General features: G+C 48.5%; 1 protein-coding gene across 1 annotated transcript; it reads left to right on the top strand.

The window, feature by feature from the left end:
* The first annotated feature begins 3,800 nt into the window (after window positions 1–3,800).
* LOC138567367 (transforming protein RhoA-like) lies at window positions 3,801–235,392 on the top strand. Its single transcript, XM_069645506.1, has 5 exons — window positions 3,801–3,932; window positions 51,468–51,623; window positions 111,424–111,544; window positions 169,821–169,951; window positions 234,020–235,392. The coding sequence occupies exons 2-5, from the start codon at window positions 51,468–51,470 to the stop codon at window positions 234,191–234,193; spliced, it is 582 nt and encodes a 193-aa protein (XP_069501607.1). The 5' UTR covers window positions 3,801–3,932; the 3' UTR covers window positions 234,194–235,392.
* Window positions 235,393–288,358: the final 52,966 nt, after the last annotated feature.

Consider the following 288,358-nt stretch of genomic DNA (forward strand, 5'->3'; position numbering starts at 1 on the left):
CTGGGGGACATGTGTGGGGGCCTGCTGGCAGGTGCCCCTGACTGCTGGGGGGTGGGGGTGCTGGGGGACATGTGTGGGGGCCTGCTGGCAGGTGCCCTGCACTGCTGGGGGTGGGGGTGCTGGTGGACATGTGTGGGACATATGTGGGGGCCTGCTGGCAGGTGCCCCTGACTGCTGGGGGTGGGGGTGCTGGGGGACATGTGTGGGGGCCTGCTGGCAGGTGCCCCTGACTGCTGGGGGGTGGGGGTGCTGGTGGACATGTGTGGGACATGTGTGGGGGCCTGCTGGCAGGTGCCCCTGACTGCTGGGGGGTGGGGGTACAGGGGGACATGTGTGGGGGCCTGCTGGCAGGTACCCCTGACTGCTGGGGGGTGAGGGTGCAGGGGGACATGTGTGGGGGCCTGCTGGCAGGTGCCCCTGACTGCTGGGGGGTAGAGGTGCAGGGGGACATGTGTGGGACATGTATGGGGGCCTGCTGGCAGGTGCCCCTGACTGCTGGGGGGTGGGGGTGCAGAGGGACATGATTGGGACATGTGTGGGGGACTGCTGGCAGATGCCCCTGACTGCTGGGGGCTGGGGGTGCAGGGGGACATGAGTGGGGGCCTGCTGGCAGGTGCCCCTGACTGCTGGGGGGCGGGGGTGCAGAGGGACATGTGTGGGACATGTGTGGGGGACTGCTGGCAGGTGCCCCTGACTGCTGTGGGGTGGGGGTGCAGGGGGACATGTGTGGGACATGAGTGGGGGCCTGCTGGTAGGTGCCCCTCACTGCTGGGGGGTGGGGGTGCTGGGAGACACGAGTTGGTGATCATATTGCAACGTGAAATGTGGCTTGGCTGGTGGGCATGCCCATGGTGGATGGGCTGCCTGCGGGACATGACCAGGGGTGCATGGTAGTCTCCTGTGGAGTGGGCTGCCTGCAGGGGCCGTGGAGGGGGTAGAGGGGACACCTCGGAGGACCCACACTTCCAATTCACGTGTAGGACTCCCCGTGTACCCCCGAAATACGCGTTCCCCGCTCTGACAGCAAAATTGCGTGTGAAACTTCATGCGCAGCCCAGTAATTTACGTATCCAGCCCAATCGCGTGTGAAACTTCCCTTGCACCCCTGAAATACACGTACCCAGGCCAATCGCGTGTGAAACTTCCCGCGCACCCCTGAAATACACGTACCCAGCCCAATTGCATGTGAAACTTCCTGCGCAGCCCCGAAATACACGTACCCAGGCCAATTGCGTGTGAAACTTCCCGCGCACCCCTGAAATACACGTACCCAGGCCAATCGCGTGTGACACTTCCCGCGCACCTCTGAAATACACGTACCCAGCCCAATCGCGTGTGAAACTTCCCGGGCACCCCTGAAATACACGTACCCAGGCCAATTACGTGTGAAACTTAGAGCCTAGAGGATCACGGCCCAGACACCCGCCACGAGAGGAGTTTGCCTATCTACCGGACAACCAAATACCCTGGTACAGGAACATACGGATGTGCCCATCTACCTGCCCAACAGCCCGCCCTGTCCATGCCGACACCTGCGGCACGGACCAACTCGACTAAACCTACACGTCGTTAGAGATGCCATGACGACTTAGCCAACGGTCAGCACACCTGTGCAAATATACACACCGGACACTCCCGCACCAATCTACACAAAGAATATACTCAGTGCTATGACGTAGGCGACAGATATACTCACGGACGTACATCTTTATTATTTTCCACATAGGCTTTCAAAATGCAGAAACGCAAGACGCATCATGAACTTATATAAAAAAGGCTTGCTCACGCTTCTTCTAAAGAGCCATGTACCATAATGAAGAATATAACGGGGACACGATACTGAGGACAAAGCAATATGATACCGTAACCTAAAGCGCTCTGCATCAAACGGTCCCACCTATGTACCAGGCCCAAGTAGGCCGCAGGCAAAAGCTTCCATGAACATTGAATGAGCAAGAACTGGGTTGCTGACCCTGCAAAATGAGCCCGGCGAAAGCACACCGCCAAGGGCACGATGTTGCAATCTCAAACGCTGCAAGCCAACGCCAAGGACACACCTGGAAGATAAACCAGGCACACAGTAGGAAAAACAATATTAATTGTGTTGAATTTTGCCTCAAACACGGTCCCACCTCACGTGACAAAGTCAAACCTGACAAGATGCCAAGCCCAGGAGGAAGGAGACGCCTGAATCCCACGTTTCGAGACACAGGCCGATACAATTAAAAGACTCATTTGGACATCTGCAGCAGTGGGAGTATTCGACCTCCCAACATATGAATAAATCCTCACATTGTTTACACCTACCCATATTAAAACATTGTTGCAAATGACAGGTGCACCGCGAGCTGGGAACAGCGATAGTCCCAGACTGGGAGGCTCGCGAGCGGACCAATTAGAACTTGGGGTTCTTATCACTGACGCCATTCACATTGACCAATCCTCAGAGGTCTTCATGTAACAATGTTCATGTATCAAATTTAAGGGACAGCCCAGGTATACCACCTGACTAACTCTCAGCCAATAACACCGTTCTCTATATGTGCGCTATACTAACCCTACCACTCGAGTAACCAATCCAGAGTGGAGATAGGTTTTTGCTAAAACTTTCCAAGTGACGCAAGTAGCGCGTCATACTAAGGTGAAAAGGGCCTGCGAGCCCCACGATTGTGTGTGTGTCAGGACGGACGCGTACGCTCCTTGACCCATCCCTGCCGTTTTGTCTAATAAACAGCAGAGTCACCTTGCTTCTTGCGTGTGTCTCATACTCTATCTCTTTTGGGATATACGGGAGGAGTTGGGGCCTCCCTGCCCGGAGGTCTGCGGACGGCCCGGCCGACCCCGGCAGAATTTCCCCCTGACAGTGTATTTCAGGGGTGCGCCGGACGTTTCACACGCGATTGGCCTGGGTACGTGGATTTCAGGGGTGAAACTTCACACGCACCCCAGTAATACACGTTCCCCGCTTGGCGTTTGCTGTTTGGCAGCCCTGTAAACTGGTCCAGGGTTAACGCAGCCCTTTGCGCTGAATTGGGAAATTTTGATTGCTTTTCCTTGCGCGAGGGCGTTGAGGGCGTAACTGGCGCTGCTGCAGGGTCGCTGCGGCACTCTGCGCCACGGCTGGTTTTGGAGGCTAAAATCCATGAATACGCTGTGCACGGAAATCGATTTTAGCGCACGCGGCTGGCGCAGACATTCGCACGCGCACACTGTGCGCCAGCTGCGTGCGCCACTTTTGTGCGAAATTCTATGAATTACCCCCTTAGTTGTATAGTTCTTGGGAGAGTTAAAACAAAATGTGAACTAGGCTTCTATGATTAAGAGGAAATAACTGAAAAGTAATCACTATGGTGAGGAAGTCAAGTGTATAATTAGGGGTATTGAAGAGTACTAGTAAGTAATTCAGGCGTTATATCATTCAATAAATGCTGCCACGTTCAAAGTTTGTCAAGCAGGAAGGCAGACTAAGGTATTGCTAGAATTCTTCGACTTCTGCAGTTGCTGTAGTTAAATTGCCAGATCTAATCTTAGTTTTACACCACGCCCGAAACGTCACCAAGAGTGGCTTGGCTACAGTTAGCTACTTAAAACTGTGGCCCCACCCCTCGTTACGTGTGCAAATGGCTACTTACTTATGACCGTCGATTGGTTAGCTTCTCCTGCTCGTTAAACTCTCAAACCCCGCCTTCCACCCATTTCCTGAGTGGAATATCCGCGGTAGTGCCTCTCCCCTTTCCGGAACTCCACCTAGCTCTACAAGAGGTTGTTAATTGGCGAGCTAGGTTGTCAATATGTACTAGCAGCTTTGTAATTGGTCATTCTTAAAGGAAGTGGGTGGGTTCTGAACGACGCTGCGTCGTCGCAAAGAAGGGCGGGTGGATTCTGTCGGGAAAGGGAGAAAAGAATCAAGAAGGAAATCACCGACTGAAACGGTAATACCCTTACAAATTACGTGTTTTTGGCGCATCTCTTCCAGCATGCGGTCAGGCACGCTGCTGGAAGGAACAAGCGGAATAATCCCTCAATACTTTTGTGTTGGAGGGAGGTGTATTCCTCCGCCCCGGTCCTGGAGTCACTCACGCTCATTGCGGAGGACTTTATCTCCTTTTCTGAAGAGGAGGGGGTCGTGGCTATTCTTTCTAAACGTTAACAGATTTGTAAATGTGTATTTTCTTTTTAGCGGTGAGCGCGTTACCCAACCCCACCAATGTCCGTGTTTTCGGCGCGCACCCCGCCTAAGCGCATGTCAAATGTTTTCTATTGGTTGAAAGAGTAAGCGTGTGCGCGCGTCTCGCCGTGAACGCGCTGCAAGGTTCTCTTAAACTGTTGATGCGCGAGTCAAATTATAAAATCCTTCAGATTCATTTGCACTGGGACGCGCCCGATTTTGAGGGTGCTGGGGTGTGAGCGGATTTACCACACCCACCCTTCATGTTGTTGCTCTCGTATCATCAGTATACCCATTTTCTGTCAAGGAACTGGTGATACTGCCGTTTCTGTTTTTTAAACCACGTATATGAACCTATACGAACAAATGTGCTCTTCGGGGCATGTGCGTTCCACTGACAAGTATGTAAAACGACCATTGCCTTCTGCCACGCACGTCGATGTTAAAACTTTAAATCTCTAAAATTCGGCATATGTTGTAAGCTACACCACCTTAACTATGAAGCCCTCCCACGTTGCGCCGATCATAAGCATACTTATAAGGGTAATGATATAACTAGTAGCCTCCTCAGTGACTTCACTGGTGACTACCGGTTATGTTGAAACGTTCTCATGCTGTACTGTCAGACAGACATATGGAGCATGTTCCCAAAGATGCAATATTATACACCCTTTCATTCTTTTCAAGCATGCGTCTTTAAATGTCCAAAAATATTTTGCCAACACTGTAAATATTAGAAATTAGTAAATGCACCGTAAAAAAGATTTTTATATATAAATACTGAAAGATTACAACTTTCTAGTATCCTGCTTACTCCCTGTCTTAACCAAATAAAACACATGCCTACCTCTACCGCAGCAGAAACTACAACCACCACAAAATGCCCACATTCGGCAACACCCAGCTAAACACAGCAGGAAACTCAACCAATTACACACACATCATTCCTCACAAACTCGTACAACAGACACCACCTAACCCTTACCAACTAAAAACATACCTAGCACAGTGACTTGTTTCTGAACTGAAACCAACCGTACATCCAAGCTTTGTGGCACTTTACTTATTTGTCCCACTAACAAAACCCCTCTTCCTTTTCAGAACAGTCAGAGAGCCAGGACATCATGAAAAGGGCAGGGGTGCCAGTATAAATCACAATAACATAGTGTATTTGTATTTGTTTTATTTATATATTGAATCGTGAACCTCATTGAGTTCCTAGAAATCCCACAACCAGAAGCGTTTCCAGCTAAGGCTGGAGTATTAGCAAGAGCCCATTCTCTTAGGCCTCACAAAGGTCACGGGTCAGTCTTCAAAAAGACCTGCTCGCAGGCCACAAAGCTTTCTGGGCAATCTCCATTTCGTCACTCCTTTGAATAGGAAGATGGATGCGCTATCGGGGATTTCATTTCACCAAAATGCCTGGGGTAGTGGATGTGACATCACATGTCCCTTGACCTCAATGCAATCCCAGGAAGTGATGTCATTTGACCCCACTCTGAAGTGACATCACGAGAAGCGATGGAACACAACCTTTCACCCCTTGACAAAACAGGAAGTGGCATCACATAGCATTGTTCTTAAACACACTGCAAAAAATATGGTTACAATATCACTGTGATATACATTTCATACAAGAATGGGTCACCATATGTATCGTTCATATCAGTGTTTATAGTCCTAGATTACCAAATTACTGTGAATGCAAGCAGATGTCCAAAGCCAAATGATAATTGTGTTATTGTATAGCACTTATGCTTAAGTGCTTTATTTAGAACAAATATACATGCACTATCACTCAACGTGTGTTGGTAATCCTTCATGGACCTCAGAAGGTTTAAAGGCTGGGTTGGGGTGTTTAATTAAGAGCAAACTAAATCAGTGACCCACCCCCTGAAGTGTGCCTGAAATAAACCTCCAATGAGTCTAGAAATTATTGTATAGAATTCCCGAAAGAATAATTATTTGTTATTCCTAATTCTTTGCTATTTTAGCGTCACTGCGAGGCCTGAACGAGAAAGCTAGCCACTCCAGAAACAAAGAGCCACATGACGCTGGCCACAGCCCACAAGCTTACATTTAAAAAACCAAGGCATAAATTAGTTTTCAAAAATGGAATAGCAGAGTTTGCTCATTAAAAAATGTTCGATTAGCAAACCGACCCATTTGATTAGCAATTCTTTACTTATATTGTTAATGTCACCAGAAGATTTTTGTACCCAAGACATGAAATTGGCAGTAACGCAGCCGTTTTGCATACCGCTGAAATAGTGTGAGGAGTGAGGCCTTGCAAATTCTTTAAACTTCAGCTAGACCTGCAGGTTGGGTAACTTAGTTTACTTATTCAACCTAAGAGAAATGCACTCGACCCATAGCAACGGAGGACGACAACATTTAAAATGCGAGTTCTGTAAAATGGTGCATGTCACTATAAACCCACTTTGTTTGGCGCATTGCTGCCACCCAGAATCCAGCCATGCACAGTGAACTTGTTTGTCATTTACTGCAAATAAAATAAGTGTTAAATAAAAGTTTTTAAACATGTCTGGTAAATGCTGCTTTCCCTTCATAAAATCTACTCGACTGCGCAAGTGGGCGAAAAGACTTTGTGAGCCATAGATGAGTGTCTGTAAAATGTAAAAGGTTAGCTGCGTCAATGGACACAAATAAATGGATATGATAAAAAAGGCTTTGAGAACAGTTTGGCCAGTTGACTCCTGCAGGTGGTAATGTGGTGATATATAATACAGCCTAACTAAAGTGTTTGGTATGGAACTTTTGATCACTACTTTGCGTAAGCATCTAGTTTGCTTTGTGTATTCATCATGTACAAGGAAATAAAGACTAAGCACAGTGGATTGCTTATCAGACAGGGAACTTGGCAAACTAGGTGGAATATTGTAGTTTGTGGTCATCTCTTTCAGGGTACCTGGTATAAAGCAACAGGGTGATAACATAGAATGCCAAAGAGTATGGGTTTGCTCGAGTTGCGCACCAGTTGCAAGATGTATGCAACCTGCAGGTTACAGAACTAGGTTTGCCATCAAAAGTATCTGATCATGTGATAATTTACAGTTTCAAAAGTAGTCCCTTGTCAATATGGTGCATCTTCCCCAACAAAATGAAATATAGTTGGCCCTATGAAATTTAGATAAACTAACCTAAACTTTACTGTAAAGTGTGAGATGATGCAGTGTTTAACAGTAGGGGTACTGTAATTATGCATTATGTTACATTTTAGGAATGGAATTGCGTGACTTCAGTTTTATTAAAAAAAAAGTTGCCTTTGCTAGAACGGATACAGAAAGCATAATAAAAGTATCACCTCGATTACTTTTGGTTTGCAATTTGAAAAATAAATAAATGCTTCCCTAGCACTCCCACACATGCCTTTGAGAGTAGAGGAGATGATTACTCCTGCACTTTCTCTCGATTAGCGCTTGAAGTGAACAGAGAAAAGAGGGTAAAGAGAGCACTGAAGGAATGCAGGGTGAGCTGTGCTTTCATTGAAGAGGGCAACCTAAATAGCTAACTCTGCTACACAAGTGTCCATTTGATTAGCAAACCTACTGCATAGCAAATTGCTATGCGACACTGCTTATTTTATGGCATGAAAAACATATCTATATATTTTATAGTCTTTTTTTTTTGTGGTAGCAAGGGAGACCTCAGGGGTTGCAACAATTCCCCCCCCCCCCCCCTAATGACGTCCCTGTGCGCTATGGGCTTCTTTCCTCCACTTCCTCCTTCTTACCACTTGCCCTCAGTTGTTGGTGGTGGTGGCAGCAGCAACGTTTTATTTTTTATTCAAGACCACTTTGTTCAGCTTCAGCTGCATCACATGTCCTAATCAAGGAAGACCAGGCCCTAGAGTCTACAGGGGGCGGGGGGGGAAGGATCTCCAATTCTGACACGTGTAAGCCAATGCCAAGGCTATTTTATCTGCAGCAAACCAGAAGCAATAGAAAGAGCTGTCTCAATTCTAGCAGTTTATACCAGTTGGTCGACTCTTACAGTTTGACTGTCGGCCTTGTAGCACAAGATTTGCTATAGGCTCAAGCTCCCTTTGTGGACACCTCATCGATGGGCATTGCAATGGCTGCTTGTGTACCACAAGGTATGGCTCCATGCCTCAGAATTCACAAAAGAGGTCCAAGACAAAGTATTCCCTATACTACGCCCACCCCTGTTCCCCAACGTTCAGCATTAATCTATTTTGTCATGCGACTGTTGAGGGATTTCGTGCCTTGCAGGAACCAAGTCCGGTAGGCGGAGAGATAATCCAGCAAGTTTTTTTTTTTGTTCTTTCGCCCTTCTTCCACAGGTCTCTCCTGCGCCCACCTCAAGTGATAAATCTTCCAAGTGATGGTTGGTCCCATAGTGCTCCGGTGGGAAGGGGAATGAAAGGAGGCAGAGGGCTGTTATACCATGTCAAGATTTGGGGGGACCATCATGTGACTCTGGTTCTGTCTTTTGTGAACAAAGGATTTCATCTCCCTCTTCCCACTGTTATACAGCAGATGGCCACCCCCTCTAAGTAATGCTTTCTACTCTCTCTTTACTTTGCCAAAAGCAAACCAGGAGAGCCTGCACACCTTTTAGGATTTCAATCTGCAATTGCCCCTAGTGAAATTAAAGATTATCACACCTGCGTGAATCTGGACTGCTGTTCATCAGGTAGACTGGATCAGCCGAGTGAATCTGAAGGATGCCTACCTCCACATTCCAATTTGGTCAGTCCATTGAAGGTTTTTGTGGTACTCTTTGGGGAACACGCCTTTCTAGTACAATGTTTTGTCTTTTGGCCTGAACTCTGTCCCATAGGTGTTCATAAAGATGATGGTGGTTGTAGCGGCCTTCCTCTGGCTCCAGGATGCCCATATGTGCCCTTAATCCGATGATTGGCTTGGGAGGTCTCATTGCCGGCGGCTACCAGACACACAGCTCAACATTTTTCTAGATCTGCATTGTCTGGGCCTGTTTGTAACCGAGTGGCGTGTGCTTTAGCAGTTCCTCAGGAACTAATCTTCATAAACTTCTGCTGGATTACGTCTTGGATCAGAGTATTCCCAACTCCATTGGGAGCGGTCATCCTGGATAGATGTTCCTTAGACCCCACTGTGACTCGTGAGCGCCTGGTGGTTCCCGGGACTGGGGCTTTTATGGCTTCATGTGTCCTGGTGGGTGCCCCTTGCCAGGCTGAAAATGCGCCAGACTCCTCTAGCACTGAGGCAGGCCTGGTCCCAAGCTTCGTATCCCCCCTCTCAAGTAGAGCCGGCCTTGGAGGAAGTGCGTCAGAAACTTTTATGGTTGTCCAATCTGAAAAATCTTTCTGGGAATGACTTTTACAGGAACTGCTTATCCAGGCTACCATAAGACTCTTCACTGCTGGGTTGGTGCACAGCAGTGAGGTACTTTCCTAGTTTACGATTTGTGCTCCTCCCAAGAGAGGAACACACACAACATCTTACAAGTAGCTGTCATAGTCTTATCTGTGAAAGCTTTTCAGCCAATTATCTGGAAAAAGATGGTGCTGATGCATGCAGACAATGCAGCATTAGTCTTCTATAATAACAAACTGGGCACCACAGTCATGGCAACCCAGATTGCGATAGGCGGAGATTTGGTAATAGGCCATTCACAGAGAAATTGGGTTTCAAGTGATTATCGACTGGGGATGGAAAACTGCTGTAGTTTCCGGAGTCTGCTGGTGACGGCCAGCCATGAGTGGCAATTGAACAGGGAAGTAGATCCTGAACATAAAATGCTCCGACTTTGCTTCAAGGTAAGGTGAGGGAGTCTGCTCCTTAATGGTTTATTTGGGTTTTTTGTGCCTTTGTCTTTTCTCTGATCTACCGGGAGCTTGACAGATTACTCCCTAATTTTCTTAGCACCTTGGTGGCCAGCAATGTTTTGGTTCTCAAGCCATATGAATCGTTTTTGACCTTCCTCCCAAAGCTGGCTCCCAGATCTCCTGAAACCTGTTACCCCAGGAGGAGAGTCAGATCCAACATCCATCCCTGTGATAGCTGATCTTTACTGGTGGTTCCAGAAGTCGAATCCTTAGGGCACATAAGCATCTCAGAGGAAAATATGCCTGTAATTCAGGCGGCCAGGAAACCCTTTACACTTTCCAAGTACAAGAGCAAATGGTTATGGTTCTGCCATTGGAGCCTGGGCCGAATCCTGTGAAGAATCCTGTGTCAACCTCTCCCTTATCAGCCTAGGTACGCAAATAGCCTCCTGCAGAATGTACCTGGCGGCATACTTTAATTCAGACACTCATCTTTTTCTAATGCTATGGTCCAGTTTCACTTCTGGCCATGCATCTGTACTCTCCAGTTAAGGTTCCTCACACCAAGTGGGACCTGAATGTAGTCCTGACAGCAATTTGTCATTGGCCATTTGATCCCAATGGCTATGACGATATCGATTTAATTTCTTGATATCGAGTTTGTTTCATGGAAGTTGATGTTACCGATTGCCATTACCTCAGTGAGATCCAGGCTTTGTATGCAGAGTTTTTCCCTGTGACGAGGTGGTTCTACGTACACCCCCTCCATTTCTGCCAAAAGTGATATCTGAATTGAAAATTAACCAGGCGAGATTCTCACCAGTGTTTTCCCCTAATCTGTCCTTGGAAGCGGAAATAGTTCTCCACTGCTAGTTGTCAAGAAGGAGAGCTTTTAACATTTTATTTGGACAGGACAAAAAAGTTCTGGGAATTCTCTCAGCTCTTTGTGACCTTCAGGAATGTTGGAGGCACTCTGCTTCTAAAGCCATCATCTTCAAGTAGGTTGTCGTGTGTCCTTGAAGTATGCGCTGCTTAGGGATTGCTGCAACCAAAGGGACACCATGCACATTTGGTGAGAGCTAAGGTACCCTTGGTCGCTTTTTAAAAGCATGTTACTGAAACCACTTCAAATAGACTGGAAATGGGATGATCTACCTCATTGAGCTTGGGCGCTTGGGATGCTACGAAACCTCCATATGCTGCCCTGGCCTTCCCATTCCCAAAACCTGCTTAGTTTTCAGTCAGGCATGCACCTCTGCGGCTGGAAAAGGGTTGAAGGGTGAAGCACGAGACTGGTATGGGAAGGCAGGGCAAAAGTCACACATGCGCCGGCCCTCGTAAAAATGGCAGAACCAACATTGTTTGGCGCTTAAAAAACACTCTAGTCCTATCCAATAGGACAGAACAGGGTTCGACATTGCCAGGAGCTGGGAGCTATTTAGCTCCTGGTTATAGCCAAGGGGAGCCTGGTTAGCTTGAGACAAACCGCTACTTGGATCTCCCGTGGCAAGTGGTCCCCTACAAACCTAGCTATGTGATATTAACTTTGTATGTTTGGGATTTTATCTAAAGGACGATAAAGAATATGCTTTAGGGGCATTTGGAGCATATTGGATAGCATGAAATGGACACAAAGGTGAAGTTAGATTTAGTTAGTTTAGTTGATTAATCATTTTTTGTTATTGATGAAAGTTCCTGTCTACCTTGTATTATTTATGGTCAGGTTGGCTTCTGACTGTGTTGAATCAAGGGTGAGAGTATAGTACAGTAAATGATACCACAAAGTAATTTGAATTTTGAAAGTTTAGGTGTTTCTAATTACTGAATTGACCAGTGTGGACTGTGCTCTCCACGCTTGGGGGCATGGCCATTGTATACTGGCTTTAAAATATTAGGGTTTATACCCATATTAGAGTGCAACTCTGGGTTATCGGCTGGCGACGGCCGATGCATGTGAGGCTACAAAAAGGCCAGGATGTCATATTTGCAGGCTGCACAGTTGAAGTGACAAATGTGGGATGCCGGCGACGAACATGTGGAACCCTCGGAACATAGAGACTCAAAAAAAAAAGAGGTATATTTGTGTAGTAAACACGAGGAGATGTAAGTTTACAATTTAGAAACGTTGGCCCAAATAGATTTAAAGTGAAACAAATAAGCAAAACAAACATCCACATCCTAATTAAAGATCTGAAAATCTGCACTTTCTCTTCCTTATAGGGTGAGCCGAGAACCATGGAGGACACAGCATTACATATATATTTTTGTCTCGTGTTTCACCATGCCCCAAAACACCACAAACATACCCCACCCGAAAACAAAGAAAAATACTATCTGTTATTGGAAAGACATTTTTGAAATGCTGCATCACCTCTCAGAACCACAGGTAGAAAGCATGGTTTTAGGATCCCAGATTGTATTGAGTAGCATGTCAGCAGGGTGCTAATTTATGCAATCGCTCCTTTTGTGTTTCAGTGCTTGATAGCAACCAAGAGGCGTAAGATGGGCAGGCCCAAAAGAAACATATGAAACTATACGTAGACACATCCCAGTCACCCCTCAGTGATTGCACGCTATACTTTTGGGATAGTCTTAGTTACTTGGGCCCTGCCCAACAAGCGACAGCTATGAATGCACACAAATACATTGAACATTGTATTTTCTGATCATGTATTCCTCATGGTTTACACACATCTTCTTTAGACAACAAAGAAGATAATGCATTTAAGAATGGATATACATATAAAGTGTTTTTAATTTACACATGTTTTTCTTGTGTACATAAGTTTATTTATTAAAAAGACCACTATTCAGTATTTGGACTAATATTTTAAATCTACTATTCGGTACAACCCTACAAGGAAAGCGGGGTGTTGGAGCCGAGCACCCAACTGTTGCCGGTTCAGCTATTTTGCTACACTCTGAGAAGAGATTACAAAAGGACGAATATCGGAACTGCAGAGAGGTGAACCCCGACAGGACACCTCCCTGACACTGATGTGAGGCTGAAGGGGGATGGGATGCTGATGTCCCCTTTATGTAGACCATGCAAAGGATGCCATGAGGAAGGCTATGGAGCCCGAAGGCTGAATGCTTGACATAAGTGCCAATGATCTGGCTGCGACCGTCCAGGAATCCACTCCACTCCGCTCTATCTGTTGGAGCACACCCTGGCCCTCAAGGAAGTTTGGGAGTATGTGCGGTCAATCGTACCAGCAGCATTGTGACGTAATGGAAATCTGCCCCCTCAGGGTTAGAGCCTGGACATTCCTTGAAAAGGATTCACTTCTCAGAGGTGGTTTGGGGAATTTGCCTTCTCCCCAATGTGTCTAAGATTGGTCATTGCTGGTTCTATCTTGGAGAAGAAGAGGCATGAGAGAAGGCAGCAGGAGAAGGATAATTCGTTAGAATGGGACATATAGGAGCTCCCACCAGCTCAACCTTAACACTGGACCAAGCCTTTTAAACACTGCACACCAGCCCATGTGTCGTGTTTTAGGCCGGCCTCCACATATCTGTGGTCTCAAACAGCTTATTCCAGGAAAAAAGACACGTGCGAGTCAGGCCCACAAAATCCAGCCTACTGCCATTCCCGTGACTCGCTTTGTGAAAGTGCAACAGCGCTGACATCCTCTCCAGCGGTGTGCAGCAGCTGGGTCCTCAATGTTGATACCGGGTGATGCACCCTGGTGAATATCTCTAGATCGGATACAGGGCGTGAATATCTCTAGATTGGATACAGGACAATGTACCCGCGAATATACATTTTGCCTGGATTTATCACATTTGGAAAATAAGCCTTGAAAAAGAGCATCGCTCGAAATGCGTGTCGGCTGGCCTTGAAACCAAACTTCAACAAGCATTAAATGCCATTTTCTTGTATATGGGCGTAGTGTGATTGTGTCTTTGTAATTACATTGTCTCAATGTTGTTGCCACCGTTGATCGTAGCACTCTGAGCTCAAGATTACTTTTCTTAAATTCAAGGTTATACAGTTCTGAAAAATCCTCAGGGCTCCCTTCCGCAAGTTTCAGGCAACACAATTCAAACACAAAAGGATCTTGAGGCTCCATGCTCAAGACAACAAATGTAGCTCCTCAAGTCTCAGGGTTCCCTTCCCCAAGTCTTTTATCTCGTTATCACAAACAGGTGGGGCCACTTTGCTATTGCCTCTAGTTCCTTGGCCCATAAAGTTGAATTCCGTTATTCATGTATTTGTAAAGTTCTGTTAATTCAATCTTCGCATTCAGCATGCAGTAATTTTGCTTAATTCTAAAGTTCCCTTCACTTCGGGATTCAACAAGCGTTAGTTTTGCTTAATGGTTACGTTTTTATTCAATTCAGTATTCAATAGGTATTGTTTTGACTAAAATTCTGTTTTATTCAGTCCACTGTTTAATATGTTTGTTTCACTTTAATTCAAATGCCCAGCGCTCCGAGACCTCCGAAAGCATTCTTCTTAAGACTTGCAGCCGCTCTGATACAAAGTTGTCCTTGCGCTGCAACATTCAACAATGGATTCGACTTTACACCAGAGACCTTTGAAAACTTTCTCTCCTGAGACACGCGACCACTCCGATAAAAAGTATTCTGTAACCATGGCAATGTTCAATCATTCGTCTACCGGGTTTCTCATCTGGCAGAAACTCGCCAGTCTCGGCAATAGCTCACTCAGCAGCGCGTAACACACAAACTCTGGTTTCGAATGTCAGCGCCCAACTCCTTTACTTTTATAGATTTATATTGCGCAGGCCATGGACCTGTAGGTTTAAGGGCGCAACAGGACACAAAAAGGAAAAAAAAACTCTGCATGCATGGACAGATTACAGAGGAGTAGTAAAGCAGAGGCTGACTTCCTTAAGAAAAAGTGTCTCTGGTATTCTTTTGAAGACCTCAATTGATTCAATGCTTCTTAACTCCAGAGCGCTAGGGGAAGCAGCATGAAAGGCTCCCTTTGAGGCCTTCGCGGTCCTACACCTGGGAATTATCAGAAGATCCTGATGGCTGGATCCAAGTGATCTTCCATGTGTTTTGTTAGACAAGATACGCAAGCATTTTTCCCTGCCTACATTTCGGAGTTATTACCAGTAGTCGAAAAAGGATTCTTGACTCTTGCTGCTGACACATGGTCTCTCAGAGAGAGACCCATATCCACTCTTACAGCTCTGTTCTTGGTAACCTGCAGCCTATTGCAAATAGATTTGATATCCACGAGTAGGCTGGAGCAATAGTCAATTTTAGCTCCCACAATCGCTCTAGCAATTGTCTCTGCGTTTGCTTGAGAGATGAGGGGTCTCTGGTGGGCCAACAATTTCATGTAGTAGCCACAAGTCGATACCAGGCTACACACATGAGACTTCATGCTGAGATGCTGGTCAAAGATGACCCCCAGTGTTTTAAGTTTCTTAAGAGGGGTTAATTTAGCGGCTACTATATGAAAACATTCATATGCTGGTCCCAATTTCTTTATCGTATTGGGCGAGCCTACAACCAACCGCTCTCTTTTTTTCCTTATTCAACTTAAGTCTATTGTGGACCATCCAGGTCTCAATCAAGGCATACATTTTATTAATCTGTGCCTCATCTAAGTCGTCATGGAGGATGACCCACTGCGTATCGTCGGCATCATTTGTAAATCTCACCCCCTGATGTGCTAACATGGCAAATAGAGAAACTATAAAGATGTTTTATAAACAAGGCAAAGTACAAGAGCCCTGTGGTACCCCGAAATATCTCGATGGGCATAGCTTCTGCTTCTCTAAAGAATACTCTGCTTTCCCGATTGCAAAGAAAGGATGAGATCCATTGGGCTGCTATTGGTGAGAAATTTGCGACCTCCCCCTACCTGGTGACCATGATGTGGTCCACTAGGTCGAAGGCTGCCGAAAGATCCAACATCATCAGCAGATGGGCTTCATTTTTATCCATGAGGTCCAGAAGCCTAGATTTTAATTCTAGCAGAGCTGTCTCTGTTCCAAATCCTACCTTGAAATCTGATTGCTGGTCATTCAGAATAGGAAATTTTTTCATATGCTCGGCAATTTGCCTATAAGCTACTTGGTCCAAAATGTTCTAAAGAAAAGGGGTATTTAACACATGGGCATGTTTTATTATTAGCTGCAGATGGGTCATTTTTACATTTAGTGGCTTTCAGCTGTTCGATAATAGAAGCCAATTCTGCTATTGAGATGGCCGTGAAAATAAATAGAGGAATGGACGGGCACCTACTAAAAGCCCATACAGGGTTTCCAGATTCTGTTCCAAGTAGATTATTTTTTTTTTCTTTTGGCAATATCAGCCCTAATATTCTTTAAAGGATAGTTCCGGGACTTTTTTTTTATTGTCCCTACTGTTCGGCCATGTGTTTTTAAGCATAAATCGGTAGATCGTAGAAAACTTTCCTATGGACCTTACCCGACTTTTCGTCCATTAACGCACTCGAAATCAGCCGCCATTTTCTGATAATCCTATCATTTCCCCCCATCGACCTGGCTCACCTGCGTTTGCGGCACTAAATCAAATCCCCCGCCCCTGAAACAGACTTTATCAAAACATTCATATTCCCCGCCTCTATCCGTGACGTGACTGTGCTGCGTAGGCAAACGCGCCCAGGCGTCTTCTACGCGACTCCACACAGAACCCGGAAATCAACACAGATCAGCTCACAACACAGCGCGCCACAATTGGGAATATGAAACTGTACTTTTAAATCAAACCGCAAGATTGTAAATTTGGTAAAGTACATTTATTTGACATCAAATGTTTAGAGAATATTCAGCGATTTGCATTTTTATTTGCTCACGTTCCAAAAAGTTCGTTTTGAGGCACGCGATGTTCCTTTGCTGTACACAGGGTCTTAGATCATCTCACAATACAGCGCCACAATTCGGAATATGAAACTGTGGTTTAAAAGCAAACCGCAAGATTGTACATTTGGCAAAGTACATTTATTTGACATCAAATGTTTAGAGAATATTCAGCGATTTGCATTTTTCTTTGCTCTCGATCCAAAATAGTTCGTCTTGAGGCAAGCGATGTTCGTGTGCAGTACACAGGGTGTTGGTTTACGATAAAATAAGCTCTTCGGTCGCACTGATAATCACATGGCTGTTCCAACAACGAGGCACTAGGCCACCACAACGGTCTGTATGTTGCATCTAGCCGTTAGTACCGCGTAAGGGCATACTTGTACTTGGCGATCGTCCCATAAAATGGTCAGGGTGGTAACGTTGTTCACGCGGAGAAGCAACTTGCGGTTGAAAAAGCCATCCGTCGGTGTCTGGTACTCGTGACACATACAATAATGAAGGATGTACCTGTTTTAAAAACATAAAAAATGAAATTAGTCTCACCATCAGATCTTTATTAAAATTATTCATTTTATATATTAGGTCGGGAAATTATTTCATAGCTAGGACAGTGCAACTGGGTATTATACGTCAAGGGGGGGCTGTAGGATACTGAGACAGTCCCCCAGTGCAGGGGTTGACAGGGAGGCAGTGCAGGTGGAGAGTGGAAGGGCCCAGGACCGAGGTCGCAGACAGTGGACCAGTTGTAGCAGGGGAGAGGGAGAGAGAAAGCAGAAGCAAAGAGGAAGGTTTTGAGGTGCTTCCGTAAAAGGAGATGGTTCTCCTCAAGATAGTGCGCGGTACAAAACAATATGCCACATAGAACGAACAAGTACAACTTAACCCGTCTTTAAAGCTACTGTATAGTAATTAAATTGCGGTATAAACTCATCTAAAGAGTTACTTACATTATATTTGCGTTTTCCATTGTGTCTGTGCGTAGGGCAGCCCCGAAATACCACTCCTTCTATGCCGACGTTATTTCTTCTAATGAACAAACATTAAATGGCTTTCGTTTCTGAAATTATATTCATTATCGTTTCTTACGTTATTGCCCCACACCCCCAAAAAGAAGTCTTTCGGGATGGTCCCGGCCTGTCAAGGTCAAATAACAATAGAACCTTATACTGAGTCGTGGGCCATTCCGGCACCCGAGAAAAAATCAAAGCAGCTGACCTTCACTTTGAACGAGCACACATTCCTAGTTAGCTACATTCAGTGTAAGGCCATCTCACAGGACTCACAGAGCAATCACTTTTATTTACACAATACATAGCTAAACATATTCAATGGGCCTGCGACATGAGGAGACTCGAGAGAACAGACCATCAAATTACAATCATTTAAACCGTGATGTGTATTTCTCAATGAGCTCTTCTTTAGGTGGACATGGAACAGAGGCAATGTTGGATGGCAATGCAGTTGTCCCCTGCACAGGTTCGTTCACAACTCCATGTATGTGCCTATCTAGGACATCAACAATAAGTCTCTCAATAAAGTCATATTGCATATGCTCAAACACTGGTTTGATAACCCATTCTTTACTTCTTTTAGTGAAGGCCTTATTGTAGCGAAGCGTCCCTAAAGTTCCGGTCGTCCTACTTTGTTGACGGCCAACATTATGGTTATGTGTCAAGTCCGATTTATCATGCCCTCCATGCCAAAATGCAATCGTTTTGGCCTGTACTTTAGGCACATATTGTGGAACACCTCCAAATCTCCTGTGTGGCAGAATTCCGTGAGTCCCCTCAAATCTCTTGTTATAGTTTTATCAAATACAATCTTTTCAATGGCTTTGTGAGTGGGTGATGAAGGAATCAACCACTTCTTCTTCCGTGCCTCCTCTGTGGACAAATGGCCATGTTCACAATTGTGGAAATGTTGGTTTGTGGTCCAGCAGTGAACGTTGCTACAGTGTAGCATTACTGACCGCCATTTTTCCAGTAGAATTTCCAACGACCCTCCACATGTTTTTGAGCTCCACCAAAGATGGTTGCTGATTGACTTGGACCACTGTGAAATACCTTGCATATCTTTTTTTTTACCTGCAGCTGACATTTTTTTATTGATTGTTTTTGCAAGATGCCAAACGTCAAATTGGTGATTTATATTTTTGTACTCTTCTCTCATTGTTTTGGCAATTGAAACGTGTCTGTCCGTGGCTATCAGGTCGATCACCATTCCCCGCGATTGTAGTTCTTGCAATGATGCTACAAAGCCAACTTTCTCCATGGCCACTGAGGATGTACTTTGTGACACCTGCACGACCACCGAACTCACAATTTTCTTACTTTCCATGTTCTGAAAGTGGTAGGTGCAGTACTTGGCTGAAAATCCTGGGCTGTCGCACTGTCCATCACCGGCTAGCCTGAACCGTTTGCCTGCGAATGTACTATCAATAGACATTTTTTCCATTCTCCAAGCTTCGCTAATGGCTGGAAATAGATAATCGGTTTGGTATTTGTAGAACTGAGTTTTCGCAATGAAATGGATTCCCACAAACTGAAAGAAAGACTCTAACTTTTTAAAACTTGAACCACTAAAAAGTGCAGCCGCTGCACAAAGTAGATTGCCTGCTGGCAGTTGCCCCAGCATGGGTTGTGCAGACCATGAGAAAGGATGATATTTTGTACAGGTGGCATGTATTTTAAGGTTAGTGCCTCGAATTGCACGAGTCACATTAATCAATGGCTCCCCACATACTTCCCCACCAACCGAATGCCCACATTTCATCCGAATAATAATATCAATCAAACAACTATCGAATACAATGAATTTGGCCTCTTTCCTTATACTGTCACTCTGCATCCCAGCTGGTTCGGCCTGTAACGTTGAGGACATGTCACTCACATGAAAGGTAGAATCTCTGATATCGTCTTCCGCTATGTTCAGTGATATTGATGGTGTTTCATTGTCGTCCACTTCATTCTCTTCCATTGCAACATCTGTTCCTTCTCCGGCGATGGGTGAATAAAACAATTTCTTCAACTTTCTCGCGGTCTTAGTTTTTGCGGGTGTGGATTCTGTAAATTGATCTCCGACTGCATCCGAACTACCAGGAGGACATTCACTATCAATGGCTGGTGGTGGTATAGCTCCGTTGTCAATCACTTCATATTCTTTCCATTGGCACGATGCATCTCCAGTCTCAAGTCCCTGCCAAAAGGTTTGACAAGCAACATCTCTTGTTCGCTTCACTGTCTGTGTAGATCTAGTTCGTACACCCACTCGCAACTAGAGGACAGATTGGAAAAGGGATGTTCAGTTTAAACACAACTTAACAGTATTGAACTATTAACAGTGAAAAACAACATAATATAGTGACCAGGACACTAACCTTCTTTTGCTTTCTTTTCTTTGAAACTTTCTTGCCTCGAACTTCAACATCAGGACGCTGTTGCTCCGACTCGTGTGTGCATGTCTCCACTTCCTCTTGCGCTGCAACGACTATATTTTCATGATAAGCACATCCATCACGCACTGACGCTCCATCGACTCCCTGAAACATAGAACTTCCATTAGTATGTATAATAATATTGAAAACACAAAATGTACTTGGGGACCAATACCCACGTACATCTCAATAGCAAAACACGAATGAACGCTTTGTGTAGAACATTCAAACGACAATTATTCACGCATTGTTGATCTAGTTAGATGGAACTGTCAAGATCCATACCTCGGGCTCCTCATAGACTTCCATTGATGATATTATTGAAGATGATGCTTCAGTAACTCCCTGAAACACAGTAATTGCATTAGTATGGTTTTCTATTTTGTTAAAAAGAACATAAACTTTGTGCAGGCGTCAACGGCTCATCTAAATAGACCTGCACAAATGATCAGTTGTCTAAAATAAATAATGGATATGTAAATATGATTCGATTTGCTCGATCGTTGGAAGTGTCACCACCCAGAGATCTGCATCAACTACTAGGGGTGACGTTCTTGTAGAAGAAGCTCCGTCATCTCCCTGAAACATAGTACTTGCGTTAATAAAGAAGGAAGTATAGCGGATGTAATCACGTCATATGATTTCGCTTGATCGAACTTTCAGTATCCATACCTCGAAATGCATAAGAACATCAAGGGACGATGTAACTGCGGTGCACACTTCTGCAAGCTGTTGCGCCGACCCGTAACTGCATGCTCCCCCTTCTTCTTGGACTAATGCTCCATCGACTCCCTGAAACATAGGACTTTCATTAGTAATGAACACAATATTGAAAAAAGAAGACACATAGGAGGGCGACGACAGAAGGACATATCAATGGCTAAAAACGAAAGAAACATTGTGTGTAACAATCACGCTACAAGAATGCAAGATCTGATGATCTCCATCGATGGAACTGTCCGGAAACGTACCTCGAGCATCTGAGTGACATCAACGGTTGTCGTCAATACGTTGGACTCCTCAGCATCTCCCTGAAAGACAGTACTTGCATTATTTTGGATAACAATAATTATAACTGAAAACAAAGACTAGAGGACGAGTACAAGGGTGTACCATTAGGTAAAATAATCACACGATAAATTAAAACTATTTATTTACATGCCCAAAACAAGTCAGTGGCAGAATAGCTAAGTAAGATTACCCGATAGGCGCTTGAAGTGGCTGATGACTGCAATAACGACACGGATGGAGAATCTTCCGCCTTCATATTGAGTGGATACATAAATGGGGAAATTATTGTTAGCTAATGCTACACACTACCGCAAGGCCGAGAGATAAATACGTAAACTTGACTCACCAGTGGAGGGATGTGGACGAATAGAGTGGGAATAGCGGTTGAGAGCAATTTTCGCCTCGCTCGCGGTGTGTTCTTCTTTATTAGCAATGATGTGGAGTACATGTCTGAGCTAAAGTGCCTGCTGCAGATGCGGTATCGATCACCCCTCTTGTCCGCAAAGACTTCTAGGACTCTACTTTCAAGCTCAGACGGTGGATATCCGCAATATCGGACCCATTCTCTTATCTAATCTATTGTCTTAGGGAAAACATGCATTATAGTACCTTCAGATTTATTATGGGTCTTCGAAGGGCAACCGCCAATGGAACAGGCAGGCATTGTGGAAAGTTCTGAAAAGTAAAGATCAACAATTCTCTATGAATACCAATGTGTTAAAAAATGAAATGACACATAAAAGGTTCAATGCAAGGTTTGTTTTGGTTCTTGGAACTATACACGTTATTCACATGCGGATAAGTATTTGAATAACTTAAAAAAAATAGAAAGATAATTTGACTAAACTCAGAACATGTGACTAGTTCCTTGCATGTACTGTCTTGAACGAAAAGAAATTGGACGCAAAATGATTATGGTACATGGCCTTACCTTGACGAACAAACAGTTAGATGCAGGGATCCGAGTAGTTTCTTGTCGTAGAACAGGGAGCAGTTCACAGGTTTGCAAACTGACGAGTTTCCTCGAAGTGGTCACGGAAGTTCACAGAGACGAAGAGCAGATAACCAGCACCTTCACGGGTTGACTAGCAAAGCGCAAAGAAGTTCTCATTAGAAATATGAAGTGGGTTATAAAGAATTCGAAACAGGGGTGTGTTTGTGAATGAATGACGTGTATATGTCGTGGCATTATGTGGATTGCAGGGGGCCGTCCAGCGTGAGGGGGGATGCTTGGCAGGAGACACGGGGTCTGGAGGTATACATGGGAACAACAACCCATGCTCTATAGACCACTTTGAAGTGTACATGGTCTTTGGCACCTCTTGGCCTTTATCGCTCCTTGACAGCTCCACTTGCCAGCACAAGTACCCCGGTGCGAACTGCCTTTGATAGGGCGGGGGGGGGGGGGTGGATTGGGGCGGTGGTCGTGCAAACAAGACTCGTTTGCCGCAGGGCCTCACCAAGGAGAGGCCATCTAACTGCATGTAAGAGGCAGGCTGCAGGATCTAGTACATGGAAGGCAGGGGGGTGAGTTTATAAATACCTCACCCTCCCAGGAGAATATATGGGTGCAGTTCACCCTGGAGACCCTGGATGCCTAGGCAGTTAGTCAGCAGCAGGCTGGCCTGTGGTGGCAAGGCGGCACGGGCCAGAGGGGGTCATCTCTGTACCCAGTGCCCAAAAGGATGATTTATTATGATCAACCATATTGATTATTTACCTATAACCATGTTTTGTATCAATAAAATCCAACGGCCTTTTATTGCCAACGCTTGAACAAAGTGGTGTGGTAAGTATTTTTGGGGGAGGAGGCAAGGCCGGGAGGCTTGATGCCAACCCGCAAAATAACATATGTATGTCTGCTGCATATGGGTTCAACGGTTATGTGGATTGAAGGTGGGCGGCCAGCGTGAGGGAGGATGCTGGCCGGAGACATGTGGTGTGACAAGATAAGGCACAGGAAGACTATTCAATGGAGACACACTAGATTCATTTAAAAAATCAAAACAACCATTGTTAAAATATGTTGGGTTTTATTTTAGATCTTAATTTCAATTGAACATAAATAATAAACTTTACGCATTGTAAAGTTCCGGTTGCAGCACATCCAGGGAAAATCCGCAGTATTGTCCACTGTCGCTGGGGAAATGTTGTCTAATGGCAAGTACCGCACAGGCAGGTATTACTCTCCGAACGCGGTGTCGGAGCCTCCCGTGAAGCCACCAAGTGAAGCAACGATAGGCCACCAGCCTGTACCACCTGTGAAAAAGAAAGATGCAAACTGTATTAAAATGACAAAACTTTCTTATCAATGTCGGTTCAGGTAAAAAAATGTCATTCTGCTTTGAAAAAAATTCTATCTAGAAAATGCACAATATGGAACCAATTTACATGCGTTCGAATGATATGTAGATGTAATTTTATATGTGGGAGACGACCATGAAATAGAAGTGGCATCACTGACATCACAACCAGAGTATACTTACTCGTTACTCGGATTACGCAGACGAACAGTGCCGCGAAGTTCGTGCATAAGCACCATCATCATCCTCAACACGGTCCGTGAGAGGCAGGCTTCCCTGAACTCTGACAGCTCGGTGATGCATTGCGGACTTGGCTCGCCTTCCGAAATGTAGGCCAAGCACCCGGAATTTTCACGGCAGCAGCAGTTCTCCTCAGTTGGCATTAGCTCGCACCGATTGCACGTGCACCAGGTGGAGACACCGTCCATGCGACATGGTCCAGGCTCTTCATCCGTTGACTGGTCCTCCCAACTGCCGTCCGAATCCCCATCGTTTTCGCGTGCTTGCCTTTCCAGTAGTTCCTCCTCGGTGTACTCGGGCTCGTACATATACGGCATTATTGTAGCCATTGTGTGGTGAAGAAAGTAAAATAATTTACAGAGATGGTACAGGTGTTCACAAGGCCTAGAAGCGGCGAAGGTAGCTGACCAGAGCACAGAAACGAGTCACAGAATACTCAAAGTAACACAGAGAGAGTAATGGAATCGAAAATCTACTGCTGTGTTGTGAAACGGTGTGTTTATACTTATTGAGGAAAGAGGTGTCCTGCCATTTCCATGGCGACACTTCATTAGCTGAGGCGCAGCGATTGTTGACACGAAACGTGCTTTGGCGTTGGGAAATGGGTGGTACGCGTCTGCTGATGTCAGGCTCAGGGGCGGGGGAATTTGATTTAGTGCCGCAAACGCAGGTGAGCCAGGTTGATGGGGGGAAATGATAGGATTATCAGAAAATGGCGGCTGATTTCGAGTGTGTTAATGGACGAAAAGTCGGTTAAGGTCCATAGGAAAGTTTTCTACGATCTACCGATTTATGCTTAAAAACACATGGCCGAACCGTAGGGACAATAAAAAAAAAAGTCCCGGAACTATCCTTTAACTTGTCCTGCATGGCATTCTGAACCTCTTTGTACCAGGCAACATCCCTTACTACCAGTCCTGGGTCAGTGTGATTCGTAGATTCTTGTTCTTTAAGGATTTTAAAGAGTTCCCTGGTATCTGATTGAGCATTCTCAAATTCTTCTGTTAAAGACGTTTTATTTGGCCTCAATTATCGCTACTCTATAGTTTTTTGCAGCAACCTTATAGGCTGCCAAAGCTGACTGGGTCGAGTGTAATTTCCAATCATAAAAGAGTTTGAGAGTTGATGTTTTTAATATCTTCAGCTACGGGGAGAACCGTGGATTTGTTTTTGCCTTCCTTAAGCATTTTCCTCTTTTGTGGTGCTAACGTATTCGCCACTATATCCAAATTAGGAAGGATAGACCTTGACAACTCCTGCCCCTTAGGCACTGATATGTCTGCTCATTGACACCGGGGAACGAGCACTTCTGATGAAATGGCCAACGTCTCCACACGGTTCCCATTTCTGCTTTCAGTCCGCCCCATCGAGCCCCAGCTCCCACGCCACGCTTTATATGACCACTTCTCCTTGCAGTCCCCAGCGTCCCGGTGTGCTGCACACAATGGACCGTCCCACGGTCGTTCCCTTCAGAGGCTCGTCTCTATTCCAACAAGGTTCTGTGTTGACACAGGCCTCCCTGCTGCTGCTCTGTTTTCCCTGCTCCTTTTTATACACCTGGAATCCCTGCTCCTTTTATACACCTGCAATCCCTAACAAGCATGACCTTCACAACACATTGTGGGCATCTTCTTCGTCCCAGTACCAAAGTGGGGAAATGGTATAGTGTTCATTACTCTCAGCTGCCTCTCCTCGTCTCAGTACTGTCAAGTGTCACAAGCGGGGAAATGAGGGGAGCTGACTTAAAATAACCCATAAAGGTTGGGGCAGGGTTGCTCGTCCATGAGGAAATGGGGGTACCATGTCTCGCCCATCTTAACCTGAATTCTTTTCTCTTTTCTTTCTGGTGCGTCTGGACCAGTGAAATATTCCCTCATTTTCTATGCCGGTGGGACTTTGGTAACAATATCCCATAACTGCCCCTGGACTAGAGCACTCTTCCTGGACAGGAAATGCTGAATACTGTGTCTCACCTGAGAACATTTTATTCCCAAGAACCCTCCACCCAGGTGATCCTCCCTTGCTTCTCCACCCCCAGGGTCCGGGTCCAAAAGCGATGGCCTTTCCCTGGCCACCTGCTCAGAGGACATAAGGGAAGTAGAGGCAAGAAGACCCTCTGTGTTCTCACACCTTGCCTAGATATTTATCCCTGAATGCCACTTGAGTCCTCATATGGAGAAAGTATAGGATGAGGAGGAAGTTTGCCACCTGGGTTTACACCCACTTTCCCATGACTTAATAGTTGCATGTCTTTTCTCCTGTAAGGTCTTGAATGATCACTATCTCTGAGGATCTGGCCCTAAGCATTTTTTCCTGTCTTCCTCTTGAAGGAAGAATTCAATCTGTGGAGGAATGCATAGCATGCCTCCTCCACTCTCTTGTGAAGTCCAGTTGTGCTAGGTACAAGAACACTGAGTACTTGCTACAGTGCTGCCCTTATTTACATACAACGCTATGCTGTGAGACAGCAAGCGTCGAGTCTAACTTCGCTTTTTGGTGCACACGTACCTGTGACACTTCTTGCAGCTCCTAACTCCACGAGGGCCTTACTGATATCCTATTGTGATCATTTGTACATGGTTATTTTGTTATTTGCACTTCTGTATTCCGTACAGAATGATGCTCCCTGTGTTCTGTTTGGAATTTTTTGAACCAAGTGGGAGAATGTAGAATGTTAAGGGAAAGCTATATAGTTGGAATTAGTAGCTGAGCAGGCTGGTGGTGCTGCAGCCTTTCCTACATTTAATCTTAAGATTATTGCATCACAGCATATCTGTGTTTTCCCTTTTAAACGTGGAACGAGCGCCTAAATACCTGGCTGGAGTGGACGGCTGGGCTGAGAACTATGTGTGCAGTTCCGGACTGTGTCTGTGCGTTTTACAGTCCAGGCAACAAAGCTGCTGCAGGTCGTTGTGGAGCAGATGCAAAGAGCAATCTGCTGGTGATCCAGGCATACTGGCAGGACTGTGTGCTCTTGGTCCCAGGTGGGGTTCCCCTCTATCTTTTTCAGAGCAGCTGCGAGGAGGGTGGAGTGTGCGCGGTGCATGCCCCGTAAAACGTCGCTGCCCTATCTCTGTGATATGTCTGTTGGGTTGCTAGGCAACCAATGTACACACTAAATCTGGAGCCCCTACGACGAGGAAGCGGGCAAATTGTGAACTAATAAAGAGGCCCGCTCGCACAAGGAGTGACTGCCGGGAGAACACTGATTAGGGTGAGAAGCAGCTTGAAGGGCATCTGAGACTGAATTTTTATTTTTTCCCCCTCCATGTACGACATATACTGGCTATATCCGAGGCTGCTCCGGATAGACTTTAAGAAACTACACCATGGGCAAAAGAATGACTTCTTCTGTGGCCTATAGTACCTGCATTGCCAATAATAGCACTCTTGTTTGCCAGCTTCAATGATGTCCAGCGGGGTCTGGTACAGGACGGAATTCAGAATGTTCCTGAACCAACTACATCGCAACTATTTTTGGTCGTGCAGGAGGGACGCAAGTTGCGCAGAATGACCTAAAGAACACGCTTAACACTGCAGAGATGGCTGGCAGAGTATTAGCAGGGGGACTCTTTTAAAACGCTGTGCTTGGCTAAACAACTCTGGGTTTAAACTTGACACGCAAGCCTCACTTAATAAGCCCATTGAAGAGCCCGCTCTCTTTGGAAAACCGGTGGAAGACGCTCTTGAGACGGCAAAGAAAGAGCATGAGACACTAAAATCTCTCAACAAATTTTCGGCAGGCTGTATGTGAAACATGGGGTCTTTAATATCTGCTGCTTCTTTTGTGTGTAATCGTTCTCTCAAACTGCTCAGGGTTCCTACGGTACAAGTGTATTACCCTGGTGCTCTAGAGAAGGAGCGTCTTAACACGTATCGAGCCTCTCAAAAGCAGGAGTTTCGGCTTAGCAAGGGGAAGTGGTAGGAATGCAGCCACCAGTGGCTCCCCTGTCGGCGAATGATTCTTTGGTTCAGGTCCCTTCCCAGGCCTCTACAGTAGGAGGTTGGATGACGTGCTTCACCCATGCATGGGTGTTGAAGCCTGTAGAGGAAGTTTAATGCTTCAATTTTCTTCAAACACCTCTATCGCCCACCAAAGAACACATGACTGTCTCGAGACCATCTCCTCATCCTTCAAGCAGAAGCTAGGCCCTGCTGCAAAAGGGAGCAATGGAACTCTTACCGGGTCATTGGGTGAACAAGGGTATCTATTCAATATACTTCCTTGTACCCCAAAAAATGATTTGATTATGCACCCTGTATTAGACGTGCATCCTGCAAACAAGTATGTCAAGCGTCAGAGGTTCAGGGTGACAACTTTGCAGGAAGCAATTCCCCTGCTGAAGCCCAGGGATTACACTGCACCTTGAATACGAAAGATGCATACTTTCATATTTCAATGTTGCCAGCGCACAGGAGTACCAAGGTTCAAGATGGAGAACACGATCACTTCAAAGTACGCCCCTTCGGCATTGCCTCCGCCTGAGGGATTTCACCAAGGTACTAGCAGTGGTGCCAACCCTCCTGCGCAGGCAGTCCGTTCCGGTGTACCCTTATCCAGACGAGTGGCTTATAACTATAGACGCACATCAACCGTGTATGGAGAGCATCCAAAGGACTATAACCTATAGCGTGGTACGGAGTTGGTCATGATTTCGGTCCTGGATGATCTGGTGTGTCTTCAGGACCGCACGGAGGTCAGGGTGCTGATTTCGCTCGACCTCTCTGCGGCCTTTAATACTATTGACCACTGTATTTTACTGAAGGTCCTGGAGAGGGCAGGAATCTCTGGAGCACCTTTGGCCTGATTACATCCTTTCATTCGGAGCACACGCAGACAGTGTTGCTATTTCCTTTTCAATCTTCGGCCAGGGTCTTGTGTGGGGCCCCACAAGGTTCTTCCCTGCCCCTGCTGCTTTTTAATTTGTATCTGCGCCCTCTGGCAGATTTAATTCAGGGTAAGGTTTTATACCTATGCCGATGAAGCACAGCTTCTTCTTCGGCTGGATTCCCAAGAAAGTTGATTCCCCCGTCTCAATTGAGGAACGGCCTTCTAGCATTTGGGGAGTGGGTGGCCAAAAATTGGCTTGCATGAAATGGTGCAAAGACATTATGGTGACTGGTGCTTTTGAATTGTAAGCATCCTGGACTGCCGACTGGCCAGTTTCACTGGGCCCTCTCCCGGTCCCTGCTAATTTCGTTAGAAGTTTAGGAATTAAGGTCCAGGCCTCCATTTCCTAACATTACATAGGCCTATTTTATTCAGCTAGGTTTCTCCATCAACGAGAAGAAATCAAGTCTTGTCCCTTGCCAAGTGAAATCATTTCTGGGGCCCTAATTCGAACAGAAGGGCTTGTCTTCTGCTCCAATGAGGGTCCAAAATATGTTTTTGCAGATCCCCCAGTTTGTAGCTGGTTGTCCGATAGAAAGCCATGAGGCTATTGGGAACAAAGGCATCCTGCATTTTCCTGGTTCCACATGCCGTCGGCGCATGCGTCCTTTGCAAGAGTGGCTTCCGAGCCATTGGTGTTAGGCAATCGGTCAGTGGTAGGATCTAGTGGTTGTCTCGAAAGCCCTTGTTCTGTCACTGCAGTAGTGGACGAAGGACAACCTTCTGAAGCGAAAATCGTTCACCACCCCCGCAGTTGAGGCCGCTCTCAACACATACGCATCCCTGTCATGGTTGAGGGCTCACCTTCTACACCAAACGGCATGGTCACAATCGGCATCGAACAAAAATCAACCTGTTAGAGCTAGTAGCAGTATTTAAAGCCCTGAAAGCCTTTCAGACACAACTGCAATGGACAACCATTCTAGCGCTTACAGACACCATGTCTGTCCACTGTCATAGAGCATTTGGAAATGGGCACTCAAACACATGTTCCCCCTGTCATTGCACTTTCCAGGGGAACACAATCTTCTTGCAGATGTGCTCAGCAGAGACGTTCACCTACACGTCAAACACAAGTGGTGCTTGCACAAATGCATTTTGCACAACTTCTTTGCAGAACGGGGACATCAACCTCTTTGCAACACTGGAGAACGCACAATGCCCAGACTACGCCTCCAGGTGTCCCCCCAAAAGATGTCCAAGGTGAACGGTCTCTGAATCAATTGGTAAAGGATATTTGCTTAACTCCCTCCCCCTGCACCCCCCCCCCTAACTACTCTCTTCAACAGGGTAATTTTCTAGATGCACCAGGAACCAAGTTACACTAATAGTGATCGCACCCATATGGGCTCGTCGGCAGTGGTTCTCCCATCTCATGAGAACTTTGCTTTGCCCTCCGGTGAAGCTACCTTGCCCCCCTACAACATGCTATCCCAAGATCAGGGAACACTGCACCCTTACTCTCAACAGCAGTATTGCTCCTGATATCATAGAGTTTGGGCATCTCCAAATGCCTCAAAGGTGTATGGCCTTTCTTAGAGAGGCATTGAAACCTAATACTATGCACTGTCATTCCAGTAAGTGGAAACCCCTTGTCATTTGGTGCCGTATTCTTAACAACCCAATTGACTGTTCGCCACACTCCCAGTCCTTTATCTAATTCACCTCTTAGAAGCAGGACTGGTTTTTAACTCCTTGAAGGTCCACCTTGCTGCACTCTGCTTATATCACCCCTCAAAGCAACATTTCCTGGTGAAAGGTCCCACGAATCAGAGCTTTTGTGGAAGGGGTCAAAAGACTTCACCCACCTATTTCTAATCCAACTCCTGGGTGGGACTTTGGTGTTGTCCTTACTAAGTTAATGGGTTCTACTTTGAGCCAATGCACAAAGCTAGTCTTTAGCTCTCGCCTATAAAACTGGTTTTCTGGTGGCCATTACTTCCATTAGGAGAGTAAGTGAACTGCATGCTCTCTCAGTTCAAGACCCATTTGTTACTATTCATAAGGACAAAGTGGTTGTGTGCACATCTACTCGATTTACACCTCAATTTTCAAATTTTCATCTAAACCAGTCCAATGAACTTCCAACTTTCTTTCAGAATCCCACTAACTCAGCTGAAAGAAGGCTCCATACACTAGATGTTAGACGAGCCGTGATGTATTGTCTTAATAAGACGAAGTCGCTCCGAAAGAAAGATCAATTCTTTGCCTCTGTTGCCGCTTGTAGAGAAGGGGACACTGTCTCAATCCCTAGATGGATAGTTAAATGCATCCAGATGTGTTACTCTCTGGCTAAGCGAGCTTAACCTTTTACGCCTACAGCACATTCTCCTCGAGGCCCAGGAGCTACTATAGCTTTCATTGCAAGTGTTCATCTATATTCTATTTGCAAAGCAGCTACCTGTTCACACTTTTACACAACGTTACTACTTAGACACAGTCTAATACTGATTATTAGGTGGGTCAGGCGGTGTTAAGACATCTCTTCGCTGCTGTTCCTTCTCACATCCAACCATTATGTCTTGGTACTGCTCGCTAGTCTATGCACAGCATGTGATTCTAAGCAGATTTACAAGCATCAGAAACATTATTCTTCCCCGAGCCCTTGTCCTCCTTGTTGAGCTGTTTTATACACAATGCAGTGTGTTCAACTTATTTGGCAATTTCTATGGCCCAGTCCACGTTCAGGTATCGCTCTTTCCTTAACTCTTCTCAAACCTGGTCGTTATTGCGCTTAATCATGAGCTGATCCCTGAGGTGGTGCTCCTGACAGTGCCAAAATTGACACTTAGTTGCCAAAGCCCTCAGCAAAGTGACGGCTCACTCGTCTCCCCTTTCTCTGGTGGCAAAATATCTGGCCAAGATTTTGTTCACCTTCACCTTAAAATGCTTGTCTAATTTGCCAATACTAACTTCAAAGCTGTACCAAACCACCTGGCTGTGGAGGGTACCGGCAAACTCTTGTATATGCACATAATGTGAACTAAGCAGTTGCAAGCACCAGAAATACGGTTACAGGCAGTAATGTATGTCATTTAGAGGGAAGACTATAGCAAATCAAAGTAGAGGGCTTAAAGGTGGCGATTTCAGGAGCAAGGACAAAGGGAAAGTGAAGGGTATCATGGTGAAGAGGGAGATTTGGGATCCGAGTGGATGGGGTCAAAGGCAGAGTGATGGGCAACAAAAAAATATGTTCTAGGTGTGCAAGTCTACAGCACTTCAAGTGTATGTTGTATGTTCAGTGCAGGTTGTGTGGCAGGAGAGGCCACTTGACCATGTGTTGCAGGCTGACTTCAAGTAGAGTTGGAAGTGTACAAGAGAATGATTGAGGATGAAGATTCTGACTCAGTTTTGCATGAGGTGCTTGGGATTATTCAGGTGTTGAATGCAGTAATGGGAACCAGGATAAATAAACCCAGGTCGTTGGTAGGAGTGAAATGGAGTTGGAATTTTGATGTTGATTGACAGTGGTGCCGTTACACGCTCAAGTTAGAACATTGTATACTGGAGGAAGCTAATGTTAAGGCCAATGCATATGGAGAAAATCCCATGTAAATAATAATTGGAGAAATGCAAAGTTTCAAGGTAGAAGTACAGTGAGCAGGGTATTTGTTAAAGTGTTGGTGGAAATTTGTTGTCGGGCTGAGTTGGAGATGTAGCGACACTCAAGGAACAAGTTAGGGCATGGGAAAGAAGTAGCTGTTTGGGAAGTGTGGAGGAGCACAAGCTTCAGGAAAGGGTACTGTCTTTTGCAGGTGTTGTTGTGCGGTATGATGACCTATGTTCCTAGATACCAGATGTTTTAAGAGAAAGAAGCTTGGAGCAAGAGGCATTGGCAGTGGTTTGGACGATCATGAAGTTTAAGGTCTATCTCTATGGCAGGTAATTTGTGTTGAAAACTGATCACAAGCCACTGGTGGCGATATTCAATAAGGGAGGCTTTGATGGTGTGGTGTTAAGTGTCGGGCGGAGAAACACAGTTGCAGATGGTTTGTCTAGGAATGCAGTTGTGGATGATGCTATTGGAGGAGATGTGAGTTTAGGAGATGACATCGAATGACTTTTTTAGTGTGGAAAGTTGTCTCGAGGAAGAGGAGTGGATTAAGGCGTGTGTACAGGATGAGCTATACCAAAAGGTCAAGAAACAAGTCAAAGGGAAATGGTGCGAGAATGTTGAGGACAATGTCCAATTTTGCTTTGGACATCATCAAGAAATGTACGAGGGTCAAGGATGAGCTGAGTATGTGTGTAGAGGTGAAAGGTTGTTGGTCACAGAAGGAATAAGGCAAGTGGTAGTGATGTTGGGTCATGAAGGATGCATGGGGATATCCAGGACTACATCTGTGAGCAGTACAGATGTTTGGTGGAAAGAGATGGATGCATTAATCGAGGAACAAGTGAGTGATTGTGGAGTATACAAAGATAGTGATAAGGTGTTGGAAACTAGAGTTCCTCCTATGGAAGTGCCACGAGCAACGGGGATTCCATGGAAAGCCATTGCTGTTGATCTTCTGGGTCCATTGAATTTAGCAGGGCTGCGTGATAATTGTGATTGTTGTCGAGGATCTTCTGTCTGGGTGGCCAGAAGTGGGAATTCTTAGAGAAGTCTGCAAACATAATACACTTTCTAGAAGGTGTGTTTTGGTGGGAAGGATTTCCCTCAAAGATTGAGTGACAGTGGGCCTCAATTCAAGTCTAGTGAATTTCAGAATTGGTCAACAAAAATTCCAAGCCTTCATGCGCCCTTCTTAACATAAACACAAGCACCAGTTAGATGATTGATTTGAATATGTATATTCTCACTGGTCAATATATCAGTTACTGTGTCTTTTTAGAACTCAAAGAACATGGCTAACAAAACGTATTCACAAAAAATAATTGTAAACACAAAATAGCTCTGTGTTGGTCAAACTCAGAAAACACAGACACCAGTCGATGAAAGTACAAGAAAAACTCTTTGCTCCTGGTAGCTGACACGTGTTTCGCTTAATCCCCACTTGCAATCTTATGTGGATTAGTGAGCTTCTTCTTGGCTAACTGAATTCTAACTGAATTCTTTCTTATCTTCAATCTTTATACAAAATGTTGCAAAGGCTTGCATTAGTAACCCATTGTCTGACACGTTATAAACAGTAGCATTTGTTGTGTTGTTTGATAGGAATTTTGTTTTTGTTCTAGATTTAGGGAATCAGCATAACTTTCTGGTTGAACCAAGTTCGTTGAATCAACTAATGGGGAAAATTATTTAGAATAATTGGTGAGTGTTGGAGAGAGACTTTCCCTTTTAGGATGGGAATTTGTTTATATATCCCATGACCCTGGTACGGCATGTGGACCGTAAACCAAAGGATGTTTGTAATAGTGCTCAACACGTTTTTGAAAAAAATTTTTTAATGGAGATTAGTGGCCATGGAAAACTCTTAATTAGGAGAAGAGGTCACAACAAATGCTAGTGTTTAAAATGGGCCATTGGACAATGGGATACTAATGCAAGCCTTTGCAATATTTTGTAAACCGATTGAAGATAATGATAAAGAATTCAGTTAGCCAAGAAAAAGCTCACTTGTCCCCACAAGATTGCAAGTGTGGATTAAGTGAAACACGTTTCGGCTACCAGAAGCAAAGCGTTTTTATTGTTCATTCACCGACTGGTGTTTGTGTTTTGAGTTTGACTAACACAGAGCTATTTTGTGTTTTACAATTATAGTTTGTGAATAGGTTTTGTTTGCTATGTTCTTTGAGTTCTAAAAAGACCCAGTAACTGTGCTGTATTGACCATTGAGAATATACGTACGTATTCATCAATCACCTAACTGCTTTTTGTGTTTTAGAAGAGCGAATTAAGGTTTCGGATTTTTGTTGACCTTTTCAGGTTGACTTACCCAAACCACTGTAGCTCTGAAAAACTAATTTGTAATATCCTTTGCAAACTAAAGATCTCAAATTAAACTAAGAGATTCCAAGATGGCTGCCTTAGGGAGAGCACTGTGAAAGACGCTCTCCCGAACCCCACAAGCAGAAAAGCTATCCGTGTGATTCTCTCCCCGGGCACGGATGCTGCAATCTCTAAAGTGGAGGAGAAAAAGTGCAGCCCGAGGCGGCTGGCAAGCGGAAAGTGCAAGGCGGGCGAGGGATTGAGGGACAGCATGCTGTGAATGGAGCCGTAGCTGCGCCAGCCCAAAGCCCCTGGAAGCGGATAACGGCAAGTGCTGCAAGCGAAGGCAGAAGGGACTCCCTAGCAGAGGTCACCAGAACTTAATTGCTCGACCCCTGAAGAAGAGGTGCTGCGGTGCGCCCTGACCTGGTCCGTGAGGTGCTTTGACCTGGTATCCCTGCGGAGGAGCAACGTGGAGCCCCACCGAGAAGACGAGTGAGGGAGAGGCGGGGGACTCCGGAGGTGAGCCCTAGCGAGGAGAGGTTGCCAGCGATTGAGGGAGCGGTGAGTGAATCCCAGCGGTGTAGGAGAGGGAAGAGGAGCCGTTCTGTCGCTCGGAAGCCCAGCTGAGCAGAAGCAGGAGGCCCCGGGAGACTAAGGCGGGGCAGGGCCGGGACAACGGGAGGAGCCCAGACTGCATTCCGAGGTGAGTCAGGCCCATGCCCTCCAAAGCCCCCAACTCCCCCCCACCAACTCCCCTCAAACCTCCTCAAGCACACACAGAGTTCCTGGAACACAGCCCGGGGAGGAGAGCACACCGGGACTTGGAGGGGAAGAATAAAGCAGCAGACCTGGGCCCAAGGGTCAAGTGCCCACAACGAATTAGGAAGGGGGAAGAACCAGGTACCCCAGAGGTAGTAGGTTGAAGAGCAAAGGGAAGGAAGCCCTCCGTCCCATTAAAATCGAAGCAAATCCCCTTCTTGAAGACCAGAGAGAAGCGGAGGGTGTGGGGGGGACAAAGCACCCTCAGGACATGGGGGCGGAACGGGAATAAGCAAGTCGCCACGGACAGCAAAGGGAAAGGATTTTGCCCAAAATAATACAGATCTGTAACAAAGCAAAGGATGAAACTGAGGAGGTTGTCGAAGAGCAAAGGGAAAGACCCTCAAATAGCAGTAAAGGGGACAAAAAAGGCACAGGAGGGCCCCATTCAAAAGATTTGGAGAAAGGACACCGATTCCCGAGGCGGAAGGGACCATGAAAGGCCAGGAAAACAAGACCACACAAGGAGAGGAAATACCTGACCAGGCAATAACGCAAGAAATCCTCAGAAGATATTTCCAAGATTTTGGAGATAAAATCACAGGCACGGTGGAGACACAGCTGGATAAGATCAGGGAAGACTGGGATTCGGCTCTCTGCGAGGTGAAAGGAGATATTAGCAAACTGGAAGAAAGGGCAGATACGAACGAGATGGCACTGCAGGAACTGGCGGGTGACTCGAGAAAAACTGAGGATCTAGTTGAAAATCTGGCAGCAGCCACCCACAACTTGGAGCTTCAGACCAAAGACCTGGAAAACCGGTCAAGAAGGTTGAACGTGTGAAAAAAAAGTCCTGTCAGAAGAGGTTAAAGATGAAGATCTTAAGGCGGCGGTCCGGCGAATATTTGCAAACTTATTAGAGTTGGAAGATAATGTCCTTATACTGGACAGGGTGCAGAGGGTATGTCAGCTGAGGAAAGAACCAGGGGCAATGCCCAGAGATACCCTGGCAGCCCTCCATGAATATGGACAGAAGGAGGCGATCCTCCAAGCAGCTAGGAGAACGAAATAATTAAAATATAACGGAGCAGAAATCCAGTTCTTCTAGGACCTATCCACATAACACTACTCAAGAGGAGGAGAATGGGCACGGTAGTGAGATTCCTCAACGAAAACGGCATTAGGTATTGCTGGACCTTTCCTTTCGGCATGGTGTCCGAGTGGGAAGGCAAACACTGCATCACAACCTGCAACGAAGGAGCGGGAATCCTAGGGATACAGACTGAGGAGGAAGAGGCAGGTTGCAGCGAAATAGGAGCACGGGGCCCGGGTACAAAGAAGTTGTGGGAATGGACTAAGATGAAAAGCAAAAGCACTAAGAGTGGCCCGAGGGGTCCGGCACCGACATAGGAAGACCAGGATGGCTCCAGATTTAAACTGATCAGAACAGCCCGTGAAGGGCAAGTGCTATTGACTGAAAAGTTTGGGGGTAGAGGAAAGAGGGTATTGGGATCCAAATCTGGGCTTGGGTGAGCCCGCAGTTCGCAAGACTGGGGGACGGAAAGCACTCGATACCCGAGATGGCGCATCAGGAGCGGCTAGAGGCAGATTGAGCCCACCCAGTGGAGTGGTGTAGGTGGACAAGGAGGGGGTGGAGAAGTGGGGAGGGAAAGGGGTGGGGGGAGAGGATCCATCCAGGCCATAGAGGTGTGTAAAAGCAGACTTAAGATGGGTACTGGGAATGGCGAGGGCTTGCAATATGACCATGTCACTAAATGTTAGAGGGCTTCATTCCCCCATAAAAGGATTTTTGCAGATGGGAATAAAACAGACCTCCTGACACTACAGGAAACATATATACAAGCGAAGGAAGCACATAAGACTACACTCCAGGGCTATAACCAAATATACCAATCAAACGAGGGTAAGAAGAAAGGCAGGGTAATGCTGGCCATAAGATCCTCCCTCTGTCTCATGCCAACAGAATGTGAGAAAGATTCAACCGGTAGATATCTGGCGGCAAGACTACAGTTAGGTGGTGAGAGGTACACTATATATGCACCGAACACTGGGCAAGACAAATGTATTCAACAACAGAAATTATACAAGATGGATGGCAAAGGGCAGGAGATTTCAATATGGCCTGGGAGCCGGGGGCAGCTGGGAGCTCGGGTAGAGTGGGGACCTAAGGGTAGACCCTCAAAAGAACTAAAAGGAAAAATTGATAAGCTGGCGCTGGCAGATGCTTGGAGGGACAAGAAGGGGGAAGCGAAGGGCTACACATTTTTCTCCCATGTTCATAGAGCCTCTTCGAGGAATGACTACATGTGGATTTCCAGAAGCTTATTAGGCAGGGTAGCAGACATAGGGGTAGGGGCTATAGCACTATCCGATCACGCACCAATCACGATTACAATAAAGAGAGGGGCCAACTCACAGGGGCTGTGGAAGTGGAAATTCCCTTCATATATATTTAAAGAGGGCCTAATCACGGAAGAAAGACTATTGAAGAATTTGTTCAAATAAACAAGCTGGGAGACGAGCCAACATTCGAGATGGGACACATTCAAGGCCACAATTAGAGGAAAGATCATAGCAGCTAAAACTAGGAGGGACGGGGAAAGGAGACAGTTGGAGAGAGAGCTAGAATGCAAACTAAATTATGTCTAAGATGGGGTTGGTGCCAGTGGGGAGACTCAGAGAGAATATAGGGCCGTAAGGGGTCAATTGAAGGTATTGCAAACGAGGGAAGCAGAATGGGCATTGCTACACCTTAACCAAAAATACTACATAAAAGCCAACGAGGCTGATAGATTGCTAGCCCGGCTAGCAAAAGACGACAGGACCATAATAAAGATTAAACTAGGTAAAGGGGGTTGGGGAGTAGCCAAGCGGAGATGACTATTTGGAAAAATTGCATCTCCCGTCTTTACCAAACCAAGAAAGGCTAGACCTAGAACAGGATATAACGATCGAGGAGGTCTGCAGGGCAATGAACTCTCTGCCCAATAACAAAGCACCAGGGCCGGACGGCTATACGGCTGATTTCTCCACCTTTTTCAGGGAAGAATTGGCTCCCCATAGAGTACTGCTATTTAATGAATTTGGGGACAGAGGGAAAATTACTCCATCAACGGAAGAAGCCAAGGTAGTCCTTCTCCCGAAACCAGGCAAAGACCCAGTAAGCTGCAAATGCTGTAGGCTGATAGCGCTAATAAATATAGATGCAAAAATGTACACAAAGATATTGGCAACAAGGATAGAAGCCCACCTTCCGAAACTCATTGACGAGATCAATCAGGATTTATACATGGAAGACAGACCGGGAACCACACTGGAAGAGTGGTACACTTAGTAGAAAAGGTGAACATTCTTGCCCTAGGCAGAGAGAAAGTGTTTGATATGGTGGAATGGCAGTTCATGTTCACCAGAGAAAATAAACGGGCACTCGATTTCTTTGTTGTTAACGGGGGTCCTGGTTCTGGAAAGCAAAATCAATATAGGAAAAAGGAGAGGAACCAGACTGCCCCACCTTTTAAACGCTCAAGGGGTAGAACCTATTGGCAGCGAGAGATTATTCAAACTAGCTAATGAGGATCACACTTGTAATCATACAGGTTAAGACATGATATGTAAACCCTTGTCTGAATGGCTGACAACAGTGACCTGCTGTCCTGTTTTAACATTGTTTTTTTAATTAAACTTTGTTTTACCTGTATGATTAAAAGTGTGATCCTCATTAGCTAGTTTGAATAATCTCTAGCTGCCAATAGGTTCTCCCCCTTGAGCGTTTAAAGGGTGGGGCAGTCTGGTTCCTCTCCTTTTTCCTAGTTCATGTTCACCACCATGAGGAAAATGGGATTCGGGAATAGAATGATAGGTATGATAAAGGCCAACTATTCTAACTCAAGCCTCATGTTGTGGATAAACGGTCAGCTTTCGGGACAGGTGAAAGTAACTAGAGATAAGAAACAAGGCTGCCCCCTCTCCCCTCTGCTGTACGCAATACACCTGGAACCACTCCTAGCTACAATACGGGCCTCTGCGGACATTGCAGGCATTCCATTCGGTCGCCACCCCCATAAAGTATCTGCTTTTTGCAGATGCTGTGTTGTTAACCATTACGGACCCTGAAAAGACCGTTTGGGCCATAGAAAGGGAGCTGGGGAAGTTTAGAGTAATAGCTGCGTTAACAGCCAATAAGTTGGAGGCCCTGAAATTAACAATTCCAAAGGAAGAGGAACGGGAGCTTAAAGATAGGTTCCGGTACAGCTGGGCGAAAAGGGGGATAAAATACCTAGGGATTAACATCACCAAGGACATGGAGTCATTCTATGCAAACGGCAATCATTCCCTACTAGCTGATATAAGGCAATTACTACAAGACTGGGGCCCACTGAGGATGTCATGGATGGGAAGGGTGAATGTAATGAAAATGGTTATTGTCACAAAAATCCTGTACTACTACACTGCGTTCCCGAAGTTCCTAAATCCTTTTTTGGAGTAATTCAAAAGTTTATCGGAAAATGTATTTGGAACAACAAAAAACCTAGAGTGGCAAGAAGACTAATGTAAACGCCAAGAAATAGGGGAGAGATGGGGAACCGGATACGTGAGCATAATACTTAGCCACCCAAATCAGGGTAACTAGAGATTGGATGAAGGATGATGGGGACAAAGTGTGGAGACAGATGTTAATGTTAAAGGACATTTGTACCGCACACTATCACCACCGTAGTGGTCCCTTGGTGCTCTGGCGGCTCTGAAAAGGGAGAGGGGGGTTGAGTTAGTGGGAGGAAGCAGGAAAAATGCAAGAGAGCAGTGATGTGCTGTTGGCGGCCTCAGCCAGGTGGGTCCGTTGGCTAGGCCTGGGGTGTTTGCAGCCGGTAGTCGTTGTGTACTGTTGTGCAAGGCTATGTGTGTTTTTGTTTTGTTGTTGCAATGAAGTGAAGTTTGTGCGGTTTGTTGTGCTGTAGGTTTTGGTTGTGTTTGGTTTGGAGTTTGAGAGGTGTATGCAGGAAGGGAAGTTGTTAGTAGGGTTGATTAGTTTGCATCTCTATTCTGAATTGAAGCGCTTGGCTTGCGTAGTCTCCCCTGTTGCGGCTCTGTCCTGATCTGGGTCTGACTGGCCTACAGGTTCCTTACTCCTCTGGCCCCCACCTCTAACATGCTCTCTCATGGCTCCCCTTATCCTCCATTTAGACTCTAGTGGCCAGTGCATCTGCTAATGACAACTTCTCAGGTAGTGGGGGATTGTCAATGTCTTGATAATTCCACACCAACGTGGTACCTGTCGGTAATTAAATTACGGTGCGGGAGAAAGAGTTGGTGGGATTGTCTGCGTTAGTTGACTCAGTCTCCGTGTGTGCCGCCTGTGTTCCCGTCTATCCGATGTCACCCGTCCAGCTGCCGTGATCAGAAATGAGGACAACCAACACTAGGTGTAGCTACCAATGTGCCATTTAACTCACTTTTACAACTCCACTCCTCCGCCCCCTATAGAAAACTGCTGAGATCCACCATACAGGTCCAATAGCGAATTACCAATTGAGTTTAATAGGACGGCTCAGAGGAAAGGATTAACATAACATACTATGTGTATTTGTAGAGTGTACCCAGCTCCCCCACACACACTGAAGTATTTTGGTGCCCTAGACAGAAGGTAACAGATTTTCATTGTTACAAAACTCAGAGGCTCATTCTGTCAATCTTGGATGGATGAAGGGCTGGGTGGACCTGCAGGATTCAAACTAGTGACTATGAGATCACACAACCATGGATCCTGCCAGAGAATGCACTAGTCCACTGAGCCACAGACCTGGATGCTAAACCTGGATCTGGACACCAGTTTCAGGAAGAGGCAGGTATGGAGACAAGACAGGAGAGAAGGAGACATGAAGGGTACAGGAACGCAGGGTGGGAGACCGGCTATCTCAGAAGCATAGGACAACCTGTGCAAACAAAAACTACAGCAGTTATTTACCTTTTATTGCCTGTGCTTCTTACGTTCTGCAGAGTAGGATGATGCAATATTGTGTTTAGATCTCCTTCCTCGAGAGAGGCAATAGCGGCGGACACCTGGAAACAGTACTGTGGAAACCGAAGGGGGATAGGCCCCCTCACTCCACCACCTCGGGCAAGTTCAGATTCAGGACGGCTGTCTACTTACATGGGGTGCTCTGTTATAGTAGCTTAACCACATCCAAGGCAGAGGCTGCAGCAGCTTTAGCCCTGTGGCACAGCAAGGGGTTCAACAGGAAGCCGAGGGCAAGCTGGGTAAGGTTCCACCGAAGGGAACAGTCTGGGGGAACAGAAAAACAGGATAATGAGGGAAGCACAGGCCTTTTGTACCCCAGGGAGGAGTTGAAAAAGAAGTGACAACTGGCTTGCAAAGGCAGCTGCCTTCTCATGAGTAACGACTGGAATGAGGAAGAGGGGACTTTGAAGCAATGCAGCTTTTGCCGTGAATGATTTCCTACTGAGTGACGCTTCACAGGCTCCACTTGTTTCAGCAGCATGTTTTTTGTAATTTACAGCGAGGCATGTTTTAACGAGTGGCCCATAGCCCTGCAGCTGTGTGACTTAACTGGGAAAAACATTTAAATTTCAGGCGACCTGCCAGCAACAAAGTTACGTGTACCCCTAATTTTTGCATATACCGAGAACACGCCATTTCATACTTGCCATGTGCCCATTCTCGCTGGCCATTGGCCAGTAGTGAGTGCAGATTTTGAGGTCTGGAGTAAGAGTAATCACAAATTATTAATTTACCTCATTTCGTTCAAGGTAAGATCGACTTTGGCTTCAGAAGAGTGAAAGAATATCCCCTGCACAATGTTATTCGCGTTTATAGTTAATCGGCGTTTGAGTTTCTTTTCATCGGTTATTTTTTCTGCCTCTGAATTTACACCGAGCAGATCAAAATTCACACGTTCTAGAGAGGGTGGCACCCTGAGGTCTATGAACCACAGTGACAGCTGACCAGTCTAGATGATCTGCACGTTTTGGTAGGGATTCCTCAGGCAGTGGACTGTACGGATTTTTCACTCTTAACAAAACATCTGAAGTTGCAATTGCTGTAGGCCAAGAAACTGTTTAAGGCTTCCATAAAGTTGGTTGCGGCTTGTTTTTTGTGATCATGGCAGAGTTTGATTTGTCTTTGCTTGAATGCTTCTACAACTTCATTGTTTTGTCTCCAAGTTGTCTTGTGATCTAATGATACACATGCATGCTGTAGCACCACTGCTCACATGGCTCTTGTGATTTGGTGCTGTTATGCCTGTCATCAGTGTGAGACATGTTTTAAAAATGAAACCTCAAAACTTCTTTGCTTTTACTGAAGATACCTCTGAACCTAGTCCCGTATTTAGGGTTTATTTTGGTTAATATCACTATAGATCATTTGTGAGATTCGGGGAAATGTATATTGTTGAGATGAAGATTAATTGGTATTGTGGCAAGAAAGTGAAAATAATTAGTTGGTTCAGTTAGTTCATTTCTTGACTGGCAAGTCAAATGTGACCAATTGCAACTATACCAGGTCAGTGGCTCAAACATTCGGAGGGAAACCTAAGAACAAGCCCCTGCTCCCCCTCCCCCAACACTTGAGTGATAATCGATCATGAACAAAACAATGTGTCCATTCAATTGTTGGAAGAAAAGAAAAATCCATTTGTATAAAACCAATATTTAGAAACGCAAGTAATTTTTATTGCATGGTATGTGTAGATTGTTGCACCTTAGTTTTATCTTTGTTGTGCAATTGCTTATGGAAAACTGAGTGAGGTACCATGCACTTAGTTGGTTTGCTGCGAGATCGAAATTAAGTGACCTGATTTTTGGACAAGAATGGTGGCTGAAGCGTCACCGATCCCAGAAAAAAGTTGGTCTAATTTTATTGGTTGCACCAAAGAGCCTTAGCTGACTTCTTGTCAGTCTGGAGGGGGGATGAAGATCTGGCCGGTCTTCGCGAGCTTCCACTCTGACAATAGGTGACACTGGAACTCCGAGTGTTGTGAGGGGTCGGAAATGTAAGGCGGACAACTTTAGGATGATTTTTCATTATTTAAATTATACATTTTACCAAAGCCTCACTATCTCTACTCAGGCAAGGATTTCCTTGCCTGTCAAAACTAAAGGGAAACACTCTGGCCCTCACACTATCAAATACATTAAGAAATATATGGCAATTCATAGTAACATTAACAAGGATTTTCAGTCTCTCTTGGCAATCTGGGTGAACTCCCCTTCCCCAGTGGTCAAGGTAATTTGGTTCAATGTTCAACAAAAGAAAAAGAAAACTGGAAAATCCACATTCTGTGATATAGTCTTAGGTCATTTCTTAGCTCCTTGCTCCCTCAATGTTAAAAGTTATGTTAACCGAAGTTCCAACAACAGAAAAGCTTTTCTTCTTGGTGAAAAGACTTGCCACTTCCTCAGTTGGCGTCAAAGTTATTCCCAGCCACAATGCTTTGCCCCAAATTCCAGTTGTCCAAGAAGAAATGCCACAGTTCAAACGAAATGCACTAAGTAAATGTTAATGAAACCCAGTTCTTGGCTAAAGCTTAATATGTCTCTCTTTAAAAGATTAGGAGTCACAGTAGTTATCTTTGTCAGGGGGATTCACAGCACTTCTACTTCCACTTCAACATCTACAAAGGTTCACCATGAGAACCTACTTCTTTGCCTCATAGTATTTCGCCTTCGTTTGTGCTATTGAAGTCTCAAATCTACTGACCACCAAATACACCACCATAGCTTCCATACTTTGGAACTTTTGGTTATGACAAGATTCACTTTCAGATTCTTCAACCCCTTCAAGTAGACAAGGCACTCTTCCTCTGAACCTTCCTTTTCAGAGGGGCAGCCTCTTGCCTTTCTTGTCGGTCTGCAACCACCACCAACCTGTAATTGTGTTTATGACACACGTCTCTCTTCTTCATAGTATATTTGGCAATGTAGGTCGTATCAACTTCAAAGAAAGTAGCAAGTTTCCTTTCTCCAACCTTGCTTTTATCCTTCTGCCTACTGTTAGCCAGAATAATTACCCTGAAGCTGTGTGGCCACTGTCTTGAGTTCAGGTAATGCTTGCACACTTATATCTTAGGCAATGCTGAGATTCGGTTTGTTAGAAGTTGCTCGCAGATCCTGCAGGCTCACGGTTCCTGAAGCGACTGTCGGACTGATAAGAAGGAGGAAGAAAGACTGCAGGGTTCTGCACTGCCCAGGGGAGAAACCAGCAGCAGAGCAAAGCAACAAATAAAAGGTGCGCTCCGTAAAACCCAAACGGGGTCCGTTCCTCCTAGCTATCCGGTTCACTGCAGCGATGTACAGCAAATTCGACCAGTGGAGGGAGGCCTTGCTTGGTGTTTGGCGAACTTGTTGGTCCCACCAGCTCAAGGGAAGAAGATTCCTTGCAGATCTTCTGTCGTCGGTAGGTTCAGTAGTTGCAGCAGTCCTCTTCCTTCAGCTTCTCTTCGGTTCTCTCGATCCAGTGGTGACTCTGCCTTCCAAGTGCCAGAGACCTGCTTTTTATGTAGTTTTCCCCCATTCACACAGCCTGGCTGTCAATCACACAGCAGGGTGGCTGTCCTGGCAGGACAGTCACCTAGCCAATCAACAAGAGTGTGACTTGGATCTCCAAGTGTGCAGGGGGCCTAAAACCCCTCACTCACATCCTGTTTACCTAGACTGTCAGGCGTCTAAGGAGGGCTTCTGGGCAGAACCCCGCCAAAGGACGGTGTACAAAGGAACCAAACCTGGTTTGGCGCGCAGAGTAAAACACGAGAAAGACCTTTACAAAAAGAAATGGCGAATAAACCCAGCCGGAACCACATCAAATTAAATGGGGTCCAGCAGATAAGTTTGAGGCTACTAACATAGCCTAAAACGGTACCAAGGTTATTTTCATAGACCGCGGTAGGAAAAATATGGTAGATACCACTGCCACCAGCCAAGTCTTAAAGGAAGGGGAACGAAATAATGTTCCATGACAAACAGACAAAAAGGATAACTATTAACCCTTTCCAGTACTCTATGGAAGATAGTTTGTACTGGGTCTGTGAATTTAAAAAGACTAATAAAGTCAATGGCAACTTTACATGTTCTGGGAAACAGTAGTCAGTCCCAGAAAATGGAGTTTAAAGTGGGAAGTCTGAAAAAGACAACCATGTGTCACTGCACTAAAGGTGCTGTGTGCCACACAGTAAAAAGATGATGCCTATGGAGTAGGTGAGGCTCCACAGTCTATGAACACAAAAATGTAAAACACAGCAAAACCAGGTGAAAAAAATAAATCCTAGAAATCCTGCAAAGCTGCTGAGGGACTCGGTAGGTAAGGGAAGTTAGCCATTTTGGAGAATTCTCCCCAACAAACACCATTTCCTCCCTCTGCGTTTCTTAAAAAGTGATAGAAATTGCTGCTTGAGCATATTTTGTGGATTAAAATTAATTGCTAAATTAAACCACTATAGAGTCCTAATTGACACATATAATAGGATAGTACTGTTTGTAATAGAGCACCGAACACCCTAAAGTACTTCCCTGACATCAAAGAAAAATCTTCCTGCACAGTACCTGAAGTCAAATGCATGCCACAAGGTTCCTGTACTGCCCCCACGCTCTATAATCTTTTTACCAAGCCACTATTTGATAAACTAGACGCGCTGGGGATCACTTACACAAACTACGCCGACTACACGCAGGTTCTCCTCCCCCTGATAGGAAATTATCACCAAGACGCCTCTACCCTACAGCAAATCTACTCTACCATACAAGCATGGATGGCTACTAACGGCCTCTTCTTGAACGGGGACAAGACCGAAATCCTCATTCTAGGACAGAAATCCACCCTCTCCAACCTCAACCCACTGTACATCAATTTCAACATAGACAATTGTATCATCCCAGTCCTATCTTCAGTCAAAGCACTGGGGGTTCACATAGACGCAACACTATCCATGGACAAACAAGTCAGCGCCATAGTCTCGGCCTCAGCACTGAGTACTAAACTCATTAACGCAATAAAACCATTCCTAACCAAGGATAGCTGCCTCTCCATCGCCCGAGCAACTATAGGAGCCAAACTAGACTATTGTAATGCGCTCCTAGCCGGCACCTCCCAAAAAAACTTATCTAGGCTCCAAACAACCCAAAACAATGCTCTCAGAGCAGCCCTCAGCATACCAAAAAGAGAACACATCGCACAAGCCAGAATGGCAGCTCATTGGCTCCCAATCAAAGACCGTATCTCCTTCAAAATTCTCACAACCACCCATAAATGCATCAACCTCACAGCTCCCTCTTATTTATCTGACACGATAGGTAGATATCAATCCACAAGACCAAGAAGAGCACAATACACGAACCAACTAGCAATACCTCGCATCAACAGAACCAAAGCAGGAGGCATAGGCTTCCCCTTCCTCGCACCTAAACTCTGGAATTCCCTACCTACTGACCTCAGAGCTGATACATCTCTTTTCTCCTTCCAAAAAAAGCTCAAAACTGCCCTATTCAACTAAACCCGTTTTCATGTGCTCCTGCTGCTCTTGCATATCTGTAAAAAAAAAAAAGTATATCTCGCCCAATGTAACCTTACGGACATGAACTGTATGTAACTAAGTATAAGCAACACTGTAACTAGCGCCACGATGCCTTCGGTCTGATGTGTGCTCAACAAATGCGAATAAATAAATAAATGCTAAGAGTTGGGTAGAGCACTAGAATGTGCAGATCACTGTGCTGATCATTGTAAGTTAGGAGATCCTGCTGCCGGTGAGGGGTTCTTAAGACGGTGTTCTTGGGTCTTGGCGAGGTTTAGAGTGGGTTTGGGTAAGAACCAAGTCAACCTGGTGCTTGCTCAGATCTTCTTGTTGACTTTGTAATTTAGATTGGACTCTAAATGAAAAATCTCCTCACTTCATGTTTAGGGTGATTTATTTATACACTTAAGCCGACACTTGTTTGAACCCAACATGGGTCTTTTTCAAGGCCTTGATAAGAATACAAGGTAAGGTGTAGGTTTGTAGAAATAAACACCCGAGTGGGGGGGTACCAATGTGATTTGGATAGAGGTGAAGTGTTCAGGGTGTGAGGGTTGGTGATCGTTTGACATTTTGTATATAGGTACACCGTTTTGATGCATGAGACTCATTTAGGCATGTTGATTGTATTGCATTGGTGGTTGCGATTGTGGTGACAATAAGTGAACAAAATGTACATCCGATGAGATGGATGAGACAATGCATGACATTTCAAGTTGTTACGGTGTAATAGATGTAGGCATGATTTAAAACATAGTTCTAGAAGTGGGGGCAAAAATGCACAAGCCAAATGAAGGGTAGCACCAAGGAAACGGAAGAAAAAAAGTTATGTTAGTAAAGTGGGGTATGAGGACACGGTCTGGCTGGGCCAGTGGAGTTTTGTGTGGTGCAGGTATGTTACCTTACCTTTTGTGGCGAGCACATAGATATAAGGTGGTGGCGAGCTCAGCGTGGGGCCCTGGTTGGTTAACCTGTGGGGTAAAAAGTACAGGTCATTTATGTAGGTGTTAAGCCAGTAAGAACCAGGCTGTCAAGCACAGATGCCGTTCTCTGCGTGGTGAATATTTGATTGGGGGTGTGCCAGGGAGCTATTGAGGTAAGATGTGGTGCTTATGAGCGTGTGCTGGGAGGGCACCAGGCGGGACTTTGGCAGAGAGTCAGGACACAGGTGCTCAGAGAGCATGGTCAGGAGTTGCCGTGGGCAATTATAGGGAGCGGTCGAGGTTGGTGTAGCAGTGTTGCAGCAGTTGCTGCAATGTCTGCATATGTATTCTGGATACAGTGAGTATACCGTGCGTGCCCAGGCGACGGTGATGGCTGTTGGGGCCAACGAGTGGGGCCACCACATGGGCGAGGGATGGTGGGGGTTGCCCGGGGATGTGATTGGTGGGCGGTGAGTAATGGGGAGCCTGTATCTGTAAAAGTAAATTAACCACATGCCTATTTCTCCGTACATGACAAGAGTGAGGCATAGTGGGCGAGTACCTTGAAAAAATGTCAGTGCGTTAAGTAAGAGGCAGTGACATGCCTGAGTATTGGGCAGACTGTGGGAGGCATGGTAGAGGCAGGCTGATCCCTGTGTTAATGCTATAGTCAATAGTCTGGCCAGAAAAATGAAGAAATAAAAAGGCCTGCTGGCACAAATCCTGCAGTATGAGGGAATTGTTGGATATAGATGCTCCGGGAGGGCAGCTGAGCAGGTGATCCTGGGCACACACTTACCTGAAAGGCCAGTAGGGCCTCTGCATAAAGACGGGCAGTTACTGCAATCTTTTGATGATGGATGCCATCTTTGAATGCAGTAAAAATAGTGGGAGAGCTTTCACGCGAGTAGTCCTGATGCGTGCTCACTTCTGATTGGTTCATGGTCTACCCTATGGGGATGGGCCCCCTTGAGACAGCGTAGTGCTGTGTAATGGAAATGATGATGCATTGTGGTCGTGGCAGTACAGTTGACCGAATTGTAGGTTGGCTGTATGAACCCCAATATCTGTCAGTAATGGGAATCTAAGGCGGGGGAACGTTCTATTTTGGAGGTTTGTGTGGAGTGCAGGTGTGCGCATGGGCCAACCATCAAGGAAGAAGTCGGGCCGGAGTTAGGATCTGTAGAGGGAGCTGTGGTTGTGACCTGAGTAGGTGGCGGGACCGACTGGATTCGTGTTTGCAAGCCATGGTGGTGGAGGCCAATGGGGGTGGGGGGGGGGAATTAACCTGTATGCAGATGGGGGAGAAGCGGGGTGCGGAGGAATCTCTGTCTGCACTGAGGAGTGCGAGGGTGGCATGTGAGGAAGCTGGCCGGTACAGATAGTCCATAGTGGGAAGCCTCCAAGGGGGTGGGTGTTAACGTTTTCCATGAGTGGGACGGGGGGGATTAGCGGAAAGGGAGTCAATATGTAAGAGTGGAAAGAAACCAGCATTATTCACAAGAACACCAGAAGTTCATGGTCGGTATTAAGACCCATACTGACACATTTGCATATTAATCTTGCTTCACGTTGTCTTGGTCATCTCCTCCTCTTATCACATTTCACTGATTCGAGTCTGATGAATTGGATGCCACTTGTTTTGTCCGGCTGGTCGTTCTCTTGCTAGCTTGCAGCCAGTGGCTATCTTGCGCCCTGGGAGCTTATGAGGTTGATGTTCCCTGATTCTTGTGCGTAGTGCCCTGATAGTACTCCCAATGTACATTAGCTTGCAAACACAGATGATACATAGACCACACATTTTCATTTACAGCTCAATGCGGTGACGATCTGTTTCATAGAAGATGACTGATTTTGCAGTCTGTGTGGGCACATTGGAGCCAGTGCCGCATTTGTAGAAGGCAGAAGCTTGCGAGGCAGTGAGCCAGTTTTGGCTTGTTGGCTGTATTGATACCATGAATGATGGGCTGAGTATTGTTCTTAGAGTAGGAGGATTTATTCTTACGAGTAGGTGCTTTAATGAAGAAAATGGTAGTATGTCTGAGATACATTTGTGGATGTCTTCGTCAATAGATACTAGGTGTCTGTGTTGGATTAGGATTCTCTGCAACTTGTAGCTGTCTTGGCTGAACTGGGTTACATATCTGATTTCACATGCATGCTAGACTGCTGTGACAATGTCACTAGCCGGACCTTGTGTGGAGTTGATGGGGACCCCTCACAGCATGGTGTGGTAGGTCTACCAAGGTGGAAACCAGTCATTCCTCCCCAAGTGCATGTATGTACGTAGGCAGTACCACTGATGATTCTAATTTCCGGTCGATGCATTCATCAGCTTTTCCGGCAGATCACTTGTGACATGGCAACCCATTAGAACTTCCAGACAGCTCCAAACCTACCAGAGCGAGAGATAGTTGTGATGCAGAGCAGCAGTGACAATACACTGTGACAAGGGACACTACGCACAACAGGCCGACACCAACAGACACTGTCAGAGCAGCTGCAGCAAGGCTCTCGGACACATATTTTAACAAACCTGTTGTGGAATGCCTCCCGGACATGGACATGAGACAATCAAAAACTATGGTTCAGCTGCTGCGTGGGCACTGGAAACGAACGGGAACATAATTCAATGTGGGCCGCCATTGACATTGTGCAGTAGACGGGCGAGGAAAAAAGGTTCAGGACATTTTTATGTATTCTGATGTCTGTAACACATCCCAGGTGGGAAAGATGAGTCAAGATTGGCCAGGGGAACTAGTCGGAGGATAAAGCTAGGAACAAGGTGGTGTAGGTTGTTAAGGTGAGGTCTAAGGAGGAAGTGGGTGCAGACCAAGGAGTACTGTGGAGAGGGGAGTAGTAGTAGTAGTGTTGAAGAGGGCAGTAGTGTGGAGAGGGCAGTAGTAGAGTATTAAAGACGCGAGTACTAGGGGGTTGTAGTGTTGGGAGAGCAGCAGGGGAAAGACATCTGAGGTTGGAGGCAGGTGGTAGCAAGAGGGAGGTGAGGGAGACACCTGCATCAGCGGGACGAGGAGGAAGGCTCTGGACGGGAAGCAGGGGGTCCCTTTCAAGAAAATGAATTTAAAATCCCTTGAGCTGTTTTTGGAAGTATGTGTGTTATTGAGGCTATCTGTGACAACTGTTGCTTTACTAATGCCAGTAATCTGTTTGGTGAGTTTGGCGGATGCTCAGGCCAAGTTGAAAACATGAGAATCCAGCTAAGTCCTGCTCTTTATGGAAGTCCTTTGTCTCGAAAGGTGAGGATGGGACTCTACATATGTCGGCAGAATTTGTGATATAAGTGCTTTAATCTGTTTAGGTCAAATGTTTTCACTAATCAAGAATCCTTCCAAGGACTAGGATTACAAAAGTCACCAAGGTCAGCACGTTTGTCTCCTTGTAATGTTATCCTACAGCAATGCTAGTGACAAACTGCAAAGTCTACTAATTACACTGAGAATGTGTAAATTCTGGACGTTGAAGAAGCGCAGTCAGAGAAAGCCATTGTGTACTTTATTTCTTTAGAGCATTGTTAGTGGGATTCCCTGCTAATAACACTAGAGTTCAGTTCATGTTTATGTAGTAACAAACTTTAATCCTAAACTTTCTTCCCCAAAAACATGGACTTTGAGTCCATTAATGACTTTGTGTACCTTTTTTAAATTTATTTATTTATTATTCTTTTTTTTTCTTCACATCTTCCTTTCATCCTCAGATGGCTGCTATACGCAAGAAATTGGTGATCGTTGGAGATGGGGCCTGTGGCAAGACCTGTCTGCTAATTGTTTTCAGCAAAGACCAGTTTCCGGAAGTCTATGTCCCCACCGTCTTTGAGAATTACGTAGCAGATATTGAGGTGGACAGTAAACAGGTGAGCAAGATCTTTGTTTCCTTCTGTGAGTCTTCTGTGCCATCAATGGTCCACAGAGCCAAAAGTTCTCTGAAAAATGAAGGGGGTTGGGGGTGTCTCAAGCTGCATGTAAGGCTTTAGTACCTGCTGCTTTAAGCACTTTTTATCTTGACCAGCTCTAATTGTAAGGACCATCAAAGTCCCAAATATGAATGTGCCCCAAGATGCCATCTCTTCCTCAGGGACAGTGCTAAATCATGTGCCCAGTTTCTCTTCTGTATGAGTAAACTCATGTAGCTGGCTATGAAAAGCCTGCTAGTTGTTAGCCGCCTTTAATCCATTACTAGTTATCCCTGTGCAAAGTCCAGGTTACCGTCCTGATTGAATGACCGGCAAAATGTTTGAATTAATACAACTTTGACTGTGGATTGGCACTTGATCTTGCACAGATTCCCCATGCAAGAAGAGCAGATTTTGGTATCCTGGATGAACCGAAAACTGTGAGGAAGGTGTATTGGAACCAGCCACTCTTCCACAACCCTCAGGACTTGGAATCAAAAGTCCAACTGCCATAGTAAGGCCACGAAGGTCATCAACACTCTGTGGTCCAGCCCTCAACGGAGTCTCAGTCCTTGGGCCCTCTGTAAGCATTTCTTGACCTAGTCACTGCTAGCTGGGGTGAAGAGGCATTCGCAAGAGAATCAAAATCGCATTGGTTAACTGACCCAAGATCCTTCAGCTGGCCCATGTTGAACTCTTTTCACCTTGTCATTGTCCCCACAACTGCTGAACTTCAATGAAACCCTTTACCACCCGAAATGCACCATATTCAGTGTAGTGTACCCCCCATCTCCTCCTTTGCCTCAAATAACCTGCAGGTGATCCTGATTCCACAGAAGCCAAGTTAAGTGCTTTTAGAACGGAAATCCTGTTGTTTCACAGTGCATCCCGGTTTGATAGAAAATCCACTTTTTACCCCATGTTTTAGCCCCCTTTACTGTGGGGGTTGGATTTGCTTCTCCCAGCCAGGCTTAATCCAAAGACAAGTTTCATATGCTCTGCTCTTATGCTCTGCTCTAACAGTGGTTATGACTCCTAATGCAGGAGTACCTCACAGGTACCCCATAGTTTCCCAGAGAGAGTACCCTTTGTTAGTCACGTGGCTAGGTTGGTGATAGCTTTTTCTCCTGTGTAAAATGGTTTCATATGTTGGAATCCATTGGGTTCCTTTTTGACCCCTTCCTCTGTTTTCAAATTGGAGGTTGTCTTTGTCTGCCTCGAAGATCTGAGGGGGGTGACATGACTAGCCCTTGTCCCGCTTTGAGTATGGAAGAGGAGGTAATTGTCCTGTAACCAGATCTAACTGGCATGTATTGATGCCCGTCTTTGGCATTGTGGATTCTCTCCTTACTGTGTGCATGGGTGGCTTGGAAGAATGGCTTGCATTGACGGACTACCCTGCTTTTTGAATAATGCTTTGTGTACGATTGGGTGATTGTGTTCATTTACTGCATCTTGAGGGGGATAAAAGCAGACCTCCTCCTTGCCCACTCGCCTTGTCAACAGCTGGATCACCAAGGCCTTCTGCTAGAAGAAGGACCAATCTCTGCACCAGCATCCTTCGGTACTCTGAATAATAACAGGCAGCAAAGCACTGCTTCTCCAGGATTACAAGAGGGACCCTACAGTGGGGGCTCCTTTCCCCTGATCCGGTGTGGACAATTGAATTGCAGCTTCAGCTCCAAGGCCTCTTCTCCCTGAAGTGCCTGACCATGCTGGCATCACGTTCACCCATGGACATCACAGAATCACACTGGTTCTTTTTCACCTGGGAAGCTCTAGAAGCATTTGTTGCCTATATTCCTGCTATCACACTGCCAAACGCGCCCTCCTGACTCCTCATCTGTAGCTGTCGCAAGCAAATCACAAATAAACGTTTTTCCCTTGAGTCTCCTTTTCATGACCCTAGCGTCAGGATCTGAATCTCATGCCTGAAGACTTGTGAACCCTGCATCACTGGCAACAGCCTGCTCTCCTTTCCGCTCCCTTGGGCCCGCCCCCTGTTCTGGGAAGACTGGATTCAGAATAATCTCTCTTGTGGGTCTCAACTGCACCGGTGGTTAGTCGTTCGATCATTCAGTAGTTGCTGAACAAACTTGCAAATCATCTGCCTGCTGCCAAACCTCTTTTTCAGTCACAGGGTATTGCTTCACTGATCCTCTGGCACTGCTGGCAGGTGTCTTCTTCATCCCGGGACCCTTTCATTTCCAGTGACTTTTCAGGGCTTCCTTCCAGCTTAACTCCAGCAAGTGCTCCTAGGGGCACTTTCACCCAAAGGTAACTTGCCAAAAACTGTCTCTATTCACGCTACTGGGCTTTGTCTCTACTTGAAATGTCCAGCCTAGATAGCTTACATATTTGTTACTGCATTTTCCTTTCTAGGTGGTACTTTATTGACTAAAGAACCCTTTCTTAAAACTTACAGGAGGCTTTTGTTTTGTAAAGTTACTTCACTTGCTTTCGTCTTTACTCTTTCTTACACAAAGATTATATTTTTGTAAAAATAATGTATGCACCATCTCATTTGGTATTAATGAAAAGTGTATACTGTACCTGTGGACCACACCACTTAATCTCAGAGAGTTAGGCCTGGGTTACTATGTCGCGATTACCACTTGGTCATTCTGATGAGCTTGTGGAAATTCCTAGTAGTACCAGAGTCAGGAAGCTATACCCGAGGATCCTGACCAAAGGGCCTTAGGGAAAGTCTCTTTTAACAGTCCTTTGACCTTTTTCTGTCTCCCTGACCCCTCATGGTTTATCAGCCTTTCTCCAGGCAGCACTGCCCCGGCCACAGAACTGTCCTGTGACGGAACAGGCAGCCCAACCAGAAAGCAGGACTGGTGAGAAGTGATGGGATCTGGATGGGATTCCACCAGCGGAGGAGGAGCCGGGATTCCACCAGCTCATGAGGACCCAGGAGCAAGGACAAAGAAACCAGGGTCCACAGCATGGTCACACCAGGTCCTCCCTGATTGGGAGGTGTGGGGATGAAATCCTTGTGTTTTTTCCCATTGACTTTAATGGGCCACCCAGCATATCTGTAATTTGTTTAGGAACCTAACTGATGTTTGGGGTGAGGCCTTTGAGCCTCATTCACGTGCTCCACTCATTCCGGTTGGAGTGAATTGGGTAGTCCTTCAGGCTCCCAGCACAGGGAAAGCTCGCCCGTTTCTTTTTCCAGTTTTTATTTATTTTTTTGCTCTGCGACACAAGCAGACTTAAGTGGAGTTGGTGCAGGGATAATTGCCCCTTTTTCGTTTTTCTGTAAGCAACGTTTTAGTTACTTTTGTGATGGGCATAGAACAGGCTGGTGGCAGTGAATCTATTACTCTTATTACCTGTTCCCCTTCCTCCCTACTAAGGTGGTAATCGATTAGAGATTGGAGCATTTTCTGGCGCATAGCAAATATCTCTACAATCTGATAGGTCGTGTATCCATGCCCCTTCAGGTGCTGTCCCCAGCCACTCTCCACCACTCCTTTTGCCCATACTTCTACGCCCGTCCCCTTTCCTCCATACGTGTGGGACATTCCATCCTTTGGGACGGAACCACAGCACTTTTGTAAAATAAAAGCATCAAAAATGAGTTTTGTCTTTTTAAAAAGTTTTTACGGAGGGTACTGCATGTGGCCGTAACTCCGGCCTCCTGAGCTCTGCCCTGCGCATCGTCCTTCAGTCCTTTTCTCCGCGCGGTCGTGGCTGGACGCACTAGCATCACCGGGAATTATTTTCTTGTATCCCCTTTGTCCTCCCTCCTGCTCCGGTTCCACGGTCCTAGTCCTCCGTCTATGCCGGAGCGTCTGGGATTCCTGTCCTGTCCTGTTCTGTCGTTTCGTGAGGGCGGACCCCCCCCCCCCTCGTTTTTCTTAGGAGTGTTTAGGCCCGGAACATCGCTGTCACTTGTGCTTTTATTGCGATTCCCTCTCTGTCCGGCCACTCCAGCATAGTCTTCTTCGGTGGGAGGAGGTGTTTCAGTTCTTCTGTGGCTCTGGATACTGGGGTTTGCCCTGAGGTCTGTTTCTGGAGCTTTCCATACCGAGTCACGGCTCAGTTCTCCTCAGGTGTCGACAAAATGGCGGCTTAACGCCAGTAGTCCATGGTGGCCATTTTGGATACCTCTCCTACACCAACGCTCACTACGGCTGGTGCTGGGAGCTTCCCTTTTGGGGCTGAGCAGTTTTTTCCACGCCATGTGGACAACCAGAACCTGTTCTGCCCTGATGTATGTGGACCCAGCCGGTGGTGGACCTTCCTGGCAACCATCTTCATTGCGTTCATGGGGGTATGCCCCTCAAGAGTGGCCTCTACCAACTCCAGCGCCTAGACCTTCGTCGAGGATGTGTGTTTTTTTTTCGGAAAGTTCGGACGCTCATGCAATCTGATCCCATGAGGGCATACTTTATGGGCCTTTTTAGGGAAATGTATTCTGGTACTTCTGTACCGCCTTCGGCCCCGGCTGATCCTACGCATGTCCCGGTGGTGCCTCCTCCACCACCTCTACCTGCCGGGCCGCCTCCACCACCTGAGGCCCCTAAGGTCTGGGACAAAACCCATATCGGGCTGCATCTCAACAAGAGGATTGATGCTCGATACACGCTTCACGACTCGGAAGATAAAGCCTTGTCTGCTTGTCCGCTCCCATCATCAACGGTGGTGGCTGCAGTCCCCCTCCAGTCCAAGCCGGCCTCTGCATCCTCCACTGCAGCGGCCCAAATCCTCTCCAAAGAGGATTAGCTCCTTGACGCCATTGGTAAAGTCTTTTCCAATGCAGTGCTCCAACTTGATAAAGCTAACACCGAGCTCATCCTGGCAGCAGCCAATCTTGGACTGTGGAAGGAGCTAACCGATTTCCAGGAATGTATTCCTGCGGATAGGCTAGACTACTTGCAGGTCGGACGCAAAAAGTGTTGGCACAGGATCTACTGGAGGCTGCGGCTCGCCACGTAGATACCTCCGCTCAAGCCCTTCTGGTCGGGGTTGACGTTTCCCGCCAAGCGTGGCTCCATGCAACGAAGTTCTCAAAGGAAGTGCAGGACAAAGTGCTGGACCTTCCTTTTGATGGGTAAGGAGTTGTTCCATCCCTCCACAGAGGAGGAACTCACAAAAACCAAGGCGAGTACTCAAACCACCAGATCTTTATTGGTCCCGGCGAAAGCTCCAGCTAAGGCCCCTTATACACAGAGGTCCTTCTCTACGTTCAGGGGGTTTCAGGATCGTCGTGCCCACCGATCTGAAGCTCTGGTTGGTGTGGCGGGCCCTGCCGAAAGCAACAACGGCAAGGTGGTTGGTTTTTCTCTCGGCCATCAGCCTCCTCTCCAGGGACAGGTAGTCTCCCTGCCGACAAATCATCCAAATTATATTTTTTGTCAGTCGCACAAGACTCCGGTGGGAGGACGAATCTCTTCTCATTTGGAGGCGTGGCAGACCATCATCAAAGACCGGTGGATTTTGTCCATCGCTCGGGTGGGCTTCTGCTTGCCCCTCCCTCTTACCCCACCCTTCAACCCTCCCTTCCAGCAGACTGGGTCGCCCTCCCTCAGGGCCGAGGTACAGAAACTTCTAGACCTCTGCGAGGTAGAGCCTGTCCCCACCCCCCCCCCCTTTCAGGGAGCATGGGGAGGGCTTTTACTCCCGTCTGTTCAGTGCCCAAACCCAACCAGGCTGGCCTGCGCACTATCCTCTATCTTTCCCAGTTAAATCTTTCTCTTCCCCAAGAGAAATTCAAGATGATCACATCTTGCCAAATAAAGTCCTCTCTTCGGAAGGGCGACTGGCTCAGCGTAGTGGAACTTCAGGACGCATACATGCGCATTCTGATATGGAGCCCGCATTGGAAATATCTGCGGTTCTTCCTGGGAGAGGAACACTTCCAGTTCTGTGTGCTCCCTTTTGGTCTCCGCTCGGCGCCGCCTGTCTTTACAAAGATGTAGTTGGTCATCGCAGCTTTCCTCAGACTGCAGGGGATGGTTGTATATCCATATTTAGACGATTGCCTCCTGCGCAGTCCTTGCCCACAGACTCCCTTGACCAATCTTCAGTCCCTCCTTCAGCTCCTTTTCCATCTTGGGCTGTTGGTGAACTGGCGGAAATCGTCCATGACTGTCTCAAGACCTGATTTTGCTGGTTTTCAGTTGGAATACAGTCAGTACCAAGATGTTCCTAATGGTGGGCAGGATTGTAGACCTACCAACCACGTGTCAGCTCTTCCTCCAGTCCTCGCACATGACGGCCTGGTGGTTCCAAAGACTTCTAGGCCTTATGGCCTCTTGCGTGCTAGCTCTGCCTCTAGCACGTCTGAAGATGAGGCGTACTCAACTGGCTCTTCGGAGCTGTTGGTCTCAGGCTTTTGACATTATTCCAAGATAATCCCAGTTCCATCCTGCATGACGGCGAATCTGCAATGATGGTCCTCGACCAACAACCCCTCAGTGGGGGCCTCCTTCCAGGAGCCCTGCCCACAAGTGACGGTCACAACTGACTCCTCTCTTCTGGGGTGGGGAGCGACGATGGGTCACCTCGAAGTATTCGACCTATGGACGCTTCAGGATAGACAGTTCCATATCAATTATCTGGAGCTCTTGGCTGTTTTCCTCGCGCTCAGTTTTTCAACCGTCTATCACCGATAAGGTAGTGCGTATTCGCACAGACAATTTTGTGGCCATGTTTTACATCAACAAGCAGGGTGGCACCAAGTCACCACTCCTTGTGGACCTAGCCATACAAATTTGGGACTGGGCCATCCAGCACAAAGTGCAAAAGCTCAATGTGACTGGAGACTCACTCAGCTGCCAGTCGGCAGCCAGTTACTAGTGGGAATTGAACAGCGATGTTCTCTCCAACATTTTTCGCCAATGAGGCACTCCAGAAGTGGACCGCAACTAAGAGACATATTACTGTAGCAGCGCCTCGATGCCCCCAAGCTGTGTGAGCGCTTTAAAAATGCAACAAAAAAAATATATACCTATTTGCGACATTTACAAACGGGAAACGTCCTCTTTATGCATCCAGGGACGGCCTTGCAGCGTCCTCCTTGGGAGAGGCCCTCGTGAAAAAAACAATTGGCAATTTTTTTTCCCCAACTCCCTATGTAAAATTGTGAGCAAATCAAGCTCAAAGAAAGCACATGGGGGCATCCATTTTGTGAAATGGATGCCCGCCGCTGTGCTCGCTTTGGCTTTTGCGGCACTAATGAAGGAAAAGCCTGCCAGCTGTAGTAAACAAAAGCTACCACTGGGTGGCTTTTCCTTCATTGGTGCTGTACGTGGAGGACGGGGACCGGAGACTACAGGCAGAAAAGCTGAAGCTGCATCTCGGTAAGTGCTATTTTTTAAATAAAAATAAACACTAGCTGCGTTTTATTTTCTAGTTTTACGGGCTGGAGGAGCCCGGAAAACATAGAAATAAAACCACAGCTTTAAAAACGTTGTATTTATGTTTGCGGTAGCTTTTGAAGCGACCGCAAACATAAATACGTTATCTCCCCCCCTGCCAAAAAAAAGCCTATTTATTTATTTCTCCAGCATGGGGTCTGGCATGGATTCACATGCTCATGAATATTCCCCGTCGTCAGGCTGGGAATCCTCGGTAAAGAAAAAACCAGTATCAGTTTCGTTTCTGATCTGTCTTTCGTAGTAATAACCAATCACTGGTCTCTGCGTCATACTGACCACAGCCAATGACTGCCCACTACCTAAGCACCGCCTCTGGCAGCCATCTTCAGATTTTTACCGCACGTTCATGTGTTGGGATCCTCGTGCTATTGCTCTCGAGCGTTAGTGCTATTTTTTCGCGCTTTTTACAAAAAACTTCGATTCTTTCGGTCAAAAGAGCCTCAAGCTCCACCGATCCTACATCCGATCAACGGGGACCCGTGTCGGATTCATCTGTGCCCCTCAAGGGTGAAGATTTCGTCGAGCTACACTTCGGAGGACTCCAGAAGCTTCTCAGGCCCTGTCTCGGAGATGGCCCAGGAGAAGGGAAGCTCGACGCCCGGAAAGCTGTTCAGGGTCTGCCCTGGATGCCAGCTGCAGAACGTCTTCAAGGAGGACGAACACTCTTTCTGCCTTTACTGCCTTCATGAGGACAAGACGCACGTGGAGAAGGACTGTGCGTTTTGCGGCAACATGTCGGAACGGACCATGAAGGACCGCCATCAACGTCTCGCCAACTGGCTGGAGGGTAAGAGCCCGTCTGGCGAGAAGAAGAAGAAATCCGAGCGGTCTTCTAAGACCTTTGAGGGCGCCCCGGCGACGGGGGCCCAACATAAGGCCAAGCACCGCGAGTCCGCTGGCACCGGGAGCGCCGAACGGTCGGGCTCTGCGGGCGCCAGGCAGGGCGTACCCTCCCCGGCACCATCAACCACGAGCCAACGCTCTGGGTCGGGTAAGAGGAAGGCCGAGCACCCGGCGAAGCTCCTGGAGAGGCCCCGGTCGAGCTCTAAGGCAGAGGAGGAGCGTGGCAGTGCCCCCTCCCTCAAGGATAAGGCGGTGAGCGCACCTAAGGTGGTGAAGGCCTTGATCCATCCGGCCAAGCCCTCTATCGAAACGGTCGCGGCGGCCCTGGCTCAGCCTGTGGTGGCTGCACCAGTGGTGGCGACCTCAGGGCCCAGAATCTCCCTGCCTCCTCGGAGGGAGTCTTCCTTTGTGCCCATCGATAGGACCCCCGTGAAACCCTCCGTGGGGAAGAAGAAGGGGGGGCAGGGCGTCGTCGTAGAGTCGGCCTCAACCTCAGAAGAGGAACTGATCGAGGTCTTAAGCCACGGCCTAGGCGTGGAAGAAGGCCAGCCCGTCGGAATGGACCCCGACGCAGGTGACGACGACGACATCGTCGAGGATACCGACGGGGCCCCTGTTCGCCCGTCGGATTCCCCTCTGCCAGCGCCGCAAGACAACTCGGCGGCCATTTTGTTGGCCATACAGTCCTTATGCTCCGAGATAAGGACGAGGCTACCGTTACCGACGGAGGAACCTCTCCCGTCGGGGGATCCAGAACCGGGACCTTCTGGTGTTCCCCCTACCAAGAAAAGAAGGATCCATCCACCACCTCCTTTTCAACCGTCGCGCCCCTTCCAGCCCTCCTCCCCGTCCACCCGAGGGGATGATACGGGGACTGACACGGCAGCGACGGGTACGGACGACGAGGCATACGACGAGGATTTTCCGTCGTCGCCTCCCACCAGGGCCTCTCCGCCCGACGAGATCGGATCTTTCCACTCCATGATCTCCAGGGCTTCCGAGCTTTTCCAACTCTGCCCTGAGGAGAAGAAAAAGGAAGGCTTCCTTTATCAGCGGCGCGAGGCCAAGAGGAAGACGGTCCTCGCAGTGCCTCTGTTGGACGACATTTGGGATGAGGGCCTTTCCCTCCTCAAGAACCCTTCCACGACGCCAGCTAGAAGAGACCGGTACGAGAAAAAGTACCGGGTCCCGGACACGGCCCCCCTATGCCTCCGGGCGCAGCCTACCCCGGACTCCGTCGTCTCCGCGGCAGCCAGGAAGAAAGCGGGGGGGGGTGCGGCCTCCACATCGACTTCCCCGCCGGACGGCGAGGGAAAGAAATTGGATACTATGGGGCGTAGAGTCATCTCGTTGGCAGCGACGACGATTAAAGCGGCCAACGCCTTGGCTATCGTGGCCCGCTACGACAGGGAGCTCTGGTACAAGATGGCTCCCCTGCTGGATTTTCTGCCGGACGACAAGAGGGCGGAGGCCCTTGAGATCCTGCAGGAAGGTGAGGTGGCCTCGGACCACGCCATCACCGTGGCGACGGACATCGCCGACACTGGATTCCGCCAGCTGGGCAACGGTGTTTGCCTTCGACGTCGTGGATGGCTCAAAGCTACGGACTTCCGGCAGGACGTCCAGACCAGAGTCCTGGACATGCCCTTCGACGGGAACAACCTGTTTGGGAAGACAGTGGACGATTCCCTTCAGGCCATCAAGGCGGATACTGAGACGGCCCGGGCCCTTGGAGTCCTGCAACGACGGACGCCCTTTCGGAGCGGCGGAGGCAAGGGCGCCTCCAAAGGTTCCGGCGGCGGTTTCGCTTCCTACCGTCAAGCGGCCCGCTCGTCGTCGCAAGAGGCCTACAGAGGACGAGGCAAGTCTAGCGGACCCCGCCGTCGTCGCCAAGGAGGTCAAGGCGGCAAGGCCGCGTCCAAGCAGGATTGAACCGGCCTTGGGGTCGGGCCCCCACCGAAGCACCCCGGTGGGAGGCCGGCTGGCGAGCTTCGTCAGCGTGTGGGAGTCCATCTCCACTGACCGTTGGGTGCTGGACGCCCTGGCCCGGGGCCACGCGCTCGAGTTTCAAAGAAGGTGCCCGCGCGTCCCCCCCGTGGCCAGGAAAGAACTTCACGTCCCTCAACTTCTCCTGGAGGTAAAGGCGATGCTCAGAAAGGGCGCCATCGAACTCGTCCCAAAGAGGCTTCGGGGCTCCGGAGTCTACTCGAGATACTTCCTCGTGAAGAAGAAGACGGGAGGATGGCGCCCCATCCTGGACCTGCGACGTCTGAACAAGTTCAAAGCCCTTCCCTTCGGACTACGGTCGGCACCCAGGGTATTCACCAAGTGCCTTGCACCGGTGGCGGCGCAGCTGCGCCGCGAGGGGATCCACGTCTACCCCTACCTGGACGACTGGCTCATCCGCGCCAAGACGAGGGAGCTCGCGGTGGTCCACACGGCAAGGACCGTCCAACTCCTCACGGACCTGGGATTCTCCGTGAACTACGCCAAATCCCACCTGGTGCCCGCGCAAGTCGCACTGTTTCTGGGAGCGAGGCTCGACACAGTGTCCCTTCTGGCCTCCCCGTCGGAGGAGAGGACCAGGACCATCTTGGGCAAGGTGCAACGGATGTTGGTGGCCGACGCGGCCAAAGTGAGGTCCATCAAGTCCCTCCTCGGGATGATGTCTTCCTGCATCTACCTCATTCCCATGTGCAGGCTCCGGATGCGCCCGTTGCAAGAATTCCTGGATGCGCGCTGGATCCAGACGACGGGCAGCTTCGAGGAAAGGATCAAGCTCGACAAGAGTTTCCGACGAGCGATACGGTGGTGGGGCACCCGCGCGCATCTGACGGCGGGCATGGACTTCCAGACCCCAGCCCACCAGGAGACTGTGACCACGGATGCCTCCCTGGAAGGGTGGGGAGCGCACACCGAAAATCTGCACGCAAGGGGACTCTGGCTCCCGACGGAGAAGTCCCTACATATCAACGTCCTGGAGCTCCGTGCAGTGTTTTGGGCCCTCAGGTCCTTCCTTCCGTCCCTCAAGGGCAAGGTGGTGAGGATCTTCACCGACAACACCACCACCATGTTTTACATCAGGAAACAGGGCGGAACCAGGTCCCCAGCGCTGTCCAAGGAGGCGCAGGACCTGTGGCATTGGGCCGTCGCCCAAGGGATTTTTCTGGTGCCGTTTCATCTGGCAGGGATAAAAAACACCATCGCCGACTCACTCAGCAGGGAGCTGCGCTCGTGCCACGAGTGGGAACTACGGCAGGATCTGGTGGATCGCCTCTTCCGACGGTGGGGCACACCCCAGATCGACCTGTTCGCGACGGCGACGAACACCAAGTGCCGGAGGTTCGCCAGCAGGTTTCCCCAGACGAGGAGCATGGGCGATGCTTTCTCGTTCCCCTGGGAGGGCCTGTTCCTCTACGCGTTCCCTCCCTTGCCTCTGCTAATCCGGCTCGTCAACCAGCTCAAGAGGTCACGGTGCAGGATGATCCTCGTCGCACCTGCGTGGCCGAGGCAGATATGGTTCCCGGACCTTCTGGACTTGTCAGCGTCCCCGCCGATCAAGCTGCCGGCGGACGCGGATCTACTCTCCAGGGAAGGAGGCGCCATCCTCCACCACGACCCGAAGTCGCTGAACTTGCAGGCCTGGCTCCTGCAGCACTAGAGTTTGGAGGATACGACATACCGGCCGATTGCAGAGAGGTTCTTGCAAAGGCCAGGGCGTCCTCGACTCTTAAATGCTACGGACACAAATGGAAGAGGTTCTCTGTCTGGTGCCACGCACAGAAGATTAACCCTCTATGGATTACGGCTCCCCAAGTACTGCCGTACCTGCTGACGCTGGCCAAAGCTGGTCTGGCACATGCGTCCATCAAGATTCATCTTGCTGCGATCTCCCGATACACCAGAACCACGGGCCGGACGTCCTTGTGGTCTCATCGTCTGGTGAAAGAGTTCATGAAGGGACTGTTCAGATCGTTCCCGCCGGTGAAGGCTCCGGCCCCGGCGTGGGAGCTCAACGTGGTGCTGACCAAGCTCATGGGACCTCCGTTCGAGCCTCTGCACTCGGCCCCGTTGAAGTTTCTATCGTGGAAAACAGCTTTTCTTGTGGCCATCACCTCCGCACGACGAGTGGGAGAGATCCAGGCCCTTTCCTGCAAGGCCCCGTACTTGACTTTCCACGACACGAGGGTAGTGCTCAGGACGCACCCCTCCTTCATGCCCACGGTACCGTCGGACTTCCATCTCAACGAACCCTTGGTGTTACCTGTGTTCTTCCCGTCGCCTTCGTCGCCGGCTGAGAGGACTTTGCACTCGCTGGATGTAGCTAGAGCGCTGAAGTTCTACGTGGACCGCACGAAGGGTTTTCGGAAGACGTCACAACTCTTTGTGAACTTTGGACCTGTCAATCAGGGGAAAGCTCTCTCGAAGGCTTCCATCTCCAGATGGCTCTCCGGCTGTATCATGTGCTGTCACCGGTTGGCAAACCGACCGCTGCCTGGCCGTCCGAGAGCCCATTCCACCAGAGCGATCGCAGCTACCACGGCGTTCCTATCTGGTGTGCCCCTGCTGGACATATGCAGGGCTGCTACGTGGAGGTCGACGCACACCTTCACGAAATTCTACTGCGTCGACCGGGATTCCAGGGAGGAGTCCAGGGTCGGCCAAGCAGTGCTGCGCAACCTGTTCGCCTGAGGTGAGCCTGGTGAGGAGGTAAGATGCTTAATGTTGAGTTGATGTGATGCTTAATGTTGAGCCTTTGCCACCTCCCGTGGTTGTGCATGTGTGTACTGCTATGTATTCTTTATTCATGAGCATGTGAATCCATGCCAGACCCCATGCTGGAGAAGGAACAAGTTACTTACCTGTAACTGTTGTTCTCCAGCATGGGTCTGGCATGGATTCACATGCGAACCCTCCCGCCTACCCCTCTGCGGCTCTTCACTTGGTCATACTGCCACTTCACGTGCTTCCAAATCTGAAGATGGCTGCCAGAGGCGGTGCTTAGGTAGAGGGCAGTCATTGGCTGTGGTCAGTATGACGCAGAGACCAGTGATTGGTTATTACTACGAAAGACAGATCAGAAACGAAACTGATACTGGTTTTTTCTTTACCGAGGATTCCCAGCCTGACGACGGGGAATATTCATGAGCATGTGAATCCATGCCAGACCCATGCTGGAGAACAACAGTTACAGGTAAGTAACTTGTTCCTTATTTTTTTTTTTAATATTGCCTATCTATTTTTTAAATAAAACATTTTGGGCGAACCATTCCTTAAGAAGTGCATCAAATTGCACTGTCCTCTTCATAGCTCCTTGGTGGCCAGCCAGATTCTAGTTTTTGGAACTTAAGCATCTGTCGATTCTTCCCCCGATGAGATTGTCGCTGATTTCCCGACCTCCTTCAGCAGAGCGATCACCAGCTGTGGCACCCCTCCCCACAATTGTTCAGCTTGGTGGCCTGGTGCCTGAATTCAGATCTTTAGTGCAGTTCAATCTGTCAGAGGACAATATGTGCATTATCCAAGCGGCCAGAAAACCTTCTACGAAGGCTCAATATAGGAGCAAATGACTCAGTTTTTGCAACTGGTGCTTAGCTAAACCGCTCGACCCGAGGCAGCCTACGGTTGACACTGTTGTATCATTTGTGTCTCGCCTTCAGGCATTCATGTTTTGTCTTGTAGAACTTGATTCTCTGCCATTGCGGCCTACCTGTCCACGGACAGCTGTTTTTCATTGACTTCGGTCAATAAAAGACACTTTGCAGGTAGTCTTCCTCTTCTCGCCGGTGCGCACCCCTCATCCCAAATGGTATTTGAATGTGGTCCTCACTGCGTTATGCCATAAGCCACTTGAACCCATGGCCACTACTGATCTTAAATACTTTTCCTGGAAGGTCGCTTTTCTGATCGCAGGAACATCAGCGAGTAAGTGAGCTCCATGCGCTTTCCGTGGAACATCCATTCCTCAATTTCCATAAGGATAAGGTTGTGCTTCGCACTCATCCTTCCCTCTTGCCTAAGGTGGTTACCGATTTTCATTTGAACCAATCGATCTCCTTGCCTGGTTTTTTTCATACATCGGATTCGAATGCCGAGAGAGTCTTACACAACGTAGACGTCAGGCGAGCCCTAAAGTTTTATCTTGATAGAACGAGAACTCAGAGGCTCCTCACAACTGTCACATTCGGAGACCCGAAGGGGAAACCGGTATCCAAAGCAACTATCTTCTGATGGATTGCCTCATGTATTTCAGAAGCCTATGCCATTCAAGGCTTTCAACCCCCGAAAGGCATCCATGCTCCTCTTGTACGTGGCAGTGGCTGCTGTTGCCTTCCAAAAGTATGTCCCTTGGGAGTCCATCGCCAAGGCGGCTACGTGGGCTTCCCCATCAGCTTTTTGTAAGCATTACTGCTTAGACCGGATCTCCAGGGCTGCTGTTAAGAACTATTCCAGTAAAAGGGTTTTCCGTCCACCCATACTTCCGGTAGTGTGTGCTTGAGAATCTCCCACAAGTATGGAGGAATGGGGACGGGACGTAGGAGTATAACAAAGTTACTCACCGTAGTGACTACCTTACTCCTAGTCCATAGTCCCCTTTCCTCCATACGCCCGCCCACCATCCCCTCTAAAAAGTATCCTCTATTATTGATTAAATGGTCTTGGACCTTGTGATAGAAAAGAACTGAAGGGCGATGCGTGGGGAGGAGCTCAGGAGGGTGGGGTTACCGTCATGTGTGGTACTCTGCGTAAAAATAAAAGGGCAAAAACACATTTTTGATGCTTTTTTACAAAAGTGCTCCGGTCCTGTCTCGAAGGACGGTATGCCCCACAAGTATGGAGGAAAGGGGACTAAAGACTAGGAATAAGGTAGTCACTACTGTGAGTAACAGCGTTGGTGCTGCAAGTTGGGTAAGATTTTCATATTTATGATAAATCTTCATGACCTGTGTCAACCCCATAACATTTTGCTTGGACATGTTCATTATTTTACCTTGTCCCTAGGTGGGTGGGAATCTTTTTCCTCTTTCGCCTAGTTTACATTTTTTTTTTTTTTTATGGGGGACCTTTTTATGTCCCTCCATAGTGTATGATTGGAGTTCGTACAGACTGTAGTGTAATATGGCAGCACACTGCATTTTAAATGCAGTGGCTTTCCTCAAAATTTTTCTTATTATTTATTAGGTGAACTACTGTTCACAAGAAGTGGGATTCACATCCCCTTTACATTGATTTAAGTGAGCCAGCACACCCACCTTATGTGGAGCCCTGGGGATACAACGTATCCCCTTTCTTACTTGCCTCGTATCATTTTTGTTACAATTGCAAGTTTACTTGCATGGCTGGTGGCAGTGGTTTTACCTTAGTGACTTTTTAGTCTTATTACTCGCAGGCTGTTAAATCAGCCTCGCTAATGCACCGAAGGGCTCCATTCTGCTAGAATGGTGGGCTCCTTTTTTCACCATTTCTAGTTTGTTTGTTGTTTGAGGTCTCCCCCCTGCCATTCTAGGCAGGAACGACTTCGGTTGAAGTTTTGTCTTCTGCAGGAATCCTTTGTATTTTCTGCCAAGGCTCTAGAGTGTCTGAGAAGGCAGGAAGCAAGGGAGGAGTCCACACTCTGCAGCCCTTCGTCTTTCACCTGCCTGAAAGGAACCAAGTCCCACTGGGGCAAGTGCTTGGCTCCGGTGGCAGCTTACCTCCGCAGGAAGGGGTACCTGTTTATCCGTACCTGGACGACTGGTTGGTCAGCGGGGGCGACTCGTCAGGGGGCGTCTGAGTCTCTCCATGTGGCTATGCTCCTCTATCAGCTTCTGGACTTTGGAATCAACTTCGCCAAATCTTGTCTGACGCCCTCCAGGGACTTGGTCTTTCTGGGGGCCCATTTTCATACACAGCTCAATCTGGTGAAGTCCTCTTTTTGAAAGGATAGAGAAGCTGTTGTCCATGGCGGGTTCCTTTCTGCCGGAAACATCGATCACGGTCTGAGTATACATGTCTCATCTCTGCACCATGGCGTCCTGCATCCCACTTGCTAGGCAAAGTTTACATGCAGACCTTCTGGGACCACTACACACAACTATGACTACAGGTATAAGTCAGTACCACACAGCTTCTGGTAGCAAGCTGAGCAGCCACGTTTATCTGGAGAGGGAATGTGAGTTGCAATGATGTTACACAGAGCACTACAATCACAAGTATTCAAATAGACTCTTATACTCAAGGTTTCTTGGTAAAACACTTATTAATTTATTACACAATCAGTTAGAAAACATTCACTAAAAAGGAGGCAATCAATATCACAATATAGTACAGTGCTTCACATTATCTGGTTCTGTGACATTTAAACTAAGTTGAAGGAAGAGCAAAATGGCATTCAGAGCATTTGAAGTAGGAGCAAAAAGGCATAAGTTAATAAAATGAATAGTAGTTATTCTGGTTCGAATAGTTTGAGTTCACCAGAGAAGTTGGTCCAATGCAATAAGTAGGCCAAAGTCAATGGGCTAGGGTCTCGGTATCAGTAAAAACGGTTCTGGTAGTTAAACGGAAAAGTCTTTGCCACGGTTCCCAGAAGTAGTTCATAGACGAAAATTTTATATGTCGGGTCACAAGCTGACCAGGCTTATAAGTTGCCAAAGTTTCGCTCATCTTTTGCAGTGAGAGGTAAGTTCTCTCGGTCGGGTTTTCACAGTACCTTATGTTGAAGAAAAAGATGCAGCTGAAGACTTCTGTTCCTGGCAGTTCCTGCAGATCTCGCTGTTCTTGAGCCTCAATCGTGGGTACAAGAGGGAGGAAGTCGGGGGACTCCTGCACTGCACGGGGACTGGTCACAAAGCTGGCAAACTGGAAAATCTTCGATTCCAGTAGCTGTCATCAAGCACACAAACTAGTGTCCTTCTCCCTGGCTATTCGGTTTCCTGCAGCACTCTGAGGAAAACACAACCAGCTCCGAGAATGGTATCCAGGTGGCTTACGAGTTTATTGGTCCCACCAACTCAAAGGGAGAAGTCGTCCTTGAAGGGCTTCTCTGTCGAGATGAACTTGGCAATTCGGACCTGAAGCAGGGCTTCACCTGGCAAACCAACGGTCGAGGAGTTGCAGCAGCCGTCCTCTTCCAGCTCGTCTTCGTTTCTTTCGTTCCAGTGGTTGACTCTGCCTTCCAAGTCAAGAGACTCGCCTTTTAAACAGTTTTCCACTCTACTTTCTCTGGGAAACAGTAGTTTATCCCAGAGAAGGTATTTAAACCTTGGGACAGCCTGAAAGGCTTTCCTGTCGCACTGCACTGAGGGTGCTGCGTGACACAAATGAACAGATGATGCCTATGGAGTTGTCTAAAACTCCATAATCAAAAAGAAACCAACACAGAAAACAGTTAGAATTAAAAAGTACAAAGTCCTAAAGTCCAGCAAAAGAGCTGAGGGTCTCTAAGGTAGAGAGGAATTGGAACATTTTGAGAATTCTCCCTTTCACCACTCATCCCGAATTGTCAGCTGTTCATGCGGCCAGTGCAGGAGTTTCTCTCTTCAAGATGGTCACAGGTCCTCGGTTCCTGGTCCGACATTGTTCTCATATCCTGGGCGCTGGCGGACTCCCTGCTGTGGTGGACTCACTCCGACAACAAAGTTAGGGGTGTTAGGAAAGATCTCATAATTGTAGGTAATTTTCCTTCCATGTGGCAACCCCCAAACATTTTACCTTTTGTTTTACACCCTGATCTAGACTTTGCCGGAGAAGCGCAGCCTTCCGCCGCACTCTTCTGGGCTTTCGCTCCATTCTTACGGGGAAACTGACATGCCCTTAAGACAGTCAGTACCGGGAGACTTCGTTTCCCTTAGTCCTTTCCTCATGTTGCAGCTTTTGAGCAACATGAAACCAGAGTGCACTGTAACTTACATTACCGCGCTCTTGGGTCTCTAGTCATTCCAATGGCCCTAGAAACTGTCGCTGGATTTATCATGAAATGTGCCGGTGTGTCACAGACGGGACTGGTGGCAGCTATCGTTTCTTTGTGTTTTGAACCCCTTTTTGCCATGTTAACCGCGCTTCCCGCGTTTGGCCCAAATGGGTGGCCTGGCCTCCAAAATGGCCATGCCACGAGGTTCTTTGTCCTGTCCGCTGACCGTCTTGCCCCTTCACCTTCCCCCAGGTCGAGCCGACCCGGGGCAGTCCTTATTTGGTCATGCACTTTCCCGCGAAACACAACACTTTCACAGGCTTCTGCATGCCTTGTGTGTGCCTCCAGGATGTGGGCTGGGATGTCTGTTCCCAATACACATCCTGGGTGCCAGAGAGTCTAGAGTGTCTTGAATGCCTGGGACCACCGTGGTCCGTGATAGGTCCACGTATGGTGTAGGGGTGTCGCGGTATTCGTTTTATGACGGTACGATAACCTTCTTGCCAAATGACGCTATATCATGGTTATCGCGGTATAGCAGGTGGAGTTAACTGATCTTAACAAATATTTTCTAAAAGGTCATAAATTGACAGATGTATCATCACAAACAAAACCAGGCACCCAGGGCCAGAATTGGGCTTTTCAACATACTTTCCACTGAAATGCCTTGCTTCCACCAAACACAAACCCACGTGTGGAGAGGAGGGGGTGGGGTGGAGGCCTGCTGCAACTGGCAAAGCAAACTGAATAGCTTTTCTTAAGTGGTCATTTAGGCTTTTTGCTTCCCCACTGGCTACTGGTGAAGATGAACATGTTGCCATCTTGATAACCTGCATGCCACAGATCAATGGAGGCTGATGGTAGTATAAGCTTGTGCACATACACATACACACACACACTTTCTCTTTACGTTACAGCCTTTAGTTTACTTGTGGGCCAAAAGGTGTTCAGTAATCACTGACATGTTACCCTTTGGTATGGCAGCAGGGAATACCCACAGAGATGAGTGAATTTCGCAGTGTGACTTATTATATGTAAATTCAATGATAGAACCAGGGAAATCCCCCATTGCCATATGTTTAGAGAAAATATTATCCATTATAAATATATAAACCCCAAAGTAAACCCTATTCCTTCTTGGCACTGTATCTATTCTTCCTATTGCTAACATATTGATTTTGTGTAAGGCACGTGTGGTTTATGGAATGGCATTAAAAACTGCTCCAACTGAAACTACTTGGCAGACGGCACATCCAACAGTGCAAAACCCAGACTGCGCAGCAATTGCTTACTGCAGCCTTTCCAAATCAGATTGAAAAGCACACTTAACGGTATGAACGGTATAATGGTATAAACAATGTGACGGTTATTATTGTTCAATTAAGTGGTTCACGGTATCTTTAACGGTATACCGTTATACCGTTACATCCCTAGTATGGTGTGAGTGTTTTGTGAGCAGATCTCCCATTGGGTCCTCTCCGTTTTGGAGCGAAGGGAACTCTGGATAAGAGGAGGCTGGAACGCCACTACCAGGTTGATCTCCTGAGTTCTCACGAACAAAGGATAAGGAGCCAAGTATCCTGCAACTAAGAAGCTGAGTCGAGGAATCGCTGGTGACCTGCTGAAGGTTTGGCACCCTGCACTGCTGTCGTCCTGTGAGACCCCTCTGCCTCTGATAGAACGAGAAGGCCTGTACTGGCGCTTCGACCCTTTAGAATAGTGGGAACAACTATTCTCGGCATCTTCACCAAATCCTGTATGTAAGCCTTCGGAAGCGTCCCTGGGCCATCCAGTGGACTGACCAGCCTACACAGGAACCTTGCTCCGTCACTGCCATCTGGCTTACTGCTAATCCCGTGTCCTCAGCACTCTCACACGATTCGTACACTTGGCATTCCCAGGTGTGAAGTGGGACGTGTATTTTGGGACCGGAATACCTGCGGTTGCCGAGTTGCCCTGCTGTGGTAACAAACCTGTGCGTGTTTGCTGCATTTGGGACACCCTCGACCCTGACTCCTGCTGTCGCCGAATCTACATGACGTCGAGACACCCTGCTGATCGCATCTGAACCTGCCAGTACTAACCGGTCGCCCTCCCGCAGGAGCCTGTGGCTCTCCACCGCTGTCGTAAACAGCAACCCTTTTCCGCACTCGCGCCCTGCTTCTGCCCACAAGTGGAGGCCATGCTTGAGTAGCGGGGAACTGTTCATCATCGTTTTGTTCACCTCTCTGAACTGCCTGATCTCGTTGAAGAGACTCTCCTTTGCCCGTTGGCACCCGCGTGTGCAGGTACTTTTGAGCACAAGGCTCCACTCTTCGTAGGGCTCGGACTTCCTTCTAGTTAGGTGGCCTCTGTCGAACTGGGTCTAACGATTACTTGCACTGCCTGTTTTCCTCCCCATCTAGGTGGTCTGCATATTTCGTGCTTCTTACTCTTTAGACCCCTTGGTCTTGTGTATATATATTGTATTGCTTGTGATGTGTTGGTTTATTGGAGTTTTACCGTGATTCTTTACTATGGTCGATGTTACAAAGGCCTTGTAATAAATGTGTCTATATTTTTAATATAACACCTGTCTGGAGTAATTTTGTAAGTGCCCTTGCTTTGTGTGCTCATTGTGGGCTTCCAGTCACCCTCACCCCTCTTGAGACCTAGTCTTGACCGCCGCCATCGCTCCCCTGATTGGTCTGGTTTGTCCAGAGGTTACGCTGTTCCAAGAAACTAGGCTGGCCTTCTGAACCTCTGCCCCTCCAGGACAGAGTTCAGAAATCCATCTTAACAAGGGGTATGCCCCTGGTTGAGCCAGACTTTCAGTACACGATTGTGACAGACGCTTCGCAGGTGGGTTGGGGAGTCCACCTCAACCAGTTTCAGATCCAAGGCCTGTGGTCCCGCAGGGAGGCTTCGTTGCACATCAACGTTCTGGAGTTGAGGGCAGTACGCTGGGCTCTGAAGCCTTTCCTGCACCTCATTCAGGGCTCGGTGGTACGGGTTCTGACGGACAACACCACAACTATGTTTTATCTGCGCAAGCAGGGAGGCACGCATTCGCAGACCCTGTCCAGAGAGGCTCTGGCGGTCTGGCACTGGGCCATAGCGCACAAGATTCACCTGGTGGCTTACTATTTGCCAGGGGTTCAGAACGAGCAGGCGAATGCTCTCAGCAGACAATCGGTTCAAATGCACGAATGGCTTCTAAAGGAAGACCAAGTGGCAAGGATATTCAGGAAATGGGGGACTCCCCACGCTGGACCTGTTCGCCAGCACAGAAAACAGGCAGTGCAGGGTCTTTGCCAGCAGGGTGTCTCGTCCGGACTCAAGGGGGGACGCGTTCTCATTCCCGTGAACGGGCCTGTTAGCATACACGTTCCCTCTGCTTCCTCTGATCCGGAAAAAGATCCAGATGGTGCGCAAGGTGTTGCATAAGGTGATCCTGGTGGCCCCGTTTTGGCCCGACAGACCTGGTTCTCGGGCCTTCTTCACCTGACAGTGGACGACCCTCTTCATCTGGGGTCAGAGGCGATCTTCTATCGCAGAACAGAGGAAAGGTGTGGCATCACAACCCCGGCTCCCTCAGCCTTGCAGCGTGGCTCCTGACCACTCCGAATTTGGACACCTGAGTATTCCACTGGACTGTCGCTGCATCTTGGCGGCCGCAAGGGCTCAGTCTACCAACGTGTTTGCAGCCGGAAGTGGAAAAGGTTCTGTGTCTGGTGCTCGCAGCAACCGGACTTGCAGCCGCTGCCCCCACAACTCCTTCCCTATCTTCCTCATTTTGCGAAAGTGGGTCTGGCGTTGTCATCGATCAAGGTGCACTTGGCTGCCATCTCCAGGTTCACGAGACAGCGCAACTCTACACCTCTGTTCAGCGACAGATTAAGAATTTCCTCGGGGGCCTTTTTAGAACGTTTTACCCCCCCCCCCCCCCCACAAACCCCCGCAGAAGAAGTTTCCTCCAGTCTGGAGTCTCAACTTGGTGCTCCCGGCCCTCATGAAACCCTCAGTTTGAAACGATGTCCACGACAGCGGTGAAGTTTCTCATGTGGAAGTTGCTTTTTTCCAAAGGCGTCCACTCAGGCGGAGAAAGCGCTACATTCCTTGGGTGTAAAGAGAGCTTTGAAGTTTTACCTGGACTGGACTCAGTCCTTCAGGACTTCGAGACAGCTATTTGTGGCTTTCGGCCCCTCCAATAAAGGGAAGCCGATTTCGAAGCAGGGCCTTTCCCGTTGGTTATCTACGAATTCCTTTTGCCACAAGAAGGCCGGCAAGCTGTTGCAGTCAACTCCCAGGGCCCATTTGACGATGTCCACTGCGTCGTCGGCGGCTCTGTGGGCAGGCATACCGCTCAGTGACATTTGCCAAACAACAATATGGGCGGTGCTGCGCACCTTCACCAGACACTGTCTGGGTCAACAGCATTCACAGTCTGCGTCAACAGCATTCGGAGGATGTACAGGTGGGGCGTGCGGTCATCCAACGCCTGTTTCATTAAGGTAAGCCCCACAGCTTCCGGGGGTTGGTTTTGCTAATGCTTTCGATCTTAATTGCTGAAAATGCATGTTTCTCTATTGTTGGTTTGTGGTTGCCTGGGGACATGGGTCTTGTTTGCCTGTTATGCACCTTCAGGTTATCCTACTGTTATGTAATCTATTCACAGCATGTGCATCCATGAAAGATCCAATGCTGGAAAAGGGAGTAGTTTCTTACCTGTAAATCCATTTCTCCCGAGTTGGTATCTTTCATGATTCACATGCGCCCTCCAGGCTTTCCCCCTTCAGGCAAACGTATGTTTCGGGTTCTTCCATTTTGGCGGGGTTAAAATATCAATGGAAGCCGCGGGTTGCCGGTTATTTATACTGGACATCCTATTGCTGCAACCCAAAGCACCCATAAAGACGTCTATAGGACACTCGGTGTCAATGTTTTCCATAGGAAAACTGCTATATGAAAGTTATCGAGGTTTCCCAGCCTGAAGACAGGAAACATTCACAGCATGTGAATCCATGAAAGATACCAACGCTGGAGAAATGGAGTTACAGGTAAGAAACCACTCCTTTACCGGTCAGTTTTAAATAAGCCATCTTTAAAAAGGGCAATATGCAACAATTCAAATACACTTCATACCACTTACTCAGATTTAGAATAAGCAAGAAGATACTAGTTAGAGATGCTGTCAGTACATTTCCTACAGCCTGGGGTGACTTCAATTACTAGGCAGTATTTGCATTTATATATTACTTTTTGGTACTTAATGAATTCTGAGGTTGTGGAAAAGGTTAGGGAAGGAAAAAAGGTTAACAGGTTCTCACAGGATGTGAGCACTTCCCAATGAAGTCTAGATTAGACCTTTCCCAGCAATACAAGGTAAACCTATGCACCACCTATGAGGGACAGTCAGAATCAGTCAATGGGTCAGAAGAGTCTGCAGGGATCCAAGATAGCCAAAGTCAATTTGAACAATGTCGATGGAGCTGAGACACTTCTTTAGATAGCACAAAAGTCTTGCACAAAGTTGGAGAGTTTGTAAGGAATCCCTGTTGTGCCACAAGCTGTTAGGTTTGTGAGGGTCAGAGCTGAAATAAACTCTGAAAAGGCAGCTACTGCAAGTCTCAAGTGAGATGATGAAAGCTTCAGACAAGAGGTAAGTACCCCTTAGTCAGCACAGTACCTTAGGTTTGAAGAGGAGGATACAGCTGCCTACTGTTCTGGTTGTAGTCTTGCAGTTCCTGGATCTCAGTTGTGGGGACAAGAGGGAGGACGTCTGGAGGACTCCTGCACTGCAGTTTAAAGGTTGTCTGCGTCTATGAGCTCTTTTCAGATAAACAGCACTTGGCGGTTTCAGCTACCGGCAAATAGCTCCACTGCAGTTGATGGACACTTGATGGGCTTCCCTTGCTTCTGGAGTCCAGCACTCTGATGAGGTGACACAGGCTTTGGTCGTCCTGCTTCGGGAGGGTTCTCGGGATCTTCATATGAGCTCTGGTCCAGCTTAAAGACGATGCACTCGGATTTCTCGACATCTGGCACTCGGTTCCAGCAGCAGCAAAAGTACAGCCAGTTGGGGAGGGTCCTCCAGCAAAGTTCGTCTTGGGGTTAGTAGGTCCCACAAGCCAAGGGAAGAAGTTGTCCGTTCCAGGGCTTCTCTAGTCGATTTGGAGTTGCGCTTCAGCATTGCAGCAGGGGTTCACCGGGCAGTTAAACTGTCCAGGAGGCTGCAGCAAGCGCCTCTTCCCGTTTCCTCCGGATGTTTTGTCCAGTGGTCGACTCTCTTTGGTTTCAGAAGTCTCGCCTTTTATGCAGGTTTCTCCCATTCATCCACAGCCTAGCTGTCACTCCCACAGCAGTGTGGCTGTCCTGCAAGGACAGACAGACAGACAGACAGCCAGCCAGCCAGCTAGCCAATCGGCACTGGGTACATTCAGATAACCAATGAGACTAAGGACTGGGGGTTTCGGCTTTTTCCGTACTTCTTGCCCTGCCAGACACACTGGAGCCAGAGGCGGGTTTCAGCACTGAAGTCCACCAAAGGCAACATGAACAGAAGGATTAAACCTGGTTTGGCACGCAGAGTAAAACCCAAGAAAGACCTCACAAGCAAGAAAAGGGGGAAAAAAGAAGATCAATAGATGCTGAGAATTAAACTGCTCTTTGATCTCTGAGGATTCCTTCTGTGTGGATTGCATCAAGCTCTGAACAAAGGGGGAGGAGCAACTGACCTCTTACAGAAATCCCCCCTCCCAACTTTACAAACATCAATAGACCTGCCGCAGGCCGCCCTCTAGCCCCTTTGTATGCTGGATTAAGAAAGGCTGCATACCTGTCCCAGACCGGGTGTGAAGTGAGCCATGTCGCTTGTAAACAAATGATGTCCAATTTACCAGAAAGAATCATTAGGTCGGATCTTAAAATACCATCTGCAATGATGAGGCTCGTTGTTAGTTGGCTGGGGACAATTGCTGCTCGGCCCCCTCCGCTGACTCGTTCTTTTCTCTGCAAGTATATCGAATGGTTCGAGACTGATATTTTGATCTCGTAGTCCCCGACAATTTGGATTCTCATCGTTTTGTGTAACCACTTAAGCCGGGTTCTCCATCAGAGGCAGTTTGTATGAGCGCCCCTGCTGGTAGATGCATCACTTTTCTGTAATGGAGTCCTTATGAATTACTTCAGGATAGACAAACAAGTTAGAATGTTCCCCAGGTTGTTCATGTTTTGGTGACCGGCGTATTCCCTACCTCATCTGAAAAGTCGGCCATGTCATAACCGATGGGCAGAAGCAAGTGAGCCATCTCGAGCATGAGTTTTCACACTACTGATTTTTAAGCGTAGGCTCACTCTGTTCAAGCAGCCCTTTTTTGGAACCCCACAATGCGGATGTCATCTGAATTTATAGAGCGAAGAGTGGGTAGTTGGGATGTAAAACCAATTTAACATTTGCACAGTTGAGAATAAAGCCATCGTTGGCCGTCCAAAGTCTGGTCGAAAGCACCTTGTGCAAAGCTTTTGTCATAAGTTGGGTTTTAGAAGCCCATTTTAGAAGCCCATCGTACTCTGGGTTCCAGCCAATTTTTTAAGTGCCCTCTAGGTGGGGGGCGCATGGACCATTCTTTATTTTTCAGAACTTGTGCTCCAGACCTCACTAAAGGGCTTCCCGGTGGTATTGGTTTACTGTTGAGGATAATTCTTTCACGTCTTTCCTCGAGTGTCAAGAATCTGGGCTGTGTGGCTCCAAGATGCGAATAACCATTTAGGTGATCAATGGAGAGATCAATAGCAAGATCCAGTTGTTGCACTGGGAGCGTAGGCGGACAAGAGTCCAAATTTGTACATCGTTATGTTTTGTTCAGAACCTTAAGTAAGCCGCCAAGAGGTAACGTCTCCTCCGACTCTCCTTCCGTAGAGTAAGTGGACAAGTCCATGCATGCCATCACAGATTCATTAGCCGGAGAGGTTTCATTCGCATGATCTTTCGGTGGTCGGTCAAAAGACAGAAAAAAAAATCTCGAAATACAATAATCTCGAATCCAAAATCCCGAAAAAAAAAAAGTCGAATTTTTTATTTATTTAATTATATGCTTTTTTGGGGTCAGGTAAGTAAAAAAAATGGGTTAAAATAAAAAAAAATAGAAAAAAGGGGGGTTGGGGGGGGAATCCCCCCATTTCGAACAAAAAACGTCATTAAAAAAAAATTCGACTTTTTTTTTTTCGAGATTTTGGATTCGAGATTATTGTATTCGGGATTTTTGTTTTCGGTTTTATTACTATAAACCGATCTTTCCTCTTAACCATTTTCTTCATTGTGATAGGAACATCCTGTAGTCCTTGTGAATTCAAGGATTTAGCGGTCGGCAAAGTTAGGCTTGAGGGTTTTCGGGATATGGAGGTTTCTCAAAAACGCCAGACTGTTGTTCCTATTTCGATTCAATGGGCTTTCTATGATCTCGGTGCTGGTTTTGAAGGACCTTTAAGATATTTCTTTCTTCCATCTCTGAGAAAGACTTGAAATGAGTCTGCGCTTAAGACCGCGCTGTCATGGACTGGCACCACTGATACCAAGTGGATTTCTGAAGTGTCAGCCCTTATGCCATTGGTTTTCGAAGGAACCAGTGTGTTTGTACTGGTGGATGGCCGACACCTTCTCTTCTGTGTTTTTGCTTATGGCCAACAGGGCCAGAGACAGAAGAGACTAGGTCCCGCACCTTTTTGGGGGAGGGATTCAGATCTTTTTTTAGCGAGCAAACCCCCAAACAGACTGCGTTATCCTGGGAGCACGCTTTTTTGTTAGATCCCTCACGACCCTCTTCCTTTCTGTTTTGCACCAGAGATTTAAGCTGCAGTAACTCCAATACTCTCTCTAGGTCCAGAGCATCCTGCAGTTTTTTCTGGATCATAAAAGCACACTCGGCTTCATGATCCACCCTAGATTGCAGAGCGGTAATAAAGGACTCAATATAGATGACCTTAGAGTGGATCATGGCTAAGAGTGTCGCCTGATCCTTAATGTTATCATTCATCATTGTTGGGGAGAATTCTCAGAAATGTGCTAATTCCCTTCTACCTTAGAGACCCCCAGCTCTTTTGCTGGACTTTAAATTTCTAACCTGGAGAGAGTGAGACCTTATTCCCACTTTCGTGTATTTTTCTGTGATTGTTAGATTTTTGACTTTGGAGTCTGACTAACTCCATAGGCATCATCTTTGCATTGTGACACACAGCACCTTCAGTGCAGTGGCACTGGGAAGTCTTAGATTTCCCAAAGGTTTAAATACCTTCTCTTGGTAAAACTACTGTTTCCAAGAGCAGTGAAGTGAATTTGACTTTACTTTAATTTGGTCACTTTCTAGACCCTGCACACACTATCTTACAATAGGGTACGGGAGGGGTTACTTGGTATCCCCTTTTTCTGATGCTTGTTAATCTGCTTAGAATCACGTGCTGTGCATATGGTCCGACATCCAGTGGTAACTGCGGAGTATTGCATCTTGTCTTTCGGGGGACCGAAAGGGGACGTCGGCATAGGCGTGTCTGAAACACTATCCCTATCGTAACGTGTGTAGTATCCAAAATCCCTCACGCGCCGAGGTCCCTCAGATTGTTTTTTTCCGCCAGATAACTGGTCGCCCTATAGCGGAGCTCTTCATGAGACATTGTTTATCTTACCGAATTGTCGGTTTAATCCCCGTTAAGTCACTTCGCCTATCAAGAACATCTTCGACGAAGATTACGGGGGAATAGTCTACGGCTGTGGGTTCCAGCGCCTAAGATCCTGCGTTCGGACCTCCACGTGGTCGGGCCTTCTGGCCGGCCTACACAGTAGGGAGCGTGGGCTCTGGGTTTGCCATACTGCTATGATGTCTTTCCTCTTTTACTTCTTTCCTTCCTGGTCTGGTCACCCTTCCTTTCTGCTATGGAAAGGACTCCATTTAGATTCTGCCCTGTGTGTAGGGTCAGATATCCGTGGAAAGAGGAGCACACGTCATGTAACGCTTGTCTCCCACTAGAGCACTAAAGCGGTGTTCGGCGTGTAAACTCCTAAACCTAAAACCCTTAAGAAGCGCCGGTTGAAGCGGTGGGCTGTGTATGGAATGTCACGCGTGGAGCCTCCCTCCCCTGCCGCGGCACCAGCCGAAAGTGACGGGGGTACATCGGATGACCAAACGTCCAACGCGGAGGTTATAGACCTTGAGGCGGACTATTCTAGAGCCGCCTCGCCCGTCCCTGACCCTTCCAGGCTCGACTCCGGTCCTGCTACAGGGACAACACCCGGTGACAGGGGCGTACAATCGCACCGCACAAAGCACACAACCCAAGCGCCCTCCTCGACGACTTCGTCGAAGAAGGCGAAAGCGTCATCGGATCGATCTGATCCGAAGCCTTCCCCACATCCGCAGCAGCGTATGACGACTGGGCTTAACAAACATAACAAGGGCGCTACTCACCAAACTACACACGCCGAAGTTTCTGAACAAGAAACTTCGGGTTCCAAGGTTTCCAAGGCCCGTGCAGGCCCAAAAAACTACGAGTAGGCCTCTACCCGAGAAGCCATCATCGGAGGCGTTGTCTCCCGCAGATTCGGTGACTATCAGTAAGCGCATCAATAGGATTGCTATGGCGGTGGGCCTAGTACCGGTTCCGCCCACAGTTAAGGGCCAATCCGCCGAAAGGTTTTCCACGGATTTGGAAGACAACCCCGAAGACTCTTATGAAGAAAGCCAAGTACCCCTCTCAAGCACCCTGAGGAGATCCTCTCAACGGCTTAGGGCGGAGGACCCGGTTCCTACTCAGCTGGGCCCATTTGGGTCATCCAAGTGGACCACGGAGCAATTTGAGGGGTGTATGGATCGGCTGGAGCAGTTTTTCAGGGCTTCTGATCAACCTCCACCGAAAAAAGCTCGGGTAGACCCTAACCCGCAAACACAAGTTGCCCAACTCCTAGATGTCCAACACTATGTTGACTATCAAGAAGATGTCCAGAAAGACACGTATAGAGACATTTATACAGAAGAAGAGGAGGCTTTTTTTCTGGACAATTATGGGGAAGATCAAGGCGCAACGGACAACTGGGAGGACACCCAGCAGGATGATCACAATTCTGATATCGTTTGCCTCGACTCTTCCCCCATCCACCCTGGTTCGACACCGGTGGATGATCAAATGGCTTTCAACAACATGTTGAAAAAAGCAGCGGAATTCTTTAAAATTGCCACGCTTGAAGCCTTGCCCGAACAAGATTTCGCGGAGGACATTATTAATGGCAAGCCAGTCTATCCCTCTCTTGAGCTCTTTAAAGAGACAGCTGGCCCCTTCCTTACTCACACCTGCTCAGACTAGGTCTGTGAACCCAAGGGTTGCAAAACATCTGCCGGCACTCCAGCACCGAACCGCTTTATATCGAAGGGCACGTAGTCCCAGACTCGCTGGTGGTGACCAACACTAGCAAGAGAGCAGGGGTTCCCCTTGCCACGGGAGAGTCACCCGGGACAAGGAATCCAAAGGTTGTATGCCTTAGGCAAACTGGTAACGTCGGCGGCGGCTTATACCGTCCGGATTGCCAATAACACGACGTTACTGGCAAGCTACGTCGACGCCCAATTGAACCTACTCCAGAACCAACCAGAGCCAAGCTTCTCGCCATTGTCTCGGAGGGCAAACTTGCCAATCGTAATGTTGTAAAGAATACCCTGGACTCCGCAGAGACAGCAGGCAGGTCTCTCGCACAGGGTACTCTCCTAAAGAGACACGCGTGGCTGCGCACGTCAGGCTTCAGGCCTGAGACCCAGGCATCCATCATCAACAAACCCATCGAAGAAGCCAACCTCTTCGGGAAGGCGGTAGATGATGCGTTGGAGACAGCCAAGAAGGAGCACGAGGCTATTCAGTCGCTGCACCAGATTTCCCAAAAACCCTCTTCACAGAGGGGCAGTAATTCTCGGCGGTCCTTTCGAGGACAAGCCCGCGCCGCTCAAAATAAATTTGGCACGGGCAACTTCAACTCAAGTCAACCTGCTGCAAGCCCCACTTACTACCCCCAGAGGGGTCAGAAGCACGGAAAGAATAGAGGCAGAGGCTCCAATTCCAGAGGAGCGTCAACTTCGGGTCAGAAATGACCACCAAGTTCGGGTCCCCTCCCATGTCTCCCCGGTCGGGGGGCAATTAACATTTTTCCTCAAGGCATGGGAGGAGATAACTTCAGACCAGTGGGTCTTAAAGACGGTCGCTCACGGTTACTGCATGGAATTCGCCCGACCTCCACAGTTCAGACCGCCGAAACATCGACGCCTTTCACCGGGAACATCTGCAGATCCTGATCCAAGAGGTGGAAGCGCTGCTGGGAAAGAACGCCATAGAAGCCGTCCCGATTCTTCAGGTAAACGAGGGTATCTATTCAGTGTACTTCCTTGTACCCAAAAAGGATCTCACCATGCGTCCTGTTCTAGACCTGCGCCAAGCGAACAAGTTCATAAAGCCCCAGAGGTTTTGCATGGTAACCCTGCAAGAGGTGATCCCATTGCTGAAACGGGGACTTCATGACAACATTGGATATGAAAGATGCATACTTTCATATTTCAATGCTGCCAGTGCACAGAAAATTCCTAAGGTTCGTAATTCGGGACAAGCACTACCAGTTCAAAGTATTCCCCTTCGTCATAGCCTCGGCGCCAAGGGTGTTTACCAAGGTCCTGGCAGTGGCAGCGGCACACCTGTGCAGACTTTCAGTTCCAGTTTACCCTTACCTCGACGATTGGCTCATCACGGGGGACTCGTTCGACGTTTGTTTTTCGAACACCCAAAAGACAGTAGACCTACTGTTCAGCCTGGGATTTTCTATCAACGAAAAGAAATCCAGCTTAGTCCCCAGCCAAGTAAAACAGTTCCTGGGGGCTCTAATTCATACGGAAGAAGGTGTAGTCTTCCCTTCCAGCGAGAGGGTTCAGAACATGCTCTCTCAGGTTGCTCAGTATATAGCCAGTCGAGAGGTGACGGTACGCAAAGCTATGCGTTTGCTAGGGATGATGGCGTCATGCATATACTTGGTTCCCCACGCGCGGCTGCGCATCCGTCCCATGCAAGAGTGGCGCAACAGCCAGTGGTGTCAGGCCAGCGGACAATGGGAAGATCGGTTAGCTGTCTCGCCAGCCCTCTGCAGTGGTGGTCGAGGGAGAACCTCTTGAAGGGGAAGACCTTCACCAACCCTGCAGTGGCTCTCGCAGGGTGGGGGTCTCACCTGCTTCAACAGACAGCGCACGGAGTGTGGTCCCCTCGGGTAGCGTCCAACCATATAAACCTACTGGAGCTACTAGCAGTGTTCAAAGCATTGAAAGCCTTTCAGGAGCAACTGCAAGGGAAGACAGTGCTGGTCCTAACCGACAGCACAACAGCAATGTATTACCTGAACAAACAGGGGGGCACTCACTCTCCAGGGCTATCCAAGCTGTCCCAAAACATCTGGATATGGGCTCTCAAAGACAAGATGTTCCTGATATCCCAACATGTTTCAGGGGAACTGACTCTTCTGGCAGACATACTCAGCAGAGATTTTCCTCTGCCAGAAGAGTATGAATGGCGACTGCACGAAGACATTGTATCCAACATCTTCGCAGAATGGGGCTTTCCAGAGATCGACCTGTTCGCTACTCAGGAAAACGCCCAATGCCAAGAATATGCCTCCAGGTACCCCCAGAACCGATCCAAGGGGAACGGTCTCTGGATAACTTGGTCGAGGAAATTTGTCTACGCTTTCCCCCCCCCCCGACTCTCCTTCTGAACAAGATAGTACACAAGATACACCAGGAACCAGTCACCATGATTCTGGTGGCTCCCATGTGGGCCCGCCAACTTTGGTTCGCGCACCTGATGGAAATGTCCCTCTCCCCACCAGTCCAGCTGCCCTGCCCGTACAACATGTTGTCTCAGGACAGGGGGGAGACTCTGCACCCATGCCCACAAACTCTGAACTTAGCAGCCTGGCTCCTGAGGTCATAGAGTTGGACATCTGCAACTCCCTCAAAGATGCATGGACATACTGAGGGAGGCAAGAAAGCCTTACACACGTTATTGCTATGCCAGCAAATGGAAACGTTTCGTCATCTGGTGCAGTTTCAAAGGCGTCAATCCCACCGATTGCTCGCCTTCACACATTGTGTTATATCTAACCCATCTGTTCGACTCTGGGTTAGTCTTCAATTCCTTAAAGTTTCACCTAGCGGCGTTGTCAGCCTACACCACGTCACAGCAGAAGGTGTCGTGGTGGAAAATACCTGCGATTAAAGCCTTTATGGAAGGGGTTAAAAGAATTTATCCCCCCCATCACTCACCCAGCCCCTGGGTGGGATCTAAATGTGCTTTTAACTAGGCTCATGGGACCCCCTTTTGAGCCTATGCATAAAGCTAGTCTGAAAGACCTGACTTACAAGACAGCCTTTCTAGTAGCTATCACGGCCATCAGAAGAGTTAGCGAACTACAGGCCCTCTCGGTTTTGGACCCCTTTGTTACAGTCCACAAAGATAAGGTAGTTCTGCGCACTCATCCCAGATTTGCGCTGAAATGTATTTCGAAGTTCCATGTGAACCAGTCAATCAAACTAATCACGTTCTTCCAGAGACCTACTAACATGGCCGAAAGAAGCCTTCTCACACTAGATGTGCGCAGGGCAGTCATGTTCTACATGGATAGAACTAAACCACTGAGGAAAACTAAATTCTTTGTTTCAGTGGCAGCTGGTAGAGAAGGGGATCCTGTCTCTAAATCAGCAATACAAGGTGGATTGTCAAATGCATCACACTATGTTACACTCTTACAAAGAGAGAACTGCCCTTCAAGCCTAGAGCACATTCTACTCGAGGCACTGGTGCATCCATAGCATTCATTGCAAATGTTCCCCTAGAGTCCATTTGCAAAGCGGCAACCTGGAGTTCTGTACACACCTTTTACAAAACACTATTGCCTAGACACTCATTCTAGGTGTGATTCTCAGGTGGGACAAGCAGTACTAAGACATCTTTTTTTCTACTGTTCCTTCTCAAAACCCACCTCCGGGTACTGCTTGCTAGTCTATGCACAGCATGTGATTCTAAGCAAATACAATCATCAGAAATGCTTTTACGGTAAGTAATGCATGTCATCTAGGTTCTCATGTAACATGTTTATGTTACCCTTTCTGCAATGCTGCTGGTGACCACTGCTGGTGGCAGTGGTCAAAGAGTCCCAGTCTTCTTTTTTGCCATTTCTTGTTGGAAAGGTCCTTCTTGAGATTTACTCTGCGCGCCAAACCAGGTTTGGTCCCTTTGTTTGTTTTGTCTTTGGCGGGATTCACGGGTTAAGCCCGCCTCTGGCTCCAGCATGTCTGGCAGGGGCAGGAAGTGAGGGAGGTGCCCGAAACTCCCTGTGCTTCGTCTCTTTGGTTACAAGAATGCATCCAAGGGTGATTGGCTGGAGGGCTGTCGTTGGAGGACAGCCACCCTGCTGTGTGATTGATAGCTAGGCTGCAAATTAATGGGAGAAACCTGCATAAAAGGCAAGGCTTTTGGCTTGGAAGACAGTCGACCACTGGACGAAGGAATCCAAAGAAGAACTTGAAAGAGGCGCCTGCTGCAACTCCTGGACTGCTGGTTTGCCCGGTGAAGCCCTGCTGCTGTGCTGAAGCTCGAATTCGCCTCGACTAGAGAACCTGGAAAGGACGACTTCTCTCCTTCGGTTGGTGGGACCAATCGACCCCAAGACCAGCTCATCTGGAAACCCTCTCGGAGCTGGCTGTACTTTCATTGCTGCTGCAGGAACCGAAGTGCCGGGTAGAGGAACACCAGAATCGAGTGAGTGTCTTTAAGTCGGACCCGACCTACAGGAAAATCCTCTGGACTCCCAGAAAGCAGGACTGACCAAGCCTGACCACCTCAACAGAGTGCTGGACCCCAGATGCGAGGAAAGTCTGAAGTGCTATCCGAAATCCTCGATGTTGCTATTTGCTATAGACGCGAGGAGCTGAAACCGGGAGTGCTGCTGAATTGAAGTTTGCCCATTGCTGCCGCCGACCTTCCCATTGCAGTGCAGGAGTCCTCAGACATCCTCCCTCTGGTCCCCACGACTGAGGTCAGGAACAACAGTATCTGCAGAGCTGTACAGGAACAGAAGCGAGCTGGAACCATTTCTTCTAACCAAAGGCACTGTAACACTAAGGGGACTTACCTCTTGTTGTGTAGCCTTGCTTGTTCTCCGTTCAGACTTGTCTTGGTTGCTTTTGCAGAGTTGCTTGTAGCTTTGCCCTTCACAAGCCTCCCAGCTTGTGGCCCTTCTCTGATTCTTTATTTCTACAAAGACTTCTAAAACATTGTGCAAGATCTTTACTTACCTACAAGAAGTGCTTCAGTTCACCTAGACTTTTGCTCAATTGACTCCCTGAAGGACTATTCTTACCTCCTGGCTTTTTGTTTTCCAGTGCCTCCAGGAAAGCGTTAATTTACTTTGCATTGAGGGTTTAAAAAAAGTACTTACCTGCTTCAGAATATTTGTTTATCATTTGTTTCTTTCCCAAACCCTTTTCTTTAACACCAGTTCAGTATTGCTCTAAATGTACCAGTGATATATTAATGTCCACAGTGTCCAAGTTATTTAAGTCACCTCAAGGTGTAGGAATTGTCTTTGTGCCATCCCAAATGGGAACTTGCTGATTTAGAGAAACTTAAGTGTGTATTTTGAAGTGTATTTCAGTGTTGCTTTTATATTGCTCCTTTCTGAGGAAAGCTTATTGAACTGACTGTTAAATTAATAATTGCTTAATCAAGAAACCTTGTGCAAGAGTTTGTTTGAATACTTGTCCCTGCAAATCCCTCCTGAGATAAGCCTGGCTGCTCAGCCACACTACCACCTTGTGTAGTACAGACTTATACCAAAGGTTGGGTTCCTATTGCCAGCAGGTCAAGGTTGCTGTAGTTTCCCAAAGGGTACTGCACACAACAATCTTGCCTAACAATCATCTTGTGCAACTTCATATACAGAGCTAATGCCAAAGCGAGAGAGGAAAGGATCATCAGCTACAGGTGAGATGATCCAGGAGGTCGGTCCGCTCCCATGTTTCAGAGTTTGCCATCTTCACCCTCTTAACTGGCAGGGTTAAACTCTCCACCTCATGTTGATATGCCTGCGCCCTTGATGGAGTAGAAACGTTTATAACCATGGAAGAAGAGGCCTGCCGAAGATCGGCCCCCAGTGGTGCTTTTAGACCATTTAAAGGACCCACTTCCGAGAGTATGACTTTGGGAGGAGGAGTAGAGGTGACTATCTCAAAGTCAGGCTTTTGGGAGCCGAGAGGAATCTCTGCGTGTTCCCTCTTTTCACCTAGGGGAAACCTGGTTAGTTCCCGCTCTTATGTAGCCGTAAACTCAACCTCCTCAACTGCACTCCACGTTGTCCTCGAGGGTAGATTGCTCAAAGGTGGTAGGTAGCAATCAAGGTCCTCTGTACATGTTTCTCGGCTCTTCAAACACTGTCCCCTTTTGTTATAGCTAGGCGTCTGGCTAAATGCAGGCACTAGACCACTTGCAGGGCTAAAGGTGTAGACTGCACACTTGGGAACTTTGCCGTCCCAGTGAGAAAGAGCAGAGTTTCGCTTCCCAAGTCTCCTTCAGATGGAACTATTGCAGGAGGCAAAGGGGTTGCCAAGTCTGCCTGCTCACTCTGTAAAATCTCTGCATCAATCTGGTCCCCCAAGCCCTCCGGTCCAATCGGCTGAGAAGATTTGACAGCCCTCCCAGTGATACCTGATGAAGTGTCAGTGAGGCCGGAATCGCAAGTTGTTCAGCTGTATTCCTTGTCGAGGCAGTGGCCATGGGGTTAAGTTGCACTGTTTTTTTCTTTTTTTTTCCCCTTTTAAGGCATGCATCAGACATCCGCATTCGAGCCCCGCCCTCTTCCCCCCCCCCCCTCCCCCACCCCATTTGGAATCCTGAAGCCAAGTCTTGGCGTCTTTCATCGTTGCAAGGGAGATCGAAGGTTGCTTGTCTATTGGAAGGATTTCCTGTGAGGGATTGTGCCGTAGAGTCTCCTGCAGAATCGACGGCGGGCTACTCGCCTGGGTTCTGGTTCTCAAGCTAGTCTGCAGCATCGGGAAAAAACACATTTTTGCCATGTTCCAGCGAAGGGGAAGCTGTGTTTATACCGATGGACCCAGCACCCCAACTTCCCACTTCCCAGAAGCACAAGTAGCAGTTCAGTGCTCTGAATGCAAATGAATCCGAGCTGGCTCCTCCTTCTGCAGAGCTTGGCGAGGAGGAATTCACAGCACCGCACACTACTTCTTATCAATGAGTAAAACCCTGCTGTTACATTCAATTGAATACATGACTCACTGGATCAGGCGTACCAGAAGGACTGGCTATCCCGTTAGCCGATGTTAGATACTCGTAGAAAAGTGAGGACACTCCAGGCGGCGAGGTACAGTTTTGAGGCTTTCAGTCACTATCAGTCACAGTGACTGCCAGAAAATTCCCACTGGCCACCCGTAACACCAGTAATGCAAACACACTTGAGCCATACTCCGCCACGCTCGGCTAAAGGCAGGAGGTTTTGTCCCTCAGGCTCCGTCTCAAATCTAAAAGCAGCGTATTTGTTTTGTCCAGGTTGTTGTGATGTTTACGTCCCTGTGTTCAGGCTATGCAATTTCAGGCCCCATCTTGGGTGAGGCAGAATACTCTTCCAGCGTTGCTATAGTGATGTACACGCTTGCAATTTCCAATTATGAGCCCAGCGACAGCGGTTCCTTACATCTTGCCCCCTCCCAGGATCGCGTCCTCCTGGTTTCCAAGGATATTGCTGGTGGAATTTCCTTAAGAACTGTGCATGCACATTGGAATGGGCTTCCCATCATCTTTCCGTAATGGAATATCCCTTCGAGTGGACTAGGTAGTGGACATTTCCATGAAAGAAATGTGAATCGCAAATCTGCGTGACTTCATCATACTCTTGTGGATCTTTGATGGTCATGGGAGTCTGTATGTTCCTTTTAGATGAACCCAGGAAGGGTTTCGGTAAAGAGGCATGAAATACTGGATGTATGCGGTACCAGACGTGAGGGAGGCGATGTCGGAATGCTACCAGATTTATGACCTTTAGTACTAAGAATGGGCCGAAGCATTTGGGAGCAAATTTCCCAGGCTTCAATCGTCTGGGTAGGTATTTCGCAGATGACCACACACAATTTCCTTTCTTGAACGTGGGATTGTATATCTTTTACAGTCTGCATATAGTTTGCGAGTAACCTGAAATTGTTGAAGTGGTTGCTTGATTTGTACGTGAATGTCTTGTTTTTCCTGGATTTGTTCTTCGACTGCCGGTGCTTGGGTTTCATTTGAAGGGATGTCGTTTATCCAGTGCGGATGGAATCCATAGCTACAAAAAAATCCTTTAGCTGTATGTTGTGCGTTGTACGAGAATTCTGCCACTGATAGGAGAGAGACCCAGTTGTCTTGGGTGGTATTAACGAAACACTGTAGATATTGTTCGAGTATGGTGCAGTCTCTGTTTGACCATTGAACTCCGGTTAATAACCAGATGACAAGGACCTCTCAATGCCCAAATCTTTGCAAACAGCAGCCCAGAAGCGAGAGGTGTATTGTGAACTTCTGTCCGACTTTATAGTATGCGAGTCCATGTAATCTGAATACGTCTCTTAAGAACACTTCATGCATTTCACCTGCAGTTTGTAATTTTCTAAGAGGGGAGAAATGAGCTTGCTTAGTAAAGGAATCTAGTGTCGCCATGTTTGCTGTATGTGAGTGTGAGTTTGGGAGATGAAATCAGTTGAGATCTTTTGCCAGGGTTTGTTAGACAAGCAGGCTTGTGTGAGTTTCCCAACTGGAGTTCTACATGGTGTTTTATTCTGTGCATAAACTGAACACTCTTAACACACATTTTCTTAACGTCTTCATGCATCTTTGGCCATCAAAAAGTTAATTGTAATAAATCCAGGGTGTTCCCTATACCCCGATGCCTGGCAAGGACCGATTCATGTCATCAATGAAGAAGTTTCTGTCGTAAATCTGTAGTGGGAACAAAAATGTTCTTTTCATGATAGTACAGTCCATTGTTGGATGTCAGCTTAGATCTTAATGGCTCCTCTGGAGAGTGGTCTTCTGTGTGTTTTCTTAGATGTTGTATCCAACTTTCAATGGCTCCTAGGTTTGTGGCTTGTGGTATCCTCTTTCCGTACAATGGCTTGGGAGTCTCGGCGAAACCGTTTACGGGACAAGGTATCAGCGATTTGGTTCCTGGAAAATAAGTGATTTGAAAAAGATAGTGGGAGAAGAAATGAGCCCCCCCTGGCTTGACGACTGTTTTGACAGTCGTAATTCTGTAGAAGCTGATCCGTTTTGATCTCCACTGGCTCACGGCCCCTGATCTCCACTGGCTCACGGCCCTGAGAAGCTGATGTCTCCATCCTTGACAGGCGAGTTTTATGGCAAGCAACTCCTTCTCTAACCGAATAATTCCGTTCGGCATTAGTCAAGGTTTTTGAAAAGTAGGACACTGGATGCTCTCACATGTCTTCCTGTTGTTGTTTAAGCACCACTCCCTTAGCGAAAATTGGAAGTATTGGATTCCAGAATAAACTGTATCGTATTGGGGCTGTCTTAGAACAAGAGCTTTGGTAAATTTCTTTAATTCCTGAAAAGCCGTTTCCGTTGTCATTCCAGTGAAAGGGCGTGTTTTTCTTAAGTGGATTGGTTAAAGATGGTAGCATCTCCGAAAACCCACGAATGAACGTTCGGTAAAAGTTGGTCGCGCCCAGAAAACGTTCCAATTTCTTAACTATTGACTTTTCTTTGGTCCATGGTGATCCCATGTTTGGAAATGATATAACCCAAATAGGGAACTGATTCTGGGTCAACGCGTTTTTGCTGGTTTGGCTTTTAATCTATGCATATGCAATCGGTGTAATACTTGACATACATGGCGTTCTTGTGGTCCGACCCTTCAGGATGTTGCGGCATGAAATGGCAGATTTAGCGTCATGAAATGGCAAATATTACAGCACAAACCTTTATTTATTGCAGCATTTTTGCGGAACATTTTGTATTGACTCGAGGGTGTAAGATTGCCACATTGCAGGAAAGAGGCAGAATGCAAGGCTACAAGAGAGCCAGGGTGTCATTATTATGTATCTTTTGTATTAATTTAATAGGAAGAGTCCCAAATGTCTCTGGCGTAAAACAGTGTTTGTTTTGGCTACATTTCTGGTTTAAAGTGCATGCCTATTTAATAGTATTAACTAAATGGATCATTATCAGTTGTAATGGTGAAAATATTCCCCTTCCATGTTCTCCAATCCCCCAAACACCCACACACCACTCTCCAACACACATCTCACCAACTCTCCATGACAACTTGCATTCTGAACCTCTGTCATACACATACTCGTATGCAATGCCACACTGCCAAGTCACAATTTCTACTCCCCTGCCACACTCAAAATCATACTCCCAACTCACTCCTTACGTTCCCCAATTCCTCCCGCTGTATACAGCCCTTCATTCTTTTGTGCTGCTTCTGCATGTGGCATCCTTTCTCCCATTCTATTGCACTCTTCTCTCATCCTTTGTCCTAATCTGCAGCTCATTGCCTCTTTCTGACCCGCTGCTTCCTCTCTGCTTTCTGGCACATGCTCCCTCTTTCTGTACCTCTGCTAGCTCTCAGATTTCTCAGATTTCTGGCCCACCACCCCACTGCTTCCACTGCTCTCTTGTGCACTGCTTCCTTCTCTGACCCACTGCTCTCCCGCCTACCACTTCACATCTCACCCCCTCACCCCCCTCGCTCCTTTATCTCTCATAGTGTGACAGTTTTTTAAAAATCTAGATTTTGACCCAGATCCTCAAAAAATGGGGCATTTAAAAATAGAGCCGAGGATATGCTATTTTTAGATGACCCATTTTTGGAAATGAGCAGGTCACCGTATTCTCAAAGGTGACCTGCGCATTTCCACAGGGTTGAGCTGTAGCGCAAATTGTGCACTGGCCAGCTACCTTGAATTGAAGCGCTCTTCCGACAATGTTCTGCAGGCTCCCATCACATTTCACCGTGACGGGATTGTTTGGCAAGAATTGATGTAGTAACCCTGTGGGAGACAAGACCACTGTTGTCCTCTTGGTATTAGGTAACCCACCTTTTGGTATAGGCCTGTACTACGCAAGTTGGTAGTGTGACTGAGCAGCCAGGCTTATCTCAAGAGGGGTAAATGTGAGCTGTAGCAATTAAATGCCCAAATACAAGTAACATTTATTCGATTGGATTGTGCCGTCCCACGTATTCCTTATCTTTGATAAATCCATTTCCAGCTTGTTTGCCTCGGAAAACTTTTCACAGTAGAGGGCGCTGCGCATCGACATCCCTCGAGTCGGTGTCCCTCGAAGGCCGCCGACGTCACCATAGGTATATTGCGCAGCGTCCGTTGCGCAGTTCGGTTTTTCTGCACTTCGTAAGCCTCGGAGACGCAACGCTCGGTTCCACTCATCGACATTTTTTGAAAAATACTATATCCTACGATGGCATCTTCGTTCGAAACATCAACACCAAGGTCGGGCTTGAAAAGAATTTCTAGATTGTGGTCAAGATGTAATTAACGGATCCTCACAGGATCTGTTTGTGGTGCCTGGGATCAGAGCACCAGTGTTCGGAATGTGAGGACTGCATGTCTATGATGGCAAAAGCCTTGACGTTAGAGTGAAGCTAGAAAGAGTTAAGACAGTTAAATCTTCTACCCCTTCAAAATTGTCCTCGGCTGAGTCCAGACATTCGTCTCCTCACCAGCGATAGAAGCTTTCCCGATCGAGATACTCTAAGAAAAGGCATCCTAGATCTCCCTCCTCTTCATCCTCGAATTCCCCAGAAAGGGTCACCTGCCCCACTAAACACAGCTCTCCAGCTAAGTGGGAGGAATTTCGCAAGAAAATGCTTAGGGTCTTCGAGAACGCTGCCTTGACCCCCTCGGAGATGCCTATAGGTGACACCCCGGGTGAAAGACCCGCAAAACAAAAACGCTGTGAGTCGTCGAAGCCGGGGGAAACAACCCTCGAGAGCATCATGAACCCTCGAGTAAAGACAACAAATCATCTGGTAAAGCTGTCATCTAAGCCATCGTCGAAGGTACCTTCGACGCACAAATCTGTGTCACTGATGCCGTCATCGACCCCGATGAAGGATACGTCCTCGAGGTCTCAAACCGCAACTACGCCATCAGCACCATAGGCGTCGAAGGTCCTGTCCAAGGCGTCGAGAGTGGCGTCGACAATATCAACGACACAGTGGGATTCCGGTCCTCTCGAATACATAAAGGCCATTTTTGAGTTTTTCTGCGCCATTTGTGGGTTTGTCGAGACCTGTAACATCTACATCGACAACAACCTTTTTCCAAGCAGTATCCACTATTTTGGCTCCTTCTTCTCTGGAAATGGGTTTTACCCCTTATCCAAGATCTGATTATTTTGGAGCTTTATCCTCTATATATGAGGGAGGACTCTGACAATGAGAGACCTTTTTGGTTACAAAGAACAACAGTACCCATTCCAGAGGAACTAATTTCTGAGGAGAATAGATTGAAAGATCTACAAGAATCTTTACAAGATGCCAGTGGCATAGATACCTCTCCAGAGGCAGAATTTGTTAGACCAGAACCTGGCGAACATGCAGAAATGCCTTACAGAGCCCTTATGGCTAGAATTATGCAATTTATGGGGTGGACAACACCTGCACCCTCTTTCCAGCAAGATGATCCTAATGACAATCTTACATAAAGGGCCTCAAGAAGACCCTATAGTCCCTTTTGATGCTGCATTGCAGAGAAAAATAGCTGCAAATTGGAAGACACCTGAAGTTATCCCTGCAGTAAATAAAAAGCTCTCTGCGAAGTACAGAGTATCCGCCTCAGACCCTGAATATTTAAGTAAGCACCCAACTCCAGAGAGTTTAGTAGTGCAGGCAGCGACGTCGTCAAATAGCAAGTCGGCATGCCCCACTATACCACAGGACAGAGACGACAAAAGATTTGATGCCATGTCTAAAAGTCTTTTCAGCATGCAGTATGGCACTTAGTCTATTAACACCACTTGCACGCTAGCTAGATTCAGCCACACCCTTCGGGAGTGCACTTCATCAGCGGCTGACTGTCTCCCAGAAGGGGAGGAACGAGACGCATTCTTGAGCATCATCAAGGATGGGAAGGATGCGATGTGCGAGTCCCTCCAAACGGGTATCGACTCTGCTGATCGCATCAGCAGAGCCAATGGCAGCGAGTACCACAATCCGCAGATTTGCGTGGTTGCGGAAGTCCGTTGCTCCTGAGGTACAAGCCAGGCTTCTGAATATGCCCTTTGACGGCACCTCTCTATTTGGCAAAAAAGCTGATGACAGCCTGGAGAAATTGCAAACCTCAAAGGCGGCAGCAAAATCACAGGGTTGCAATCCGTCAAACTCCAAATCGCCCACCAGGTACGTCCTAGAGGGGGAAGACCTTTTGTTTTTACTCCACATTCGGAAAAGGCAGAGGGCAGCCAGCTCAAAGGGGCCAGAGACGATTCACCCGTGGTGGACGGGTCAAAGGTACTAAACCTGCATCAGCAGGTGCTGCTTTACCCTCAGCATCTGCGTCAGCCGCTTCTAAACCCCTGTGAGGTCTCCCCATACAACACCAGTAGGAGGCAGTTTAACTGAACATCTGACAGAATGGCAGGCTATTACGTCAGATGCTTGGGAATTGAAAACAGTTGCCCAAGGTTACTACACTATCTATCGGGGAACAACTCTTTGACGCTTCCAGACCCGCTCCTTATGCAGGAGATTTCAGACCTGCTAGAGAAAGGTTTCATAGAACCGGTACCTGTAGCGCAGAGGAACAAGGGTTGGTATTCTCCCTATTTTCTAATACTGAAGAAGGACGGAGGATTGAGACCCATCTTGGACTTGAGAGAATTAAACAAATTTCCCCAGGAAAGACAAGTTCAAGATGTTAACCCTTTCTCCGATCCTTCAGGCCCTCCAGCTTCAGGACTGGTTGATATCTCTAGACCTCCAGGATGCTTACTTTCATGTGTCTATCCATCACAAGGTCTGGAAGTACCTGAGGTTCGCAATTGGCAACTCTCATGATCAATTTCGAATTCTGCCATTTGGGCTGACGTCCGACCCAATGGTCTTCACCAAGCTAATGGCGGTTGTGGCTGCAAGTCTAAGGAGGGAAGGGATTCATGTCTACCCCTACCTGGAAGACTGGTTGATCAGAGCCCTGTCCCCGGAACAAGCTCAGATTCATCTAGATTACGTTTTCCACTTCCTCCACAAGCTGGGCTTCTCCCTCAACTTAAAAGGTGTCAGAGATGATACCATCACAGAGACTCCAGTTAATTGGAGCAGTCCTGAACACAACCCTGGGAAAAGCCTCGCCACCAGAGGTGAGGGCTCAAGATATTCTACAGATGGTCACCAGGTTTCAAAATGCCCAACGTCTACCAGCCTTCGACTTTTGAGGTTGCTCAGCCTCATGGCATCCTGCATTTTCCAAGTGCCAAAGGCTCGCCTGAGGATGCGATCTCGCCAGTGGGCGCTAAGGACCCAGTGGTCAAAATTCTCAGGGAGGATGTCAGATGATCATCTAATCCCGGACAGAGTGGCTCGAGACCTTCAGTGGTGGGCCTGTCGGGAGAACATCTTGAAAGGAGAACAGTTTTGGCAACCACGGCTGGAGATAACAGTAGTCACGGATGCCTCACTCACGGGGTGGGAAGCCCATGCCAATGACTTGACCATCAGCGGTCGTTGGTCTCCATCCGAGTCCAGACTACACATCAACCTATTAGAGCTGAGAGCGATCAGACTAGCGCTGAAGGCTTTTTTGTCATCAGTACAGGAAAAAGAATATCCTGATAATGACGGACAACACAGTGGCCATGCACTACCTCAACAAAAGTGGAGGCATAGGGTCACTACCACTGTGCAGAGAGGCAATGCAGCTCTGGTTTTGGGCAATTCAAGAAGGAATCTCTATCGGAAGTTCACCTAGCCGGAGAGAAGAACTTGACGGCGGACGCTCTGAGGAGGTAGAACAGTCTCCCACGAGTGGGAACTAGCTCAGGAAGTCCTTCAAGAGATCTTCGCCCTTTGGGGAACCCCTCAAGTGGATCTGTTCGCCACCAGTATCAACCGGAAGTGCGATCAGTATTGCTCAAGGGAATTTGCCTCGAAAGGAGCTTTAGGGGACGCGTTCGTAGTGGACTGGGAGTTTCCACTTCTGCACGCGTTTCCTCCAGTCCCCGTCATTCCTCAAATGATCCGGAGGTTGAGGAGATTCCGGAAACCCATGATCCTAATTGCCCCGGATTGGGCCAGGAGAACGTGGTACCCGGATCTTCTAGACACGTCCATCTGTCCTCCGATTTGTCTTCCGCAAAGAGAGTATCTTCTCCCGCAGAAGGGAGGTTGGGTTGTCCATCCGGATATCAAGACCCTCAACCTTAGCGCCTGGTTTCTGAAAGGCTGAGATGCAAGGATTGGGATCTCCCGGATGACGTAATGGAGGTGTTGCTTTCAGCCAGAATGCCAGCAACAAAATCTTTATACCGCTGCCGTTGGAACACATTTTGCAGCTGGTGTAGAGAAAAGAATATTGAACCCTTTTCATGTAACACACCAATGGTGTTATCTATTTTTCTATATTTGGGAAATTCAGGTCTTAAATTGGCACAGTTAAGGGCTACCTCGCAACGCTGTCAATCTTCAAGCGCACTGCGGAGGAGCCTTCATACTTCAAATTGCCCATAGTGATTCAATTTCTGAAAGAGTTAACCAATGTTCTCCCCCTCCCCCCCCCCCCCCAAACTCCTTTTCAGGTTCCACTGTGGGACCTAAACCTAGACTTGAAATTTCTAATAGGTACTCCATTCGAACCCCTTCATTGCTGTTCATTAAGGTTTCTCACTATTAAAACAGTCTTTCTAGTTGCTTTAACTTCTGCCAGAAGAGTGAGCGAAATACAAGCTTTGTCTTGCAAACCTCCACATCCAATCTTTCACAAAGATAAGGTAGTTCTCCAAGTGAAGCCGAATTGTCTCCCAAAGGCGGTCTCAGAATACTTATCACACAAAAGATGACCTTACCCCAGTTTTATCCTCCTCCCCATCCAGGGAAAGAGGAAGTGAGATTGCACAGGCTGGATCCAAGGCGTGACTTGAGTTTTTACATTAGCAGACTGGCGAGGATTAGGCAAGCAGACCAATTGTTTGTGGGGTATGCAGGGCACAAATTAGGTTTACCTATTAAAAAACAAACCATCTCAAGATGGATTATATTAACTATTATAGAGTGCTATAAATTGGCAGGAAAAGAGCCTCCTCAATATCTCAGGGCTCATTCAACCAGGGGTATCGCAGCCTCTTCAGCTCTCCAAAGAGGAGTTCCAATTAAAGACATATGTGCGGCTGCCACATGGTTGTCCGCACATACTTTACTAAATTTTACAGTCTTGATTCCTCCTCCTCTAGCCAGGAGACAAAATTTGGAAAAGCTGTGTTGCACCCTGTGCATCTTTAAAGGGAAACATTTCGTTTAACTCCCGCCTCCTCTACACATTACTGCTTTGGGAGTCTATCACAGATAAGGAATACGTGAGAGGACACAATCCATTTGAAGAACAAGTTACTTACCAACTGTAACGTTCTTTCGACTGGATGGTCCTACCACGTATTCCTTATCGCCCCTCCCATCTTTCCCCACAGTATAACTTCCCTTGTAGTTGCAGCCTACGCTCCTTCAAGGGTATTAGCCATCTCATACAAGGCAAAACAGCACCTCAAAATGGAACTGAGCAACGGACGCTGCGTGAGACTATACCTATGGTGACGTCGGCACCGATACGGAGGCCTTCGAGGGACACCGACTTGACGGACGTCGACACGCTGCGCCCTCTACTGTGAAAAGATTTCCAAGGCCAGCAAGCTGGAAATGAATTGATCAAAGATAAGGAATACGTGGGAGGAACATCCAGTCGAAAGAACGTTCCAGTTGGTAAGTAACTTGTTCTACTCAATGTTTTTGTTCTAAATATTTATTGAACAGTTTTTAAATGAGCATTCTTTAAAAAGGACAATATATGTAACAATCAAATATACTTTAAAATACTTTTCCAGAATCCACACAAAGCTAGTAGATAATCTTTGGCGATGCGTCTTGCACACTTCCTACACCTGGAGGTTACTTCACCAAGTAGAGCGGTAATGGCATTTATATATCACAAGTACACTCTGTAAATTCTGAGTTTTGCAGAAAGGAAAGGTTAAGGGAAGGAAAAAAGGTTAAACGGGTTCTCTGAGCGTGTGAGCACTTAAATCTTCCAATGAAGTCTACATAAAAACCTTTCCCAGCGAAAATAGTTAAAAACCAAGTTATCACCTTTGAGTGACAGTAAGTATCAAAGTCGAATGGAACAGGTCTGCAGGGAGCCAGGACAGCCAAACTCAATTGGAGCACAGTCTATGGAGCTGAGGCACTTCTAAGATGACAGTCTTGCACAAAGGTAGAGAGTTTGTTGAAGAAAAATCACTGTAGGGTCACAAGCTGTAACTTGTGAAGGGTAGAGCTGAAATCAACTCTAGCAAAGTAGCTACTGCAAGTCTCAACTGAGAAGAGCAAAGCTAAAGACACTGAGGTAAGTACCCCAAGTCAGAACAGTGCCTTTGGTTAGAAGTGTGGTCCAGCCTGCTTCTGTCTGGTTGCAGAGATGCAGATCCTGGGGTCCTGGGCCTCAGTCGTGGGGACAAGAGGGAGGACGTCTGGAGGACTCCTGTGGCAACAATTCGGAGGTCGGCAGCAGCTACTGGCTCTTTTCAGGTCAGCGACACTTTGTGGTTTCAGCGCAGGGTAAACTGCACCAGCGTGGATCTTGGAATCCGATTGGGCTTCCTTCACTCCTTGAGTCCTGCACTCCTGGTGAGGGGATTCACGGTCTGGTCGTCGTCCTTCTGGAGGGACCTGTGGAGACGCCTGGAGCTTTTGACCGGATCACAGACGTTGAAATCTACTACGAATTTCATGACCCCAGGCACTCAGTTCCTGCAGCATCAAGGAGGTACAGTCAGTCGGGAAGATGGTCCAGTGGAGTTCGTCTCGGGGTTAGTTGGTCCCACTAACCCAAGGAAAGTCGTCCCTAACGGAGCTTCTCTTGTCAACTAGAAAAGGAGTTTCAGCACAGCAGCAGGGCTACACCAGGCAATACAAAGGTCCAGGAGGTTGCAGCAAGCTTCGTTCACGGTTTCTTCGTCGGGTGGTTCTTCCCAGTGGTAGACTGTGGGTTTAGTCCCAAAACCCCCGCCTTTTAAGAAGGTTACTCCCATTCATGCACAGCCTGGCTGTCACTCAAACAGCAGGGTGACTTCAGACAATCTGGACTGGGTGCAGTCTAGCATTCCTAAAGACAGAAGACAGTGGAGTTTTGTGAACCTCCCTCACTTCCTGCCCTTCCAGACATGCTGGAGCCAGAGGCAGGTTTCAGTACTGAAGCCCCCCAGAGGCAAAGCGGACATGGGGCTCAAACCTGCCTTGGCGCGCAGATTAAAACCCAAGAAAAACCTCACAAACAGAAAATAGCGATAAAAGACCTGCCCCATTTTGACAAAATGGTCACCGATGGGTGCTATACTGCAGCTGAGGGTTCAGCCTGCGATAGAAAAGCACAATGGTAGGAACATTAAACCACTGCCACCAGCCATTTAAAGTAGTGAGGGTAACATAAAAAGTTTTTCCATGAGTAGGTTCGATAAGGGGCTACTAAGTAACCCCCCAGCACTGCTTGTGCCCTGGACATTGACACTTGTGCACTGTTGCCCGGCCTCACAGTTGTCTGACCTCCTGTGGGCTCTCATGCCGCATTACGTATGCCCTGTTTACATGGACATATAATGACATTCTTACTATCACGCTTTCTTATAGGTGTTGCACCATATACTGCCTACACTTACATAGCTTACACTCACAGTCAGCAGATATGATACTGGCTCTTATGGTAGCAACCTGTGCTGAGCTGTGTAATGCATCTTTGATTTTCGGGCCCACCTCAGCCTATAGGCGTATCAACTAAATCATCTTGTCTAGCCTGAATGATTCAAAATGCTCACCTGGGCCAGCCAATGTATAATTGCCTGCTTCATTCACCACACTTCCATAGTGTCAAGCAGAGAAGTGCGTGAGAACTGTGTACCTGTTTTCTTGACAGTGGATCTAGTTGGGACCGCCAGGCTGCATCCAGTGAAATGACGAGCATGTGACTCGGGGAACCAGCCTCTCCACTACCCTAATGACACAGGGTGGTGAATGGACCAACTCCCAGCGTCACGGAAGGCACTCTCCTGATTAACGTGATGAAGGGACTGTGCAAGCACAGGCAGGAGAGGCCACAGTCTGATGGAAAGTTACTGGATACGGGTGAAGTCCAAAAGAGTCTATTCCAAAGGTACGTGATCCGGTGATGAAGCAAGATAGTCCAGGAACCTCTCAGATGAATACCAGGTAAGGCCCCCAGTCCACAGGGAGACAAGTTCAAGCAGCTTCCCGTAACTGGTCTGGGATGACTGATCTGCTCGGGGTACAGTAGGTCCAAAGGATGAGGCACCAGGCAGGTCCAGACAGGAAGAGGGAACCAGATTGGGAGGGGAGACCACCAAGAGTTGGGATCCCTAAGGTAAATCCAAGGACAGTGAACGAGGGCCCCAGGAAAGCTGGAGGAGAGGCTAAGCCCAGAAAGACCCAGGGAGAACCCAGGACAAGGAGTAGGGATCCCCAGGGAAAAGAAGGGGACTGGGAACTGGACCCCAGGGAGGCTCGTGGAGCAGACGGGGGCAAAGGAGAACCCAAGCAGGTAACAGGAGACTGGGAACCAGGCAGGCTGGAGACCAGCAAGGCAGGGGAACCAAAGAGAAGGCTGGAGCTGAAGCAAGACCAGGCACAGGGAACAGGAACCACAAGAAGCAGGAACGAGCAACACGACCGTAGCAACCGCGTTGAGACGCAAATTGCTACTGCTCTCGGTTCCTCTTATGGGCCGCCGGCACTCGCGAGGCCTGAAACGCAAGCCGTTTCGTCTCCGAGCGCCGGCGGACCCAGAACGAGGCTTGGAAGGCAAGCCCTTCCCAGCACGGAGGCCCAATCTACGGCGCATGCGCGGAATCGAGACAGTGGTTTCCCGCGCATGCGCCGCAGCCCTCTAGCACCGGCCCCAGCACCTCTCCCCCCCCGGCGAACGCCCAAGCGCGGGTAGATCCGCCAGGAGGTGGGAGAGGGAGCGGGTGCAACGGACCCCGGTCTCCCCAAAAGTGGCGTGACACATAGCAAATTATTATCCTGCTAACTTTATATCTACACTGTAGCACTACTGCCATGCATATCACTGTAATGCTATGTTTGAGTTGTATTGCTGCTGCTCCCACTCTAATGGAGCAATTCTAGGCGACCACTGGAAACAACACTATTGCCAGTTGCCTTAGCTGTTGCTGCCTGCATATTGCTCTTCGCCTAACCTATGATTGTCAGTCCTAGATAGACCTGCTACCACGCTGGTTCCTACTTGTCTGCATAGTGTTTTCTGCCTATTCTATGATTGTCAAACCTAGACAGACCCCGTGGCCATACTAATATTTACCTGCCTGTACAATTGTTTTTAGCCTAATCTGCAATTGCACTTGCAGCTCATAGCATATCTGTACCTGTCTAGTCGGCCCATGTCCAGTACCATGCCTAATCTGCATATGTCTAAGCCATTGTAGTTTACAGTACAATCGCACGTGCCCAGTCCACCTAACTCCCAGTACACTATCTAAACTACACATGTCCATGTAAGGCCAGGTCCTAGACTAACTTGTATACTTAGTTACTCATTGCCCACTACTATAATGATAACCTCCCAAAAGTATACAGTATACTTTGCATTGAGCCTCCTTACTATCATGGCACTTGTATCCGCTGCCTCTTACCCACCTAAAGATAGGATAGTCTAGCCCTTAGTCTCATGTTTAAATCTATATGAACCATCATCTTACCACACATTTAGGGGCTATACCAACCTAACTAACCCAATGAACAAACGCTCACAACACCCCAAGTCCGCTCCTCCACCCCTAGGCGCCTCACCTACCAAGCGGCTAATATCTCAAGTAGCTACTTCAACTAAAAAGATGCAACCACCCATTACCACACTAACTAGCTCCCTCTCGCTAACCGGATCCCTCATTAATGCTAGATCTATGGCTACGCCACTGAGATCTCAGATACCCTAACCAATGAGAATCTAGACCTGCTGTTCATAACTGAAACTTGGCTCCATGAGGCTGCTGGCCCTGCTATTATGTTAGCAATACCAGACGGCTACAAGAGTTGACAGACCCAATACCAAAGGAGGTGGCTTAGCTATTATCCACAAAGCTAACCTTCCGATCAGACTAATCACTACCACGCCATCTCAGTCCTTTGAACTTCTCACTGCCAAACTCAAACTCTCATGTAACCATACTCTCACTATCTATGTGATCTACAGACCACCTGGACCACTAGGAACTTTCGAGGATGACCTAACTAGTATCCTGACTAACAATACAAAAGATCACGTGCAAATCTTACTATTAGGAGACCTCAACCTTGGCTTTAATGACTGTAATGACAAACATGCCACATCTATCGCCACACTACTGCATGATTATGGATTAACGCAAAAAGTCACTAGCCCCACACACTCTAAAGGTAGAACTCTAGACTGGGTCGCTGACTCGAACTGCAACATCAGTATCACCAGTATAACTCCTCAAATATGGACAGACCACCATTTAATCTCATTCTCTGCCTCACTTGACCTTACCCACCCCAAACCTATAATTATGGCCCCGCCTCTCCCCACTAGAAGTAAAAAAGACATTACAGTAGAACAACTCCTTCCACACCTCCTCCCCACCCTTAACAATATAGGCAATATCACAGACCCGACCTTACTTGTGGAAACTTATAATGGCACTATGACCAAGGTACTAGATCCGATCGCCCCGACCAAAATCCGTAAAGGCAAACAACTTTCACACTTAACTGGTTCACACCTCAATTGAAAGACCTCAGAACTCAAAAAAGAAAATTGCAATCAATCTGGCGACACTCGCCTACTGAGGAGAACAAAATTAAGTTAGCTAACCACGCCAAACAGTACAAAAAGGAAATTATTAACACTAAAAAGAATACTTACAATGACAGAATAGCTAAAGCTAAATTTGACACTAAGGAATTATTCTCCATCCTCCGGGAAATGGAATCGCCCATTCCGCAAGCTGATAATACTCCCAAAAATAAGCTGTGGTGCACTAATATTCAAAATGCCCTTGCAGGAAAAATTGGCTCCCTTCAAACTAAAATTGCAACCAAAAAAGCCGCATTGCTATTGCCAGTGGAGCCTACTCCTATGGCACAGCCTTACCTAAACCAGACTAATAACACACCTCACCCTTTTAGCTTCAAACAAATAACTATACTAGAGACAGAAAAAATTATACTCTCTCTAAAGCCTTCTACTTGTAAAGGAGATAATTGCCCTGCCCAAATCATAAAAGATGCTGCGAGAGACCTAGCTCCCTTCATCTCCAAACTGATTAAAGCCTCCTTTAAAACTAACCTAGTGCCCAACAACCTTAAACAGTCTTGGGTCCTACCTTTGCTAAAAAAACAAACCCTCGACCCCTCCATCCCGACTAATTACAGACCCATCACTACCGTCCCTTTCCTACTCAAAATTATCGACAGGGTAGCCTACTTGCAAATTCAGGACTACCTTGAAACCAACAACCTTCTAGGCTCACGACAATCCGGCTTCCGCCCCCTTCACGGCACTGAAACAGCCCTGATTGACCTTAAGACTCAAATTGACGAGTTGAAGGATAATGGAAAATCAGCTATGCTACTCCTCCTTGACCTCTCGGAAGCCTTTGACCTGGTAGATCATGCAGTATTATGCAATCACCTTGGCTCCGCTGCCCACTTTTCAAGTGATGCCATACCCTGGTACAATCCTTCATTGCTAACTGGACAATGAGAGTCTTCTCCCCCCTAGCAACTGCTGATCCCATACAAGTCTCCTGCGGTGTCCCCCAGGGATCATGTGTGTCTCCCACTATGTACAACATCTTTACCAAACCTTTGTCTGACAAGTTGGACAGACTGGGCGTCATCTACACTAACTATGCAGATGACACTCAGATCCTTATCCTTCGGGTAACTTCCTGGAAGACTCAGCTTTGGTAAACCAGATAGATCTCCTCATTCAGGCATGGATGGCATCCCACGGCCTCTGCCTGAATGATGACAAAACGGATATTCTGATCCTCGGCACAGAGACGGCGATTAAAAAAACTTGACCCGAATTATGCCTTGTTTAACATTGACAACAATGTCATCAAAGTGATGCCTGCAGTCAAAACCCTGGGGGTTTATCTGGACTCAGCACTCACTCTCAAGAAACACATTAATTCCCTAGCTTCCTCCACAGCCTATACTTGTAAACTGATCAGAGCATGCAGACCATTCATAATAGAGGCTAGCTGTATTACCTTAGCTAATGCACTTATCATATCCAGATTGGACTACTGCAATGCACTATATGCGGGATCTAACAAGTATATCCTTAAACTCCAAAATAACGCTCTTAGAGTAGCCTTAAACATTCCTAACAGAGCCCATGTCTCTATTTCCAGAAGGAACATCCACTGGCTAAAAATTAAAGACAGAATTACCCTCAAAATTCTCTCGCTCACGTCCAAAGGCCTTAACAATATAGCTCCTCCCTACCTAGCAAATAGAATTAACAAGAGAATCTCAAACCGCCCCACAAGATGATGGTGCCCAGATACAAAAAGAGTACAGCTGGCGGCGCTAGCTTTCCAGTCATAGCAGCCCAAACATGGAATAAACTCCCCTTAGAACTTAGAAAGGACCAACCTTAGATTCTTTCCTGGATACGATCGAATGACCTCCAACGTAATCACCCTCTCTCACCAGAACCACTCATCAAGAGTGTCACCCCCCCCCCCCCGACTATGCCCTTGTTAAACCTGACCCCCCATAGGGATTTCCGACTACTATCGCTAGTATCTAGGAATCTCACTGGATCCTTCCGGGACTACAAAACTGTGGCTGATAGTTACTTAGTACTTTATGCTCCTGACACCTGGCACTAATTGTATAAGCATACTCAGACTGTAACGCTGCTGAACTGTCCCACTGCCTATTCTGTTTTCCATTGTAACTAAGTTCTCAAGTATCCTTGTAATGCTTGCGCCCGGCTACCTGCGGGTTTGGTTTTGCGCTATATCAAATAAACAAATAAACTGCACATAAGATGGTGTGTGCTGGACCCACAAAGAGAAAAGGTAAGTAAAGTCAATTTCGCGACTATTCTGGAGAACAGTAGTTTGCACCTGAAAAGGTTTTTAAACCTTATGAGAAAAAGATTTCACTGTGACACTGCACTGAAGGTGCTGTGTGTCACCATACAAAAAGTAGATGCCTATGGAGTTTTGTCAGACTCCAAAACAAAAGGAAACACATAATCCAAATCGGGTAAAAACACATGAGAGAGTGAGAAAAAGGGCTCACTCACTCCAGGGTTAAAATGAAAAAATCCTAAAGTCCAGCAAAAGGGGTTCTCTTAAAGTTGAGGGAATTGGCACAGAAGTGAGAATTGTCCCTAATGGGGCCCTTCAGGGGCCTGCCACTGTAAAATGTGACCCCCAAGAAATGCATTTCTATCTTGTTTGAGGAACAGAAATGCAAGTGACACAGCAGCAGTTCATACCTTAAAGAAATTAATGCATGACCCGGTCAGGAAAGACCCTTTCATGCAGCGGCACCCCCATGCCCCATGCGCAAAGGGTCGCCTACAATTTCTGCACATGTAAAAGTGCGTCTTGCTTGGAAATTTGGGATGCACTTTTTTTGGAAAAGCGCCCCCTGATTTGCGCAGGGAGGTAAAAAGGCCTCTGAATGGACGCGCATATAAAATGTGCCCATTCTTGTGCCCTTTGTGGATTGGGCTGCTCTTTTTTGGTGCAAGTGATGAGATGTGTGTGCACATTTTATTTCTTGCGTCAAAATTGAGAACCTGGACCCCTGGAATGGTAGTTTTTGCAGGTCTTTTTTGCGCAAAATGGCAGTTTGTCACGAAAAGATCTTTTTTCAGCGCAATTTGCGGGATCCCAAAATCGACATAAACTAGAGGGTCTGTTTGTTGTTTGAGAATATATTAATATATCATCCAGATCCACAGTGACGGTGTGTAGTAATAGATCTTCAAATATGTGATCCATGAAGCGTTGCAACACTGCTGGATCACTTGCAAGTCCAAAAGGCATCGCCTGATACTGGTAATGACTGAATGAAGTCCTGAAGACTGTTTTCCACTCGTCTCCGGTGCAAATCCGAACCAGATGATAGGCTCTGCGTCAGTCTAGTTTTGTAAATATCTGGGCTGATCTTACCGCCTCCAAGATGTCCGGTATAAGTGAAAGGGGCTATTTGTCTTTCACAGCCACTTGATTAAGACCTCTATAATCGATGTAGGAATGTAATTCTGTGGTGTCCTTATTTGGAATAAAAACAAGGAAGTACCTCCTGATGACTTAGACTCTGTGATCTATCCATTTTTTAAATAACGGTCTTGCTACTTCCGCAGAACAGTTTATTCTCCTTGAGAGAAAATAAGCATTCAACTGAAGGGAACAGCAGATCTTGGAAGGAATTCTATGGTGCAATCATTGGGGCGATGATGAAGGAAGCACCTTTTCTTCCGAAAACACATTTTTATATTGTGTGTACTCAAAGGCACTACATTGGAGATCAATAGGGAATGATTATTGGACATTGGTCACTGAACAGTGGTTTCTTTGTCTTCTGTATCAGCCAAACATGTGGTTACACACTTCTCGGAACCCAAAGACAGCGATCTGGCAGCCCAGTTAATGAAGGGGTTGCAGAGTATCAATTAAGGATTCCCCAGACTTACAGGGTAATGTGCAGCTGTGATCAAGTCGAAGGCTATGTCTTCATGGTGTTGTTGAATAGAAATAATCATGTTTACTGTATTTTCAATAATGGGTCCAGAGCCCAGGTCTTGTCAATGAATATTCCAGCGGCTCTGGAATCCACCATTCCTATAGTGTTGATGCTGGGATCTTGTGGAACTACCAGACTTATCTTGATGATCAACAAAGGCAAGGTAGAGGTGGGCTGTGGCTTTAATGCTTCGCATGTGTGGGGACCAACAGAATTCTCTCGGACAATGGTCCCTTCTATGAGCGGGAGCTGGCGTTTCCCGCATTGCGAGGGGAAGCCACAGGACAGGATTGTACTAGATGACTAGCAGATCCATAATACATACAAAGACTTTTTGCTTTTTCTCCTTTGTCTCTTCCTCCGATAAGGGACCTCTTGCCGCCCCCATCTGCCTGGGTTTACTCGCATTTGTCCCTTCAGAAGGTGAAGTGTACGGTGGCGGTTCGAGAAGAACCTCCTTGATATTTTCTCTTTTCTGCCTTGCGCTCTTTTAGACGGTAGTCCATTTGAAGCACTATCTTTACCAATTCATCAAATGATGCAGGTCTTGGTATTTTGCCAGTTCATCTTTGATTTTGTCTGCGAAAAAGAGTGAAACAAGCTTCCTCTGGCTAAGCCGTCTGAGTCATTTGTTTAATTTGGTCACATAGGTCAGAAAATGCAGACTTCCCTGAGAGAAGTCCAACAAGGTGTCTTGCTTTGTATATGTTAACTCTGGTCTGTCAAATATTCGAGAAAAAGCAGCAAAAAAACGACAGTACTAGTCCATCAAAAGGCTGTTTGCCACTACCAATGGCGTAGCCCGAGCCAGATCGCTTCCCTATAGATGGGAAACCATATACTTGACTTTAGACCTGTTGATTAGAAAGGAGGCTTGGTGAAACGCAAAGGTTACAGTACAGGTGTCCATAAACTCCTTGTATTTCTTTGGGTCTCAATAGTATTTCTCCACTGGTGAAATGTGATATGAGGATACTTCTAATGCAGCATCCAGCTGAGTCATCGCCTGTTTTAGCACAGTGTTTTCGGCTTTCAGGTTTTGTACTTCTACATTCAGACCCTGAATGGTTGCACCCAGTTCCTGTATTTGTTACATTTATTTGTTTTGGGCGTTGCAATTTGTTAGTGACAGGCCTTACCTTTGTTGCTTTAGATGGCTTGGGTTCTTAGAGGTAAGGCCTGTTCCGCCCCCAAGTAGCCACTCCGCCGACTGAATGGACACACAGGAGGGCAGAGAAGGCTCACCCGAGGTGGCAAGTCCAATAACGAGGAAAAAACCTTGTAGTGGCTCTGATGGTTCAGATATGGAAGTCCACGGATGATGGGTACAACGTTGAACTTGGCTGGATACAAGTAGGCAGGACCAAGACTCAAAAGCCCCTGCAGTGTTCGCTCAGGATCGCAGAACACTCAGAGGAGGAGCAAGGTTTGAACGTAATTCAAATGCACAGAAGAAAAAGATTACCCCACAATAGGAAGGCAGGGGGAGAAATAGAGCCTATGAGAGCAAGCGAGAGCTGCCAGTAGAGGCAAAATGCACCAGAGTCGAGACAAAAGCAGCAGAATGGCTGAAAGCGGAGAAGGCTAGAGGCGCCAGGGCCAAAGGTGAAATATGCGTTGGTGCAATATGGATAGAACCAATATTGCGACGCAGGGCTTACCGGGTCCCTCCAGGCTTTATGGGAGTATTGGTTTTCCGGGTTGTCGTGACGTCCAATGTCACTGTATTCTGGCGATGCAATTGCGTGCGCCATCTTGGGTGAGGCAAAATACCTTTCCAGTGTTGCCATAGTGATGTACACGCTTGCAATTTCCAATTACAAGCCCAGCGACAGCGGTTCCTTGCAAACCACGGGTCCTGACTGCCTGGGAGGAGAAGTGTAGCTTGGTTCTTGACGTGAAGGCCATTGAGGGAGTCCATGCACAAATGTTAGCCTAGCACAAGGTGCCCCAGTGGACATTGAAAATGTCAGCAGACCCAGCAGCTTGGCAGGCCAATCAGGGTGAAGTGACAGGGTGCCACATCAGCCCTCCGCCCCCCCAGCAGCCATGGGGCTAGGCACCCCTGAGTGACAGCAGTGTGCAGGGATGGTAAGTAACCACAACACCGTGCACCAGTCACACCAACATGTTGCGGCCCAGTTGGCCTGTCCCATGCTGGTATGGTAGCCGAGCCACACAGGAGTACATGGACACAGCTAGCCAAACGCAGTACACCACAGCACAGCACAACACTGCTGGCTGCACAGCAGCGCCCCATAGAGCCATGGCAGTGCCATAGATGAAGCCACCACACCCACAAGGTGTGTGCCACCCAGGCGAGGGGATGAGAGGGCATGAATGACCAAAGACATGCATGCCATACATCATCCCCAGCATGGACACCCTGCCAGCCCCACACAAATGCAAAAAGCCACCTGGCCATGTGTCGCACACATTGCTGCAACCATCCCCACAATGCTGTTCACATATGCAATGTCCCCAGACCAACCATGCCCATCAGTCCAAATGTGTGGTGCCCCCCTCTGTACCATAGCAAATGTGTCTTGCATGCCGACACATGTTGTAGAACTATACCTGACAGGATTTCCTATGTCCCCTACAGGCACTTGCACATCATAAGAGGAGACGAGGGGGCAGTCTAATCAGGAATTTGTGCCTCCAGGGCATCCACCACCCCACAAAGGTGCACACAGGCTACGCCTAGGCGCATGGACTACCGCAAAACACCTTGGCCCAGCAAGACCAGGCCTGCAGGTTGCACTGCAGGCCCCACGACAACACCACAGGCCACCAGGAGCACCTCCAGGCCCACTGAACCCACTCCCGCAGCTGTAGTATCCAACACAGAGGCCACACCTTCCAGCAGGCCCGCTGTTGAGTCACAGGGGGACATCAGCGCAGTGTCACAGCACGGAAAAGGGGCACAAACCCCCGAGAGCACTCACTGCCGCCAGCGTGCCCCGACACGAGCAGGATGTGGACACCGCATCCTATAGCTCACTGGGCTACAGCCCAGAACCACTGCACAGCCCCACTCCCATCCAGCACACACCACCCAGCAACACCATCTTCAGAGACATTGGGTGGGGGCAGTATGACCCAGAGACCAGTGATTGGTTGTTAGGAGAAAGACAGTTCAGAAGTGAAACTGATTTTTTTCTTTACCGAGGATTCCCAGCCTGACGACGGGGAATATTCATGAGCATGTGAATCCATGACAGACCCATACTGAAGAACAACAGTTACAGGTAAGTAACGTGTTCCTTACAACATTAGGTTTTGCCTGCTTAGAATAGCTGCGTGCAATTCTTGAGGTTTTCTTTAGGTGTAGCTGAACTTGGTCTGCCTGGTGCAATCCTAAATTAGTGTAGAGTTCTTGCTTTACTTAGTCTGTGTTCCACTGAGCTGAAAAAACTGTAATTGTATATTAAACAAAAAAGGTCTTGCCTAGAATAATTGTGCTATCCTTAAAGTAGTTATAGGTATATACTATTTCTTGAATCTGCGTTCCACTATTTAGAAATGTTTCCTGGTAACAGGGTTGGTTGATTATGTGATTTCTTTGCTGAGTGTCAATGCATAACTGACATGGTCTACTACCCTTGAATTACTGTAAAGTAACTAATGGTTTTATTCACCATGAATAGGCGTGGCATCTATTAAATGTGTTTGATAAGGTCTGACTTGCTTGGAAATACTGTTTGTTTTCTGAACAGGGTCTATGGTTTGGTCTGTGTACTTTAAAGCATAGTGTTGTGTTTTTATAATTGTGGTTATATATAATTTGATAGTACTTATTCACCCAAGATTTACATTGGACTACTTGTATTTAAATAAAGCCTTTTATTTTTACAATAGATAGTGTTTCTTTGAACCATATGTGTACTACAATTGTACGGATTCTACAGCCCTCTCTGCCTCCTAAGATGAGCCTGGCTGCTCTGTCTACGCTACCATGTGCTCTGGTGGTACAGCTGTATACTAAGAGTGGAGTCCTGTTTTACTAAGCCCTTAGTTGGACTTAAGAAAAACTGTTCTAACAGCTCACCACTTCTTGAGACTTAGCCAAGACCACTCGCCTTGCTACCTTGTACTGGTTTGGCTACAGCTCCCATAGTTGTTTGTCACAATGCTAGGTTGGCCTTGTATACATCTGTCCACCCGGCCAGAGTATAGAAAATCAATCCGAACAGTGAGCTGAAGGAAATCACTTGTAGTACCCAAGTCAGCAAAATGCACTTAAAAGACCCTGAGCCCAGGGCTTGAGGAAAATAGCTCTAAACGGGAAATGGTGCCTCCTGTTGGTGCCTTGACGAAAAGGAAATTGCAAGGTTTTATGATATATGGTTACTGGCCTTGTCAACTGGCAACATGTCACACTGGTGTTTTAGTCCTTGTTGTGGAATGTGATTTGGGCTGTGATGCTCAATCACGCGAATGCCTCACTGTTCAAACTATTTTTGTTTGAGTTTAGTCTCTAGGTCATTAGTCCGTAACCAAACCACTTTTCTATGTTTCCCTTCACAGGTGGAACTTGCACTTTGGGATACAGCTGGCCAGGAAGACTACGACCGTTTAAGACCCCTATCCTACCCAGACACTGATGTAATTCTGATGTGCTTCTCTATCGACAGCCCAGACAGTTTGGGTAAGTCATGTGACGTGGAACTGAATATTAATTTTAAATCCCTACTCCACGCTAGCTTATGTCTCCAGTCGCCCTCTCGTTGCCATAGAACCTGGTTTTTGAGATTCAGATTTAATTGTCTACATACATTCGAAGTGATGGGCCGATGGATTGGTCGTCCCCGGGTAAATACGACATGCGAGTTGTGTAAATATGAGGAGGTGGAAACCCTCCACCATCTAATCTTAACTTGTTCATATTTGTTACTAAGGCGTCTTTTCTTTTTTAGTAGATTTATACATTCACCCACTGCTGTGATTTTGGATAACCTGGAGGTGCTTGATAAACGGCAACTGTCTATTGGACTCATTGCTTTTTAAAAATAAATATTTGCACTATCTGGGGATATTCCACTCCAACAAAACTTCTTTTAAGTTTGCCGGTTTTAATATAATGGAGTTCAGTTAAGATAGTTCTACAAGGTATTGATATTGTTGTTTGTCGTGGGTTGTTGTAATTCAGTTTATTTTACTACTATTGTGTGAATTTGAATGTGTATTTGTAGAATGCTAAAGTATTAGTGTGATTGTGAAAGGTTTTAATGTTAAAACATTACACACTCAATAAAATATACATCTATTTTAGGCGACGTAGCCGCCAGATGAGATGGCCTGTGTAAGGGAGAATTCTCAGAAATGTGCTAATTCCCTTCTACCTTTGAGACCCCGAGCACTTTTGCTGGACTTTTAATTTCTAACCTGGAGAGAGGGACCTTTTTCCCACTCTCATGTATTTTTCATTGATTTAAACACTGTGCATCTTTTGGTTTTGGAGTCTGACAAACTCTATAGGCATCATCATTTTGCATTGTGACACACAGCACCTTCAGTGCAATGGCACAGGGAAGTCTCTTACATTTCCCAAAGGTTTAAATACTGTTTCCAAGAGCAGTGAAGTGAAATTGACTTTACTTACATTTTGTAACTTTCTAGACCCAGCCCACACTATCTTACAATAGGGTGCTGGAGGGGTTACTTTGTATCCCCTTTGTGTTTCTCATGTAACATTTTTATGTTACCCTTTCTACAATTCATGGCTGGTGGCAGTGGTTTACTTTTTCCTACCATTGTGTGTTTCTACAGCGTGCTGCAATTGTAGCTGCAGTAAAGCACTCATGGGTGCCCATTTTGTCAAAATGGCCCGAGTCTTCTTTTTTCACCCTTTCTTGTTGGAAAGGTCCTTCTTGAGATTTACTCTGCGCGCCAAACCAGGTTTGGTCCCTTTAAAAGGATTCACTTGTGAAGCCCGCCTCTGGCTCCAGTGTGTCTGGCAGGGCAGGAGGTGAGGAAGGTGCCCGAAACTCCAGTGCTTAATCCCATTACTCCTACGTCCCATCCCCTTTCCTCCATATTTGTGGGACATTCCATCCTTCGGGACGGGACCGGAGCACTTTTGTCCAAAAGCATCAAAAATAAAATTGTTCTTTTATTTTTACGTGGGGTACCGCACCTGGCCGTAATCCCGCCCTTCTGAACTCTGCCCGCGCATCGCCCTTCAGTTCTTTTCTCTGCACAGTCGGGGCTGGACGCACTGGCATCACTGGGAATTTTTATTTTGATTTCCTTTGTCCTTCCTTCCGGCTCCTATGTCATCTAGTCCTCCATCTATGCCAGAGCATCTGGGATTCGTGTCCTGTTCTTCATGTGAACGTTGTTTCGCGAAGGCGAATCCTACTCTTTGTGGAGTGTCGAGGCCCGGAGCATCGCTGGGTTCGTGCTTCTACGCCGACTCCCTCTTCGTCCGGGCACTCCGTCATCATCTTCGGTGGGAGGAAGTGTTTCAACGCATTCCTCCATCTCATTGCCAGCTTTTCATATGAAACGCCTGGTAAATTAACTTTTCAGGGTGCCCCGGTCAGGGAACTCCTTCTCGGGGTCTTCTAGGTCCGGGAGGGGCTCGTGTAGCTCTGTCACCAGGGGTTCCCTTGAGGTGCCCCAAGGGCCTAAATAGGCGTACCGAGTGTTCTCCGAGGGTTCCCGCGGCCGACATGCCAGTACCGGACATCGTTCCGAGTTTCACCATTTGGTTGCTAAGGTTAAGCCCAGCTTGTCTGTGGCTCTGGATACCGGGGTTCGCCCTGAGGTCTCCTCTTATGGAGCTTTCTGTACCGAGTCACGGCTCGAGGCCCCTCTTGAGGGAGCTTTACGTACCGGGTTAAAACCAGAGGTTCCTCTTGTTGAGGCGAAGATCTGCACCGACAGATCCGAGAGACCCTCTTTGAAGCTCTTGTCGGTGCAATATATTCCTCAACCGTCCCACGCTCAGGTTCGTGGTAGTATCGGTTCTGTCGAGGGGGCAAAGAGGACGGTCCCGGACCATTATTCCTCTACCACTTGCTCTGCCGAGGTTCCTCCATCAGAGGATAAGTTTGGGGCTGGTTCTAAGATGTCCAGTAAACATCGAAGTCCACCCAGTACAGGCTCTGCCGAGGATCCTTGGAAGGCTAAAGTGTTACTTAAGTCCCCTGACTCGCCTGAGGAGAAAATTGCCTCATCTCCACATGTGATTCAGTTCTCTTCAGGTGTCGACAAAATGGCAGCCCAACCTCATTGGTCCATGGCGGCCATTTTGGATACCTCCCTTACACCTACTTTCACAACATCTGGTGCTAGAAGTATTCCTTTTGGGCTCAGCAGCCTTTTCTACGCCATGTGGACAACAAAAACCTGTCCGCCCTTTCGACTGGCGTGAACAGGCTCCGCTGTCTGATAGTCTCGCTCCCACTTGCTTCGGCTCCACTGATCTATGTGTACCCGGCCGGTGGTGGACCATCCTAGCAACAATCCTTTCTGTGTTCGTGGGGTTGCCCCTTACGAGCGGCCTCTTCCTAAGCCCTTGGTTGAGGATGAGTTTTTGGGAAGTAGCAGATGCTCATGCATTCTGTCCCTATGAGGACGTATTTCAAGCATCTGTTAAGGGAAATGTACACTGAGCCTCCTGTTCCACCCCCGGCACCGGCTGTTCTGATTCAGGTTCCGGTGGTGCCACTCCCTTCGCCGCTTCCTTCTGGACCTCCTCCATCTCTTCCTCCTCTGCCCCGTTGTCTCTTAAAGAAAAGACACTGGTGGACTGGGACAATACTTTAAAACCTGAAGGTGTAGGCATGGGGGACCAGTCTTCTGTTCCTGCCTCGTTGGATGAGCTTCAAGCAGATTAGGACAACGATGAGCAGCCCGCTCGGTGAGAGCATTCCATGACCAGGAGGGGCTTGTGTAGCTCTGTTATCAGGGATTCCCCTGAGGTGCCCTAAGGGCCTAATACACGCACCAGAGTGTTCTCTTGAGGGTTCCTCCACAGGACCTGCCAAAACCGGACGTCGTTCCGAGGTTCACCATTTGGGTGCTAAGGTTCAGCCCAGTTCGTCTGTGGCTCTGGATACCGAGTTTCAGCATGATGTCTCCATTTCTGGAGCTTTTCACACCGAGCCAAGGCTTGAGGCCCCTCTTGAGGGAGGTATTCATCCTGGGTTAAAACCTGAGGTTCCTCTTCTTGGGGCTAAATCCAGTACCGACCGAGTCGAGGGATCGCTATATAAATGCTAAATTATTAATTATCCTCCGAGGGTCCTTTCAGTAGCGTACGTTCCTCAACTGTCCCACGCTCAGGGTCGTGGTCTTACGGTTCTGTCAAGGGGGCAAAGAAGGCGGTCGAGGGGGCAAAGAAGGCGGTCGCGCACCACAGGCATTCCAGTACCGGCTCGGCCGAGGTTCGGCCATTGGAGGCTAATTCTGGGACAGTTCCTAAAATGTCCAGTAAACATCCTAGATCTGCCTGCACCGGCTCGGCCAAGGATCCTTATTTCAAGGCTAAAGTATTACTTAAGTCCCCTGATTCCCCTGAGGAGACAGTTGCCTCACTTTCTCTAGTGACTCGGTTCTCCTCAGGTGTTGACAGAATGGCAGCCCAACATTCTTGGTCCACGGCTGCCACTTTGGATACCTCCCTTACACCAACGTTCACGACGTCTGGTGCTGGGAGCTTTTCTTTTGGGGATGAGCACCCTTTCCATGCTATGTGGACAAAAAAAACCTGTTAATCGGAGGGTCCCAGACTCTGTCCCTCTCTAAATTCAGGTGGTTGCAGGGTCAGCATGCGCGCCGGTCTGAAGCTCCGGTTGGTGGCCCCGCCGAAAGATGCAGTGGCAAAGTGGTTGGTTGTTCTCTCGGCCATTTGCCTCCTCTACAGACCCAGGTAGTCTCCCTGCTGACAAATTATCCAAATTATATTTTTGTCGGTTGCACGAGACTCCCGTGGGAGGATGAATCTCGTCTCATCTGGAGGCTTGGCAGACCATCACCGAAGACCGGTGGGTTTTGTCCATCGCTCAGGTGGGCTTTCGCTTGCCTTTTCCCCCCTACCCCATCCTTCAAACAACCTTTCCAACAGATCAGGACGCCCTTCCCCAGAGCTGAGGTACGGGAACTTCTAGACCTCAGAGCGGTGGAACCTTTTCCCCTCGGGGAGCAAGGGGGGAGGGCGGCTGTTACTCCTGTCTGTTTCACAGTGCCCAAACCCAACCAGGCTGGCCAGGCACTATCCTCTCTTTCCCAGTTCAATCTATCTCTTCCCCATGAGAAATTCAAGATGATCATGCCCTGCCAAATGGTCCTCTCTTCGGAAGGGCGATTGGCTCAGTGGGGTGGGCCTCCAGGATGCGTACATGCACATTCTGGTTTGGACCCCCCCCATGGGAAATATCTGCGGTTCTCTGTGGGAACCAAACACTTTCGGATTTGAGTACTGCTTTTGGTCTCAGCTCAGAGAGACACACCGGAGACTCCTCCGAGGGCCCCGCAGCGGGTCTGCCAAAACCGGATCATCTTCCGAGGTTCCCGTTTGGGGCTAAGATTGAGCCCAGTCCTGCTGTGGCTCTGGATACCACAGGCTTCTGCATCTGGAGCTAACTGTACCGAGTCTTTGCTCGAGGCGGCTATACGGACCGTGGTTAAGCCTGAGGTTCCCCTTTTTGGGGCTAAATTGGACACCACAGAATTGAGGGCCCTCATCGAGGGTCTTGGCTGTCAATTAGGACAATGGATTGTATTTTACAGTGTTGTCTCATGTTCTAGATTTTGATGCAATTAATGGATGAGACAAATGTGATATTATGTTGTTTGATTGTTTGAGTGTGAAAGAGGTATGTCTGGAGACTGTTTTCTAGGAGAGTATGAGAGTGTGATGTTTGATTAGATAGGTCAGCTGTCTTTTCTAACTTTTTTAGAAATGCATTCATGTTGGCACTGTTGAGGATTTTTAGAAAGAGTTTGTAAAGAAAATGTTGTGTTTTTCTACAACTTAATAAGAAACTTGTTTACACATTTCCTTATGTGCAGTGAATTGAATTGTTTCACATCACATGTTTTTGTATTTGGACCCAATGAAACTCCATGTCTTGTAGTGGTGAGATAATGTCTGTATAGACGTGTGTACTTGTTCAGAGCTCACCGACAGAAACATTTGTCGTATGATCTTTTGTGTTTAAATATATTGGTTCTTTCCAGGTTAGATCATAGCGCTGAGATAGAGTTGGTATACCCTGTTACTCCTGTTTTTTGCCGTTTTTTTGCACGGTTCCCATCCGTGGGATTTTCCACCTTATTCAAATAGGGACACCACGCACCTTTGACACGGTGCCACACACTGTCGACATCCTTTGGTTTTGGTTGGGATTGTGCCTTATCTTTGTAGTGTACCAGTAGCTGTGATATTACCGTGGAAATCGTGGCAGCTGACAAAACCCGCAGCTACTATGAGAAATATGTGGCAGATTTGCTTGCTAAGTCTTCACTTTTCTCTAATGATGGAGATAGCTCTCCGTTGACCAAAATTAGTAATTGGGATGAGCTATTCCAACTCAGAAAGAGGTCAATCCGTACAGAGCTCCATGGTATGATAATGTTGGAGTATTTACACAATGGGGTATTACCCCAAGAATTAGGGGTTCGGAATGAACCCAGACTATTCTTTGTTAATAAAGACCTCATTATCAGATGGAGCTACATTGCAAATAAATGCGGAAGGGATTGGCTCATCCTTATAATCGATACCGCAAAGGAAATGTCAGTGAAACAACTTGAAGAATGAACCAAGTTGGAAGAGGCAATTAAGAAACTTGTTCCTTTTGGAGGTCTATACGAAAAGGTTGAATGAAATTATTAGAGAAATGAATGACTTCAAAGAGTCCACTGTACGCGATAGGATTAGACGTTTTAAGACTGATATCACAGATTTCTCTCATGAGAAAGCCTTCCGGTACACCCTGGAAGGTTATGTACCCAGCCAACACTATGATGGGGCACATAACAACAGAAAAAAATTCACGAATACATCATATAGCTTACACAGTTGTGACGATGACTCGCTGGCCAATGATCCTAATGGAAGACAACAGAGAAGAGGCCGTGGTCGTGGCAACTCTAACAGACAGAGGTCACAGAACTTGCGTCCGTTTCAACAAGGTAGAGGCCATTCTGTTGATTTTTTTAGATCAGGACCTGCAGAATTGGGACTACGAACCCCGAGTGACTAGGAGCAGCAGAACCTACTGATCAATTGATCTACGTACAGGCCTTCTGACAGTCCTTGAAGGGGTTTGGATTTGTTCCAACTGTCTCTTATGACCGGTTTAACTCCAGGTTAGAGATAGGATTGTTCAGAAAAATTCATCTGAAACAGTATTTCGCAGATAACCCTTTCGAGACTGATGAAACCAACCGCGCCCTTTATAATCCATCTACTTTTTACCCTCCCGTCACCAGCCATAGCCCTGCTCTGTTGTATTTGAAAGAAGGGCGTTGTCCGACTTGGAACAACTCGAACGGACTCATGTGTCCAACACTTTTCAGAATTATTCTGCTGCACAGAAAAAGGCTTTTGAATCACTTAAAAATAATAAATCTATAGTGATTTGTAGTGCGGACAAAGGCGGGCGATTGTTCTTCTGAACTGCTCCGATTATATTAACGAATGCTCGAGACAACTCTCAGACACCACGTTTTAAAACCTGTGGGACAAGATCCCGCGGCACCGTTGAAAGCATTGATATCGAATAAAGTTGAGAAGGCCAAGGGCAGACGGTGGATAACTCGCAAGGAAGCAGACTATCTATATATTACCGAAAGTTCACAAGACACTAATAAACCCTCCGGGAAGACCGATAGTGTCGGGTACTAACTCTTTGTTGGAACCACTAGCCAAATTTGTCGACTCCTTCTTGAAAGGTTTTGTGAGCAAGATGTCCTCGTACATCCAAGACTCTATGGCAGTCATCAATTTGATTGAGTAGAATCATTTTGATCCATGTGAAGATATTTTGGTAACCATGGATATCGTCTCCCTTTACACCAAGATCCCACAAACTGCCACTCTGGATGTCATTGAGGAATTACTATTGGCTAAACGCGTCTCTGGCATGACAACCAATTAATTCATCTTGTAGTGCACCATGCTGTCCCTCACTGAAAATTACTTCCAGTTCAATGGACAGTTTTACCAACAGGTCCATGGGACCACGATGGGGTCGGCTGTTGCCCCCACTTTGGTGAACTTGTATGTCGACTTCTTTGAACACATGAGCATCTACAGTGATAACAACCTCTTTAAACAACATATCACAGTTTGGTAGAGATACATCGATGACGGCCTACTGGTGTGGCACGGAGATGAAACCACTTTATTGACCTTTTTTCAATGGTTGAATGGAATCAATCCCTTTTTGAAATTCACATTGAATTACCATAAAGAGCAGATAGATTTTTTTAGATCTTACCATCACTGCTAACTCCTCTACCAAAAAACTAGAACTGAAACCCTTTCACAAGGCTACAAATCGTAATTCTCTTCTCAGGTTTGACAGTTTCCACCCTAAGGCCATGAGAGACCATATACCGTTTGGCCAATTTTTGAGGCTCAAACGTAAAAGTAGCAATAGGGAAGTTTTCTTGTCGGAGGCAGCCTCACTGGGTCATAATCTCACCCAGTGCGGCGATCCGAAAAAAACTGTGAAAAGATCACTGAAGGGAGCATCTAACAACCACCGGGAAGCTTTACTAGAATATACACCCAAACCCATTCCTGTGAAGGCGGACACATTCGTTTTTGTTAGCACCTTTAACCACCTATCTAATCAGGTCGTCAGGATTGTGAAAAAAACATTGGAATATTCTAGCGATGACCAAAATATCTGTTGACTTCCTCCGGTGTGCCTTTAAACGTGGACACAATATTAAAGAACTGGTGAGTAGGAATGATGTGAGTAATAAATGCGATGCCCAGCTGACCATTAATGAGCAATGGGGGTTACCCAAGCTGAGAGGTCATGCACCTTGTTGGTCATGTGTTTGTTGTCAGTTTACTACCAGAACCACAGAGGTAGACATTGGGTTAGCCAGACCCTGGGAACAGATAACGTTCTACGCTATGTGGTGTCCGTGCCCGAAACTGTATATCGGGAAAACTGAACGTAAAATCAAGGCCTGCATAAATGAACATAGGAGCTGTAGTAGAACTAGAAATTTAACGGCCCCTAGACTGGGACATTTCATCATGCATGACCACAGTTGTAATGATCTGAGGTAGACTGCGTTAAAGATTCCGACAAAGAATAACATCTCAGCAGACAAATCTTGTCAAGGGAAGAAATGAAATGAGTCACCTGCTGGGTTTGAATGAACAAATGGACTGGAACATATAATGTCCAGGCCCGGGCGGATCAGTAGTGGATCAATTGAGGGTGGTTGTTAGATTGTCTAGGTATGTTCCTAGGATGCCCATCTTGAGGCGTGGACACGTGTACACAGTGTGCAGATTTGTTGATCTACGAATACCGCGCCCACATTGGCACGGGGGTAATGCTGGTTGTAATAATTGTACTCACGTAAATGTGAGGGCACTGTGTCTTCACTTTAATCAGATGGTCACCATTCGGAGCGGTGACTGATTGACAGTATGTTCCCACGTGTCAGTATTGTTCAACGCCTAGTTACACCCGGGGCCCATGGAATATCCTCAACACGTCAGGATGCTGCGAGCACCGCGGTACGAATATGGAATCTTACGCAACATGATTATCACGTGTCTGTACGCGTGGATCTCGTTAGGAATATATTTCGTGAACAGGCTCCTCTGGGTCAGCTCCTGAAGGACTGCTGGTGGTGCGGAGCAACATCCGTAATCATTGCGGTAAGTGCACTTGGCACTTGTACGATTTTGGATCATTCGTCGTGTTCTCAGATAGCGTGCACAGCTTAGATACGCACCGGGTCAGAGTGTCAGTTGTGGCGTGGCGATGTAACGCGTCTTAAGAGATGTGGAAGAATGCCAGTGTTCGTAAATTGAACGTCCCATACTATTGGAATGATCCTTACTTACTGCCATTGTAAATAAGGACGAGCAACAGTGAGTTGCAACATTTTGCCGCGATACATTCAGCACACGCAGATTATAAGGTTAGTAACATCTTGATCCGTGAGGCAGCGGCCCTTCCACACAGCCGACAGATACCCTGCCTCTTGTTTTTCTACAGCCCGTTAAAGTGGGCTGTTGACTGTCGAGGTGTCGGCATTTGACCATCTATTGAGCAGGATAACCGGTCTAATGCCGCTACTCCACGTTTAGAAGTAACGTGCTGACCAGAACTATACAGATCAGAGGGCTATGAGTTAAAGTTCAGTCGTTTTATTAATTGGGCACTGTCGTTAACCGCTGATTAACCATCAGGGCTTTGGTGTTTCTGGCCTTGCCATTCTGGTGCTATGCAGTCTCGGGTGGTCACTCTGCTTTGCATGGTACCATATATACAATATGGCCCTTGGTCACTCCTGTTCACCACATGGGATATTAAGTAGGTGATACAGTGGCAGGCCCAATGACTGCATAGAGTGGATCCCAAGCATGTACTCGGGTGATAACAATGGAGTAATGTTTATTGTTCTCCCGCCCTGTTGTACCATAGTAGCATGGGTGGAAGTTTGGTATTATGGATGTCCTGGTGTTTGACACTGTCTTGGTGGTGGTGTTGTAATGGATTGAACCAATTTATGTTGGTCTCCTGGTCACTATACTTGCTCGGTACATGCGACTGTCCTGTTGGATGAGGATGTAGTAGGGTCTTCGTTGCACTCCGCTTATTGATTCAGCGGTGGTAGTTTATGCCAATCGGGAGAATTTTGTACATAGTCCGATTGAGCGCGTTTCTGTTTCTCCTTTTATAGGTGAGCTCCTGATGTTGTCCACACGTTTGTACCTTCATATATATTCCCTTGAAAACACCGGACCTACTTATCCCTGAAGAATTTCTGCTAAATAACAGTAGCACAGAAAGAAACATGTCGGGTTTGGGAATTTGATGTTGTAGGTTGTATTATACATCACGGTGAATTGCGTTGATCTGACTGTACTCAATAACTTGTTTGCCTCTTTCCTGTGAAGATCTACTGTTCCTTATCAATTAGGACAATGGATTGTATTTTAAAGTGTTGTCTCATGTTCTAGATTTTGATGCAATTATTGGATGAGACGAGTATGATATTATGTTGTTAGATTGGTTGCGTGTTTCTCCAGCATTGGATCTTTCATGGATTCACATGCTTAGAATATTCCCCGTCGTCAGGCTGGGAATCCCCGGTACATTATATAGACCCTTTCCCGTAGGAAAACTTTTTCGAAGCTTATGCGTCCTATCCACCTCGTTTTGTATCATGCGTGCCCGCGCCGTCAGGGCGTCATGATATAAATACAGGCCCCGCCCCCGCGCTCCCTCAGATTTCAACCGTCTTTCAAAGTAGTGGGATCCTCGTGTTTTACTACTAGTGAAAACTAGGTTGTTTTGTCTGTTTCGCTTCGGCGAAGTTCAAATTCTGGAGAATTATGTCTGGAAAAGCGTTATTTCGCCCGTGTGCAACCTGTGGCCTCAAAAAGGTTTATGAAGGAGATGGCCACATGGACTGTATCTACTGTCTCCACCCGCACCACTCGGCGGATACATGTGAAATTTGTCAGGGTTTCTCCCAAAAAACCCTTAAGGACCGAAAAAGAAGGCTGGTCGACTGGCTTAATGACGGAGCAGGGGCCTACCCGGCTTCGGAAGTTGGCTCCACGGCCTCCAGGAGTAAGTCGGAACCTCCATCGAAGAAGGTACGGCCAGCTGAAATGCGCTCTGAGGACAAGCATAAGAGGAAACAGGATGGATCTTCCTCATCACATAAAAAGTCCTCCTCCTCCTCATCATCTAAGACGGAGAGGCTAGCGCTGTCAAAATCCTCCTCAGGGGACCGTCCCAGGTCTTCCATGAGTCGGGAAGCCTCAGCCGGGAAGTCGGCGTCCAAATCGACGACGAAGTCTAAGGGCTCGACGACGACGACTTGCTCGTCGACCGCGGTGTCATTGACGATGCCTATTACCGTTCAAGCAGCAGCGGTGGGGATCCCCCCGTTGACGGAGACTCAGTCCATGGCTTGGCTGCCCGAGGTCTATGACCCGATTCCCCCCGGAGGTCTTACTGCAGCCAGACACGGCCCGCTCGGCGGAAGGAGAAGGTGATCTGGTTCTGCAGCCATCGGATTTAGGCTTACGGCCTTCGACGACGACGGCGACGAGTGCGAACGGGGGTATGGTACAGATATCGTCCACGTTATTGACCCCCCAGACGGTTTTGTCTCTGGATGTGCTTAATACTCTTCAGAAGCTCCTGCAGCGGCTGGATACGCAGTTCCCTCAGCCCGGGACGTCATCGTCACTTTTGTCCGTACCTTCCGTCGACGAGCAAACTTGTACGGCTCGATCGACGACGAAACACCCATCGGCTCCCCAGGCAGTAAAAGATCGTCCTCGAGCACAGGAGGAGGGTGAGTTGTCGGAGTCCGATTCTGTACTGGGTGACTCAGGGTCAGACATCTCCCTGTCACCTTCGAGGGACCCAACATGGAATTCGGATGTAGAGGTAGAGTCTACGAGGAGCCAGTCACAGCCATCTCCCCCGGATGACGTGGGAGCCTTGCATGCAATGATGGGGAAAGCTTGTTCCGAATTCGGCTTGATTCCGGAGGAGCAGAAGAAAGACTGTTTCCTTTTTGACCATATGGGTCAAAGGAGAAAATCGATATTTGCCATCCCAATCCTGGACCACGTGTGGCAAGAAGGTCTCAAGACGATGCGCCATCCGTTCTCGGAGCCCGCCATAAAGGGACGGATCGAGAAAAAGTTTAAAGCTCCGGAATCCACTCCAAAATGTCTAACATCACAGCCTCTGTCTGACTCGGTGGTGTCGGCGGCAGCGGCTAGGAAGGCCAGGGTCCAGCAAAAATGTTCAACGCCACCTGAGAGCGAGGCTAGGAGACAGGACGCCTTTGGAAAGAAGGTGCTCTCGGTCGGAGCGACGACAGTAAGAGCAGCCAATTCCTTAGCGATCGTGTCACGATATGATAGGGAAATGTGGCACAAACTAGCCCCTATCCTAGAACACCTGCCAGACGAACACCGGAAAGCAGCTATGTTACTGGTGCGGGATGGCGAAGAGGCCTCGAACCACGCTATCAATATCGCAGTTGACCTAGCAGAATCTGGGTTCAAACAAATCAACCATGGAGTAGTGCTTCGTCGGCAAGCGTGGCTCAAATGTACTACTTTCCGTCCTGAAGTACAGTACAAAGTCCTTGACATGCCATGCGAAGGGGAACACCTGTTTGGCGAAAAGGTTGATGAAGCGCTGAAAGGGATGAAAGAAGACACGGATACTGCTAGGTCCCTCGGCGCCCTTCAAACGGGTAAAAATTTTTGTTCTTTTCGCCCCTTCAGGGGTGCTTCTGGAAACTCCCGCTTTGGAGCCTCGAGGGACCGTGGATTCAACAGGCCCTCTTACTCTTCACAAGGGTTCAGACGAGCGTCCCAGTCGGCACGTAGAAGCAGGGATTATCAAGCCTCCAGATGGCGAGGCTCAGGTCCGTCGTCAACGAAGACCAAGCAAACCAGCAACCAATGACGGCCTTTGGAACGTCCTGGGGGGTCGAGTCTCTCATCACTTCGACCGATGGAAATGCATCACCACAGATCGATGGGTCCTAGACACGATTCGCATGGGTCATGCGCTGCAATTCAAAGACAAGCCTCCGCGTCTTCCTCCTTTATTCTCGACACAGCCCCACCTCCGAATCCTACGACAAGAGGCGGCGCTTATGTTGCAAAAAGGGGCGGTAGGGAGAGTTCCTGTAGCACATGAAGGACAAGGAGTTTATTCCAGGTTCTTTGTTGTAAAAAAGCCAAACGGCAAATGGAGGCCCACTCTCGACCTGAGGGTACTCAACAAGTGGCTAAAGAGCCTAAAATTCAAAATGCTAAAGCTCCAAGAGGTTATCAGGTCGGTGCAACCCATGGATTATCTATCATCACTAGACCTTCAAGATGCTTATTTTCACATTCCAATACGCCCACGACACAGGAGATATTTAAGATTCGTCGTCGGGAGAAAGCATTTTCAGTTCAAGGTCCTCCCGTTCGGGCTCAAGTCCTCCCCCAGGACGTTCACCAAGTGCTTGGCCCCTATAGCGGCCCATTTAAGGAAGGACGGTCATCATGTCTATCCATATCTAGACGACTGGCTGGTCAGAGGTTCATCCAAGGAACAAACACGAGACAGTCTACGAGCCACAATGTCCCTCTTACAGGAACTGGGCTTCGCAATAAACTTCAACAAGTCCTCCGTAGAGCCTTCGAGGACCTTGGTCTTCCTAGGAGCGGAGTTTCATACACACACAAGCCTGGTGAGACCATCCAGCGAAAGAATTCAGAAACTTCAAAACAAGGCGTCGGAATGGAGAGGCGGTACCAAGGTCTCGGTGCGCAAGTACATGTCCCTGCTAGGGACCATGTCGTCCTGCATTCCGCTAATAAACAACTGCCGTCTGTTTATGAGACCTTGCCAGGAATTTCTAGCGGACCGTTGGGCGCAGAGCCGAGGTCGCTGGTCCGACAGACTGGTCGTCGACGAACAACTAGTTCAAGCACTCGGCTGGTGGAGAGTGTCTACTCATCTAACGAAAGGGATGCCTCTACTGGAACCAGAGTTCCAAAAGACAGTGGTGACGGATGCATCGCTGAGCGGATGGGGAGCTCATCTGGATATGTTACAGGTACAAGGCCAGTGGTCCTTGCAGGAGTCCTCCCTGCATATCAACCTGCTAGAACTGAGAGCAGTGCGATGGGCTCTAAAATCTTTTCTTCCGCAACTGAGGGACTCGGTGGTGCGTGTCATGACGGACAACACCACTACGATGTTCTACTTGAGAAAACAAGTAGGGACACGTTCCAGGTCCCTATCGACGGAGGCACAGAAAATCTGGCATTGGGCCCTACAACACAGCATGCAAATCTTAGAGTTCCACCTACCAGGCGTGAGAAACGTGGAAGCCGATGCCCTCAGCAGAGAAATGAACGAAGTTCACGAGTGGGTACTGAACGACCAACAACTACAACAAGTATTCAAGAAATGGGGACACCCGTCCATAGACCTGTTTGCAACGAAGAACAACAAAAAATGCCATCAGTACGCAAGCAGATGGCCTCAGAAGGGCTCTCTGGGGGATGCGTTCTCCTTCCCATGGACGAACAAATTCATGTACGCATTCCATCCATTTCCCCTGGTCCGGAGGACATTGCAATGGATCCTCAGGTACCCATGTCGTGTAATTCTGGTGGCCCCATACTGGGCCAGACAGGTGTGGTTTTCAGACCTGCTACACTTAGCGGCGGCGGAACCGATGAGATTCAAGAAGACCCCCGACCTTCTGTCTCGACAGGACGGTGTTGTTTGGCATCACGACCCGGACAGCCTCCAGTTGACGGCCTGGCTCCTGACTTCGCCGAATTTGGTCGGCTAACGATTCCGGAGGACTGTCGGCGTATCCTACAAGCGGCAAGAGCACCTTCCACAAACGCCTCATACGCGTACAAATGGAAAAGTTTCTGTCAATGGTGTGAGGATCAACCAGGCTTGGCCCCGCAATCGATTAAGCCAGAACAGCTCCTTCCATACTTGCTGCTCTTAGCTCAAAAGGGCCTGTCGGTATCTTCAATAAAAGTACACCTACCAGCCATTTCCAGGTTTACTCGTCGACGGCACTCGGCACCTTTGTTCAGCGACCGCCTGATTAAGCACTTCCTTAAAGGCCTCTTTCGGAGTTTCCCTCCAGAGAAGAAATTTCCGCCGGAGTGGAGCCTCAATCTGGTCTTAACATCTCTTATGAAGCCTCCTTTTGAGCCAATGTCATCATCGTCTCTAAAGTTTCTGTCGTGGAAATTGGCCTTCCTGGGGGCCATCACTTCAGCACGACGTATTTCAGAAGTTCAGGCTCTAATGGTAGACCCACCATACTTAAGATTTTTCAAGAACAAGGTAGTCCTAGCCACTAACCCGCAGTTTATACCAAAAGCTCCTTCGGTGTTCCATAAACACTCCTCTATTGTGTTGCCTACGTTTTTTCCGGAGCCATGCTCGGGAGCGGAGCGCATGCTACACACATTGGATGTAAAAAGGGCTCTTAAGTTTTATCTCCATCGTACGCAACCGTTCAGAGAAACGAGACAGCTGTTCGTGGCCTATGGTTTGGGTGCTAAAGGAAAAGCCATTTCGAAGCAAGGACTGTCAAGATGGGTGTCATCTACCATTTCGTACTGCCATTCTAGGGCAGGGAAGCCTCTTCTACGACGGCCAAGAGCTCACTCAACTAGAGCAGCGGCATCGTCGACGGCACTGTGGGCCGGAGTCCCTCTGGGGGACATTTGCATGGCGGCTACCTGGGCGGCTACACACACCTTTACCCGCCATTACTGCCTGTCGCAGCAACATGCCGAAGATACCCAGATGGGACAGGCGGTGCTTCGACACCTATTCCAGTAAGGTAAGCCCCGGCTGAGGGGTTGCATCCTATGGAATTTATGACTGTATGTGGTTCGTTTTCCTGTGTTAACGATTACGGATGTATACATGATCATAGGGAACGGGCTTTGCGAACAAAGTATATGGGTTTGCATGCACGCCTCCTCTTTGGGTGTGGTACTGCTGTGTAATCTATTCTAAGCATGTGAATCCATAAAAGATCCAATGCTGGAGAAGGGAATAGATTCTTACCTGTAACTCCATTTCTCCAGCATTGGTATCTTTCATGGATTCACATGCGCCCACCTGCCTCCCCTGAACATGCAAACCGGTTCCCCCACTACTTTGGGGGCCGAAATCTGAGGGAGCGCGGGGGCGGGGCCTGTATTTATATCATGACGCCCTGACGGCGCGGGCACGCATGATACAAAACGAGGTGGATAGGACGCATAAGCGTCAAAAGTTTTCCTACGGGAAAGGGTCTATATAATGTACCGGGGATTCCCAGCCTGACGACGGGGAATATTCTAAGCATGTGAATCCATGAAAGATACCAATGCTGGAGAAATGGAGTTACAGGTAAGAAACTATTCCCGAATGAGGTATGTCTGGACACTGTTTTCTAGGAGAGTATGAGAGAGTGATGTTTGATTAGATGGTCAACTGTCTTTTCTAACTTTTTAAGTGCATTCATGTTGGCACTGTTGATTTTTAGAAAGAGTTTGTCAAAAGATTTTTGATGCATTTTTCCTTTTGAGCCTCCTTTTGAGCCAATGTCATCATCGTCTCTAAAGTTTCTGTCGTGGAAATTGGCCTTCCTGGGGGCCATCACTTCAGCACGACGTATTTCAGAAGTTCAGGCTCTAATGGTAGACCCACCATACTTAAGATTTTTCAAGAACAAGGTAGTCCTAGCCACTAACCCGCAGTTTATACCAAAAGCTCCTTCGGTGTTCCATAAACACTCCTCTATTGTGTTGCCTACGTTTTTTCCGGAGCCATGCTCGGGAGCGGAGCGCATGCTACACACATTGGATGTAAAAAGGGCTCTTAAGTTTTATCTCCATCGTACGCAACCGTTCAGAGAAACGAGACAGCTGTTCGTGGCCTATGGTTTGGGTGCTAAAGGAAAAGCCATTTCGAAGCAAGGACTGTCAAGATGGGTGTCATCTACCATTTCGTACTGCCATTCTAGGGCAGGGAAGCCTCTTCTACGACGGCCAAGAGCTCACTCAACTAGAGCAGCGGCATCGTCGACGGCACTGTGGGCCGGAGTCCCTCTGGGGGACATTTGCATGGCGGCTACCTGGGCGGCTACACACACCTTTACCCGCCATTACTGCCTGTCGCAGCAACATGCCGAAGATACCCAGATGGGACAGGCGGTGCTTCGACACCTATTCCAGTAAGGTAAGCCCCGGCTGAGGGGTTGCATCCTATGGAATTTATGACTGTATGTGGTTCGTTTTCCTGTGTTAACGATTACGGATGTATACATGATCATAGGGAACGGGCTTTGCGAACAAAGTATATGGGTTTGCATGCACGCCTCCTCTTTGGGTGTGGTACTGCTGTGTAATCTATTCTAAGCATGTGAATCCATAAAAGATCCAATGCTGGAGAAGGGAATAGATTCTTACCTGTAACTCCATTTCTCCAGCATTGGTATCTTTCATGGATTCACATGCGCCCACCTGCCTCCCCTGAACATGCAAACCGGTTCCCCCACTACTTTGGGGGCCGAAATCTGAGGGAGCGCGGGGGCGGGGCCTGTATTTATATCATGACGCCCTGACGGCGCGGGCACGCATGATACAAAACGAGGTGGATAGGACGCATAAGCGTCAAAAGTTTTCCTACGGGAAAGGGTCTATATAATGTACCGGGGATTCCCAGCCTGACGACGGGGAATATTCTAAGCATGTGAATCCATGAAAGATACCAATGCTGGAGAAATGGAGTTACAGGTAAGAAACTATTCCCGAATGAGGTATGTCTGGACACTGTTTTCTAGGAGAGTATGAGAGAGTGATGTTTGATTAGATGGTCAACTGTCTTTTCTAACTTTTTAAGTGCATTCATGTTGGCACTGTTGATTTTTAGAAAGAGTTTGTCAAAAGATTTTTGATGCATTTTTCTACAACTTAATACATTTTTTTTTTTTTTACACATTTCCTTATGTGCAGTGAAGTGAATTGAATTGTTTCACATCACAGGTTTTTGTATTTGGACCCAATGAAACTCCATGTCTTGTAGTGGTGAGATAATGTCTGTATAGACGTGTTTACTTGTTCAGAGCTCACAGACAGAAACGTTTGTGCTAAGATCTTTTGTGTTTAAGTAAATATATTGTTTTTTTCCAGGTTAGATCATAGCGCTGAGATAGACCTGGTATCCCCTGTTACTCCTGTTTTCTGCTGTAAGGTATATCCTTCAGCCTTCCTACGTGCACGGCCATGGTGATACCAGTTCTGTTGATGGGGGCAATGGGAGGTGGTCATGCACCCTAGGCCTTTCAGTACCGGCTCTGCCGAGGAGCCTCCACTAGAGGCTAATTCTGGGACAGTCTCTAACGTATCGAGTAAACACCCTAGATCTGCCAGTACCGGCTCTGCAGAGGTTCCTTGTTTCAAGGCTAAGATGGCACACAAGGCACCGGACTCCCCTGAGGAGACTATTGCCTCGCTTGCTCCTGTGACGCAGTTCACACCAGGTGTTGTCAAAATGGTGGCCCAACCTCTGCGGACCACAGCGGCCATTTTGAATACCTCCCCTACAGCAACAGGGTAGTTTGTGTTCGCACTGACAATTCGGTGGCATTGTTTTACATCAACCAGCAGGGCGGCATCAAGTCTCCTCTCCTTGTAGATCTTGACATACAATTTTTGACGGGGCCATCCAGCACATTGTTTGGCTCCAGGCTGTACACATCCTAGGTCACCTTAAGGTGGCGGCAGATACACTCAGTCGGCATCTGTTACAAGTGGGAGATGAACAGCAATGTCCTCTCCCAACATTTTCCATCATTGGGACACTCTAGAGGTGAACCTCTTTGCAACTTCTTCAAACAAGAAACTGCCTTTTTGTGTCCAGGGACAGGTTTAGAGTGTCCTCCCTGGAGACACCCTCGAGATCCTGTGGGGCTACATGTAAGCTTATACTTTCTCTTCATTGCCTCTTATCAATTGGTCGCTCTGTAAGCCCAGGAGTACATCGAACTGCACTCTCCTGTTCAAGGCTCCTTGGTGGCCAGTCAGATGCTGGTTTTTGGAGCTGCAGCATCTGTCGGTACCTCCCAATCAGATTGCTGCAGATTCCTGACCTGCTTCCCCAGAGCATTCGCCAGATGTGGCACCCCTCCCCACAATCGTTCAGCTTGGGGGCCTGGGGCAGAGTTAAAGATTGTTAACACAGTTCGATCTGTCCGAGGACAATGTGCGCTTTATCCAAGCGGTCAGGAAGCCCTCTACGAGAGCATAGTACAGGAGCAAATGACTCCTGGTTTTTCCATTGGTGTTTAGCTAAACGGTTCAATCCCAGGCAAGCTTTGGTCGACACCGTTCTATCTTTTGTGTCTCATCTGAACGTTTCTGGCATCCATGTTCTGTCATGCAGAACTTACTTATCCGCTATTGTGGCCTATCCGTCCACGGACAGCTGTTCCTTTTCATTGACTTGTCCAGTCATCAAAGGCATTTTGCGCATCTCTTCCCGCCGGGGCGTTATGCTATAAGCCATTTGAACCCATGGCCACTATCGATCTTACCTACCTTTCTTGGAAGGTTGCCTTCTGATCGCAATAACATTGGCAAGGCGAGTAAGTGAGATTCAAGCTCTTTCCGTGAAGAATCCATTCCTCACTTTCCACAGGGATGAAGTTGTGCTTCGCTCTCATCCTTTCTTCCTGCCTAAGGTGGTTGCCGATTTTTATTTGAACCAGTCTGTCTCCTTTCCTGTTACATTCGGAGACCTGAAGGGGAAACCAGCTTCTAAAGCAACTATTCCCTGCTAGATTGGCTCATGTTTTTCATTAGCCTAAAGCAGTCAAGGCCTTCATCCACCAAGTGCACTTCTAGTCTATGGCAAAGCGACTGCTGTTGCCTTCCAAAGTATGTCCCTTGGGAGTTCATCGCCAAGGCGGCTTCGTGGGCCTCCCCATCGGCTTTACCTGAGCTCCAACGCTGATACCCAATTTGGCCAGGCTGTTCTTAAGAACTTATTCCTGTAAAGGTTTTTTTCCATCCACCCGTACTACCTATGGTGTGTGCGTGGAAATCTCCCACAAGTATGGAGGAAAGGGGACTGAACATAGGAGTATAACAAAGTTACTCACTGTAGTGACTACCTTACTCCTAGTCCATAGTCCCCTTTCCTCCATATGCCCGCCCGCCGTCCCCTCTATGAAGTATCCTCCATTATTACTTAAATGGTCTCAGACCTGGCGATAGAAAAGGACTGACTGACGGGCGATTAGCGGGGCGGGACTCAGGAGGGCGGGTTTACGGCCACGTGTGGTAACCCGCGTAAAAATAAAAGGACAAAAATTACATTTTTGATGCTTTTTGACAAAAGTGCTTCGGTCCCGTCCCGCAGGACAGAATATCCACCAAGTATGTAGGAAAGGGGACTATGAACTAGGAGTAAGGTAGTCGCTACGGTGAGTAACTTTGTTATAATCCCCTTAGTTACAGGAATGCACCCAAAGGTGATTGGCCGGCTGGCTGTGCTTGGAGGACAGCCACTCTGCTGTGTGATTGACAGCTAGGCTGCGAATGAATGGGAGAAACGTGCATAAAAGGCGAGGCTTTTGGCTTGGAAGGCAGTGTCGACCACTGGACGAAGGAATCCGAAGAATTACGCTTGCTGCAACTCCTGGACCGTTGGTTTGCCCGGTGAAGCCCTGCTGCATTGCTGAAGCTCTGAATTCGCCTAGACTAGAGAAGCCCTGCAACGGATGACTTCTCCCCTTGAGTTGGTGGGACCAGTCAACCCCAAAGCAATCTCGTCTGAACATCCTCTTGGAGCTCGCTGTACTTCCATTGCTGCTGCAGGAACCGAAGTTTCAGGGAGAGGAACCCCAGAATCGAGTGTTTTTGTTTTTAAGTCTGACCCGAGCTACTGGAAGATTCTCCGGACTCCCATGAAGCAGGACTGACCAAGCCTGAGCCACCTCAACAGAGTGCTGGACCCCATGTGCGAGGAAAGTCCATAAAAGGTATACAAGAACCGCTGTGGTGCTATTTGCGAGAGCCGTGAGAAGCGGAAACCGCAAAATGCAGCTGATCTGAAGTTTGCCCATTGCTGCCGCCAACCTTCAATTCGTAGTGCAGGAGTCCCCCCTCTTGTCCCCACGGCTGAGGCACAGGAACAGAAGCCAGCTGGAACCACTTTCTTCAAATTTACATTGCTGTAAAACTAAGGGGGCTTACCTCTTGTTGTGTAGCGTTGCTAGCTCTCAGTTGAGACTTGTCTTGGTTGTTTTTGCAGAGTTGCATGCAGCTTTGTCCCTCACAAGCCTCCCAGCTTGTGACCCTACAGTGATTTCATTTTCTACAAAGACTACTAAAACATTGTGCAAGACTTGTTTACCTACCTGCAAGAAGTACTTCATCTCACCTGGACATTTGCTCAATTAACATTGGCTGAAAGACTCTTCTTACCTCTGACTTGTCCCTCAGGAAAGGGTTAATTTACTTGGCATTGGAGTGTTCAAAAAGTACTTGCCTGCTTAAGAATATTTGCTAAGCATTGTTTTAGTCCGTAAAACCTTTCCTTTCACACCAAACTCAGTATTGCTTTAAGTGTGCCAGTGATATATCAATGACCACAGTGTCCTAGTTAAGTCACCTCAGGGTGTAGGAAGTATCTGTGTGCCATCACCAAATGCGTATCTGATTTATTGAAATTGAAAGTGTATATTCTTGAAGAATATTATTGTTACATATCTTGCTCCCTTCTAAAGAAGGCTTATTCAACTGACTGTTACATTAATAATTGTTTACTCAAACCTTGAGAGTAAGTGTTTATTTGGATACTTGTCACTGTAAATCTGTGTGATAACCCTACAGCTCACATTGACCCCTCTTGAGATAATCCTGGCTGCTCAGTCACTCAACCAATTTATGTAGTATATGCTTATACCGAAGGTTGGCTTAACTATTGCAAAGAGGACAGGGCTGGTGCAGTCTCCCACAGGGTACTGCATACAATTTTGCCTAAACGCCTGTCTGCCACTCTTGCAACACTTTTCCTCTCCAGCATATGGGGTCTTTCATGGATTCACATGCTCGTGAATGTTCCCAGTCATCGGGCTGGGAATCCTGAAAACTGCTAGTCCCCTCTATAACAAATCCCTGTCATACTGCCTACCGCTAGTGACGGTCGTCTCCCTAAGCTCCCAGCCTGACAACTGGGAATATTCATGAGCATGTGTATCCATGCAAGACCCATGTCGGAGAACAGGAGTTACAGGTAAGTAACTTGTTTCTTGTGGCCCAAGTTTGGTTCTGGTATAGACTCATGACCAGCTGTCAAGTAATGTTGCCTTACATCACTTACATGCAGGTCAATCAGTCGTTTATGGTTTCCTTAAAACTGTTCTGAGCGGTTTTCCATTAATCTGAGAAACCTACGAGCACTAGTTCACCAACCTTTTCCTACATTGAGCCCTCTCTGAATGCTTTGCTACGGAGCCATCCTGCGTATTATGCCTTATCTGAGACCTTTAGGCTATCTGTGGGGTGCCCAAAGGTTAACTGTGCGTTCCTTGACAAATAACGGTGCCCATTTAGCTGTGCAAACCCTGTCGCAGGATGCCTTTGGCAATATACATTTCATTTATGGAACATACCTGCCACCTGACATGTCCCCTGGTGTCATTCTTGCACTAGAAACTTTGAAGGAGTCCTCATGGGTGTATAACCTAACCGCTAAAGGTAGTTCCTACCGTGTTTGGGCAGATCTAAGACTTCAAGGCTGATCCACATCCTCTGTTTGCTCTAACAAGTCTGAATTTGGTGACCCCCTTACCTCCAAGATTAAGGGCAACCGCATGCATCATAGAATGCAGATTGTGATTGGAGGCAAAGTGCATGAATCCAATATTTGTAAAGGTAGGTGTTCAGCTTGTGAACCCACCCTGAGGCAGGGTTCGGAGAGGGCATCCTATGATGGGGAACAAGGAAAAGACACTTGGATCGAGGCAAACCCAATCAAGGTTGGTGGTAGATCAGTAAATACTTAGACTTCAAGAAGTATGGGTGCGGTGTAATGGTACAATGGTACACACAGTACTCCAATAAATCAAATGAGACCGTAAAGTATAAAAATGCACTATTTGGCTTGAACATACTCTGTGCAACAAAAATATCAGGCAAGTATTGCTACAAAACGTCTTCTATGCACATATCTACATTCACAGTGGGGGTTCTCGCATGGGAAAACTACGTAGAATCCAAAACATGGCCGCATGCCTGCTCATTAACCTACCAGTCAGAGAACACATCGGCCCCACACTGAAAGTCCTCCACTGACTCTTGACGCGCTACCTTTAAAGCCATGTGCATCACCCACCGAGCTGTCCACAACACCGACCAGATTTCCTTCGAGACAAAATCATGCCCTACCAGCCCTCCAGGAATCTCAGATCTCGCACAGCATTTCGCCTAGTCGTCCAAACTCAGAACTTCTCGAGGCAGGGTGGATCCTCTTTCTCTGTCCAAGTGCCAATCTGGATCTCCCTACCCCTACACATTTGCAACACTGAAAACCATCTGAAATTCAGAAAGGCCCTACAATCCTGGCTCTTCCCCGAATATCCCCCTGAATCCTCCCCCTCCACCCCTCGAATCCACTCCGCAGAAACCAAGCAAGGCCAACCAATCTGGACAGGACACCCTTACACAAATTACAACACAAATTACAACACAGAGGTTGGCAGCATTTGCAGCTGCTCACCTGACATTATAGTCCCCCATACACAACAACATCCATTACCTAACAAATACACCAGGGAAGCCAGCAGCCTTCTCTGTGGTACACCGCAATAAACTCACCCACCCCACCATCCATACACCTGAACCTGAGAACGCCAATCATCTGGAACTCCATAACCCTACACATTTGCAACACTGGAAACCATCAGAAACTCAAAGGCCCTAAAAATCCTGGCTCTACCCAATTTCCCCCCTGAACCATCGTTCATCAAAACTACACCACCAAGCCCAACATCCCCTTATACCAAGTACAGCACAAGTAGTCTGCAGCTTTCGCAGCAACCCACCTGACGCTCCATCACCCCATGCACAACACTCCTACCCGACAAATACACCAGTGAAGCTAGCAGCCTTCGCTATGGCACACCGCAATAAACTCGCCAGCGCTCACCCCCCATAGCCTCTCCATACCTTAGTACGAGAGACCACGAATAATGAGACCAATAGATCAGGGAAGCCAGCAGCCCTCGCTGAGGCACAACGCAACCAACTGACCCACGCCCACCTCCTGTTTCTTCCTCTCCAGCGCAATGATGCCTTCGGTAGACATGCGCTATATAAGAAATCTTAACATAACATAACTCGCACTAGAGAGACCATGAACAGTGAGACCGCGCTGTCCACACTGGACAAAGATCGCTCCAGCCGAGCAACTCCAAAGACTACGGTATGTATATACTCTTTCTAAATCTACCTGCCTCTACTCTCCGCCCTCTGCAACCAATCCAGAACATGACTGCAAGACTTGTCCTTGGCCTCAAGCCCTGGGATCGTATCTCCCCAGCTCTGAAATCTCTCCATTGGCTCCCAGTGGATGCAAGGATTAAATTCAAAACCCTCTGCATTGTCCACAAGGCTTTCTGGGGCCTGGGTCCAAAATACCTTTAGCTATCCCTCCGCAAATAACTCCCCTATCGATCTCTTCACTCCTCTACCTCTAACTCCCTCATGGTCAGTCGTTTTTCAAAGAAACGAGCTGGGGGTAGATCTGTCTTCGACTGGGGCCTCCCTCTGAAACAGCCTCCCTGCCACTCTTAAACTTGAGGAGAACCATCTCCGGTTCCGGAAGCACCTCAAGACCTTCCACTTTTCTTCTGCCTTCGCTCCTCCTCTCCCCTGCTGATCTCTTCTCTCTTAGCACCGTGCACCTGGCCACCCTCTGTCCTCAGGGCCCAGGTACCTGCTCACCCCGCCCCCCTCCCACACTGCCTCTGGGCCAGCCCTTACACTGGGGTCTGTATCTGTGCCCACACAGCCCCCCCTTTTTCTTCCTGCACTTATCAGACCTACCCTGTCTGCTGCCTTAAACCTGGCACTTGCAAATTGCAGGCTGCTCTACCACTGTTTGTTGCCTTTATTATTTGATTGTTTGTGTTTCTCCTCTGCTTTGCACTTTCCACTTCACCCCCCTTCCATGCACTTTTCCCCTCCCCCATGCACTTGCGTGTTCTCAATGTCACGGGGCATAGTAAGATCGTTGTTTTGTTCTCCCCTGTTCCCCTCCCTTGCCTTGTTGCGCTCTGAAACACTTGTGTACGAGCGCGATAGAAATAAAATATCAATATCAATTACACCACACCTGTGGACACAGGCCGCCGGCACGGCCATCCATCCATGCACCGTAGAATGCACCTATGGCTATGCTTTCCGGTCTAGAGGCACATATAGCCATCCACACTGAAACACCTGACGTACCTCAACACCTGTGCCACTAGCAAACAGCGACTACCAACAAAAGAAATTTGGTATAGCTGGCCACACATCGACTCTTCCAACAATAGCACTCTTATCGCAAACCACCAACAGCGACCACCCACATGCCTGAATTCATTTGGGCTGCTTAGACGAGCCTAGCCAGCCACCCAAGTCCTAGACCGGCGAAAATGCACACAAGCATCTCCCAATTCAAACTTTGTAGAATTGCCAGCACATTGACTACGGTCACCGAGGGCGTTCCAACCACAAAGCGCATTGAGGCCATACAAATGGGAAAAGTGTGCTATATAAATAACTAAATATAATGCAATACTTCAAAAGACCTTCCCTGCTAGAGATTAGTAGGCCTAGTACCCGTATGAGTCACCTGTCCCAAAAGAAACCATTGTTGGGAGCCTGGAGTCTTTAGAAGTGGAAAAACACATTTTGGCAGAGCCAACAGGTGAGTAAAATATTCCCAAAATGAAAGCCCCAAGGCAAGTACCAAAGATTAGCGATCCTCTCCCTGTCCCACTACTTTAGGAGATACCTGGGGGCAGGGGTGAAAGGGGGGGAATCCTTAGCCAGAACTCCACTGATCACAACCAGTCAAGTAAGAGGTAGGCTTGGGACTTTGTGCCGTTTAACCCTATGGCTGGAGCGGGTGTTGAAACAACTATCCAGGCTTATCCGCCTTACTCCAATTCCTCTAAAAAATCACCCATAGGGTGAGCCCACTTCTATCATTCGTTCTAGTGCAGGTTGTTGGGTAAGAATAAAGATTTTCCATAATGACTTACTAGAAAGTCTTAATTCTATTAAAGACACAGAGGCGAGCATTATGCGTCTTTCTTTAATAACACGGTAAAGAAAGGGCTCAGCAGCAAGGTATTTTTGTGCACCAGGTATAACATGGGTAATGCATATAGGAGGGTGAACTGAACATACAACATAACAAGTATATGATGACACAGAAATATGTCCATAGGTTTCTGAAAGAAAACAAACTCAATTTCCCAGAGTTCCCTAGAGTTCATTGAGGAGTCACTATATGACCCAGTCCTTCAATAGGCATCCAGATCCCTTCATAAACAGACCTGAACATGATGTAACTTCCTCTTTGGAGGCTGCGAACTTGGCCGTCAATGGTAAGGTAGTAACTTGCACTTGGTAGAAAATTGTCGAACTGCTGATCAGACGGACTTGTCAGCGGGGGCTGTCGAAAAAAGGATAGAGAGTAAAAATTACCTCATGCATATTACAACCCTAGTTCCCTTATCGGGGTGGGAGAAAATGCCATTGAGTTATTCTGGCATAATACAACCATATACCAAGTTTTAACAAATCATGTTCATGCATTTATTCACAATTAAGCGTGATATACAATAATATTCTCTCTTTGGGTGGGATAATGCTTGCATCTGTGTCTTTAATAGAATTAAGACTTTCTAGTAAGTTATTATGGAAAATCTTTATACCATGTCAAGACCAGAGGCTCACATTGTGCTCGATTAAAGCTTACTCACCACAATAGATGCCGGTTGATCTACTGGTTTCAAGTAGAATTGTTTGAATACTGATTCACTTGCCCAGTCTGCCATCCTCATGATGTCTTCTAGGCGAACTCCGGCCTGAAAGGCTTTGGAGGCCATGGCTCCTCTCACTGAGTGAGCTCCAGAGTGCTGGGTATCTATCCCTGCTTGAGTTAGTGTCCAGCGCACCCAGCGTGCTAAAGTTGGTGTGGAAACCGGTTTGTGCGTTTTACACAGAGCTATCAGTAGTTCCCCCCCCCCCCCCCCCCGTCATGGGAGGCCCTGAGAGAGGCAGTCTTCTCTTCGTAAACCTTCAGGCATTTAACCAGGCAAAGCTTGGGTTGATCTTTGAAGGCGGGGTAAGAGATTATTTTGTCCTCTGGCGTATATGGAAAACAATGCCGTCAGGAGAAAAAATCCTACCTGCTAGATCGAGGGCTCTAACATCAGAGACTCTCCTGCAGGAGACCAAACAGAGTAGGGTAGTAAGTTTGCCAGCTAGTGCCATATGTGATAGCTCCTCATTATGTGGCCATGACAGGAAATGATTCAATACTTTATTAACGTCCCAAAGTTTGTCGTAACGGGACGGGGATAGGACTGTAAGTCTGACACCTTTTAGTAATCTGCAGACTAGGTGGTGGTCTCCTGCTGGTACTCCAACAAGGTCATGACCAGCAGAAATTGCTGAACGATATGCGTTCACTGTTCTGTAGGCAAGTCCTCTTTCTACTAGCAACTCTAAGAAATTCAAGATCTCCTCTACAGGTGCTGAAACTGGATGTAATCCTTTTCTTCGGCACCAGGTGGTCCAGGTGCCCCAAGAGTTGTATTATCTCTTAAGGGTAGCAGGAGCACAACTTTCCTCGATGAGGCTGATCGTTCTGCGGGACATGCCGGGTGTTCTCCATCTTGACCTGAAATCCTCCATGCAATTAGGGTCAGAGAACCGCTGAGAAGAAGGAGATGTCTCTGCCCCGATAGATCTAGTAGGAGATCCGGAAATCGGGGTAGCAGGATTGGAGAATCCGAAGAAAGTTCCAGAAGAACTGGATACCAGGTATGAGAGGTCCAGACCGGTGCTATGAGGACTAATTCCGCATGCTCCAGACGGGCCTTCGCCAGGGTCCTCGCTATCATGTTAAATGGGGGAAAGGCATAAAGCATCCCCTGGGACCATTGTTGCAGAAAGGCGTCTGTTTAGATGCTGCTGGATCCGGTCTCCAGCTGTAAAATGGTGGTAACTGGCTATTGAGTCTGGAAGCGAAGAGGTCTACAGACATCAGACCCCAAATCTCCTGGAGGCGGAGGAAGATTTCTCTGTTGAGCCTCCAGTAGCTGTAATCTGTGAAGTGATGGGGAGTACCAGTCTGCTACTATGTTTGCGAAGCCCGGAAGATATTCTGCTGCAACTGTTATTTGATGTTCTAGACAAAAGTGCCAGAAATCCTTGGCTAGTTCTGCTAGAGGCCTCAATTTAGTGCCACCCAGATGGTTGATGTACCTTACTGCGGAAATGTTGTCCATTTTTAGCAAGATACAGCAACTCGCTCTGCCACTGGCAAAGGAGCGTATCGCAAAAGAGCCTGCTAGAAGTTCTAGGCAGTTGATATGTAAATCTAGCTCGTGAGGAGACGGTGTTCCTCCTGTGGCTATGGATCTGCATCTCGCTCTCGAACCGGAGCGACTGGCATCCGGCTCGATGCCGATATCTGGGGTGGATCCGAAAATGGCTCTGCCGTTACAGGCTTCCATGCGAGTGAGCCACCATTTGAGCTCTGTCCTCGCTTGAGGACATGATGTCAGGAGTTGAGAGCAAGATAGATTGTTTCTTAGGTGTTGGCCCTTTAGTCTTTGTAATTCTCGATAGTGCAGAGGTCTGGGAAATATTGCTTGAATGGAGGAGGATAGTAGCCCTATCACTCTTGCTAGTTCTCGAATAGGGAACAGATTCTTATGCAAGAGCCTGTGTATTTCCCTTTTGGTGGAGTGAATCTTGGCCGATGGGAGTCGTAGTTGAGAATTCTGAGTGTCCACCACGAATCCCAGAAATTCCATATTCTTGGATGGAAGACATTTTTCCCAGTTTATGAGAAAACCGAGATTGTGTAGCAAGTTTATGGCTAGTCTTGTTTGTTTCTGAACTAGTTCTTGCGACTGGGCCATAAAGATGATGTTGTCTGGGTAAATTATCAGACGGACACCTTGTTCTCTTAGATGAGCTACTACAGGCTTAGAAGTTTGGTGAAAACCCAAGGCGCTGAAGAGAGCCCGAAAGGTAGACTCGTGAATTCCCAATCTCGATTTTCCCATGAAAATCTCAGGTAACTTATGTGTGCGTGGTGAATCGGCACTGCGGGGTAAGCGTCTTTCAAATCTAGACGCATGAGCCAATCGTTCGCTCTCAGTAGGTCTCAGCATGTGAATACCTTCCATTTTGAAATGGCGGTAAATGATGAATTCGTTGAGAGCTTTGAGGTTTATAACTGGACGTACCTTTTTCTTTTCTGCGTACTAGGAATATGGGACTGAAGAAACCTCCCTGACTTACGGGGCGAATCACTTGCTTCTGATAGAGGCTGTGTATTTCGTTGTCTAAAGCGATTTGGTCTGTTTGGGACATTACTATAGGAGCAGGGTGACATGTCTGAATGGGTTGCTTGAAAAACTCTATGCGCAGACCCTGAGCTGTGTCCCTGACCCAGGCGTCTAACGATAATGTATCCCAAGCATTTGCAAACATAGCTAACCTCCCTCCTATAGATGTTTGTGACGCTGGCGCTGCTATATGTACACTGACCTGTAGATTGTTGTTGGGCCGGGTATCTAGCCGCTCTTCTCCAGGGACGCCCTCTTTGGAGCATTCTTGCCAGTTGTTGTGCTGACCTCTGGACTGTTGAGGTCTCTTGTCAAAGAAATAATGGCCGGAAGAGCGACCTCTACCTCGTCCGGCCCTCGAGAAAACCTTGTTTGTTTGTTTAGAATTTATTGTGCGCACCGGACCCTGGGGTATAAGGGCGCAGAAAGTAAGAATATGTACAGCTTAGAGCATAAGTTACAGGTTACAGTTACAAGTTACAGACATTACCAGTTACAGACATTACCAGTTACAGGTGCAAGTTTACAATACAAGTTTACAATCGTATGGTGCAGATACTGTGTAGCAAACAGGCGTGAGCATTATCATGGGTTCAATTAGCAGTTGCTGTCGTTAGCCAGTTGATTACAATTTGCCTGAATTTGGAAAAGGAGTGTTCTAGCCTCGCAGTAGTGGGTAATTCGTTCCACAATTGAGCAGCTTTGACTGGGAAGCTAGCTCCGCCTATGGTGGTCAGTTTAAAGCGTGGTACTTGTAAGCGATTGGTGTAAGCAAGTCTGGTTTGTCTTGTGGGGTGTGTTCTGGTGAATCTGTCCTTAAGATATTGGGGGGCTTTGTTGTGTAGGGATTTGTATGTGAGAGATGCAGTTTTGAGTCTGATTTTCTCATGGGTGGAGAGCCATTTGTGTTTCCTTCTTATTACTGTAATGTGTTCTCTCCTGGGGATGTTCAATGCCGCTCGGAGGGCCTTGTTTTGCTGTATCTGGATTTTGTTTATGATAGATTTAGTGGCTCCTATGTACAGTGCGTTACAATAATCTAGTTTAGAGATAAGGGCTCTGGCTAATGTCAGACAACTGTGCTGGGAAAGGAATTGTTTTCCTGCTCTAATGAGCTTACATGTGTAGGCTGTCGAGGAAGCTAGGGAGTTTACCTGTTTGGAGAATGATAGGGTAGAATCAAGGTAGATGCCTAATGTTTTAACTTCTTTGGCAACTTGTATGCAGTTCCCATCTATGATGAAGGAAGAGTAGTTTGAGCTTAGTTTTTTGATGAGGGGTGCGGTGCCTAGGATAAGAAGCTCAGTTTTATCATCGTTCAGGCATAGGCCATGGGTTGCCATCCATGCCTGAACGATGCTGTATATTTTGTTCACCATTGCTAGATCTTTTTCGTAAACCCCTGTGAGTGGGAGGAGGATCTGGGTATCGTCAGCGTAGTTGGTATACCTGATACCCAGATGGTCCAAATCATCAAACAGGGGCTTAGTGAATATGTTATATAGCGTTGGTGAAACGCATGATCCCTGTGGCACACCGCAGGTAATAGGGATGGGGTCTGCAGCTGCTATAGGTGAGAAAACCCTCATGGTGCGGTCACTGAGGAAGGATTGTATCCATGCTATAGCCTCAGTGGAGAAGTGTGCTGCTGAATCTAGGTGGTTACATAGGACTTTATGGTCCACTAAATCAAAAGCGGCCGATAGGTCTAGTAGCAGGAGGAGTGCTGGTTTTCCAGAATCTCTTACTTTGTCTATTTGGGCTTTCAGGTCAATCAATGCAGTTTCTGTACCGTGAAGAGGGCGGAAGCCAGATTGTCGGGAGCCTAGTAGTTGGTTTTGTTCCAGGAAGCTCTGGATTTGTATATATGCCACCTTGTCCAGTATCTTCAGAAGGAACGGTACCGTAGTAATAGGTCTATAGTTAGTGGGTATAGTGGGGTCTAGAGTAGCCTTTTTTAAGAGTGGGAGCACCCAGGACTCTTTTAAGTTACTGGGGATAATGCCTGTGGTAAAGGAGGCATTAATTAACTTGGTGATAAATGGTGCTAGATCTCGTGCGGCATCTTTGATGAGTTGTGCTGGACATAAGTCTCCTTTGCAGTTGGACGGTTTTAGACCGAGTATTACTTTCTATACTTCTAGTATGGAGACTTTGGAGAAGTGGAATTGCGTAGTGGGTTTGGAGTTAGGAAGTGTCTTGATAGGCGGTAATATATTGGGTGCTAGGGTCTCACGTTTTAGTTCTATTTTCTTTTGGAGGTTTCGGACTTTGTTAGAGAGGGCTTGCTGGATTTCGGAGCACCACTTTTTATCTTTAAGACAGTTGTCTTGAGGTGTTATTGGGTTTTCCAGTTCTCTGAGTATGGTGAACAGTTCTTTAGTACTTGATTTGGCTTGTGTGATTCTGTTATTGTAGGTCTCTTGGATGCAAAGACTCTTTTCATGGAGGTTTGCGCTTTGTCCAGTGCTGTAAATGTCCCGAGAAACTTAGTCATCTCCTTCATAAAAGGATCTCCAAAAAGACCTTTTACTGTTGGACCTGATTCTGTATCTGCTAGTTCGCTCAGTTTGGCATCTATTTTGTATAGAATGCCTTTCCGGCGTTCTGTTGAAATAGCGCAACTAGCATTTCCTAACAGGCAGATAGCTCTCTGAACCCAACCAGAGAGGATCAATGGGTCAATGGGGTCAGATGAGCTGATGGCTGCTTCCGCTAGGTCTGAAATCTTGGCTAGTGGCCCTGCCACGTCCAGCACCTTGTCCTGGCAGGACATCCAGGCACGGTCTATGCCTTTTCTGGGGTCTTTCACATTTTTACCTAAAAAGGTGATCATCTTTGAATCCAGATCCGGTGTTAGAGCTACCTTGTCTGCAATATCTGGACGTGGGCATTCGGCTTGAAGCCTGGCCTGACCTTCTTATTAAGATGCTTGCGTAATCTGCAGTAAATATATTTTGCTGTCTTGGAAGACGGTTCCCAGTCGGTGTATCTGGGGTGTATTCAATCTTCCAGTGAGAACATGCCTTCTGTAGGAGCCTTGTTCCCGGTTGTATTCTTGGGGATGGGGTCTGCCACAATCCCCGAGCTTGAGGGCTTTGAACCCTCTATTTCAAATTCATCCTCGGATGAGGAGTGAGAATGATCAGTGTCGTAGACGCCCCTGCTTTGGTCGTCTTCCGTGCCCTATCCATCTCCCTCCGGGCTTGAGGGTCCATCTCCCCCGTTTTCTTTCTCGGGGTAGGAGGGTTCAATATGGGAAAGAGTTACCTTCCTATTCATAAAGGCTTGCTTTAGCCTGGAGAAGGCGTCCGATACGGCAGCTGTGGCATTATTTGGCTGGCTCGGGCAGGGGGGGGGGGGGTCATATAGCTTCTGCTCTTGCGAGCCGGGTTACTTCCCCTTCAAGTAAGATGTTTACTTTTTTGTGTTCTCTTCCTCCCAGGAGGGGAGGTCCATCTTAGGTGCTCTTCCATAGTATCTAGGCGCTGTTGAATGGGAAAGAGCATATCCGTTACTGCTTTTTTAATACTGGTCTCCACTGAAGATCCCAGTATTTTTTGCAAGCTGTTAGCCATTGCCACCTCATCTATGTAGCAGTGATCTCCTTCATTCTCAGACCAAGCCTGACCTGATTGAGGCGAGTACTGCGCTGCCATGATAAAATTGAAAACACCTTACTCACTTCTTTTTTTTTTGGGCTTCTGGACACCTTCTCTCTAGCCCAGTAATGATAGTTCAGCCTGTTAATATTGTTCAGTCAGCTGAAACTAGAGGTGGTCTTCCTCCTCTTTTCCTTTCCTTTCTTTTATTTTTATTTATATATTATGCAAATCCGAAGTCCATATGAATCGGGGTCACTTCTGTGATAAATCCGACTTTCTTATGTGAAGAAAATGTTTATTATCTCAAAGTCCACCACTTGAGAGGATTCCGGCGCTCGAGTTCGCATAAAACCGTTATAATGCCAACGGTCATGCGCACTCAAGCATCAGGATCCAGAGGAAAGGACCGCGAGAGGCAGGAGCTCCACTGGCGGCCTGCGGTGCAAGCGCAGACCTCCGCGAGGCTGCGGCGGTTTCACACGGGCCCGCCAGCGAAGTATGTGCATGTGGGGCGGGTGTGAGCCGCTGAGCAAGCGGGCCTCCGTGAGGCAGCGGCGGCTCCACACGGGCTCACTAAGGGAGGCGCGATGCGCTTGTGAAGCGGATGCGAGCCGCGGAGGGGCTCGCCTTCGCGGCTTCCGATCAGCTGTGGAAGCTGATTGCTGTGGCGCGAATGCACCAAAACTCATGTGACGGCTCCTGATGTTTGTTTCCGACGCCAGCAGAGAAGGTAGGTGGCGTCGGAAAGCGACCCGGAGCAAACATGAGAAATATAGCACATTCAAGTACGAAATGGCAATGTAAAATGGTTTAAGTAAAAGAATTAATAATCATAAAACTCTTCATAAATAGTTCTAAACATGAATGTACTTATCTCTTGCTGTGAGCAGCAAAGAAAGAGGAAGTTGCATCATGTTCAGGACTGTTTATGAAGGGATATGGGTGCCTGTTGGAGGACTGGGTCACATAGTGACTCCTCAATGAACTCTAGGGAACACTGGGAAATGGAGTTTGTTTTTCTTTCAGAAACCTATGAACATATTTCTGTGTTATCATATACTTGCTATTATGTATGTTTAGTGCACCCTTCTATATGCATTACCCATGTTATACCTGGTGCACAAAAATACCTTGCTGCTGAGCCCTTTCTTTACTGTGTTATTAAAGAAAGCGAAGCATAATGTGAGCCTCCGGTCTTGACATAGAATTGACTGTGTGAGACTAAACAACACTTATCTACTTGGTATTAGGTAACCCACCTTTTGGTATAGGCCTATACTACACAAGTTATAGTGTGACTGAGCAGCCAGGCCTATCTCAAGAGGGGTAAATGTGAGCTGTAGCAATGAAATTCGCAAATACAAGTATCCAAGTAACACTTACACTCATGGTTTCCGTTATAAATAGTTTATTTAACTTCAAATTTTAGATGAGCGTTCTTCAAAAAGGGCAAGATAGTTAAGAATCAAATATATTTTTCCAGAATCAGCATACGTTCAGTGGATACGGTGACTTCATTCACAAGGACAGTAATGACATTTATGGTGATTTATATATCACTATTTATACTTCGCAGATTCTGAGGTGGTATCAAGGAAAGGTTAAAGGAAGGAAAAAGGTTCAACAGGTTCTCAGGGCATGTGAGTATAGTTGAATCTTCCAATGAAGTCTAGACAAGCCTTTCCCAGCAATAACCGTCTAAAACAAGTTACCACCTATGAGGGACAGAAATATCAAAGTCCATGGACTAGAAGAGTATGCAGGGAGCCACAGCCAATTGCAGCACAGTCCATGGAGCGGAGACACTTTTTAGATAGTAAAAGTCTTGCACAAAGTTAGAGTTTTGTAGAAATCACTTGTAGGGGTCACAAGCTGTTACACTTGTGAGAATCAGAGTTGGAATTAACTCTATCAAAAGTTGCCAATGCAAGTCTCAACTGAGAAGCGCACAGCTAAAGACGCTGAGGTAAGTACCCCAAGTCTAAACAGTAGTGGTCCAGCTGGATTCTGTCCTTTTGCAGTGATGCAGATCCTGGGTTCCTGAGCCTCAGTCGTGGGGTGTTAGGGAGAATAAAGATTTTCCATAATAACTTACAAGAACGTCTTAATAAAACGAATGGGGCCGCTTGCGATGCACGAGGGCTCCGATTCCACTACAAAGTTCTCTGACGCCAGCAGGAGGCAACTGGTGTCGGAGACAGTGCAGCACAAGGTAGAAAGAGGACGCGTGCTACACGGACCTCGCGCTGACGAAAAAACAATGTGGAAACATAATAATATACTTAATGAAACGTTACGTGTTCAGTTAGACAGACGTTGGGATAACATCAAGCCAATATATATTACTGTTAATAAAGAACATTGTGTCAAATATATTTAATTATTATTAATAAATGAACACAGTAAGGGCATGCAAATGTACTCATCTCTTGCTGTGAGCAGCAAAGAAAGAGGAAGTTACATCTTGTTAATGGCTATTTAGAGGGACAGCTGCATGCCTATTGGTGAACTGAGGTCACATGGGTGGTGACCTACTTTGAACTCTATAGCCTTCTGGGAAGTGGAGTCCTTTTCCTTCGGAGACTGTTAAGTTCTGGTTTATTGATATTTTATTGCACCTTTTGTTATGAATACTTTTTGCTCGCAGTCCGGTGCATAAAATACTTGCTGCTGAGCTTCTTTTCATAAATTTAATAAAGGAAAGGGAAGCATAATGTGAGCCTCCTGTCTTTACATAGAATTCTCAGAAATGTGCGAATTCCCTCCACCTTAGAGACCCCCAGCGTCTTTGCTGGATTTTGAGGACTTGATTTTTTTAACCTGGAGAGAGTGAGACCCTTTTTCCCCACTCTGTATTTTAATGTGATTTCTGAGCTTTGTGTTTATTTTGGTTATGGAGACTGACATACTCCATCGGCATCATCTTTTACATAGTGGCACGGGGAAGTCTTTCACATTTCCCAAAGGTTTAAATGCCTTCTCAGGGATAAATTACTGTTTCCCAGAGCAGTGAAGTGAAATTGACTTTACTTACAATTGTAATTTTCTAGACCAAGCACACACGTACGGTGCTGGAGGGGTTAACTAGCTTCCCCTTTGTCTAACTTCTCATGTAAAAATGTTTGTTACACTTTCCCCACCGAATGGCCGGTGTCAGTGGTTTCGTTTTAACTACCATGGTGTGCATTTACCGCGGACTGCGCTCGCAGCTACAGTAAAGCACCCATGGGTACCATTTTTGTCAAAATGGCCCCAGTCTTCTTTTCGCCATTTCTTTGTGGAAAGGGCCTTCTTGAGATTTACTCTGCACGCCAAACTGCGTTTGGTCCCCTTGTTCGCTTTGCCTTTGGCAGGATTCACGAGTGAAGCCTGCCTCTGGCTCCAGGGTGTCTGGGGTAGGCAGGAAGTGAGAGGTGCCCGAAACTCTAGTCTCCTAGGATACCCAAATGCACTCTGGTGATTGGACTGCCCACTGTCCGGCAAGGACAGCAACGCTGCTGGGTGACTGACGGCTAGGCTGGAATGAATGGGAGAGAACTGAATAAAAGGCAAGGCTTTTGTCTTGGAAGGCAGAGTCGACCACTGGACGAAGGAACCGAAGAAGAACTTGGAAGAGGACGCCTGCTGCAACTCCTGGACCGTTGGTTTGCCCGGTGAAGCCCTGCTGCTGTGCTGAAACTCCAAATTCGTATCAACAGAGCAGCCCCGGCAAGGACGACGTCTTTGCTTGAGTTGGACCACCTGGACATGCTTCTCGGAGCTGGTTGAATTTCCAGAGTTGCTGCTGGAAACCGTGTAGCCAGTGAGAGGAACACCAGATTGTGTGCGTTGCTTTTAAGCTGGCCTAGAGCTCCAGGAAGATCCTCCGGACTCCCAGGAAGCAGGACAGACCGAGCCTGAGCCCCCTCAACAGAGTGTGGGACCCCAGAAGCAAGGAAATCCAGGAACCTCAGTGTTGCTATTTGCGGTAGACACGAGAAGCTGAAACACTGAACAGCCACTGATTTGAAGATTGCGAGCGGTGACCGTCCCTTTGCAGTGCAGGAATCCCCAGAAATCCTCCCTCTTGTCCCCACGACTGAGGCACAGGAACAGTGAGATCTGCAAAGCTGCACAGGAACAGAAGTTATCTGCTGCACTTTTTTTCTTCAATTCAAAGGTACTGTAAAAAATACCTCTTGCTGTAGAGTTGCTTGCGTCTTCTACCCCTCACAAGTCTAACGGCTTGTGGTCCTACATTTGATTCTTCCCTTCTTCAAAGACTTCTAAAACATTGTGCAAAGACATTTTTCTACTTAACTACCAGAAGTGTTTCATCCTATATAGGACTTTGCCCATTGACTTTGGCCGAGCCTGTTGTTCTGAATGACTCTGCTGTGGGGATCCAAAAGTATTTGCCTGCTTAAGAATATTTGTGATCTCTAATAATCTTTTCCTTTTACCAACTTATTACAGTACTCTAAATGCAAACAGTAAGATATTAAATGTCCCCAGCACTCTAGCTATTGAAGTCACCTGAGGGTGCAGGTTGTGTCTGTGGGCCATCCCAAACGGGTCTTTACTGATTTAGAAACTAAGCGTGAACAGTATTGGAGTGTATTTGTGTTACTATTATATTGCTCCTTTCTGAAGAAGACTTATTCTAACTGACTGATAAATAAATTAATAATTGTTAATTCAGGAAACCTTGAGTGCAAGAGTTTATTTGAACACTTGTCACTGTGAATCTCTGTGTAACTCCCCTACAGCTCACATTGACCCCTCTTGAGATAAGCCTGACTGCTCAACACGCTACCAAAACTGTGTAGTACAAGCTGATACCAAAGGTTGGGTTTCCTATACCTGCAGTCCGAGTAGTTTGTAGTGTTCCCAGAGGGTCCTGCATTTCAAACTTTGCCTAACATGGGGACAAGAGGGAGGACGTCTGGAACACTCCTGCAGCAGCAATTTGGAGGTTGTCTGCAGCTATGGGCTCTTTTCGGATCAGCAGCACTTCACGGTTTCAGCCTGCAGTAAACTGCACAACTGCGGATCTCCTTTACCGGTTGGGCTTCCTTCATTCTTGAGTCCTGTACTCTAGTGAGAGGACTCGAGGTCTGGGTGTTCTGCTTCTGGAGGCTCATTAGGAGACGCCTGGAGTTTCTGGCCGGATTGCAGACGTTGCACTCGACTATGGATTTCTCGCCCCCCTGGCACTCTGTTCTTGCAGCAGCGAAGAAGTACAGCCAATCGGGGAAGGTGGTCCAGTGGAGTTCGTCGCAGGGTTAGTTGATCCCACTAACCCAAGGGAAGAAGCCGTCCCTTCCCGAGTTTTTTGTTTATTTTATTTAGTATAGCGCTCCGGACCCAGAGGTAAAAGGTGGCTTTGGTACAGGTTACAAGGTACATTACATAGTTTACAGTTCTACATTATACAATTTGTACGTAGAAAACAAAAATTACAGAAAAGGCAGTAACATCGAGCATAGAAAGGAGGAGGATGGTAAATGCTAGGTTCTGTTCAGTAGCCAGATAATGACCTGTTTCCTAAATGAATGAAAGGATGCAATAGATTTAATGTTAAGAGCTAAGGTATTCCAAAGTTGAGAGGCAAGGACCGTGAAACTGTCCTCTCTTTTTAAGGAGAATCTGTGCACGGTTAGGCAAAGTGTGTTTGAGGATCTGGTGATTCTAGCAGCAGGTTTTATGGTAAATTTATTGGTGAGATAAGGAGGGGCTAGATGGTTTATGGTTTTGTATGTGAGGCATATGGTTTTTAGGACCATTTTTTTGTTTTATGGAGAGCCATTTACATGAGATTCTAGTGGTAGTGATGTGGTCTCGCCTTGGGATGTTTAATGCTGCTCGTAGCGCATTATTTTGGAGTACCTGTAGTTTATTGATGATAGATTGGTATGCGCCTAGGTATTCTAGGTATCCTAGGTTTCGCTTGTTGATTTAGAAAAAGGAGTTTCCAGCACAGCAGCAGGGCTTCACCGGGCAATTCAAAGGTCCAGGAGGATACCGCAAGCTTCGTTCACGGTTTCTTCGTCTGGTGTTTCTCCCAGTGGTCGACTGACTACTCACAAAACCCTCGCCTTTTAAGCAGGATTCTCCCATTCATGCACAGCCTAAGCTGTCACTCAAAACAGCAGGGTGGCTGTCCTGGAAGGACAGCCTGCCAGCTAATCAGGATTGGTTGCATTCATGCACTCTTAGAACCTAAGGACAGGGGAGTGTCGGGAACCTCCCTCACATCCTGCCATTCCAGACACACTGGAGACAGAGGCGGGTTTCAGGATTGAAGCCTGCCCAAAGGCAAAACCTACAAAGGGCTCAAACCTGGCTTGGCCCGCAGAGTAAAACCCAAGAAAGACCTCACAAACAGAAAATGGCGAAAAAAAAGACGATCAGGGCCATTTTAACAAAATGATCACTCATGGGTTCTATACTGCAGCTGAGGATTCAGCCCGCGGTAGAAAAGCACAATGGTAGGAAAATTAACCACTGTCACCAGCCATTTAAAGTAGTTAGGGTAACTTTTTTTTTTTACATGAACATGTAGGATCACGGGCTACTAGGTAACCTCCCAGCACTCCACATAAGATGGTGTCTGCTGGACCTACAAAGAGAAAAGGTAAGTAAAGTCAACACCTTGCTATAATTGGGAACAGTAGTTCTCACAGGAAAAGGTATTTAAACCTTATGAGAAATCTAAAGGATTTCTCTGTGACACTGCACTGAAGGTGCTGTGTGTCACCATACTAAAAGTAGATGCCTATGGAGTTGGTCAGCCTCCAAATACAGAGGAGAAACAAAATCTGCATCAGGTCAAAACACACGAGAGAGAAAAAAGGTCTCACTTACTCCAGGGTTAAAAATAAAACGTCCTATAGTCCAGCAAAAGAGCTGGAGGGTCCCTAAGGTTGAAGGGAATTAGCACAGAAATTATAATTCTCCCTAACACAGTTGGTTATGGGGTCTTGGGTGCTGTGGTAGTTTTCAGCGTCTGCATTGGGTCCTCTTAAGCACTGGTTCCTAACTCTGGTTAGATGATTTCTGATTATGAATGACTGAGACACCCCCAGATGCAGACCACCACAAGTACCACTGTGACTGGAGAGCCCAGGATACAAAGGAAGTGGGTAGCTGGGAAGATCGCCATGCTCGCGTAGAGGCAGGCAACTCACGTGGCAAGAGTAAAGAAATGGCTCCTAGAAGTCCCCTCTTCGAGTTCAAAAGCAGCAGCTGCACGGCAGTTCCTGAGCCACACGCTGGAGACCTACAGAGTTCCAATGCAAAACCTCGGTGTCTGGGCACAGCAGATATACACTCCAGATACCCTGGACAGAACTGGTCCGCCCACAAGGATGGACACGGTACATTTCCTAAGGCTCCATGCGGCTGGATCGGTTGAGAACGGATTTCTAGAATCGGACCTGGTGGACACATTTCAGGAGGCCGCCCTAAATACAGTAAGAGGTTAGCCAAAACCTAATCAAGGTAGCAATGGAGAGCAGTCAAGACATATTCGAAGGAGAGTGAGGTCGGGGCACCCAATGAGTCCACAAAGTATGGCACACTATAATTCAATTTAGACAGTCCAGTACAGCATTTTATATATACTGACACACTAGGTTCAAATATACATCAAATAACTTAAGCAAAGCAGGTAAGTATTTTAGATGCAGTAAATGATTGTAACTAGAGCACCAGAAAAAATCCCTCATTTATAGAAGTGTGAACCCTAAGGTGAATGGGGCCTTGTGCCCAAAAGTCACATGAGCCACAATGTTTCTCACTAGCTTGATGGGTCTGTAGTTGGGATTCAGTAGGCTGATGTTGGTGATGGTTTTAAAGTTCTACAGCAATTTTACCAGAGGTAAGTGTTTTGACTTTCTACCAGACCCAAGGCCAAACCCAGGGGCAAGATACTCAACCCAGGTATGACGACGAAAAGGTGAGTGGAATGGAAGAAGGCGACAAAGGGACTAATTCCCAATGTTATCCTATGGAGGACACTGCATTTACTTACGGCCCTGTCTCCAATTTTCCCAGTTGAATTTGTGGATCGTCTGGGGTTGCTGGGGGATCGTCGTTCTGTTTGTTCTAGTGAGAGGTGCCCAGGATTTACAGGTTTGAGGATTCTTCAGTTGAATGTAAAAGCAAGATGCAAACCTTTCCGGAGAAGAAATGCAGAATCCACTGTTCTGATGCCTGTTAATCTGCTTAGAATCACATGCTGTGTATATAGTCCGACATCCAGTGGTAACCGCAGAGTATTTCATCTTATCTTTCGAGAATCGAAAGGGGGCGCCGACATAGGCGTGCCTGTAACACTATTCCTAACGTGGCGTGTAGTATACCCAAAATACCTCCCTATTCGAGGTCACTCAGATTGTTTTTTTCCGCCCAGCTATCTGGTCGCCCTAATGCGGAGCTCTTCATAAACATTGCGTAATTGTTATATCTCTCGACCTTTGCTCGTTTATTCACATTGTCACTCCCTTCAACGGCTGATTATTCCTGTGCCACCGACGAAGACTGCTGGCGAATGAATTTGGACGGCTGTTGATCCGTTTGGCGCTGCCGACCATGTGGCCAGGCCTTCTGTCCTGCCTTTACAGTCGGGAGAGTGGGGTCGGGGTGGTCATATTCTTTTCAAAAATGCCTTTCCTTTTCTCCTCTTTTTTTCTCTTGGGTTTGTCGTTGCTAGCTATATCCTGCGCTATGGACAGGACTCCATTTAGATTTTGCCCTTACAGTAAGACGAAATACCCGTGGAAATACCAGCACCGTCGGTGCAACGACGAGGCGGTCTGTAAACTCCTACAGCCGAAGACTCCTAAGGTGCGCCATTTGAAGCTGTGGGCAGCCTACGTTATGTCGCAGGCCGAAAGTAAATCCCCCCGCCGCCACAGCCGTGTGACGAAGGGATTAATAATGACTAAGGCTCCATTTCGGAGGCCATTGAACTTAAGCGGAAAGTTGTCGATCGGCAGCGTTCGTCCCCGGCCCGGATAGGGACGACGCGAGTCCTGCTATGGTGACGATACATCCCGGCGACAGGGACGCACCCATTTCCCACACTAAACACACAACCCACGGTTCTACTTTGGCGGTTGTCGAAGCGCGCAAACGTGCACGTCTGATATTTCGGCATTGCCCGCTGATCCTCATGATTGGCAGCCCTCCCCGCAACCGCGTCAGCGGCATGCGTCTGGGTAATCCAAAAGTAAGGGCGCTAGAAACAAATCACATGTGGACATCAAGATGCTTCAGAAGAAGGCCCATACGCTGCTTTTGGCCCCTGTGGTGCCAAAATCAACCACGCAGCCACCGGCTCTACCACCACACCTCCCTGAAGCCCCGAGCATCAGCGATAGTATTGCGAGGATCGCTTCGGCGGTTAAACAAAAGGAACTGTCGAAACAGAAATAATGGCCTATAGACTCGTCTGAAGACACGTCCCAACGCCGGAGCCTCGAAAAGAGTACTCTGAAAGCCCTGTATCTTTATCTAAGACTTTAGAAGGTAAATCTCGACCTTCTGCAGAGGAAATTCGTCGAGGATCCCTTTCCTCCCTTGGCCTCCTCTGGTTCATCATCATGGACCACAGAGAAGTTTGAGGGGTGTATGGAGAGACTGGAAAAGTTTTTTGAATTCTCAGAGGTTTGCTCCCAAGAGGCCTTCCTTTACACCTATGGCTAAGTTTCAGAGGACCTTTTCAGGATCCTCATGAACATAATGTCTTTGACCTTACAGATGACAGGGTACCTATCAATACCTATATACAGGATGATGAGACCTTTGGGGACCCTATGAATGATCCTGCTGATCCCCGTACTCCTACCCCGGACCCTGACGCTCTGTGCATGGATTCACCTCCTACCAGCCCATCGGGCATCACCTGTGGATGATCAAATGGCGTTTAACGCATTCTTAAAGAAGGCGGCTGAACATTTTCAAATAGCCACACAGGAGGCTGTGCAGGATTCAAACTTTGTAGAGGACCTACTGAAGGAAAAGCCTCCTGCCAGTCGGGCCATTCCCTTACTGAATACTATTAAGAGATGTCTAGCGTCTTCATTGTTAACTCCAGCCCAAACCAGGGTGGTCAATCCCAGGGTAGAGAAGTTGTTTCGCCCTTCTCCTACCGACCCCCTTTACATTAAAGGGCACGCCACTCCAGATTCCCTGGTAGTTACGACTACGAGGAAGAGAGCAGATGTCCCCCTGTCTACAGGGGGACACCTGATAAAGAAGGCAAAAAGTTGTATGCACTGAGAAGAAGAGTTACGACTGCTGCTGCATTCTCCACCCGAATAGCCAACAACACCACTCTGTTGGCTAGCTACTCGGATGTACATTGGAACCTGCTGCAAGACTTCTTTCAAGAGGTCCCTGAACCAATGCGGGCTAGGCTGTTCGCAATTGTATCGGAAGGCAAACAAGTCAACCACAACATTTCTTAAAAACACTTTGGACGCTGCTGAAACAGCAGGAAGGAATTTGGCCCAGGTTACACTACTAGAACGGCACGCCTGGTTGAGGAACTCTGGTTTTAAGCCTGAAACCCAAGCAGCCTTAATAAACAAGCCGGTTGAGGAGACCAACTTTTTCGGCAAGGCTGTGGACGAAGCACTTGAGACAGCTAAAAAGGAACCTGAGACTCAAGACCTTTAACCAGAATACCCAAAGGCCTTCACAGCAGAGAGGGGGCGGCTCTTGTTCCTTTCGTGGGCAATCTCGCTCCCCTCAAAACCAGTATGGTTCAGGAAACAATGGGTCTACAGGACAAGGATCTAACACCACCACCACATAGAGGACAATGCCGTGCAAAGGGTAGAGACCGGAATTCCAACCCCAGAGGCTCCCCGGCCTCAGGTCAGAAATGACCCTCAGATCCGGGTCCCATCCCATGCCTCCCCGGTCAGGGGACGTTTAACATCATTCCTTCATGCATGGGATGGGATAACAGACCAGTGGGTACTCAAGTCTGTCGCCCACGGGTACTGCATAGAATTATGCTGACCACCTCAATTCAGACTGCCAAAATCAAGATGCCTGACGCCGGAAAACCTACGCATCCTGCTGCAAGAGGTTGAGATCCTGCAGGAAAAGGGCGCCATGGAAGTCGTCCCTCTTCTACAGGTAAAGAAGGGTATTTATTCAGTGTTTGTTTGTTTATTAACTTGTTATGCGCAACAGACCCATAAGTAAAAGGGAGCAGCAGTATGAAGATGCAAAGCTTACATAGATACAAAATATACAAAATATATACAGAAATAAAATGGCCTATATGGTTACAAAAATAAACACTGCACAAAAATACAAATTACAGAGTGTTGCACTCTGTATATCACTGAGACTCGCAAGTAGGCTAGCTTACACATGAACTTCAAGTGATAACACAACATTAGATGAGAATGTAGGGTGAGTAGGAATAGGTCACTCCAGCTGCGGACATATCCTAAAGTGTAGGAGGCTAAGTGTCGGTAGAGATAATGTGTTTTATAACATTTTTCTGAAGTGTAGGTAGGGTTGGTCAGCTCTCAAGTCATGTGGCAGTGAATTCCATGATTTAGCAGCCTTTACAGGGAAGCTATTACCACCAATAGTGGTAAACTTGTATTTAGGTATGGTCAGGCAGTTAACAGTGCCAACTCTGGTTGGTCTAAGAGAGATTCTTCTCTGGACTTTGTAAGGTAACTAGGGGCAGAATTATTGAGTGCTTTGAGTCAATGATAGGGTCTTTAGCTGTATTTTAGAGCTTCCGGATGGTAGTTTTATTAGCACCACTGTATAGAGCATTACAATAATCAATTCTAGAGAGTATTAAGGCTCTGGCCAGGATCAAGCAGCTATCATCTAAGAGGAATGGCTTGCCAGCTCTGAGTAGCTTGCACGTGTAGGCCATGGACGAGGTCAGGGCTTTTAGCTGTTTATCAAAAGACAGTGTGGAGTCCAAGTAGAAGCCAAGGGATTTTACCTCCATGGAGACTTTGATGGTATTCCCGTCAATATTGAATGAAGAAAATTCCTGGCCTAGCTTTTTAATGTTAGCCTGTGAGCCCAGAATTATCAACTCAGTCTTATCATTCAAGCATCGTTCAAGTGTACTTCCTTGTACCCAAAAAGGATCTCACCATTCGCCCTGGGTTAGACTTGAGACCAGCGAACAAATTTGTCAAACCTCAAAAGTTTCGCATGGTCACGTTGCAGGAGGTAATCTCTCTGCTGAAACGGGGATTACATGGCAACACTGGATATGAAAGATGCATACTTTCCTATTTCAATGTTTCCGGCACACAGAAAGTAGCTAAGGTTCATGATTGAAGATCTGGTAGTTGTCTCGCCAGCCCTTGTTCTCTCTCTGCAGTGGTGGTCGAGGGAAAACCTCTTGAAGGGAAAGGCCTTAATCACCCCTGCAGTAGAAACCACTCTTGCGACAGACGCATCTCTCATTGGGTCGGGGGGCTCACCTGCTTCAGCAGACGGCGCACGGCGTGTGGTCCCCAGAAGTAGCATCCAACCACATAAATCTGTTGGGAGTCGTTGGCCGTATTCAAAGCACTGAAAGCCTTTCAGACACAGTTACAGGGGAAGATAGTCCTTATTCTCTTTGACACTCCTCTGTACCACTTGAACAAGCAAGGGGGCACACTCTCCAGGGCTATCCAAGCTGTCCCAGAACATTCGGAAATGGGCTCTCAAACACAGGATGTTCCTGTTGTCTCAACACGTTCCAGGGGATCTCAATCTTCTAGCGGACGTGTTCAGCAGAGACTTCCCACTGCCCATAGAGTACGAATGGCGACTACACAAAGACATTGTCTCCAGCGTTTTCGCACAATGGGGTTTCCCAGAGATCCACTTGTTTGCCATTCTGGAGAACGCTCCATGCCAAGATTACGCCTCCAGGTACCCCCAGAACCGATCCAAGGGTAACGGTGCCTGGATAGCATGGTCAGGGAAATTTGTTTACGGTCACCCCCCCCTCCCCTACACACCTTTACAAAACACTAGTCCCTAGACACTCATTCTAGATATGATTCTCAGGTGGGACAAGCAGTACAAAGAGATCTTTTCACTACTGTTCCTTCTCACAACCCACCTCCAAATCTGGGTACTGCTCGCTAGTCTATGAACAGCATGTGATTCTAAGCAGATTAACAAGCATCTGATTACTCACCGTAAAAGCATTTCTGATAATTGTATCTGCTTAGATTCACATGCGCCCACCCTTCCTCCCCGCTTGGGTAGAAGGAACATAGACATCTTACTACTTTCTCTCTTTTATGTACTCGCTCACGATAGTCATTAGGCTGGCTCTCTCATGGCAGAAAAAATACAATCGGATGGACATCGACGCGTGAGGGATTTTGGGTACACTACACGTCACGTTAGAGATAGCGTTAGAGGCACGCCCATGTCGAAGTCCTTTCGATTCTTGAAAGACGCAATACTCTGCTGTTACCACTGGATGTCGGACTATATGCACAGAATGTGAATCCAAGCAGATGCATCAGAAATGCTGTTACGGTGAGTAATGCATGTCTTGCCAAGTAGTAAAGAGGGATTTTCATTCCCTTTATATTTTGAGTAAGTGAGCCAGCTCCCCTCACCTTATGTGGAGTTCTCGGGGTCAGGGGGATACAATGTATACACTTTCTTACTTTCCTGGTAACATTGTGTTACAATTGCAAGTTAACCTGAATGGCTGGTGGCAGTGGTTTAACCTTCATGATTTTTAGTCTTGAATACTGGAAGGTTGTTAATTCATCCTCAGTAATGCACAGAAGGGTTGCCATTTCGTGTGTGCTTGCTGTGTGAGGTCTTCCCCCTCCCATTCTAGGCAGGAACAACCTCAGTGGAAGTTTGGTCTTCAGCAGGAATTCTTTGGATTCTCCGCCCATGGCTCCAGAGTGTCTGAGAAGGCAGTAAGCGAGGGAGGAGTCAAACTCTGTAGACCTTTCTCTTACACCTTGTCTGAAAGGAACCCACTCCCAGTGGGGGTTGGGGGGGCTGGCTGTACTGATTGGACAGCCAGAACACCACTTTCTGTAAACTGCAGGGGGAGATTGCAGAAGCTGTGCTGTAGTTCCTGTTAAATACTCCGAACCTGGAAGCTGCTGACAAGTCCACCACTGGAGCCTGGATGCCGAAGAGGAAGACACAAATGCTGTAGCGATTTCCAGCGACCGGAGAGCCTGCTGTGTAACCAGAACCTGCTGTAACCCTTCCTTTCGACCTGGGGATCCCGAACGCAACGCCTACCAGAGGCTGGTGAGATTCACTGGTCTCAAGAAGACCTGCATTTTGAGCCATCCCATGACGTGCTGTGACCTTGCTGGGCTGCAATATCCCAATACACTGGGACCGCCAGTCATTATGCGTTGCACGGTCTTCTGAATTGCGCTGAAACTTTGGTGGCAGCCTTCTGGATCTCCAGGGACTTGATTTGAATCATTGAAGTCCCCTCACTACAGTACAGGACCAGATTAGCGACGAGAATCCGACCAGTGATATTCAGTCTTCTCCTCGCTCCTGAAAAGGGCGCCAAAATCGCAGAATCACATCCAGCTACCAGGAAACCCTTGCCTGGCGTCTTAATCCGTGCTGCATAATTCCCTTCCAGTGTTCTGTCTTCAGTCTTCACGACAAAAAATTACTCGGTCAGGTTTTTGGATCCTGAAGATGTCTTGCTGCAAACTCTTCTTCTGTGCAAGCTTTGGAGGTGATTCATGTGCTTAGCAGTCCTCTTATCAAGTTCGCCCAGGTCCAATTCTGGAATCCATCTAGGGTGTCTTCGCCGAAATCCCCGGGACCCTAGCTAACTGTAAACTCTAAAGTGAACAACTTACTTGTTTTGAAGAGACTTCCTCAGGAACTCTGATTTTTTTTTTCTTTCCTACAACTGAACCCTATCTCAACCTGCCTACAGTTTGCACCTAGACTACTGTGGTCCCTTTTCTGCCTCTTGAGAGAACTCGTGCAATAGGCTAGGGAAGGGCTGAATAAGAAAAGGATTTGATCTTGAAAAAGTATAACCATTTTTTAAATGTTACTTGCTTGTAATAAAGTTGGTTTAGTAACTGCCTCTGAACCAGTTACAAAAGCCCTTACTTTGAATGTGTTTTGTCCTTCTTAAAAATATAGTTAAGGTTATTTTACTCACCTGTGAATTGGTTCCCCCACCTCCCACAAGTAATGCTGTTGGCTTCACCTAACTATTTCTTTCAGAAGATAAGTGTATACGTTTACCAACTGGGTCTTGCTTTCCCTGACCTGCTGTATAGCCTGTCTAGAATAAGTTTGTCTTGCGTTTTACTTACCTTGAATAGCTGTGCGCAATTCTTAATAAGTCTATTGTGGCTTTTACTAACCTGGGTCTGCCTTTTGCCATCCTAAAATAAGTTTGTTATTGCTTACCTTACTCTGCGTTCCACTGAGCTAAAAAGCAACTGTAATAGTTTATTACAACATTAGGTCTTACTTACCTGGTATAACTGCATTTTATCCTAAATGTAGTTATAGGTTAATACTGTTTCATGATTTTGTGTTCCACTTTTCAGAAACTTATCCTGGTAACTGGGTTGGTTTACTATGTGATTTCTTAACTGAGTGTCACTGCACAACGACCGTATCTACTACCCTTGAATTACTGACTATAAAGTATATGCAACCTGATTTTACTCCCCAGAATAGCTGATTGCGTTCTGAATGTGTTACAGGTTTACCTAACCTTGAACTGCTGACTGCTATTCTTAATAAGGTAAAACTTTGGGTTGCATCCCTTAAGTATAGAGCTGGTTTTTATAATTGTGTTCATGTATAATGTGATTGTACTTAATTAGCCAAGATCAATCTTGGCCTACTTGTATTTAAATAAACCATTTATATTGACAATACATAGTGTTTGTGTTTCTTTGGGCCAAATGTATGCTACAATTTATTTGTACCAAGCTGCAGCCCTGTCTCCCTTCTAAGCTGAGCCTGGCTTCTCTGTCTACGCTACCAAATACAAAGGTGGTGCATCCTTTATTAAGAGTGGAGTTTTGTACAGTCTCAATTGTATGTTTTTATTAAGCCCTTAGTTGGACTTAAAAAAACTGTCCTAACACCTGACGACAGGGACACACACGCACCACCTGCTTCAAAGTACACAACCCCTAAACTTCCTCCAGCAGACCCGTCGAAAGTTTCCACGCCCGTTGAAATTCTCGGCTGGGCTTTTGGATCCTCACGATCCGGCACCCTCTGCGCACTGGCCTAGGCATGGCGATAAATCTTATTTAGTGTTCGCCTCACTAAACTTGCAGCATATGACGCAGTAGCACCGAAAGACGCGACTTAGCGGGTCGACTTGTCAAACACTCTCAAAGCTATGGGAGAAGCTCTCTACACCTAGTTTGTATGTTTCGGACCCCAAAAAGGCCTCTAATTTGCCCAAGCACTATTCTTCGGCCTCCTCTCTCTAGCCTAGTACGATAGTGGCTTGTTTTCTTCCTCCCCTCCCTTTCTGCACACCTCTCCCTCACCTTTTTGTTCTTCTCCGGCTCTACCAGAAATTTTGTCAGGCCTAGTACAGTAGTCGCCTGTCTGTTTCCATTTGCTTCCCACTCTCCGCCTCCCTTCCTTATCTACGTTTTAGCTCTTGCGTTATCTGAAATGTCGTTAGGCCGAGTACGATGGTGAATTTCACATCCTTACTGTTCATGGCCTGTAAGAATGTCATTGTATTTTCCCTTGTTTCCCTCCCTTGCCTTGAAGCGCTTTGAAACACATTGTGCATAGGCGCTATATAATATATAAATTATCATATCATATAACCATCATAAGGCCCTGCATCAGGACCCAGCTCCATCTCCACTGCCCTTTCCTCCTCCTGATCCCTCAGGCTCCTCTGGATGGACCAAGGACAAGTTTGAAGCTTGTATGAACAGGATGGCAGAGTTCATTGATTTCTCAGGCCAGTTTGAGGACATTTTAAAAAGACATGGGGAGGTTGCTCCCTGTTCCTCGTAAGTCACAGAGGCTCCACTCGCCTGGTGCTGAATTCTCATCCCTGGAGGAATCCCATCAGGACCTCCAAGTAGATTTCTTTTTGGATGACCCTAGCCAGGACGTTTTCTCCAGCATGGAGTCTGGCATGGATGCACATGCGCCTGAATATTCCTAGTCAGGCTGGGAATCCTCGGTAAAAGAAAAAACTGTTTCGCTTTCGTTTCTAAACTGTCTTTCTCCTATAAACCAATCACTGAGCTCTGGGTCACACTGCCCGCAGCCAATGACTGCCGTCTCTCTAAGCCCCTCTGGCAGCCATCTTCAGATTTTTACGTACCTTCATGTGTTGGGAGTCCTCGTTTTGTGCTCTTAGAGCTTTCTGCGTTTTTCATGGTTCTTTGGCTAGGACAACCCTATTATTGTTCAATCGGGCGTGTGTGCTCCATCATTTCTTCGTCTGATTAACAGGGATCCATTTTTCAGCATCTTTCATCGCCCCTCAAGGGCAGAATCTTTGAGTATTTCTTCTTGGAGGTTTCCAGGCCATCAGGCCTACAACGCACTGGATCATGTCGGAGGAGAAGGATGGGTCTTCCCTCTTCAAGCTCTGCACCAGCTGCAGTTCGCAGAATGTTTTCATGGACAACAAGCATTCCCAGCGCCTTTGTCTTCACCCAACGCACAAGGAAGAAGATTGCGTGGCTTCAGCACACTATGAAGGATCAGCACGTCAGACGGGCGGCGTGGCTCAAAGCCAGTGTGGTCCACAGGGGCAAGCTTCATCCAGATCAGCCAGCCACAGCGGGCTTATAAGTCCTTTTCAGGGCGCTCCATCCAGCCCAAGACAAGGTCAAGCACGCAAGTCTGCTTCCGTCAGGGATGCCGCGCAAGCGGGTCCCGCGACAGCCAAGGCGCTTTTGTCGTCTCCATCGGCCTCAATCTGCAGCCATCGCCCCAGTTCTTCATCAAAGAAAAAGTCGGCCACCTCAGGGAAGCTGCCGGAGAAGGCCAAGCAGGACAAGGTGTCCGGCCTGCCCGAAAAGACCCTGGTGATCAAGGTCAATTCGTCCTAATCTATCGAGCTAACAATCTAAAACCATCCAATTGCCAAGGTGACCCCTGCCCAGCACCTACTATCAAGGAAGCGTCTCATGAGCTAGCCCCGTTCATTACAGCTTTCATAAATGCTTCTTTCAAGACGGGTATTGTCCCCGACAACCTAAAGGATGCATGGGTTATCCCACTCCTCAAAAAACCCTCCCTCGACCCCAATATCCCAACTAACTTCAGACCCATCACTACTGTCCCATTCCTGCTCAAGATCCTGGACCGTGCAGCCTACCTGCAGATTCAGGATTACCTTGAATTAAATAATCTCCTGGGCTTAAGACAATCAGGGTTCCGTCCTAAACATGGTACGGAGTCAGCCTTGATCAACCTGAAAACTCAGATGGAGTCACTAAAGGACAATGGGAAGCTAGCTCTTCTCCTCCTCCTTGATCTTTCCGCGGCGTTTGATCTGGTCAACCACCTAATACTCTGCCAGCATCTTAAATGTGAAGCCCACTTTTCCGACTCTGCCAATGCCTGGATCCATTCATTCCTGAGCAATAGATCCATGAGGGTCTTCTCGCCTCTGGCATCAGCGGATCCTTCCCCTATTCACTGTGGCATTCCTCAAGGCTCTTGTGTATCCCCTACGTTGTATAACGTATTCACTAAGCCCCTCTCCGATGTGCTTGACTATCTTGGTGTCTCCTACACTAACTACGCGGACGACACCCAGATACTCATCCCTATCACAGGAGACTATACAGCTGACACCAAAGCCCTTAACGATGTTTACTCGATCATCCTGGCTTGGATGGCACAGCACGAACTTTGCCTTAACGATGATAAGACTGAGCTCTTACTTTTAGGTTCAAATCATCGGCTCAACAAATTAGACCAAACTTGCAAGTCCTTCATCATTGACGGCAATGACATTAAAGTCTCCAAAGATATTAAGACGCTAGGGGTCTATCTTGATTCCTCGCTCTCCCTGAACAGACAAATAGATGCAGTTAGGTCAGCATCGGCCTATACTTGCAAACATATCACTGCCTGTAGACCCTTCCTAAATTCCACCAACTGTGTCACACTCGCCAGAACTCTTGTCATGGCCAAAATCGACTACTGTAGTGCTCTTTACCTAGGGACCAGTCAGTCTAACCTTAATAAATTGCAAACTGTACAAAAGAATGCTGTAGGGCAGCCTTAAACATCCCGAGACGCTCTCATATTTCCTCTGTCAGATCGGACTTACGTTGGCTCTCGGTAAAACATAGAATTGCCCTGAAAACCCTAGCTCTGACTCACAAATGTCTGAGCAACAACGCTCCACCTTACTTGTCCGCCCGCTTCACACGCCACACTTCCACTCGACCCACTAGAGCAGCCCAAACTCACAGCCTCATCGTGCCTAGATGCAAACTCCAAAAAGCCGGTGGGGTGAGTTTCCCTGTCCTTGCCTCCAAACTCTGGGACACCCTGCCCACACCCATCAGAACTGAACCATCATTCCACTCCTTCAAGAACAATGCTAAAACTTGGCTGCTCTCCCAAGACTCATGAGACCTTGATACAGTCCAGACTCCTTTGGAGCTCAGGACTGTATACACTTTTTCTCTTTGCTCTTCTCCTGTATTATACGCTGTCAATGGTACCCTCCTGTACATGTATATATCCTGTATATTTTCGTAACTCACTGTAACTACTGTTTTCTTTGTAACATGTTTAAGAGTATGCACCCGGTTGCCCCTGGGCCTGGTTTCTTTGCGCTTTATAAATAAAATAAAATCAAATAACACCAAAGAATATTTTAAGAACAGTGTACTTGTGAATGTTCTGGAGCCCCCTGCCATTAGAGACACTGGGGCAAGCATTACAATGGTTGATGAAAGCTTTTTCAAACCTGAGGATGTAGCTTAGGCACCCAAAGGTCCCACTAAATTGGCAGGAGGCTCAATTCAAATGGTTCCAATACTGCCAGCTCTCATCCAGTCAGCCCTACAGATGAGGGGTTTATTGGGCACTTTTACTCCCTAAAAATTGGCAAAGACTCCAAAAAAAAATGGGGGGGGGGGGAGTAAAAATACTCCCAACCAAAAATAAGACATGTGGAATCTTGCACCCCTGCTTTCACTCTTACAGCTCCATGGATATGTTTGGACCAGTAGCGCATGTAGTTTACCACAGGAAGACACTATTATTTCAACTCCTGATTGGAAGAAGTAAACATGTATCTTTTAATGTGCATGAATAGATAACAGAAATAAATATTACAAAAACATTTCCGTTTTTCAGTTAAAACACATTTTTACTGGCTTATAAAATACTCTCATTGGGAACTGGACTTAACGTTTTTACTCCTTAAAAAATAATTGTACTCCCAACTTTACAAAATAGGGAGTAAAATGCTCCAATTTCCAAATCTTATCTGGATCACTGCATCCAGTGCAATATTATTACTGTTAGAATACCTATCATTGTACAAAATGAGGTGCCTGGGAGAGTCCTGTTGGGGAATGATTTGAAAATTCTTGGATTTGTGTCTAGTACACCCAGGCCTCCCAGTAAAAGGACGCAGGAACAAACAAGTTTGGTCAGACAGGCAACCTTAGACTCACAGTGGGAGCTTGAGGAGACTCCTCTTGCCCCCAGTCCACAGGAAGGCCACCCTTCTATTTCCAAGCCAAAGAAAGAGACCGAGTGAAACCCAAGATCTCTGGGAGAAAGAAAATTATTGCACCTAAACGTGTTCACAGGACAAGGAAATACCTGAGGGCAATCCCAGGTCACCCCAGTGACCCCCAGCTGAGGCTGAGTGGGAGGATCAACCAGACTCTGAAGAGTCGGCTACTGGTGAAACGGAGCTGGAAGAAAACCTTCCCAATGTTGGAAATCTGGATCTTAAAGACCTTCCTGAGCGGCAAACTTTACTTGCAGAAGGTGGGCCCTCTAGGGCAGACTTCAGCAGAGGTCAAAGAGTGTACCTCTCTAGAAGGTCTTCACCAATATACCGCTTCCCACTTGGAAGGGCAAGAGCCAGGGAAGCATAGGCTTTACTGGGAGGATGGCCTCGTCTACAGTGAACCTACTGAGTCTAGCTCAGGAGACTTGTAGTGCCCCAGGCGGTGAGACCACAGTTTTTACAGTTAGCCCATGAGATCCCTCTGGCTGGCCACTTGAGGACCAACGAGAGGCTATCTCAGTATTTCTACTGGCCCAAGATGGGGGCTGATGAAAGATTCTGTAAGATCTGACACACTTGTCAGACTTCTGGCAAGAATGGAGCCATGAATGTGGCACCTTTTAGTGCTCCTCCCAGTGGTGTGAGTCCCTTTTTGAGAGGGTGTGGATTGACATTGCTGATCCCCTAAATCCTCCAACTTCTTCAGGCAACCGATTTATATTGGTTGTGGTAGACTATGCTACCAGGTATCCTGAAGCCATACCTATGAGAACCTTTACTGCTCAGGCAGTGGCTAAGGCCCTCCTTGGTATCTTTACCAGGTTAGGCTTTTCTAAGGAGGTCATCTCTGACAGGGGGTCAAATTCTATGTCCCACTACATGCAGACCATGTGGAAAAACTGCGGAGTGACCTATAAGTTCTCAACAGCCTACCATCTCCGAACCAATGGGTTGGTGGAGAGGTTTAACAGAACTATGAAGCGCATGATGGGTGCTTTAGAGGAACCCCTTAGAAGAAAGTTGGACTTTTTACTGCCATGCCTTCTCCTTGCTTATAGAGCAGTCCCTCAAGCAGGGGTTAGGTTCGGCCCCTTTGACTGCTCTCTGGCCATCCGGTTAGAGGTCCTTTGGCCCTGATTGAGATGCTGGAAATGATTATTTTACTAGAAAACCTTGAGTTTAAGTGTTATTTGGATACTTGTATGTGTGGATGTTGATGCTACAGCTCTACAGCTCACATTTACCCCTCTTGAGATAAGTCTGGCTGCTCAGTTACTCTACCAACGTAGTGCAGACCTGTACCAATAGGTGGGTTACCTAATACCAAGAGGACAAGACTGATATAGTCTCCCACAGGGTTACTGCATACAATCATGCCTAACTGTTACAAAAGTTCTTACTTACCTTGAATGTGCTCTGCCGTCCTGAAAAGTATATGTAAGGTTATTTTACTCACCTGCGAGTTGGTTGTGCCTCTTCCCAAAACTAGTGCTGTTGGCTTCACTTAACTATTTCTTTCAGAATATTAGTGTACAAGTTCCACAACTTGGTCTTGCTTCCCCTGACCTGCTGGCCTGTCTAGAATACGTCTGCCTAGATTTTCCTTATGGAATAGCTGTGTGCAAATCATCATACGTGTGCTGTGTGTTTTACTTACCATGGGCTGCCTTGTGCCATCCTAAGAGTTATTGCTTACCGTAGTCTTTGTTTCACTGATCTGAAAAGCAACTGTAATAATATTACATCCTTAGGTTTTACCTGCCTGGAATAGCTGTGTACCATTCTTAAGTGTCCTTTAGGTGTAGCTGACCTTGGTCTGCATGGCGGAATCGTACATTTGTGTAGAAGGTTTTTGCTTACCTCAGTTTGTGTTCCACTGATGTGAAAAGCAACTGTAATGGTATATTACACCAAAAGTTCTTACTCACCTGATATAACTGGGCTATCCTGAATGTAGTTTAAGGTTTATACTGTGCCATGAATTTGTGTTCCACTATTCAGAAAGGTATCCTGGTAACAGGGTTGGTTTACAAAGTGATTCCTTAACCGAGCATCACTGCATGACTGACAGGGTCTACTGCCCGTGACTTACTGTAAAATAATCTAAAAGTAACTACTTGTTTTACTCCCCATCAATAGGTGTTCCTTCTCTAGAAGTACTGTTTGTTTTCTGAATGGGTCTATGCTTTGGTCTGTGTACGTTAAAGCATTATGTTGTATTTTTATATTTATTTACGTTTGCTTGTTATGCGCTTATACAGTAGGAGTATACGGTTTCAAAGCACCCACAGGGCAGGGAGGGTGGGAAATGCATTACAAAACAATATCAAGAGTAGAGGGGGAAGATGGACGAACCTACTATGCCTTGTCTGTATTCAGAATGTGCAAGTTCCAGAAAGGAGAGGCAAGAGGGGGTAAGTGCTGGGGGGTCCGAGCTAGTGCTTAAGCCATGGACGAAGTGCTAGGAATGTTGAGTGCTACACGGCCTGGGCCGCGGGTGGTGTAAGTGCGAGACTCCAGGGCGGAGGGTGCGCCGATGCAAAATGTATGGATAGACAGTAGCTGGGAAGATTGGTGTGGGAGTTCAAGGCCCCGAAGATGCATAAGGGCCAAGGACATCAATTCAGCAACTGAGGGATTAGCAGAGGAGAGAAAGAGGAGAAGAGGAAAGCCTTCCGGAATATGAGAAGATCCTGCTCAAGGCACCAGGGTTGGGGGAAGGTGAGCGACCACCTGCCCTTTTAGCAAAACGCTTCACACACAGAGTTGGTGCCAGAGGGGTGGAGTGGTCTAGTGGGAGAGTTTTTAGTGAGATAGAGTTGAAGATAGTGAGGTCCCCGGGCCCAGACAGTCTTGTGGATGATGCTTAGGGATTCGAATTTAATCTGTGCAGCACCTGGGAGCCAGTGAAGACTTTTTAGTGCAGGAGAGATGCAGTCCCTGGGCTTAAGACCAAGGATTAATCTCGCTGCTCTATTCTCGATAAGCTGAAGGGGTCGCAGAGTGGATGAAGGGAGATTCAGGAGGAGGCTATTACAGTAGTCCAGTCTAGAGATAACTACGGCTTGAGTCACATTGAGCCTCTGAGGAAAACTGAGAAAAGGTAGAATTCCTTTGAGAAGGAAGAGCTGATATTTGGACTTCTTGACAATGTCCTGGGTGTGAGGGAGGAAGGGGAAAGAGGAGTGGATGGCTCCAAGGTTTCTGGCTTCAGTTTAAGGAGCATGGGGAGAGCCCAAGGAGCAAGGCCAGAGTGAGGGGTGAAAAAGGGAGCAGCGGTCCCAATGGGAAGAATTTCAGTGTTTGTATTTATGACTATATGTTATAGTACTTACTTACCCAAGACGTAACTTGGCCTAATTGTATTTAGAATAAACCTTTATTTTTTATAATACTTCTGGTTGTGTTTCTATTGAACCCCTTGTATACTACAGGGTCTTTGTACCTTCCTACATCCCTCTCTCCCTCCTAAGCGAAGCCTGGCTGCTCTGTCTACGCTACCATATACTCTGGTGGCACAGCCTTATACCAAGTGGAGTGTTGTACTGTCTCAGTTGTATGGTTTTACTAAGCCCTTAGTTGCACTTCAGAAAGTGCCCCAAAACTGAGCACAGACATGTTACAGGTAAGCAAGCCTAATGCATGCCCATTTTACATTTTAGCTGTTCATTTTTTCTTTTTAAAAAGCTTCTACAATTGCTTTAGCAGTAAACCTTTTAGTATATTTTGCTGAGCTGGATCTTTGAGATCAGGCCACAAATGAAATACTATTGTGCAAAACATAAATTCAAGGCAAGTAAATAGTGAGTCCAGGGATTCCTGCAGGTTGTGTGGAAAGGTATAGCTTTTAAATATCAGTATGTGCATGTGTAACTATTTCTGCAAAAGGAAAGGGTTATTTACCAGTAGCTGTTGGTTAGCACTAAAGCCGTAAAATAGCACATACATATATATATATATGAGGTATTGTGTTTCTGGTTGACTTGATATGCAGTCGATAATGCAACTTTTTTTATTATTTTAACTCCACTGTAAAGGATACCAAGCTTAAAAAATATTTTTACATGCAACGTTTGTTTCATGTCCCTGTTGATGGTCCATGGCTTTGTATTTTGTGAACTGAACTTTTCTGCTGTTCCCTGTACACACCCGTGACATTTTTGGGTGGTCCTCTTTTCTGAAGTAAAGGGGGCCTGACAAATCACTGTTTTGACTTCCTACAGAGAACATCCCTGAAAAGTGGACTCCTGAAGTGAAGCACTTTTGCCCCAACGTGCCTATAATCCTTGTGGGGAACAAGAAGGACCTTCGAAATGATGAACACACACGCAGGGAGCTGGCAAAAATGAAACAGGTGCGGTTTTTAAGACTGTGGCAGATGCGTGCTGTCGGGTTGGGGGAGGTTGACACTCTAACCACATTTTGAATGTTGTAGTCTTAGGTGTGAGAGAAGAGGTCCTCAGCTATGGGTCAAAGGCAGGCAGTGCTCCTGTGAATACCTTTGTCCCTGCTGTTTTTACGGTTTTTCCCCAAAGAAGCTGCGAGGATCCCCAAGGGTTTCAGTTAAACCATATGAACGGTTGGTTTATTCCTAGAGCACTTCTTAAATTAATAGCTTCTTCGCGCTTGGGAATGTTTTAAGTTGAAAGAGATCGATCTTGACAGACGCCCAGTTGAGAGAGTCAAGTCTTCAGAAAGATTATTCCCGAAGTGGAATGATTGCAGCAAATATTAAGTCCCTGAGCGTTATGTGTCCCTTTTGTGATTAACGGGGGAGAGAGGGGTCGGAGAGAGTCTTGGCCTGTGTGCAATGTAGGCCATTGCTATGATTGCTTTTGTAATTAGGAATTTGTATGCAAATCACAGAATCTTAAAAGATGAGATACTGGTCTGCACTAAATGTATGTTTTGAGTTTAGCGCTGACTGGTTGGCGTTCGACACAATGAGCTTGCCCACTTTTGGTTTAATGGCAGGGAGACCCGCTACCCATCAGAGGACAATGGTAGTAGCCATCCATGAATCTGTGCTCCTGCAACCCCCCACCCTTCCTGCATGGTGTGATGACCCTCTCCAAGGGCGAACTCTGCCTACAAGAGCACAGAGCCGTGGGACTATCTGTCAGTGGTGGGACTGAGTCTTGAGGATTATTTACCTGGCCAGATTATTAATGCTAATTAAGGGAAGGTGTTTTGCTGTGAGAGAAAAGTGCCTGTTAGCTAGATTTTTGTCTGACTCTCCTGAGTGAGTGGGAACCCCTTTTCCTTATTTTCTGTGACAGAGAACCCTTTTTGGTTTCTCTTGATGGAGTCTGCTTTCCTCCATCTTTTTATGACATCTCTATTTTCCTATTTCAGCACACAGCTGCTTCAAATTCCCATGCAGGTTAAAACTAGATTATATGCAATGGACTGAGCTAACAATTGCGAGAAGTGCGCTAAATATCACGACTGCGATCCAGAAGCTTACTGATTCAATAAATACAGTATACCAGAGGCATACTTGGCTTAATCCCCGTCTATAACGCATAGAAATGACTTTCTGCGATTAAGGCTTAATCTTTGGCCGACAAAACAGGTTCTAATGCGTAGGAAGATCATTAACGAAGCCTCGAACATTTGTCGCTTCTGTTTGGATGACATCAAAAGAGAAGATCTACAGCACCTACTGACGGAGTGCAAAGCTCTGTTACCGCAGCGTCAACGTCATTATAAAGCAATTGTCGATCAATATGAAGTTAAAACTTCCACCACGTTATGGCAGATGATCTATTCTGGCTTCTCTGTCAAAGTGAGAATTCGAACCTTAGCGCTTTTGTATGAACTTAATTTGCGAGAGAATACTGTGGTATTGCGTATAGAGGCTTAAAACTAGCCTCAAGGTTCGATTGTCCTACACACTAACTTAATGTTGCTCTTTATTACGTAAATGGTCCAGTTTTATTTTATTTTAGTTCTGTATTTGCACAGGAGTGCATTTTATGCTGTGATCTTTTTCTTTTATGATCCCTTTTGTTTTGAAATGATGACAAGTTTCACGTGTTCTAAATGTTGTAAAGTTGATATTTTTCAGCTATAACAATAAAAAATCAGCACACAGCACCTTCTCTGCAGTGTTGCTGGAAGCTCCTTGAGCTTCCCTCTTTGATTTTCCTTTATTTTCCTGTGCAAACTTAAGGTTACCAGGATAGGGTGATATGCTTTATCCTACTTATGCTGTTCTTTTGTGAGATCAGCACACACCACCTTATGTGGAGTACTGAGGGGACACATTGTATCCCTTTTCTTAGCGCTCCTGTACCCTTCTAGTTACAGTGACAAGTCTTAGTGGCTTGTGTCAGTGGATGATTTTCTACCGATTGTGGAAACTTACATAGAAAGCTGTATTCCCAGCTGTGGTAAGTAACACATGGAGCACCCTTGTTCCAAAATGGTGTCACTCTTCAGTCCCCAAATCACAACGACTTCCATTCCTTTGTCTTCACCAGGCTCCCATTGGGAAGCCTGCCCAAAGGCGCCAGTGTGTCTGGGAGGACCGGAAACTGGGCAGTCCCCGAAGCTACTCAGGTCTTTGTCCTCCATTGTGTCTGCCTGGATCCATTTCTGACTGGGTGCCTGGCTGTCCCCTTGGAACCACCCAAAGTTTGAATGTAGCATGCATGCTGATTGGCTCAGTTCCTGCATGAAAGGTGCGGGTGTTGATGCTGAAGCCTTTGTCGACCACTGTAAGATTAATTCCAAGGAAGAAGAAAGGTTGCTTGCAGCAACTGCCAAAGCCGACTGAGTGACTGCTACTACTCCAGCCCTTTCTTTTGTGCGACAGGGAAGATCCAAACCAGACAACTTCCTCCCTTGGACTGGTGGGCCTAATCAAGACCAGCTACGGTTTGAGCCATCCCACGACGAGCTGAGACATTCCAGGCCTTTATTATCCAAATACCCTGGAACCTCTGGCACTGCGGCGGTGCATTGCCTCGTCAAACACGGGTCTGGCTGCAAACTTGTGGGCATCTGTCTGAGCCTGCAGAGACTCCATCCTGATTGTAGAAGTCCCCTCAGCTGAGTCGTGGACCGAAAGAAAGTCTGCTGGGTAACAACCCTCGGTGCTAGAAAGCCTGTGTGGAGCCTCAACAACGAAGTGCCACGAAGATAGTCTGTCTCACTCCTGGGTACTTTCCTGGGCAATTGTTGCTGTTGGCTCCTCCTGAGCTTCTTGAGTCATGTTGGGGTGGGTGGCCCCACCATGTTCTTGCGTGCCGAAGGACACCCGCCCTAGAGGCAGAAATCCTCAGGTTGCCTACCAATTAATCCAGTTTTGTTACTTGCTGCGAATAGCATCATCTGTGAATTGGACAGCGTCTGGTGCCCCAGTACCCCCATCTGACTTTTGAGAGACTTTCCCCAGATAGGGTTGGACTTCTAAAGTTTAGGCCTACGCAATTTATCTAAACTTATCAGTATGCTATTTAGTAAAGGTTGGTGGATGAATTATTTGCTAACCTGAAGCTACTCTTGATATCTGTTTCTCATTTAAAGGTCTACTATTGAACTGGGTATTGCTACAGAAAATGTCCTGCTGTGTGTATATATATGTGTGAAACCTTCTTTACCTGTATTGCATTTTAAGTTTAACATTGCCTAGTCTATATAATAATCATATTTTTATATAACTACAGTGTACAAGTGTTTCCTTGACTATAAGTGTATTCAAAGGTCTTTGTACTCAACTACAGTCCACCTCCCTCCTAGACTAAGCCTGGTTACTCGACCATAGCTACGAAACCCTTCGGGTAGTTGGGCCAAACCCAAGAGCTGGAGCCCCTCTACATCTAGGAGTTGAGTATTCTGAAGTTCTACCACCGGTGGACTTAAGTAAAACTCCCCAACAGTGCCTCCTCCGCCTTTGAGTAGTGTAGGATCTGAAACACATATTTCTTGAAATAACTGCCATCAGGCACACACACCACAACTAGGACAGTAATAGGTGCGATTGGTGTTCTTTATTTTTTTTAGCACAACCTATATAGTATGAGCAATTCATAAATCCAAATGCTGGTAACCTAATGTTCAGATTGGACATGGATCCAATTCATGGGTGTTTAGGTTCATGGGGAATGGGAGGCCATTCTGACCTCTACTGCTCCCCATGCCAGAACTTGAGGTGTAGCAATAATTCTCCAGCATGGGGGTCTGGCATGGATACACATGCTCATGAAAAACAGTTGGTTTTGTTTCTAAACTGTCTTTCTCCTATAAACCAATCACTAAGCTCTGGGTCATACTGCCCCCAGCCAAGGTACTGCCCTCTACCTATGCCCCTCCTCTGGCAGCCATCTTCAGATTCTTACCGCACGTTCAAGTGTTGGAAATCCTCGTGCTTCGCTCTTCAAGCTTTTTGCTGCGTTTTTCGCTTTATGAGTGTTAAACTCTATTTTAGGGTCAATCGAGCCCTTGTGCTCTGTTTGGCAAGATTGTATGCAGTACCCTTTGGGTGCACTACAACAACCCTGACCTCCTGGCAATAGGAACCCAACCTTTGGTGTAAGTCTGTACTGCACTGGTTGGTAGCGTGTTGAGAAGCCAGGCTCATCTCAAGAGGGGTCAATGTGAGCTGTAGGGGAGTTACACAGAGATTCACAGTGACAAGTATTCAAATAAACACTTACACACAAGGTTTCCTGATTAAACAATTAGTAATTTAACAGTCAGTTTGAGTAAGCCTTCTTCAGAAGGGGCAATATAATAGTAACACACACATACACTCCAAAATACATTCTTAGTTTCACTAAATCAGTAAGTACCTATTTGGGATGGCATACAGACACTTCCTACACCATCAGGTGACTTAAATAGCTAGGACACTGTGGGCATTACTATATGACTGTCACTTCTCCACCCAGGCTATCAGATGGATAGAATCCTTTCTGAGCGAGAGAACTATGCGAGTTTTTTCCCCTTCGGCAGCAGCAGACCCCACAACAATCACATGTGGAGTCCCCCAGGGCTCTTGTGTCTCCCCAACCCTATACAATATATTTACCAAACCTCTTTTCGATGATTCGGACCATCTAGGTATCACCTACACTAACTATGCAGATGATACACAGATTCTCCTCCCGCTTTCTGGGGATCATGCTATGGACAGGGAGTTGGTGAATAGAGTGTATCTCATCATTCAGGCATAATGGTCTATGCCTGAATGAGAAGACAGAGCTGATCATTCTGGGCATACAGGCCAATACCAACAAATTAATAAGAGCAGGGTAAACCTTTCCTCTCCAATGATAGTTGTATGATCCTAGCGAGAGCCTTAATACTCTCCCGATTCGACTACTGTAATGCCCTTTACAGTGGTGCCAACAAAGCCATTACCCAAAGGCTTCAAACTCCACAAAACAATGCCCTTAGAGCTGCACTTGGCATAAATAAAAGGGAGCATATCTCCTCTATTAGACGCCAACATAAATGGCTTGCTACTGATGACAAAATCCATCCAAAAATGATCTCCCTGACCCACAAAGCTCTCAATAACTACTTGACGGACAAAATAAAGAGAAAAATATCTAGCAGACCGACGAGAACTGTCAACTCCAACTGTCTGGCAGTACCACGATTTAAACTTGCCAAAATTGATGGCATTAGTTTCCCTGTGATAGCTGCCAAACTGTGGAATGCTTTGCCACATAACCGGAGTAGACCAACCATTCTCACACTTTAGAAGGAAATGTATCAAACACATCAGCTCTAATAATTTGTAGTCGCCCTCTTAGATCCCTCTGTATCTTCAGCCTAACTGGACTATATTGTATTATTAGAAATCAATCAACATTTGTATATAACCTAAATACAAACTGTAAACCTTTCTGCATCCTGTATATTAATTGTCGTTAGCCATTTGCCTACACTGCATCATTGTAAATATGTATACTGTACATATCTCTACACCATTGTAAATTTTGTAACACTGTAAATTCCAGATTCTTGTGACATTGTAAGTTTTGCATATTCTTTCTCTGCTGCGCCCGGTTACCTTTGGGTCTGGGGTCTGGCGTGCATTATAAATTAATAAACAAACGATTTTAGGACAATACTTAGGAGTATGTCAAAGAAAAAGGTTATTAGAATACATCAAGAGATCTCACAAATATTCTGAAGCAGGCAAGTACTTTTGGTAACCGCCCAATGCAAAGTAAGTTGAACCCTTCCTGGAAGGAAGACCAAACACAATGTCAAGAGGGAAGAAAAGTCATTCAGGGAGCCAGACCAAAGTCAATTGGGCAAAAGTCTAGGTGAGCTGAAGCAATTCTTGCAGGTAAGTAAAAGTCTTGCACAATGATTTAGAAGTCTTTGTAGAAGAGAAGAAATCGAAGCAGGGTCACACGTCGATTAGGCTTGTGAGGTAAAGAAGCTGATAGCAACTCTACAAAAGCACGCAAGACCAGTCTCAACTGAGAACAAGTGAGGTTACACAACAAGAGGTAAGTTCTAGAGTTAACATTACCTTGGGTTAGAAGAAAAACTGTTCTAGCTGGCTTCAGTTCCTGTGCAATTTCTGCAGATCCTGGATTCCTGGGCCTCGGTTGTGGGGACAAGAGGGAGGACGTCTGGAAGACTCCTGCACTGCAATGGGACGGTCGGCGACAGAAAAGGACTAACTTCTATTCAGAGGCACTTCGCGGTTTCAGCTTCTCGCATCTCAGCAAACGGCAACACTGCAGACTCTTGGCCGTCAAGATGGGCTTTCTTTGCATCTGGGGTCCAGCACTCTGTTGAGGTGACCCTGGCTCGGTCCTGCTTCCTGGGCGTCCGGAGGATCTTCCTGGAGCTCTTGGCCAACTTAAAAGCAACGCACACTATCTGGCGATCCTCTCCCTGGCTCTACGGTTTCCAGCAGAAACAGCAGTGGAAATTCAACCAGCTCCGAGAGGATGTCCAGGTGGCTTACTTTGGAGTTGATTGGTCCCACCAACTCAAGCGGAGAAGTCGTCCTTGCAGGGTTTCTCTAGTCGAGGCACATTTGGAGCTTCAGCACAGCAGCAGGGCTTCACCGGGCAAACCAACGGTCCAGGAAATGCAGCAGGCGTCTCTTCCAAGTTCTTCTTCGGATTCCTTCGTCCAGTGAACGACTTTGCCTTCAAGCCAAAAAGCCTCGCCTTTTATGCAGGTTTCTCCCATTCATTCCAGCCCAGCTGTCAGTCACCCAGCAGGGTGGCTGTCCTTGCCGGACAGCCAGCCAGCCAATCACCTAGGAGTGCATTCCTGTCTCCTAGGAGACTAAGCACAGGGAATTTTGGTCACCTCCCTCGCTTTCTGCCCCCGCCAGACACCCTGGAGCCAGAGGCGGGCTTCACTCGTGAATCCCGCCAAAGACAAAACGAACAAAGGGACCAAACCTGGTTTGGCATGCAGAGTAAATCTCAAGAAGAATCTTTCCATAAAGAAATGGTGAAAGAAGAAGACCGGGGCCATTTTGACAAAAATGTCACCCATGGGTGCGTTATTGCAGCTGCGAACACAGCCCGCTTTGAAAGCACACCACAGTAGTTAAAAGTAAACCACTGCCACCAGCCATTCATGGAGGAAAGGGTAACATAAAATTGTTGCATGAGAAGCTGGACAAAGGGGATACTAAAGTCAATTTCGCTTCACTGCTCTTGGAAATAGTAGTTTATCCAAGAGAAGATATTTAAACCTTGTTGAAATTTGAAAGACTTCCCTGTGTCACTGCACTGATGATGCTATGTGACACAATGTAAAAGATGGTGCCTATTGAGTTTGTCAGACTCTACAACCAAAAGAAACAGAAGCACATTATAAAATATATGAGAGAGTGGGGGGGAAAAGGGCCTCACTCTCTCCAGGTTAAAAATTCAAGTCCTCAAAATCCAGCAAAGTTGCTGAGGGTCTCTAAGGTAGAGAGGAATTGGCACATTTCTGAGAATTCTCCCTAACATGCTCCATCGATAACAGGGATCTGTTTTCTTGGCATTTTCAGTGCCCCTCAAGGGATGTTTTCGTTGAGTGTTCTTCTTGGAGGCTTCCAGAAGATTCTAAAGGCCTACACCGCGTGGATCATGTGTCATGTCGGATGGGAAGGATGGCGCTTCCCTCTTCAAGCTTTGCTGTGGTTTGCATATTGTGCCTGTACTGCTTGCACCGAATGCATAAGGAGGAGGATTATGAGTTTTGCTGTGGCTTCATGAAGCGCACGTTGAAGGATCAACACCATCGGTTGGAAGCATGGAATAGCCCAAGACCTCTACCCCGGTTGAAACCCAGGGCATGCCTCTCCCGGATCGGCAAACCTGAGCGGGCTTCTAAGTCCTTTGAGGGCGCCCCACCCAAGGCCAAGCACTGCAAGTCCGCTTACGTCAGGGTCGCCGCTGCAGTGGGTCCCGCGACGGTCAGGGCACGATCGGCATCTCCATTAGCATCTATCTCCAGCCGCCACTCTGGATTGTCATCCAGGAGGAAGTCCACTCCCCCAGGGAAGTTGAGAGATAATCTGGAGAAGGCCAAGCAGGAGAAAGCTCGGCAGGGTGCGGTGTCCGACCCACCCGCAACGAGAAGGCCAAGGTAGGCAAGTGTTCTGACAAGGCCCCGAAGGAGAAGGCCAAGCAGGACAAGGCGTCCGACGGCCAGGAAGGAAAAGGCCAAACCGGACAAGGAGACAACTTTTCCGTGAAGGCCCACATGCGCTATGCGAATTGTCGCCCTCTCTCAAGGTGGTGGTGTCGCCTTTGTAGGCCGTAGTGGTCCACCCGCATTTTACCCCAATGACTGCCAGGGTTTCTCTTCCTCCCAGGAGTGGAGGCTTTGAACAAGCCAGCTGAGAAAACCCCGGAGAGGAGGATGCCGGACCTCAGCCCGAGACAGATGCCTCTGGACCCGAAGAAAGGGAGGAGGGGGTGGGGGTGTTGAAAGCCTCCAAGGTACAGACATTTCTTCGGGTGATGAGGATGAGATCATTTCCGTCCACACCATCCAGAGGGGGGATGACGACGCGGGAAACACCAGAGGTTCACCCCGCTACGGGGGTAACAGCAATGGGGCTATCATCTATGGAGGCGACGACGAGGAGCCCCAGGACGAGGTCCCGGAACCCAGCGCTCCTACATCCCAGATACCACCTAGAGACCTTTCACTGGACAATATCTAGACCCTACACATGCTGGTGTCCCACCGCCCGCACCTCCAGTGGCCCCTGTACCACCCCTGTTGACACCGTGGGAACCGCCGGCCAAGAAGAGGAAGCGGCACCTTATGCCTCCATGCCTCACATCGACCCCCTCTCCACTGCCTCTCCCTTTCACTCTCCCCTGCCCCGAGAGACTGAGTCAGACATGGCGACAACGGGCATGGATGGCGACGGCGGGATGGTGGACCTCAGTCACCTCCGCCCAGAGCCTCTCCGCGAGATGAGGAAGACCATCCTTTCGGCACCACTCCTGGACTATGTTTGGGACGAAGGGCTGGCTCTGCTGAAGAACCCTTCTATAGCCCCAGTGAAGAGGGACTGATTGGAGAAGAAGTACAGGGTGCCGGACTCAGCAACCAAGTGCTTAAGGTTTCAACTGTCGCCGTATTCGGTCTCAGCGGCTGCCAGGAAGAAATTGTCGAACTCGGCTTCCTCTGGGTAGGAAAGTTATCTATTCGGCGGCGATGACTGCCAAGGCTGCCAACGCCCTCGCGATCGTGGCTAGATATGACCGGGAGCTTTGGTTTAAACTGGCCACGATACTGGACTTCCTTCGCGATGACAAGCAGGTTGAGGCTTTGGAGATTCTTCAAGAAGGAGAGATGGCATCGGACCACGCCATCACAGTGGCCCTGGACATCTCGTACATGTGTTTACACCAGATGGGAAATGAGTTTCTCCAGCATGGGGTCTGGCATGGATTCACATGCTCAAGAATATTCCCCGTCGTCAAGTTGGGAATCCTCAGTAACAGGAAAAATCAGTTTTGTTTCTGAACTGTATTGCCTAACAAACACTGAGCTCTGGGTCATACTGGCCCCAGCCAATGACTGCCCTCTACCTAAGACCCTCCTCTGCCAGCCATCTTCAGATTTGTACTGCACATTCAAGTGTTGGGAGTCCTTGTGCTTCGCGCTTGAGCTTTTACTGTGTTTTTTCGCTTTTTGGAAGAGTTTTACTCTTTTTCTGTCAAATCGAGCCTTGTGCTCCATCGAACATCCTTTCCGATTAACGGGGACCCGTTTTTTAGATTCCTCCGCGCCCCTCAGGGCGAATTGGCTTCCAGAAGATTCTTCAGGCCTGCGCCGCGTGGACCATGTGGCAGGAGAAGGATTCAGGCCCCCTTTTCAAGCTTTGCTACGACTGCGGCTTACGGAATGTCTTCTTGGATGACAAAAATTTCCCAGTGCCTTTACTGCCTGTGCCCGACGCACAAGCAGGAAGGAGGAAGATTGTGCTTTTTGCCACGAGATGACTGCTTGCACGCTGAAGGATCGGCATAGGCGGCTGAAAGAATGGCTACAGGCCAAGGCCCCTGCTCTGGGTGGGTCCCAAGAGCATGCCTCTCCTGGATCCAAGAAAGCTGAGCGGGCTTCTAAGACTTGAGGGCACCCCCTCCTGCGAGGGTCCAACAGAAGGCTAAGCACTGTGAGTCCACTGCCACGGGAGCACCATTGCAGCGGGCTCCTCGGCTGCTAGGACGCGTCCGACATCTACAGCGACTTCGGTCACCAGTCAGCGACTACGGCGTTCCTATCTGGTGTGCCCCTGCTTGACATCTGCAGGGCTGCTACGTGGAGGTCCATGCACACCTTCACGAGATTCTACTGGGTTGACTGGGATTGCGAGGAGTCCAGAGTCGGCCAAGCAGTGCTGCGCAACCTGTTCACTTGAAGGTGAGCCTGGTGAGGAGGTAAGAGATGCTTATGTTGAGCCTTGCCACCTCCCTTGGTTGTGCATGTGTGTACTGCTATGTATTCTTTATTCATGAGCATGTGAATCCATGCCAGACCCCATGCTGGAGAAGGCACAAGTTACTTACCTGTAACTGTTGTACTTTTACGTCCCCTTTCCTTCCGTCCCCTTTCCTCCATACTGTATGGGCGTCCCTTCCAAGGGACGGGAGACGGAACCTTTTTCACCAGAAAAAATCTTCTTCCCCTTTCAATTTAGAGGCGCGCAGGGGCGCGGTCCAGGGAGTATGCGCTGCCCCAACTCCGCCGCCACACCTCTGTCCCCTTTTTCGCGTCAACGGGAACCGGTCGAATTCACCAGCGCTCCTGGGTAATTCCACCCGCGGATGATATCTTTTCTATTATTCAGGTACTCATTCCTCAGGCGTCAAGCTCCTCCTTGGCACATGGTCACCTTCTACAGGGTTCAGCAGGTGTCCATCCTGCAACAGGCTCTTTCCAACTTCCGACCCCTACGCCCTCTTCCTACGTTGCCTTGGCCCAGACCACAGTTGGCAATCGTGTTAGGCGTGTGACTCGCTGTCCTCGATGGCGCTGAAGAACAGACTAGCCAGGTGGAGGGAGCTCTTCTAGAGGTCGCCTCCAGAAGATCTCAAGAACTTCGTGAAGCATCGAACCAGGCCCAAGGTAGATATTTTCCAGCGCATCGCGCAAAGGAGACTCCTTCACAGGGTCGCTCTCTCTCTTCTCTCTTTTCTCTTCTCTCTTCTCTCCTCTCTTCTCTCCTCTGTTCTCTTCTCTCTTCTTCTCTCTTCTCTCTTCTCTTCTCTCTCTCTCTCTCTTTTCTTCTCTTTTCTCTTCTCTCTCCTCTTTCTCTCTCTTCTCTCTCTTCTCTCGTCTCTCCCTCTCGCTCCTCTCCCTCTCTATCTCTCTCTCTCCCTCTCTCTCCTCTCTCTGTGTGTGTGCCAGGTCCGTCTACCGGCACATGCACCGAGGCTGCTACAGCTTCGGGTCGAGGGATCCTCGGATCCTTCCGGGCGCAGTGTTGAGGGACTGGAAGGTTCTTGTACCGGGTCTTAACCCGAGGGGCTATGCCCTAACACCGGCAATACGTCCTAGGGGGTGCATAAACGCAGCTCTACCGACCCCCAGGTCGAGGGTGTCGCACCTACCGGGCCGAGGAGCAGGGTAGGCCTCGTGATCCACACGCAAGAGTCTTGGACGAGGCCGGGCCCAGCAACACGTTGCAGGCACATGCAAGGCAGCCCGACAAAATGGCTGCAGCCCCAGAAAGGGGCACCCGTCCGACGCCATTCCACGAATTCGGCGAAGAACGAGTGTCAAGGTGGGACTGGCCTCAACCAGGTACGTGGCCTACAGTCTACCCTTCATTTGCGCAGGGCAACTTTCCTTTGTGTCCATATGGACAGGTACGCAGCGGCTCCAGCAGCCCCCCGCTACCCTGTCGGTACCCCCTGCTACCTCTTTGGCCAATGAGGAGGTGCTCTTCAAAAAATTCCTCGGCCTCATGAGGTCTCCTCAGATGGGGGTTATCATCAAAGACTCAGTCAGGGAAGTCCTCCCCGCCATGCTAGCGGCACCACAGCCTCCTCCATTGGGCCCCCATGCCCTGGTGCAGCCGCCTCCTCTGGTCCACAGCCCACTCTGCAACCTCCGCCGCCCCCTCAGCCTCCGGCTGCTGTCCCTGTTCCCCAGCTTCCGGCGCCATCTACTCCTCCTCCTCTCCAAGATCCTCCAGATCCGCAGGCTACAGGCGGCGAGGAGGAGGATCTGGACACGCCATCCTCAGCGAGGGCCTTCCATGAACGGCTTCCTGGCCTGGTGGAGTACCTGGGCCTCCCCCAACCCGAGGTCGAGCAGCCGGCAGAGGGGGTTCTGGCTGAAGTCCTTACAAGATGCCCCTCTGCCAGCACGTGGATTCCACTTCAAACCGATGTAGTCTCCCTGGCCAAGAAGGGTTGGCTCAAGCCCCACTCAGTCCAGCCGGTCAATAGACGCCTGGATGCCAAGTACTGGCAGATGGAGGGGGATATATTCTTGCTCTCGACCCATCCTCAGCCACTCTCCTCGGTGATCGATGCACCATCACTATACTCCAAGCCTCAGTCGTCCTCAGCCACCTCCTCTGCGGTGCTGCTAGGCAAGGAGGAGAAGATCTTGGAGGCGTACGGCAAGAAGATCTACTCCAACGCCTCCTTGTACCTGTGCCAGGCCAACGCAGATGCCATGCTGGCTGACGCCAACCAACGGTTATGGCGGGAAATTGCGGACTTCCTCTCGGAACTCCCCACCCAGTGCCATCACGCTTTACGGCGGGGCTAGCGGAAGCCAAGCTCGTGGCTCATGAACTCATGGAATCCACAGTGGCTCATATCGATACCTCAGGTCGTGCCATCTGTATTGCCACTGACATGAGAACAGCCTGGCTCCAGGCAACGAAATTCAACCAGGATGTCCAGGAGCGCATTCTAGATCTACCGTTCGAGGGGGTGGGGGAAGAGACCTCTTCCACCGACAAATAGCTGGACAAGAACAGCTCACAAACGGCGAAGTGTTTATCCATTATTACAAAGACCACGCCCAAATCGTACACCCAATCTCAGCAGTGCTCGGAAAAGGGTTGTACATATGGAGGGTTCCGCGGCTTCCAGGAACACAGATCCAGGCAGCCGTCTCAGAACCGGCGCAAATAAAAGGGGGGGTAGTAAGGGTTTTTTTCCAGTCCCCCTCATCAGCGTCAGCCTCCGAGGGAAAGAAGGCATGACATGCCCCTTCGGGTCCACGTGTCTCCGATGAGGGGCAGGCTTGCTCTCCATGCAAATTTCTGGCGCCAGAATTTCGCAGACCCCTGGATCCTCTCCGTAGTATCCACAGGGTACCGCCTTCCTATCCCAGCCTCTCCTCCCCTCCACTCCCACAGGTTGGGACAACAACTATTTTGGTGGAGATCCGGTCGCTCGTAGAGAGCCAGGCAGAGGAGTCCCAGCCTCCCAGCGAGGCTTTGGCTTCTACGCCAGGATTTTCGCCATTCAGAAGACCCAGGCGGGTCTGAGAGTTGTGCTGGATCTTTCCACCCTCAACCTCTCCCTACCCCGCAAAAGTTAAAGATGGTTACGCCAGCTTTTATAGCGGAGACATTGGAAAAGGGAGACTGGATATGCTCCCTGGACCTGAAGGACACGTGCCCACACGTCCCAATTTGGCAGCCCCATTGTTCTTGCCTACGGTTCAGGATCATGGGCTACCATTTCCATTACAAAGTCCTTCCATTTGGCCTCAACTAGGCCCCCAGGGTCTTTATCAGACTCATGAATGCTGTGGCAGCCCTCTTCAGAGCGCAGGGCCTCCACATCTACCCATACCTCGACGACTGGCTCGTCGGTGCTACATCTCCGGAAGCGGCTCGCCCCTCTTCCCATGCCCTTATGAACACTCTGCACGACCTGGGCTTCTCGCTCAACCTCTAGAAGTCACAGCTGCGCACCCTATGCAGACTCTGACATTCCTGGAACTCATTTGGGATACGTGGTCCAAGAGGGTTTTCCCGTCGGAAGACAAAATCTCAGCCATCAAGAGGGCCACCGCCCACTTCCTCAGCAGAAAGGGGACCTCAGCATGGTGGTACCAACATCTCGTGGGTCTACTGGCGGCAGTCTGGATTCAGCTGCACTTAGCAGCCTCATGGAATCGGGAGCGGGGCTCGCAATCCGAGATGATCAACGTTCCTCCATCTCTCCACCCGGACCTAACTTGGTGGTCCATGGACTGCAACCTATGGACCGGCAAGCCCTTTTGGCCGCCCTCTCCTCAGGCCACCCTCACCACAGACTCCTCGCTCGAGGGCTGGGGAGCCACCCTGGACGATCTCTCGGTCTACGGCACCTAGACTCGACAGGAGCCGGAATACCACATCAATTGGTTGGAGCTGAACGCCATCTGGCTAGTGCTCAGATCCTTCCTACCACTTCTCAAGGGAAAGGTTGTCCTCATCCAGCCAGACAACTCGACCAGCATGTACTACGTCAACAAGCAGGGAGGCACCAGATCCCCCCCTCCTCTGTGCAGGCTGGCGATCAGCATGTGGGAATGGGCCCTGGAAAATATTTACCTCTCAGCAGTCCACTTCCCGGGGTAATCCAACCTTCAGGCGGACAGGCTCAGCAGGCTGGGGGCAGACAATTACGAGTGGCAGCTAAACAACCTTGTTATTCAGGAGATCTTCAACAGGTGGGGGTCATCACCTGGCACAACAAGAAGTGTCCCCAGTTTGCATCCTGGCAGGGTCAGGGCCCTGGCTCTCTTGGCGACGCATTTCACCTCCAGTGGACCGGCATAAAGGCCTACGCCTTTCCGCCTACTCCCCTTATCCACAGGGTAATTTGCAAGATCAAGGAGTCTCACCGACTCCTCATCATTCTGTTAGCTCCTTGGTGGCCGGCCAGGCCATGGTTTTCGGAACTACTCAGCCTCTCGGACGTGCCCCCCGATGCACCTTCCGACGGGCCCAGCACATCTTCTGGCGCAGCAGGGTCCACCCTGCGGCAGGGAAGCTAGCCCTCACATCGTGTCACCTGAGCAGGTAATGCTTCGGCACCTAAGCCTCTCACAGGCCAATCTGGAGATAATACAGGGTGCCAGGAGCAAAGCCACCAGGGCCCAGTACAAAAGCAAACGGACCAGATTCTGCCACTGGGCAGACTCCAAGGGAAGTGACCCCTTAGCCTGTAATTTGGATGACGTGCTCTCCGTTTCGGCTATCCTCGCTCATTGGGCCGTACAGGTGGACACTTGCCGTACATACCTTGCAGCCATTGGGGCTTAAAGGAACTCGGAGGAAGGCATTTTTCCTCCTCCAACCCAAAGAAACATTTGACTGGTCTCGCTAGGCTCTACCCGCCCATGAAGAGACCGAACCCGGTGTGGGACCTTAACATAGTCTTGGGCACCCTGGTGCACAAACCATTCGCGCCAATGTCGTCCGTGGACATTAGGCTGGTCACCATCAAGACGGCCTTACTAGTCGGTATTGCCTCTACTCGCAGAGTCAGCGAGATCCAGGCGCTGGTCGCCTCTGAACCATATACCGCCTTTCACAAGGACAAGGTTGTCATGCGGACGCACCCGGCATTTCTGCCCAAGGTTCCATCTGCATTTCACTTGAATGAAGAAGTAGTCCTTCTATGTTCTTTCCCGACCTCCAAGGACTAAGCACAGAGTACTGCACTGCCTGCTTGTCAGGCGTGCCCTAAAATTCTACTTGGACAGGACCAAGGGCTTCCGCAAGTCGGACGCTCTGTTTGTCACTTTCGGAGGCTCGAGGCCAGGCTATTGGGCCTCTAAGGCCTCCATATCCCGCTGGATGGTCTCTGCCATCAAGGAAGTGTATGAGGGCCAGCACAAGCTGCTCCCGGCCAACATGCACGCCCAAGCAGTCCGGGCCAAGGCAACGGCCATCGCATTCCAGCGCCATGTCACTTGGCAAGTCATAAGCAGGGTGGCCACTTGGGCCTCTCCCTCGGCTTTCTGCAAGCATTACTGTTTGGATGTCGGCTCCAGTTCTGATGCGGCTTTCGGACAGGCAGTTCTCGGGAACCTATTTGCTTAAGGAGGGTCTCCTCTCCACCCTGCGGCTACTATCAGTTGTAATCGCCCATACAGTATGGAGGAGAGGGGACAGGACGTAAGAGTAATAAGTTCACCCTAGTGACTAACATACTCTTAGTCATAGTCCCCTTTACTCCATACGTCCCACCAACCTCCTCCCTAATAGTAATGGTGTCATTAGGCAATGTTAAATCTATTGTCGATGCGTCAATGGGGACTGAGGTGTGGCGCCGCAGGGCGGAGTCAGGGCAGCGCATGCTCCCTGGCCTCCCCTCCCTCACGCGCCTCTAAATTTAAAGGGGCAGAAGGTTTTTTTTCTGGTGAAAAGGGTTCTGCCTCCCGTCCCTTGGAAGGGACGCCCATACAGTATGGAGGAAAGGGGACTATGGACTAAGAGTACATTAGTCACTACAGTGAGTAATTTATAATTTCTCTAGCATGGGTCGGGTATGGAATCACATGCAAACCCTCCAGCCTGCCCCTCTGCGGCTCTTCTCTTGGTCCTCCTGCCACTTTACTTGCTACCAAATCTGGAGATGGCTGCCAGAAGAGGAGCAGCTTAGGTAGAGGGCAGTCATTGGCTGGGGGCAGTATGACCCAGAGCTCAGTGATTGGTTTATAGCAGAAAGACAGTTTAGAAACTGAAACTGTTTTTTCTTTTACAGAGGATTCCCAACCTGACAACAGGGAATATTCATGAGCATGTGTTTCCATGCCAGACCCATGCTGGAGAACAACAGTTACAGGTAAGTAACTTGTTCCATAAATAACCCTAAGAGGCATTCTTTTAGTTCGAACCCTACTTACTGCCTGTAATGTACCAGCTGGACACAGCATACTGACATAACTAGAGGTGTTAATCCTTTGCCTATGACACTCCGTGCACATGTCAAGACGCCCACGGATCTTAAGTATTAAACTCCTAACCCACTAAAGCTGGATGATATCTGCAGGGCAACCCAGTCCTGTACTAGCCGCTCACCGGGCCCAAACTACTTCCTTCCCAGTAAGGACAAAGAGCACTGTAGAGCTCAGTTTGAAGCTCTACTGTTGTGTTAGGGAAATAGTGAGGTATGTTTGCATGATGGACCCAAAAAGTGCATGGGCGTTCCTATTAATGGTAGCCACAATTTGTTGGGTAGTGTTGATCGGTCCCACCAGCTGTCTTAGATATGTAAACTGTTGTCTGCCTGGCTGTTTGTCAGAGGTGACGAAGCAAATAATTGGCTGTGAGAAGGGTGAATACGGTTGTACTACCCACAACCGAGAGTGGCACAAAAACTGCCTTAACAGGGGGCCAACACACCTGACAAGAAAGGGAAGGCAGACCTCTAGTTTGTGAAATCCAGGAGAGCCACACCGGGCTCAGCAATATACTTCTTCCTCCAAGTATTTTTTGTTTTTTGACGTCTTAATCCAGTTTCACAAATGTTTTTCAATGGTTGAGAATATAGCCAAGACAGGAAAATACTGATAGATGTTTAAGCAAACTGTATCACAAAAGAAAGGTTAAGAAATTGTATATAATAAAATTTCAGTTCTGATGCTTGTGAATCTGCTTAGAATCACATGGTGTGCATATACTCTGACATCTAGTGGTAATCGCAGAGTATTGCATCTTGTCTTTCGAGGATCGAAAGGGGACGGCGACATGGGCGTGCCTGTAACACTATCCCTAACGTGTAGTGAACCCAAAATCCCTCGCGCGTCAACGTCCCTCAGATTGTTTTTTTTATGCACAGCTCATAAAATTTCTAATTAATATCTTTGTCTACGACCTTCGGTCGTTTATATATCGGTCCCCTTCATCGACGACTACTTAAACAACCACTGTGGAAGACAACTCCAGACTTTGACGGCTGGTGCTCCGGTCGACATTGTCGACTGCGTCGCCTTGGCCCTCTGGCCAGGCCTACACAGTAGGGAGAGTGAGGGGCTCCATTTCTTTTCAAGGATGTATTCCCCCCCCCCCCCCCCCCTTCTCCCTTTTGTTTTTGCTGTCACTTTAAACCTGAGCTATGGACAGGACACCTTTTTAAATTCTGCCCTTCTTGTAAAGGCAAGTATCCCTGGAAGGACACGCACCGGAGCTCCAATAAGTGTCTACCTCGAAGTGTCTACCTCGAGATCACCACAAGGAGTTCTGTCGGTCTTGCCAGCTTCTATGTCCTAAGATGATAAAAGAACTGCGAGTTAAACGGTGGACGGCCTATGCCATGATGCAGGCCGAGAGTAGCTCCCCTGCCACGAAAGGCGCTCAGAGCGACGAGGAATGGAGCGACAGCCATGGCTCCGACACGGGTGCCATCGACCTATCTCGGAGCAGCCATGCCCCGAGGCGCCCGTCTGCAGCCCCGGCAGGCAGGCCACCAGTTCTGCTTTGGGGAGTGTACACCCCGGCGATAGGGACGCACACACTACTCACAAAGGTAAATGCACAACCACCCGAACCGCCTCGACGGACTCGTCGGGACCACCAATGGGTACGCCGATTCCTTCGACGGAACCCGCAGGGTCGGCAGCCCTCCCTGCAACCGCCTAGGCGGCATGCGTCCGGGCACCCCAGTCAGCACTATGATTCAGAAGAGCTTCCAGACACCCCCTAAGAGTGCGCTGAAGCAAAAAGTTCCGGCAACGTCAAACTACGACAAAGCCTCTAGAACAGTCGAAATACCTCACAGATACCCCGTCCATCCGCCAGAGTCTCACAAACATAGTTTCGGCGGCTAATGGGCCTAATGACAGGTCGAAGGACACGTCCACACTTGCCGAGAAAAGCAGTGTTCTGAAGGTCCCCAGCCCCTGGCTAAGACTTTCAGATAAATCTCGACAGCCTAAAACACAGATCCTCAAGAAGAGCCCTTCCCTCCGACGTCCCCCCCAGACCTCTCTGGTTCATCTGTATGGACCAGAGACAGGTTTGAGAGGTGCATGAATAAACTTTCAAAATGTGTGGACTTTGAGAAAGGTTTACCACGCCTAAAAGGCCTAGTGAGGAAGATCTATACCCTACTGTATCTAAATTCCAAAGGACCTCCTACCCTCTTCATGAGGAGGTGTTTGACCTGACGAAACGAGGAGGTTCCTTAGGACTCCTATGTACAGGAAGAAGATCCCTTTGAGGACCCCATTGACCAAGCCCCAGATTGGGGGGTGGGGAGGGTGAACAGCTAGTTGATAATGCACCGTGGCTGTCACTGACCAATCCCCATAATCCAGACTACATTGTGCATGGATCCTCCCGCATCTCCTCCTGTAAAACAGGCATCTCCCATAGATGACCAGATGGCATTCAATGCCATTCTGAAGAAAGCGGCAGAACATTTTCAGATTGCCACGCAAGAAGCAAGTAGTGCAAGACACTGACTTCATGGAAGATATTCTGAAGGAGAAGGAGAAGGAGAAACCACCTGCAAGCAAACCAGGCTATACCTCGAACTCCATTAAACTGTGCATCGCCCCTTCTTTGCTGACACCATCGCAAACAAGGGCTGTGAACCCACGGGTCGAGGCTTTTTCGCCCTTCACCCTCAGACCCACTCTACTTTCGAGCACATGCCACCCCAGATTCCCTAATGGTGACTACAACTAGGAAAAGAGCAGGAGTACCCTTGTCCAAGGGCGAAGCACCACCGGATAAGGACTGCAAGAAGTTGTATGCCCTGGGGAAGCATGTCACCACTGCAGCAGCCTATTCCACCAGAATTGCCAACAATGCCACGTTGTTTGCCAGCTACAGCGACGTTCAGTGGAACCTGCTCCAGGAAGGCCTGCAAGAGGTCCCTGAACCAGCACGGTCATGCCTGCTGGCGATTGTGTTGGAAGGGAGGCAGGTGAATCATAATTTCTGATGTTTGTTAATCTGCTTAGAACCACATGCTGTGCATAGTCCGACATCCAGTGGTCACTGCGGAGTATTGCATTTTGTTTTTCGTAGTCGAAAAGGGGACGTCGACAAGGCGTGTCTGTAACACTATCCCTATAGTGACGTGCAGTGTACCCACAACCCCTCACGCGTCGAGGTCCCTCAGATTGTTTTTTTCCGCCCAGTTACTGGTCGCCTTTATGCGGAGCTCCTCGAGAGACATTGCGAAATCATTTCCTCGACCCTTGGTCGTTTATTATTATTAACTAACACATAGATCCCTCCCTCGACGTAGCTGCCAAGCTGTTCTCCGCCGAGCAAGATCTTCGACGGAGGGACGAGTGGAGGAGATCCTTGGGCGCTGCCGAACACGTGGCCTGGCCTCGCCGGCCTAGCACAGTAGGGAGAGTGGGGTTGTTGGTCATTTCTTTGTTTCACTCTGAGAATGTCTCTCTCTTTCCCCTCCCTCTCTTTCGAGGTCGTAATCACATTTCATGCCTTCAGCTATGCAGAGGACGCCCTTTTAGGTTTTGCCCGCGTTGCAAGGGCAAGTTTACCTGGAAGGACAAGCGCAAACGGTGTAACTGTTGCTTGCCCCTCGATCACAAAGAGGACGGCTGTGCGGCCTGTAAGTTACTTAAACCCGAAACTTTAAAGGACCGCAGGGTCAAAAGGTGGGCAGCCTATGCGATGTCTAGGTCTGACTCCTCGCCAGCTGACGCCGCCGCCGAATGTGATAAGGACAGTGATTACACGGCCTCCGCAACGGAGGTTGTAGACATCTCGAAGGAGCGTTCCCGCTCCTCGATATCCGTCCCCGGCCCCGACAAGCCCGGCTCACGCCCCGCTTATGGGGATGAACACCCCGGCGACAAGGACGCACACAGAAAAACACATATCCCACGGCACGCATTCGTCGAAGACGAAGGCAGCCATAGTGTCAACGGATGCGTCGGGTCCACCGGCGTCTTCCGCCGACCGTAAGGGTCGCAAGCCCGCCACCGCTTCCGCAACCGGCGACTGGGCTTTCTGTAGATAAGGGCGCTAACCCCAAATCCTCAGGCGACGCACCTCGCAAGAGTGCGTACGTTGCCAGTAAAGACTCGACACTGCCTAGCGTGATGGCGAGCGATCCCTCGACAGAGAAGCTGAGCGGCGAAAGCCTCGCGCGTATAGCTTCTAAAGATGGCCAGAGATGGACGGTGGGTGATACGTCGAAAACCGCTCACAAGGCCAAAGAAACGCCGAGGACGCCGAAGGGTAAGCTGGGACAGCTCCCACCATCGACAGAAGACCCTAGCCAGCAAGGAGGTTTCTCAGAAGGCGAAGTGACTCTATCTTCGACGCTAAGGGACAGAAATAAGCAACTACAGGGAGAGGAAACTCCCTTTTCACTCCCACACCGCTCTGGCCTACCGTACTGGACTGAAGAGAGGTTCCAGTCATGTATAGATAAGCTAGACAGGTTCATGGCCATCCCATAAAATAGGACAGCCAAGAGGCCAAGGGAGGTACTCCAGGAGGGGCCATGGGCTAAATACCCGAAGCTCTTTAACCCCCTACAGGAAGACATGAACTCTTACGACCTCACTGAGGAGGACTCTCACTTCCAGGTAGAGGATGAGTTTGTGAATAATGAAGACCAACAAGAAGAAGGTTTTCAGGATGACACTAACGTAGGTGAGGAGGGCTAGGAGGAGGACCCAGGTGAGGGTGGCTCACAGCCCTGGCAGTCGCCATCAGGGTCTACTTACCCCGACATTATAGACATTTCTTCTCCTCAGACCACACCGGTCAGGAACCCATCTCCAATAGACGATCAGCCCACCTTCAATGCGCTACTGAGGAAGGCAGCAGCGCATTTTGAAGTTGAAACTGGGGAGGTCACCCCAGATACTGATTTCGTCAAAGGATTATTAAAGAAAAACCTCCCACTAGTCAAACTATTTCTATCCTCGCCTCGGTTAAGAGACAAATCACCCCATCGCTGTCCACCCCCGCGCTGGTAAGAGGGGTCAATCCAAGAATCGAGAAATTGTTCTCACCCTCTCAGTCAGACCCATTATATATCAGGGGTCATTCAGTCCCAGACTCCTTAGTGGTGACTAACACAAGGAAGAGGGCTGGGGTTCCACTGTCAACCAGCGAGGCACCCCCAGATAAAGAAGGGAAAAAGCTTTATTCCTTGGGCAAAAGAATTTCCGCCTTGGCAGCATTTTCAATTAGGATTGCCAATAATACATTGTTGGCAAGCTATGCTGATGCTCAATGGGAAAAGCTTAAGCAGGACATCGAAGAAGCCCCTGAACCTCTAAGAACTCGCTTATTGGCTACAGTTACAGAAGGAGCTCTGGTCAACCAGAGCATCATTAAGAACACTCTCAAGGTTGCACCGAAATTCATATCGAAATTCCATGTCAACCAGTCAATAGAAATACCAACGATCTTTCAAAACCCTTCCAATTTGGGAGAAAAGAGCCTGCATACACTCGATGTGCGCAGAGCTGTCATGTTTTATATGGTGCAGGGAATTCTGCTGAAGCGTCACGTCTGGCTTTGCAATTCCGGTTTCAAGGCAGAGACGCAGGTGTCGGTCATTAATAGGCCAATAGAAGAGTCAAATCTCTTTGGAAGGGCAGTGGACGACGCGCTGGAAAATGCGAAGAAAGAATTCGACACCATAAAAACCTTAGACCAAATCTCAAAGCCTCCAAACAGGCGGGGATTTGGGAACAAGCGTTTTTTTCGTAGCTAACGCCAACAGAAGCAGCAGCAACAGCATTACACTGCGGGCAACTGGCCCTCTAATCAGGGTACCGGTAACCAGTATAACCAAAGAGGACAACGCTGTGGCAAGGGCAGAGGCCGGGGCTCCAGCCCCAGAGGCACCCCGGCAAGTAATACCAAATGACCCGAAGGTTCGGGTCCCCTCCCATGCGTCTCCGGTTGGGGGCCAGACAACATCGTGCCTATCAGCATGGGAGGGAATAACATCAGACCGGTGGATATTGTCAACCGTAGCCCACGGGTACTGTATAGAATCCAATCGGTCCCCCACCTACAGACCTCCAAGGGGACGACGCCTGTCACCAGAACACCTTGTCATCCTCCTGCAAGAAGTAGAACAGCTGCTACAGAAAGGAGCAATAGAGGTCGTGTCCCTATCTCAGGTAATGGAAGGTATTTATTCAGTGTACTTCCTTGTACCCAAAAAGGACCTAACCATGCGCCCTGTACTAGATCTGCGCCCAGCGAACAAATTTGTAAAACCACAAAAATTTCGTATGGTAACTTTACAGGAGGTAATTCCCCTGCTATCTCAGGGGGACTACATGACAACACTAGACATGAAAGATGCATACTTTCATATTTTGATGGTGCCAGCGCACAGAAAATACCTCAGGTTCATGATAGAGGGCAAACACTACCAGTTCAGAGTGCTACCCTTCGGCATAGCGTCTGCACTAAGGGTATTCACAAAGGTACTGGCAGTGGCAGCGGCCCACCTGCGCAGGTTGTCCATACCGGTATACCCTTACCTCGACGATTGGCTCATAACAGGGGAGTCCTACGAGACATGCTTCTCAAACACCCAGAAGACAGACCTTTTGTTCCAACTGGGCTTCTCCGTCAACGAGAAGAAGTCCAGCTTAGACCCCAGCCAAATCAAACAATTTCTAGGGGCTCTAATTCGAACAAAGGACGGCCTCGTCTTCCCCTCCAACGACAGGGTCCAATATATGCTGTTTCAGATCCCTCAATATGTGGCCGGTCGAGAGGTGACGGTACGCAAAGCAATGCGCTTGCTAGGAATGATGGCGTCATGTATTTATTTGGTACCTCGCGCTCCTGCGCATGCGCCCAATGCAAGAGTGGCTCAGCAGCCAGTGGTGTCAGGCCAGCGGACAATGGGACAATCTAGTGGTGGTCTCGCAGGCCTTGGTTCTCTCGCTACGGTGGTGGTCGAAGGAAAACCTGGTAATAGGGAAACCATTCGCCACCCCGCAGTGGAAGCCACTCTAACCACAGATGCATCCCTCACAGGATGGGGGGGCTCACCTATCCCATCAGACTGCTCACAGAGTTTGGACTCCGAGTGTAGCTTCCAAGCACATAAACTTATTAGAGCTACTTGCGGTGTTCAAGGCACTAAAAGCCTTCCAGACACACCTACAAGGGAAGACAGTGATGGTCCTCATGGACAGCATCACAGCCATGTACTACCTCAACAAGCAAGGGGGCACTCGCTCTCCAGGACTGTCTAAGCTGTCCCAGAACATCTGGAAGTGAGCTCTCAGACACAACATGTTCCTATTGTCACAACATGTACCAGGGGAACTCAATCTGCTAGCAGACAAACTCAGCAGAGACTTCCCTCTGCCCTCAAGAGTACGAATGGCGGTTACACGAAGACATCGTCTTCGTCTTCACACAATGGGGCTTCCCAGAAATAGACCTGTTCGCAACTCTGGAGAACTCGCAATGCCTAGATTACGCCTCCAGATACCCACAGAACCGCTCCAAGGGGAACGGTCTCTGGATACCATGGTCAGGGAAATTTGATTACGCTTTTCCTCCGACTCCTCTGCTGAACAAGATAGTGCACAAGATGCACCAGGAACCAGTCACCATGATACTGATAGCCCCGATGTGGGCCCGCCAACCATGGTTTGCGCACCTGATGGAGATGTCGCTGTCCCCACCAGTGAGACTGCCCTGCCCGTACAACTTGCTGTCACAGGACAAGGGCAAGACACTACACCCATGCCTACAGACCATGAACTTAGCAGCCTGGCTCCTGAGGTCATAGAATTTGGCCATTTACAACTCCCTCAGAGATGCATGGACATTCTCAGAGAAGCTAGAAAACCCAACACTTGCCACTGCTATTATAGCAAGTGGAAGAGATTTGTCATCTGGTGTAGAGGTAAGAGCATCAACCCAGTCCACTGCTCTCCCACACAAATTGTCCTTTACCTGGCCCATTTACTGGACTCGGGTCTAGTGTTCAATTCTATTAAAGTCCATCTAGCGGCACTTTTTGCATACACCACCTCTCAATTTAAGGTGTCATGGTGGAAAGTCCCAGTTATCAAAGACTTCATGGAGGGGGTAAAGAGAATACACCCTCCGATAGCAAACCCAGCTCCCAGCTGGGACCTTAATGTGGTACTTACCAGGCTCATGGGCTCACCCTTTGAACCCATGCACAAGGCAACTCTTAAGGACCTCACTCTTAAGACTGCTTTCCTAATAGCTATCACCTCCATTAGGAGAGTAAGTGAACTACAGGCTCTTTCTATTCTAGACCCCTTCGTAACAGTTCACAAAGCTAAGGTGGTTCTACGCACACACCCAAGGTTTGCACCGAAATTCATATCGAAATTCCATGTCAACCAGTCAATAGAACTACCAACGTTCTTTCAAAACCCTTCCAATTTGGGAGAAAAGAGCCTGCATACACTCGATGTGCGCAGAGCTGTCATGTTTTATATGGAAAGGACTAGGCCACTGAGAAAGACTAATCAGTTCTTTGTCTCGGTGGCAGCAGGAAGAGAAGGAGATGCAGTCTCAAAGTCCACTATATCTAGATGGATTGTTCAATGCATCACTCTCGGTTAAACTCTTGCTAAAACAGAACTACCCTTCAAGCCAAGAGCACACTCTACTCGAGGCACTGGGGCATCCATAGCATTCATTGCAAACGTTCCCCTTGAGTCCATTTGCAAAGCGGCAACCTGCAGTTCTGTACACACCTTTACAAAACACTACTGTCTAGATGCTCACTCTAGATCTGATTCTCGGGTGGAACAAGCAGTATTAAGACATCTTTTCTCTACTGTTCCTTCTCGCTAGTCTATGCACAGCATGTGATTCGAAGCAGATTGACAAACATCAGAAGACAAAAAGCATTTCTGATGGTTGTATCTGCTTAGATTCACATTTGTCCACCCTTCCCGCTCGGATGGAAGGAACATAGACATCTTTCTACATCTCTCTCTTTTCTGTACTCACTCGCGCATAGAAGGCTCCCTCAGTGCAGAAAAAATAGAAACAGATGGACCTCGACGCGTGAGGGGTTGTGGGTACACTGCACGTCACTATAGGGATAGTGTTACAGACACGCCTTGTCGACGTCCCCTTTTCGACTACGAAAAACAAAATGCAATACTCCGCAGTGACCACTGGATGTCGGACTATGCACAGCATGTGAATCTAAGCAGATACAACCATCAGAAATGCTTTTACGGTAAGTAATGCATTGTCATTCTTAAACACCCCAGATGCTGCAGAGACAGCAGGGAGAACACTGGACCAAGGTACCCTATTGAAGAGGTACGCATGGTTAAAAAATGTGGGATTCAAACCAGAAACACAAGCGTCCCTCTAACAAACCGGTAGAGGAATCTGACCTGTTTGGCAAAGCGGTAGATGAGGCGCTAGAAACTGCGAAGAAGGAACATGAGACTTTGAAGTAATTGAACCAGATAACTGAAGGACCCTATCAGCAGCGAGGTGGAAGCTCTCGCCGCTCCTTTCACGCACAATCTTTCCCACGTTACACACAATCGGTACGGAACAGGAAACACATGGTCCCCAGGACAGGGGTCAGCTGCCTCAAACCAATTTCAATCTAGAGGATAGCGCTGTGGCAAAGGGAAGGGGTAGAAGCACCACACCTAGAGGCTCCCCAGGCGCCAATCAGAAATTACTTGCTGATCCGGATCCCCTCCCATGCCGCCCCGGTCGGCGGACGGATAACACAATTCTTCCACACATGGGAGGAAATTGCCACAGACCAGTGGGTGCTCAAGACCGTCACCCGCAGTTACTGTACTGTATCGAGTTTAGTCGACCACCTCGATACCGACCACCAAAGTCCAGGCATTTGTCATCGGAACATCTGAAGATCCTACTGCAAGAGGTAGAGATCCTGCAGGAACAGGGCACGATCAAAGTCGTCCCCGTTCTACAGATAAACAAGGGTATTTATTCAGTGTATTTCTTTGTACCCAAAAAGGATCTCACCATGCGCCCTGTGCTAGACTTGCGCCCAGCGAACACATTTGTCAAACCACAAAAGTTTCGAATTATAACATTGCAAGAGGTAATCCCTCTACTGAGACAGGGGGATTACATGACAACATTGGACATGAAAGATGCATACTTTCATATTTCAATGTTGCCAGCACACAGAAAATACCTAAGGTTCATGATGGAGGACAAGCGCTATCAGTTCAAGGTCCTTCCGTTCGGCATTGCCTCAGCCCCAAGTGTATTTACAAAGGTGCTGGCAGTAGCGCGGACTCACCTGCGTAGACAATCCATCCCAGTTCTTCCTTATTTCGACAACTGGCGCATAACGGGATTTTTACGGAACATGCCCATCAAACACCCAGAAGACGATAGATCTACTCTTCAGTCTGGGATTCTCAATAAACGAGAAAAAGTCCAGCAATTTCTGGGGGCTCTGATTCGGAAAGATGACGGTACACAAAGCCATGCATCTGTTAGGAATGATGGGCTCCTGCATTTATTTAGTCCTACATGCACTTTTGCGCATGCGCCCCATGCTAGAGTGGCTCAACAGACAATGGTGTCAGGCCAGCAGACAATGGGACGATCTAGTGGTCGTCTCGACAGCCCTTGTTCTCTCTCTGCAGAGGTGGTTGAGGGAAAACCTCTTGAAAGGGAAGACCTTCAACACCCCCGCAGTAGAGTTCACTCTCAACGGACGCATCTCTCACAGGGTGGCGGGGGCCTCACCTCCCTCAGCAGACCGCGCACAGCGTTTGGTTCCCAGCAGTAGCATCCAACCACATAACCCTGCTGGAACAGTCAGTTACAGGGGAAGACAGTACTTGTCCTCATGGACAGTACCATAGCCATGTATTACCTGAACAAACAAGGGGGCACGCACTCTCCAGGGTTATGCAAACTGTCCCAAAACATATGGAAGTGGGCTCTTAAACAAATGTTCTTCCTGTCTCAACATGTTCTAGGGGAACTCAATCTTCTGCCGGACGTCCTCAGCACAGACTTCCCGCTACCCACAGAGTACGAATGGCGACCACATGGAGACATCGCCTACAATGTTTTCGCAGAATGGGGCTACCCAGGGATCGACTTGTTCGCAAGTCTGGAGAACTCAATGGCCAGAATATGCCTCCAGGTACCCTCAGAACTGCTCCAAGGGGAACAGTCTCTGGATAACATGGTCAGGGAAATTTGTTTACGTTTCAGGCCTGAACCCCCAGGCCCCATACGCAACGAGATGATAATGATATTGGTGACCCCAATGTGGGCATGCCAACCCTGGTTCTCCCATCTGATGGAGATGTCAATCTCCCCTCCGATGAAACTTCCTTGCCCATACAACTTGCTATCGCAGGACAGGGGGGGGGGGAACACTCCATCCATACCCGCAAACTCAACTTAGCGGCCTGGCTCCAGAAGTCATAGAGTTTGGGCACCTCCAACTTCCTCAGAGATGCGTGGACATACTTAAAGAAGCAAGAAAGCCTCACGCCAGACAATGCTACTCCAATAAATGGAAATGCTTCGTCATCTGGTGTAATTCCAAGTGCATCAGTCCTATAGACTGCTCGCCAACACATATTGTATTATACCAGACTCATCGACTGGACTAATGTCTGGTTTTTAATTCTCTGAAGGTCCACTTAGCCGCACTTTCAGCTTATAACACATCCCAGACAAAGGTCTTGTGGTGGAAGATCCCGGTAATCAAGGCTTTCATGGAAGGGGTTAAGACTTCATCCCTCTATTTCAAACCCGCTCCCGGATGGGACCTAGATGTGGTACTAACTAGACTTATGGGATCTCCCTTTCAACCGATGCATAAAGCTAGTCTTAAAGCACTCCCGTACAAGACCACCTTCCTGGTGGCAGTAACTTCAATAAGAAGAATTTGTGAACTACAGGCCCTTTCAGTTCTAGATCCATTTGTTACTATCCACAAAGACAAGGTGGTTCTGTGCACTCGCCCATGGTTTGTGCCCAAATTCATATACAAGTTCCATGTGAACCAATCAATAGAACTACCCACATTCCTCCAGAACCCCACTGACGTGGTAGAAAGAAGCCTACACATACTGGATGTGCGCAGGGCAGTCATACATTATCTGGAAAAACTAGACCACGAAGAAAAACAAACCAGTTTTTCTTCTCAGTGACGGCTGGTAGAGAAGGGAACCCTGTCTCTGAATCGGCCATCTCTAAGTGGATTGTCAATTGCATCACACTCTGTTACACTCTTGCCAAGAAAGATCTGCCCTTCAAGCCTAGAGCACACTCTACTCGGAGCACTGGGGCTTCCATAGCGTACATTGCAAATATCCCTATCGTCCATTTGCAAAGCGGCAACATGGAGTTCTATACACACCCTTACAAAACACTACTGCATAGATACTCTTTCTAGGTCTGATTCTCAGGTGGGACCAGCAGTACGATGACATCTCTTCACTACTGTTCCTTCTCACTTCCCACCACTGACTCGGGTACTGCTCGCTAGTCTATGCACAGCATGTGATTCTAAGCAGATTCACAAGCATCAGAAGACCTGCATTACTTACCGTGATAGCATGTCTGATGATTCCATCTGCTTAGATTCACATGCGCCCACCCTTCCTCCTCGCTCGGATGGAAGGAACAAAGACATCTTACTACTTATTCTCTCTCTATGTACTCACGATAGTCATAAGGCTCCCTCACAACAGAAAAAATACAATCGGAGCGACCTCGATGCATGAGGGATTTTGGGTACACTACAAGTCACGTTCGGGATAGTGTTACAGGCACGCCCATGTCGACGTCCCCTTTCGAGCCTCGAAAGACGAGATGCATTACTCTGCGATTACCACCAGATGTCGGACTATATGCACAGCATATGAATCTAAGCAGATACAAGTATCAGAAATGCTATTACGGTAAGTAATGCATGTCATATAATGGACATCGTTAAAGGCACGAGACAATGATGCCCTTTTATCTCCTATTTTTTTGTTTTTCACCCTTACCATAGAATCCCTGGCTTGCAGACTTAAACAGATATTCGTGAGCTATGAAATACCTATATCCGAAGTACAGCACATAGCATCCCTATATGCTGACAATATCCTTCCCAGCACCAATCTACCAATAACTACAAATGGTAGAACGATTTGGGGAATTGTTGGGCCTATTAATTAATTGGACAAAATCAGTACTATATCAATTGCCCTGTTCTCTGAACAGTGAACATAAAAATCTGACCCCTCACCCCCCCCGACAAGAGAAAGCCATGAACACCCGCTACAGGTTCCCTACCATGCCACTCCAGTAGGAGGTCTTATTTCATATTTCACAATTTACCCACTCATGGGAGGGGGATCACTTCGGACACGTGGGTACTTTCCATTGTGGCGGGTGGGGGGGATATTGCTTGGAGCTAATTCAAACACCAGCCAACCACCCGCCAAGACAGACTTCACAGGAAGAACAGCGCATCCTGTTGGAAGAGGTCAAAGCACTGCTACTAAACGATGCCATTGAAATTATCCCGGCGAACCAGGTAAACGAGGGTATTCATTCAATGTACTTCCTTGTGCCGAAAAAAGATCTACCAATGCGCAATGTCCTACACCTGCGCCAGCAAAACGCCTATGTCGAGCCACACAAATTCTCCATGACAACACTTCAGGAAGTAATCCTCTGCTGAAACAGGAGTACTACATGGCAACCTTGGATATTTCAATGTTCCCAGTGCACAGAAGATTCTTGCGCTTCAGAATAGCAAACCAACACTACCAATTCAAGGTGCTACCCTTCGGCATAGCCTCTGCACCAAGGTACTAGCGGTAGTAGCAGCGCATCTACGCAAAGAATCAATCCCAGTGAACCCTTATCTGGGCGACTGCCTGGTGACCGGAGAATCCCCCCAAATATGCAAGCAAAATACACAGAGAACAATCATTCGAATGGATTGTATCCTCCAACATATTCCTCATCTTTGACATGTAATGTCCAGCTTCGGCAGCTCTGGAAAACTTCTCCGGCAGAGGGCGCCCTGCATCGATGTTGTTGAGTCAATGTCCCTCGAAGGCCTTCGTTGAGGGTGACGTCATCGATGTTATCAGTAGCACGTCTGTTGACCTCAGTTATGTTTTCCGCTAACGTGTTTGCTTCGAAACTTGGCGCGCCTTGTTCAATTTGATTGCGTAGTTACCTCAATTGGGCGGTTACCTTCGATAAATATGTCTTCATCTTCAACTCAGACAACCCTTGTTCCGGATTCAAAAAATGCAAGGAGTGCAGCTCCAAGATGTCCATCGCGGATCTACATCGTCTGTCTGTGGTGCCTGGGTGAAGGCCACAACACTGATTCCTGTACCAAGTGTCAAGCTATGACAGGAAAGGCCTTACGAGAACGAAAGGGGAAGTTGCAGGTAAGCAAGATATCCAAGCCCAGTAAGACGCGACCTGATCGTTCTTCGACCGCCGAGTCGAGGGGCCGCTTTCTTCGGTGTAAGAAGGATAAAAAACATTAAATGTCCAGAAGTGGCTCCTGCCATTCTTCGTCCTCGGTGAAGCGATCGAGGAGGAGGAGGCACCATCTTCGTCCTCGTCAAGCGGCACCTCAGAGAGGGTAAGATGCCCCTCCATTCCGTGTAGAGATGCTAAAAAAAAATGCGAGAAGCAGGGTAAGGCTCTGTCCGCGCCTTCGGTAGAAGCCTGGCAAGCAGCGGTCTCTGCCCGAAACTTGCGCGACCTTGAGCCCGGGTGGACGGCGTGATTCGCATCGAGAGCCCTCGAGACCTCGAATCGACAAGGATCACTGGAGACCTGGCGAGCGTTCGAGATCGAAGCCTGTAGAACCCTTGAATCTCTCAGCGCCAAAACCGTCGAAGGAGCCAGTCGATTAGTCGACTTCATCTAGGCCATTGACTCCATTGTCGCCACCCTAGCCGTCGATGCTAAAAGTACCGATTGCGTCAGTTCAGCCCCTGGGGGCCTGAGGAAACTCATAAGAAGGCTAAAACCAAATCTACATGGATGCCTTCAAAGCCAGTGAGTACTCCTGAAATCTTCACTCCTCTGCCAAAGAAGGATTTTTTTTCAAATCTCCTTGCATTTTTGAGGAGGAAGAGGGATTAGATGGGGAGGATGCCCCTTTTGGGCTTCAGTATGGAACCCCCAATGTGCCGGAATGGCTCATCAGAAGAGAGCAAGATGGAAGATCTTTGACAGCTTGCATAATACCAGCGGCATTGATGCCTCTCCTGAGTTGGGGTTCCGCAGACCAGAACCAGGGGAGTATGCTGACTCCTTATTCCGGCAACTAATGTCCAGAGTAGTGGAGTACCTAGTCCGGGCTAGACCCGCGATACAGTCGATCAGGATGATCTGACCGATATTCTAGACTAAGGTCCACCAGATCCTATATCATCCTTCCATGTGGCTCTGCAAAAAAAGGGTATTTTGTATTTGTTTATTATTTGTATCGCGCACCGAACCCTGAGGTAACTGGGTGCTGGAAAGTACGTGGTTTACATACATGAAAAACAAAAAGACTAATGATTTGCATACAAGGGCATCAATGGCAGTACAATTGAGGGTGGGCAGAAATTGGGAGACCCCTGACACCAATCTGGCGGTGGACAAGTCCCTTACAAAGAAATACCGCCCCTCCAGTAGCGACCCCGGCTACCTGTCTAAACACCCCACTCCGGAGAGTCTGGTGGTCCATGCAGCAATGGCTACCTCAAACAAGGCAGCATACCCTAACATCCCTCCTGATAGGTACGACAAGCGCGTGAATGGATGGGCACGAAAGGTGTTTTCAGCTGGGCGTATGGCCCTGAAGTCGGCCAACTCCACATGTGCCTTTGCAACATTTTTGTACACTCTGTGCCAGTGCATATCCATGGTGGCGGAGCATATTCCAGAAGGGGACGGAAAGGAAGCCATGTGCGAGTCACTTCAGTCTGGATTGGACACTGCGGATAGCATCAGCAGGTCCATGGCCACGAGCACAATGATGCGCAGATTTGTGTGGTTGCGGAAGTACGGTTTTGCACCAGATGTGCAGGCTTGTCTTCTCAACATGCTGTTTGACCGGTGTCACCTTTTTTGGCAGCAAGACTGACAAGACCCTTGAGAGGTTGCAGACCTCCGAGGCGGCTGCCAAATCCTTAGGGCCCGCTGTTAGGCAACCTCAGCATTTTCGTCCGGCGGTACAGCCATGGAACCTCAGCCTTTTTGTCTGGCGGGACAGCCATGGAAGGGGCAATCTTTTCGCTACTACTCCTCATTTGGAAAGGCGAGAGGAATGGCCAGTCAGAGGCCAATGGAAGTTCCCTCGTGGTGGACGAGGTAGAGGTGCCATGCCAACTCCAGCTACCTTGCCATCAGCAGCTGCAGCAAGCTCTTCAAAACCACTTTGAGAGCTTGCGTCGTGTCACTGGTGGGGGGCAGACTGTCTCAGCATATCGAAGAATAGCAAGCCATTACTTCAGATGCGTGTGCTCTGGAGACAATAGCCCACGGTTACTGCCTACCATTCATAACGCAGCCTCACACCAATCCACCGGCGAAACACTGAGGATTCCAGATCCACTCCTTGTGCTGGAAATATTAACCTCTGCTTAGAGAAAGGTGCTATAGAACCAGTGCCTGTAGCGGAGAGAATCCAGGGTTGGTATTCCCCATATTTTTTGATCCCCAAGAAAGACTGAGGACTGAGACGCATCTTGGACTTCAGATACCTGAACAAGTTCCTCAGGAAGGACAAATTCAAGATGGTCACACTTTCTCAGATCCTTCAGGCCCCCCAATTACAGGATTGGTTGGCGTCATTGGACCTTCAGGATGCTTCTTTTCATGTTGCAATCCATCTCAAGCACAGGAAATACTGGAGGTTCGCCGTTGGCGGCTCGCACTATCCGTTTCGAGTCCTGGCTTTCGGGTTGACCTCCGCCCGAGGGTCTTCACCAAACTGATGGTGGTGGTGGCAGCGCATCTCAGGAGGGTGGGGGGGAATTCACGTCTACCCTTACCTGGACGATTGGCTGATCAGGGCGCGTTATCCCGAACAAGCATTGGATCACCTGAGCGTTGCCTGCCACTCCGTACACAGATTGGCCTTCTCCCTCAATTTCAAGAAGATGCACATGGCATCTTCCCAACAGCTCCAGTATATCAGGGCTGTTATAGACATGTCCTTGGGAATGTGCTCGCCACCCAAGGCGAGGACTCCCGAAATTTTCCAGATGGTAACAACATTTCAGAATGCCCACTGTCTCCCGACCTTCAAATTCCTAAGGTTGCTCGGCCTCATGGCATCCTGCATTTACCTGGTGCCAGAGGCCTGTCTACGAATGAGATCACTACAGTCGGCCCTCCGAACACAATGGTCCCCGTTCTCGGGATGGATGTTGGATCTACTGCAGGTCCCGATCAAAGTTACGCAGGATCCTCTATGGTGGGCCTGCGAGGAAAATATCCTCAAGGGGGAACCTTTTGGGAAACATGGCTGGAGACGACTGTAGTGACGGATGCCTCACTCAACAGGGTGGGGAGCCCACACCAGCGATCTGACAGCCAGCGGTCGTTGGTCTCCATCAGAGTCCAAACTACATATCCATCTTTTGGAGCTGAGGGCAACCAGACTAGCGCTGAAGGCCTTCCTGCCCTCTGTCAGGGGAAAGAATGTCCTGATAATGACAGACAACATGGTAGCCATGCATTACCACACAAGAGAGGTGGTGTATTCCTAGCCCTTAAGCTTTGGAATGTGCTCCCCACCCCCCTCGGAGCAGAAACTTCTCTCCCCGCCTTTCCGAAAAAACCTTAAAACTGCTCTTTTTAATTAACCAACCGCTACATTTCTACTACTCACCCCTCCTATCCTTTCTACCTGCTCTCATAAACTGTTCCACGCAAAGTGTACCTTAACTATGCCTGTATGTTTCGTATATGTAACTAAGTGATGTTCATTGTCTGTAACAAGCGCCGCGATGCCTCCGGGCTGTTACGCGCTCTACAAACATGAATCAATAAATAGGGTCACTACCACTGTGCAGAGAGACAATGCAGCTCTGGTACTGGGCAATTCAGGAAGGAATCTCCCTTTCGGCAGTTCACTTGGCGGGGAGGAGAACATGGTGGCAGACGCTCTGAGCAGGCAGAGCAGTCTCCCTCGAGTGGGAACTAGCTCAGGAAGTCCTTCAAGAGATCTTCGCCCTTTGGTGGGAACCCCTCAAGTAGATCTGTTTACGACCGGGATCAACCGGAAGTACGAAAGGTACTGCTCAGGGGAATTTCCTCCGAGAGGAGCTCTAGGAGATGCGTTCATGGTGGATTGGGATTTTCCACTGCTATACGCGTTTTGGGAGCCACATGATCCTAATTGCTCTGGATTGGACCAGGAGGACATGGTACCCGGTCCTTCCAAACATGTCCATCTGTCCTCCGATATCTCTTCCACAAAGAGAGGACCTTCTCTCGCAAAGGGAGGGTCAGGTTCTCATCCAGAGGTCAACACTCTCAACCTTCATGTGTCGTTTTTGAAAGGTTAGAATACAAGGATTGGGACCTCCCGGATGACGAGTTGCTTTCGGCAAGAAGGCCAGCAACAAAATCTCTGTACTGTTGCCGTTGGAATATGTTTTGCGACTGGTGCAGGGAAAATAATGTTGATCCTTTTCTATGTTAGACTCCGGATGTACTATCCTTTCTGCTTTCATTAGCACACAAAGGTCTTCACATTGGGACCATTAAGAACCCTTAAGAGAGTGCTGCTAGATGGTTATCTAGCAGCACTCTCCATATTCAAGCGCTCATTGGAGGAATGTTCTTACTTAAAAATTCCATTGGTGACTCAAATTCTGAAAGGGCTCATAAATGTGTTCCCAACTTCTGCTTTTCAAGTTCCAGTTTGGGACCTTAACCTGGTCCTAAAATGTTAAATGTGTGCACCATTTGAACCTTTGCACACATGTCCATTGAGGTTGTTCACTTTCAAGACTATATTGTTGGTTGCTCTAACATCTGCACATAGAGTGAGCGAGTTGCAGGCACTCTCTTCAAAGCCACCCTTTATCGTATTCCACAAAGACATGGTAGTGTTGAGGGTTAAACCCTCCTTTCTACCTAAAATAGTATCAGACTACTAACTAAATCAAAAAATCGTTCTGCCAGCGTTTTATCCTCTGCCGCATCCCAGTAAAGAGGAAGAAAGGCTCCATAGTTAGGACCCTAGAAGAGCTTTAATCTTTTGTGTCTAGGATGTCGAGTTGAGCATGTACGACCAGCTCTTTATTGGATATACTGGCTGCAAATTAGGGCAAGCTGTTTCAAAACAGACTCTGTCCAGGTGGATCATCCTTGCGATGTCAGAATGTTAGACTGGCAGGCAAGGATCCACCAGAGGGTTCGAGGGCACACCCCACTAAGGCCATAGCCTCTTCCACAGCCCTGCAAAAGGGAGTCCCCATTCGAAACATCTGTGATGCTGCAACGTGATCATTGTTGCACACGTTCACCAAGCATTATTGCTTGGATACTTCCCACGCTCAGGATGTCTCTTTTGGTAAGGCAGTACTTGATTCTGCCCTGTGACAATTGGCATCTCTAAATTCTACACCCACCTCCAGGTACTGCTTTGGCAGTCTGTCAAAAATGAGGAATACATTGGAGGACATAATCCATTCGAAGAACAAGTTACTTACCAACTGGTAACGTTCTTTCGGCCAGATGTTCCTCCAACGTATTCCTCATCGCCCTCCAAACCTACCCCTCTGTAGAATTTCCCATGCTGTTACAGCTTTCGTTCCAACAAGGCCGACTACTGACTGCCTGTACTAACGGGCAACTTTGCTAACACGAGGAGGGGAAAAACAGAACTGAGGCCAATGGGCGCCGTGCATGCTACTTATAACATCCGATGACGTCACCCTCGACGGAGGCCTTTGTGGGGCCATCGACTCGACGGAGGGCTCCCTCTGCCGAGAATGTTTTCCGAAGCAGCCGAAGCTGGACATTACATGTCAAAGATGAGGAACATCCAGTCAAAAGAATTTTTACTAGTTGTTAAGTAACTTGTTCATCTCCTGTTTCAATGAGAAAAAATCAAGTCTCGTACCAAGCAAGACAAAACAGTTCTTAGGAGCTGTCATAAAGACAGAAGAAGGTCTAGTCTTTCCGTCAAACGAAAGAGTGTAAAACATACTGCTGCAAATACCTCTGTATCTAGCCAATAATCAGCAATGCGTTTGTTTGAGGTGGTGGCATCATGCATTTACCTAGTTCTGCACGCACGGCTGCGCATGCGTCCAATGCAAGAGTGGTTGGCGAAACAGTGGTGTCAGGCAAGCGGTCAGTGGGACGATCTAGTGGTGGTTTCGCTAACCCTAGTTCAAGTGCTACGCTGGTGGACAAAGGAAAATCTGTTGAAGGGGAAAACCTTTTCACAACCCTGAAGTACAATCGGTTGTCACAAAAGACTTACCTCTCACAGGATGGGGAGCCCATTACCTTCACCACACAGCGCATGGATTGGACTCCGATCACAGCCCAAAATCGCATAAACCTGTTGGAAAGCTTGTAGGGCTTTGAGCACTGCTAGCAGCTCCAAGTGCACTTGTCGGGTCAGACAGTACAAGTCCTCACAGGCGGCACCACTGCCATGTTTTACATAAACAAGCAGGGGGGCAAACACTCTCCAAGTCTGTCCAAGCTAGCACAAAAAATGTGAAAGTGGGAACAAAAGCGGGGCATGTTCCTAACAGTGCAACATATTCCAGGGGAACTCATTCTCTGGGAGACTCATTAAGCAGAGATCCTCTACCCGAGGTGAACGAGTGGCATCTCCACAGAAACATCCTAAACGGTATCTTCTCCCTGTGGAGTTACCCCTCTTTGGACTTGTTCACCGCATACCACCCTGTGGATAAACTGGTCAGGGAAATTTGCCTACGCTTTTCCCCGAACACCGCTATTGAGCAGGTTGGTGAACAAAAATGCACCAGGAACAAGTGACGCTAATCCTAGTTGCTCTTATGTGGACGATACCACCTTTGTTTCCACATCTGTGCCAACTTGGTGATGTGCGATCCAATCCTACTCTTGTGCCCCTACTCCTAACATCCATCCTGAGGGGTGAGGGCAGGAGCCCCCCCAGCACCCCAGCCCAGCAGAGGTTCCCGTGGAGAAAGAGGAAGCGAGCGCGCCGAGGGACAGGGCCTGCCTGACCCCGTCCCAACAAGTGCCTGACTTGCCCATGCCGGGCGCATCGCGGCACGAAAGCGAGGCTAAACCTCGTTTTCACTGCAGGAACCGCCGGCAGGCGGATCGCCGGCCAACCCAAAGGCCATCCTAAGGCCTGTTGTGTGCCTCACACCCCCCCACTCCTAACATCCATCCTGAGGGGTGAGGGCAGGAGCCCCCCCAGCACCCCAGCCCAGCAGAGGTTCCCGTGGAGAAAGAGGAAGCGAGCGCGCCGAGGGACAGGGCCTGCCTGACCCCGTCCCAACAAGTGCCTGACTTGCCCATGCCGGGCGCATCGCGGCACGAAAGCGAGGCTAAACCTCGTTTTCACTGCAGGAACCGCCGGCAGGCGGATCGCCGGCCAACCCAAAGGCCATCCTAAGGCCTGTTGTGTGCCTCACACCCCCCCACTCCTAACATCCATCCTGAGGGGTGAGGGCAGGAGCCCCCCCAGCACCCCAGCCCAGCAGAGGTTCCCGTGGAGAAAGAGGAAGCGAGCGCGCCGAGGGACAGGGCCTGCCTGACCCCGTCCCAACAAGTGCCTGACTTGCCCATGCCGGGCGCATCGCGGCACGAAAGCGAGGCTAAACCTCGTTTTCACTGCAGGAACCGCCGGCAGGCGGATCGCCGGCCAACCCAAAGGCCATCCTAAGGCCTGTTGTGTGCCTCACACCCCCCCACTCCTAACATCCATCCTGAGGGGTGAGGGCAGGAGCCCCCCCAGCACCCCAGCCCAGCAGAGGTTCCCGTGGAGAAAGAGGAAGCGAGCGCGCCGAGGGACAGGGCCTGCCTGACCCCGTCCCAACAAGTGCCTGACTTGCCCATGCCGGGCGCATCGCGGCACGAAAGCGAGGCTAAACCTCGTTTTCACTGCAGGAACCGCCGGCAGGCGGATCGCCGGCCAACCCAAAGGCCATCCTAAGGCCTGTTGTGTGCCTGTTTGGAGCCTCAGGAGCCAGGGGCCACAAACTCTGCCCGTGCTGCTCCAGGCATCACAAACACCTTGTGTAATCACCTTGTTTGCCTCCGGAGCCTCGGAGCCAGTGTCTACTCGGACCTTTAATCTTTTGTGAGTAAAGGGGATACCCTCAGTTTACACTATTGTGCTCTCTGGTATGTCTTCTGCTATTCCGCATTCATAAACATTTGAACTCGGTTTCTTTCACCTTCGATAACTGTTTGCTACATACGCTTATGCTTCCAACTCCGCCGCCTCTATGCGATACTGCTGCCACCTCTTTAATAGTACAGTCATTTTCAGCCCCTAGTGCTTTATGCCTCATGACTGCTATTGGCCGTGCCCTTTGGTCGCTAACGGACCACTGCACTGTATTGTGCCTTATGGTCGCCCAGAGACCACTGTATTATTGTGTAGTGCCTTATGGTCGCCCAGAGACCACTGTATTATTGTGTAGTGCCTTATGGTCGCCCAGAGACCACTGTATTATTGTGTAGTGCCTTATGGTCGCCCAGAGACCACTGTAGTATTGTATAGTGCCTTATGGTCGCCCAGAGACCACTATATTATTGTGTAGTGCCTTATGGTCGCCCAGAGACCACTGTATTACTGTGTAGTGCCTTATGGTCGCCCAGAGACCACTGTAGTATTGTATAGTGCCTTATGGTCGCCCAGAGACCACTATATTATTGTGTAGTGCCTTATGGTCGCCCAGAGACCACTGTATTATTGTGTAGTGCCTTATGGTCGCCCAGAGACCACTGTATTATTGTGTAGTGCCTTATGGTCGCCCAGAGACCACTGTAGCATTGTGTAGTGCCTTATGGTCGCCCAGAGACCACTGTACTATCACTCTCAGCCCAGTATCTGACCTCGGTTTTTAGACCTACATCTGACCGTCGCACTTAGCCCAGTATCTGACTGCTACTCTTAGACTAGTACGTCACTGCTGCATTAATCTCGCCAAGTATTTGAGAACTGTACTCTGCCAACTCTGCCCCGTATCCATCCACGGCAACTAATTCCAGCCCACCTAGCTCAGCTAGTAGTAACAGTATGTACTTCCACATGCCCAACCCAGTTCACCTTGCACAATTCTCCAAACTGACAATTATCCTTACCATCATCTACACGACCATGCCTACAGTTCTGCCTACAGAGGGCCTTGGTGCCCACATACAACTCATCTCTAAACCCTGCAACTTAGAACAAAGGAAGCTTAGACTCCGGGCTCGACTACCTAAAATATTCGAACCTATTACTAAATATAACATTAACCTAGAACACCTCCGACCCAAAATATGCCGACCACTGGTAACCACCGCCCCTCTCAGACACCAACCACACCATAAAATCAATAAACTTATAGCCAAACCCCCGCTCACAGCACAGCTAGAACCTGAACTAAAAGCTGCTCTAATCAATGCCAGATCATTAGTCGCCCATGCCACTGACATAGCAGATATCATACGGGATAATAGCCTTGACTTCATTGCCATTACTGAATCTTGGCTCCACGATGCAGCAGGTCCGGCTCTCACTCTGGCAGTCCCAGAGAATTATACCATTCTCAGAGCTGACAGACCAGACTCGCGCGGTGGAGGAATTGCAATTATCGCCAAATCTAATCTCTCTATGAGAATCACACCCACACCCTCCCTCAAATCCTGCGAGCTTCTCTCTATCAAATTACCGACTGCAAACTCCCAAACACTAAATATCCACCTTATCTATAGACCCCCTGGCCCCGTCAGCACCTTCACTGAAGACATCACCACTGTTATCTCTGAGAAGCTAAAAGAATCCTCCCAAACACTAGTACTAGGAGATTTCAATCTAGGGCTCAACGATATCAACGACCATCATGCTACTGCCACAGGCAATACTCTGTCAGTGCTAGGCTTCACGCAGTTCGTGAATACTTCCACACATATCAAGGGAAGAACACTAGACTGGATTGCCAGTCACAACTGCTACCCCTCTATAACAGCCATCACCCCCCAAATATGGTCTGACCATTACCTTATCTCTTTCACCCTCAACACCAAAAGACCCATAGTCTTAACACCCACGCCAGCCACACCCACCTTAACGAGAAACAAGAAAAACATTACAGCCGACAATATTCTGCCCCACATCCTACCCAAACTAAATTCCCTACCTGACCACTCTGACCCAGGCATCCTAGTGGATGCATTCAACGCAGCCATGTGCTCTGCTCTTGACAGTATTGCTCCATTTAAACTTCGGATCAGTAAACCCAAAAAGCATTTGAACTCATGGTTTACACCCCACCTAAAAAACTTAAGACTACAGAAGAGAAAATGCGAAACAGCTTGGAACCGACTTCCGACCGCTGAAAATAAAACTAACTTAATTAACATCTCCTCGCAATACAAAAGAGACATCATCCTGGCCAAACAAGAAACCTATAATAATAGGATCTCCCAATCCAACTCCAGCATGAAGGAGCTATTCTCCATCCTAAAGGAACTGGAAACTCCTATCACAGTACAGGATGACTCCATCAAAGACAAAACTTGGTGCACAGACATACAACTGGCACTAACCAACAAAGTATCCAACCTCCAAACAAAAATTGCCCTAAAGAAAGCCTCTCTGCCAACTCAACCTCTGATAGTCAAAATTCCCACATCCAACAACCCAGAATCCACCCAATTCCGTTTCTCCAAGGTCTCAGTAATTGAGGTAGAGAAGACCATTTTGACTCTCAAACCTTCTAATTGCAAAGGCGACCAATGCCCCGCACAACTGATCAAGGATGCGGCTAGGGATTTAGCCCCCTTTATCACAAAACTTATCAATGCCTCCTTTACTACGGGCACCATCCCCCGCAACCTAAAGGAATCTTGGGTACTCCCCCTCCTAAAAAAGCAAACATTGGACCCCAACATTCCTACTAACTACAGGCCCATCACTACGGTTCCCTTCCTACTAAAAATATTAGACAAGGTAGCATACACCCAAATCCAGAACTTCCTTGAGATGAACCATCTCCTCGGCACCCGCCAATCCGGTTTCCGTCCGCAACACGGCACAGAGACTGCCCTTATCGACCTAAAAGCCCAAATAGATTCACTCAGAGACGAGGGAAAACTAGCTCTCCTCCTCCTTCTAGACCTCTCAGCCGCCTTTGATCTGGTGGATCATATAGTCCTATGTAATCACCTGGACTCGGCTGCCCACTTCTCAGAGGAGGCTATAGTCTGGATTCAATCATTTCTCAGTGACAGGACTATGAGGGTGTTCTCCCCTGCAGCGGCAGCAGACCCTATCCCAATCACCTGCGGAGTGCCCCAGGGATCCTGCGTCTCGCCGACACTCTATAACATCTTCACCAAGCCACTCTTTGACGATCTTGATAATCTGGGTATCACCTACACTAACTATGCAGATGATACTCAGATTCTCTTACCACTTACTGGGGATTACGTCGAAGATCTGGCTCTGGTGAATAGAGTCTATAGCATCGTTCAGGCATGGATGGCCAACCATGGCCTATGCTTGAACGATGACAAAACAGAGCTCATCATCCTGGGCACGGCAGCCCGTATCTCCAAACTTAACCAAAACTACTCCGCCTTCATCATCGATGGCAACACTATCAAGGTCGCCAGAGAAGTAAAAACCCTAGGTTTTTACCTTGATGCGACACTATCTTTCACCAAACAGGTGAACTCACTGTCATCATCCACTGCCTATACATGCAAGTTAATACGAGCTGGGAAACCATTCCTTTCAGAGGACAGCTGTCTTATTCTAGCTAGAGCCCTCATTTTATCGAAATTAGATTATTGCAACGCCCTCTACATAGGGACTACCAAACAAATCATCCACAGAATCCAAGTGCTCCAAAACAATGCACTTAGAGCGGCCCTAAGTATCCCCAGAAGTGCACACATTTCAGAAATAAGACGAAAACACAAATGGCTTTCCACCCAAGAAAAAATCAACCTTAAATCTGCGTCCCTTATCCACAAATGCCTAAACAACAAAGCTCCCCGATACCTCTCAGAACGCTTCAACAGGAAAAATCCAACGAGACTCACAAGGACAGCCAGCCCCAACTGCCTCCTAGTGCCCAGATTCAAACTAGCCACCATTGGAGGTTCCAGTTTCCCAGTTAAGGCAGCACAGTTATGGAACTCCCTACCCCTTGCACTCAGATCTGACCAAACCTTCAATAACTTCAGAAAGAACACCATAAAATGGCTTATTGAGAAGGCGACATAGCGTATGTCACTTTATACGTAACGTCTTCTTATAATGTTTGTACTAACCTGCTTTTACTGTTTGATCGCCATAGATTTGACTGTTTAGCTACGCCTTATCTGCACTTGCACTTGCCCTACCCTGCAGATTCGAAATGTCCACTATGCCTGTAACCTGTAACGTTAACTAATCTGTAACCTGTAAACGTTAACTAATCTGTAACCTGTAAACGTTAACTAAGCTGTAAACCTCCTTGTTCTCTTGCGCCCTGCTACCCCAGGGTCTGGTGCGCACAATAAATAAATAAACAAACAAACAAACATGCTTAAACCTCACAGGGGGACAACGTTCCACCCACACCCTCGGTCTGAGCTTGGCTCCTGAAGTCATAGAATTTGGCCATTTAAAATGACCTCAAAGGTGTATGGAAATCCTCAAGGAGGCACGCAAACCAAACACCAGATACTTCAACAAATGGAAAAGATTTGTAATTTGGTGCCAGTCAAAAAATATAAACCCAAATAGAATGTACTCCATCACACATTTTCCATTACATGCTCCACTTAATAGACTCCGGGCTAGTAACTCCATCAAGGTTCACCTAGCGACTCTACCACTTCTCAAAGCAAGGTGTCCTGGTGGAAAGTCCCTGTCATTAAGGCATTCACGGAACAAGTAAAAAGACCCTACCCTCCCATCACAAGGTCACTGAAAAAGTGACACATTTCTCCAGCATGGGGTCTGGCATGGATTCACATGCTCATGAATATTCCCCGTTGTCAGGCTGGGAATCCTCGGTAAAGAAAAAATCAGTATCAGTTTCGTTTCTGATCTGTCTTTCTTAGTAGTAACCAATCACTGATCTCTGGGTCATACTGCCCCCCTCCAATGACTGCCCTCTCCCTAAGCCCCGCTTTTGGCAGCCATCCTCAGATTTTGACCGCACACTCAAGTGTTGGGAGTCCTCGTGTTTAGCTCTCAAGTTTTTTTTGCAGGAGATTTTCTCATTTTTTCGGTTTATTCGAGCCTCAAGCTCCACTGTTTCTACTTCCGACAACGGGTATCCGTTTCGGAATTCTTCTACGCCCCTCAAGGGTGAAGTTTTCATCGAGTTTACACTTATTGGAGGATTCCGGAAGATCTGCGGCCTACCTCAACGGACATGGCCTAGGACAAGGGAAGCTCGACGCCCGTATCCAAGCTGTTCAGGTGCTGCCCTGGATGCAGATTGCAGAATGTTTTCAAGGAGGACGAGCACTCGCGGTCTTCATGAGGACAAGACGCACGTGGAGAAGGACTGTGCGTTCTGCAAGAACCTTTCGGAACGGACCAAACAAGATCGTCGTTCCCGCCTGGCTGGAGAAGGGCATGGCAGGTGAGAAGGCGAAGAAAAAGTCTGAGCGGGCTTCTAAGTCCTGTGAGGGGGCCCCGGCGACGGGTGCCCAACAGAAGACCAAGCACCGCGGGCACCAGGAGCGCCGAAAGGTTGGGCTCTTCGGCTGCCAGGCAGGGCGCTACGTCCCCGGCATGTTCGACCACGAGCCAGCACTCTGGTTCGGGGAAGAGGAAGTCCGAGAACCCGGGTAAGCCGCTGGAGCGGACCCGGTCGATCTCGAAGGGGGAGCGAGGCGCTGACCCTCCCCAAGGCGAAGGCCCAGGACGCACCTAAGGTGGTGAGGGCTTTGATCCATCCGGCAAAGGCCTCTGTCGAAGTGGTCGCTGCAACCCTGGCGAAGCCGGCTGAGACTACGCCAGTGGAAACGGCCTCTGGGCCCAGAGTATCCCTGCCGTCGCAGAGGGAATCCTCTTTCCAGCCCATCTTTTAAGACCCCCGTGAAGCCCCCGGCGGAAAAAGAAGGGGGAGGGGGGCGCGGTGGCCATTACAGACTCGGAATCAGCCTCTGAGAAGGAGCTGGTGGAAACCGAGAAGGGCCTCAACGAGAGGTCCATAGGCCTCAACGAGAGGTTCATAGGCCTCAACGAGATGTTCGAGAGGGTTCGATCCCAGGGGGCGGTCCCTGCTGACGTGATCGAAGACAGCGACGATGGCAACGAAGAGGGCCCTGTGGAACAGCCATCCCGTCCGTCGCAGCCATTTCCCGAGCCCCAAGATAGCTCGGCGGCCATTTTGTTGGCGATCCAATCCTTATGTACCGCGATAAGGACGAGATTACCACGGACCTCGACGGAGGATCCAGAACTGGGCCCGTCGGGAAGCCCTCCGAACAAGCGGAGGAGAGTCTACCCGCTCCGCCCCTCGTGCCTGCAAGACGTATGGACCCCTCGTCCTCGCCGGACCCTAGAGAGGCTATGGCGACGGACACAGCGACGGGACGGACAGTGACGGCGGCGATGACACCGCGGACATCCCGTCCTCATCCCCCCCCGCCCCACATCCGCCTCCCCCGCGGGCTTCCCCAGCCGACGAAATTGGCTCTTTCCATGTCATGATAACCAGGGCATCCGAGCTCTTCCGGCTCTGCCCTGAAGAACATAAAAAGGAAGGGTTTCTGTACCAACGACAAGAGGCCAAGAGGAAGGCGGTCCTCGCGGTACCTTTGCTCGACGACATCTGGGACGAGGGGCTTGCGGTCCTCAAGAACCCTTCCACGACACTTGCCAAGAGGGACAGGTACGAGAAGAAGTGCTGAGTCCCTGATGCCGCCCCACTGTGCCTCAGGGCCCAGCCCACGCCGGACTCTGTCGTCTCGGCAGCAGCTAAAAAGAAGGCAGCGGGTGCGGCGGCTTCAACCTACACTTCTCTGCCGGACAGCGAGGGCAAGAAGTTGGACTCCATGGGACGACGAGTCATCTCGGCGGCGACGACGATTAAGGCGGCCAATGCCTTAGCGATCGTGGCCCGCTACGACAGGGAGCTCTGGTTCAAGATAGCTCCCCTGCTAGACTTCCTACCTGACGACAAGAGGGCGGAGGCCCTATAAATTCTGCAGGAAGGCGAGGTGGCATCGGATCACGCCATAACGGTGGCAACGGACATTGCTGATACCGGATTTCACCAACTGGGCAACAGAGTTTGCCTCCGACGACGAGGATGGCTCAAGGCGACAGACTTTCGCCAAGACGTCCAGACCAAAGTGTTGGACATGCCGTTCGACGGCAACAACCTCTTTGGTAAGGCGGTGGACGAGTCTCTACAGGCCATCAAGACCGACTCGGAGCCGGCCCGGGTCCTAGGGGTGCTTCAGCAGCGACGGCCCATTCGGAGCTCCGGAGGCAGACTAGGTGCCTCCAAAGGTTCCAGCGGTGGCTCCTCCACTTACCGCCAGGCGGCCCGCTCCTCTTCCCAGGAGGCCTACAGAGGTCGCAGCAAGCAAGGGGGATCACGCCGTCGTCGGCAAGGCCGCCTCCAAGCAAGACAGGCCCGGCCGTGTTGTCGGGCCCCCACCGAAGCACCCTCGGTGGGAGGCCGGCTGACGAAGTTAGTCAGCGTGTGGGAGTCCATCTCCACCGACCGTTCGGTGTTGGACACCCTGGCCGACGGGCACTCGCTGGAATTCCAGAAGAAGTGCGCGCGCATTCCTCCCGTGGCCAGGAAGGAAAATCGCGTCACTCAACTGCTGTTTGAGGTAAGGGCGATGCTCAAGAAAGGTGCCATCGAGCTTGTCCCCAGAAGGCTCCGGAGTGTACTCAAGGTACTTCCTCGTCAGGAAGAAGACAGGCGGTTGGCGCCCCATCCTGGACCTGCGTCGCTTAAACAAGTACGTCAAGGCGCAGAAATTCAGGATGGTCACCCTCCAGCACATGCTGGGACAGTTGGAGGAAGGCGACTTCCTATCGTCTTTGGACCTGGAGGATGCTTACTTCCACATCCCTATTCTAAAAAGGCACAGGAAGTTCCTCAGGTTCGTGGTTCAGGGACGCCACTACCAATTCAGAGCCCTACCGTTCGGATTAAAGTCGTCACCCAGGGTTTTCACCAAGTGCCTGGCACCAGTGGCGGCGCGGCTGCGCCTGCAGGGGATCCACGTTTACCCCTACCTCGACGACTGGCTAATCCGGGCAAGGAGAAGGGAACTCGCCGTCGAACACACAGCGAGGACCGTCCGGTTGCTCACGGAGCTGGGGTTCGCCATCAACTACCCCAAATCCCACCTGGTTCCATCGCAAATAGCACAGTTTCTGGGAGCGAAGCTCGATACAGTGGGGCAATTGGCCTCCCCTTCAGAGGAGAGGACCAAGACCATCCTGGGCAAGGTGCAGCGCCTGCTAGCCACGGCCGTGGCCAGGGTGAGGTCCATCAAGTCCCTCCTCCGGATGATGTCCTCTTGCATCTATCTTGTACCCCTTTGCAGACTTCGGATGCGTCCGCTACAGGAGTTCCTAGACGCCCGCTGGCTTCAGGCGAGGGGCTGTTTCGAGGACCGGATCCCTCTCGACGAGGAGTTCCGTAGGGCGATCCTATGGCGGGGCATCCGTGCTCACCTCACGACAGGCACTGACTTTCAAACCCCGGCGTTTCAGGAGATGGTGACGACGGACGCCTCTCTGGAGGGCTGGGGGGCCCACACCGGAGACCTCCACGCAAGAGGCCTTTGACTCCCGGAGGAGAGGTCTCTCCACATCAACATTCTGGAGCTCAGAGCAGTGTTCTGGGCTCTCAAGTCATTCCTTCCGTCCCTCAAGGGCAAAGTGGTGAGGATCTTCACCGACAACACCACCACAATGTTCTATATACGGAAGCAAGGAGGCACCAGATCCCCAGTCCTTTCCAAGGAGGCCCAGGATCTGTGGCACTGGGCCCTCGCCCAGGGGATGTTTCTGGTTTCCTTCCACCTGACGGGAATAAAAAACACCATCGCCGACTCACTCAGCAGGGAGCTGCGCTCGTGCCACGAGTGAGAACTGCGCCAGGATCAAGTGGATTGACTCTTTCAACGATGGGGCAAACCCCAGATCGATCTGTTCGCGACGGCGACGAACTCCAAGTGCCAGAGGTTCGCCAGCAGGCACTGGGCCCTCGCCCAGGGGATGTTTCTGGTTTCCTTCCACCTGACGGGAATAAAAAACACCATCGCCGACTCACTCAGCAGGGAGCTGCGCTCGTGCCACGAGTGAGAACTGCGCCAGGATCAAGTGGATCGACTCTTCCAACGATGGGGCAAACCCCAGATCGACCTGTTCGCGACGGCAACGAACTCCAAGTGCCAGAGGTTCGCCAGCAGGTTTCCACAGCCGAGGAGCATGGGCGATGCTTTCTCGTTCCCTTGGACGGCCTGTTTCTATACGCGTTCCCTCCGTTGCCGTTGCTGCTCCGCCTCATCAACCAGCTCAAGAAGTCCAGGTGCAGGATGATCCTCGTCGCACCGGCGTGGCTGAGGCAGATCTAGTTCCCGGACCTTCTGGACTTGTCAACGTCCCCACCAGTCAAGCTGCCGGCGGACGCGGATCTTCTCCCCAGAGAAGGAGGTGCCATTCTCCATCACGACCCACAGTCGCTGAACTTGGAGGCCTGGCTCCTGCAGCACTAGAGTTTGGAGGGTATGATATCCCGGCTGATTGCAGAGAGGTTCTTGCAAAGTCCAGGGCGTCCTCAGTGTTATGGTCCTAAATGGAAGAGGTTCTCTGTCTGGTGCTGTGCACAGAAGATTAACCCTCTGCGGATTACGGACCCTCAAGTGCTGCCGTACCTACTGTCGCTGGCCAAAGCTGGACTGGCTCACGCCTCCATAAAAATACATCTGGCTGCCATCTCCCGATATACCAGGACTACGGGACGGGCGTCCTTGTGGTCTCATCGCCTGGTGAAGGAATTTATAAAGGGACTATTCAGATCATTCCCGCCGGTGAAGGCTCCTGCCCCGGCGTGGGAGCTTAATGTGGTGCTGACCAGGCTCATGGGAGCCCATTCAAGCCTATGCATTTGGCGCCTTTGAAGTTCCTGTCATGGAAGACAGCGTTCCTCATGGCCATCACTTTGCAAGACGAGTGGGAGAGATCCAGGCCCTATCTTGCAAGCCTCCATACTTGACTTTTCATGACACGAGGGTGGTGCTGAGGACGCACCCCTCCTTCATGCCCAAGGTGCCGTCGGACTTCCACCTCAACGAGCCCTTGGTGTTACCAGTTTTCTTCCCGTCGCCTTCGACGCCGGCCGAGAGGACTTTGCACTCGCTGGATGTGGCTAGAGCGCTGAAGTTCTACGTGGACCGCACGAAGAGTTTTCGGAAGACGTCACAACTGTTTGTGAACTTTGGATCTGTGAATCAAGGGAAGGCTCTCTCGAAGACTTCCATTTCCAGATGGCTCTCCGGCTGCATCATGCACTGTCACCGGTTGGCAAACGGACCGCTGCCCGGCCGTCCCGAGAGCCCATTCGACCAGAGCGATCGCTGCTACCACGGCGTTCCTGTCTGGTGTGCCCCTGCTGGACATCTGCAGGGCTGCTACGTGGAGGTCGACGCACACCTTCACAAGATTCTACTGCGTCGATCGGGACTCCAGGGAGGAGTCCAGGGTCGGCCAAGCAGTGCTGCGCAACCTGTTCGCTTAAGGTGAGCCTGTTGAGGAGGTAAGAGATGCTTAATGTTGAGTTGTTGTATTGCTTAATGTTGAGCTTTTTGCCACCTCCCGTGGTTGTACATGTGTATACTGCTATGTATTCTTTTATTCATGAGCATGTGAATCCATGCCAGACCCCATGCTGGAGAAGGAACAAGTTACTTACCTGTAACTGTTGTTCTCCAGCATGGGTCTGGCTTGGATTCACATGCGAAACCTCCCACCTACCCCTCTGCGGCTCTTCACTTGGTCATACTGCCGCTTGGCGTGCTACCAAATCTGGGGATGGCTGCCAGAGGCGGGGCTTAGGGAGAGGGCAGTCATTGGCTGGGGTAGTAGGACCCAGAGATCAGTGATTGGTTACTACTAAAAAAGACAGATCAGAAACGAAACTGATACTGATTTTTTCTTTACCGAGGATTCCCAGCCTGACGACGGGGAATATTCATGAGCATGTGAATCCATGCCAGACCCATGCTGGAGAACAACAGTTACAGGTAAGTAACTTGTTCTTTCGACACCTTTGTCGTCAAAAAGCACACGGGCTGTAAATCTCTCGCCCTCCCCCAGACTCTGTGAGGGGCTATGCACCATAAAAACCAGACTCCCTCACAGGCCTCCCCTGTCATGTCAGGCTTCCCACCTTGATGGGATTAGACTCCTGAACAGTTTAATAAGATTTCAAAGAGGATGTCATGTTTTGTGGACAAGCACCCAGATCACCGAACATCCCTTAGAGATGCCTCGCAGCCAGGGGCCTCAACACACCAGCCCCCCGGCCAAAACATCTCGTCTTGAACCATAGCCTAACACCTCTGTTCTAGGCACTCCATTCTCGATCTACCAAGACCGCTCCTCAGTAAGACATTCTGGGAGACAAATTGTCTGCCACCCAGTTTATTCCGCTTCTGCAGTCTGTACAAAGACTCATCCAGCCCTCCCTACTGGCGCCTAGTCAACTATTCAGGCCAGCACCCACTGACCCTCTGTATACTAGCGGTCAGCTTAAACCAGATTCATTAGTGGTTACCACTACCCGAAAGAGGGCAGTCACTCCCCTGGCATCGGCCGAGACCCCACCAGACTAGGAAAGCAAGAAAACCTATACTTTCCGGAGAAAGGTTGCCTCCTCGGCGGCATACCAAACCAGAATCGCCAACAGCACTACGCTTCTAGCTAGTTACGGCCGCCACAAATGGGATGACCTGGAACGCAGTAGAAGTCGTCCCAGAACCTCTAGTCTCAATTCTGGAATACTATTGCAGAGGGCAGCCGGGTATCAAACTGCATCCTCAAAAATAATCTTGATGCAACCGGTAATGCAGGACGCATCATTGCAGAGGGCACCCTCATCAAGCGCCCTGGTTTAAGTTAGAAACTCGGGCCACCCTACTAAACATGCCAGTGGGGCCTAATGTACTTTTTGGGAAGGCCGTCAAGGATCCCCTTTGCTCTGACCTGTAACTATGGGGCCCGGGGCATTACCTGAAGAGTATATAATCTGTCCTAACATTAACTATGGAAGGTGCAGTTACCTTTAGATTGTTTAGACTTTGGAGATCTATCAACCCAAATGATACTCACTTTCTGTTTATCCCTTGGGGATGCATGTGGCAAGTGTAAAACATCTATAATGACTCTTGATTTGAGTGGTACATGTGCTCAAATTGCTTCGGCGAGGGCACACCTTTTAAATATGGAAAAGCAGGGTTACGTAATAAATGGAAATTGAAGTAATGTTGTACTTAAGCGAGTGAAGAAGCATTGCATCATTTTTTATGTCTATGCCTACTTTGAGGATATATGGTGCTCCAAAATAAGTAGATGCTTGACAAACTTGGTTCTTGGACTAAGCACCAAACTTGTCAATCAACAAGTCGGATGCTGGGAATAGTCATAATTTCTAATTTCTTTAAAAAGCCTGGATCTGCAAAAATGGCTTACTGCAAATTATTGTATGGTGCACTCACAAACTAGTGATGGGTTTTACTGGATGCTGTGCTAGACAAGGTTTTTTTCTATTGGCTATATTTACCTCCATAAGGGTATGTTCAAAATAATATTCTACTACTGTGATAGAGGTTAACATAACGGAGATGTCATCTGAGGTAAGTGGTATGTTGGCGTTGTCTATGGGCGGTATCGTAAGAGATTTGTAGCACTATTTCAATATTTCTTTTTATCGTGAGAGCTTCGATTTATCCTACTTTTACAGCTGTAATTTTAGTGCCTCATACTCCTACGTCTTGTTCCCTTTCCTCCATACTTTTGGGACATTCTGTCCGACGGGGCCGGAGCACTTTTAAGCATAACAAAATAACAATTTTGTCCTTCTTTTATTTTTACACTGGGAAACCGCACGTGACCGTAGGCCTGCCTTCCGGAGCTCCGCCCCACGCATCGCCATTAAATCCTTTTCTCTGTGCGGTCTGGGTCGGACGCACTTGCATCTTAGAGAATTTTTTGTTCACTTGTCGGTCATATTCCTACTCCGGTTCCACAGTCTTCTTTCTTCCATGAATGCCGGGGCATCTGGGATTAGTGTCCTGTTGTTCGTGCGAATAGCAATGTTCCGCAATGCGTGAATCCTGGTGCGAATTCCTATCTTGGAACACGAGAGGGTTCACGCATCTTTTCAATGATTTTGACATCAACCTACAAAGGGTCTTTGTAATTTGCCTACAAGAGACGTGGCTTGGTGAAGCTCCGTCTAGAGATGGTTTTGAAACCCACCTGAACCCGGCTGTGAAGAACTCCCATGGTCGTCGTTATTCGGGGCTCTTGATGCTGATAAAAATAAACATCTGGTGGACTACCCTGGAGATCTTCAATCCTAATCCTTTTATTCAAGACATAGTCTTGCAATCTTCTCATCTAAAAAAGGAAGAGCGTCAGCATTTGCTGAATATCAATGGTTATTGGAACCCGCATAAAATCAGCACAGCGACCTTTATAAAGGCCACCACCCATTTGATAGACAACGCTCTAATAACACACAGAAATGTATCTATAATCTGCTGTGGTGACCTAAACTGTTCTTGGTTTAGGTTCGACGCAGATCGAGGGATAAATGTACCTTTTAAATGAGAATGAGACGTCTCGACGCAGTCTGGCTTGGATGACGGCTCTAACAAACCGCAATTGCCAGATGGTAAATGGAAACGCTCAAGGTGATGATCCACCGGTTGCTACCTGGCATCGTGCTGACTCCCACAGCATCTTGGACTATTTCTGGATATCACAAAACATGATTGAAAAAACGATCAGGTTGAATGTCGAAAAAATGGCTAACAACGATCATGACCTTCTTCGATTGGCTTGTACGATCGAGTGGGCAAGCTCAGATGAGCAATATGTAACACCACACACAGTAAATGCCAGAGGAAACAGGCTGCGAATTAACGGACCGCAACTTCAATCACTAGGCGATCAGGTAGTCAAACTTTATGAAGAACAACAAGTCAACTATGCCCCGCTCTTGCTTCAACTCAAGACCTCAATGGTCGCGGCTCGACCAATGGGAAGTTATCATAAGCATATGTCATGCACAATGATCTCAGCGCAAAAGAAATCCATGCGGTGCGATATCAGACGGCTGAAAAAGAATCTTGCGCTCATTAAGCTCCCTAAAGATCTAAGAGAGGCTATTAAACAAAGGAGGCAATTGTACCGAAACCGGTTAAAATCCCAGAAAATGATTATCCTTCAAAATGGAGCCGAAGAAATGATGAAAATCTTAGTGACCAAAAATACCAGACAAATATGGTCCATCCTGAATACGGGCAACTCTCGATGCTCGGCCATCATCTCAAATGAAATAAATAGCAAGCAATGGGAAGATCATTTTTCTGAACTCTATCAGAAACCGCAAGGGGAACCGTGTGGTCAAATAAGGGATGCCGATGTAATGTGGGAGGTGAATAGTTCAGCATCTGACATAGCAAAAATGATCAGATCTCTAAAGAACTCGCATTTGGCCGGACCAGATATGATTACCAACGTAATGCTGAAAAAGCATGCCCAACAATGGGCAGCATTGATCAAAGTGTTGTTCAGAACGATTTCCACCTCGAAACAAATTCCAGATTCATGGCTAGAGGCAATAGTAGTCCCAATTTTCAAGAAGGGCAATCGTGCGGAACCGACAAATTACCGCCTGATTGCCTTACTTAACACGATTGGAAAAATCTTGGGCGCTTTTCTCTGCCAAAAATTGGCTGACTGGGCATCCAACGCAAAGATCCTGGACATCCGTCAAACTGGCTTCACCTCAGGAGTGGAGGTGGAAGTAAATTTGCTCATTCTTAACATCTTGAAGTTGGAATCTCTAAAGGCAAAGAGGAAATTGTACCTAGCCTTTATTGATATGCGTCAAGCCTTTGACAAAATAAATCGAGGCTTGCTCTGGAAGAAGCTGCAGAACTGGAACTGCCCTCGGTCCATATTGGAACCGATACAAGCTCTCCATGACGGCACATCAATTCGTGTATGTATAAATAATCAAGGAGACTTGTCAAACAAAATCTTAACACAAAGAGGCGTGAAACAAGGATGCCCTATGGCAGCGGAGCTATTCAAACTCTTTATCGCTGACGTGCCAGAGCACCTGAACTAAGTACATTGTTTCTCACCCAAACTGAATGCCACTCATATTGTGCATATCATATGCAGATGATCTTGTGCTGATCGACCACACTCCAATTGGGTTACAACGGCTATTGGGAAATCTCCACAACTATTTAAAATCAAATGATTTGGAAATGGATGTCGAAAAAAGTAATGATCATTGGTCATCCTGGGTCTCGGAAAGACAGCCTTCAAATGGAAAATCGATAATGACACCTTGTTGTCAGTAAACTCCATTCGTTATCTTGGAGTTATGTTTAATAATTCTCTAAACGAGCAGCAGTGGAGGCAGGACCTGGTTGCACGGATGACTCAATTTGGAATTCAGGGTTCCAAGATTAATGGTGAGTACGGGAAATTCAGCCGATCACCCATTATCATATTCTACTTGCAAAAAGTTATACCAGCAATCACGTTCGGCGCCGAAGCCGGATGGAACTTGGAACCTCTAATATGGCACAAACTAGAAGGACTCTTTTGGAGGCGTGTATTGAGATTACCAAACTACATCTCTGTAACAGCGATCCGTTACGAGTTGTTACTGAATTCCTTATATTCAGTGGTAATCTGGAAATCACTAAGTGCCTGGCGCAAGATGCTCTTATCACCTGCAATACCGGCATATAAAATCTTTGCCACAAAACAAGACAAACCCAACAATAACCTTTTAAACGAGTGGAAATTATCCTTGGCAAATCATCTATCAAAGGCCAACATAAAAATCGATGACTTGATCAACTTACCACAGTTGGCGAAAAAGAAATTTGAAACCTGGACCTGAATTTCAAACTCTGAACAACGAGACAAATTGAAACGTGTTTTCACAGACTGAACAAACAATGTAGATATCTACTAAAGTGTCCTACACGCTATTATCGAGAACAATTCTTGAGGTTCCGCTTAAATGCACTGCAAACTAAAGAAATGCTGTGGCAGCGAAAGAACAAAGACACAGCAGACATCTGTCGATATTGTTTGAGTGACATTGAATCGCTTCATCATGTAGTCACAGCATGCACAGGGCTGAGTAATCGGCGATCATGCCACCTTGGGTTGTACGCCCCCCAGGATGATGACATGGCAAACTGGTGGGGACGTGTGACTGCAGGGCATGATATAAATTTAACCTGTGGTGTAGTGAATTATCTAGATTCATTCCTGAAGAGGGGTCCATAAGGATCGATTGACAGCGAGCACAATTGATTGATTCTTGTTGCCTTGCCTGTTTAAATGTTTATCCAATCTTTCTGTGTTTTTTTTGTTGTTTGTACCTTTTTACTGTATCGCCATTGAGTACAAAGTGGAGGTCACGCGACAGCAGTCAACTGACCTTTCTTCTTTCTCTTATTTCTGCTGTTGTCTAGATGTGAAATGGCTTCTGTAACAAGTCATACTTGATCAACTGTAAAGTTGTGATTGTTAGACTGAAGTTTCAATAATAAAAAAATTTAAAAAATGTAGTTTCAGGAGGGCGGATCCCCATTCTCTGTCTGGAGTGCTTGAGCCCAGAAAACTGGTGGGACTTTTGCTTCTTCTGTGACTCCCTCTCCGTCGGTGCACTCCAGCATCGGCTTGTCAGGTGGGAGGAGGTGTTCCCACAGATTCCTCCTCATTTACAGGAGTTAATTGAAGAATAAAGGTAGCATCCGGTAAGTTCCTTCCTTTTTAGGGCACCCCCGGTCAAGGGACTTCCTTCCTGGGATCTTCTGGTTCCGGGAGGGGCCCAAGTGGCTCTGGTACCAGGGCTTTCCCTGAGGTGTCCCGAAAGGGATGAAACCTGGCCTCCGTAGCTTGCTCCGAGGTCCCCTGCAAGAGGGCTGTCAGGACCGTATCTTCATCCGAGGTTCCCCATCTGGGGGCTAAAGTTAAGCCCAGCACATCTGGCGCTGTTTTCACCGGGTTTATTCCCAGGCTGAAACTAAACGTACTGAGACTAGTCTCGAGATTCCCTGTAAAGGGTCGAAGAGCACCGGGGTTACCCCTCTCCAGCCCCCCGCAACCCCTGAGGATCCCTGACCTAGGGGCTATAGTTAAGACCAGCAAGATCGAGGGGCCCCTCTGAGGGCCGACACACAATCCTGTGGTCGACCCGATCCTGCTGAGGGAGCAAAGAAGGAAGGCAAACACCTTAAATCTTCGAGTACCGGCCCTGCCTAGGTTCCCTCACCGAGGGCTAATTCTTCAGCAGAATCTAAGGGGTCTCAAAAGCGCTGTAGATCTGCTAGCACCGGGTCTGCCAAGGTTCTGTCACAGGGCTAAAATGGAAAAAAAAAGTCCCCTGAAATCCCTGTGGTGACAATGGTCTTGCTGACACCTGTGACGCAGTTCACCACAGGCGGTAACAAAATGGCAGCCCAACCCACGTGGTCTGAGGCGGCCATTTCGACTACCTCTCTCGCACCGTTATCAGCGGCTGGTACCGGGGGGGGGGGGCTGTTTTTGTGGCTGAGCATTCTTTTCCACCCAAGGTGGACAATAGGAATCTGTTCCGCCCTCCAGTGGATTGGCGTGCTCCTACGTCCGCACCCTTAGTTTATGTGGATCCAGCTGGTGGAGGGCCATCCTGGCAGCCTGCCTCTTTGCAATCCTGGGGGTATGCTCTTCAGAGCAGCCTCTACCCACTCTAGTGCCTAGACTAGGGGTGCACAACTGATTTTGACAGAGGGCCGAAAGTACCTTACATGATGGCTATAGTGGGCCGAAAAGTAAATGTGGGTGGGGCGGTAGGCGTGTGGCATGGCAGGAGGCTTTTTCAACCCCCAATTTTTATTAAACACTATGCACCGTAGCCCCCACCCCTCAAGCAAACACTATGCCCCATGGCTCCCACTCCTTAACCAAACCTATGCCCCATGACACCCCACCCCTCAAGCAAGCACTATGCCCCAAGACACCCACCCCTCATGCAAACACTATGCCTCAAGACACCCACACCTCAAGCAAACGCTATGCCCCAAGACACCCACACCTCAAGCAAACGCTATGCCCCAAGACACCCACCCCTCATGCAAACACTATGCCCCAAGACACCCACACCTCAAGCAAACACTATGCCCCAAGATACCCACCCCTCAATCAAAAACTATGCCCCAAGACACCCACCCCTCAAGCAAACACTATTCCCCATGGCTCCCCACCCCTCAACCAAACACTATGCCCCAAGACACCCACCCCTAAACCAAACACTATGCCCCATGACACCCACCCCTCAAGCAAACACTATGCTCCATGCCACCAAGCATGCACCATGCATACATACTCATACAGTCCCCAACCCCCCCACCCCTGCATACAAACATGTAAACACCATGCACCCATACAGACCCGCACCCCCCAGCCCCAACTCAGCACACAAAACCACAAGCATACACCATGCACCCATACAGACCCGAACCTGTTCCACCCCGGCTCACAAGCATACACCATGCACCCATACAGACCCGAAACCCCCACCCTCAACTCAGCACACAAACCCACAAGCATACACCATGCACCCATACAGACCCGAACCCCCCCACCCCGGCTCACAAGCATACACCATGCACCCATACAGACCCAAACCCCCCACGCCCAAGTCAGCACACAAACCCACAAGCATACACCATGCACCCATACAGACCCCACCCCCAACTCACCATACAAACTCGCAAGCATACACCATGCATCCATACAGACCTGAACCCCCATACCCCAACCCACCAAACAAACTCACAAGCATGCACGCATACAGACCTGGACCCCCCCACCCCCATATCTCAACATACACTGAACGTGCACACAACAACAACAAACATTTAGGCAGACCCGAATCCACCCCCGCCCCCTCTCACCCCCAGCATCTCAACATACACTGCACTTGCACACAAACACATTCAGGCAAACCCGACACACCCCACCGCAGCATCTCTGAACTTGCACACAAATAAATTCAGGCAGACCCGACACACACCCCCCTCCACATCTCAACACACACTGCACTTGCACACAAACGCATTCAGGCAGACCCGACACCCCCCCACCCCACCTCCGCATCTCAACATACGCTGAACTTGCACACAAACACATTCAAGCAGACCTGACACCCTCCCCCTCCGCGCATCTCAACATACACTGCAGACATACAAATACAAACACACCCCCACCTCTGCATCTCAATATACATACAAAAACCAGTCAGGGTGGACCCGAGAAAGACACACACACACACACACACACACACACACACAGCCCCCTCTCCTCTCCCCCCACCATGTACTTACCCAGACGTGCTGGAACGCTGGCCAGGCTTCTGGCACTACGGCTGGCATGGGCGTGACAAGGCTGAAATGCCTTCCGGCATCAAGCCTTACTGGCCACACCAGCCGTAGTGCTGGCACTCCATTGGTGCAGCACACACGCACTACGTGGCTCGTAGGAGCTACGTGGTTCGTGTGCACTGAACCAATGAGGGCCAGTGTTTTGTCCAGCCCGGAAGACAACAGACTTTCCTAATGGAGGGCGGCCGATGCTGCTTGCAGGCCGCCCTCCATTAGGAAAGTCTTTGTTGCTGGCGGGCCGGACAAAACGGCATAGTGGGCCGAACCTGGCCCGCGGGCCATATGTTGTGCACTCATGGCCTAGACCATCCTCTCAGAACGAGTTTCTTGGCAAGGTCCAGGCCCTTATGCACTCTGACCCGATGAAGGCATACTTTATTCCTAAACCTCCCGAGCCGTCACCTGCTCCGGCTACTCCTCTGCAGCTCCTGGTAGTTCTGCCCTCTCTCCCGGTGAGGCCCCCTCCTACACCACCACTACTGCCTCCACTTTCACCTATACTTAAGGCTCCTGTTGCACAGTCAAGTCTGCCCACGGGGGCTAAGGTGCCACATGCGACGGATCAGGGTTTATGTTCCCGCCGCATTGGATGAAGATCAAGCGGACCAGGGTAGCGAGGACCCGCCCCGCTATTAGAGCTTTCCATGACCGGGTTGTGGATAAGCTGGGGTTCCTAGACAATCCTAGTCCCAAGTCTCCGTCTCCACAAGGTGTACTTTCAGGAGCCTTTACTCTTTCCACACCGGAGCGCACAAGCCTTTACCTTCAAAAGGATGTGCTAGCTGAAGCCTGCAAGGTCTGGGAAAAACTGCATTCCGGGCAGCACCTGAACAGGAAAATTGACGTTGGCTACAAGCTACACGAGTCTGAAGAATACACACTTGACTGCATGTCCACCCCCCTCATCAACAGTGGTGGCAGCAGCAATGGTAGAGTCTAAGCCGTCCTCTGCATCCTCTATGGCAGCATCTCAAGTCCTTTCCAAGGTGGACAAGCTTCTTGATGCCATTGTGTGGTGTGGGGGGGGGGGCTCTCCAGCTGTGACAGGCAAATACCAAGGCCGTCCTGCTAGCGGCAAATCTCAAGCTGTGGAAGGAGCTTGCTGAGTTTCAGGAATGTAACCCCCCCTGACAGGCTTGAAGATTTTAAAGACGGCTTGAGTGTTCGCTCAGGACCTGTTGGAGGCCGCGGCCCATCATGTTGACACTTCCACTCGGGCCTTATGGTTGGAGTAGACATCTCCCGCCAAGCGTGGCTGCATGCTACGAAGTTCTCGAAGGAGGTTCAGGACAAGGTACTTGATATTCCCTTCGAAGGTAAAGAACTGTTTATTCCTCCACCAATGGGGAACTCACTAAACTAAAACAAAAGCAAGCACGTAAACGGTTAAGTCGTTGTCGGTCCTTATCAAAGCTCCAGCTAAAGCAGTGTATACTCGGAGGTGGGGGTATCCAAACAAGGTCCTTCTCAGGTTTCAGAGGGTTCTAGTATCGCAGGGCAGAAGGGTGCTCTAGTGGACTTTTCAGCAAAAGCAAAGTGGACGGCTTTTCTCGCTGCCAACAGCCTCCTCTTCAGCAACAGGTGGTCTCCACGCCGATAAACCATCTAAATGAGGTTTTCCATCGGTCTCACGAGACTCCGGTGGGAGGACGAATATAGTCTCATCTGGAGGCGTGGCAGACCATCACAGAAGACCAATGGGTTTTGTCTGTCGCCCGAGCAGTCTTCCGATTGCCCCTCCCTCAGACTCCATCCGCTCACCCTCCCCTTCAGACTGGCTCGCCCTCCCTCAAAGCTGAGATACAAAAAATCTAGACCTCAGAGCAGTTGAGCCTGTTCCCTTGCAGGAGCAAGGGGAGGGCTATTACTCCGGTCTGTTTACAGTGCCCAAACCCAACTAGGCTGGCCTGTGCACTAGCCTTGACCTCTTAACATTCAATCTCTTTCGATTCCAAGAGAAATTCAAGATGATTACACCCAGCCAGATCAGGCCCTTTCTCCGGAAGGGCGATTGGCTGAGTGTGGTAGATCTTCAGGACGCTTAGATGCACATCCTGATCTGGGGCCCACATCGGAAATACCTGTTTTTCTGTGCGAAAGGAACACTTCCAGTATCGAGTGCTACCGTTTGGTCTCAGCTCAGCATCACGTGTGTCTTTACGAAGATGATGGCAGTCATCACAGCATTCCCCAGGCTGCAGGGAATTCATGTTTATCCATATTTGGACGATTGGCTCCTGTGCAGTCCGTGCCCACGCACTGCAACAGCCAATCTTCATTCACTCTCCCAGCTCCTGTTCCAACTGGGGCTGTCGGTGAACTGGCGGAAATAGTCCGACGGTTGCTCAAGACCTAATTTTTCTAGGTTTCTGTTGGGATACTGTCAGTGCCAGAGTGTTCTTGACAGAGGACAGAATAGCGGACTTATATACCACTTGTCAGTTTTTCCTGCAGTCCTTTTCCTGCAGTCCTCCCGCATGTCAGCCTGGTGGTTTCAGAGGCCCCTGGGCCTTATGGCTTCTTGTGTGTTCTCTACCTCTTGCATAACTGAAAATGAGGGACACCCGGCTTGCTCTTCGGAACAGCTGGTTTCAAGCTATGGACCAAGACTGCAAAATGATTCTAGTTTCGTCCTCCATGATGGCGGATCTTCAGTGGTGGTCATCCGTCAGCAACCTTTTGGTGGGAAACTCCCTCCAGGAGTCTTTCTCACAAGGCACAGTTACAACAGACTCCACCCTTCTAGGGTGGGGTTAACGCTACGTCACCTCAAAGAGTACGATCTATGGACGCCCCAGGAACGACGCTCCAATATAATGAACCTGAAGCTTCTGGCAGTCTTTATAGCAATGAAAGCTTTTCAGCCATCTATTGTCAACAGTGTAGTTCGAATTTGCAATGACAACTCTGTAGCATTGTTCTACATCAACGAGCAGGATGGCACCAGGTCCCCTCCTCTAGTGGATTTAGCTTTCCATATTTTGAATTGGGCTATCCAGCACAATGTCTGACTTCAGGCAGTGCACATCCCGGGTCATGTCAATGTTGCGGCAGACTCCTTGGGCCGTCACTCTGCAGCAAGTTACAAGTGGGAGATGAACAGCGCTGTTCTCACCAAGCTCTTCCAGCAATGGGGTGCTCCAGCAGAACCCTTTGCGACTTCAACGAACAGGAAACGTCCTCTTTATGCTTCCAGTGACGGTCTTGGATTGTCTTCCCTGGGGGATGCCCAAAAGATCCCTTGGGACATTATGCAAGCATACGCCTTCCCGCCGATTCAGCGGTCACTCTGGAAACTCAGGAGTGCTTCCAACTGCACTCTCCTCTTCATAGCTCTTCTTGGTGGCCAGCCAGGTTCTGGTTTTCGGAGCTGCAGCACCTGTTGGTGTCCAACCTCATCAGGTTGCCACAGATTCCGACCTTCTTCACCACAGCAATCACCAGTTGTGGCACCTCTCCCCACAATCCTTCAGCTTGGCGTCCTGGTACCTGAGTTCCGGTCCTTAGCGCAGTTTAATCTTTCAGAGGATAACCTGCGCATTATTCAGGCGGGCACGTAAGCCTTCTACGGGGGTGCGGTACAAGAGCAAATGGCTTCGGTTTTGTCATTGGTCTCTAGCTAAACAGCTTGATCCTCCACAAGCTTCTGTTGACTGTCTTGTCTTTTATATCAGACCTTGCAGCCTCTGGCATCCGTGTTTTATCATGCAGGACATACCTGTCTGCCATTGCAGCTTATCGGTCTACAGACGGTTGCTCTTTTTCACTGGCAAACCCAGTCATCAAGAGACATTTTGCAGGTCTTCAGCTTTCTTCCGGTTAGGCCTATCCAAAATGTGATCTGAATGTAGTACTCACCGCTTTGTGTCATAAGCCTTTTGAACCTATGGCAACTACTGAGCTCAAGTACCTTTCTTGGAAAGCAGCCTTCTTGATTGCGGCAACATCTGCGAGAAGAATAAGTGAGCTTCAAGCTCTCTGTTGAACACCCGTTCCTAACATTCCACAAGGATATGGTTGTGCTTCGTACTTCTCCTTCTTTCCTTCCCAAAATTGTCTCTTGATTTCCACTCATCAATATCCTTACCAGTTTTCTTTCCGAACCCGGTCTCTGATGCTGAGAAGGTTTTACACAACCTAGACGCCAGACGGGCTCTGAAGTTTTACCTCGACAGAACAAGCAAACTTAGAAGATCTTCACAACTCTGTTACGTTTGATGAGCCAAAAGGGAAACCTGCTTTGAAAGCTTCCATCTCAAGTTGGATAGCTTCATCCATCTCCAAGGCCTACAGCCCCCAAAGTGCATTCATGCGCATTTGGTCTGTGTAAAGCGACTGCTGTTGCCTTCCAGAAATATACGCCTTGGGAGTCGATAGCCAAGGCTGCTACATTCGCTACCCCTTTGGCTTTTTGCAGACATTGTCTTGACCTGAGCTCCCGGGCTGATGCCCAGTTCGGCCAGGCAGTTCTTAAGAACTTGTTCCAATAAGGGAAATTTCCATCCTCCCGTTTTTCTTTGGTCAGTACTTGGGAATCTCCCAAAATTATGGAGAAAAGGGGACGGGATGTAGGAGTATGACAAAGTTACTCACCGTAGTGACTACCTTACTCCTAGTCCATAGTCCCCTTTCCTCCATACGCCCACCCGCTGTCCCCTCTAATAAGTATCCTCTATTTTGCTAAATGGATCTTGACCTGGCGATAGGAAAGGACTGAAGGGCGATGAGCGGGGCAGAGCTCAGGAAGGCCGGGCTACAGTCACGTGCAGTGGCCCCCTGTAAAAATAAGGACAACAAAGTGATTTATTTTATGCTTAAAGTGCTCTGGTCCCGTCCCGATGGATGGAATGTCCCAAAGGTATTGAGGAAAGGGGACTATGGATTTGGGATTAAGGTAGTCACTACGGTGAGTAACTTTGTCATTTAGTGCTATTTTATATTGGTTTTACACTGTTTCAACCTAAGTTCCTCCTTAACCAATTAAACCATTGATCTGTTAATGGTCATCCTGCTTTCGCTATTGAGGCCTAGCAAGTCTGTTTCACTTTTTTTTATTCGCTTTGCTCACATTTTGAGTTGCAAGTCCCTCATGTTTGTTTTTATTTTCTCTTTGATTATCACGCACAGGAGCCTGTCAAGCCCGAGGAAGGACGGGATATGGCTAATCGTATTAGCGCCTTTGGCTACCTGGAGTGCTCTGCCAAAACAAAGGATGGAGTAAGGGAGGTGTTTGAGATGGCCACACGCGCTGCCTTGCAGGCAAAGCGCGGACGCAAGAAGAACACTTGTCTGCTGCTGTAAAGCAAGAGCTAACGACAAACGAGCCGTTAAGTCACCAGCTCCACCTTCCACCTTCCCTCTCAAGCATCTGCTCTTTCGGACTGATTATATTCCTCTCTGCATATGAGGGGGCAAGGCAAAGGCCCAGAGGGAGGGAACCAACAAAAGAAACCAAGACCAACAGGATGGTAGTGGCAGGGCATCCACTCCAATGGATTCCTTTTCTCCAGACCAGATTATCTGTGTTATTTGGCCAATGGGGATTATTGTGTTAGGAGGGAGGGAGCAATTATCTGGGGTTATTGCGTGGATTTTTATTTTTTTCTTATGATTTGTGAAACAGTTGACATCCCACAAGGCTGTTTTCATCCTGACTTGGTTTAATTAGCCAGGCCTTTTAAAAAATATATCTATATAAGGAGACAGGTCGCCCTACAATTCTAGCTGCAGAGGGTTATGTTTCTTGTACAAATATTATTTCTGTTTGTAAACCTTTGAGCCCAGCCTTCTCCAAAACACAGCAACACCACGCAACTTCTAAAGGCGTTTTATTAAATGTCAGTACAAGTGGCACCGCCAAAGACACGCACTTAAAATACAACCGATCAGTTTTGTTCTCCAAACCGCCAGCGCTTCAGGAGCACACACTTTTTGAAAATATGGCCAGTTGGTTAAATACACATTTAGTGCCTCGGTTAATACCTTTTGTAGTACATGAGACCGAAGAGATTTTTCTTCAGGAGGCAACACTGTGATACTTGGTGATATGTAACTTTTCTGTTGCCATGGTAAACCTACCTACCTACCTTCCTTCCCTTTCCACCCACACAACTGGTAACTGCACACCTGAATTTGGTTGCCTATTGAAAGCAACCTGGACATTAGTGAAAGTATATTGGTAAAAGACAGTGGGCCATGAGAACTCGGCCATAACAGCCACAAATTATTGCATCTGTATTGATGGCCGGACAGAAAGAAGATGGTTCAGATTTTGGCCTAATCTGTCATGTGTAACGTGTCTTGAGTTTATTGCGGAATTAAGGGGAGAATGGGAGGGAAGGGGGAGCAAGAAGTGAGCGCCAAATGCGACCGGACTTTTGAAAGTCTTTTATATACTGTGTACAATGAAAGATTGTAACATTTCCCTGACTATTTTTCCACTGTAACAAAAAGTGATTGTTTTCTGTCTTTACAAGTCTATCTATAAATTTAGCACACAATTGAGAGGAAAATTATTACTTTTTACCCCCCACACATCAAGACTCTAGTCTACCACTTAAGTCTGCTCAAATAGCTTTTCTCTGATTGGACTGCAGTGGCCCTGAGTCACAAATACTAAGCAAGTAGGCTGTGTGCATGTCATGTTGAACTGTGTATTTTGCTTTCTGATGCCTATTGAGTGGCTTGTGCCCCCCGAATTGTGCAGAAACTGGAAGGTTCCACATGTTTGGCAGCACATGCTTTAACTAATTTCCGCAATTGTTCAAGTTCTCGAGTTGAAGCAGCCGTGTGGTTCACATTGTAATCGGTACAGTTTCATGGGTAGACCTTTATCCTGGGTCAAGTGAACTGGACCTCTGTCAGCATTTGTATTGCAATAGAAAAACAACAGAAGGTAAAATTAATCGTATCCTTGTTTGGAAATGTATCAAAGCTAATAGCACAAAAGCCAACTGGAAGATGTATTATTCTACACAGTTATCGCGCTACCTTCAAGACCCAATACAGTACTGCCCTCCGTATCATCATTTGTCTATAACATTGATGCATCGCCTTTTAGAAATTCCAATACAGGTTTGTGTGCCGCTGCTTGGAATGTAACGTGGAACTGGCGCATTGACGTGTTTTAGAGACCTAATTCATCACCTAATACTAAGCAGACCCCTTCTTGTTTTAAGCTTGATTATGGGATAATCGGTGCCAAATTAGTTTCCTAGCATGCCATTTGATCTTTGTTTCCGAGGGAGGGATGGCCTAACGTGTGAAAGTTAACTGAAGATCTAGCAAGTAAGTTTACAGCGTAAGATACAAGTGTCCACCCAGATGTTTAGGATAAATGAAAATCCTGGAAAGACTACACTTCACTCTTGTGGTTTGCTTTGGAAAGTGATCAAAAGAATTCAGGCTTTCAACCACATCTTAGTGTCTGAATGGTAGGTGTAGTATTTTCTGACTCCCTATGCCACCTCCCTTCTCAGAAAAAGGGATAAAAACCATCAGACTGATTAATTCGGCAGATGAGGCATTTATTTTCCTGCTGTATAAAATTCTTACTACACTATATATTTATCTTAAAAAAATAAATACATACCGATAATATGTAATGGGGCTGATCCTTAAAAAGAAAATGGGACTATTGCAATTGTAGGAATAGTATAACATGCCCACAAGTTGCAGAGCAACCACTTAAGTCCAGAGATTGGTCTTCATTCTCTAAGAAACTGTCAGCAACCTGCCCCTGTTTCTTTATTTTGAGTTATCAGTCAATTATATATAAATATATATTTTTAAGCAAGGCATTAGTGCTTTTGATTACAAGGGCATAACTGTTGCTTTTATTTTTTACTCACCAAATGCCATCAAGTAAGTGGTTTTTATGTGTTCAGTTTGTACTCACCCGTGTTCTAACAGTGGTCTTTACTTTTCAAATGTACTTGGAAAAAAATTATGTAATAAATTTATAGCGATGTTTAGTACTAAAAGCTGGTCTGTGGCTAACTTAACGCTTTATGGGAAGGTGACCCAAGAGTCTTTACTGCCCTTGAAACATTAATTTTGTGGGTCCAGATACAAAGCCAGAACTTAACATAGCCACTTCCTGATCTGTGACCACTCTACAGGCCATTAAAAAAGCAATTGCTATAGCCATTGTTTGATCTATCAAATTAACATTAGTAATAAATATACATGACATAGATCTAAATGCAACCTACCTCGTAACCATTCTGTTCCAGCACCTTGATTTCCACAATTGGGATGTCCAGCCATACAATGGTACAGTGGCATGCACCCTAGAACTGTCTCTTAACCTCAAAAGCTTGAATTGTGGCTCTGCCCATCATTACTCTGCACCCTCTTCTCTAGCTCCCTCTAAGCAAGCCCTTGTTCCCCCACCTCAGAAATGGGATGTGTGCGGCTTGCTCCTCTTGGAATTGTGTCCTACAGTTGGGATGACCTCCCATTGGTTGGTACTGTCTGAGGTATCCTAACACTTTACATGGAGCTAAGCTCTGTATTAGCGTTAGTTCTGCCTGCTCTTTGTTTCTTCTCAGCCAAAGGACTTGTGCTGCAGCTCTGTAAGAGATAGATTTTTGAGGACACCATTTAGATTTTGCCCCCCCACCCCCTTTTGTTCTATTTATTGACGTTTGTAATGCAACACATGTAGAGCAAACTGCTTCAAAGTGCTGGTGAGGGAGAGGGCGGACAATGCCTTATTGTGTTCACATAGAACAAACACATGCTGGCATGTTTATGGTTTCTTTGTGCTTGGTGTCAAAGGAGACCGGCTTCTATGAGGACAAACATCATATCGCGCAGTCGAGGAGCAAAACATTGATTAGCGTATTAGCTTGTACTGAAAGAAGCCTGATGAAACAACTCATGGCATATTTAAGAAGCATGCCTAACTCATGAGCAACACACATCACGAGGCAAGCCAAGGACCCAAAACCATTGGGGGTGCAATATCACCAGATACAGTCTAAGGGTATAATATTTCGATGCCTGAGAGCTGGTGATTTTAGGGTTACTGAATCAGGGTGTATGTCGGGTGGGGAAGATATTAATGGAGATGTGTTCCTACAGTCTAGTAATTAGCCATGTCTGCACTGATTTTCAGGAGATGTGTTCCTGGAGTGTGCAAATTCCCTTTGGGAGTGAGTTCCTGAATTTGATGGTGACGATTCACCTACTCTCGTCACGTGTTCCAGAGGGGAGCCCCTTACCATGAGGTTAGGGAGGTGTGGCTGCTCCTAAGGGTGGTTTAATGCAGGCGACCTCATGGGAAGGCACTCCCCTTATGGGGACAAGGACGATCACATAGGGTACAGCCTGTTGAACATCCCACCTCAACCTTCCCTAACCCCCCCCCCGCCCCCACTACTGCCCCCCCAGACCTCAACCCAAACCACTTTTTTGAGTAGACCAGTGTATTACTGTAGTACTTACGATACAACTAAAACATAAAATACCAGGACGAAAAAGAGCACTGAAGACATGATACTGACTGTGCTAGTTCTGGTACGAGGAGGCATAAAGATCAAGGTGTCAAAGGAAACAAATGTCTTTGACAATCTGCCTGGGCGGGAACAATGTTTCTGATGTTTGTTAATCTGCTTAGAATCACATGCTGTGCATAGTCCGACATCCAGTGGTCACTGCAGGGTATTGCATTTTGTTTTTCGTAGTGGAAAAGGGGACATTGACAAGGCGTGTCTGTAACACTATCCCTATAGTGACGTGCAGTGTACCCACAATCCCTCACGCGTCGAGGTCCCTCAAATTGCTTTTTTCCGCCCAGATATTGGTCGCCTTTACGCGGAGCTCCTCAAGAGACATTGCAAATATTCACTCGACCATTTGGTCGTTATTTAGAAATACTCACTCGACCTTTGGTCGTTATTTAACATTACGTTCCTCCTTCGACGAAGCTGTTCCCCGCCGACAAGATCTTCGACGGCTGTGCCTTCGACGGAGGAGACCCTTCGGCGTCGCCGCACTCGTGGCCTGGCCTCGCCGGCCTCAAACAGTAGGGAGAGTGGGGTCGTGGGACATTTCTTGCTATCTCTTTAAGAATGCCTTTCTCTTGCCCCACCTTTTCCTTCGGGGTTGTTATCACGTCTGTCCGTTCCCTCAGCTATGGAGAGGACACCCTTTAGGTTTTGACCGCGCTGCAAGGGCAAATTCACCTGGAAAGACCAGCACAAACGGTGCAACCATTGCTTGCCCCTCGACCACAAGGAAAACGGTTGTGCAGCCTGTAAGCTTAAACCCAAGACGTTAAAGGACCCCAGGGTCAAGAGGTGGGCAGCCTACGCCATGTCTAGGTCCGATTCCTCACCCGCCTCCGAAAGTGGAGAGGAAAGTGATAACCCAACCTCATCGGAGGTTGTACACCCCTCTAGGGAGCGGTCACGCTCCTCCTCGTCTATCCCCGGGCCCGACAAGCTCGGCTCACGCCCTGCTTATGGAGATGAACACCCCTGCGACATAGACGCACACAAGCACTCACATAAGCACACGGCCCACGGCTCTTCCTCGTCGAAGACGAAGAAAGCATTAGCGCCAACGGAGACGCAGGTCCTACCGGCGGCCTCCACGGACCGTAAGGGTCCAAAGCCCCCCCCTCGCAACCGCAGATGCGACCAACGACTGGGCTACCCCAAGAAAAGGGCGCTATCACCAAACCGCCAGACGACGTGCCCCGCCAGTGAGCACCCGTCGGTGTAGAGGACGCGACACCTGTAACGTCGAGGCCAGAGGAACCCTCGACAGACCATTTAGTCGTCGAGAGCCTGGCGCGTATTACTTCCAACGATAGCCAGATACGGACGGCGAAAGAGACGCTGAATACCACTCGCAAGGCCAGGGAAATGCCGAAGGGGACAGAAGGAAAGCAGGAACCGCCCCCTCTGTCGAAAGGGGCTCCTAGCGTAGCCTAGTAGAAGGCTTTTCAGAAGGCGATGGGAGCTTATCCTCGATGTTATGGGATCTGTCAAAGCGTTTACAAGCCGAAAGCCTTCCCTTTCCCCCCCCCGAACGCTCTGGGCTACCACAAGGGGCCTTAGAGAGAGACTCCAATTTTACATGGACAAAATGGAGAATTTTATTTCGAAGGGATTGTGTCCTCCGACGTATTCCTTATCTTAGATATCTCTTTCCAGCTTTCCTGGCCTCGGAAATGTTTTCTCTCTAGAGGGCGCTGCCCTTCGACGTCCGCCGAGTCGATGGCCCTCGACAGCCGCCATATCGACGTCATCCTGCCTATAAAGGCCGCGCGTAGCGTCCGTTGCTCAGTTCCGTTTTTCCGCGCTTACTCAGTGCCTCGGAATATCGTTGCTCAGTTTCATAGATATATTATTCCATTTTCCTCGAGATATTTGATCCATACTCGATGGCTTCCTCGTCTGAACCGACGACCCCTCGGTCCGGCTTTAAAAAATGCCGAGACTGTGGAAAAAAGATGTCGCTAACGGACCCTCACAGGGTCTGTCTGTGTGGTGTTTGGGAGCTGAACACCATTGTTCGGAGTGTGAGGACTGTATGTCCATGACAGCTAAAGCCCTGAAGGAGCGTAGGGGGAAGCTGGAAAAAGGTAAGACTTCTAAAGCTTCTTCTTCCTCGACGAAGTCGAGACATTCGTCTCCTCGTCACCATTCGCGCTCCAGGTCTCGAAGCGGGTCCCATCATTCTTCGAGATCGAAGCACTCGAAAAGGAGATGCCGAAGATCCCCTTCTTCGTCCTCTGTTTCACCTAAGAGAATCCCTTGCCCCACGAAGCATAGTTCCCGGGCTGAATGGGAGGAATTCCGAAAAAATATGAGCGTCTTCGAGAAAGCGGCCTCGGCCCCCTCGAAGACTGCCGAGAGCGATGCTCTGGTCGAAAGACCCGAAGGTCCAAAACGCCGCGAGTCGCAGCACCCGGCGAAGGAAGCTTCTCGAGCGCGTCACGAACCCTCGAGTAAAACAAAGACCTCGAATCCTTCGAAGGTTCCGTCGACGCCGACGTTGGTGTCTTCGACGCCGTTGTTGAAGGGACCTTCGACAAACTGGTCTGTCAACTCGACGCCATCCTCAACACCGGCGTCGACGCCAAGGAAAGTCACGCAGATTAAAGGAACTCCATGATTCCTTACATGAGGCAAGTGGTTTAGACACTTCCCCAGAGGTGGAGTTCGCTAGGCCAGACCCGGGGGAGCATGCTGAAACCCCTTATAGAGCCTTAATGGCCAGGATTACAGAATTTATGGGGTGGTCAACACCTTCACAGGCTTTCCAACAGGATGACCTTACGGATATTCTTGATAAAGGTCCACAGGAGGATCCTGTAGTACCTTTTCATAAAGCTCTTCAAAGAAAAATAATGACGAACTGGGAAACCCCAGATGTCGTCCCGGCAGTAAATAAAAAACTGTCTGCTAAATACAGGGTATCTTCTGCAGACCCGGAGTTTTTGTCCAAACACCCATCCCCAGAAAGTCTGGTGGAACAAGCAGCATCTTCTACTGACATCAAGACTGCTTACCCTACTGTCCCACAGGACAGGGACGATAAGAAATACGATGCTATGGCTAAGAAAGTCTTTTCAGCATGTAGCATGGCGTTAAAATCTATTAATGCTACTTGCACCCTTGCTAGATTTAGCCATACACTTTGGGAGTGTGCTTCTACAGCGGCTGACTCCATCCCGGAGGGAGAAGAAAGGGAGGCGTTCCTAAATATCATAAGGGACGGTAAAGACGCTATGTGCGAATCCCTCCAGACGGGCATTGACTCGGCTGACAGTATCAGCAGAGCAATGGCGGCAAGTACAACAACCAGGAGATTTGCTTGGTTGAGAAATTCTGGTTTTGCCCCAGATTTGCAAGCCAGGCTCTTGAACATGCCATTTGATGGCTCTTCTTTATTTGGGGAAAAAGGCGGATGACAGTTTAGAAAAACTGCAAACATCAAAGGCGGCAGCAGCAAAATCCCTAGGCGCTGCAATCCGTTAGACACCTTTTCGTCCCACAGGAACCTCTGCGAGAGGCAAGTCTTTTCGCTTCTACTCCGCATTCGGAAGAGGTAGAGGACGACCGGCTCAAAGGGGACAAAGAAGAACTACCCGAGGTGGACGGGGTAGATATTCGAAAGCTGCAGCAACAGCAGGTGCCTCTTTGGCATCTGCATCAGCCGCCCCTAAACCACTCTGAGGACTTCCCTCACAAGACACCTGTAGGAGGCAGGTTAACTCAACATCTGGCGGAATGGCAGGCTCTCACGTCAGCTGCTTGGGCATTGGAGACAGTTGCACAAGGTTACTGCTTGCCTCTCCTACGCAAACCTCAGAGTCATCCACCGGGGATCAGCTCTCAGAAAGCTCCAGATCCGCTCCTCTTGCAGGAAATTTTAGACCTGCTAGAGAAAGGTGCCATAGAACCGGTACCTGTAGCGGAGAGGAACAAGGGCTGGTACTCCCCTTACTTTCTCATACCAAAGAAAGACGGAGGACTGAGACCCATCTTGGACTTGCGGGAATTGAACAAATTCCTCAGGAAAGACAAATTCAAGATGGTAACTCTCTCTCAGATCCTTCAGGCCCTTCAGTTCCAGGACTGGTTGGTATCTCTGGACCTTCAGGACGCTTATTTCCATGTGCCAATCCATCTCAAACACAGGAAATACCTGAGGTTCGCAATTGGCAACTCTCATTATCAATTTCGAGTTCTGCCATTTGGGCTGACCTCCGCCCTGAGGGTCTTCACCAAGTTAAATGTCGGTAGTGGCTGCAAGTCTAAGGAGGGAAGGGATTCATGTCTACCCGTACCTGAACGATTGGTTGATCAGAGCTGTATCTTCGGAACAAGCTCAGATCCAGCTAGATTATGTTTGCCACTCCCTTCACAGACTGGGCTTCTCCCTCAATTTAAAGAAGTCACAAATGATACCATTGCGGAGACTCCAGTTCATCGGAGCGATCCTGGACACTTCCCTGGGAAATGCCTCGCCACCAGAGGTGAGGGCTCAAGATATTCTACAGATGGTCACCAAGTTTCAAAATGCCCAACGTCTCCCAGCCTTCGACTTTTTGAGGTTGCTAGGCCTCATGGTATCCTGCATTTTCCTAGTGCCAGAATTCCTAGTGCCAGAGGCTCGCCTGAGAATGAGATCTCTCCAGTGGGCACTGAGAACTCAGTGGTCACAATTCTCAGGGAGAATGACAGATCTTCTTCAGGTTCCTGACAGGGTGGCTCGAGACCTTCAGTGGTGGGCCTGTCAGGAGAACATTCTGAAAGGAGAGCAGTTTTGGCAACCTTGGCCGGAGATAACAGTAGTCACGGATGCCTCACTTACAGGGTGGGGAGCCCACGCCAACGACTTGACGATCAGCGGTCAATGGTCTCCATCGGAGTCCAGACTACATATCAACCTGTTAGAGCTGAGGGCCATCAGACTTGCGCTGAAGGCTTTTCTACCATCTGTACAAGGAAAGACTGTCCTGATAATGACGGACAACACAGTGTACATGCATTACCTCAACAAAAGAGGAGACGTAGGATCATTACCACTGTGCAGAGAGGCGATGCAGCTCTGGTTTTGGGCAATCCAAGAAGGAATCTCTCTATCGGCAGTTCACCTAGCCGGAGAGAAGAACTTGACAGCGGACGCTCTGAGCAGGCAGAGCACAGTCTCCCACGAGTGGGAACTAGCTCAGGAAGTCCTTCAAGAGATCTTCGCCCTTTGGGGAACCCCTCAGGTGGATCTGTTAGCCACCAGTGTCAACAGGAAGTGCGATCTGTTCTGTTCAAGGGAATTTCCCCCGAGGGGAGCTTTGGGAGACGCGTTCATAATGGACTGGGAGTTTCCACTCCTGTACGTGTTTCCACCAGTCCCTGTCATTCCTCAAATGATCAGGAGGTTGAGAAGATTCCGGAAAACCATGATCCTAATTGCCCCGGATTGGGCCAGGAGAACGTGGTACCCGGACCTTCTAGACTTGTCCATCTGCCCTCCAATTCGACTTCCACTCAGAGAGAATCTGCTCTCACAGAAGGGAGGTCAGGTTCTCCATCCAGACATCAAAACCCTCAACCTTCACGCTTGGCTTCTGAAAGGCTGAGGTACAAGGATTGGGACCTCCCTGATGACGTTATGGAGGTGTTGCTTTCGGCAAGAAGGCCAGCAACAAAATCTTTATACCGCTGCCGTTGGAACAGATTTTGCAGCTGGTGTAGAGAAGAGAATATCGACCCCTTTTCATGTGGTACACCAACGGTGTTATCCTTTCTACTCGGCAAATTCAGGCCTTCAAGTTGGCACTATCGAGGGCTATCTCGCAGCGCTATCCATCTTTGAGCGCACTGCGGAAGAACCATCCTATTTCAAGTTACCCTTGGTAATACAGTTTCTAAAGGGGTTAACTAACGTTTATCCCCCAAGACCATTCCAGGTTCCCCTATGGGGTTTAAATTTAGTCCTAACTTTCCTGATGGGCACACCTTTGGAACCACTCCACTCTTGTTCGTTAAGGTTTCTTACCCTTAAGACTGTTTTATTAGTAGCACTTACATCTGCTAGAAGGGTGAGCGAGCTCTTTCTTGTAAACCCCCTCATACAATCTTTCACAAAGACAAAGTTGTTCTGCAAGTGAAGCCTAATTTCCTCCCAAAGGTGGGTTCTGAATTTCATATCACACAGAAGATTACCCTTCCATTTTTCTATCCTCCTCCCCATCCGGGGAAAGAGGAAGAGAGGTTACACAGGCTGGACCCAAGAAGGGCTTTAAGTTTTTACATTAGTAGACTGGCTAGGATAAGACAAGCAGACCAGCTGTTTCTAGGCTAGACCATTTCCAGATGGATTATTTTAGCCATTTTGGAATGTTATAAACTGGCAGGAAAAGAGCCCCCTCAAAATCTTAGGGCTCATTCGACCAGAGGTATCGCAGCTTCATCGGCCCTCAAAAGAGGAGTGCCGGTTCGAGACATGTGGTCCATACCTTTACACGGTTTTACAACTTGGATTCCTCCTCCAGTCAGGAAACTAGGTTTGGAGGGGCAGTATTGCACTCTATTCATCAATAAGAGGAAGCATGAAGTCAGTACTCCCACCTCCAATAACAGAATACTGCTATGGGAGCCTATCTAAGATAAGGAATTCGTCGGAGGACACAATCCTTTCGTAGAACAAGTTACTTCTTACCTTGTAACGTTCTTTCGATGGGATGTTCCACCGACGTATTCCTTCTCCAGCATGGGGTCTGGCATGGATTCACATGCTCATGAATATTCCCCGTCAGGCTGGGAATCCTCGGTAAAGAAAAATCAGTATCAGTTTCGTTTCTGATCTGTCTTTCGTAGTAGTAACCAATCACTGATCTCTGCGTCATACTGACCACAGCCAATGACTGCCCTCTACCTAAGCCCCGCCTCTGGCAGCCATCTTCAGATTTTTACCGCACGTTCAAGTGTTGGGATCCTCGTGCTATTGCTCTCGAGCGTTAGTGCTTTTTTCACGTTTTTTCTCAGAAAAATGTCTCTTTTTTCAGTCAAAAGAGCCTCAAGCTCCACCGTTTCTTCATCCGATTAACGGGGACCCGTGTCGGATTCGTCTACGCCCCTCAAGGGTGAAGATTTCGTCGAGCCGCGCTTTTGGAGGACTCCAGAAGAGTTTCTCAGGCCCATCTCGGACATGGCCCAGGAGAAGGGAAGCTCGACGCCCGGAGAGCTGTTCAGGGTCTGCCCTGGATGCCAGCTTCAGAATGTCTTTAAGGAGGACGAGCACTCCCTTTGCCTTTACTGCCTACATGAGGACAAGACGCACGTGGAGAAGGACTGTGCGTTTTGCGGCAATATGTCGGAGCGGACCATGAAGGACCGCCATCAACGTCTCGCCAACTGGCTGGAAGGAAAGAGCCCGTCAGGCGAGAAGAAGAAGAAGTCCGAGCGGTCTTCTAAGACCTTTGAGGGCGCCCCGGCGACGGGGGTCCAACCGAAGGCCAAGCACCGCGAGTCCGCTGGCACCGGGAGTGCCTAACGGTCGGGCTCTACGGGCGCCAGGCAGGGCGCATCCTCCCCGGCGCCATCAACCACGAGCCAATGCTCTGGCTCGGGTAAGAGGAAGGCCGAGCACCCGGCGAAGCTCCTGGAGAGATCCCGGTCGAGCTCAAAGGCCCCATCGGAGGGGGAGCGAGGCGGTGACCCTCCCCCCAAGGAGAAGGTGGTGAAAGCCTTAATCCACCTGGCCAAGGCCTCTATCGAGACAGTCGCGGCGGCCCTGGCTCAGCCTGTGGAGGCTACACCAGTTGTGGCGACCTCGGGGCCCAGAGTCTCCCTGCCACTGCGGAGGGAGTCCTCTTTCATGCCCATCAACAGGACCCCCGTGAAACCTCCGACGGAGAAGAAAAAGGGGGGACAGGAGGTCGTCGTGGATTCGGCCTCAACCTCTGAGGAGGAGCTGATCGAAGTATTAAGCCACGGCGTTGGCGTGGAAGAAGACCAGCCCGTCGGGAGGGACCCCGACGTAAGAGATGACGAGAACGTCGAGGGTGCTGACGGGGCTCCTGACCGCCCGTCGGACTCCCCTCAACCAGTGCCGCAAGACAACTCGGTGGCCATTTTGTTGGCTATACAGTCCTTATGCTCGGAGATAAGGACAAGACTGCCGTTACCACCAACGGAGGAACCGCTCCCGATGGGGGACCCGGAGCCAGGCCCTTCTGGGAGCCCTCCCCCTAAGAGAAGAAGGATTCATCCTCCACCTCCTTTTCAGCCATCGCGCCCTGTTCAGCCCTCCTCCCTGTCCACGACACATGGGGACTGACACGGCCGCGACGGGTACAGACGACGAGGTTTACGACGAGGATCTCCCGTCGTCACCTCCCACCCGGGCTTCCCCGCCCGACGAGATTGGATCGTTTCACTCCATGATCGCCAGGGCATCCGAGCTTTTCCAGCTCTGCCCGGAAGAGAAGAGGAAGGAAGGTTTCCTTTATCAATGGCGCAAGACCAAGAGGTCCTCGCTGAACCTCTACTAGACGATATTTGGGATGAGGGCCTCGCCCTCCTCAAGAACCCATCCACGACGCCGGCAAGAAGGGATCGGTACGAGAAGAAGTACCGGGTCCTGGACGCGGCCCCCTTGTGCCTTCGGGCACAGCCGACCCCGGACTCGGTCGTCTCCGCGGCGGCCAGGAAGAAAGCGGGGGGGGGCGCGGCCTCTACGTCGAGCTCCCCGCCGGGCGGCGAGGGAAAGACATTAGACACGATGGGACGCAGAGTCATCTCATCGGCAGCGAGGACGATTAAGGCGGCCAACGCATTGGCTATCGTAGCCCGCTACGACAGGGAGTTGTGGTACAAACTGGCCCCCCTGCTGGACTTCCTACCAGACGACAAGAGGGCGGAAGCCCTAGAGATCTTGCAGGAAGGAGAGGTGGCGTCGGACCACGCCATTACGATTGCGACGGACATCGCTGACACTGGATTTCGCCAGTTGGGCAACGGCGTGTGCCTTAGGCGGCGTGGATGGCTCAAGGCTACTGACTTCCGTCAGGACATGCAGACCAGAGTCTTGGACATGCCGTTCGACGGAAACAACCTGTTTGGGAAAACAGTGGACGATTCCCTTCAAGCCATCAAGGCGGAGACGGCCCGGGCTCTTGGGGTTCTCCAGCAACGGCGACCGCCCTTTCGGAGCGGCAGAGGCAAACAGGGTGCCTCCAAAGGTTCCAGCGGCGGATTTTCCACCTACCGTCAAGCGGCCCGTTCGTCGTCACAGGAAGCTTACAGGGGACGAGGCAAGTCAGGCGGACCCCGCTGTCGTCGCCAAGGAGGACAAGGCGGCAAAGCCTCGTCGAAGCAGGACTGAACCGGCCGTGGGGTCGGGCCCCCACCGAAGCACCCCGGTGGGAGGCCGGCTGGCGAGCTTCGTCATCGTGTGGGAGTCCATCTCCACCGACCGTTGGGTGCTGGACGCCCTAGCCCAGGGTCACGCGCTCGAGCTTCTAAAGAGGTGCCCGCGCGTCCCCCCTGTGGCCAGGAAAGAACATCACGTCCCTCAACTTCTCTTGGAGGTAAAGGCGATGCTCAAGAAGAGCGTCATCAAGCTCGTCCCAAAGAGGCTTCGGGGCTCCGGAGTTTACTCAAGATACTTCCTCGTGAAGAAGAAGACGGGAGGATGGCGTCCCATCCTGGACCTACGACGACTGAACAAATTCATCAAGGCACAGAAGTTCCGGATGGTCACCCTCCAGCACGTCCTGGGTCAACTGGAGGAGGGCAATTTCCTGTCGTTGTTGGATTTGGAGGATGCCTACTTCCATATCCCCATCCTGAAGGGACACCGAAAGTTTCTCAGGTTCATGGTCCAAGGGCGTCACTACCAGTTCAAAGCCCTTCCCTTCGGATTGAGGTCGGCACCCTGGGTGTTCACCAAGTGCCTCGCACCGGTGGCGGCGCAGCTGCGCCGAGAGGGGATCCACGTCTACCCCTACCTGGACGACTGGCTCATCCGAGCAAAGACGAAGGAGCTCGCCTTGGAGCACACGGCAAGGACCGTCCAACTACTCACGGACCTGGGATTCTCCATAAGCTATGCCAAGTCCCACCTGGTGCCCGCGCAAGACGCACTGTTTCTGGGAGCGAAGCTCGACACAGTGTCGCTTCTGGCCTCTCCGTCGGAGGAAAGGACGAGGGCCATCTTGGGCAAGGTGCAGCAGATGCTGGCTGCGGACGCGGCCAGAGTGAGGTCCATCAAGTCCCTCCTCGGAATGATGTCTTCTTGCATTTATCTCATCCGCCTGTGCAGGCTCCGGATGCGCCCGTTGCAGGAGTTCCTGGATGCGCGTTGGATCCAGACGACGGGCAGCTTCGAGGAGAGGATCACACTCGACGAGAGTTTCCGACGAGCGATCCGGTGGTGGGGCACCTGCGCGCATCTGATGGCGGGCATGGACTTCCAGACCCCCGGCCACCAGGAGACAGTGACCACGGATGCCTCCCTGGAAGGGTGGGGAGCGCACACCGAAAATCTGCACGCGAGAGGCCTTTGGCTTCCGACGGAGAAGTCCCTCCATATCAACGTCCTGGAGCTCTGTGCAGTGTTTTGGGCCCTCAGGTCCTTTCTTCCGTCCCTCAAGGGCAAGGTGGTGAGGATCTTCACCGACAACACCACCACCATGTTCTACATCAGGAAGCAGGGCGGTACCAGATCCCCAGCTCTGTCCAAGGAGGCGCAGGATCTGTGGCATTGGGCCGTCGCCCAAGGGATGTTTCTGGTGCCGTTTCATCTGGCAGGGATAAAAAAACACCATAGCCGACTCGCTCAGCAGAGAGCTGCGCTCGTGCCACGAGTGGGAACTACGACAGGATCTAGTGGACCGCCTCTTCCGACGGTGGGGCACACCCCAGATCGATCTGTTCACGACGGTGACGAACTCCAAGTGCCGGAGGTTCGCCAGCAGGTGTCCCCAGCCGAGGAGCATGGGCAATGCTTTCTCGTTCCCCTGGGAGGGCCTTTTTCTATACACGTTCCCTCCATTGCCATTGCTGATCCGGCTCATCAACCAGCTCAAGAGGAACAGTGCAGGATGATCCTCGTCGCACCTGCGTGGCCGAGGCAGATATGGTTCCCGGACCTTCTGGACTTGTCAGCGTCCCCGTCAATCAAGCTGCCAGTGGACGCGGATCTTCTCTCCAGGGAAGGAGGCGCCATCCTCCATCACGACCCGAAGTCGCTGAACTTGCCGGCCTGGCTCCTGCAGCGTTAGAGTTTGGAGGATACGACATACCGGCCGACTGCAGAGAGGTTCTTGCAAAGGCCAGGGCGTCCTCCACTCTTAAATGCTATGGACACAAATGGAAGAGGTTCTCTGTCTGGTGCCACGCACAGAAGATTAACCCTCTACGGATTACGGCTCCCCAGGTCCTGCTGTACCTTCTGACGCTGGCCAAGGCTGGACTGGCGCACGCGTCCATCAAGATTCATCTTGCTGCGATCTCCCGATACACCAGAACCACGGGGAGGACGTCTTTGTGGTCTCATCGTCTGGTGAAAGAATTCATGAAGGGACTGTTCAGATCGTTCCCGCCGGTGAAGGCTCCGGCCCCGGCGTGGGAGCTCAACGCGGTGCTGACCAAGCTCATGGGACCTCCGTTCGAGCCTCTGCACTCGGCTCCGTTGAAGTTCTTGTCGTGGAAAACCGCGTTTCTTGTGGCCATCACCTCCGCACGAAGAGTGGGAGAGATCCAGGCCCTTTCCTGCAAGCCCCCGTACTTCACTTTTCACGACATGAGGGTGGTGCTCAGGACGCACCCCTCCTTCATGCCCAAGGTGCCGTCGGGCTTCCACCTCAACGAACCCTTGGTGTTGCCTGTTTTCTTCCCGTCGCCTTCGTCGCCGGCCGAAAGGACTTTGCACTCGCTGGATGTGGCTACAGCGCTGTAGTTTTACGTGGACCCCACGAAGTGTTTTCGGAAGACGTCACAACTTTTTGTGAACTTTGGACCTGTCAATCAGGGGAAGGCTCTCTCAAAGGCCTCCATTTCCAGATGGCTCTCCGGCTGTATCATGTACTGTCATCGGTTGGCAAACCGACCGCTACCTGGCCGTCCGAGAGCCCATTCCACCAGAGCGATCGCAGCTACCACGGCGTTCCTATCTGGTGTGCCCTTGCTGGATATCTGCAGGGCTGCTCCGTGGAGGTTGACGCACACCTTCACGAAATTCTACCGCGTCGATCGGGATTCCAGGGAGGAGTCCAGTGTCGGTCAAGCAGTACTGCGCAATCTGTTCGCCTAAGGTGAGCCGGGTGAGGAGGTAAGAATTGCTTATTGTTGAGTTTGATGTCATGCTTAATGTTGAGCCTTTGCCACCTCCCGTGGTTGTGCATGTGTGTACTGCTATGTATTCTTTATTCATGAGCATGTGAATCCATGCCAGACCCCATGCTGGAGAAGGAACAAGTTACTTACCTGTAACTGTTGTTCTCCAGCATGGGTCTGGCATGGATTCACATGCGAACCCACCCGCCTACCCCTCTGCGGCTCTTCACTTGGTCATACTGCCACTTCACGTGCTACCAAATCTGAAGATGGCTGCCAGAGGCGGGGCTTAGGTAGAGGGCAGTCATTGGCTGTGGTCAGTATGACGCAGAGATCAGTGATTGGTTACTACTTCGAAAGACAGATCAGAAACGAAACTGATACTGATTTTTCTTTACCGAGGATTCCCAGCCTGACGGGGAATATTCATGAGCATGTGAATCCATGCCAGACCCATGCTGGAGAACAACAGTTACAGGTAAGTAACTTGTTCCTTATCGACCCTCCCATCCATCCCTGCAGTACCCCTTGTTGTTGCAGCTTACGCTCCTTCGGGGTGATTAGTCTAGTCCAGAAAGAATTATTGTGGGCTACAAAACGGAACTGACCAACGGACGCTGCGCGCGGCCTTTATAGGCAGGATGACGTCGATGCGGCGGCTGTCGAGGGACATCGACTCGGCGGATGTCGACGCGCAGCGCCCTCGAGAGAAAAAATTTCCGAGGCCAGCAAAGCTGGAAAGAGATATCTAAGAAAAGGAATACGTCGGAGGAACATCCCATCGAAAGAATGTTACAAGGTAAGAAGTAACTTGTTCATCTACCCAATATCTGCCCACACCCAAAAGACCAAGAGAGGGGCCTCAGGAGGATCCTAGGGCTAAATACCCTGGGCTGTTTAACCCCCCACACGGGGATGTAGAGTTGTATGACCTCACTGAAGAGGACTCCCACTTTCATGAAGATGAGTTCTTATGTAATGAACAAGAACAAAACATAGACCATGAAGGTTTTGAGGATGACCCAGACATGGGTGATGGGGGTTTTGAAGAAGACCCAGAAGAAGGGGCTTCACAGCCCTGGCAGTCCCCATCAGCGGCTACAGACCCCGACGCCCTAAACCTGTCCCCCCCGACCCCCCAAAGACTCACCAATCAGGAATACGTCACCTATAGACGATCAACCTACCTTTAATGCACTACTACGTAAAGCAGCAGCGCATTTTGAAATCGAGACTGGGGAAATTTCTCCTGACATAGACTTTGTTGAAAGGATTATCAAGGAGAAACCCCCTGTCGGTCAAACAATTCCCCTCCTTGCCTCAGTAAAGAGACGAATCATTCCTTCGCTATCTACACCCGCATTGGTCAGAGGGGTCAACCCAAGGATAGAAATATTATTTAGTCCTTTTCCATCGGACCCGTTATACATCAGGGGGCCACTCAGTACCGGACTCCCTAGTAGTAACTAATACAAGAAAAAGGGCAGGGGTCCCGCTATCAACCAGCGAGGCACCCCCAGATAAGGAAGGTAAAAAGCTGTATGCCCTAGGTAAAAGGATTACAGCCTCGGCAGCCTTTTCCACTAGGATTGCTAACCACAACTCCTTACTGGCTAGTTATGCAGATGCCCAATGGAGCAAACTACGCAAAGACATTGAGGAGGTACCTGAACCCTTAAGAACTCGGCTTCTGGCCACGGTTAAGAATACTCTAAATGCTGCAGAAATGGCTGGCCGTTCCCTAGTCCAAGGAATCCTCCTCAAACGTCATGTCTGGCTACGTAATTTGGGGTTTAAACTCGAAACACAAGCATCTCTCATTAACAAACCAATAGAGGATGCCAACCTCTTTGGGAAGGCGGTGGATGACGCGCTAGAGACTGCAAAAAAGGAATTTGACACCATTAAGACCCTAGATCAGATTCCAAGGCCTCCCAACTAGCGAGGTTATGGAAACAGATGCTTTTTTCGAGGCCAACGCCAACAACATCATCAGCAACAGCAGCAATACTCTGCAGGCAACTGGTCCTCGAATCAAGGAACCAGTGGACAATACACCCAGAGAGGACAGCATCGTGGCAAGGGAAGAGGTTGGGGTTCCAACCTCAGAGGTTCCCAAGCCACGAACACCAAATGACCCGAAGAGTCGGGTCCCCTCCCATGCATCACCGGTCGGGGACCGGCTAACATCCTTTCTTCCAGCATGGGAGGGAATAACATCAGACCGCTGGGTACTATCAACCATAGCCTGTGGCTACTGTATAGAATTCAACTGCTCCCCGACGTACAGACCCCCAAGGGGACGACGCCTGTCACAAGAACACCTCGCCATCCTTCTTCAAGAAGTGGACTAGCTACTTGAAAAAGGAGCTATAGAGGTTGTGCCTCTATCGCAGGTAACGGAAGGTATTTATTCAGTGTACTTCCTTGTACCCCAAAAAGGATTTAACCATGCGGCCTGTACTAGATCTGCGCCCGGCGAACAAATTTGTAAAACCTCAAAAATGTTGTATGGTGACATTACAGGAAGTAATCCCCCTGTTATCGCAAGGGGATTACATAACAACACTGGACATGAAATATGCATACTTTCATATTTTTATGTTGCCAGCGCACAGGAAATACCTCAGGTTCATGATAGAGGGCAAACACTACCAGTTCAGAGTGCTACCCTTTGGCATAGTGTCAGCGCCGAGGGTATTCACGAAAGTACGGGCAGTGGCAGCGGCCCACCTGCGCAGGTTGTCCATCCCAGTATACTCCTACCTAGACGATTGGCTCATAACAGGGGATTCTTACGAGACATGCTTCTCAAACACCCAAAAGACTGTAGACCTTTTGTTCCAACTGGGCTTCTCCATCAACGAGAAGAAGTCCAGCCTAGAGCCCAGCCAAATCAATTCCTAGGGGCTCTAATTCAAACAAAGGACGGCCTCGTCTTCCCCTCCAACGAGAGGGTCTAAAATATGCTGTTTCAGATCCCTCAATATGTGGCCAGTCGAGAGGCGACGGTGCGCAAAGCAATGCGTTTGCTGGGAATGATGGTGTCATGTATAAATTTGGTACTTCACGCGAGACTGCGCACGCGTCCAATGCAAGAGTGGCTCAACAGCCAGTGGTGTCAGGCCAGCGGACAATGGGACGATCTAGTGGTGGTCTCGCAGGCCTTGGTTCTCTCGCTACAGTGGTGGTCGATGGAAAACCTTGTCATAGGGAAACCATTCGCCACCCCTGCAGTGGAGGCCACTCTAACCACAGACGCATCCCTCACAGGATGGGGGACTCGCCTATCCCATCAGACTGCACACGGAGTTTGGATTCCGAGCGTAGCATCCAAAAACATAAACTTGCTGGAACTGTTAGCGGTCTTCAAAGCACTGAAGGCTTTTCAGGCACACCTGCAAGGGATGACAGTGATGGTCCTCACGGACAGCACCACAGCTATGTACTATCTGAACAAGCAAGAGGGCACTCACTCTCCAGGACTGTCCAAGCTGTCCCAGAACATCTGGAAGTTGGCTCTCAAACACATGTTACTGTTGTCACAACATGTACCAGGGGAACTCAATCTGCTAGCAGACGAACTCAGCAGAGACTTCCCTCTACCCGCAGAATATGAATAGCGGTTACAAGAAGACATCGTCTTCGACGTCTTCACACAATGGGGATTCCCAGAAATAGATCTGTTCGCAACTCTGGAGAACTCCCAATGCCAAGATTACGCCTCCAGGTACCCCCAGAACCAATCCATGATGGGGAACGGTCTATCGATACCATGGTCAGGGAAATTTGTTTACGCTCCCCCCCCCCCCCTCCCCTTCTCAACAGGATAGTGCACAAGATGCACCAGGAACCAGTCACCATGAAACTAGTGGCCCCGGCAACCATGGTTCGCTCACCTGATGGAGATGTCTGTCTCCACCGGTGAAACTACCCTGCCCGTACAACATGCTGTCAGTCATTTACAACTCCCGCAGAGATGCATGGACATTCTCAAGGAAGCTAGAAAGCCTAACGCTCGTCACTGTTACTCTAGCAAGTGGAAAAGATTTGTCATATGGTGTAGAAATAAGAGCATCAACCCGGTTGACTGCTCTCCCACACAAATTGTTCTCTACCTGACCCGCCTCCTTGACTCAGGATTCGTGTTTAATTCTATTAAGGTTCATTTGGCTGCACTTTTCCGCATACACCACTTCTCAACTTAGTGTCGTGGTGGAAAGTACCAGTTATTAAGGCCTTCATGGAAGGAGTTAAAAGAATACACCCTCCCATAGCTAACCCAGCTCCCGGATGGGACCTAAATGTGGTACTAACCAGGCTCATGGGCTCACCCTTTGAACCCATGCACAAAGAAACGCTTAAGGACCTCGCCCATAAAACTGCTTTTCTAATAGCTATCACCTCCATCAGGAGAGTAAGTGAACTACAAGCGCTATCTATTCTAGACCCCTTTGTAACAGTTCACAAAGATAAGGTGGTTCTACGCACACACCCTAGGTTTGCACCTAAATTCATTTATAAGTTCCATGTGAACCAATCTATAGAACTACCAACGTTCTTTCAAAACCCTTCAAACTTGGGAGAAAAAAGCCTGCATGCACTGGATGTGTGCAGGGCTGTTATGTTTTATATGGAAAGAACTAGACCACTCAGAAAGACTAATCAGTTCTTTGTCTCGGTGGCAGCAGGAAGAGAGGGAGATGCAGTTTCAAAATCCACTATATCTAGATGGATCGTACAATGCATCACCCTCTGTTACACTCTTGCTAAGAGAGAACTACCCTTAAAGCCAAGAGCACACTCTACTCTAGGCACTGGGGCTTCCATAGCATTCATTGCAAATGTCCCTCTTGAGTCCATTTGCAAAGCGGCAACCTGGAGTTCTGTACACACCTTTACAAAACACTACTGTCTAGATGCCCACTCTAGATCTGAGTCACAGGTGGGACAAGCAGTATTAAGACACCTTCTCACAACCCACCTCCAACTCCGGGTACTGCTCGCTAGTCTATGCACAGCATGTGATTCTAAGCAGATTAACAAACATCAGAAGACAATGCATTACTTACCGTAAAAGCATTTCTGATGGTTGTATCTGCTTAGATTCACATGCGCCCACCCTTCCTCCCCGCTCGGATGGAAGGAACATAGACATCCTTTTCTCTCTCTCTTTACTGTACTCACGTCTATAAGGCCCCCTCAGGTCAGAAAAAATACAGACAGAGGGACCTCGACGTGTGAGGGATTGTGGGTCCACTGCACGTCACTATAGGGATAGTGTTACAGACACGCCTTGTCGACGTCCCCTTTTCGACTACGAAAAACAAAATGCAATACTCCGCAGTGACCACTGGATGTCGGACTATGCACAGCATGTGAATCTAAGCAGATACAACCATCAGAAATGCTTTTACGGTAAGTAATGCATTGTATTCTGATGCTTGTTAATCTGCTTAGAATCACATGCTGTGTATATAGTTCAACATCTAGTGGTAATCGCAGAGTATTGCATCTTTTCTTTCGAAGATCGAAAGGGGATGTTGACATGGGGGCGACTGTAACACTATCCCTAACTTGATGTGTAGTGTACCCAAAATCCCTCACGAGTCGCAGTCCCTCAGATTGTTTTTTTCCGCCCAGCTAGTTGGTTGCCTTATGCAGAGCTCACAGGAGTAGATAATGCTCTTTACTTATTTCTTTGTCCCACGACCGATGGTCTAGTCTTTGTTACTTCTTTCGACGACTACTTCGTGGACTTCTATGCCGAAGACATCCACTGCTGTTCAGCGACTGGTGCGTCGATCGATTTCTGTTGACTGTGTGGCCTCGGCCCTCCTGCCAGACCCTTACAGTAGGGAGAGTGGGGACCTGGGTTGATTCTTTTCGAGAATGCAATAGGTGTTTACCCCATGATCACGACGAGCGTTCTTGTAAGTCCTGCAAACTCTTTCGTCCCATGACGTTAAAGGCTAGGTAGACAAAGCGGTGAGCGGCTTGTGCTATGCAGGCCGAAAGTTGTTCCCCAGTTGGCACTGCCGCTTCGAGTGACGAGGACTCCAGCGGCAGCCATGGATCTGACCTGGAAGCCATAGACCTTTTGGCAGAACCCTCTGGTTCCCAGATGCCCGCCTCTGGCCCCAACAGAAAGCCACTGGCACTGTTATGGGGAGTTCACACCTCTGCGACAGGGGCACACAAGCACCACCCAAGGCAAAACACACAATCCCCAATTCCTCCTTGACGGACACATCGAAGAAATGGCAAACGCCAACAGTCCCTGCTGAGAAATATGGCGGTGCCTGCCGAACTTCGCGGTCCGGCGCCTTCCCTGCAACAGTCTTTTCGGCAGGCGACTGGGCTATGTTCCCATAAGGGCGTTGCCACAAAAAAGCACACAAGTGCTGACACGTCGTCCAAGGGCGTGTCAGCACCTAAGGCTTTGGCGGAGTCTGCAACCGTGACAATGCTTTCTGGCCTGTCGAAAATCATCATTCAGCCGCTGAAAATATGCGAGAGTCTGCTGCAATTATTTTGGCAGTGGAACAGCCCAGAAGCACCCCCTCTCGTCAAGAGGATACTCTGAAGGCTGCCCAGCCCCCCCTCTATCCAGGGCTTTATCAGGTAAATCGCCCCCTTCTGAACAGCCTTTCCCTCCTCCAGACCCCTCTACTTCATCCCTGGCAGAGGTTTGAGAATTATATGGATAAGATGTCCCAATTCATAGACTTCTCAGAAAAATACATTACTCCCAAGAGACCTAGGGAGGACTCCTCCTGCCCCATTCCACCACAGCTGCAAGGCACAAACCCATCTGGAGGAGGTATTTGAGTATTCAGAACCTGAAGAAGCATATGAGGACAATCCTTTTAGTCAGGGCACAACTAACCAGTACCCAGACTGGGAACAAGATCAGCCAGCAGACCAAGGGGATCAAGGGCCCTGGCTCTCACCCACTCAGAGCCCGTACCCAGACATTTGTCTTGACACACCTTCACCTCAACAAAGGCAATCATCGCTAATAGATGGACCAAATGGTATTTAATGCCATCCTAAAGCGAACCGCAGATCACTTTCAGATCGCTACACAGGAGACTGTCCAGGACTCTGACTTCGTTGAGGACATTCTCAAAGAAAAACCTCCCACTAGTCAGGCTATTCCTCTGCTCAACTCCATAAATAAACGCCTCGCTCCTTTTTTGTCTCGTTCCCTCACAAGTGCTGTCAACCCTCGGTTGAGAAACTGTTCGTCCCTCTCCATCCAACCCTATGTATATTCGAGGTCATGCCACACCGGACTCTGGTTGTTACAACCACCAGAAAAAGGTCAGGGGTGCCACTGTCCACAGCAAAGGCTCCTCCGTATAATGACTGCAAAAAACTGTATGCCCTTGGCAAACATATTACTGCGGCCTACTCAACCAGAATTAAAAATAATATGACCCTTCTTGCTAGTTACAGTGACGTACAATGGGGCCTGCTCCAAGAAGGCCTCCAAGAGGTCCCTGAACCCACGTGATCATGCCTGCTGGCGGTAGTCTCTGAGGGTAGACATGTGACCCATAATATTTTAAAGAACACACTGGACGCTGCTGAAAACTGCGGGACGCACTCTGGCACAGGCAACTCTTCTCAAGAGACAAGCCTGGCTGAAAAATTCAGGCTTCAATCTAGAGACTCAGGCCTCCCTGATAAACCTGTATAGGAGTCCAACTTATTTGGTAAGGAGGTAGATGGAGACGGCTAAAAAAAGAACATGAGACGCTGAAATAGCTCAACCAGATTACAGCCGAGCCTTTCCAACAGCGGGGGAGGTTCAAACTCTCATTCTGTTTGAGGTCAGTCCGCCCGATCTCCCCATGGGCAACATGGCGCTGAAGGCACCCCATGGTACTCCAGACAAGGTTCATCTGGCAACAGCCAGTATCAGCAAAGAGGACAGTGCAAGGGTAGAGGCAGAAACGTCACCCAAAGGGGCTCTCTGGCTTCTGCATCATAATGACTCGCCAGTCTGTGTCCCCTCCCATTCCTCCCCGGTCAGGGGGTGGTTGTCATTCACGCGTGGGAGGGGATCACATCAGACCAGTTGTGCTCAAAGACCGTTGCCCAATATTATTGGTTCCACCGGCCACCTCGATACCACCCACCAAAGAGCAGACGCCTATTACCAGCCCTCCTGCAAATCTTCCTGGAAGAGGTGCAGATCCTTCTGGAAAAGGGCACCGTAGAAGTTGTCTTCCATCACCAGGTTAACAAGGGTATTTATTCAGTGTACTTCCTTGTACCCAAAAAGGATCTCACCATGCACCCTGTGTTAGATCAACACCGAGTGAACAAATATGTCAAATTGCAAAAATTCAGAATGACATTGCAGGAAGTATTCCCACTGCTGGCGCAGGGGGATTACATGGCAACATTGGATATCAAAGGTTCATACTTTCATATTTCAATGTTGCCAGCGCACAGAAAGTAGAGGAAACGCACTCTATCAGTTCAAGGTTCTTCCCTTCGCCATTGCCTCCGCTCCACGGGTGTTCCCGAAGGTACTGGTGGTAGTAGCTGCTCACCTGCGCAGGCACTCCATCCCAGTCTACCCTTAACTCGACGACTGGCTAATAACGGGATTTGTACAGAACATGCCTAACAAATACCTAGAAGCCGGTAGATTGCCTCTTCAGTCTAGGGTTCTCGATCAACGAGAAAAAGTCCAGCCTGGTCCCCAGCCAAGTCAAACAGTTTCTGTGGGCTCTGATTCGGACCAAAGATGGCTTAGTCTGTCCCTACAACGAGAGGGTTCTGATTCGGAGCCTGCTGGCTCGTCGCACGCTGTGGAACCACACTGCCCACGGACCCATCCCTCAGCCTCCCCAACCGAGCACAGCCTGAAGCAGCGTTGCACCCAAGGAGGCGAAGGCGCCAAAGCGGACTCTCCCCTCGCCTGCCGGGACACAGCCGTTGGCCGCGATCTGTGCGACCGAGCCCTGACTGGCGTGGAGGGGTTCGACCTGATACACGCCGAGCACACTCGACAAGCACAGACACCCTACAGGCTCCTGCTTGTTCCGGCGGACGCGGGAGTCCCAACAAGAATCCGCAACAGTGAAGCCCGACTGGCAAAGCGGCACCTTGAACAGAGGTACAATCAACTCCCCTCTCGCCCGCTGCCCGGTGCGCAGCCCCTATTCCTCCTGCGCCCAGAGTGAAGCGGTGCCGGCCCCACATACACAACCTGCCTCCACCCCTTCGGCCCGCCGCAGAAGTCCATCAGCCTTCCCCCGCGCCCCCGGATCTCGAGGGTTCGCAACTCGACCAGCCATCAAGCCCGCCAGGGGGGGGCCGCATTCCAAACCCATATCAGTACCACAGAGTATCCGGCTCCCGGGACCCCCGCACCCTGATTAGAAGACTAGATGAATGGTGGTGCTCCCGTTGGTATTCTCGGATCACCACAGCACTACCCACCTGCTCCATCTCGGTGGCCCAAGGTCCCAGGGCTACTCCGACCTACTCCTCCTGCAGTCCCGGCAATCTCCGAGCCCGGCGGCCATCTTGAGGACCTCCGCCAAGGCCTGAGGCCCGCATCGGAGCAACGGGGCCCCCTGCCCCCCCTCCTTCTCCCAAAACAACAGCAGATCTCGCCTTGGCTCTCCTCCCCCCCCGGCCACCACATCATTCACCCCCAGGCCAATTGCCATCTGACCCCCCCTCCTGGACCATCACTCTACAACCCTGCTGGGGCGGAGGCCCCCCAACACCTCCGCAGGTGGATCCTGGCCGCAGAAGATACACGTGCCCACCACAACCGCATAACACCCCAGCACCGGGGCCGAGAGGTGAGGAGTCAGGGGGAGCACGGGAGGGCATTATTCATGCACCGGGGGTGCGGTGAAGCGAGACTTCACGAACTCGCGGCCCAGTCTATCTGAGAGCCCATATCACTAAAGCTTGGAGTCCCCAGCGCCGCCCCCAATCCGTTTGCTGCGCCTTTGCTGCTCCGGACCTCCTCCAGACCCGGATGCGCTTCCCCCCTGGCTCAAATAAGCTTCCGTCGCTGGACTCGGAGGCCCGGTTCTAAAAGCTCCTGAACACCGCCCTGATCTCTCCACCTCGACATCACCGAGGCACCACCACTCAATCCCTCACTACAATGTCTAAAGGCGGGAAGCCACCTAAACAATCTGACATTATCACCCTCATATCCTCCGCTGCTACCGAAAGAGCTAAGAAAGCCGACCCACCGGGGGATGCGATCAAAAACAGCACGCCACTACCCGTAGAAACAGATCCCATGGCGCCTCAAGCTGCAACCAAAGCTGACTTGCAAGACCTATTAGCAGCCCTAACCAAGGAAATCCAAAAAAGCTCTGAGGAAATCACTAAGAAAATAAACACTCTTGACAAGAGAATGGGGGAAGTGGAACATCGGACCGCCGAAATTGAATCCGAAATCTGTGACCATAGATTCGAAGATGAACATAACAAGGACCGGATAGCCGCCCTCGAAGCAAGATGTAACATACTTGATGCAAAACAGGAGGACTTGGAAAATCGATCAAGGAGGAACAACATTAGAGTCCGAGGTATTCCCACTACTATCCCGGAGCCAGAACTGAAATCCTACATATCGGATCTCTTTAGATTCATCATCACCCTCCCAGACACCTCCCCTCTAGAACTGGACCGGGTGCACAGAACCACGCCAAGGAAAACCTCTTCGCTCCCCCCGGATGTTTTGGCCAGAATTCACTTCTTTCAGATAAAAGAGGACATTATGCGAGAAGCAAGGCAAATGAAACAGATCACTTTCAGAGGGGCTACGATCTCCATCTACCAAGACCTAGCGAGCACAACATTACTGAAACGGAAAGCAATGCGGCCCCTCACAACATGGCTACAGGAAAAGAAAATCCCATACCACTGGGGATTTCCCACCTCAGTGAAATTTAGATGGGAAGAAACACAAAGACAAATACAATCCTTGAAAGAGGCGGAGAAACTAATGGGCATAACCAGCACCGTCCCCAGCTCCGAACAGGATGAACCTGCTCACCCTCCCCGTGACGACTCCCCAGGAGGGTCATGGTCCAAATCCAACAGACGGCGCAGACTCAGAGGCCCCCCGAAAAAAGATGGCGACAGGGGCTGAGCACACGGCCGCAATGCACCGGTCCACGAGGTGGTGGTTCTCTCAAACAGCGTTCTCCCAAGACCAAACGAGGCCCCCCTGTTAGCACCGCAAACAACTCTAGTGTACTTATACAGGGGTCTACCCTCCGACGAGCCCGCTTCCGGTTCGCCACGACGGCCCAGTTGGCCATATCGAGCGCATTGGTGCCACAAGTTCCCCAGTGGCAGTAGGTAGAAGTTCCATCTACCAGTCCTACGTTGGGAAAGAAGTGAATACACAGAAAGAAGTTCGGAAACTTACAAGAATGTTTTATTTAGCACGGTTACGCACCGTCCTCAGAGTCACTCTTGGACTCTGCAGCACAACATGCAGCAACATGCGAAAACAAGCCCATAACCCTCTACACGCAACAGGCCTTATTCAAACCTTACAGACCAGCCCAGGGATAAACCCCACAACACAACAGCATCACCAAGCCGCCAAAAATGACTAACACAAGCGAGTTAAGGTTTCTCTCCTGGAACATACAGGGGATGAACTCACCAAGAAAACGCAAATCGGTAGAACACCGCCTGGATCAATTGGCCGGAGACATCATCCTACTGCAAGAAACACACCTGCTCACAGAAGATGAACGCCGCATAAAATTCAAAAAATACAAACAGTCATTCTTCGCCACGTCCGGCTCAAAGAAAAGGGGGGTGGCAATTCTACTTAGTGACAAAATTCCACTACTCAATATCACAATAAGAAGAGACCCAGAAGGCCGTTATTTGCTCCTCAAAGGCATCTTCAAAGAACTCCCCATCACCCTAGCCTCAATCTACAGCCCCAACACCGCCCAAAGCAAGTTCTTAAACGACATCCTACCAATAATACTATCATTCCGGGAAGGCCACCTATTCATCGGCGGAGACTTCAACGCCTTCCCCAACCCGCTATTAGACAAAACTCTCCCCGCCACGAATAACGATTATACACAGGCCTTAGCCTTACTTAAACTGTTCAGAGAAACAGAGACAGTAGATGCATGGAGAATACAAAAGGGCAACATAAGAGATTACACACATTTCTCCAACGTTCATAAGGGATACTCAAGAATTGACCTAATCCTGATCCCCGGCTGCCTCGTCCCATGCATCATCAACACGGACATCCACACTCGCATGATCTCCGACCACTCCCCGATATCAGTAAACATATCCATCTCAGGCCAGAAATCACCCCCTCAAAGATACTGGAAACTGAACGACTCACTCCTCCTGGACATTAGTATAAGGGCCGAAGTGGAGGAATCACTGATAAAATACTTCGAAGAGAACACCACACAATCATCCCCCATCAATATAATCTGGGACGCAATGAAAGCGGTGGTTAGGGGAGTGCTAATAGGGGCTGGAGCAGAGCAGCGAAGGATTTCAAACATAGCCTCCTCCAAACTGGAGGAGGAAGCAACCCGCCTTGAATCCCAGCTAAAAACGCACTACTCAAGGAAATCCGAGCGAGCCCTGAGGAAGGCAAAAACAGCCTTGGAAATGCACTGCGCCGACCGGACAGCCAAGTCCTTAGCATACACAAAACAATTTTACTACGCTAAAGGAAACAAAGCGAATAGAATATTAGTACAGAAGCTAAGAGCTCTCCGCAGCCGGAACAATATTCTCAAATTACGAAGTGGAAATGGGAAACTACTCTTCTCCCCATCGGAGAAAATAAATGAACTACTGAGATACCATACCTCTATAATGTCCAGCGATCCGCTAAAACCAAAAGACCTACCAGAATACCTAAATGCACTTCCGCCCCGCAACGCCGACCATCTGGAACACCTAGAGGCTCCCATCGGGGAAGAAGAAATCACCGAAGCCATCAAAGTCCTCAAACCTTCTGCTCCAGGCCCAGACGGCCTTACCGCAACCTTCTACAAAAAATTCGCCAGAGTCCTGGCCCCACAGCTGTCCACCTTGTTCAACTCCTTTCTGTCCACGAAAACCGTCACAAAATCCATGGCTGAATCAATCACGATCCTGCTCCACAAACCTTTAAAAGACCCCGAACTGCCTGACTCCTACCGGCCCATATCACTCCTGAATAACGACGGAAAAATCTTTGCCAAAGTGCTAGCCAGAAGACTGGGCCCGACCCTTCCAGACCTAATCAACCGCGACCAAACGGGATTCATCCCCGGCAGAGGGACCCATGATAACATACGCCGGGTCCTGAACCTAATTGAAAGCGCTCATAAACTCAAAACGAAAATGGCTGTAATCTCACTAGACGCCCACAAAGCCTTCGATCGAGTGGACTGGGGATATATTCGCGAGGTCCTCTATCGTTTTGGCTTCGGCCCCAACTTTACATCATGGGTCATGGCCAACTATCAAATCCCCACCACACAACTCTGAGTTAACGGAACGAGATCTGAACACATCCGCATCACGAGAGGCACTAGACAGGGCTGCCCGCTCTCACCCCTGGTCTTCGCCCTATCCATGGAGCCCTTTGCCGCCAGAATCAGACGAAGTGAAACCATAAAAGGGATCCAGGTGGGAAAACAAGAATATAAAATCGCACTCTATGCCGACGACGTCATGCTCACCATGACAGACCTCCCAGCCTCATTAGGGTCCCTGTGGAAAGAGATCGAGACGTTTGGCTCCATGTCAGGATTTAAAGTCAACTTAACTAAATCCTCAGCACTACCCATCAATCTTTCTCACCTGGACGAGGTCACACTCGCACCACTTTCGCCGATTCCCTGGGCCAAAGACGCCATAGAATATCTCGGAGTCCAGATCACCGGAAATCCAACGCGCCTATACTCCAAAAACATCCCACAACTACTTAGCGCTCTGCAAAGCGACCTCAAAAGATGGAAACAACAAGAAATCTCTTGGTTCGGTCGAATATCAGCCGTGAAAATGAATCTAATACCCAGATGGCTATATCAATGTGCATCCCTACCAATACAAATTCCAACCCCGGCCATACAAGCTCTACAGAAGAAGGTGATGGAGTTTGTCTGGGGTGGGAAGAAACCCAGAATCAACAAACGAATCATGTTGAAGAGCAAACCGCTGGGAGGAATGGGAGTCCCGGACCTTGCCGGCTACTCACTAGCGGCTCAACTATCGCATGCCTTCGCCTGGATGCAAGAAGCAGACCCCCCATTATGGCGCCAAATTGAAGAATCCTGGAGCCCGGTCCCACTACATGATCTCCCACACCTACCAACAACAAAAGCTCAGCCCAACTCGGGGCCACTATCGGCCACACTCACCACAATCCAAAGCTGGAAATCCGCAGCGCGGAAATGGGGTCTTCGTGGTCACCTAGGACCTATGTCTCCCATCTGGAACAACCCAGCCTTCTCCCCCGGAAACACACCCCGAAACTTCCACGCCTGGATAGCAGGGGGTTTAGCCAAAACCAGCGACTTTATAGAAGAGGGCTCCCCCATCACATTCGAAAGATGTAAAACAAAATTCAGAGTGGATGAACGAGAAAGATTCCGATACTCACAAATCAGGCACTGGATGTCCCACAAAGCGACCCGAGACAAATGCTCGAGAGAGCCAACAGCCATGGAACTCACCCTAACATCCCCGTCCAACAAAGGTAGAATATCCACCATATACCGTCTCCTAGACAGATCGGATCCAGCAAAGAAAGAAAGATACATGACGGAATGGGAAAAGGATATTGGCCGGGAAATAGCTGCGGAAAGCTGGGAGCAAATTTGGGCTAGACTCCATAAGAGCTCACAATGCGTCACAAATAAGGAAGGAGGCTACAAACTATGCTACAGATACTATGTCACCCCCACCCAAATCAATAAATCCAATCCAGACTTCTCCGCCTCATGCTGGCGGGGCTGCCAAACCGCGGGATCCCTCTACCACTTAGTATGGACATGCCCAAAGGCAGAAGCATATTGGAAGGAAGTGCTGAAGCACATTAAAGAAATCACTGGCCTCTCAATCCCATGGGACCCAGGAATTATACTTTTGGGCGAAACCGGCAATGGAGCGTTCCCAATCTCAGGCCTTATCTCCCGCCTTTGCACCCACCTACTCCTGGCCGCAAAGATCGCAATGGCTCGATTGTGGAAAGACAGAAATGGCCCCTCAATCGCCCTATGGTGGGCTAAATGCTGGGAGATTGCAGTTGCAGAAAAAATCACTGCTATTCGCACCGACTCCTTAAACAGAACCATGAATATATGGGACCCATTCTTCGACTATGCGACCAAATATCCAACCCTCACCAGGAGGCCGCCACTCACCAGATGGCTCCAATGCAGTCCCATCTACTAACTAATAACAACCGTCCATTCCCCAAACACTCCAGCAAATAAGAGCACACTTAACCAGAAAGGCTCCGCCCAACCGCCATTCCGAGGAGCAACCACCTTCCCCCTACTTTACAATCTACAATAGACTATAAAGGATCTAACTAAAGCTTGTATCGACAGATGTTGCGCTGCTACATGTAATCACTCCATCTTGTAAAACCAATAAAATGTTTTTTTGAAAAAAAAAAACATACTGTTCCAGATCCCTCATTGTGTAGTCAGTCACGAGGTGACCGTACGCAAAGCCATGTGACTGTTGGGAATGGTGGCCTCCTGCATCTACCTAGTTCCACACGTCTGCGCATGCACCCTTGCAAGAGTGGCTCTCGAGCCAATGGTGTCAAGCCAGCGGACAATGGGACAATCTAGTGGTTGTCTCGGCATCCCTCGTTTAGTCTCTGCAGTGGTGGTCATGGGAGAACCTCCTACAGGGGACAACCTTCACCACCCCCACAGTAGGAACCACTCTTCCCCACTGACTCGTCTCTGGCGGGTGGGGGTCACCTCTTTCATCAGACTCCCTCAAAGATTTATGGACATACTTAGGGAAGCACGATAACCTAACACCAGACATTGCTACTCCAACAAATGGAAACGCTTTGTCATCTGGTGCAATGGCAAAAGCATCAATCCTATTGAATGCACACCAACGCATATTGTCCTGTACCTAACTCGCCTGCTAGATTTAGGCCTGGTTTTCAATATCTTAAAAGACCACTTAGTTGCGCTTTCAGCATACACCATGTCCCAAAATAAGGTTTCATGGTGGACGTTTCCAGTAATTAAAGCATTTATGGAAGGGGTTAAAAGACTTCATCCTTCTATTTCCAACAAAGCTCCCGGGTGGGACCTGAACGTTGTACTTATCAGACTAATGGGGCCTCCCTTTGAACCAGTGCATAAGGCTAGCCTTAAAGCACTCACCTACAAGACTGCTTTCTTGGTGGTGAGCACATCAATAAGGAGAGTTGGTGAACTGCAAGCCCTTTCAGTTCAAGATCCATTAGTCGCGATTCATAAGGATAAGGTGGTCCTGCGCACACCCCCACGATTTGCGCCTACGTTTATTTCAGTTCCATGTCAACCAATCCATAGAACTACCCACCTTTTTCCAGAACCACACTAATGTGGCAGAAAGAAGCCTCCACACACTAGATGTGAGGAGAGCAGTGATCTATTATCTGGAAAAGCCAAAACCACTAAGAAAGACTAACAAGTTTTTGTTTCAGTGGCAGCTGGTAGAGAAGGGAACCCTGTCTCTAAATCAGCTTTTTCAAAGTGGATCGTAAACTGCTACACTCTTGCCAAGAGAGATCTGCCCTTCACGCCTAGATCACTCTACTCGGGGCATAGGGGCTACCATAGCATTCACTGCAAATGTTCCTCTTGAGTCCATTTGTAAAGCGGCAACCTGGAGTTCTGTACACAACACTACTGCCTAGATACACATTCTAGGTCTGATTCTCAGGTGGGACAAGTGGTGCTAAGACATCTCTTTACTAATGTTCCTTCTCACATCCCACCACCATCTCTGGGTACTGCTTGCTAGTTTTTTGCACAGCATGTGATTCTAAGCCGATTAACAAGCATAAGAAGACATGCATTACTCACCGTAATAGCATTTCTGATGATTGTATCTGCTTAGATTCACATGCACCCACCCTTCCTCCCCTCATGGAGTAGAAGGAACATGGACATCTTACATTGTATCTCTTCTGTACTCACGCTGAGTATAAGGCTCCCTCACGGCAGAAAACACACAATTGGAGGGACCTTGACGCGTGAGGGGTTTTGGGTACACTACGCGTCACGTTGGGGATAGTGTTTGCCATGCCCATGTCGACGTCCCCTTTTCAATCTTCAAAAGAAAAGATGCAATACATAAAGATGTTGGACTATATGCACAGTATGTGAATCTACAATCATCAGAAATCCTATTACGGTGAGTAATGCGTGTCATAAGAAGAGAGGATGGACTAAAGAACTTGTCAAGCCCAGCCGGGAGAAGAAGCAGAGACAGAGACTGTCCCACGCAGGAGTTTCAAACCTGTATTGCAGACCTGAGGAAGAGGAGGACGCAGGACGCTGACGAGCAGCTAAGCAAGTCCTCCTGGGGTCTTGCTGGAACTGACCCAGGCATGAGACTGAGGAGAAGCAGAGCTGCACGCTGAGACTCTGCGGTGCATTGAGAACGAAGGAGAGAAGCCCAAAGATCCTGAGAGGAACCTCGGTCCCAGAAAGCCCTATTGAAGGTAACCGTGGTATGGGAGACCCAGAGTGGACACGGGAGTGCAAGCGGGGTAGGCTCAGGTGACTCCCTCAGCTCATGAGCAGTGATACGGCTGTTGGGCCTAAGAAGGGTCAACCGTACGTTTGAACTAATCTTCATTGTAGCAGTGGCAGAGATAAGCCCACTGACAACCAGAGAAGGATCTGGGTCCCAAATGTAAGTGAACTAACTGAGGACAGGTATGATGTGGTCTTTTCTGGGGAACTGTACTAAAACTCTTGCTGCTGTGTTTGGAATTCTTTGGATGTTATTAAGTTTCTTTAGGAAGTGTTCTGGGATGACGAGGCATATGCGGTTCACATAGTCTAGCCTTGACTGGACAAGGGAGACTACCCCATTGCACTGTGCTGGAACCTGAGAAAAGCCACAATTTCTCTGAACCACTAGTTTCATTTGAGATTTCAGTGTTGGCTTGTTGCCTATTAGGATTCCAATATTCTTGATCACTTTAGTTGTTTCTAATCAAATTCCCATCTCTGTGGGTCGTTATGGGTAGGTCTCAAAATATGAACTCATCACTAGCCTCAAAATATGAACTCATCACTAGCCATTAGCTAGTGACATTGGACTCTTGGTGAGTAAGAAATGGTGTAGTGTGTATGTGGAGAAATGAGGCGGCAAGTGGCTTTTTATGCTGCTCTAGTAGCTTGCAGCTTACAATTTTGACCCCAGTTCATTGGTTATGTTCTTGTTTGTCAGATCATGATTTCCGCTCAGTTTGTGCTAAATTCCAGTTTTCAGGTCATTCACCAGCTCACTTGAATCAGTCTTCTTGTGAGGTTAGAGTATGCTGTTAGTATTGAGTTAGAAGATGATTTGTGTATCTTCAGCAAATTCCTATCTACTGTCCCCTTTCCTCCATACTTTATACAGGACTCCTGCGCATCTTTTTTCTTTTCCTCTTTAGTCTTGTTTATTCGCAGGAACTCGCGCCGGTTTTCCCAGGTTGATGTTGAGGTATAAAGGGAAATGTTCCTTTTGAAGATCGTGCTCCTGTCCCTTTTAATTGTGGAACCCATCACTTCTTGTGTTTGGAGTGCTTGGGCCCGATCACGGCTGGGATGCGTGTGCCGCCTGCAATGCCCTTTCCCACCTGGCACTGAAGAGAGATGGTGGGAACAAATTATTGGTGTGCGGCCTCAACACCTCAGGCACTTTGACGTTGCAACGAGGTAAGTAAACTGATGCTCATGAATTTGCTTAGAATCGCATGCTGTGCATATAGTCTGACATCTAGTGGTAATCGCAGTTTATTATTTTTTATTTTAAAGATCAAAAAGGGATGTTGGCATGGGCTTGACTGGAACACTATCCATGACGTTTAATATACCCAAGATCCTTCACGCGTTGAGGTGCCCCCAGATTGGTTTCTGCCATTCTGGTCCATTGCTTTATGCGGAGCTCGTATTACGAGAGTTATTGCAGTTTCATGCGTCTTTGCGTCCATTGACAAACCTCGATGACTTCCCATCTTGCTGTACTGCAAACCTTTGCTGCCTCCAACAACTTGACGGTTTTCAGCCTTGGTCTTCAGGCTTCGGCCTTGCAGTAGGGAGAGTGGGGACTGTTTTCTTTAGAGACTTCTCTTAGAAGAATGCCTTTTCTTTCCTTTCCCTCCTCCTTACTCCTTTTCTCGTCTGACTGCTTTTCCACGCTATCATGGAGAGAACTCCTTTTAAATCTTAGCCTTCCTGTAACTGTAAGTTTCCATGGAAGGGCACTCACAGGGAGTGTACAGTTAGACAACCACATGACCACGACGAGTGGTGCTGCAAATCCTGTACACACTACAGGCCTAAGAGGCTGAAAGAAAGGCACACAAAGCAGTGGGCGGCCAACACTATGCAGGCCGAGAGTCACTCTTGCCAGCACATTGGATGAGGATTCCTCAAGCAGCCATGGCTCTGTTTTGGAGTCCGAAGATGTTATTGTGGAGTCAGCCAACTCTGGTGTGCCTGTCCCCAGCCCTGCTAAGCATGCTGTTGGCAGTGCGGTGGGGAAATCACACCCTGGCGATAAGGGCACACATTCTCTTTCAAAGGCCAAGCACATAACGGTTCGGCATCCTTCGATGGACTCGTCGATAAAACCTTTGGCACCCATAGGGCTGTTGAAAGTTTTGGCTGGGCCTACTGAACCAATGGTTCAGGGCCCTCTGTGCCTCAGCTGGCTTAGTTGGTGCATGGTACTAAGACGTCTTTCACCCGAGGTGCTGTCCCTAAAGTCTCACTGCATGTTTCCAATGCGTCAAGGCTCATCAAAACGCACTTCTTTGGTGAAAACTCAACCCAAACCTGGGGGAGAAAAGCATTCCAAGACCCCTCTTCCTGGTTCTGGACCCCAATACATCCCTTCTTTGCCTTCAGGGTATTCCCAAGCCTCCTCAATCGTTCCAGGCCCTACAACAGCCTGTAGGCCGTGCTCCAACTAACTAAGCTTTCCCTTTACCAGAAGCTTTTTCATCCTCTGTATGAATAAAGTGACTGAATTTATTGACTTTTCAGATAAGCTAGATGTTGTCCTTAAGAGGTCCTGTCCCATTGGCGAAGGCCTTAGACCCTCAAAGACTCCTAGGTTTCACTCTCCTGAGGCTCGCTCTTCTCCTAGGTGAAGATTACCTGATCCCTCTGAAAAAGAAATCCAAGCTGATCAGGACGATGATGTCTAGTATGTTCCACATCAAGAGGATGGCTCCCAAGACCTGGTTTCTCACAACCCGGATGCTTGGACCCCTGCAGATGACCAGGGAAATTGGCCCACTACCCCTGCTCATGAAGATGAGCCTGATGATATTTTATTTATATCTCGTTCATACCACAAGTGTTTCAGAGCGATTTTTGTTTTTGGATGCTCCTGTTGTATCACAACTGAGTGAGGCTATCCCCCTCAAGGAAAAGGTTCCTGTCAGCCACGCTATCCAGCTTCTTAATTCTATTAAAAAGTATATTCCCCCTCCTTTGCTTATGCCCTCCCTTACTTGGGTGGTTAATCCATGGGTGAAGATGTTTCGCTCTGTGCCTTCTTATATTCTGCCCTGGATTCCCTAGTGGTCACCATGACTAGAAAACATGCAGGGGTTTTGTCTGAATCTCTCTGATAAAGACTGCAAGAAACTTTACACCCAGGCCAAACACATTACTTATTCTGCTGCCTACAGCACCCGCACCGCTGACAATACCACTCTGCTTGCTAGCTTTAGTGATGTCCAATGGGGACTGGTGCAAGAAGTTCTGCAGAATGTAGCGCAATCTGCCAGGTCACAGCTACTTGCAGTGGTGCACGAGGAATGTCAAATTACACAGAATGTATTGAAGAACACCTTGACACTGCAGACAGGGTGTTATCAGAAGGCACTCTCTTGAAACATTCTAGGTTTAAACCCGAGACAAGGGCCTCACTCATTAATAGTCCTGTCGAGGACTCGGCCTTCTTTGGCAAATCGGTGGACGAAGCCCTTGAGGCTGCGAAGAAGAAGCACAAGACATTAAAGTCTCTTAATCCGATCTCAGCCAAGCCATATGTACAACGCAGGGTCTTCAATAACCCCCGGTCCTTTCACGGGCAGTCTTTTCCCTGCTCAGCTAGAGTACCTATGGGACAGGGTGATCTTCCTGCTATTCCAGCCAGGGAACAACTGACACCTTTCAGACCCCACAACAAAAAGGATTTCAGCATAACAAAGGTAGGGGAAGAAATGAAGCAGCCAGCGGCTTCCCTGCCACCAAATGACTTGCTGATTCGGGGCCCCTCCATGCTTCTCCAGTAGCAGGACGATTGACATGCTTCACCCACGCATGGGAGGGAATAGACTGTGAGCGGTGGCTATCATATGGAGTTTCTCCATCTGCTCTGATAGCACCCGCCAAAGAGCAGAAGACTAGCTACAGAACATCTTCATATCCTCCTGGAAGAAGTACAGACTGTGCGGCAAAAGGGAGCGATTGAGGTCGTCCCAGATCTTCAGGTAAACATTCAATATACTTCTGTGTACCCAAATTATAACCATGTGCCCTGTGTCCTGCAAACAAATATGCCAAGCCTCAAACTTTCAGGATGATGACTATGCCGAAGGTAATCCTGTTGCTAAAGCAAGGGGATTACATGGCCACCTTGGATATGAAAGATGCATACTTTCATATTTCAATGTTGCCAGCGCACAGAAAGTACCTCCGGTTCAAGATAGAAAACACTCACTATCCGTTCAAAGTACTCCTTTTTGGGCTTTACCAGGGTACTGGCAGTGGCGGCAGCTCACCTGTGCAGACAGTCCATGCCAGTGTACACTTGGCTCAATGAAGGGCTCATAACTGGAGACTCGCCAGGCATGTCTGGAGAACACCCAAAAGACTATAGATCTTTTCAGCCTGGTGTTTTTCATCAACGAGAAAAATTCAAGTCTGATCCCCAGTCAAGTCAAATAATTTTTGTGGGCCCTAATTCAGACAGAGATTGGCTTTTCTTCCCCTCTAACAAGAGGGTTCAAAACATGTTGTTCAAGATCCCTCCATATGTAGCCAGATGTCTGGGAACCATACGGAAAGCCAATGGGGCTATTGAGGATGATGGCGTCCTCCGTCTATCTGCTTCCACATGCCCGTCTGCACATGCGTCCTACGCAGGAGTAGCTCTCGAGCCAATGGTGTCAGGCAAGCGGTCAGTGGGACGATCTAGTGGTTGTCTTGACAGCCCTCGTTCAGTCTCTGAACTGGTAGTCAAAGGAGAACGTCCTGAAGGGAAAATCCTTCACCACCCCCGCAGTAGAAATCACTCTCACCACATTCCTGTCAGGGTGAAGAGCGCATCTTCTACATCAGACAGTGCACAGCATGTGGTTGCATTCTGTAGCGAACAAACAACCTGTTGGACCTACTTGCTGTGTTTGAAAGCCGTTCAGACACAACTACAAGGGAAGACTGTTCTAGTCCTTACAGACAGCACCATGGTCAAGTATTACCTGAACAGACTACGGGGCTGTCCAAACTGTCTCAGAGCATTTGGAAATGGGCACTCAATCACATGTTCCTCCTATCGCAACATGCAGCTACCCATAGAACACGAGTGGCACTTGCAAAAGCACCTTTTACACAATCTCTTTGCAGAATGGGGTCATCCAAACATCAACCTTTTTCAACACTGGAGAACACACAATGCCCAGACTACACCTCCAGGTATCACTATAGAAAGTCCAAAGGGAACAATCTCTGGATAACATGGTCAGGGAGATTTACTTATGCTTTTCCCCCAGTTCCTCTCCTCAACAGGATAGTTCACAAGATGCACTAGGAACAAGTTGCACTAATCCTGATAGCACCCATGTGGGCTCGTCAGCTGTGGTTCTCACATTGCATGTTAATGTCGCTTTCACCTCCAGGGAAACTGCCTTGCCCATACAACAGGTTGTCCCGGGAACAGGGGACAACACTACACACATGCCTTCAGCAGAATGGTTCCTGAAGTCATAGAGTTGGCGCATTTCCAACTACCTCAAAGGTGTATGACAGAAACGTAACACTATGACCACAAAAGTGATGGGTGGAAGGTTTTGAATGAATCTGAACCACTGGCAATTGCTCTGGGCCACCTTCCACACCACCGTTTTTTAGCCCGTCTGCGCCATTGCAAATCAGTCAGCTGCTGCCACCAATGGTAGCAGCCCAGCCCGAACTGCTAGGCCAGGTCCCCTCTGCACAGAAAACCAAGCAACCCCAGACCTGTTTCGGCCTTGTTGGACCTCCTCAGTGAGGTGCAGCCTGGTTCCCTATGGCGCAGCGAGCAAGGGACCCATGTCTGGGCATACCCTCTCTCACATGGAGAGACAAACTGTGACCACAAAAGTGATGAGTGGAAGGTTTCAAATTAATCTGAACCACTGGCAATTGCTCTGGGCAACCTTCCACACCACCATTTTTTGGCCGTCTGCACCATTGCAAAAGGGGTCCAGCCATGTGCAAATCAGTCAGCTGCCGCCACCAATGGTAGCAGCCCAGCCTAAACTGCTAGGCCAGGCCCCCTCTGCACAGAAAACCAAGCAACCCCAGACATGTTTCGGCCTTGTTGGTCCTCCTCAGTGAGGTGCAGCCTGGTTCCCTATGGCGCAGCGAGCAAGGGACCCACCTCTGGGCATACCCTCTCTCATATGGAGAGACAAACTGTGACCACAAAAGAAACGTAACACTAGTCACTGTTATTCCAGTAAATGGAAGTGCTTGGTCATTTGGTGCAGCACTAGGAACATCAACCCTATTGACTGTTCACCCACACACACAGTCCTTTATCTAACACACATCTTAGACTCCAGACTTTCTTTCAATTCACTAAAGGTCCACCTCGCTGCCCTTTCTGCTTACACCACATTTCAAAGCAAAGTTTCCTGGTGGAATGTCCCTGTAATTAAGGCTTTCATGGAAGAGGTAGAAAGGACTTCACCCTCCTATTTCCAGTCCAACTCCTGGATGGGACTTGAATATTGTTCTTACAAATCTGATGGGGCCTCCTTTTGAGCCAATGCACAGAGCTAGTCTTAAGGCTCTCACCTAGAAGACTGCTTTTCTGGTGGGTATTACTTCCATTAGGATAGTTTCGTGAATGGCAGAATCCCTCATAAGGACAATGTTTTTTTATTAGTGCCTGGTGTTTATGCCTTACAAACTAGAGTAAGCCTGATTGCCTTCTTGTGTTTTTTTGAACAAACATACAGGTCTCCTCAGGTGGTACATCCAACACATTTCCCATGATGGGTTGAGCGAAGATGTCCATTCTCCCTTCCTTTAAACCTCAAATATTCGTGGGTATGTATTTATTCACAAAGTCCCCCCACAATAGATTGCATTGCATGGATTTCGCATGTAGGGCAGCAGTGATCTTTTCCATTACGCGAATATTCATGGCTACATTGACCCACTCTCCCTTATTCGGTACACTTTTAGATTTCCACTTCATCACCAGGGCGGCACGTGCAGCCAACAAAAGGGGGGCAGTCAGACCTGTGATCCTTCTCCATTCATCCTCACACCTTTCGAAACCAAATAGAATTAGGAGGGGGTCTACTGACCTTTAGATTCTATCGAGGTCTCTGATCCACCCCAGGACCTCATTCCAGAAAATTCGAATACGGGGACAGCTCCACCACATGTGCCAGTAGTTTGCACTCTCCGCATTCACGCCAACATAATGGGCTCATTGACTGGAACATCTGGGAGAGCCTGCGCGGGTCATATTTTCATCTATGTAATAGTTTGATGGCATGAAGCTTATATTGACTGACTATTGAAACCCGGGAGGCAGCTCTGCACATCCTCCCCCACATGTCCGGATTAATCTCCTCTCCGAGGTCACTCTCCCATTTATCCTTCAAGTTCAGAGTAGATCCCCTTTCTGCATCAATTAGTTCCCTACATACATCGGATATCAAGCCATTTCTGTTCTGGAGTTTAACAATTTTTCCAGCATTGGATCTTTCATAGATTCAGATGCGTGAATATTCCCCATCGTCAGACTGGGAATCCTCTGTGATAAGAATAATTATTAAAATGTTTTAATATACATCCATTATTCCACAGAGAATGCATGTAAATACCCCATTATGGCCTATGAGCCATTCCCTTGTGTAGTCCCTCCACCTCACTTTGGTCCTATATGGCCCCAACCAATGAGGTGGCAGAGCTTAAACTCTGCCCCAGTCGGCCATCTTCAGATTTTTCACCGCAGTCTAACAGACAGAGGGAATCATCCAGCTCTCTGAGCTTTCAAATATTTTTCTCCTTTTTTGTGTAGTATATATTCTTAAAATATATTCTACTGTTTCCCCTGCTTAGGGGCTATCTATTCTGAACGTTTGGGCACCAAGAAACTTTTCTCTTGCCCCAAATTCGTTGAGTGAATTTCTCCTCAGCATGGCTGAACTTCAGGCTGCTAAGAAGCCTTCCCTGTACAGGGACTGCACGAGGTATAGGCAAAAAAACTGGTTTCCATGAAGGATCCACATGACCACTGCATCTACTGCCTATACCCTCATGACCTCAATAAATGTGGCTTGCAGCTCTTTTTCCACCAAAACCCTGCAAGACAGACACAGGAGACTTCTGTTACATCTAGAAGCCAAAGGTCTGTCCTCTGATGAGGAGTCTGCCAAAACAGCTCCTGTACTGTCTGCTAAACCATCTGAGAGACAAACTTCTAAGAGAAGGGCCTCTTCAGTGGAAAGGAGTTCCTCTTCCACTCAAAAGAGTAAGAGACAGCTGGAAACCACTTCTTCCATGCCTCCCTTGGGCTCTGGAGGCCACAAGATACGACATCCTGAAGAAAAAACCACCTTCAAAGGTAAGGAGGCATTTAAAAAAAACGGGGGGCAGTCGTCCACGGAGAAGCCGTCTACGTGCGACAGTAAAGATGGAGACCCACCGACTCATCGCCCACTAACAAATCCTCGTCTTCTAAGTCAACTTCTATGAAACAGTCGTCGATGAAGGAAGCTCATCACTCGTCGACAAAGCTCTCGTCCACGAAGCTCTCGTCGACGGATAAGGGTCATCAACCATCTTCAAAGTGTTCGTCCACGAAGCCACCGTCGACGAAAGCACCATCGACGACACTGCAAACTTCTTCGTCTACGGAAGAAATAGGACCCAAAATGTCCCTCGCGGATGTCACGGATAAACCATCCAATGTGAGCAGTCTCCCCAAGCCTATAGGAGCAACGTCTCCTGTTTCAGAAGCTCCTGAGCCAGTTGGAACACAATTATCTCCTTTAAAAGAGATAACGGAGCTCCCTGACATCATTCTTCAAGAGGAGTTCTCAGACACGGAATGTCTTGGTGAGCAGCCTTTTCTCACCCCCAAGGAACACAGTCCTCCTGGGCAACCGTCTACTGAGGTCGTTGCCGATCCTTATAACCCTGTGCTCAGAATCGATGCGAAGGATCATCGAGGAATTCAACAGACGTCAAGAAGAAAAGAATGGGTCATCTGTGCCGAAGGAGTCGAGAACCCCCCAGAGGGACATTCACCTCGACATAGTATACCAAGACACTCCCCTTCCAGGAGTAGAGCACATAAAAGAGCAAGATCGCCTGAGCCTCCATGTAGATCCAGGAGCAGAACAATCGGTGCTTCACCGACAAGGGTCCCGTCTCCAGCATCGTCATGTAGACCTCGATCTCCGGTTCGAGATCCAACTATGGTGCCATCGTCTGTGTCAGTCTCGGGTTGGCAAGAGGACCCGTTCAGGGATTTCTCAGACCCTGAGAAAGGGCAGATCACACAGGAGCCTGATGCTCCTAGCGAATGGGACGATTATATGGTTGAGAAGCCCAGAAAGAAAGACTCTCCAGGCGATTCTTCACCACCGGACGATTTAGTATCGTTTCATACTATTATCGGAAAAGCTGCGGACTTGTTCAAATTACAAGTTACATTGGAAGAGAAGAAGTCAGTGCTTTATGAGCACAGGGACAAGCACAGAAGAACAGTTACAACCATTCCTCTTCTCAACACCATGTGGCAGTCTGGGTCGAAGATACTGGCCACGCCATTATCCACACCTGCTCTGGTTTTAAGACCTGAAAAGAAATACAAGGCACCACACTCAGCACCGCTTTGTCTAAGGGGTCATACTAAGCCAGACTCTCTTATCACTGTAGCGGCCAGAAAGAAGTTAGCCAACCCTTCATCACCACTATCAGCACCGCCAGACAAGGAAGGTCGTAAGTTGGAAGCCATGGGTAGAAAAGTGTCTTCCTCAGTATCTCTCACTATTAGAGCGGGCAACGCGCTAGCCATGACAGCTAGGTTTGACCGCAAGATTTGGCTTTGCATGTCCAAGCTGACCAAACATCTACCTGCGGATCTCCAGGAAGAAGCCAGGTCAATCATTGCAGATGGAGAAGCTACTTCAGATCACATGATCGACGCTGCAGTCGATGTGGCTGAGTCAGGATTCAGGCAGATGGCCCACGACACTGTACTAAGGAGACAGGCCTGGATGAAAGCCACGAATTTCAGACCTAAGGTGCAAGCACAAATATTGGACATGCCCCTCGATGGGCAAGAGTTATTTGGTAAGAAGGTCGATGACCACCTAAAAGGAATAAAGATGGACACCGCTCCATCCATCAGTTCCTTAATGGATAAATATAGAGACTGTAGGTCTTTTCACCCTTTTTTGAGGCTCATCGTTGAAAGACGGAGGATATAATCGTTCTTCCTATGGTCAAAAGATGCAAGGGAACACATTCCAGTGCAACAGGTACCAATCCTCCAACAGGTACTCCCAGAGAGGAAGTTGCAACTCTATCCAAGGTAAAGCCCAGAACAAACAAAATTGACAGGTCGGATCTTCCCCCTCAATGGCACACACCAGTGGGGGGAAGAGTAAGCCAATTATTTCAACGCTGGCATTCAATAATATCGGACAAGGGGGTGTTGCAGGTGGTCCGCTAGGGTCACACCATAGAATTCCTAGACCAACCTCCATCCCTTGCTCCCACCCCTCGCAAAGTGCAATGCTACGCCACATCATGTCCGAAGTAAAAAAAAATACTGCACAAAGCATTAATAGAACCAGTTCCTTACCCTCAGAAGGGAAAAGGTTTCTACTCTCCCTTCTTTCCGATCAAGAAGAAAAACGGCCAGTGGAGACCCATATTAGATTTGAAAGCACTCAACAAATACATCAAACGCATCAAATTCAAAATTATATCCTTGCAAGGCGTCCTACCGTGGCTAAACAGAAACTACTTCCTAGCCACTCTGGACTTGGACTTGAAGGATGCATATTTCCACATTCCAAATCATCCTGCCCACAGACAATTCCTCAGGTTTGCTGTAGGAGACCTGCATTTCCAATTCCAGGTGCTCCCGTTCGGGCTAAAATCAGCACAGAGAGTGTTTACCAAATTTCTGGTGCTTGTAGCAGCAAAACTCAGAAGGATGGGAACGGAAGTCTTTCCATATTTGGACGACTGGTTGATAAGGGTGAGCTCCTCCAGTCACGCTCGCTTGGCAGTTTCAAAAACTATAAAACTCCTAAAAGGGTTCGTTTTTTCGATAAACAACATAAAATGCTGCCCAGTACTCAGCAAGACAGTTCTCTTTCTGGGGGCCGTGTTCGACACCAGCATTCCGAGGGTAAGACCATCGGCGGACAGAGTAACAGCAACCTCATGGTTCCTAGAAAAAGGGACAACCACGGTACGCTCTTTCAAATCCCTCCTGGGCATGATGTCCTCATGTATATTTCTCATACCAAATTGCAGACTTCGCATGAGACCAGTCCAGTCGGCCCTGGACCACAAATGGAAACAAGCTATAGGTTCATGGGAGGATGTAGTCCAGATACCGACGACTGTACACAAGGCACTTCGGTAGTGGAATACTCCACAGAACCTGCTACAAGGAATTCCATTCCAGAAACCAACATCTACCCTTCTCTTAAGGACAGAGGCTTCCTTTTCGGGCTGGGGAGCTCACCTGGCGGACCTCCAAACCAAAGGGACTTGGTCAGACCAGGAATCGCAGCTCCACATTAATGTCTTATAGCTCAGGGCGATACGGTGGGCTCTGAAAGCCTTCCTTCCAGTAGTAGCTGGACAGGTATTGACCGTCCAGACAGACAATACAACCATGCACTACACATACAAGCAAGGGGGCAAGAAATCAGAGGTCTTCTCACAAGAAGCTCAACTGCCATGGGCATGGGCCTTAAACCACCGAGTCCAGAGCAGGGCAGAACATCTCCCAGGAGTGGACAATGTCCTAACGGACAAACTGAGCAGGGAGTACATGTCATCTTACGAATGGGAGCTAGACGAAAAGGAAGTCCAGCAGATTTTCTCCATATGGGGCCATGCACAGATCAACCTCTTTGCCACCAGAGACAACAGACAATGCCAAGAATTTGCATCCAGGTACCCGGAACATCAGTCAGCAGGCGATGCTTTCTCGTTGGACTGGACAGGGAAATTCCTGTATGCCTTTTCCCCCATTCCACACAAAGCGAGAATTCTACGCAGAATGAAGGAACAGAATTGCTCTATGATCCTAATAGTGCCGGACTGGGTGCGACAGATCTGGTACCTGACTCTACAGCATCTATCTCGATGGCCCCCAATTCACCTCAAAGCGCATCAATACATATTGACGCAACAGAACCACAAAGTCCTTCACCACGACCCAGCAAGCCTCTCCTTCAAGGCTGGGTTCCTGAGCAGCGTTAACTTATGAATCTGAATCTCCCTGCAGACTGCAGACTGTAGAATCACCTACATCCGGAAATGGACTCGCTTCTCCAAGTGGTGTGAGACGTCTACAATTAACCCACTTACAACTTCAGTATAGCAGGTACTACCTTACTTATTGCATATGGCTAAGGCAGGGCTCTCACTGTCGTCTATCAAAGTTCATCTATCGGCCATATCAGCATACACAATGACTCCAGAAACATAGTCATTACTCTCTCTTCCGGCTGTCAAGGTCTTCCTGAAGGAGTTGATGCATACTTGCCCTCCTACGCCCTCACCAGTCCCAACCTGGAGTCTAAACACCGTACTAACGGCTCTCATGGAACCCCCTTACGAGCCCATTCACAGATGCAACATGAAATTCTTTTCTTGGAAAATTGCCATTTTGATAGCCATTACATCGGTCAGGAGGATCAGTGAATTACAAGCTTTGTCTTCAGAACCTCCTTTTACTTTGTTTCAGAAGGACCGCATCATTTTGAGAACGCACCCTAAATTCCTTCCCAAGGTCTTATCGGAAATGACTCTCACAGAGCGTATTGTCCTGCCGTCTTTCTTTCAGAACCATACCTCGGAGGGAGAATGAACATTGCATTCTCTAGATGTGGCTAGAGTTTTGAAATTCTACTTCCAGAGGACTAAGGAGTTCCGCTCCTCAAACAGACTGTTCAAAGCCTTTTCTGGTCGCACAAAAGGTCAACATATGTCCAAGCAAGGTCTGGCACGTTGGGTCTTTCTATGTATCACCCACTGTCATCAAGCGAAGGGCGACCCCCTCACCAAGCCGCCTTCGGCGCACTCCACCAGAGGGAGAGCGGTTTCAGTAGCTTTTCACGCTGGGGTAGCCTTCAAGGACATATGCAGAGCCGCTACATGGAGCACCCTGCACACGTTCGCTAAGCATTACTGCCTGGCAGAGGATACCAACAAATAATCTGCAGTTGGACAGGCAGTGCTCCTCCACCTTTTTGCATAAGGTAGGACCAGCCTCCTTTCCCAACTTTCCCTGAGTATGTAACCGTTGTGTTGCTGTATGTAAAGGTTTGGCAGAAATGTTTTTCTGCATTTATGCATATATATATATATATATATATATATATATATATATATATATATATATAATGTTTTAACTGCTTGGTATTCTATTCAAGCATCTGAATCTATGAAAGATCCAATGCTGGAGAAGTCTTAATTACTTACCTGTAACTGTATTTCTCCAGCATTGTTATCTTTCATAGATTCACATGCGCCCACCCGCCTCCCCTGGGAGGCTGCTCCTACGCTCGGCACCCATCATCCTGTAGTTCCTACGGTTCAAAATCTGAAGATGGCTGACTAGGGCGAAATCCCTTTGAGCTGTAGGAATTGAAAGACAGATGGGGGCCCAACCCCAGGGCTTCCTCCAATTCTATGATTGTGATGAAGGAGCCGTCTCTCCACAGCTGGCGGGGCATCTAAAGCGATGGATTTGTCGCATGAGAGTTACGGCATCTCAACTGAAGCCAGATAACCATCCGTTCCCGATTGTGTAGGGCCTACGTCCGATCTGTACAACGTCTCGTAGAAGGAAGCAAAAGCGTCGGGGATGTCTCCACCTGTTGCACTTTGGGGAATCTCCCCCTCTTCTATTTCCAGAACCCTTTGTTCTGCCCGTTATTCCTTTAACCTGGCTACCAACTACACATCTGCTATGTCCCCTTTTTCATAAAACTTCTGTCTCAGAAGCAATTTACAGACTATTTACCCCTCCTCGAGGAGTCGGAGCTCCTCCCTTTTCCTTTTCGCTCTCTAGAATCTAATCGGCCCTTCCCTCATCGGTTCCCCTTGCTTCTTCATCCAGTTGACATATTTCTTTCCTAAGTTTGCTTTCAACCAGGGCTCTCTCTTCTTGTCAGCACCTTCTCTAATTAGAATGCCCCGCCATGTTGCCTTCCCTGCCTCCCACACTGTCATTTTGGAGACCTCTCCTGTATTATTGGTCTTAAAATATCTCTTGATCTCTTGTTCCATCTCCGTCTTAAAGACAAGGGCCCTCATTACGACCCTGGCGGAAATCGGAAAACGATGGCGGAAATGCAATACCGCCATCGAATAGCGCTCGGTGCGACTATGACCCGTCACCGCAAAGTACGAAGCCATTAGCGACACCGTAGTGAACGCCAACGCTAACTGCACCAAGTACGCGCGCGCGCGCCATGCCAAACCGTAAATACCACCATGGCGCAAGGGTACGCGAATTCCGACCCTAGCGGACATGTACCTAACGCCATCAAGCATGGCGGAAAGCACCATTCCGCCATGGTGAGAAGTACGGCATCGCGATTCAACCGTAAACGGCCCCACTGAGTGCCTGTACACCGCTCCCTGCCCACAAAGTACAACTCCCCGTAGGTGCAATGAAGTCACAATGCAACCAGTGAAATGTACAAGTCACCCATGCATGCCAACGAACAAAAGATTCACAAGAGGGGCCAATGGGAGCTGCAGGGCACAGATGGCACGAATACAGAAGCCATTCCAATGGACATGACCACAGTCCCCCCCCCCCGAAACGCACGCAAACACAGGCACCTGTGACCAGCAATATTCCGAAAATCACAACATTCCACCAGTCCACCTGGCTGACCGGCGTCTGTTACACAAAACCCAATCCCCCGCCCCTGAGCATGACAACATTCAAACAGTCATATTGGCAGCCCCCATCCCTGACCTCACTGGGCTCCGTAGGCAAACGCGCCCAGCACAGTACCACGCGACTATACTCCGAAGCCGGAACCCAATGCAGATCTCCTCACAATACATCGCTCCCCAAATAGGAATATGCCACATCACTCGCAAAGAAGAACGCTACACGGCCCATATCAGAATAGAAATTTAATGCACAACTAAATCACCAAGCCCATACAGCCATTAGTCCATGAACTCCAAAACACATATCACCATCGTGGGCTGCATCCGCAAGGAATGACCAGCTACTACTTGTGTGACGCCCTGTTCCATCATGGCACACAGAGCCACATTCACGTACGAAAAGGCAACATGGAAGCGCACAGAACCGCAGGCCCGTCCCAATGGGGAGGCACTAGTCCAGCTGAAAGGCCGAAATGTTGCTCCGAGCCACTAGTACTGCGTAAGGGCATGTGGCCCATTGGCGATCGTCCCATAAGATCGTAATGCTGCTCCACTGATTAACACGAAGCAGCAGGTGTCGGGAGTAAACGCCATCTGCAGGAGTGGCATACAGATGGCAGTGGCAAAAGGGGAGGAGATACCTGTCAACCAAAAGAAAAGAAAAAGAACAGAATGGCCATCAGAACTACATTCGAACAACTCACTTCAATGATCACACTAAATCCACAGCCATATGCATGCTAGCCCACTCCAAAGGATCATCACCACCCCAAAACCACTTGCGACTCATAACTATCCATATCGAGGTGTAAACACCATCACAAACGAGTGTACGTGTGCATGCGTCTGTCAAAACAGATTCCATCAGATGGGAATGTTAACGTGCATGGACACAAGTGTCTGAAGGCGCGTCGAGACAGGGAGGGCTCAACAAGGCCAGATAGACGATGGTCCCACTATGGCAGCCCTGCATCACATAGCGCAGGGGAGGCGGATAGATTCCAAGAAGCCCTGTACATGCCAAACCCTGTATCAAATCACCTGCCCAAGCATCCATTCATCATTCCCTCATCCTGTCATAAAAACGCCTGAATATTTACTCACAAAACATTCGAAATTTCCATTGAGTCTGTGCGTTATGCAGCCTGCAAAATCCACAGTGCCCCAGCCCGTAATTCCAGTGTTGTGGAGTTACATGTATTTGGGAACGTCCGGCCTCATCGGCCACGTCACTATTGCGCACCCCAAACTATTCATATCAATCATTGCTCCTCGCCATGGCCTCTGTCTCAAGGACATTGAACAATAGAACGTTATATTTGCAGTCAGACCTGTGGGCATCTCCTCTCCGCTAGCTGAATACCGAAAGCGCCGGCCTTCGAATTCCTCATTTGCAACATCACGTCGAAAAGGCATCTGTGGCCGTTTGAAATCACAAATTAATCCAGCTAGTGCGGCTGTGTGTGAAAATGGCAACTGCCATCACCCACTAATGGGACGCCCCGCCCGTCGTTGCAACTCGGTACAGTGATGCATGAGGGCCCACCGTTACTCGAGTACTACGTTCCACTGACCCATCACAAGTCTGTTCGCGACTGCAAAGATTGTATGTGAAACAATGGGACCATAGCCGAATGTACATATCAACAAATGTTACACGGCCATCGGGTACAAATACATGATTGCAATAGCAAGATGCCATTCCTCGATTCGCAGCGTTGTGTGCGGGACGTGCTCGCCCAAAGGGGAGAGCAGCTTGCACAGGTGGAATGAATCACCACAGGTGGAGGCCATACAGCCTGAAAACACATAAAATGCACACCCAGTCTCCTCCCACAACCACACCCACTCCGAAATGCTACCGGCAGGACTCGCGATGTTGGCCCTGGGGGACTTGATAGCACTGCAAGTACTGCAACTCCAAGAAGAAGACGAACACCAACTACAACCGGCCGCACGGAGGAGAGGCAGGAGGAGGGGGAGGCCAAGGCAGGGCCAGCAAGGGCCGCCAGCACAGCCACTACCACCACGCAGGCAGCCCGCAATCCCACGCCTCCGAGCACATCCGTTCAACCTCACTGATGAGCAGATCCACACCCTCTACCGTTTGGACCGGGACACCATAGCCGCAATAGTGGACATGACACAGGCTGACCTTGTCAGCATGATAGATAGCCCAACCGCCATCCCACCCCTACTGAAGGTGGTGTCTGTACTCCACTTCCTGGCCACAGGCACCTACCAGCACACAGTCGGACAGTTGCATGGCATTTCTCAGCCACTGTTCTCACGGACACTATTGCAAGTGCTCGATGCCCTCCTGCAGCACGCAGACGACTACATCTCTCTACCACGCTCGGAGCAGGAAATTACCAACACAAAAGTGGGATTCCATGCACTTGCCGGCATACCGGGTTGCATTGGTGCCATCGACTGCACCCATGTGGAATTGGTCGTCCCACATGCCATGGAGGCCCAGTACCGCAACCGAAAACAATTTCATTCCCTGAATGTACAGATGGTGTGTGACTCCAACAGGATCATTACACATTGTTGTGCCAGATTCCCTGGATCAACCCATGATTCTATGGTCTTGAGGAACTCTACTATACCACGCTACATGGAGCGACACGCAGGGAACAGATCCTGGCTACTCGGTGAGTCTCTTTTCATGCATGATGATGTGGGGTATGTGATGCGGCAATGACCTGGCAGGAAGGGGGGGGGGTGTGCGTACGTAGCAATGGCATTCCACATCATACGTTTATCGTCCACATACAGGTGATGCTGGGTATCCACTGAAGAGATGGCTCCTCACACCAGTCCGGAACCCACGGGACCAGCAAGAGGAGGACTACAACCATGCCCACTCACGTACCCGTGTAGTCATTGAACAGGCATTCGGCCTACTGAAGACTCGTTTCCGCTGCCTCAGCAGGTCTGGCGGGGCACTCCTGTACCGCCATGAGAAGGTTGCTAAGATGGTCATGGCATGTGTCATGCTCCACAACATGTGCGTACGTAGAAATGTGCCCATGCCCCCTGACGCAGAACTGCTAGCACCTGATGATGGTCATGATGAGGGTGGGGATGTGGCAGCACCTCAAGGAGTCTGCGAGGCACCGGAGGGCCGTGACATTCGTCAGCATCTCATTGATGCATGCTTCTAGCACTCACGCCTGGTGGCTGATACATGGACACGGGACTCGTGGCACTGTGTGTGTCTGGTACATGCACAATATGGACTGTACGCCTATGATGGCCTAGTACACAAAGATCATTGTCCACACATCTCATTGGTTGATCGTGCACTGTTTATGGCATATGTGATATCATGTTGAACACCCTATCGACCCGCCACCCTAGTGAGCCCAACACACCCCCTCCACCCTCCTACCTCCCCCCCGAACACCAGTGTCCAAAGATGCTCATTGTCAGTGGGCTGTCGCTATTGCAAGCCCCCTCTGCGGGTGTCAGGGGCACCCCTGCCTGTGGAGCGCAGGTTCCTCCCAGATCTACGTTGGGGGCTGCCCTGGACGGAACTTGCAACGGATGATGTCTCTGCCTGCTCACGTCCATGCATGTCCCTAAGGGTTTGTGAGAGCTCAGTGAGCACACGGCGCACTGCGGCAAGTTCGGCACATACGTCTTTGGACGTCGCATGCAGTTCCCCCCTCAGGCTCTCGGTGCTACTCTCCATTTGTGCCCTTAGTGTCTCTGTACTTCTCTCCATTTCTGCCCTGAGTGTCTCAGTTGATGTTTCTATGTCTGCCTTAGTGCGCCCACATTCATCGGCATGGTCCTTGAGGAGCGTGGCCAGTTGCTGCTGTTGCACGATTAACTGGTCGAGGGACTGTTGCCTCTGCTGGGCCATGGCCATTTGCGGGGGTGTCACAGAGGGGCTGTTGACCTCATGTTGCCTTGCCACAGGGCTTGTGGGGGATGGCCAGTCGTCGTCTTGTGGGTGCCCCTGCGTGGTATCCTCATGTTGTATGGGATGGGACAGACAGGGGGAATGGGACAGGTCATGGATGGATCTGACTTCGACATCCCCGTCTTCTGTGTCGGAGCATGCTGCCATCATTGGGGTGTCACCTATGGTGCTGCTGCCACCAGAGGCAGTGCCTTCTGTGGCATCCGTTGGGGGGACCTGTGGTGGTGGTGTTGTGGGCATGCTGGCTGCTGGGGTGCCTGTTGATGTTCCCTCCTCTGTGCTGCCACCTGATGTGTGCTGCTGCCGTGTCTTGATGCGTGCAGCTGAGGTGGAGGGTCTTTGGCCGTTGGTCTTGGCCCTCTTTGCAGGTGCGCTGGTAGGGGTGTCCTGATGCTCGTCGTTTGGATCAGACCCTGTGGTGGAGTAAAGGAGGGCGAGGGTTAATAATGGGTCTATGGGTATTGGAATGGCATTGTATCACATGCATTGGGGTGGTACCTGAGGGTGATTTGGGTCGGGGCCTTGGAGGTGCTTTCATTTGTGTGTGGAGTGAGGGTGCAGTTGTTTGGCAGCCTGCAGTTAGGGTGTGCCTGCTGCACGTGTAGTGGGTGTTTATGGGGTTTTTAATTATTTATGTATTTATTGTGAGTTTTAAAGTGCACTATCAGGGCGATGTGTGTGGACGTTCTCCTGGACATGTGTTTCTGTTGCACTATGTGGACACATGGTAGTTCACATGATTGGACATTGTGGATTTAGCATTGTTTTATCTGGCCCACCTACCTGAATCTTCGGATGTCTGCACTCCTTTCTCCATCCCTCCGACTCCCTCTATGCTCTCCATTCCGATGGTGGAGGCACAGATTTCTTCCCAGGGGGTCAACTTGATGGGTGATTCTGGGCCTCCCCCGGTGGCTGTGGCAATGTTGCGGTTGGCAGAGAGTATGCTGCGGACGCGTATCCGCAGGTCGTCCCATCGCTTTCGGCATTGCTGTGGGGTGCGGGGTGCGGTCCCCACCGCACTTACCCGCTGTGCCACCAGAGCCCATATGGCCTTCTTGTTCGCAAGTGCCGTCCTGGTCATTTGCGT

Source organism: Ambystoma mexicanum, chromosome 2p (genome assembly GCF_040938575.1).
Source record: "Ambystoma mexicanum isolate Mex_15411 chromosome 2p, UKY_AmexF1_1, whole genome shotgun sequence".
Taxonomy (NCBI): Eukaryota; Metazoa; Chordata; class Amphibia; order Caudata; family Ambystomatidae; genus Ambystoma; species Ambystoma mexicanum.

Coding starts and splice junctions, on each gene's coding strand:
- LOC138567367 (XM_069645506.1), top strand. CDS start 51,468: ATGGCTGCTATACGCAAGAAATTGGTGATCGTTGGAGATGGGGCCTGT. Junction 111,545..169,820: donor CGACAGCCCAGACAGTTTGG/GTAAGTCATGTG, acceptor GACTTCCTACAG/AGAACATCCCTGAAAAGTGG. Junction 169,952..234,019: donor AGCTGGCAAAAATGAAACAG/GTGCGGTTTTTA, acceptor TATCACGCACAG/GAGCCTGTCAAGCCCGAGGA.